The 223,365-nt window shown below is 39.8% G+C and overlaps 15 protein-coding genes, 5 long non-coding RNA genes and 1 other non-coding gene across 35 annotated transcripts; 10 read left to right on the top strand and 11 right to left on the bottom strand.

Moving 5' to 3' along the window:
- Positions 1-1,788: 1,788 nt before the first annotated feature.
- epb41a (erythrocyte membrane protein band 4.1a) lies at positions 1,789-29,182 on the bottom strand. 6 transcript variants are annotated; one of them, XM_088404195.1, is made up of 22 exons: positions 29,036-29,182; positions 24,159-24,469; positions 22,613-22,915; positions 21,597-21,701; positions 21,404-21,446; positions 21,241-21,316; positions 20,371-20,589; positions 20,098-20,185; positions 19,393-19,545; positions 19,205-19,302; positions 18,935-19,110; positions 18,542-18,789; positions 17,443-17,517; positions 16,898-16,945; positions 16,445-16,507; positions 16,275-16,322; positions 15,120-15,290; positions 7,850-7,978; positions 6,966-7,067; positions 6,419-6,499; positions 6,028-6,147; positions 1,789-4,180 (listed from the first exon to the last, which is right to left on the bottom strand). In XM_088404195.1, the coding sequence occupies exons 2-21, from the start codon at positions 24,459-24,461 to the stop codon at positions 6,049-6,051; spliced, it is 2,628 nt and encodes an 875-aa protein (XP_088260321.1). In that variant the 5' UTR covers positions 24,462-24,469; positions 29,036-29,182; the 3' UTR covers positions 1,789-4,180; positions 6,028-6,048. The 6 variants fall into 6 exon arrangements, with proteins under 6 accessions (XP_088260321.1, XP_088260322.1, XP_088260323.1 ...); XM_088404196.1 differs by lacking the exon at positions 16,275-16,322; XM_088404197.1 differs by lacking the exons at positions 16,898-16,945; positions 17,443-17,517.
- LOC148406187 (uncharacterized) lies at positions 19,952-25,217 on the top strand. 2 transcript variants are annotated; one of them, XR_015863915.1, is made up of 3 exons: positions 19,952-20,283; positions 20,447-20,582; positions 24,306-25,217. It is a non-coding gene; the product is annotated as an uncharacterized LOC148406187 (long non-coding RNA). The 2 variants fall into 2 exon arrangements; XR_015863914.1 differs by having other exon boundaries at positions 20,263-20,372.
- Positions 27,957-41,501, top strand: LOC148406188 (uncharacterized). Of its 6 annotated transcripts, XR_015863910.1 has the most exons (5): positions 27,957-28,089; positions 29,216-29,278; positions 35,446-35,557; positions 35,802-35,841; positions 37,988-41,501. It is a non-coding gene; the product is annotated as an uncharacterized LOC148406188 (long non-coding RNA). The 6 variants fall into 6 exon arrangements; XR_015863913.1 differs by lacking the exons at positions 27,957-28,089; positions 29,216-29,278; positions 35,446-35,557 and having other exon boundaries at positions 35,577-35,841; positions 37,988-38,154; positions 38,863-38,934; positions 39,003-41,501; XR_015863911.1 differs by lacking the exons at positions 27,957-28,089; positions 29,216-29,278; positions 35,446-35,557 and having other exon boundaries at positions 35,572-35,841; positions 37,988-38,934; positions 39,003-41,501.
- ccn2b (cellular communication network factor 2b) lies at positions 36,801-41,505 on the bottom strand. Its single transcript, XM_088404201.1, has 5 exons — positions 41,283-41,505; positions 40,370-40,586; positions 39,205-39,456; positions 38,817-39,073; positions 36,801-38,242 (listed from the first exon to the last, which is right to left on the bottom strand). The coding sequence occupies exons 1-5, from the start codon at positions 41,334-41,336 to the stop codon at positions 37,937-37,939; spliced, it is 1,086 nt and encodes a 361-aa protein (XP_088260327.1). The 5' UTR covers positions 41,337-41,505; the 3' UTR covers positions 36,801-37,936.
- Positions 41,506-60,591: 19,086 nt separating this feature from the next.
- On the bottom strand, positions 60,592-65,900 carry stx12 (syntaxin 12). Its single transcript, XM_088405650.1, has 10 exons — positions 65,817-65,900; positions 65,099-65,235; positions 64,167-64,236; positions 63,609-63,708; positions 63,325-63,462; positions 63,033-63,076; positions 62,389-62,494; positions 62,229-62,301; positions 62,014-62,096; positions 60,592-61,379 (listed from the first exon to the last, which is right to left on the bottom strand). The coding sequence occupies exons 2-10, from the start codon at positions 65,196-65,198 to the stop codon at positions 61,287-61,289; spliced, it is 807 nt and encodes a 268-aa protein (XP_088261776.1). The 5' UTR covers positions 65,199-65,235; positions 65,817-65,900; the 3' UTR covers positions 60,592-61,286.
- Positions 65,901-67,485: 1,585 nt separating this feature from the next.
- On the top strand, positions 67,486-85,577 carry LOC148406191 (immunoglobulin superfamily DCC subclass member 3). Of its 2 annotated transcripts, none has more exons than XM_088404995.1 (14): positions 67,486-67,534; positions 74,154-74,459; positions 75,239-75,383; positions 75,656-75,786; positions 75,872-76,009; positions 76,096-76,254; positions 80,898-81,063; positions 81,692-81,942; positions 82,028-82,192; positions 82,797-82,985; positions 83,919-84,032; positions 84,195-84,321; positions 84,396-84,510; positions 85,490-85,577. In XM_088404995.1, exons 1-14 carry the CDS (start codon positions 67,486-67,488, stop codon positions 85,562-85,564), a joined length of 2,130 nt encoding a protein of 709 aa, XP_088261121.1. In that variant the 3' UTR covers positions 85,565-85,577. The 2 variants fall into 2 exon arrangements, with proteins under 2 accessions (XP_088261121.1, XP_088261122.1); XM_088404996.1 differs by having other exon boundaries at positions 84,396-84,481; positions 85,473-85,564.
- Positions 82,364-85,576, bottom strand: LOC148406192 (uncharacterized). The gene is made up of 3 exons (XR_015863992.1): positions 85,473-85,576; positions 84,189-84,505; positions 82,364-82,950 (listed from the first exon to the last, which is right to left on the bottom strand). It is a non-coding gene; the product is annotated as an uncharacterized LOC148406192 (long non-coding RNA).
- A 3,269-nt stretch (positions 85,578-88,846) lies between the features above and the next one.
- On the bottom strand, positions 88,847-96,563 carry gnrhr1 (gonadotropin releasing hormone receptor 1). Its single transcript, XM_088404997.1, has 4 exons — positions 96,343-96,563; positions 94,934-95,476; positions 91,570-91,771; positions 88,847-91,013 (listed from the first exon to the last, which is right to left on the bottom strand). Exons 2-4 carry the CDS (start codon positions 95,459-95,461, stop codon positions 90,601-90,603), a joined length of 1,143 nt encoding a protein of 380 aa, XP_088261123.1. The 5' UTR covers positions 95,462-95,476; positions 96,343-96,563; the 3' UTR covers positions 88,847-90,600.
- Positions 96,564-99,489: 2,926 nt separating this feature from the next.
- Positions 99,490-149,131, top strand: gatad2b (GATA zinc finger domain containing 2B). The gene is made up of 11 exons (XM_088404807.1): positions 99,490-99,590; positions 125,862-126,242; positions 129,921-130,050; positions 130,348-130,479; positions 132,691-132,819; positions 134,010-134,168; positions 135,819-136,188; positions 136,799-137,001; positions 137,820-137,927; positions 138,739-138,946; positions 139,515-149,131. Exons 2-11 carry the CDS (start codon positions 125,863-125,865, stop codon positions 139,649-139,651), a joined length of 1,956 nt encoding a protein of 651 aa, XP_088260933.1. The 5' UTR covers positions 99,490-99,590; position 125,862; the 3' UTR covers positions 139,652-149,131.
- An 11,787-nt stretch (positions 149,132-160,918) lies between these two features.
- On the top strand, positions 160,919-163,827 carry txnipa (thioredoxin interacting protein a). The gene is made up of 6 exons (XM_088405256.1): positions 160,919-161,271; positions 161,388-161,463; positions 161,854-162,001; positions 162,082-162,441; positions 162,514-162,792; positions 162,869-163,827. Exons 1-6 carry the CDS (start codon positions 161,019-161,021, stop codon positions 162,914-162,916), a joined length of 1,164 nt encoding a protein of 387 aa, XP_088261382.1. The 5' UTR covers positions 160,919-161,018; the 3' UTR covers positions 162,917-163,827.
- A 2,219-nt stretch (positions 163,828-166,046) lies between these two features.
- LOC148406196 (uncharacterized) lies at positions 166,047-169,341 on the bottom strand. The gene is made up of 7 exons (XR_015864000.1): positions 169,267-169,341; positions 168,143-168,191; positions 167,850-167,877; positions 167,607-167,669; positions 166,788-166,843; positions 166,383-166,430; positions 166,047-166,157 (listed from the first exon to the last, which is right to left on the bottom strand). It is a non-coding gene; the product is annotated as an uncharacterized LOC148406196 (long non-coding RNA).
- LOC148406197 (small nucleolar RNA SNORA8) lies at positions 166,957-167,095 on the bottom strand. Its single transcript, XR_015864085.1, has one exon. It is a non-coding gene; the product is annotated as a small nucleolar RNA SNORA8 (small nucleolar RNA).
- Positions 169,342-170,016: 675 nt separating the features above from the next.
- On the bottom strand, positions 170,017-174,171 carry chtopa (chromatin target of PRMT1a). Its single transcript, XM_088405257.1, has 6 exons — positions 173,882-174,171; positions 173,351-173,440; positions 172,255-172,405; positions 171,034-171,205; positions 170,805-170,951; positions 170,017-170,722 (listed from the first exon to the last, which is right to left on the bottom strand). The coding sequence occupies exons 1-6, from the start codon at positions 173,893-173,895 to the stop codon at positions 170,532-170,534; spliced, it is 765 nt and encodes a 254-aa protein (XP_088261383.1). The 5' UTR covers positions 173,896-174,171; the 3' UTR covers positions 170,017-170,531.
- Positions 174,172-174,185: 14 nt separating this feature from the next.
- On the top strand, positions 174,186-176,003 carry snapin (SNAP associated protein). Its single transcript, XM_088405258.1, has 4 exons — positions 174,186-174,348; positions 174,504-174,550; positions 174,766-174,884; positions 175,262-176,003. The coding sequence occupies exons 1-4, from the start codon at positions 174,233-174,235 to the stop codon at positions 175,367-175,369; spliced, it is 390 nt and encodes a 129-aa protein (XP_088261384.1). The 5' UTR covers positions 174,186-174,232; the 3' UTR covers positions 175,370-176,003.
- A 1,658-nt stretch (positions 176,004-177,661) lies between these two features.
- smad10a (SMAD family member 10a) lies at positions 177,662-192,131 on the top strand. Of its 2 annotated transcripts, none has more exons than XM_088404978.1 (13): positions 177,662-177,901; positions 180,200-180,275; positions 182,362-182,605; positions 182,749-182,923; positions 183,023-183,046; positions 183,731-183,943; positions 184,631-184,882; positions 185,599-185,700; positions 186,183-186,236; positions 186,752-186,935; positions 187,092-187,260; positions 187,783-187,921; positions 188,537-192,131. In XM_088404978.1, exons 1-13 carry the CDS (start codon positions 177,898-177,900, stop codon positions 188,746-188,748), a joined length of 1,848 nt encoding a protein of 615 aa, XP_088261104.1. In that variant the 5' UTR covers positions 177,662-177,897; the 3' UTR covers positions 188,749-192,131. The 2 variants fall into 2 exon arrangements, with proteins under 2 accessions (XP_088261104.1, XP_088261105.1); XM_088404979.1 differs by having other exon boundaries at positions 182,365-182,605.
- Positions 192,132-192,404: 273 nt separating this feature from the next.
- pex11b (peroxisomal biogenesis factor 11 beta) lies at positions 192,405-194,887 on the top strand. Its single transcript, XM_088405436.1, has 4 exons — positions 192,405-192,705; positions 193,129-193,244; positions 193,360-193,561; positions 193,626-194,887. The coding sequence occupies exons 1-4, from the start codon at positions 192,650-192,652 to the stop codon at positions 194,026-194,028; spliced, it is 777 nt and encodes a 258-aa protein (XP_088261562.1). The 5' UTR covers positions 192,405-192,649; the 3' UTR covers positions 194,029-194,887.
- ilf2 (interleukin enhancer binding factor 2) lies at positions 194,827-199,051 on the bottom strand. The gene is made up of 14 exons (XM_088405435.1): positions 198,948-199,051; positions 198,470-198,529; positions 197,880-197,922; positions 197,349-197,453; positions 197,163-197,240; positions 196,828-196,930; positions 196,654-196,719; positions 196,335-196,451; positions 196,167-196,245; positions 195,984-196,071; positions 195,831-195,892; positions 195,617-195,731; positions 195,320-195,410; positions 194,827-195,242 (listed from the first exon to the last, which is right to left on the bottom strand). Exons 1-14 carry the CDS (start codon positions 198,950-198,952, stop codon positions 195,082-195,084), a joined length of 1,173 nt encoding a protein of 390 aa, XP_088261561.1. The 5' UTR covers positions 198,953-199,051; the 3' UTR covers positions 194,827-195,081.
- An 817-nt stretch (positions 199,052-199,868) lies between these two features.
- On the top strand, positions 199,869-201,640 carry LOC148406203 (sclerostin domain-containing protein 1-like). The gene is made up of 2 exons (XM_088405116.1): positions 199,869-200,073; positions 200,703-201,640. Exons 1-2 carry the CDS (start codon positions 199,878-199,880, stop codon positions 201,101-201,103), a joined length of 597 nt encoding a protein of 198 aa, XP_088261242.1. The 5' UTR covers positions 199,869-199,877; the 3' UTR covers positions 201,104-201,640.
- LOC148406204 (uncharacterized) lies at positions 199,904-205,019 on the bottom strand. 2 transcript variants are annotated; one of them, XR_015864008.1, is made up of 4 exons: positions 204,817-205,019; positions 202,351-202,443; positions 200,828-200,964; positions 199,904-200,010 (listed from the first exon to the last, which is right to left on the bottom strand). It is a non-coding gene; the product is annotated as an uncharacterized LOC148406204 (long non-coding RNA). The 2 variants fall into 2 exon arrangements; XR_015864007.1 differs by lacking the exon at positions 204,817-205,019 and adding an exon at positions 203,899-204,069 and having other exon boundaries at positions 202,351-202,509.
- A 1,237-nt stretch (positions 205,020-206,256) lies between these two features.
- Positions 206,257-209,452, top strand: oxsm (3-oxoacyl-ACP synthase, mitochondrial). The gene is made up of 2 exons (XM_088405680.1): positions 206,257-207,407; positions 207,668-209,452. Exons 1-2 carry the CDS (start codon positions 206,425-206,427, stop codon positions 208,068-208,070), a joined length of 1,386 nt encoding a protein of 461 aa, XP_088261806.1. The 5' UTR covers positions 206,257-206,424; the 3' UTR covers positions 208,071-209,452.
- c1galt1a (core 1 synthase, glycoprotein-N-acetylgalactosamine 3-beta-galactosyltransferase 1a) lies at positions 209,430-212,228 on the bottom strand. Its single transcript, XM_088405682.1, has 3 exons — positions 211,960-212,228; positions 210,547-211,208; positions 209,430-209,833 (listed from the first exon to the last, which is right to left on the bottom strand). The coding sequence occupies exons 1-3, from the start codon at positions 212,093-212,095 to the stop codon at positions 209,669-209,671; spliced, it is 963 nt and encodes a 320-aa protein (XP_088261808.1). The 5' UTR covers positions 212,096-212,228; the 3' UTR covers positions 209,430-209,668.
- Between the last annotated feature and the right edge of the window lie 11,137 nt (positions 212,229-223,365).

Raw genomic sequence — 223,365 nt, forward strand, 5'->3', positions numbered from 1 at the left:
TCTGATTTAATTTCTTAGGAAATTAGCGACATTACCAATCAGGAAGTGAAATCATATCTTTTTTTTTTGATTGCGCTTCCTAAGTTTGACGTATTTGAGCTTGCACATCAGTGCATCCAAATCAGACTGTCAACCTTTAGCATTTATGTGTCATTCGTTCTTTGCGATTTCACTGGAGCCGACGTTTTTTAAATAGGGACCCATCCCATTTGAAGCCTTGCAATAACACGTGGTCAACGTTTTACCGTCCTCTATGACATCAAAATGCAAACAGCCTGATAAAGAGGACTGTTTAAATAACAATTCTCATTGAACTCGGAAATTTACTGGGTTATTGATTTGCTGCCAAGATGTATCGATTTGACTGTCACCTTTTAAACACAAATGTGAAACCTTTTGCAGGACAGTTCATCAAAGGAAAACCCTATTGATTGGGAAAGACATAATACTCGAGCGTGTAGCTGAGGTCAGATGATTGTATGTGTATATGTGGGAATATGCTGGGACTCAGCCAATTGCAAGGCTGATTTATTTAATGTATGTGTCACATTTTGTTCCTAATGCTGTGTCCTGTCTGCGGATTAGGGGGCGGAGCCATCGGTCGCACACCTGGAGCGCATCTCAATCACGGGACTATTTAGGTGCGGCTGTGGGTGTCGCTGGGTTATCGTATTGAGCTCCTGAGGCTGTTTCCGTGGTCTTTGAGTTTCTCTTGCTTGCTAGAAGCTTTGGTTGTTACTTTGCCTTTGTATTGAATTTTCTGATACAAGTTTTTGTTTGTGCTTTTGCTGACACCTGGCGCCACTCCCAATCTTGCATACAGGTGCACGCGCAGCAGCTCTTATATCAAATTCTGAATATTGGTCTAGAAAAAGTTGCAAAGCATTTGGAGACCACAAAGGACTCACCTACAGAATGTATCAAATTAATTTCCTACCATGATTAAGACACATATTGGGTTTACTTTGACAAATTTTAACTGATCTTTGATGCCTTTGTTCTTCTAGACGTATTTGGGTTATGTTGAAGCAAATGCAAGTGAAATATTCATTCAAGGAGTTTCATCTCAGGTTCATGGCAGTGTGTAAGAATAAATACATAATCCGAATATTATACTGCATATCCAAACCTGTATGAACAAAATGATGGACACAACTTATAGGTATTGTTTTGGAACTATTACCATACGGTACATTGTCAAGCCTCGCTTGATAATTATTTCTTGGTTAGCTCATGTTTTATGTGCACTTTATATTCGCCAGTTGTGCCTGGTCCAAAATAAAAAAGTTTTGACCGGTCCGCGGTGATAAAAAGTCCTTCACTCATAAATCATTGATTCAGATGGCAGCTGCTCGGTTACATGCAAGCGATTTATTCATTCAAATTAAAAGCATTATGACATAAAAAGCTTTTCATGCTGATTTCTATGAATAATGAGCTGGATTGTGTACACGTATGCATTTTACTCCATGAAAGCATAACTGATGAACGGTGCAAACATCGATCTCTCAGCCATGATTAGCACTCACAATTTGGACAAAGTAATTCATGTCAATGTTGCTCACTGCATTACATTAATGACATTTTTTCTATACATTGCTGCTGCAGCATTTTTATGCTTCAGCGCCCACCAGTTATCACCGACTGTGTCAGATAGCTGCCATTTCAAGACGCACTAATCCGTAATAGCATGTCATAGCCTATTGTTATATAAATGGGCCAATATTATACTCCAGGAAAAGAAAAAAAAAAATCTTGTTGAGAAGAAATCAAATAGTTGACAATGAGCAGGGTAAAATACAATTTATTCAGTGCATGGTGCTCTTCTACTACAAGTCTTCCTTGTGATGGTGCGGGTTTACAATGAACGAAGAACAGAAATTGCTTCTTATTTCCAACAAGAGAAGGGAGAGCCACAATAGAAACAACAGCACACTGAACGATCAACTACCGTTTAAACAACTGTACAGAATATGGTATCATCGTAGCAAAAAAAAACAATAACATTAGTCATACTAACTGTAAATATGTTGGCAAGTGGCGTATCAAAGGGAGGTTGTCAAAGGATTTCTTAACATGAATTGTACTTGTTTGTAATGTCAAAATGTGTTCACAGTAACATGAAAAACCATATAAGACATTTATTGAATTACAATTTGAGACCGCCAAAGATTTTACAAAAGGATGGCCCGGAAAATATATTTTTGTGGTTTAGTAAAGGAATCCAGCATTCGATCATGTTTTGCCTCGTCGTTTTTCACTAAGCGGGCTCTAACTATCTCATTTGTTCCTAACAATCTACTGTAAATATATCGATCCTGACCTGCAATGCAAATCACATCACATGGGACGTTATTTAAAAAAATACCAGTTCTTACGATTCAAAAAATAGCTGGGACTCATTTGTAGATGTAGTTACACATGTACATAAAAAGAACGACAGAGTATCTGTTCTGAGGTAATTCGGCTCCAGTAGAATATTTTACGGATAACCGCCTTTGAACCAGATTTAAATGATTTCAAATGTTAGCTTTAAGCCTTATACTGTGCAAATACAGTTGAGTAAGTTTTTTTTTTTTTTAAAGTTATTGGAGATTTGTTTAAATCTTGAATTACGACATCAAAAATCATGGAAAATGCAATGCGAGTGATGCACATTCAGATTGTATGTAAACGTTCATGTCTTTGTATAAGATGTGGCACATTTTATTAATACTATTAATAACTCAGACAAAACAAAAAAAATGGTTGTGTGCACAGCGGAACCTCTCAGATCAAATGTTTCTACATTGTATACCGCATCTACACATGCGTCCAGACGCAATGATGAAAATGATTTGAAGTTTCAATGCTTGATTTGCCGATCATCTTACTTGGGATATTCTCCCAAACTTTCTTTACCTAACTAACGATCAGAGCGTAGGAAGTATGAATTCTAATCCTTACTAGAATTACAGGTATGTAATATGTGTGGTAAGTATGCCATCCAATGTCCAATTGGCTTATTATTAGCTAAGCACTTGTCAAGGGCGTCAGCTACCCTCTAGAAAAAATGTATTTGACGAGAATCATACCAGTGTCATGTAATGGATTACATTTGACTCTGAAGTTTCCGCTGTGTTTCTAATTATCAGTATTGCGCACGTCTACTCTTACATAGGTACCGTAATCCAAATTTGTACATGAATTGGAATGTCTCGAGTGAGTGGCAACATATCCTTAGCACTATTTCTAACCTTGAACTTTGTATGTCGGCGCCATCGTAAACCGCTTGTAATGCTTTAATCGGGTGAAAACCATATTTGTGGGTGATGGTCAAATTCCCTTTAGGACTTCAAAGAGAAACACTCAAATAGTAAACCCTAAGTCCCCAAAGAAATAAAAAAAAAAATCTCAGGAATAATACTGTTAAGAGGAAATAAAGAAGCTACATTACATGTGCTTAAAGGACTCACAAAACAAGACAAAGGGGAAGTTAAATAAATGTAAATAAATGTCTCCTGCACAAACACCACAAGTACAAAACAATAAATTAACAAGTGGTTAAATTATGTAAGACAGAATGTTTTTTTTCACACTGAAAAAATATTTCTTCACATTAAAAGGGAAGGGACAAATATATTTATGTATATATGAATATTATACTGTACAAGAAATTCAAACAAATGGGAAGGGAAGTTTTGATGTGTACAATCCCAAGAGAATCACTCACATTCCCTGTTTTCGATTACATTGTTATAAAATTCTTGACTGCATTGCTCCACATTATTGATAACCAATTCAGAGTGTAAGAAAAGCTATACAAAAATAAAATTCAGTAATCTCAAAGATTAAAAGACCAAATGCCCCTTTGAAAATTTTAAAATCTCCAAATTGGAGAGGTTTCATTTCACTGTTTTCTTTTCTTACATTTTTTTTTTTTTTTTTTTTTTAATTGTCCATTGGTCGATGTTTTGGCAGTAAGTAGAACAGGAGGAGGGAATTGGGAGGATTCTTGGGAATTTTCTGAGGACTTTCTGGTTACCCTTGGAACACAGCTTCACGCTCACGGAGGTTAAAGTTCATAGTTCCGTGAGGAAGATAGTCCTTCTGATGTGCGCTGACGGATAAAGTCGAAGGCAGTGCTGTTGGGCGGAGCTCTGAGGTAAAAAGGATGTGACGTGGGAGGTGATGTTGGAATCTGAGGGACAAAAACGAGAGAATTGCCAAAAACGAGAGAATCGATGGAAAGCAGAACATAAAAAGTTTGAATCTGGTAAAGTAAAGCCTCTGGGATTGAATGGCTGGACTCTTAAAAAAACGTGAAAATACGTCCCTGGCATTGAATGAGGTGTCCAAGCACGTATGTTAAAATAAATCACTATTTTTTTGCTTGTAACATGCCTTACTGCTTGGCGGTCTTGCAACCTCGTCTGTTTGAATTTTACAGTAAACATAGACAAAAATAAAATCATGACTAAAACAGAACGAGATTAAATGTTAGCACATGACCCTCCCGTGACCTTGTCACCGCTCGGAAAATAATCTCCAATCGGATGCGGTGATAATTCAAATATTGTAGTAAGCGCACAGAAAATATGTTTAGAATCTGTGATACATATACAGGACGTTAATTAAAAAAATACGATAGATTTTAAAATGTCACATTTTCTAGACCAAAGTGTCTATCAGACGCTGATGGCGTTGACCTTCTCGAAGTAGGAAACTCCCGTACAACATGGCCACAAAAGAACAAAGTGGGAGGTAGGACTTGTTTACAGAGCAGCATAGTTAGCCAGCTAAACAGTTCCAGACCCGGCCTGGACCCTTGAACATCACGTAAACATGGCTGCAATTAAAGCCACATGGGCGCCGTTATTAAACATACCTCATTCATGTTGGAGTGCACTTCACATTTTACAGTGACATGCATAAAGTAGGGCAATGTTTTTTTTTTTTTTTCATGTTTATCACCATCACATATTAACATCAGCCCATTCTGCTAGCTCATAGTAATTAGAGTGTCCTCATCTAGCTTTGTTGCTGCCTTTTATTGGCTCATTATAGGTCCATTTAGCGTTTAAGTACTTGAGTGAAATGTGATCTAAGAGTCCCTTGTAGAGCAATGCGCTCAATGCGTTTTCATGTTTGCATTGTAGCTGCAGCAACACAATGGAATTCATTAGAAGTCAAGTTCAGTTTGTGCATTTTTTTTTGAGGGGGGGGGGGCAGACAAACAGAATCTTGTCTACTGAGTTGCAGCATCAAATAAACCGAGTAAACACTGAGGCTATGCACCTAATTGAAGAGCTAAGTTGTGGTTCGAACCAACGTCTTAAAGTTTGACTGACTTATGAGTGTTTCGTTAACGTTCCCTTTCGCGGGGCTTTATCTAGTGGATGCATAACACGACCCCAGCCAACACTGTAGCTTCTATTCTATGCGCCTTATAATGTGGCACGCCTTAACTGAAAAAAGTGGGCCATTCATTGAAGGTGCGCCTTATAGTGTGGAAGATACAGGTATCTTTTAACAAACACAAACTATAAATGTATTATAATAAACAATATTAGATCTATTGTATATATTCGTGTTTTAGAACTTTAGATTAGGCTCACTCTAAAATAAAGCAATTACCATGCAACACCTCTGTTTTATCCAAATTATTTTTTATAACAAGTATTCCTTAGTATATGATCCATACATCATTTTTAGTATTAATAAATATATAATTATTTTAAAAAAGTTAACGAGAGAGAAGTCCAACCCAACCCGAACGTAATAATTGATATTTAGGGCCCAACCCAGACCGAATTAAAAGTTAAATTTTGCCCTCTAGTGGTGGCAGAGGGCAGAAATACACTGTTTGACTTATGGACCGACAGTTACAGTTTTGCCCGGTTCGAAAAAATGACAGAAAGGGTGGGCGGGGCTCTGACGAATGACAAACAAGCAAAATACCGTGATCGTTATTTTACACGATGCAGTCGCACAAAGGAACACATATACACACAAAGTACATGGAAAACAGATACGAGAGATACGAACCTTCCAATGGATGAACTTGTCTTACTCAGGGGAAATCTCCGTTTCTTGGTGTACAACCACTTTGGTGACGGACATATCTGGGTGTTGTTCCTTCGCTTCTTTTATAGCCTGAGCCAAAGCCTGAACAAATAAACACGAGAACGATCGCTAGTTTGTTCAGGAGGACTTGATTCATGACTTTAATTAGTACAGCTTGCGTAACAGATTTTCTTGAGACATGCGTGCGATTGCTCAGTGAGGAGTACGGTATTAAGCTTGCAAGAATATATTGTTCCATGAAGGCAAATAATATGGAAATTGAACATGAAAATTTTAGGGAAATCACCTCGTATTGCTAATGCGAAAATGTTAGTCTTGATTTTAGGATAAACGTGAACAAAGAAACATTCACCTTGTCATGATCGATTTCAGTATCTCCGGTAATGACGATCCTCTTCTCGATGCGGGTTTCGGAGATTCCTCCTTTCACCGTCTGCAACGGACACGATATGGCTGAAACGAGACATTCGTTTGTGTGTGCGTCCAGGTTTTCCCACCTTTGTGGGGACATCTTTGCAATCGCGAGGACCATTTGACTGAACCCCTCAAATTCAGACCTTATTTTGATCATCAATTAGTTAGCAAACAATCTATAATGTGATCGAGTTTTTTCAAAATCATTTGTACATATATTGCATCTTTTTTGTCCCAGTTATACATTTTGCAGCGCGCGATTCTGCTTTTTTCAACAAAGGGCTGCGAGATGAATCATCTATGACCGTGTCACCGACACGACCTACAGTATACAGTGGCGCCCATTAAAGAGCATCGTTATTTCAAATGCCAGGTCAGCTGGTTTAATGCCCTGTCAAGTGACGTACTTTGGAAGGAGAGAGAGCTATGCGGTTGTTTCATAAGGTCCGCGGCCAAGACCGAAAGATGAAACGCAAATGTACAACCTTCGTTATCTGGGTAGTTGTGGTGGTACTGATGGTCTCGGACGTGATGGTCTGGGCGCTCAGCAGAACTCCCGAGTCCCGCTCCGCCAAGCTGTCCACCGGCTGCGGAAGGGATACCGTTTCAGTTTTAACCCTCAAATCATCGATTTAAAACAAACACATGTATAAATAACGATAACTAGTAGTAGAAGTATTTCTTTTTTGTTTAAAATGCCCATTTTTAGCCATGTACAGTATCCGAGATAGAAGCAGAGATCCAATAAAGTATTTTTGAGTTTCTACGGGATTATTTTGTGATGCCATAAAACCTCATACCAACATAGCACTGCAGCAATAATTACATATATTAAATATAATCTGAATATATTAAACATAAGATGTAAAATATGGGTGGATCCTATAAACGCTAACTTGAAAATTAGATTTTTTTTTCAACATCCATTGAGGAAGATTGATCTCTGTCACGTAAACCAAGTTTTGACGCACGGATGCATTTTTATATTGGCCATATTACGACAATAATGCAGGTAGCTGTTGTAGCCAACAGCAGCTTGAGTTAGTTGAAGTTGTTATGGCATTATTTCTAATAAAAGAAGTGAGCGGACTGAACCAACGTCCGAGTCCATCCTTGTTCCCACACAGGTATATTACTTAAATGGAGAGGATCATGTCCATGATGTCTTCCATTTGATTCTATTGATTTTAGTCTTTTAGCATAAATACACAATTATAAACCTGGTGAAACATGGATGCTGCGCAACTTCACGTATTTATGAGAAAAAGAACTTTTGCGTCTTATACACGGGTGCGTCTTATATTTGGGGGATTTTAGCTGCATATATTGATGAAATAAATGCATTTTTTTCCATCGGGATGCTTCTTACCTGAGCCGACTCATATGTAATGGTCTTTGTCTCAGTGTGAATTAACGGGATGTCCTTGTAGGCCACAGTTCCTCGAAGAGAGTTGGTGACATCTGAGATGGTGATTGTCTGGGTCTTCAGCACTGGAGACTACAAAAAAAGTAAACAGTCAGAGACGAGCTCACGGACAAAATTACGTAAAAGACACATTATTGATTTGAAGGTGATCGTAGATTTGCAGTCATATAAAATTGTTTTTAATAAGGCCAAGAAGCTGTTAGGTCTTGCAAGTCATGCGGCATTAAAAAACAATTCATTCAGAATTGTAAAACAAAAAAATGAATGAGTCAATTTATTGTCTTAAACAATAAGGTATGGATTTGTAATTTCTGGAAGGAGAAAAAATAAGCGGGTGAAAAAAAAATCAAATTTAATCCAGTTTCATAAGTTTTTATTTATTCTTATTCTTTCATTGTCAATCCAAATAAATTATATTTACTCTCGCATGATTTATCACAAGTGGAAGCAAGTTACAGTCCAACAAGCCAAAGCAGCTTTTTTACAGTTCTTTTGAGACATCAACAGAGCAGAGCATTTTTCTCCTCTTTTCTTTCTTCGGATATTTTAGGAGCTTGGTCATTTCTTATCCGCGTTAGTCAAGATAAAGGATTTAACGTGGCCATCTTACTTTCAATTTCCGTTACTTTGAAGTCTTGGATTGACACCTGTCACCATTCGGTTATTGTTTTTATTAGGATGACAGAGCAGTTTCATGCGACTTTCTTGTGTCCCAAAATCTTTGTTATCATTTGAATGCATTAATGTTGATACTCTGCCTGAATAGCAATTACATAGAGGTGGGCAATCGGGGCTATTTACTGTCAGCAGCACAATAAAAACCCGAAAGTGATCGGCAACAAAAGGGAAGCAGCGCATGCATAAGGAGGCCTCTAAATGACTGTGAGTAATAACATCTGTCAGCTCGGTCAATACGGCAAGCGTTTGCTTCAAGGGCCGGCCGGCACGGTGAAAGCCTTTGAAAAATTGTGACTTCAATACTAAAAACAAAGCGCAGCCAGATTTTCAGACATATTGGCTTATTATTTCTTGGCTACCATGCATGCCACACGTTGCTGGAAAGTGGAAGTTTGGTTTGACGCCGTAAAAAATGATGAAAAGTAGTCACTCGGTCAATCTGTCGCCGACGGACCAACGGATGGCGGGAATGCTCCGAAAAATATCGCAGCGCTACTAAAACCGCTTGGCTTCAATTTATTGTTGAACAGTAACAGGAGCAACATTCATTCACCGCTTGATAAACTGAAACCCTCAGCAAGAAAATATGAACTGGTCCCAAGTTCAGCAGAAACAGCAATGTTTTTTTTTTTTTTGTGTACAGAATAAGTATCGGGCCACTTATCTTGGATTGTTTCTGTTTCATTGTCTTCTGCAAACATTTTGTGAAAGATGGCTTGTGGAATTAGGGCACAATAGTGTAATGGAAGCAACTGTTGGAACAAATCAGTTTAGTGTCCTTTTGAGTGATGAATCACACTTCTCTACTTGGCAGTCTGATGGATGAGTTGAGGCTTGTTGAATGCCAAGAGAACATTACCTGCCAGTCTACATTGTGCCAACCTGAAAGAGGGATAATGCTCAGCTCGGCCACAAAGTCGCATTCCTTATTGATTGCTCGGCTTGGCAAGAGATTTTGGTTTATTCTGCTCTTTGCGGGAGGAATATTTACATCATAAATAGTTCCGTTGAATGTATGGCATCAAAAACCTTCAGTGAGTGTGTAATTTGTAAGGGGCCCAATACTTTTGTCAATATTTTCAAGATTTCATCCTAATCCTAAAAATATATATATAATATATAAATATAATATAATTTTTTTTTTTTTAAAGCCTGTTTCCGCCATGGAAAGAAAAAAATAGAAGCTCATTTTCAGTGTTTTTTTTTTCTGTCGGAAGGCTGCCGTAAAGTCAAATAAATTTCAAGTATGATCGTCAAAGTTTGGAAATCAGAAGGCAGAAAAAAAACTGATCGTGTGGAATTGGGAGCAAAAAAAAAATGTTTTTTTTGTCCTTCTTTGCATTCCAGCCAAAAACCTCAAGTCATAATCAAAATTTCGCGGGCCACATGAAATTATGTGGGGGGCCAATTCTGGCCCCCGGGCCTTAGGTTTGACACCTGTTCCCAACAGTCAATATTCTAATACCACTTATCACCCCAGCCTAAGCAATTAATCATTTAATACACTGGTTAATATGCGTTTAAATCAGATAACTTGCATATTTTTGCACCACCGATTATGTTCATTGGCTTCCTCGCAACATAATTGGCGGAAACGGGCTTGTGACAGTGAAAATGAGCTTTGGACAATTTAACAACAAAAATTGTTTTCATTCCTCCCGCTGGCGACACTTTCAGTGAACACAATGAACAAACAAGTTGTAGCTGTGATTATTCCCCTACAAGTACATTAAAAGCCATTGATGCCTTAGCTTCTGCTGTTCGGTTTGCTCCAACTGTCATGCGTCTTCACTGTGCTGACTAAAAAAAATGTTCACGTTGAAATACCACTTTCAGTGCAGGAGAATATATACAGTATACTATATATAGTATTACACAAAGGCAAACAAAGTATCTTAAACTGTCATGCAGCCAACATGCTATACTTTGACAAGACGTAACTATTGTATGCTAATTATAAATCTATAACAATTTTGGCACAACAAATTAGTAGGGGTCCAAGAATGTCTTGAATTTGATCTTGACATTCACATGGCAACTATATTCAAGGTTTAATGGAAGCAATATTTGAATTATTCATAAAAGATTAAAAACAAGAATTCGAGGTTAAGGTCCTGAGAAATTCCTTACGTCCGGTGATTGCGGTTGAGCATATGGCCTTGATTGTCTGCTTCAATTTGGTCCAATGTGAAAATGAGAATCATGCATGTTATTTGAACTAACATTGTTTATTACAGTAATCCTGTATAGACACTGAGAATTTTACACACAACTCTGAATCTCCAGCAGTGGAAACCAGGAAAACAATAATTATTATTTTCATCAGAACTATTTAACGGTAGGTATACAGTAAATAAACACCGTACTGTTACTTTGAATCACAAAGTGTTTTTTTTTAACAATTAATTTGTCTTAGTGATGTAAAAAGAATGTTTTGCTTTAAAGTACAGTGGTACCCCTACTTACGGAATTAGTTCGTTCAATCAAATATCAGGTAAAGAATGATAAAAACGCTCCTCAACTTTTTAAATTAATCATACAAGTGTTCATTGTAGCAGTTGACAATACGAATGTAGTTCACTTGTTTGCCTTCAGATGGTCCTGGCGTGTTGGTGATGAGTGCAGCGAGAGAGAGAGAAGACCTTGTTAGGTTGTTTAATTTGTCCGTTTTTTTATTTCACATTTCCAATGATCCAGGAACCATTTACAAGTGCACAGGGGCAATAATATCTATTTTGTTTTAATTATTTTGAGTGTGTAAATGTTCTTATGTTTAGTTTGGGGTCATGCAAAGTGCTTCCTGTGTAATGTCATTGCTAAAGTTCTAACGACCTGCTAACAACGTCAAAGGCGATGGACCAAAGTGGTATGTTACATACAGTATGTGTTTTTATGTGAATATGTACAGTGCTAGCCATTGCTAATGTCAATTTTATGTTTCTTAGTTCTATGGTGTAAATTTTTGGTCGAAAGCGTGGATGAAATAAGTATGAAAAGTGGAAGACCTCAGTCTCGTGTCTCATATTATACGCCAGCAATGTCGCCTTTTGTATCCTGAATTTTCTCTCTTTACTCTAGACAATATTTTTCCGAGGTGTTTGGTAAGTAGAGGAACCACTGTAATTGATTCAGCTGGCCGACTCACTTAAATGTCATATTAAGACAGTCGTAACCGACAAATATGCCGGAGCTAAGAAAAAAAATGACAATAGATTACGCTAACTGCAGGCATCCAGCGTGAAGAACGTAACGCTTAACAGACCACACGAGGAAGATGTTTTTAAAGCTGATTCGGGTTTGCTGGCAGGAAGAACGACAGAAAGGTGCCAACAGATCAAAGAGAAACGACCTCCATGCATAGTCATCGATGAAAATAGAACTTTGACTTGGGTTATGCACACACGCAGAAAAAAATCTGCAGACGCAGCAGGATGACTGAGGTAGAGTGATGAAAACAGCAATTGAATGAAGAAGCCTTTGGATTGCAGAGGGGATGTTCTCAAGTTTGACGTTTTCAGTTTAACGTGAATTTGGGAGTCAAATAAAAGCCAACCACAGCATGGTCAGCGCCATGGCGAGCAGGCCCGACAGGAAGAAGGACATCCGAGAGTGCCTATAGTGAGTGTGGAGCCTGGATGGGCTGACCTCACCGGAGCTGTCCAAGTGCATGGCCTCATCCGGCACCCTGACGGCCACCTCTAAGGCGTGGCCACAGGCTTGCTCTTCCTCATCTTCATCCTCCTCCTCCTCATCTTCATCTACCCAATGTACCTCACTGTCCTCGTCGTCCAGCAGAAAACCATGCCTGAACAGCGGCGATTCCCCAGGCGTCGGGGACAAGCTACATGCTCTTACCTTGGGTCCGAACAGTGACTGCCTCCCTCGCTGCGCTCAGCAGTGGAAGACCAGGAAAGACAAATAACAATGAACAGACATGTGGGATATGCTCAACTCACAGGAGGAAGTGGAGAGAGGAAAAAATGAAATAAGACATCGGAGGGGCGGTATGGCAGTACAGTGGACCCCCGGGTTACAGCGTCCCTGTCTTACATTTTTTTTCATGTTACGATGTGGAATACTGGAGTTTTTTTGTCCCCATTTTGTAGTATTTTCCGCACTTTGCGACAAAAACAACAGTCCTGACAACTTTTATGCGATACAGTGTTCCCTCGCCGATTCCCGCTTCACTTTTTGCTTCGCACTTTTCTTTTTTTAATAAACCGTCACTTTACAGCAGCGCCTACCCGACGTCCTGCAATAACACTCCCACGCTCGGGCTTAACGTGGAGTCCGAAGCAGTCTGAGCCTGTTAATACTCGATCTTGGTCAGCCTGGCGTTACGGCATAATATTATAAAACGGTGATTTGGCGATAAATCTTCACGAGCTTGCGGCTGTGAGTGACAGAGCTGCGCGGAAATGCACATGTGGGGGAGGGAGGTGGTGTAGTCTTTTTTTTTTTATGTACAGTACTCTATTTACTGTTTTAATATGGTTAATAATGTTGTACAAGGACAGATGGCGGATTGCATAAAAACCCTGGACAATTATCTGGAGTTTTTACCCAGTGATGGCCAGTGGCCAAGATTTCTCATTTTCATCTTGTATGTCATCATAATTCCCAATGTTCCGGATAATATAAAACTGATCAGGGTTTAGCCTCAGGCACGAACAGAAAAGTTCCATTAAGACAGAACTTTTTATTAGCGTTTGTCATTTTTATACCTTACTGGTCTATGATTAGAAACTGCACCATTGGGTATGAGGTATACTGTATTTCCTCATATTTTATTTTTATACTCTTAATCTGAGAGTTTTGTTTCGCAACTGAGTTCAAATGTGTCTTTTAGATCCATGTTTTTGTATTTATAATTGAATGCAACATTATAATCCCCAAGGGGAAATTCAATGTATCACTGCTGTGTATTTTGTTGTTGTTTCGCAAACCAGTTGAGTAGTTAATTGAAACATGAGATTGAAGGCCAATATTTGAGATAAAACCTTTTGAGGAAGATCTCTAACCGAAATTGTGAAATGTATACTGTGTTTTTATCCGAACCAACATTTACGGGCGAGGAGAAGAGATACCACAATAAAGACAATGGAAAGACAGTAAGGACGGAGAATGAGACAAACAACAGATGAGGGGAGGAATTTTCTAGCTCTTATCGAACGGTCCGCTGTTGTTTTTTCCCCATTGTTCGATTTGCCCTTTGAACTCCAACCGGGCTCAAAACATGCGAAAAGATCATCAGGGTTAACCCAGCCATGCGGTTCATTGCTTGATGAAGCAAAGTGACGCACTGTGCAGCAGCCATTGCAAGAGCAAAGCCAACGCAAGGCTATCAAAAAAGTTGGGATCCAAGACCTCAAACACACCATTTGTACGCTTCAAAACGCTTATCCGGCCTTCCAACTTTTTCCGAATACATTCATCATGATCAGTTTTGCCTTCATGTCCTGCTTCTGTGTGGCCACTTGGAACAAGAGCAAAAATGATTTGTCTTCACATTCCGAGCACAAACTCCTCTGGCTAGAAGCATACTGATTTATTTTGCAGCTGAGAGCAGTGTGGAGATGTTAGGAGCTGCCATGCTGGACTTGACTGTGTTGACCTTTTGCAGCCTGGGCCAAAGACAAGGCAAATGCAATGCACCTTCTTTTTCAGATGTAGCACACGGCTTCTTTGTACAGTATGTAGCGAGTGTGATACAACTGCACACGTCCTCGCGTCAGCACACAAACAACCTTAAGAACAAGGCTAAAGCCCCCTTGTGATTGCTCTTTTGCATGCAGAAGCAAAAGAATGACAAAAGCCGGCAGCGCCATCAAGTGGAAAGTTGATGTAAAGAAAAAAAGTGCCAAATCCAAACAGCCTTCGATTTTTTACTAACGCTCAAACGCTTAACATGCAAACATGCAAACGCGTAAATAACATTTTATATATTAGAAGTACAAAATTATGCAGACATTTTTGACAGTAGATTGATGAAATTGATATCACACATCCAATAATGCCCGTGTTAAAATGGCATTTCCCTATAGGTTGTTATATAAAAAAAAAGGTTATTTTTAAACGCTGAAAAATCATTTCAAACGTCAGTAGCAGCAGAAAAGTAGTTTTTTTTTTTTTTTTCAAAAGGCTGATTTAGTTGAAAATATTACAAGTTTGGTCATTTGTGATCAATCTTCTTATCTTTATCCCAAATGTTTAATGTGAAATATTCACTACAGCTGTCAAATATTTAACACAATAACTAAAGTCCTGCAGCTATTTAAACATTACGCAGTACAATTTCCTAACATTAGCTGCAGATGTCAACTGCATGATGGAAGTTATGTCAAAACAATTTAACACAAATAAAATCAGTTGATGATCATTTCCAGCTCAGCTGGGTGTGATTTATCCAATTCACGCTAAGTCTCTTTGAAAATGTTTGGATTAGTTTTTGTGTGTGTTCTGTCATCAACAATTTCATACTAATAAGTATTACAATAAAATAACATCAGGCGGCATTATCCACTCGCAGACTCACCGCTGGTTGCAGCTGACCGTTGATGCTTGCTGTGCGGAAAGGCGAGTTGGTGGAAAGACGCTTGTCCCACTCGCTGGGCCGAGGTTCTGGTACAGACTCCATGAAACTCCTCTTCAATTCGCTGATACTCGTGTGGTGACGCATGATCTCCGTCTGGGTCTTATCCACGTCCTTTAAAGCGAGTCAACATGTTAGGAGGAGATAAAACGGGATAGAAAAATTCAGGACAAACGTTATAGTCATTCAAGTAAATGTGCATCCTACATGGCGTACACAGCCCAAATTATTGCATGGTCATGGAGGCCACAACCATTGAATAAATTGTGCATTTTTTCATCTTTGAAGGTGATTCTATATGTGCAAAAGCCAAAATGTAAATTCTACATGTATTTTGTTGTCATTTGCATTTTATTGAGCGTTTTCCGGCCTTTTGAAACCTGATACACCAGGGGTTGCGGGGCTACTTTTTCCCGACAACACGTTCATTGGATTTATGGATGGTAGACTAAATTAAGAGAGGTCATCATGAGTCTCCTGTCTTCCAAATTGAATGGAAACCTGATTATCTTGATGGCTTTCGCTATTAACAGACAATGTAAAATAGCAGGAAACATTTGAGTGATCTATGCTTCATTACAGCAAACAAGTTCTGCCAAGCATAAATGCACACTCACCCGCCAAAATATGACAATTTATACAATTAAACGGCATAAACTCACAACTGAACTTACTAACAATGTTCATAGTAGACGTAGAATGACACACAATGTTCATAGTAGAAATACATTGACACAGCCGAACAGGATGCGAGTGTTAAAAAGAGGCAATGGAGAAACAAAAAGACGAGATGGCAACTATGATTTGGAAGTAATGTGAATTCCCAATGAGAAGAAGAACATTGTTATACACAGAGATTTACACTGTATGACTGGGGAGCAGAACATATTTAATCATAAAGTTCCCTTAAGGAAGACTGAAGTACAAATCTAACTGTAATCCTCATTAACTTATGTTTACAAAGGAGCCGCAGGGCCAGTTTAACATTTATAAAACTAAGGTAATATAAGGAACTACTCCACCCAGTCATACCCAACGACATTTGATGAAAAGCATTGATGATTATGACAATGTCAAAAGAGAAATGAAGTTACTTGCATCAGAGTCAGAGAGGAAAATAGTGCATGCCAAGCCTTTAGGGTTAAGCTAAAAACAATACAACGAAAAAAGAGAAACAGAAGAGTAAAACAAAAAAAAAGTCTACGGAAATATGAAGCAGGCAGAGAAACATGAACGACATTGAAAACAGAAGTGAAGACCATACAAACCTCCAACATTAAATTGCTATGTCTGATATAAATAGTTTCACCCTCAAGTTTCTTAGCCCGTTTCTGCAGAAAATGGGGAACACAGAACATCTGGTTGATAATCGTTTAGCAATCATTCCCAACGTGATGTATTGCCATAATTGGACATGGAATCCAACGAGAAGCGCCAGCCAGGGCAAAAATCATGATCCGTGAAAAATAAAAAGGTTGCAGGAATGTCATGCGGCTGCATTCAGAACAAAACGTATTGTAAATGCCCATGCACAGACTCGAGTTGTGCGTAACGTGTGGATGTCATTGAATGGGTTAAAGAACTGCAGCCAGAAAAAAAATATTCAAAATAAGGCATGGACGTAATATAAAACAGAAAACTGCAACTTTGTGAAAACAAAGAAAACCAAAAGTCAAACTGATACAAGCATGAACACAGCGAGTTAGCAGATGCATGCTAACCTTCCTCGCTCGCACCATCTCCGTCTTTGTTTTGTCCTGAGGAGAGTGCTGCTCTCCAGTCAGAGGGGGAATGAAAAAAAGTTATGCTTTTGAAATCATTTGTAAAATCGAAACGCATAAATGAGCGAGTCCAAGTCTTTCAAGTGATTTAACGTTTAAGCTAAAAAAGATTCTGAAATTGTCATTTAATTAATCACAACAGTCACCAATAAATGTAGGAATGTTATGTAGATCGTATATTATTTGAATAACAGCAGAAAATCGTTTTAACTAATCGTTTTGCAGCTTGGTGTCGACTGAAAAGGACAACAACCAATCACAACTCAGCTTGACTGTCACGTGACCAATCTGGGAAAACAGGTGAGCCATGATTGGTCACTAAAAATGGCCGCAGTTGAGATGAATAAAACCAGCGGATTTTGATGCCTATAGGTGTCAAAGTTCCATTTTAAACCAATGAGTAAGTTGATTCACTCAATTTGAAGTTATTGACAGTGAATAAATTAGTGTTTGGATTTGACTTCCCCTTTAATTTGTGTACAAACCTGGGTCTTTTTTTCACGTTCCCCATTGGCGTTGGTCACGGAGGGAGAACGTCTCCGTTCTCTCCTGGCCGATGTCTGGTAGTACAGACACAGCTCACACGCATTAGGTATGATTCTATGCACAACTTGCAAACTCATCACCAAAACATTTGTAGCCATTATTTGAATTCAAAGCAGATAATAAACATACTGTATGTTTTGACGCTGTTTTCTCCAAAGGCTACAACGATGGAGCGTACGTGACACCTGAGCATATTTGATGTTGGAGATGGGACGGGATCTCGTGCGACAAGATCCTTCGAGATTAGAAGATTTTTATTGACTTTATATCAACTGACTTGATATCGTGTAACCTGAAGGAGAGTCAAAATCACAATAATTCACCAATTCAAGGTGTTGGCAAATGATTTAATTAAGTGGAGATTTTATTGCGCTGTTGTCAGTACCTCTAGCATAAATTAGCCGCTAGCTAGCATCACTCGAGCGCTCTATATTGGCTGGGGAGAAGAGTAGGATCATTTTCCAAAGGTTATCTTGAGTAAAAATGACTCTGCACTTTTTAATGCTGACAGCTTGGCAGCTTCCATTCATACTGATCACTTTTAAAGAAACCAATCAGAAACAAACATGTGTTCTGTAGTTGCAACGTCACTTTTGTCTCGATCAAAATGCATGGAGCGAGTTATCTAAAATCTCAGCATATATTAAACAAAATAAAATGCTGATTATCAAAAAAATGAAAAATGTTGGTCATTAAGTGGAAATGTTATTTGGGCATCTGAGAGAAAAAATATCTATATTTAAGTATATTAAATCGTTTTTAATACATAAATATAATAATCATTCATTAATATCCAGTCTCAATATATGCTCAGGAGTAATACAGGATTCTCCCATTACTTTCAGGATATTTTGGTCTTGTGGACTCAATGTCGTAAAACATCTAGTCTCGTGCGATTTGGGTCTCGTCCCATCCCTAATAGATGTCCTTTAAATTCTTCACTTAACGTGTGCACCTGTAAACTGTGGCCCCTCCCTGTACACAATTAATTATAATAAAAAATTATAATTAAAAATCAATTAAAAATAAAAAAATAACCTTAATTTCTGGAGTGGACTCTGGTCTGGAGCTCTGGGTTTTGGGGGACTCAGTTTTGCCACTATGGCCCTTAATCTCTGCTTTCCTGTCTGCGGAGCGGTGTAACTTGGGTGTGGAGCTGCTGCTGCGGTTAGCAAGGTGAAGATTGTGCAACAAGGGCGACGGCGTGTTCTCCCCGGGAGACAGCGGCGACATGATGGGCGCGCTGACTGGGCGGCTCGATTTGTTGTCTGGAGTGGAGGCCATGGCTTGAATAACAGAGAAAAAGATAATATATATAATAACATTCTAACATTTAAAAAAAAAAAAGCAAGAGTTCATACCATTGGAATAATTTGTCAGCGAGTAAAGGATTACGTCAAGTGACTTGAAAGCCAATAAAGAATACGCTACCTCCATCCATGCTGCGGGAGTTCCTCTTACTGGAAGTGCGCTGGAAGTGAGGAGCCGGCCTGTCAATGAGAGAACTGGCCTGTTTGGTCTGAGCCTGAGTTCGACCGCTGTATCGAAATTTGGAGCCCAGAGCCAGAAATTTCCTGGGGGTAGCGACCATCTCAGTGGATGTCAGCCTGCGCACAAACACAGTTTGTTTATCTAATCATTCGAACTTCAATTTTGAACATATTTATGTGAGGAGGATGCCTAAAGATCTGAAAACAATACCTGAAGAATGTGTGATGTTCCACACACACTTTCCACAGTTTTTTGGCTGCTTTGTAATTCGGTAGTTTGAAGCCTATGGCACTCTCATAATGTTCTACCTGATAGAGGAGAAGATAAGATAACTGAGCACAACCGGAAGATATTTGAAATGGTTTGCAGAAGTTGGTAAATGTTTTTGTATCGCATACCTCTGATGGACGTATTTTGATGAAGAAGCTGCTGCGCTGGTATGAGACCTTCAGGACTTTGGGCCAGGGAAAACGGTTGATTCTCAGTTTGTCTTTATAAACCATCAGACCATTGGAGCAAACTCCCAGCATGATGTCAACACCATCGAGATCCTGACACACCATAAGTATGCGTAAAATACGGTTCTGTTCTACTATGTAATAAACAGCCTAAAATGTGCGTTACTGAGCGACATTGCCTATGGCAAAATCATTGTAATATTTTTATTACGACGAATGTACAGTACTGTATACAATCTCATACGTTTGACAGGTTTTTCTAAACTATTGTATGTGGATGATTTTCAATAGAAAACTGCTGACTTCACTTAGTGGACTCGGCAGATTTTCTTGTAATGTTTACTAAAATCCACAAGAGGGCAGCATACGCTTCCAAAAGGCACCATATCGGAATTAAATCCCTGGTTTTAGAGATTGACCTGAATTCTGTTATAAAATCTGACAAGTCACATGTCTTCCTCTGTTGGACCCACACTGAGAGATTTATAGCGTGATGGGATGTCTTATGTGTTTTTCCTCCTCTGCATACCATTTTTTGATCTGGACCTTCGACTTTAACATACAGTATTGTCATAGAACGTGGAGAAAACGTTTGCCACTATCACAGTATTAAATAATGATCAAGCATGTAACTACTAGCTTTACCTTGGCCGGATGGAGGTCAACCCCATACATGGACAGCTTCTTTGCGTTCTCCAGGAACATCATGTCAGCCTGAGCCGGACTCATTGACCTGCAAAACCACAACAAAGTCAACTAATCAGAATGCAGGATCAGATCTTTGCACACGCACGATGAACACGTAATCCATCTAGACCAGAAGAAGTTAAGGTACCACTTTGTTCTATTGTACGATAGACCACGAATGATGAATATGTCATGACTTCAAGCGCTGAATGATTTAGCCAGTGTTCTGACCTGTAAGTGCGATGCAGTTCCATCATCTTGTCCTCAAGCTCCTTGGTCTGCCCATTAACCATCTTCATCTCCTTAGCATATTCCGTGCCGTGCACTTCGGGGTCATACTCGCCCAGCTCTGACTGCAGAGCGTAGGAGCCAAGCAAGGCCAGGGTGACAAAAGAGCAGGGCAGACGGCCTTTCATGATGTCTTTGCGCAGTTGGAGACACAGGTAATACCTTGAAAATGATAATTTCAGTTGCCAATACATAATGCGGGACTTGAACTCGGAAAATAAAATCAGCAATGATGAAAAGTACAAATAACATACTATATTTATATGACTCCACATTTGCTACATGACGTTGTTTCGGTGACACTTTATCATATTCTTGATCATTTTTTTTTTTTTTGCTTGTTATCCATTCTGATTATTGGAAATAATCTAACTAACTAGAGTCTAGCAAGTAGCTGACCAAGCAGTTGGGGATCAAACCCGCAGCCACTAGCCCGTCGCGCTGGGAGCCAATCACGTGTCTTGTAGGAGTGCCCGCGCATTGAGCCGATTGACGAATTGACTGGCCAGTCAGTTTGACAACAGTACTAATTCTCAGACAAGATTTATGGGGAGAGATTTGTCTTATATTTTTAAAGAGGACCGTTTTGACACATGCTAAACAGTAATTCAACTAGAGCGCTAAATGTTTCAACAAATAATAACAAAAAAGTGCCTAAACAGTTTTTATGATTCCCCTCACTTTCATTGGAAAAATTGTTTCAAAAGAGGAGTGGACCAGGCTCTCAAGTAGTGTCAGGATAGATGCTATAATTACCCACTGAGACAAATAAAAGACGTCCAAAAATAGGCCAAAATTTGACAGGTGCGATACCTTGTTATGTCTTCAGACAACTGGGCTGGATCCGGAGGGTAGAATTTCACATTGAATGTGAAATCATAACTGGCCCCTTGAAAAGAGATGAGAAATTGCATTGTGGTAGCCATCAACATCCACAGGGAAAACGATAATAAAGGGCGGCTCATATTGAATGTACCTTGCACCTGTCTGCGGATCTCCTTGGCCAGGTCCATCCAAGTCTGAAAAAATAGCGCACATCAGCATCTCCCTTATCGGGGTCCCTAACCCTACACATCGGCATTTGCATATACTGAGCTGCTCATCATGGAAGGTTGAGGAGGCAATTGCTGGAGCGGCTCCAAATGACTGACAGTTTGACACCGGCTCACCTTCACATTGGGTGTCTCCCAGATGACCAGCCCATAATAGTCTCTCTCCAGCAGATTGAGATGGTCGCATACTTTTGTGAACAGCTCCTGGCCTTTGGCATGTTTCTGATACGAGTGCAAAAAGAACAAGGCACTATTTCATTTAGCGTTCAGCGGATAATGTAACTGGCAGAGACTTATAGGGGGCAATGATTTCATTACAGTGTTGAGCATGGCTGAGCGGATGGTGAGAACAGCGCAAAGAGCTCAGGGGAATAGTGTCCTTGCCCGAAGGACCGCTAAACAGCTTTTAGTCAGGATGAAGCAGGTGCTCGGCAGATGAGAGATGTTTCCTTCTAAAAATAGCGCACATCAAGAAGGAGCCTTGGATTCTGGGCTTTCAAGAACTCGTTTGTTAGATTTATGATTTATTATCCATTCGTTTTCGATAGCCGCTTATGCTCAATGGGGTTGCTGGCTTGCTGGTGCCTATCCCCCCACCTGCCAACATCCATGCCGGCTTCAAGCACACAACCGAGGGCTGAAGGAGACAAGTCAAGCCGTCTTTTCCTTTTCATAATGCGTCAAAATCTGCCAAAAATGCCCCACGCAGCCTTGTTGTTGACAAGACAGAGGCAAAAGTCGGCGCTTGATGAAAGAGCATTTTTACAAGGTTCTGCGCCAACGCTCTAAATGCATACTTTATCGAATTAGAGGTGTATATAATCATTTTAAACCTTGTAAATGACATATTATTTTGCATTCAAATTAATGTTATTCAAAGACAGATAAGTGTAAAAAATGTTTGTTTTTTTTCAGTTAAGCGATTATAAGTCGACTCCCCTAATATGGGGGTTGAAAATTAGCAAAAAAAAAAAAACGGGACACATACTTGGAGAAATACAGTACTTCAGTTTCCTAGAATTCCAATAGTAGGGTTATAAAGATTATTTATGATGAGAAAAATTATTCACTTTAAACTCCAGTTCCCCTTTCTTTCAGCTGATTACAAAAAAAATAATGTTATTGTTTCTTACATCCAGTTCACACTCATAGAGAGTGTCATCCAGCAGGGTGACTTTAATCTGCATGGTTTTGGGGCGACGTGAAACTTTGGGGGTTTTGGACTGCTCCTCCGTGGCCTTCTCTTCTTTGTCTTCGTTGCTGCTACCTTCAGAACCTCCTTCCTTTTCTTCCTCCTTCCCCTTCTCCTCCTCTTCCTTCTTGTTATCTCCCTCTTTCTCCAGTGTAGCCACCTCCGCTTTCTCCTTGTTGGGGTCTTTGTCTTTTCCACCCTCCTCTTCCTTGTCCTCTTCTTCTTTCTTTTCTACCTGGGCAGCCTGAGGAAGAAGAGTTGATTAAAACAAATGAAGCCTGCAGCTACAGGTGTGAAATTAAGGAAAAATCATAATAGTTTTGATAATATATTCATGATTTAATACATTTTTTTTGTTTATTTTCAACCACCAAAACTGGATTGCTGAAATAAAATCTGATTAGCTGCACAATTAAACTGTGAATATGAATTTAAATTATGTGATTCATAGGTAGCTACTTATATATTCAAAAATGTGAACTTTCTGAGAACCTAAAATCTGGGATGTCGTATTACATGCCATGTAATGCGAAAATGCAAGTTGGCACAACAGCATAAATTTAGTGAATATTTGACAACATAACTTGAAATGAAACTTGAAATAGCAACCACAAAATCATTATTACTGAAGTAAAATAAAAAAATACTATAATGATAACAATTAAAACCATAAATACCAATACAAAATCTTCTTGATGTGTGCGCATTGACCTTTTTGAGGCCATGTGATGCCGTACACGTACATGCAAAACATGCAATTATTCTTCCTTAATACATCCCGTTTTTCATATATTAAGAGGTAATTTATGGATTTTAGTGTCGTCATAATACTGGTCTGTATGTTTTGCTCGAGTATTTGTGTGTGAATATTTGCTTTTTCAGACTGTATCACTCCCAGAAGCCACTGCTAAATCCATTAGCGTGTCAATGGTACTTTACATTGACTTTAGCATTAGCACTGGTGATGTTACTAAAAAAAAAAAAAAAAAAAGACTTTTTGTGTTATTGGACATCTTAAAACATGTTCAAGGCGAAAAAAAAATACACATCACATGCTGACTGCAGAAGCATATTCAAGGGTGCTTTCACATCATACAAAATGGCAAACTAGCGCCATTTGGGGGTGTGTTTTATTACAATGTTTTTGTGATGAGAAGTCAAAATCAATTTAATGAATTGCCCAGCCCTACCTACAATTATTACAGTAAATAGTCCATCACCATGATTAGGACCGAGCAATTAATTGCATTCGCAATGCAATCGCCATGTAGTGAAGCGTGATTGCGTAATCACAAAGGCTGCGGTTTAAACGGTTATTACTTTATTGTGCACCGAGCGGTGGCAGAGCGGGTGAGAGGGTTCACAGAACGTTAAGCTAACGCTGCCACACTAGCTATCAACATGCTAAAATGTTAAAAAAAATAGCAATGTTGGGAGTAATAAAAAGTAAGATAGAGATACAAACTGATGGGTACGCGTGTCCTGACCTGGGCCTCGGCGCTGCTGATTGAGTGCTGGTCGTGGGCCACCTCTCCCTCGATCTTCAGCTCAGGTTCAGGGTCAGCAATAGGAGCTTTTGCTTCTTCTTCTTCCTTCTCCCCTCCCTCGCTCTCACACTGCGATCGTCTCTTCAGGAGGGAAGAGAAGAGGCGGGAGAGCCCGCGACCGGCGGAGTTACGGTTGCGAGGACGGAGGTGTTCCTCTTCCGGAGAGGAGGGCTTCGCGTCCTGGCCGGCCTCCTCCTGCTGCCTTGGCTTCTTCTGGTGACTCTCTGCTTCGTCTGTAGTCATGGTGACCGCTGTGACAGGATGAAGACGAACAAAGGGGAAACGGAGAAACAATCATATTTACTATCATCGAGTCAGGATAACAAATTCAATAAATGGTGGATTTTCAGGTGAAAACAATTTTTCGGGGAAAACGTGATTTTTTTTTTAAATGGGGAATTTTTTTTAAGGCGGGAATTTTTTCAATATGTTGACGTTGGATTGGTTTAATATGGAAGGAACAGCGCATCAAAAAGTGACAAATAAAATGCAGTAATCCCTCGTTTTCGCGGTCAATGGGGACTGAAAACCCCCCGTAAAATGTCAAAAACCACAAAGTAGCGTCACCCCTCACAGACACTGGCCTTGCATTAATAAAGTGTGTCAAATATGATTAATAAAACCATCCGCACATTTTTTTTTTCTTCTGTAGTATGGTCTCTTTTGGGATTTCAGTATTGGCTAGCATACTAGCCTGAATAGCACGCTAACACATGGGCAAACATACAGTATGCACTGTTGACAATCTGCTAGTTGTTGAAAGATGGCAATTTTCATTTGGTCCTAATGAAGGGGCACCGACCTTCAAAAACCCCTCCGATTGTGACGAAGGTTATAAAACAGAAGGTCGTTGTCATGATCATTCGTTCTGCGCCCCATCTCTTTTCAGATTAACAGCAGTTGACTTGGCTTCAGGCCAGAGTCACCATACGACAGCTGTGTTCTCAAATTTACACACCGCCACGTATACACGTATATCAGTATATTACTGTAGCGACAACAATGTGGTCAAAAAGGAATGTGTCGCCAAATAAAAAAAATTGAACACAAAAAATAGTGTGGAGGGCTTCTGTTGTCTTTGATTGCCCACTAGTCAGCTGGGATAGGCACCAGCTTGCCTGCGACCCTTCCGAGGATAACCGGCTATAGGAAATAGATGGCTGCATGGATAGTTTAACATTATTGGCCGCTGCGAATTGGGACCAACACGTCGCAAAAGTACACATATGTGACACAAATTCTATATCATTATTTTACCAGTCCAGCCCACTTGAGAATAGATTTTCCTCCATGTGGACCCTGAGCGAAAATTAGTTTGACAGACCCCGCCGGAAAGGTTAAAACGACCAAACGCGCGAAGCTTCTAGTTGCCTGCAGCGCTGAGATTTTGCTGCCACAGCCGCACTTTTGCTGACAGGGCAGAGACAATGAGCGTGTGGGTTCCAAAGCACCTGGCGTACCTCGAAAGCTAGCTAACTAAGCAGTGTTTTTCTTTGGAAACAACGTGTTCTCATGGGCGAGTGTTCACTCAGCATGTGTTGGAACCGAGCAGCATGTGGCAGCTGAAGCTGAATGCGTGCACTTTTTAGTCAGGGGCAGCGCTGCAGATTTTCATCTGTGGAATCACCAAATCTATTTTCCAACGTGGGTTGCGATATGTGCTAAATATAGCTGGATTCAAAAGTTAGGAAAAACTTAGCAACGCTTTAGTTTACTTGTAATGTTGTAAGTATATAAAATGAACATTGAACGATATGCACTTATAGTCTACCAGAAAGTACACAAATGTATTATTACTTTTTCATACTAAATTGGATAAATTAAGTTTTTAAAAGTATACTACAAATATACTCATTCATTAGCATTGTAGTTGTAAACTCAAGTCTACAGGTTTACAAACCCTAGATGTCTGTTTTTGAAAACAAACAACAGTTGGCAATTGTGCCATATGGATTTGACTACATATATAAGTAATGTTGCAAACAGTTGGAAACAGTTAAGTGTACCCTGTAACAAATTGAATTTCTTGTTTGGCTAGTCAATAAATTTTTTTCTCTCATAACTACCCGGTTTGGTCAAAATTCGACCAAATCTATTGGTTAATTTAACCAAAATCTGCTTTATCATCTGCTGGTTTATTTATTTATTTATTTATTATTTTTATTTTTACCAATCCTTTTTCGAGTGTACAAGGACATAGTAAACATAAGTGAGTTGATGGACCATTTAGATACCTGAATGTCTGCTTTAATAGAGTGTAAAAACAATTTTAAAAAAATATTTGCAGTTGTTCACAGTTAATGAATAGATGGACTTAATTTTTGTCTGAGTTGGAAATGTCCGACTGCATTTGAAGGGCCCGCGTAGTTACGCTGGAGGTGCTTGGTAGGTTCTTGGCATTCTTAACCAGCAAATATGATTTTTTTGTTTTAATGCTGGTGTCGATATGGTGTAAAGAGTGATTAAACTCAAAGCTTCATTCGATTGTAGTTCTAAAGTTCAACCATCAAAATCTTCAGGTCCAACTCCAAGAATTAGAAGAAAAGTGTTTGCAAGCATTAACCACACATAAGTATATCTGTGTTGATGCCTGCATGCTAGCTTGAGTCAGAGCGCTGAAAGCGAGCTTAAAAACAGAAAGCGGCTTTAAAATTAATCGGGCCCTGTGTGGGATTAAAGGACAGTGCGCGCTGATGTGGAGTGCAGCCGTCCTCCCCACCGCCCCAGCCACCCACACAAACACACACATGCTCTGGTGGCACAAGCTGTGGAGAAAATCCACAAACTATCTTGACCCACATGTAATCAAAGGCAGAAAATTCACCGCCTTGACGCCGATCATCATTATAATTAGCAAGTTAGCGAGTCCATCTCGTGGACGTTTTGTCCATATTCAACCTGCCGTCTGCTCCTAAAGAACTCATCAAGTAGATACTAAAAACAAAGTAAAAATTTTGCCCTGGACTTTTCTCTTGTCGGTGTTTTTGGCGAATTTGGGGGAAAAAAACACAATTTTCAGGTAAAAAATGCGTTATAATGCATTGCGTTACTCGCACAAATGACTTTTTTTGCATTACACTACTGCATTACACTGTAAGTTCAACAACTGTCTTCACACGTTGCTTTGTCACCTCAGTCACATCAAATGAAGCACTTCCGTCTGTGTGGGCAATGAAATAAACGTGAGGAATGGGATAAAAATAGACTCATACTAAATTTAGCTTAAAAAAACTACAAAATAATTTGGCTGGCACAACTAGCTTGTTACATGGAAAATGATTTTACTAGTCAACATATCATATCATAGCCCTTAGGTAAGCGGCTATTTTGAGCTCGTCGGGGTTCGTCCAAGGTCGTAAATGTTGGCCAGACGTTGCCGATGAAAACAGAACAGGTGAACGTTTGGCTGGCATCGTTTGCGAATGATTCCAACCTTGAACGAATCCGATCGAGATCAAATGAGCATCGGATAGCAAAACTATATTCATATTTGACGATGTTCCGACCCTTTCAAAGTCAGCCCACACTAAGAAAACTTCAAATACTTTCACTAAAATCCGAAGTACATGGAAAGATCACCTAAAGAGGCGTAATATTTTCAAATCCGGACTCCTTGTGGATTACAAGGAATGAGCGGATTACATGACATCCATAACAGGGGTCATGTGTTACAAAAAGAGACTGTTACTTCGCAATCTCTAATATCCTGCCTCTCAATGTCAGCTTTCATCCGTCAGCCCCTGAAGTCCCATCCATAAAAGCCCCGCAACACTTTTCCACATGTGCTGACAGCCAACACCCAAAGGACATTTGCACTATGCCTCAGGATATGTATGCAATTCATACAGTGACACCAGCCACTAGGGGGCAGGTGAGAAGCTTTTTCCTTTGCTGTCACATTATTCATTTCTGGTCGTTTCCATGGAGAACCGTGACAATGTCAGTGAACGTGTCATTGTACAGTCAGTTCACTGGCGACAACATAATCCACTGATGACACATCCTGGATCATCATTCGTTATTCATCCCACAAAATACTGATTTATTTCTGGCTTTGGAGACTCAATATCTAAATACACAATGCTAAGATTTGTATTTAATGTTATGGCTAGCTTATTCCGTGACATACGGACTGTTGGTTTTCTAAAAATGCATCTGCTTAAACACATTTGAAAGTCATCAAGTAACAAAAACTCTTGAACTTTCGGACATCATTTGTAAGAACTGCGATTTTAAACGTTGAAACAAAGTAAACTTTGTCCGATATTTTAAGGATGATGAGTACGTTTCCGTGCCGCTCAAATGATGCTGCGAAAATGGAATCCAGTGGATGAGTATTAAAGGCACACAGACGAAAAGCACCAAAATAAAAACTACACATGGGTAAGAATTGTGATTAAAAAAAAAAAAAAAACAGTATCCCTCTCCATCTCCATAGCCGTTTTTGTTATTAGGGATCATAAACGCTTTAAGACAACACAGCTCTGTAGCTTTCTAATTTTAGACTCGGATGGCATAAAAAAAAAGACGATTTTAAGACGACCCACCATTGAATCACATCTGCTCATGTGCGCACTGGCATCGACGAATAGCCGCGCTCACTCTAAATGAGCAAAATACAGAAAAATAAATAAAGGAGAAAAACGTACGTGAATAAAGACATTCAACGATGCCAGACTGTTTGCAAATAAACAAAACAGTAAGTTCTAGAGCGAAAACAATAAAGGGGCGGTGGGTGCACCTGTCTGCAAATGGCGCTGTGAATGTGAGGAAATATGTCAACAAATTCGCTCGCAGAGATGTTGAAAATTACTCACCCGCTCAGTTCTGATCATCCAGGAATAAATAATAACGTAAATGTGTAAAAGCCTTACAAGGGATTGATTCCGTTTATTTGTAGAATTAGCCAAGTAGTGATTCTTAAGCGTTGATCAAGCAGCTTGCAATGTGGATGGGTACCAGAATTCATAGTCTTTGCCCTGATCCTTGTCTTACAGGAACCAGAGCAGCCTAAACATTGTTGTCAACTTGCTGTGTTATTCAACGATACAACCATATAGGTAATGATTATTTCCAAGTGCACTTTTTTTTTTTAAATGGCAACATTACAACGCGTATCTGAATGGTCCAGAAACGTAATGCATGGACGAACATTACTTTCATTATAATACCTGGTGCATAATTAGCTGAGGACAACAAGCATAGTGTGTGACACTTTGCGGTTCTTAATGATTTTAGTTCGTTGAATTTGATGAATAATATTCAAAGACCTATTATGAGATTAATAAATAGGAACAAACTGATTACAACCAGCAAACTTTAAAAGTCAAAAAGCAACACGAAGAAAAATGGGCGGCTTTCATCTCGTTTACTGAATAGTTTGCTATTCACACACGTTCGTTATTTAAATATCTTCCATTTATTTGCCAAGTCCCGCCATCAACCTGTTGTGCAATTGGATCATCACGCCTGTAAGACCAACTCGGGGTAAAATCATATATTTTTTCTAGAGGAGGGTAGCTGGGAGACTGCTATGTAATGAAGCAAGTATATTTGTGGATCCAGCCAATGGGAGCAAGCTAGGGAGATGCTTGCACCAATCCCCATCCTTTGTGTTACTGTTCTTCGCAGAGCTTTACCATCAGTAACCAAGGATACTGATGATCCCGAGTCATATAAAAATCGATGCATCCATTTTCACTCCGCGTGATTGGAACTGCACAAGGGAAGAGGGACAGCGTGGGTGCTCAAATCATTTAAATGCATTCATAAGGACGAGGCCGCTTCCTAATTTGATTCCGGGGAGTCGATCTATTTATTATTTAACAGACTGTGAAGCTGAGAGGATCATAGCCGCGATTGTGTTCCGACTGCATCGGTTATATAACGTAATATGGCAGCGCTGGTTGCCTGGTGAGAGCGCGTTAAATAGGATTCATGCTGATATTTTCCTGTAAATAAAAAAGTAATATTCACACGTAGGCTAAAAGTGTTTTAAAAGCAAACACAGTCCCCTAGAAAATAAATATTTGTTCCGTTGACAGCTCCACCCCTCTCTTCACTCAAGTGCCCCAAACATGTGACACGGCCGCAAAGTCGATCATCAGGTGTCCGGGTGCCAACATGGCGGTCGTTATGGACAATCTATGACAAGCGCAGAAATCAAAAAACGGAACGTCGCTTGGATTCAGATCAAGATCCTTCATTGATGTATTTCTAAGCATTCCTGGCTTATTCTGCACTCTCACACCGGCCCCACCTGTGCAGATAAAAATGGCTTGAAGTTTGCTTATGACAACAACAGCGAGACAGGAGCAACTCGCAACTCCCCGCACCACCCGCGCAAGAGAAAATACATGCCGACCCTATCCAAGTCTTTTAGTTTTGTTTTGATTCCAGAGCTGAGGAGGAGAGATTTTGCACCGGGTCGGCCAAGTAAACAGCAACATTTTATTTATAATCTACAGTGTTTTACTGTAGAAATGCTGAGGTGGCCAAAATTTGTGTTTGGGAGCACACAGCCGAACAATCAACGTCAGAAGTAAATAATTCACCAACGGGCGGAACTATCGTTATTGATACTGGGTTCCCACAGGGACTGATTCGAAGGAATGTGCGTTAACGTCAGGAAAATGGCTGTTTTTGGCTCCGTTATTATTAGTCTTAATCAGCCGCGAGCCTTGTGAGGATGAGCGGTCAGGATGATGAATGGATGCATGTTGCGTGGCCCCGCCGCTCGAACTGCTAGATGGCGCCGCAGGTAAGAGCAAATGAGCCATTTTACTTCCCGGTTAGAGAGATTGGAACCGCAAAACTCATATTTATTAAGAAATTAAATCCGAAATGTGCCAAACGTCATTTATATGCACATATTTCACTGTGGAAAGTACGTAAAAGATAGCCGTTAGCGCAAGAACAAAGTTTATCTGACAAAAGGGGGCAGAACTATAGTGCAATAATTTACAGTACATATAGAGTAATCTATTATTTATTAATTTTTTTAGTTATTATTTGTATGGTGTTCCAACTTACACTGAAATTAGGTTTATACCGCATCTTAAGAACGGCTCGAGGACCCCCTGTATATTCACGAAACGACTCAAAATGTTAACTGTATTGTTTAATCTGCAGACATAAGTTTAGTAACGTGAATTACCGTATAACGCAATCAAACAAAATAAATTTACATCTTCTTTTAGTCTTTCTCATAGTTTCTACTAGCTTGTTTACAACAACCCAAAATTTTAACTTCAAAAAAACCTCGGAAGCTAATATTAAATAATGTGTGAGTGAGTAAAATCCTGAAAGCCTGAGCTGGGTATCGCCTCCAAACTAAAGACTAGTGTTGGACCAGTTCACAGCCAAGCGGCCTATGCATGCAGCAGCCTGCCTGTAATTGGCATATCTAAGCCAGTTTGAACGCTTTTGTCTGGGGAGTACTATTTTCTGGAACGACGCTCTTTGCGTCGGCAGACTGTACACTTCGCTTTCCTTATACATTTATACACTCCTCCCCCTATGGCAGCACAAAAGGCCAGCATTTGCCCTCGCATCCCCCACCCCCATTCACTATCATGGCAGCTTCCCCTCCTCCCAGTGTGAGGAGCAGGTGCTGAGCCAGACTGTCTGTTGAGGTGAAGTGACAGCGGCGAGCGCCAAAGCTCCCGAGGGAGGATGCCACCCTTCCACGTGAACACCCAAACCATCACTCAAAACCAGAGAATGCTTCATATTTGAAGGGAAACAGAAGCATACATAATGTATGCGTTATTATTGCTAACATACATAGTGCAGTAGTATGATTTCGAATATATATATATATTTTTTTTAAAGCAACAAGAACTCAAAAGTTACAATCTTAGCATATTATTTGAACAAAACTCTGATCAGCTCTAAGGAGTGATTAATTTTGGGCCACATAGCCCATAATGGTGATAAAAACATTTGGGATTATGTTGTGTAAGGCAGTCTGATTTGGCTAGGATTTAGTTAGCAAAAAATATTTTCTGCTATTTAATATTGCACAACTTCATGCATTATGTATGTTTGGACATACTCTGTATTTTATTGAATTTTATAATACTGTACTTTGACTAACTCTACTTTATGACTACTGTATTTGTGTTAGCATGAATTTTATCCTATTTTATGCCATTAAATACATGGTTACTCTCAATATTTTCCACAAGAAAAATAGAGAATCTGCAGGATTGATTAATCAGTTAATCATCTGTTATTGAATGCTTTCTGTCAAATACATTTTACGACATGAAATTCTTTGTCAATTATCTAATGCCCCAAAACGTGAGTAAGCGTTCCCTTGCTTGCAAGTCTGTGCAGTAGCTGAAATAAAAAAATTCTGGACAGAAGCATAAGAAAATGTAGCTTTATTCATTTAATCCAATATTTGTTCAAGAACTTCATCCACTCCCTTTTTCCACAGACATCTGTGGCCTTGAGTTGAGTGGAGCTGCTTCCACTCAATTAGCCTACCAAAAGCGTAACAATAGACGCAAGCAGGACTGGAGTGGCACAAAAAAAATTGGCCTTGGCATTTTGGCTATTAAATAATGAACTCTTCTCAAACCAGTGGTGTCCATTGTAAATCTAGAACATTTTAATCGTCCACATCATTATCAATTATACAGGAGTATGGCATACACGTTTTTACATTTGCCACGTTTAATCCTTTAAAATGTACGGCCATTTGACATTAACGTGAGCACACATTCACCCACAAAATCACTTGAACCAGCATAATGCATTCATCAAGCCCACAATTTCTTTCCATGCTTTTTTTTTTTTTACATTGCAACTCTAACGGTTGTTTGAACTGCCTTAAAGTAATAATCTACTCTGTAGGTTGATATTGGTTCAACATGATGTCATTTGATGATAATCCCGTCTAAATTAAACCACCTGTTCTGTTATTAAACGCGAATTGTTCTCTGCTGCCCCCTGCTGGACACTTTTGGTGCGGCATGACAAAGTGAAAATTTGAACTGCATTGCAACACTCGTTAGCAAACCTAACCTGACGTATGTGAGCTAGGTGGAAAAAAACTAAAGTACAAAATAGGACATTTGCTCAAATACTACAAGAGCACCCAATTTATCACATTCCTGGTGTATCAAAAGTGTTTTTGAGACATCACCAAGCAAATGTACCTTAAATTAGCTTGGCACAATGAGCATACTTCTTCAATTTAATATGAGAAATCATTAGGCTGCATCAGTAAGTGCCTGCACTCAAACAATGAGATTTGCATTATGTATGTTATTTCAATCTGAAACTCCTGGCTGCAGTTCAAAAACGGCAAGAAAATCCATGCAGAAATTTCTCGAGAAACTCCATTAATTTTTACAAAGTGACATAAAAGTTGGCAATGGCAGCTTGTGATACTCAGAATCAATCCAGCATAACGTGAAAGCAATTATAAACATGTTTTTTTGCACAATATTGAATAATGTGTCCAAGATTCGCTATAGACACTGTAACCTCAAAACTGTAAGGGTTAGGATGCTTTTACTCACCGTTTCAGCAGAGGTAGTAATTTGGATATCATCAGCAGTCAGAGTTGCATAAAGTGGAGCAGAAAAGAAAGGTAAAGGTCATCACATGTTATTGGAAGCTTATTTTCATTGGTGTCAGGTTGTTGTGCACAACTATACACAATGGAAAAAAGACTTTTTTTTTCTCACTCATGCATGAGAAGAGGACAATCCACGAGTACAAAAAGCAGCCTTTCTCTTTTTATTTGTCCTTGTGCGTATGATTAGTCCATGTGTGGCAACGCATTCTGTGTGTCAAGACATTCTGCATGATATTTTGTAGATTTGGTCGGGGCTGTCCTCCCCATGTCCAAAATACTCTTGACAATGCTGCAAGTGCTGATTCGGCCCTCAAGTTCTGCCCACAGAGTGACAGTGTCAATGCTGTCCTTGCAGGGTCACATCTTGGAGAGGAGTGTTACATTTTAGAAGATGTGCACTGTGTTCCAGGAACCAATTTTAATGTTCACTAGCAAATAAATCAGGGAAATTTAAAGGTACGCTTTGTTGGTCATTTTCAGCAAATTTGAGAACTGAATTAGTTTTCAATTGAAACATTGAAAAACGCATCTTGCCACTTGCTGTTGTGATGTGTTCAAGGCTCGGGTAACCACCAATTAGGGCTCACCTGTTTTCTGGGTTTGGGCATGTGATGTTTGCAAGCTGATCCATGATTGGTGGTTACCTAAAACACGAGTGCATTTGATGTCATTTTCAGTCAACAGCAAGTGGCTACATTTGTTTTTCAAGGTTTTAATTGCACATGACAATTAAAGAGAGATTTAATAACAGACACAAGCAAATGGCTGAAGCAAATGTGTGGAATATGTTAAGATGACTTTGTATGCAAAGTGACTTGTAATTCCATGCAGAAAGAGTTTTTGATTTTGTTTTTTTTGTTTTGTTTTATGATGCCTGCATTGCCTCAAAGCACAGATTCTTTGCAGAGCTTGGGAGTGATGCATTATGGTATTGTGGAGTTAAACAGACCGGGAAGTTATGTGGGTAAGACTGTATGGGAGGCAGCTATCACAAAATACGACTTTAGAAAAGCACGGCGCAGCAGCACACACAATATGCAGCAATCCCATCTCACGGACACCCCGAGAGAATTGTGCTTAATGCAGATTTCAGAATGTTTGCAGTGTTTTGGGAATGCACAACATAATAAACAGCTGTTTTGTTTTTCTTTTGTTGGTTCAAGCTACCTGGAATATCATATGGTGAAGACTGATGTGTTTGTAATATCAAAATTAAACAGTTATTAGCCAAATGTTGAGATGTACAAGTGTTATAGTTGGCCTATAAGTGTAGTGCACTTATAATAGGCTTCTAAAAAGGTTTAGCACGTAATTTTCCACGCATAATAATAATAATAATAATAATAATAATAATAATAGCTGTCAGACAAAACTAACATAATAAAGTCTATAATATTAGATAGTTTTACCTGGGCTATTCTTCTTCTCCCGGAGTGAAACATTTATTTCTCATCCGTTCAGCAGGTTACATTTCTTGCAATATGAAAGCCAAAACTCCAGAAGAACGCAGCGTAATTACGCGTGGGCGTGGTCGCCGCGGTTTAGTCCCCGCTGCGTCAAGCTAGCATGAACACCGGAAACACTTTCAAAATGCGTACTGTTTTAAAAGTTAATCTGCTGCAATCGTTTTTGCAGAATGTCGGGCATCGTCCACGTTGGAGCACGCGGTCCATGGTGTGTTTGTGCAGCTATCGAAAGAATAATCTGCATCGGCTCCGTGTCAGTCTGGATGGAACAGGCAGGGCAGGTGAGATGATCGCACTGCAGCAAAGCCAGCAGACAGCAGCAACATCCGCCCTATGTCACAGCGACAGTGGCTTCTATGCAGCAAATCCTTCTTGACGCTTCGAGAGAATGCTGGTTGTTTCTGGGATAGCAATATAGTAAAGCAGTGGTGGGAAAACAAATACTTCACTGTAAATGCTAAATTAGTTACATGACAACTAAAAGTGACATTCATTTTTTTCTTCATATTTTTTTGTGTTTTCAAGCTGCATGGATGGATGCTCAACACAACCTCAACCTTATCAGGCAAGACTATCTTTTTTTTTCTCTTTTACTAAATTCATAGTTTCTCCCAAGTAGGTAGCACTTTTAGTTAGCATGTATTGGTGAGGGAAAACTGCAAAGATGGAAATTTCAGGACCAGAAAGTGAAAACCCTGCCACCGTTTTTCCATCTCTGAAAAACGCCAATATTTGCCAGGATTTACAATAGTGTTACTTGCCAGACTGTCAGCATTACCAAAACGAAATTAGTATTGAAATAAGACTTCTTTAAAATGTTTGAAATGTGCTTTAAGTATATTTGAGTATGATACAGACTTCTCAAATAGTGGGAGGGGTGCCATAAGTGGCCCGAACGATCCCAGAGAAAATGATTTATTTTTGCCATGTAATAAAATAACAATTGGCATCGTTTTTCGAGCATTTTGATGACCTTTAACCTTTATAAATGCTGTAAAAAGTAGTGAAGTTGTTAACTTGTATAATATAACCTGGCACAAGTAAAATGACCTCAAAGCATCATTTTGTCCCTGTAATTTGATTAGTAACCACCGCGCATGAGAAAAAGCAACCAATCAGATAGAATGCATGACTGACAATGTTTTGATCGTTGCTTCTGCATTTGCAGGCACACTTATAGCGGAGAGTTGTGAGCTTGTCCACAAGCTCAATACAGGCCTAGCTACTTTTGTTTTGTTTTTTGCGATCTACATCAGGGAATTTCCCTGGGTGGTTCTGTAACGTAACCATTGTAATCACTGTAAGCGGCTACATTTCAAGTTCTCAAGGTATTTTTTTCAGGGTTTTTCCACAATGCGATTGGAATTTGAAAAAGCTTACCTCCACTGTCTCCAATTGCTAACACAACAATGGAATCCCACTGCAGCTGCTGTTTGGAATTAGAAAAAAAATGAAGAGAATGAGCACCGAGATCACGTTCACTTTCCGCGGTAACCCATAAGAACGAGACAAACATTCAGCATATCTATAAAAATATACTTTGTTTATTGAAAAAGAGACAAAAGTGCAACAGACAAGAACTCATTAGTATCTTAGTCAGGTGGTTACAGTGGAAAAACTAAAACAATACAGTCAGCGTTAAACATAAATTATAGTACAAAACTGTACACAGTCTCAAAGTATTCACACTCATTACGTATTTGCTGCCAAATTTGTCCCATGTATTTTTCTTAAATAAACTGGAAATAATCAAGTTGTATCAGCAATTGCTTAGAAGTGCGTTTTTCAACCCGTTAGGATGCAAAATACAAAGATATGTTTGATGAAATACTCAATGCTGTAGAATCCCAACAATGTCTGAATCTAAGTTTTTGTTATGATCGTTTTACTACACGTAGAGGGTTAACCTGTCATATGTAGACACCCTCAGTCAATCAGCATCTCCACATTCTTGTGGTTTTTTGTCACTTACAATTACTGGATTTTTACACCCATACAAACCACCAACTTTTTGATATAGACTAGAAAATGGCCGTGTTTGGGGGTTGACATTATAAAACGGAAGCAAGTTTTTTTTCATTTCGTTAAATCGTAGATGTCAGAAATACATTTGAACCTGGCTGGCGATTAAAGCGGTATGCAGTATAAATCTATGCATCCATTTTTTTTTATCTTATCTTGTTCGTGGTAACGGGAAGTTGGAGCCTTTTGCAACCAGCTACGGATTCAAACTCACATTCACGTCGTCGCGGAGGAATTGAAGCGGTTTTATAGCAATTTTCGAAAATTTTTCATTAACTATAAACCCTGGTGGATGGGAATGGCAATACGATTAGGAAATCCAATCGATACAATTCACCTCAAACCCAAATGATTTTCACGGGCATGCGGTTAGCGCTGTTATCAAGGCGTTGACAAAAAATGGGATTAACGGAATGAAAATTGATTGACTTTGTCTTCCAATCTCCAAATTTTCAGTCAAATTACATGGAAATTTTCCAGTTGGGTGTCTTTGAACAATGTTATAAATAACATCTCATAGCAAGATGTGGCGTCTTCTCAACTAAAAAATACTCCCGCAAATATCCTTTTCCTTAATGCCGTCTTTCGAATAAATTGTAGTGGTCAGGATGCAGTCGATGCAAAAAGCCTGGTGGATATCACATGTTGTGGTCGTAATCACCCATCATCCTCCGTGTGTTGGACGCCAGGAAGATGTCATTGTCCCTTGGGCAGTCATTGTGGCAGGAGCAAGTCTTGATGAACATCATCTTTTTCCTGAACACGTCTCCTTCCGGACAGCGGAACTCCACCTCGGCCGTGACGGTGGTGTGAGGTGTGCAGCAGCGGTTGTCGGTGCAAACGCCGCAGAACTTGGGTTTGTATAACCTGGTGCTGGTGCAGCCTGACAACTCGAAGCGCATTCCTTTCTGGACTTTGGGTGTCCGCACGCATTTCTTGCCCCGCTGTGGGAGAGAATCATCTCATCAATCTCATCCGGAATATACCGTATTTTTCGCACTATAAGGCGCACCCTCAGTTAATGACATATTTTAAAACTTTTTCCATATATAAGGCGCACCGGATTATAAAGTGCACCCTCAATTGATGACATATTTTAAAACTTTGTCCATTTATAAGGCACACCGGATTATAAGGCGCACCCTCAATTAATGACATAGTTTAACACTTTTTCCATATATAAGGCGCACCGGATTATAAGGCGCACCCTCAATAATGACATATTTTAAAACTTTTTCAATTACAATATAGTAATAAAGTAATAATAATAATAATAACTCTAAACTCTGAGTAGCATAATAACTCAATGTCAATATGAGCAACCTTGTTCAAGTGTAAATACACAAAAGAAACAGGTAAAGCTTACTTATTCCCCATCTACGAATCCCAATCTCAATAATGATCCATCATATATAAGGCGCACCCGATTATAAGGCGCACCATCGGCTTTTTAAAAAAAATAAGGCTTTTAGGTGCGCCTTATCGTGCAGAAAATACGGCACTAAGACGTGGACTAACCTTTATTTCTTTCTCCTGTTGGATGTCACATGGTCGGATCATGCAGACTCGAGTCTGTCTCTCCAGCTGACAGCGCTGGTTGTCGTTAGTGATGCGGGACGAGACGCCCATGCCGCAGGTGGACGAGCACTCGCCCCACTCGGTTGTCTGGACTATGCAGTTATCTCTGGGACTCTCTGGTTCCAGGCCTTGAAGGGAAACCTCTCTGAATCCTGGGACGGGTTGTGCGGAGGGCAGCGGATGAATCTGAGAAGCTCCTGGAAGGATACGTGTGCAAAATTTGATATTTTCTTCTTCTAGGTTAAATATCCTAAGTGAGGGACGATGAACCACTATTGAGCAATGATATTTCTAGTTCTATAATGAATGGAATTTGATTTGTACTGACCGCCCAACACCGACTGATAGTGGTGGTCCTGAGGCGTCTGGTCGCACACCCACTCCTCGCAGCACTTTCCGGGGATTTGGATGCGGCGCGGGTACGGACAGTCGGGGGACGGCAGCCTCACGTTGCTGGGGCACGTCGGCACACATCCGATCTCGCCGTTCATACACACGCATTGGTGTTTACAGCTGGGTTGAAAGGATTCTCCGCTGTGGTAGATGACGCCTCCGAGGTCGCATGGCTGACCCTCTTGAGCTGTGGGCAAAGATGCGGACACTGATAAAACACTGAAAGATAGAAGCGGTTGTAATGTTTGACCACGTTTTGATGTACGCACAGATATAAGCAAGCAGTGTTGAGAAAAACGAGTTGAATCAGAAAAGTTATTTGCATTTAAATGAACTGAATCGTGACATCATACGTTATATTGCTGATGATATGATGTTAATTTGGTTTCCATTTACTTGTGATTTTTTTCTTATCCTTGCCCTGTGTACATTTACATTCAATTACATGTTTGTGTGCATTTCGCCATATTGATTCAATTTGGTTTAGTTAAAAGGATAAACTGAATATGGCATTATTCATTTTTACTCTTTTTTTTTTAGATAGTACGATGCAATAAAATGTCTTGTCAATCTAAAAAATGTGAAAGAACTTCTCAGTACTGTAGATATCAGTACTGTAGCATTTCTTTCTCGCATCTCTCTCACCATTAAAAAAGATTTCGATAAATGTCACTATATATTTATAAGTGGGATGATTCAATTCATTGCGCTTCTATCTTTCAAATGAAAAAAAACTACTACGCTTCCGATTCAAATCGTTCTTCTTACACCGCTAACATATATATATGTATGTGTGTATATATAGGATAACCATATATGATATGATAATCAAATTTTTCGATTATCCGAGGTCAAGAATAGCAAAACTCTCTAAAACAAAACATGCATCTACACATTTAACAATACTGTATACTGCAATTCATTATAGCCAGTCCAAATGACTTTGTGTCAAAATAACCGAGAGAAGACCCTTTAAAAATCCTGCAGAATTCTTCAATTGAACAATTCTGGGTTCCTGCAATTCATATTTAAAGGGTCTCTCCCTCTCAAGCAACGCATCATCCCACTGTTCAACCGGAAAGGTTTTGCTGTTATGTTACCCATGCAGATGCCGATGTCAGTGTCGCTCAGCAATCCGTAATCACAGTAGAGCTCCTTGTGGTGGTCGCAGGGCTCCAGCAGGTTGCAGGGCTCCCCGAGCTGCCTGGCACACACTTTGCAGCAACCGCAGCCATCCAGCACCAAACTGGTGCCTATCGGGCAAGGGGGTGGGTCTGCGGGGCAGGCGCAGGGCTGCGAGCACTCCTGGGCCACTGTCTGGAACATGACATAGAAAAAAGTGTTGTCTTTACTACGATCATTGCCGATTTCAGATCTACGCAGTGAGAAAATATCTAAAACTAACAAAACTGACACATTTGTTTGACATATTAAACACTTTGGTTAATATCAGACCAAAAATTACAGATATTGAATTATTGATGTGCACTTCATCAAAATTAAAAAATATTTCTAGATTTGCCCATTGCGTGGATGACAATAAATTTTGCCACAAACGCAGTACAGTATTAGAAACAATGCATCGCATTGAGAATGATCATCTTTGTAAAACGAAACTATATTTTCATTCAGTTTTTGTCATGAAACCCATTAAATTAGTCAGATGTGCACCGTTAGCAAGTCAAATAGAAATTACAGAAATTCCTCATGGATTTTGAATGACAGAAGAAACAAACTACCTGTGATACGCAGGAAAATTCGTTTGATGAATTCATAAAACGTCCACAAGAGGGCGACATTAGACCTCACTAAACTTTGATTGGCGCATGCATGTTTACCTTATTCCTACTATATACTGAACGTACAAACGGGTAATCGTACTATCATTAACTTGCACCGACTTTCACATTCTATGCCATATAGTGTCATTACACGTTATCAGAATGACGAAAACCAGAAGATTACCGGTAAAGTTGACAACAAATGATGCTGAAAGTCTGAGTGAAAACTTACCCGTGAGACCACGAGCAGAAGAAGCGAGAACATCGTGGAAGCTTCCGCAAACATGATTCTTCTCTTTTGTATGTTGTATGGGTTCCCGAGGCTGGCTCTTATTTGTGCTCCTTAGCTGTCTGATGAAAAGGATGGTGGGGGACTCCGGCTTAAATACCAGCCCAGTGGGTGTAACCAGAGGAACACGCGCCCATGCCACTCGGCTCCGAAAGGCGAAAACATTCAGATTCCAAAGTCTTACATCGCCTGCTCGATCATTAGTTCCAATGGGTGGGGTGAACAAGAAGTGTGCCAGCTGCAAAAAGCAGCAAAGACTTTGTTCCAATTAACACCAGGCGGCATCTACCTGACATCTACTCTACAGAAAAGAAACAGTCTGACTTTGTCAATGTTCTGTTCACACAGTATGACAAATGATGTCATGAGGCGAGGTGATGGGTCTGGAAAATGAAGATGATGAGTGCCAAAGGGTGAGGAAGTGCAGCACAAGCACGAGAAAGCAAAAGTCCACGGTGAATGACGGACTCACTTTCATTATAGTTTTTCATCAATTTGAAAAATACACCAACTAAATCAAATAATGCATGACTACAATCGGACATATCTGAAAATTTACAGCAGAGTAACCCAATCATCTTGCAACGTCTTTAACAAAGGTGATGGGAATGTTATTGAGTGCAATTGAGGAAATGTGAAATATGATGAAATTAGTTGAGATGAGATTCGTTAGTGTTTCTAATCTTTGGGAAATAAGGACCGACATTTGCTTATTAGGTCTTTTTCCAGTTATTCATCCATCTTCCAACAAATGTTCTGTTCAGTTTCACGGGTCAGCTGGAGCCTTTCCCAGCTCACTTTGGGCAACACCCTGGACCAAAGTCACCAGTCAGACATACAGACGTAATACTGATAGATATTCACACATGGACAATTTAAAGACCATTTGAAATGAAATACGAGAGTTGTTTTTGACTATATTATAAGAAGATAATTGATGAAAATGTACAACACTGACATCCTCGTTGCTCTTCGCTGCTTCCTCCCGGTTGTCATCTTGCAACCCGTCCAATATGTTTGAAATGGAGGTCTTTGGAAATGATTTGCTGATCATCTTACTTGGGATATTCTTTACCCAAGTGACGACTGCTGTAAGATCAAAGCGTGCAAGGTTGCCCTTCGCTGTTTCTCCACCCACGTGCCGACATCCATGCGCACGTCTAAGTGCTGAAGGAGAAAAGTCAAGCCGTCTTTTCCTTTTCATAATGTGTCAAAGTCCGCCAGAAAAACTATCCACACAGCCTCGTTTACAACAAAGAGGCAGCGCTTGACAAAAGTGCATTTTTCCAACGTTCTATGCTCCAGAACGGATGCACGCTATATCAAATTAGTAAATGACATGATATGACTTATTTCACATTCAGATTAATGTTTTTCAAACCGGTCTGTTTTGAGTTATGCGGGAATAAGCCAAGCCCCTCTAATATGGGAGTTGACAACGAGGGGGAAAAAACCCGACTTTTACTCAGAGAAATACGGTACTTTATGTTTGTATGCGCATGATCCAAGTACTAATGATTGAAAGCTTTCGTGCACGCAAGGCCACCCTGACCAAAAGAACCGTTTAGCTCAAACTTGCTGATTAAGCCTCACAGATGGTTTGGATTGAGGTCTGATGACGTCCTCGCCACAATAAACCAATATGAATACGACAAGGGGCCACCCAAGGGTCACAGCGTGGGTTGTTTTGGTTTGTGCCCAAGCACAATGGCAGTGTTCAGACCCACATGGATGAATCACTCAAAAGGGTAAAAAAAAAAACTCAACAGATTACACTGGACAAAACACAGGTTTAAAAACATGAAGTTTGCTGACCCATGGGAATTCAACCTGGAAAACCCCAAAGGAATTAAAGAATGCGTGCGAGTCGTGACAAAACATCTTAAGGAGGAAGTTGTGATGGATGGTTGCTTGCCTGATGATATGGATGCATTAGACAGTGCCCACAAACTCGGAGGTCCTCTTTGATCCATTAACTCCGAGTCATTGACCTTTTGACATTTGGATGCCTTTGTTCCGGTGTTTCCATCCGATGTTGTCTGCCTCTGCTACGCAGCAGGTTCTCTTCCGGGATTCTGTTTGTACCCTTTGACTTAGAGCTGGTTCATGTGATGTTTTGAGGGTGTGCCCTGACATGGATGATCTTAGAATAAGTAGAAATTGCACTGTAGGATTTCATACTTGATCAGTCAAATAAATTAAGTACATCTTAATCTGGGATTGACTCATTTACTGCCCATTTATTGTTATTGGCCAAGTACTCCTTAACTAGTGAGAAGTATTTTTGGATACGCTTAAAAAAAATAAAAAATACTCTTAATAGAGTGCTGTGAATTCCGTGTCTTAATGATTGAATTTAGAACGACATTTGTTGTCTTTTGGTGTGTTTAATTCAGATAGTCCAGACAAGCATCTGTTTTTTTTTTCGTGTTGCTGGAGAATTACCGTAATTCCCCAAATATAAGACACGCTTTTTCCCTAAAAGTAAGTGTGTAACTTTATCTATAATCTATAAACGGTAATTTAAAGATTAGATTTTTTTTTTTTTTTAAATTGGACACCATATGAGAAAGATTGATCCATCAGCCTCATAAGCCGAGTTATGATACTCAGATGTGCATTTTTATATCAGTTGTATTCTTACTTAATTACGGTAACCAATGTTGGGAGTAATGCATTAAAAAAGTAATAATGTAATGCATTACTTGAAAAATCCGAAAAAATTCATTGTAATTGTGCAGGTAATGAGTGAGTTAACAGAGCCCCGGTAGTAATTAATACAAATAAGCACGGAAGTGCGGGATTTATGTAAGTCCGCCCTGCAAACATTGCATCCTTGTTATGTGTACTCTGAAAGCGCCTCCCCACAGTAACCACATTATTACATGTTATTTGTCTCTTTTCTCCTGCCACAAACATTGCATAATCCCCTCCGGTTCTTACTTGCAGACATAATAGCAGCCATGCCAGACAGCTGACTTGCCTTCTGAATGACGTACATCCACCTGGCACAGGAGCGGGATTGACCCATCATAAATCACCTTTGTGTTCTTTCTCGTAGAGTCGCGAGGTTTCCTACGGCGTGCTGCACAAACAGAGAGACTGAGTATGCTTTCAGTCTGGCTTTGTAAGCATTGAGAAAGGACAGTTAAAATGAAGACTTTTTCTGCTCATTGTTTTTATGCTACTTATTTTTCGTAGTTTTCAATAAAGCTTTTGAACTTGAAGATCCATTTCGTACAGGTCAGCGACCCCGAATATCGCCTGCAAGCCAGATACGCATACGTTCATGCTCCATTTCCTTCATGATTCGCGATCCAACACCCACACGCCATCTCGCATGTTTTGCGTCATCCATCCTTAGGCCTCAGTTGTACATTGAACTCGTATTCTTGTCCAGTTGTCCTCAAATGTTGTCGCGTTGGGACCCGCAGTTTTCAATTTTCATGACCCGTTTTTACAGAAGTGATGAAGAATGAAAAACATGACAACTCCTTGCGAAAAAATCTGTTGATCTTTTCTTTACAGAAATCACTCTGCCACGTAAAAGCCAGCCCATATATGGAGTTCCCTGTCAAGTCAAGTTTATTTGTATAGCCCTGAATCACTCCATCTCAAAGGGCTTCACAGGTGAAGAATAAATCATACAGAATGTCATAAATTCACAACAGCATCCCCTGACCAAAGCTCCCGGAGGAGGAAGGAAAAACTCCAAAAAAAAATCTAGGCAAAATAAGAAACGTTCAGAAGGGAGTGCAGGTGGGAGGAACCCTCAAAAAGTGCTAAAACTAACACATCATGCCACATCAGGCAGGAAGTGTCCAGTGCAAAGATGCCTTGAGAGCAGGTGAGACCATCGGGTAAGATCCTCCTCACAGGCTAGCCAAGTGGATCCATCCTAACAAAAGCGCTGCAGAGGAGGTGATCCATCTCAAAACGCTTTTAGCACCGCCTCTGGCGGTCTGGAGGGGCGAAATCCAACCCGCATTGGTCGATCAGGTCCGCATGACAGCGATTAATTCGACTCTCAACCAAACCTCCAAACCATGAGAAGGTGGCAGGAGGAAGAAGAAATCTGGTCAGACAGACCCATTAACCAAATGCTGGAGTGTATGGAGTGTTTTTGTTGGGATTTAAAGATTTCTACTGAGGTGACTGCACCTGTTCTTCAGATTCCATCCTCCAAGTGTTTTTTTTTTTTTCATCTTCATATTAAATGAACATTTTTAAGCGCACCTTGTCTCCGGCCTCCCTGCATCCCCCCCCCCCCATGCCATGATGTAACAGCAACAAAATTTCTGAAAGAAAGAGAATACGTTTTCTGGCCCATTTCTAGTCCCCTTTCAACTTCAATTTTCTTCTTTTTTCCCCCAACCGTATTTACGTGTAGGAGGCCAGTTAACTTGGGTCAAAGGTGAGAAGGAACATTCATGGATTATTGCTCTTAATCAGAACATTCCTGAGAGCTAAAATGTCTGAAATAACCCAGGTTGTTTTCGTCACTCCACAGTGACAAATGCGAATATATTTTCCAGTATCAGACTCATGATTGGTTCATTGACTTTATATTAGTACGCTAATAAATCATAAACGATCCCCCAGCAGCACCCGGGCAGAATAAATGTTCTCCAACCATTTTAGGGTCACCTTCTTTCATATTTTCGGGCGAGCAACGATTCCTTAACCTCGGTCCCTTTGCTGTTCATACGCGTTAGAGTGAAAGCAAGTCACATGACTCCACAGATTGTTGGTCACAGCAGGATACGCGGCGTTAATTACATCCTGTGTTACAGTACAACAGCTGAAGTGAGTGAAGGTGTTTGACTGGAATCGGAGCTCAGCTTGGTGATTTTGGCCGCGGCTTAGCTCGATTCAGCCAAAGCGCCCAAGCAAACTTTAATAGGCTCTTATTCACGCAAACTTCCGACGCATGAGTCAGTCGTGTTGTCTTAAAAGACTTTTGAGTTGAATCAAAACACTCGCTTTCCCTCCGCCGAGCATGAAAGCGACAGCGCATGTTTGGATTGGCGCCGGTTATTTCGTTAGGTGTCGGGACCGCAAAAACTACAAACAAACGATTTTTGCGGAATTAGTCGAGGGGTAGCACATTTTGTTGGACATCTGGTAAAGGGCGTGTGAATTCATGTTTTTTTTTTCAAACAAATCCCCAAAATGACAATGGACAGCATATTCATTTACATTAGTCAGACAGACTTGTTTATCAGTTTTCCACACCCAAATTATTTTCTGCTATTTTATGTATTTGACACTTTGAATAGGAAAGATGGCATGTGATTTACACTAATGAAGCGTGGCGTAATGCGGATCCAAAATGAGCCAATTTTGGGTTGGCAGCATCCAAAAATTGGACGATTTTATATTTAATCGGGTGTTTGCTACTGTAATGCTAAATTGTTCAGTTATATCTATAAATATGTAGGATAAATTTATTAACACCCAAAAACACTTTTTTTAAATGGTGTGGTCTGTCTTGTGACATGATGATGACACTTTTGACTGGTCTCTACCGCCACCTACTGTCTTGTGGTGAGACACGTCAACAAAGTATTTTCTGTTCGCTGACATATTTTGACCGCCGCTCAACGGAATGTAGTAAAAATCGCAGGAAAATCAATGTAATCAATCCTATTTAAATGCATCTCAAAAATTGTAATTATAATGGTTTTATATGGTCCAAAATTTGGACAATGATTATTTTTGTACACAAAATCTCGCACGCCCAGCTGCAATCCCAGAGAAATGTCAGAATCGTTGCATTTTGAATTTTTACTTGTCAACTGCGGGAAAATTGTGTGGCTAGTAAAAATGTTGCATGGCTAGCGGTGAGGAAACACAGTCTGGGTCACGACCTTACATCATTTGTTTTATCTCAGCTGACTCGTATTTCCTGTGCCATGACTTCACCTGTTAAACCCTGACCAGTGTTATTAGAGCCAGATTAGCCCGTGACCCAAGAGGGTGGAGTGCTCCTACGAGTGCGGTCGGGCTGAACAAGCTGATTACGTTGAGCAATTTTTCCTGCTCAAATATAAAGCCGGGTCCTTTGATTCCAGCTTCCCTCCATCTGTCGTAATGAAAGGAAAATGGATAACATTAACACAAAGCTGTATTAGTTTATAATCCGGAGGTCTGATACAATACTATTTTTTTAATCAACAATATTGTAATTCCGTATTCCGAATTTATAATAGACTTTTTAAAAGTCCACAGAGATATATAATGGATCAACAACTGTAAAATGGCGTTTTGATTGTGGAAAAAGGGGACCATGAGACAAACAGTTGTTCATGCATGCAGTTTACTTGTTTGCCTTGAGATGGTGCTGGTGTGTTGGTGATGAGTAGAGAGACAAACACCTTTTTAGGACGTTTAATTTGTACGTTTTTATTTTACATTTTCAGTGATCCAGGAATCATTTATAAGTACACACGAGCAATAATATATTTTTGGGGGGATTATTTTGAGCATGTAAATTTACTTAAGTTTTGTTTGGGGTCGTGCAAAGTTCTTCCTGTGTGATGTCATTGCTAAACTCCAAACAACGTGCTAACAAGGCGAACGTGATACAATTGTGATACAATCATAGCATTTGAAAAGAGGTGTGCAGACTATTTATATCTTTTTCTATCCATTGTCATCTTCACTAAAACACGAAGCTCTTTGTTTAATCTAGCCTGGGTTGTTAAAAAAAGTTATGGAGAGCCTGCGTCGTTATTTTTGGAAATCCCAAAAACCAGTCATTTATCCATATTATTCACTTCTCCTTATTTTACTCTGCTGTCTGCAGCCAGGTCTGCATCGCAAATCGAAAAATGTTCTCAATTCTTGTCTGGATAGGGTAGAAATAAAAAAGGAATCTCAGACAAATTGTGATTGATGTGTTTAACAAAAAAAGTAGAAGTAAAAAAAAAAGCAATAATCTTTGAAATGTATCAGTCAGAAAAAAAATAAATAAATTACTAGGGCATTGGTTATACTACAATCCACTGTGAAGACCGTCATCCGCAAGTGGGGAAAATGTGGCACACTAGTGAAAACCGGTCACAGGTGCTGCCAAGAAGCCTTCAGTAACATCGAGGGAGCTGCAAGAATTTTTGGCAAGTACCGATTGTATACTTTCTGTGACAGCAACTTCTTGTCTGTTGCTGGCAAAGGAGTCGGGTGGTCAGACGGAAGCATTTTCTTATAAAGAAAAACATTCAAGCTGGACAAATTTTGGCAAAAACATGGGCTGAGTTAATAACATCCAAGGCGAGCTTACTGGCCATCATTTCAAAAGGTATTTCTGGCACATAAATATAAAAAATAAAACATTACCGCCACAGTGAGGCATGGTGGTGACAGCATCAAGCTTTGGGGACTGTTTTTCTTCAGCTGGACATGGACCACTATTTATTTGAGACCAGAAAATGTTGGCACAAAGCTATGGAGTAAGATTGTTGTCAAAAAGACTAAAGCTTGTACACCCGTTGACACACACACAAATACAAACAATTCTATTTGTCTCCTTAAGAAGGCTTTAGTTTGTTTTAGACAGTTGCTCCACTCGCGCTTTGCTAGAACGTCAAGTCCAACTCTAAAGCTGCCGTGTCAAGCTGTCTTCCTAGTGCATTTAGTCAGGATCCCGAGTCTAGTTTCCGAGTCTAATCTCAGTGTATAAAGGCTTTATACTTTTGCACTTCTGTTTCCGGTCTCCAGCTCCAAATTTTTCTTCTCACAAGTTAAGCTTTTTTTCTCATAAGATCATGATGTACTTTCAAAGGCCCACTCCTTGTCCACAAACTGTATCGTGAAGCTCAAATATGGCTCAGATGTGCGACTCAACCAAAGACCACCGGTTGGTGCAAAGTATTTCACATCTTTAAGATCAGTCTCCAACTTTCCTCAGTCTTCGTCATATAGCTGTGGCATTGTAGTTTGAGGGAAAAGAATTCTGCCAGGAATTTCGTACCTCGGGTCAAGGTCTTCAGATTCAATACTTGAATCTATTTTTCTCACTTGAGTTTAAAGACACAGAGTGTTTCTCTAGACAAGTGTCCAGAGTCAAGACAAACAGCAGTCGCAAGTGCCAACATAACCGCTTGGAGTGTCCGCAATTGTTTTTTATGTATTTTCTTTCTTTGTAAAACTCATTTTAAATGGAAACAGAATGAAACAATAAAATGTATAGCAAACACCCACTGGAAATGTCATATTCAAACCATACGGTGAGTACCAGGGATGTCCGATACCATTTTATCTCAGACCGATACTAGTACCAGATGATAATACCAAGTACCAATACCATTAACAAATTTGATATACTCTATACACCCCCCCTCCCCCAAACAATGAAAGATCATTTTAAAGACAAACCTTTAAATGCCAATCTACCTCTGAAACCCACTCAATTCATTCGTGTCCACTGCTGTGTCCATTTTGTCTCATCCTAAGAAATCATTGAAATAATGTGCTAAGCACACTAGGACTTAGCAGGTTAGTCGGCCAGTTCATTCTTTTTCACCTGACCACGTTTCCTTCAATCAGTTCAATCCCCACCAGGTGAAAACTAATTGATCCCCCTACGTATAGGCCTTTTTGTCCTGCTTCCATTTGTTTTCATACCAACCTCCCGCTTCAGCCTGCCCAGCTATATTTGATTTCTACTCTTTAATTTCTAGCGTCTCGCCATTGATTGGTTATATTTTCAACCATATTTGGTCATTGAACCAGGTCTTAAAATTATAAAAATCACTCGACACATTAAAGTCGTAGGTAAGCATTTGGCAGCAATTTTTTGCATGTTACCATCTCCCGGTCCGTGTCAGGCTCCTTGAAACGAAACCATTGCCAAACCGCAACATTCCAGTTCTCATACTGTAAATGTGCCGCACTTGAAGCTCGGTTTGTTTTGTTTGGTCTTTCACTCTTTTGCCCATTTCATTTCATCCCATACCAGCTCGCGCCCTTCCAAGATATTCATTGTATTTGAACCGTATGACTTTAGATGAAAAAAACTGGCTCTTATATGTTCCAAATCCTTTGACATGTTAACTCTGGTTAATTATATATGGAAGTAGAAGCAAAATAAAAAAAATCTGATCCCCCTAACCCTAATGTCATTATCGCTCAAGTAATAATGATTTCAGAGAATGGTGACTTACTGTAGCTACTCTGAAAGTTTTGCGGGTGGCTTATATAATCATTGTCTGGCTTGAATAAAAATTGCAGGTTAAAAATAGAGGGCATACTAGTGGTCTCTACCTCAAGTATAGATGTTTTTAACAGCCAGGCAAAACATATCTTGTTCTGTGCAGACAGTCATCTTGATGACTGCGTTGGAAATCAAAAGAACAATGAAGCCAGTGTTTTTATAGCTTTCTATTTCTGCCATACACCTCCAGCACACACACACGTACGATTCCCCCCGCATTTTACCCTCCGGTGGAGAAAAACACTTAATTCATCGTCGAATCAGAGAAGTTCTTTGAACTTCCTCTACAAACTGATGTCAATATTATGCAGTTGAATCCAAACTCAAAATGCTATAAAACTAGATTTGCAATAACAAGGAGTGGAAAAAGGTGTGTAAAAGTTGGCACAGGAGGATTTAGGTTGTCCTGAGGTGTACTCACACAGACATGCATTCAGCTGTAATCTTTGGTTTTATCCTGAGACTTGTTATTTTACAGTCTGCTCTGGTTGGCCTATTAACCTTCCATTCAGTCCTCCGTGGCTTTGTTTTGTTTGGCTATCACCAAATTAAGTATGCGGGTCCATTCTATCAGGGGGATTTTTAAAACGGGGGGACACGTTAATCACCTGCCCGGTAATTTAGAATTTCAATTACCGCATTTTTCGGACTATAAGGCGCACCGGCATATAAGCCGCAGCAGTAAAATATGAGCAAAACAAAAACAAAGATTTTTGTCACAGATAAGCTGCATTGGACTCGAAGCCCTTTGAGATTTCGGTGATTTAGGGCGATACAAATAAAATTGGATTGATTTGATTGATAAGGCGTAGGTGATAAAATGAGATATTTCCGCAAAAAGATGGCACTTGGGAGTTTATCTTTTTGTTGTTGTTGTTGTTATTTAATTTTTTTGCACATAATATTGCTCATAATACAGTATACAATCATAAATACATAAATTAAATCATAATAACCGTTGACTCTATATAAAATGTACACATCACAAATGTACCCAAAATTTTAGTCATTCTCTTATTCAATTTAGACATATATTTTCTATTGTTATTTTTTTAAATACTATATTTTTAAAACTCTTTTGGAGCACAGCCATTAATTCACATCTTTCCAGTTCTTTTTTTTATAGTTGTTTCATAATTTGAAACCTTGAACAGATCCACACATTCGCGGCTATTTGTGGCTAGCAAAAAAAATAAAAAAAACAACAGATAAGCCGCACTGGACTATAAGCCGCAGGGCTCAAATTATGAGAAAAATGACACGGCTTATATCCGAAAACACGGTAACCTAAAATGTATATTTTAGAATGCCGAGAAATCCGCACAAGCGTGAGGTGAAGCTGCAGACTTCACATAAATTGTACCGAGTCAAGGATTAGACCTAAGATCGATCTGCTTCACTAAGTGGACGATTTGAGCATTGACTCGCTCACTGAAAGTTTTAAATTGTGTAACTTCTTAGGTTTTCAGTGTTATACACTTTACGACTGCGCATTACATATTTTTCTCTATTATTTGGCAAGCTGGAGGCCTACCAGGGTTACAAAAACTCCTTGTCTTTAATGAGGTGAGGTGGACGGCTAAAAATAGAACCCGGGATGGAACCACAGTGGTACCCTCCTCCTCTGTTCACTCAGGATGTTGTTTAAGTCTGCTACATTCCTTACACGCTTAGCCAGCCTGCAAATTTGTCTCTTCCCGTTTGCGCTGTTTTTCTGCATCCACCCTCTAATGGTGGCAGAACACTGTGTACTAGCTACGTTCAAATCTTTGTTTGTAAACAATCGCTTCTTGAGCCGACGCTATTATTTTGAATGGAATTCCTCACATCCCATTTGTACTGCATAGTGCAGTAAGTACTGCAATCGGAGATTCGTGGGGGCCCAGTTGCTTGAAAGAATGATGAGACTTAAGATAATGAAATGGTCTAAACTTTTTCCGTTAAGATCCGCAAGTAGTTATTGTTATGATGTCATACGTAAACAAGATGGACATAGGCCCATTATTTTTCTTTCGTCACAGATAAAGACAGGAAAACTAGAATAGATAGGTGCGCGACAAGGTAAGAGATGTCCACTTCGCGAGATAGCACCAGAAACTGGACAACACATTTAGAGCGGTGCCATACTAGCAATAATGGCAAGGTAAGCGGACATTAATTTTCATTGTATAATTGATATAGTCTATAAATAGTTGTGGTCAATTTGTATCAAGCTGAAAACACTTACGTAAAACAGTACGTTAAACAAAATTACGATGATGTAAGCTAGCTGCTAACGTTAGCCCTACAAAACTTGCAATAATTAGAGCAGAAAAACTGAAAAACTTGAAAATTCTGGAATAGCTGTGGGTATTCTTTTGGCATTGTATAGATAATCTGAAATATTTAAAGTTGGAACGTTTGAATGGGCCAAATAATGTAGAAAAAATAAACATGGGATAAACGGAAAAATGTGGAGATTTTTGTGGGTGTTTCCGTGGCAAAAATGTAAAGCTTTTTGTGCGAGTTAATGTTTGCTATTGCTTTGGATCATCTGAAACACTTAAAGTTGGAACATTTAGAATATTTTGGAAGAAAATTTTGAAATTGCAAGAAAAAAATACAACATTTGGATTTCTCCGAAGGTTTTGCGTTGTACGAAAAAACAGGAAATGCATGCATTTTTTAAAATAATTTTCAGAATATTTTATCCATCTACAAAGTAAAATCGACTCCGAATAGTCCCTCTGCTGTCTAATTTGCATGTTTTCAACATTCTAATCGAAACGTACAAGTTCCCAAATATTTGAGAACACACACGCAAGCGCACACATTTGTCCCGAGGGCAACTATGAAGCACATTTCTGTCCGTTTTTTTACGCCCAGGCTTTTCCTGTTGACCTTTCGCATGGATGAGGGACATTCACCTAACTTGAGTTTCGGGAAGGTTTAACCACATGAGATTCGGATTCACATTTGTGAGGTGAAACCGTGTGAGCGTCCACTGAATTCCTGTAAGTATGGAGGAAAAGGACGCCAGCGCTGACAGGAACACGGAGCTTAGAAATACACGACTCATAAACTGAGATGCTTCTGTTGAATATTGTCAATGGCGTTTTCAAATATTAGTTTGCTCGCCACTTAGTATCAATTTTTTTTTTACACTTCTTACAATCATGAGGCAAGTGCCCCAAAAAAAAATGTTGTGGTTTGTTTTATTTTAATCAATTTTGAACATGTGTCCATTGTCCAATTAAACAACATTTTAAAGGAAAAAATAGCTTTACAATACAGTGTTGAGCAAGATACTTTAAAACTGTAATGCATTACAATTGCAATGCAATTACATTACATTATTATTGTATTTGAAATGTAATGCATTACACTACTATTGCATTACTTTTATATTACTCTCACCAACATACCTGGAAATGTGAATATGTAAACCTTCAAAACAAGGTAAAAAAATCATTTTTTTGAATTTTAATCCCTTTGTTACTTAGCTTCACAGCATAGCGATGCATTGTTTATGCTTCAGGCAAAACTGTTCCCGAGTCTTTCTAAGTTTCACGAGTATGGGATTGTGAAACATTCTGTTCAAGACCCCGATCCCTTCTCAGGTGTTTAGAGACTTTTGGTCTGAACTTGCCTATAAATTTTATTGCTACCCGCCCGTTGTTCTCTGGAACTGTCACAATGGTCATTAAAAGTTATCTCCAATCATTACTAATGTGTGGTGTAAAGCATTCCCGTGACACCAGCGTGGTCATCTACCGTTGAATGATCTGTGGCCTTGTTCTCTGCATGTCTGGATTTTTATTACACTTTTACTGTGTTTTAGGGATATCCATGGGAAAAGAATGGATAGAAAGGAACATATTATGGAAATTCGAGTGCGATGTCTGCCAAATGTGAATTTAAACATCGAGTAAATCTTTTTTGAGTTGCCTATTCCCTGAAATGTTTCTGTCCGTAAGTGATGTAACAGTGAGGCTAATTTACATAATTCTGCCCTGAGTTGAACTTTACTGCTGCTGGTTTTGCAGGTAGGGTGGTAGGCTTGCTGGTGCCTATCCCAGCACTACAGCATTACGTGAGTGAGTGAGTGATTGATGAAGTTCCGCTTCTCTGAATGAAAACACAAATGGTGCTTTGCTCATGAATAAATATCTCCAAATTAGAACACATATCATTATATAGCTTTGATATTGTGTTTTCACCATTAAAATAAATGACTAATACCATTTGCACTTCAGATCTTTTTAACATATTCCCTAAAAAACAGGCGTTAAAAAATGTGTAGACCCACACAAACACCACTGAAGCAAATGTTCCACATTCAGGACTTTGTTACATTTTTCCCATAGGTTTTTCATTACAGACATGCATCGATTGCAAACTGGGATATTTCCATCAGTATCATAAATGAAAGGGGAATGTGAGAGGTAGAAAAACAGTCCTGAAAAATCTACAAGCCTTGAAGGAATGCTCTCTTCTGCAGCCGTACTTCTCGCTCATGGCAGGAAGTGCCAGTCAAACCGCAGGAATGCAAAGCACTAAACCAGACATGGTTTTCCACAAGAGAGCAAAACCGAGGGGGGGGGACACGTGTCTGAATGAGAAAAGAGGGGGCCGAACGGTCATTTATGAAAATTCAGACAGTCAGAATGATGGCGGGAGAAATAGAGAAGGTGTCTGTGTTGTTCCTTGCAGCCAAGCAGCGGCTGCAAACACAGAGACTGGCATGTGGTCCTCTTACTTTTACCCTTTGCAGTGACATCTATGTGGAAGAACAAGGGGAGGTTCATTACAATAGAAAAGCTTGATTTTTCGTCAACCCCCCTCTTTTATCAGCGAGCAATTTCTTCAAGTCGAATCAAAATTCTCAACCCTTAATTCGAAACATTACTTTTGGGCGGCGAGATTGTGCACAGTATGCATTTTGGTTTATGAAACCAGGACTAAGAAAGGGAGCAACTACTGAAGTGATTATTGTCACATTGGCTTTAGACTGATTGCAGTTTGACAGTAGAATGGTCGATGGTAAATAAACAGCATTATTTATTGCACTTAAAATGCTAACGCTAGGTTAATCCTGCACCTTAAATAGTGTCTTTCTTCATCTAAAGTAAACATTTCAATAACATGAATTTACCATATTTCCCAAAGCCATCACAATAGAACCCTGCAGGTTCTAATATGATTCTTTTTACCATCTACTTATGATTTTTTCACGGACAAATCTCCAGTGTTTAATAAATACAGTATTCCATAGTCTAGTCACATTGGATCACTGAAAATTTACCGATCACATCACAGTGGACTGAACTACTAGTTTATATGCCAACAATGTCGCCTTTCATATCTTGAATTTTCTCTCATTACGAGAGACAATATTTTTTCGCCGAAGGATTTCGTAAGGTGATTTTTTTTCATAACAAGGCATAAGTAGAGGTACTACTGTATGTAGGAGGTGCACAGAAATTAGAACTGAACGATAAACGAGAACTAACACAATGCCTCCAAGGCATTTGACGGGTCCTGGATTTTCAGGATTTAACCTAACCTAACTGTTGGAGCATCCCAACACCACGGTACACAGAAAAGCCTGAAGATCCAATCATGATGGTGGGACAACATTGCTAACTACTAAAACCCTCAGGTCCCCTATTGATAGATTGCTGGAGTAATAGCAGGAAAATTGCTCAGACATGGAGTGTACTTGATCTGACTACAGAAAGTAGTCTGTTCTGCACCGGCTGCAGTCGAGAGCTGCGGGACCTTGTAAGGAACTGGCAGAGATGGATTTGTCCCTGTGGAGCGCAGCTGGAGCAGGTCTAGGAGGAGAGGAAATACCACTGGCACCAAGCAAGGACAGGCATGCCTCGCCTTTGACAGGCCGGATAAGACGCGGCGGGTCAGGAGGAGAGCGGCCCCGCTGGCCCACAATGCATCGCTCCGTGTCGCTGTAAGACGTCAAGAACGAGAGAGGGGATTTTTCTCCCTCAAGTAATCCCATCGGTCCTCTATTGAGGACCGGGTGGCATTTCACGTCACCTCCCCTCCTGCCCACCCTCCTTCCCCGTTCCCTCTTAGCGCATTAACACACACCCAGACGAGAAAAACCCTTGAAGTCTTTCCAGCTTCGCCATTTGCCCCATCTGGAAGTAATTAAAGAGGGGAAAAGGTGGATGAGGTGGCCAGACCAATTTTCAAAGAGTCAGTGCGACCCACCCAAAAGTGCGTAGCGTGCGCACTCTTAGCCCATTCCCCACAATCCTCCTGTGACACCACTCCTACCGCCATTTGGCTTCCCGGTCCCGGATCATTCAATCATTCTTGTATATACGATATGTCCAACTCTCGGCTCTCTAATTGGGTGTAGATATATTTAGCCCACGTATATAGATTTGTTTGTCCTGATGTGAAGAAAAAAATCTGGGTTTGCCAGTCCAGAAACAGAACTGTGGGTCAGATACAGCTGGCATTTTTGCATGCTAGCATCCATTTTGTTTCGTAAAATATTTTTTGAAAGCAGACATTACGTCAAATCACGTAATTTGCTTTTTTGTTTCATATCAATCTTAATTTGAATGACTGGTTTAAAGAATAAAGACCAGGCAAGGATTTTTGAATACATGATGAAAACGTAAATTAACCTTGTGAGGTATTTTGTCCAAGCCATTTCACATCAAAGGTAAAGCATTAAAAAAAAAGACGCAAGGGAGCTGAAATTTGACCCAGCTAGTGAATATATGTTCAACATAGCACGGCCACTTAACATAATCCTCCAAATATAAAACACATCCGTGTATAAGACGGGATCAAATTCTGGTATTTTCTATGTTAGCATGGCTAAGACCCACCAACACTTTGTCAACAATGTAAAAATGTTAGCAAAAGAATACATCTCGGAAATGCATTATGTCAATGTGATGGCCCTACTAAGCGACAGCAGTGTGTATGTATGTGCATGAGTGTGTAGTCTCCAAGAGATGTAACGCTGTGGGAAAAAGCATACCTAATAGTAACTCTAAGCAGGCACTGTGACTGATAAGAACCAATACAACATACAGTTTGCGGAGGAGTGGGAGTGTCCTGTTTACATTCCAGTGACTTGCGTCACATTTTCCATAAGGTTCACCCTGGGATAATTAACAGAAGCAACCAATAGCAGATGTCAGGCATGCTTTGATGGTGTTGATGGCGTTTGTTTACTCGCAGTTTGAACACTTGTATACTGGTCTGCACAGCGACTGGAAAGCTTGCAGTGACACTTTGGCTCCAGTATTTACTTTCGTCACAGGAAGAATTGTTCAAATGTTGGTCATGATATCAAGTCTCGCACGAGCATGGCATTTCTATTTGCATCATTCCCATCCAAATACCATGTAATAGTGACGCACAGAACTTGGTCCGCTCCCTCGCGGAGAAGCTGAGGTGTTTAAAACCGCGCCTGACTAGAACTGGCGCACGTTGCGAGTGTGCACTTGATACAAACTTTGATGGAGCACACACAACCTCAGGGACAATACTCACCCACAACACAATCTGTTTGAACTGCTGCCATCAGGCAGATGCTACAGGAGCCTGAGGGCCAGAACTGCCAGGCTGGCAAACAGCTTCTACCCACAGGTCATCCGGATCCTGAACAAATCCCTCACGCGCTAATCTGGCTCATCACCAGTTATTTTACCGCAGGCACAGATGCACCTTCCAACCCTGCTAAATACATGATCTATTAATTTATTAATTTATTTATTAGTCTGTGACCTGACACTTTAAGACATAGCCATTAACTGGTCGGCACCGCCACCTACTGTTTTGAGGTGAAACACAAGTCAACAAAGAATTTAATGTTTGTTGACATAATTTGACCGCCGCTCAAAGGAATGTTGCGAAAATCGCAGGAAAACCAGTGTCGTAAATCCTATTAAAATGTATCTAAAAAAATTGTAATTGTAATGGTTTTATATGGTCCAAAATTTGGTCAATGGTTATTTTTGTACACAATATCTCGCACGTCCAGCTGAGATCACATGGAAATGTCAGAATTGTTGCATTTTAAAATTGTATATGTTTTAATCAATCAAAGGAATTTCCATAATTTGTAGGATTATGCCACGACGATTAAAAGGGGAATAAAACAATATGCGATTGCATTTTTCAAATGAAAATATGTTATGACCAGCGGGTCAAATGTTGTTTTTAGATGCGTTCTACTGTGTTCTCTCCTAGGTTTGTGTGTGTGTGCCTTTTTGTTGGAGTGAGTCAATTGTGTTCAGGTGGTGTCCTCCCATTGGCTGGCTCTCCTGATTGCTGCCCTATTTAAACAGCCTGTAGACAGAGCTCTGTTTCTCCCACAGCCAGTAAACGCCACGTTTCAGGAAGCGATACGAATACTGTGGATTAGTTGTTCGCTGCGTTTGTTTAGGTGGGAAGAATCTGTAAATAGATAGAATAGTAGTAGGAAGGAGACGCCATTTCTGTTTAAACATTTTTCTCCTGTTTTTGTGTTAGGTAGGTAGTTGAGACAATTGTCATTCGTTTCCGTTTTGTTTGTGCTAGTTAGGGATTTAGAAGATCTTTTGTTTATTTTCTTTGTTTGCTTTCCCTCTGAAGACAATCAAAACTGCTGTTTTTGTTCAATACTCTAGTTTCACGGGCCTTTTCTGGTGGTGAGAGTAGATGGGGGAGCACACACGTTATATCCCCTAGACTGGGTGTAACAAATTGTACAAAAGCGTTTTATTCATTTATGTAATGCACACAAATGATTCTTGGTTAAAAAGGAAAAAAAAAAGCTTACTTGGTGGCTGGTATTAACACGTCACAAGAATTGGCGAGTCGTTTAGAAAAAGAACAGTCAGAAAACTAGCCAGTCAAAAGCAGACATGGAAGTATGATCCCTTGGTTTAAAAAAAAAAAAAAACGTTTTCTAAAACACATCGTTGTTCCTTCTCACGCACCTTTGCGCCATTGATGAAGATTGACTCTGGCAGCAGTATGCACCCAAGATTAGCTGCTCTGATTGAAGACAGACAAATATAATAAAGTATAAAGCCACTCAAACAGCACACACCATTATTTGCTCTTAGGTAACGTAATTTTACAGCGCAATGTGCAATAGTAAGAATAAGAGCCTGCAGAATGTTCCAGTCGCCACCCAATATAGAATTGGCTCCGAATGTATGTAGTTTTTTTTTTTTTTTTTTTATGATTTACACATCATCATTAAGGATTTGAAATAAAAGAGTGAACATATGATGGAAGAGTCGTATTTCAGTTGTAATTGGTCTCCAAAAAATATGGCGTTAATCACCTTAGGGGCCAGTTTATGTACCTGCATTTTAGGACTCAGAAGTACTGTATTCGGGCAATGGACTTGGACCATCCAGCCGTGAAGGTCCTCCACCCTCCCCGTTCATGTATTCTGCCTTACTTCAGCAAATTATTGTTGAACTTTTGTTCCTCGTTTGCTCCCTGCAGACTGTCCTCACGGAGAATCTCATTTCTGTTTGAAATCCTGACATTTACATGGAGACGGGTTTGGGGGAGTTTCAGTTTGTGCCTGTAGAGGGTGCTAAAGCAAACCTTTTCTCATTTGCTGGATGCGCATCCAATGTTGGATGGGTTTGGTCAGAATAAAATCTGAATAAAAGGCCAAAGAATGTACAATTATCCCTCCAGATGTTAAAATGAACGCAACTAATAGCGGAAATGAATGACTAGTAAAACGACTTTTTGTAAAACCTTAAATATGAGTCTTGTGGCAGTTCTGTTTTTCATTATTACTTACTTCATAATCAAATTCACACACATGGACAATTTGGAGTCTTCATTGGCTCTGTATAAAACCTAACCATTCTTGTAGACCCCACATGCAAACCTCTTGCACCAATGCAAGACATTAGCGCCCCCTTGTGGATCTAAGGCCCAGTACTGCTTTTCAAAATACAAACAAGTTGTCCTGATTTCATGTAATTGTTTGCCAAATACATTTTTGTTTTCATCCAAGCATGATGAAATGTAAAAATAAAGACACACACATCATGAAAGTACTGTAATCAAGACATTTATTCCATATAGTGACGAGTCATATAAATCAATTCAAATGCTTCTTAGGACAGGCGTTGCGTTTCCCAGATATACTTTATACGGCCAGCTATAATGCAGAACTGTGTAATATTTACAAATATGGATTTACTGTTACCCGTTAAGACATGTGTACAACAGTTATACTACAACGACCACCTGGAGTCATCCCCATCATGTGCGTTTTACTCTAAGGCCCCAGCCAACTCTCGGAAGTGTTCAAACTTCAACTGTGCGATGCATACACTTAATTATGAGGAGATGACCGACAAATACTACACAGCCCCTAAAAATCACAATCTTTTAGATTCTTGCCTGGTTTGGTCTGCTAATTGCAATGATTAAACGTTTGAAACAGTGAAAATGTTAGTGCAGAAAAAGAAGAACAAATCACTCACTCCCCTGTGCCTCCTCGGTTACCCTTTAAACACATTTCAAATGTGTGTGTCTATAAAAAAAGCAAGAACAAAAAAAAAAAAAAAAAAACCCTTCCTTGATCATTCGAGTTTCGCGTGTTTGCAGGTTTTCACTAATTCATGTTGGCGGTCCTGATACAGTATCTGTCTGCACTTTTTATGGCGCCAAGCAGGTACTTTCAGGTGTGAGGAGGACAGAGGAAAATATATTAATAACAATGATGCAAATAATGTGGAGTGAAGTCACTTGGACACCTGCCAGATGATGATGCCAAGAATAATCAGCGCAATGGAGCAAACTAATGCCAGGATGCACATCTTCTTCCGAGACTTTTGCTGTCAGAAGAAAAGCAAACGAGTTGTTAGCAGATGTTAGCACCTTCTCATTCACTGTTCTTAATTATGGCCACTCATTTTTCTCCACTTGGAAGAATTTTCATTTTTAATTTATTTTAAAAAGTCCCACAATGCATAGCAAGAATTTTGCCACTCGATGAACTCAGTGAAAGGCTTGCGAATGTCATAAACTGTCCACTAGCGCCACCCCGGTGGTTTGGGGGTCTCAACACAAAATTTTCACTTTGTTGCAGTTGGAAGGATTAAAGCAAAAATCGTGAGAAATTCATGATAGAACATCGGGTTTTCAATATGTCCAAAATTGATCATATTTCCAATTTTCAATGGCAATAAATGAACCCGACAAGGGCTAAATTTGACATCTGCAGGGGGCACCTCCCGTTTGCAAGCATTTCGAAGGGACGGCAGGACGGCATATCGAAAGTCGACATGTTTTGACAATCCATGTAATATTTTAGGCTTCGGGTGATTTTTTTTTTAATGCTTCTCCTTTGATATAACACAGAAAAGCCCGAGTTGGGTCAAAATTTTGAGGTTAAGGCAGCGCAAGGAAATAATGACAGAAATAATCAATTCACTATAGACAGTACTTCAACATTAAGTAATAACTTGCTTGGTAGTAGGCAGCTCTCTGTAGTTGCTCAGCTCCTCGCTCCACATGAACTTCAGCATTCTCCACATTTGCTTCAATGCTATCTGTAAAACAACACATGCACAATGTACAATACAGTCAGTCATGCAATTCGGACCAAAAAAAAAAAAAAATCCAATCACAGATAATTTTATAGCCCAATAATGAACGAAAATCAACAACATTTATTTTCTTACCAATCATCTCTCCTTGATCATGGATCATCACTGCAAGGTCCTTAAAAATCTGGTTGACATCCATAATATCAGACTGTAGCAAACAACAGGAGGAAGACACGGATGAGAACTCGCGGGCATATTTTGATAGGACGGTGAACAACAAAAGAAAGACCGTGACCTCAAGCTGCCGAATGTTGGTTTCCCTCTCTTTAATAAGTTCCAAGTCCTCTTCTGTGATGGCCGCCTCCTCCGTCTGAGTGGTCATTTGACCCCAGTCTTCTTGACTGTTGAACACAAAACAGTAAAAAGCTGGATTGTATCGGTGGGACTATAGGTGGGTCGACACTGATTATACGAAGAAAAATGAAAAACGGAGAAGTAGTTAATTGATGAAATTGGAGATAGATTGAGATTTTTGGGATGAAAATATTGAATTGTGGAATAAGAATAAGGACATAGCCTGGGAAGCATATATTTTCAGAACATCCTGAAATATTGGAATGGTTTGAATCGGTCAAAAAATGTTAATGAAATTGAATGGCAAAAAAAAATGCTGGAATAAAACAATAATCATCAAGATGAAATAGAATGTTATGTACTGAGTAGGCATGGGCCAATATCAGATTCTGATAGTATGATAACCTTGCGCAAAAATATCACGGTGGACTCTTTTGGCAGTTAAAAATCACCACGATTATCGGCCCATGCCAATTCCCGAGTGGTCTTTAATATCTAAAGCCAAATCAAATCTAACAATAAAAATAACGTCTCTGTCAACTTGTCAAAATGCCATAAATGGTAAAAACATTCATTTTCACTTACTTATCGAAAGACACAAGCTTTTCATCTCGCAAACTGTCATCGGCCTGAAAGACAAGGGAAAAAAATTGCTGCTGTTGCAAAGTTTGAAGACCAAATGCTTTTGTGCGGCGATCTATATTATTTTGGATTTCAAAACCACCATTTGCATCAAGTGTCATGCAACGTCAACAAGTTCAGTCGGGTTTGATCTGCTTCAGCTTAGAGTGGTTAATAGTGAACACACATACAGTAATAAAAGCAATTAACTAATACGGTGAATAATTTATTAAAAAAATCAGGGCCTCCTACGTACCGATAGGCGAGATCCAGCTCTTGCTCGGGCGACTGACTCCTTCTCCTTTTCCGCCGCGCGCCTCTGGACCGCTTGAAAGTTGTTGAGAGCGGCGGAGAAATCGTTCATCAGCCGTTCTCGCTGAATCTTCTGCTGCCTCTGCAGATAAAACATGGCCACAGTCATGATATGAAATGAAAGCACAGGATGTAAGGGGTCATTGACAGTATTACATTCAGGGTTTGTTGGGAGACGGAATTTATTCAAGTCTACGGGATGTAGATGTTGCTGTGCAATGTACTAACTTGCTCTGAGGGTGATGACGGCAAAGGAACGGAGCCCAGCTCCTTCAGATGCTTGTTGGTTTCTTTCGCAAGTTGGTTAGTGTAGTGCTGTATCTGCTGCCTGCGGAAACGCAAAAGTTCACGTCAAAAAAAAATACGGCATCACAAGTTTCTCTCGCCATGTAATCAATGTTTTTTTTGTTGCACGAAGAATAGTACGAGTGTTCTTGAATTACCCTTTAGGTTCTTCGATGGAATTTTAGTTTGGGGGAGGGGGGGGGGGTTCTAGAAAGTCAAACTGCTTCAATGTGTTGCATGTGCTAATTCTCAGGGTACCTCACATGACATCATTTGGCGGGCTTCACAGGATAATCGCCGCTCTCTTTCTCTATATATTTTAAATAAACACTTAGTCTCATTTTTTTCCCAACTTTTTGCTTTCTCGATACTGATTAGATCTGATCATTCTTGGGTTTGAGTTGTTGGGCTTTGAAAAACAAAAGGTCAATCGCAGCCTGAAGTGGACACCGATTGTCTCGTGTTTGCCATTTCTATTAGTAATATTTTGTCAGTACATACAGCCGATCTTGAAGTTCACTGTTGTCCTGTCTGGTCCCCAACTGGCTCACCATGTTCTTGATTTGAGCGGCTGTCAGAGGAAAGAAAAAAAATCCCGTCAATCTGTACATAATTTGAGGAATTTGCTCTCACTTCGTAATATTTACAGCAGAAATTCTTCAGGAATGATGCTGTAAGTATAAGACTGTCAACATGAAGTATTTGGGAATAATCGTGATTATTGGCCATATATGGCAACATCCTGCTTCTTTTGAGTTCTGTCTGAAAGTACGCAGTGAATTAATCTCCGCTACAACACTCCTGATGAGATGATTTACCGGAAAGCCAGTGTGCAAGTGGCTTAAGAAGCAGCATGTGACTCGTCACATCACATGGCCCACTTTCTGTTCATTGGGAAAACACAAAGGCTCTCTGTCTGCATTATAACTCTCGACATGAACTCACAAGTTACAACACGGGACACAACATCTTATTTAAAAAAACAATAAAATAGCTGGATCAAAAACGTTGGCGAAAATAGTTTATCGGACTCATACACATCGGAGTGCCACATTTGACAGTGAATCCATGCAGCAAACATGGCTCCAATGCAACATCTCTGGTGCATCAGAAGAGATTACAACTTGCTAGAAATCAATGTAGTTCATGTTTATACAAACAAACACATCGGTGTTTGTGCATCGTGTTAGACTAAGATTCTTATTTATTATTGGAGAAATGTGACAGGTGACGAGAATACCACCCTCCCAAATGAAAACAGACATACTTAAAACATCTGGCGCAATCCTTTTCATGTCCGGAAGAAATTGTTATCATGACAGTCATGGATGGATATCACACAATCGCTTAGTTCACATCCTGGCAGAGCTCAGTTGAAGCATGAGTGAGACTTTGCATATTATAAACGTAATAAACTAGGCAATGGCACTTACTGTTTTGTGTGATTTTCTGGATATTGGAGCTGCATGTTTGGATGAGGGTGGTGAAGTCCCGAGGGACTGGGCGATAACTGTCTCCTTGACCGTAAGACATGCTGTCTCTCCGAGGACCGTCTGTCTTGAAACGCTAGCTGCAGATTGAAATGCAAGTCAAATATTGTGCACGTTTTAGTCGTAACACCGGCGGTACAGTGTCATGAGGAAACCTACAGAATTGCAACCTTCCACAAAGCTTTACGTAGAGCAAACTGATACAATTGTGACTATTATAGGAACGCCGGATCCCAGTACGGTACCGAAATAATCAGGATTCTATGATTTAATTGGATTTCGAATGAGGTCAGCTATCATTGATTTACAGGCGCTAGCTAAGTAGTTAGCTAGATAATGCCTTACAGAAAAAGACCGAAAGGAAGAGCTAAACGCGTACGTTCGATTTGTTCACACACAAGTTTTTGTTTTTATACACGCGCCGAGGCCCGGATAGCACAATTGTACTTCTGAAACACACTGCTGTGGATTGACACAAATTTGCGTAGATTAAATTGAGAGCTGCTCAGCTGTTAGCATTTTAGCTTCGTGAAGCTAAAACGTCAGATAACCAATCAACGATTTGAAATTTATGAAGGTTTTGGCTATGGATTTATTCAACAAGACAGTTTAGACACAAAATGTTTCATGCTGAAGGGTATATATTAAGGATAATACTTGCTTATTTGTCTGTGCACCAACACATAGGCGTAATGTTTTCCTCTTGCCGTCAAAAAAAAAAATCCTGCCCTTCCTCGTTGGTCACATGACATGGAACGTCACGTGGGTGGAGCTACTCCTGCGATGAGCGAATGCTACTGAGGGACACATTACATTTGAATGTACTGAATTTACTTTCGCTTTCAAGATAACTTTTACGTTTTTTTTTTAATCAACTTTGCATTTTTTTCAAAAACTTTGACTTATTATCTTGTCATTGTGGTTATGAAACTTACTAAAAACAATCTAATACAGTATTCTTCAGAACATGTACCAGGCACTTAAACATACCTAAAAAAAAAAACTTAAACAAAACAAAAAGTGATGACTAATGTGACATATTAAACAAATAATTAATACATTTCCATAACCTGTATCATTAAAAGATTCACAAATTCAAAAAATATTGGATGACTAATTATAGTAAAATCTATTTTTTGTTTAACTATTTTAAATGAATATACAGCATAACATCAAACTTTTGTTTCTTTCTTTAATTTAGAAAGATGACAAGCTAAAGTGGTTCTTTAAGCCTGTAAGTAAAGTACCAGATCTTGACTGGTAAAACATCTCTAAAGCACATTTTCCCAAAGCTAAGCACGATAGAAAATGTGTTGCTGTAAACACACTTCCATCATCAATGAGACACATTAATTTTACTCCTTATTAAGTGTATTACATTTCTTCTACTCACATGAAAATCAACATATGAGTACATGTAACTTATAATTTGTTATGATTTTACTATACAGTATTATTTTCATTTTTAATTAATCAAGGTGACTCAGCTGAGCGATAAGGCAGCGTCTCAGTATCTTCTACTGACCAATTGTCCAGTGGTATGACTTTGCAATACAGTATATTTTGCACCAGAATAAAGGTATTTATGGACGGACATTACTGATAAAGCAAATTCTTACTCATTAATCATTTAAAATTGTGTGTGATGTTTGTTTTCTAGGAAGAGAAGTTTCCAATTGTGACACCTAATTTGAGAGAATCCAGCATCTGTGCTGCCAAAAATTGCAGTTTCCTAGGTAGCATTTTATTTTTTTTGCAATCTGAATAAAAGCCGCCGAGGGTCAAAAGGTCCTTTGACAGCTGACTCGGGTGAAGTGCGTCCAGCTCAGGCCACAGCTGGTCCATCAGGCAGCAGGCTAAGGCAGGGCGAGCGGCCGGCAGCTCTCTGTTTAAATGAATATCAATCATGCCTCCCGGGCCGAGTGAGCCGCCGCCCCTCCATCGACCCCCGGCCGCTGATTGGTCCAGAGGAGACCGACCTGCCATCAGCCGGTGAAAGGCGCTGCATCATTGTCCGCTCAGCGGCAGCGATGAGGCCGAATACGTAATGAGCCCGATCCGGGGTGAGGTGTCATCCGCTCACTTCTTCTCAGAGTGGCTTTGGACATGACCAGCAGCCATCAGCGGGCCCGTCACTGGACCGAGAATTCAAAAGAATAGAAATGCTCTAGTAATAGGAAGATAGATTTTTAGCTTACTAACCAAAGAATAGATAGTTTAAGTAGACGAGGACACACTTTCGTCTGGATTACTTTTTATTTTTCCATCGTTTTGATTTGGAGGAGTTTTGAGAACCACCCGTAATAAGGACTGGAGTGAGGAAAACCAAAATGAAACCAAGACTACTGCTCACCGGCCTGACGGCTTTGTTATGTTTGAGTAAGTCATTTAAATAGTTAAACTATCTCAAGTAGAACATTTAGAAGGGGAAATGCACCTGCTGTAACTTTGAAGCGTTCTTGTTTCATTGAGAAATAGAAACACAAAACAGTTATCGTTTCTAGACTTGCTAAGAGAAAAATTACCAACCAACTGACACGTGACATTTCAGTACAAATGTCGGGCAGATTTAAGCAATATCTCCTTGATCTTCTGTTATTGCACACACTGATAAATAACACCATAGAGGGCAAAAAGTCATATTTAATAACTTGAAGTTCATGTTACATGCCATAGTATGAAACTGGGATTGAAAATGTGAGTTTAACAAAAAAGTTGATGAATAACATGATGAATAATGTTTATGAATAATATGATGGGGTAAATTTCTACCCCAAGAATGAAATTCACAAAGAACTGGATATGTTGACCTGAATACTCAAGCTGACAATCTTTTTTAGTGTCATTGAAAGTTTGCCTTGAACTTGGAGAATATAGCTGGATCTGGGGTCATGATTTTTAATATTCTACTTGCACATTGTAGTGAGTTATAGAAGTGCTGGTTAAAAAAAAATCTCCAGTTATAGATATTCAGTTTTGATTGACAAGTCTGATCTATTGATCAAATAATGTATTTTTTAGTTGTTTTTGTAGTTTACAGTGATTTATAAAAGACTTGCATCATACAGATGGCTGTGTCCAATACGGGGTGTCTACAATACGTAGCACCCATTGAATTTAAGCAGTTATGAGATGTACCTTCATATTTTTGCACACTTTAGCAGCATTCAGAAAAAAAAAACAAGGAGGTGAGAAAAGGGGATGTAGAAGCCTCGAAGCAAATTATGATTATGATTTTGAATGCATTTTGCAATAAAGTAAACTAAAAAACAAGATTCAAAGTAAAAGTCACAAAATTGGGATAAACTCCACACAATCGAAAGCAACTCGACCCTGCAAAACAAGACTGACAAAATCAAAATCAATAAACTAAACACAAATTGACAAGAAAATGAGGAACTCCTGGACAAGGCACAAGTGGCTAGAAAACATGATAAAACAAAAGAGAGTCAAAACAAAGTCAACAGCATCATAAGAGGTATAAAATATTTGAAACATTGCTCTTTATAATGCAGTACACAGTGTCAATAAAAGTGGGCATTATCATCATGTTGGTAAAACATGTCTTCATGTTGTATAACAAAAGTGGCAAAGTTTCATTCACGCTTGACTTCACATGTCTTTCCAGACTCCAAAATACACAGGTACCAATTTCCCAATCCAAAGAAAATTGACATCATCACCCAAACCTCCCCAAAAATTTGCATCGGGGGTCTGGTGGGGTGTTGCGCAGACGGTGTGGGAGTCTCTGTCTTTAACTCAGACCACAATAGAGGGTTCAAGTCAATAACCTTTGACCTCTACAGGAGGGGGTAGGGTTACGGGTTATCCTGGCCGGTGGTAGAGCCTTTGACGGGGGGGGTTCGCCTCGGACACAATAGGCTGCGCTTTTCTTCTGTGTTCTCTGACCTGACCGTCACACACTCATCTCATCTCCATAAGACTACCTCCAGTCTGCGCTCTGATTGAGACCTTATTAACCATATGAGTGCAGAGGTAATCTGCCTATAGCTGCCCAAGGCCAGGTCTCCACTACACCTCCTCCTCTCCTATCAGGGGTTCTCACACAGGGTCCACGCGAGAGTAGCCTAGCAGAAAACGTGGTTTAATCCACAGCAGGGACACAATGTCACCACATAAAACCCTGAAGACTAACATCTCTATCAGTACCTCAATGCTCTCATTGATAAGTATATCTTAGGATATCATTTGGAGCACTAACAAGTTTCAGCTTCAAATCATTTTTAACAATTAAAAAACTTTTCAGACGTTGAACTCATTTAAATTGTTCTGAATGGGACCGTGGAAAAAAATCCGTGACAGACCCCCCACAGCAGGGACAAAAGCTTTAAGTATGTTTGCATAACGCAGTGAGTGGTAAGCGCCTCGCGGCAACAAGAGTTTAACTCCCTTCGACTGAATAAAAAAGAAGCCCTGAGGTGACCGATTTCATGCCCATTCATCCATCCGCTGATTTAACTGCTCCCTTAACAGAGTTATCAAAAAAGATGTCATAGTGACATCATCATTTTGAAAAATATTGTCAGGTCGGTTCCTTGCCTGTAGAATCGAACATATTAGGTCAGAAAAAGGAAACTTTGATCCCAATTTCGATTCAAAAGTTGACCATTTAACATCTGAAGATGGAAAGACTTTGCTGGAGTTATTGTCAAGCGTCACCTCAATTTTTTTTTTTTTTTTTTGGAACGGTGGACATATGTGTGAAGTTCACGGGCAGCAGTCGGTCAAACAATAGCAGGAGAGCTCTGGACGGTCACATACAACCTCCCCCATTTTATACATCCATCCTCCTTGTTTCTGACTCTCTCATGACCCCTGAGGGGCTCGGGGTTACAGACATAGGGTGCTAGTGTGGGGGTTGCTGGACGACCCCCCGTCCCTTAATAAAATCTCATTATTAGTCCTTCCCCGATATTGAAAATGGCCCAATCTTAATACTGAGCGCCCACTCAATACGCAGCGTTCTTGATTTGAAGCTTCGCTCTGTAAAGAAAACAAAAGCAGCGATCAATGCTAATGTGCAAAAGCACAAATCTTTACTGTCAGCTCGGTTGCTTCTTCACTACGATCAATACGAGCTAATATAACAGTCCAGTAAATCCTCCATTAATGTAAAATATCCAACGCCAATGCACATTTTGTTGGCGGGCAAATGACTCATTAAGCTGCAATTTGAATGTGTTGAGTGGTGAACGTGCATTAAGTACATCTTCCAGTTAAACACACTCCAATTTGGTATTTTCAGTATACTTTTTGTAAACGAAATAACAGCAAAAATTCTTCTGAAAGAACAAATCAGACTGGTTGCATGTCGAGTACAGCTATATTTGTATTTACCTTCATCAATTATTCAAAAATAATCTTTCACTGTTCATTTCTGCTATTACTGTTGAACTTTGTTAGAAGGGAGGTCAGTTGAGACAGAATACTTTATCACAGAATACTTAATGGCCGCTCTTGTGTTGAAATAATGTACCACTTTAAAAAATAAATGAACAAAACTAACATTATAACTTGTGAAAATTCAACTAAAGAAGCTATTTCTGAAACAACAATGTTTATAAGTTAATAAAACTAATTAAAGCTAACTGAATTCAAAAAAAAAAAATCAATATTATTGTAACCCTGGTGGTGACTTAATATTTATGCTAAACTAGTGACATTCGGGGTATGATTTAAATGACCACAATTCAAGTCACATTGTGCACACTGGACAAGTGCTCAATATTTAAAAAAAATAATCAAATTAATATTACAGCTTATGAGAATTAAACTAAAAGAAGAAATTAAAAAAAATGATCATGTTAAAATAAACTAATTCAAGCTAACTGAATTTAAAAAGCAAATTGAAATCAAAACAAAAATGTCAAAAATTATTAATACTTTAACCCTGGTGCTAACTCAAAATGTATACACAAACTATTGACATTCAAGGTGCAAATTAAATGCAGTTCAAGTCACATTGCAAGTTAGCGTCATCCCCTTGACTCTGAAGTAGAGAAAAATGAAGGTTTTTTTATTTTATTTTATTTTTAAAGCCCTTGCAGATCCCAACCTTGTTTACATAAACGTCACTCCTAAACTCTGCAGCAAACATCATTGTCGGCTCCATCAACCTCCCAGGTTGCAACGCCATGTGTTCGATAAGCCACAAAATGCAATGCATGTCACCCCTTGGGAGCCCTGAATTTCATTACCGACACAGAAGGATGAGAAGATCAGCTGGGTGGGTGGGGGTGTTGTGGACCATAGTAGCTCATTTGAGGACAGCTGACCGGTGGACCCACAATCCTGCTTCATCTGCTCCGTGAGAGATTTCTCATTAGAAGCAAAGGGGCAGATGTTTGCGTGGTGATGGGACGCATTTGTCAAAGCAATGGCACAGATCTCAAGAAGCTGGGCCAGGTGGATATTGGAAATTCAGAGAAGTTTTGTAATCTGTGTTTAATTAAAAGAACAGAGAATATCACATAGAAGGAAAGTTCATTTTTTGTCCAATAACGCAGCTATTTTCAGGCTATCGTTTAGAATAAGTACTTGGTATTGAATGTCATGACTATATGTATAAATATGTCTTTGGGATTGAGTTACCGGTAATTTATAACTAAATGATACTTTATGGAGAGATATTACCATCAGAAGCACATTTTGTCACTTGCAGGTGACGGAAAATGGTGAGCTCAAAGCGTTGGTAACAACCAATCTGGGCTCAGCTTGCAAATGTCACATGACCAAAGCAAAACAGGTGAGCCCTGAGGCTTGAGCATGTGTTGCATTTTCATTCAACGGCAAATGGAAAAATGCATTTCTAAAGGTATTATTAGTGCATTAAAAGTAATTAAAAAAACAAACTTTAAAGTAAAATTTGACTTTTTTACTGTGGAAAAAGACGAAATAAGTCAAATATGCCTTCATAGTATCAGTCGCTAAAGCCGTCTCAGATATCAAACATCAGCTACATTTTACACAGGTCAGTTGAGAAAGAAATATCTGTTCAAGGGGTGATTTTTAAATGAGTAACATCAAATTATGTATAACTTAGCGGCTTAACTTTTGCTTTGATAGCGATAGCCGTTGTTAGCATAGTAGCGCTAGGCCTTTTGGGCTCTCAACATTTCTGTTTTTCATACCAGGAAAAGTCTGACCAGTAGAGTATGTACACCGGATTTTCATGTGAAGAACCAGAGTAACCAAAATACTTTGTATGGTGATCAGGCACCAGAGACTGCTAAACAACTTTTAGGGGTTTTCTATATTAGGGATTTTCTATGTTTTTTGGTGCTCGCATGATTGGATACAATTACAGGTAGTTCAGTATGTCTTGCGTCTGACGTTTTGGAACAAAGTTCCAAAAAGTTGAGCCTACGTGAACATTCACTTTAACTCCCAGACAAGTGTAACCCGTCCAGAGTCAAGTTCAGCTGCAAGCGGCTTTGTCTAGGATTTGGGAACTGACGGCGTCTGGACCGCAATGCAAATTTAAAGCAGGGGTGCGTTCGGCCGCTCGGATTCAAGGTTTCGTCGTGACATTGATCGGCCATTGTTGCGGGTTCAAGTGCAGATTGCGATTGTTCGGGCGCGGCAGCTGGGAAGGCGACGGCGGTCTGCCGTGTTTTGCATACGAGGTCATTAGCACGAGAAAACGGAGGAGACTGGCTGTCGTTGCCAAGGTCACGTCGGAGAGGGCGCAAGGGTGCGATGGAGGAGATCTGGTGGCATGGGAAAGTCACCTCTGAGATGGATCTGAAAGGATGGAGAGAGATGGGAGGGGTGGAGGGGATGCATAAGAAGGGGCAGATGGTGCCCTTTGGGTGCGTGCTAGTTGACAAAGTTTTACAGAGGTTACTGGGGGTTGGGTGCAAATAAGCATCGTCGCAACACTATTGTCGGACTAGGCCCCTTGTTGTATAGGCATTCTCCTAAACTTGACCCCCGCAACCCTTGCCAGTGTTCTCCGCATCGGTTTTAGGCATTGTTGTTGTTCTCTCTGCATGGATGACTCAGTGGCATTCCGCCTCCATTGTGGCCCGCCCTCGTAAAAGTGATAAATGCGGCAAATCGTCCATCAAAGCTATTTGGGGGGACCCCTTTATGCTGTCTTCTCTACCGTCATTGAAGTCCCGCAGTTTTATATTCCTCGATAAATTCAATGTGAATGCAAAAGTTTGAAGGCCTCCCCGAAAGAGAGCGCCTCTAGATTGCATTTAAAAAGTCATTAAATCACATTCGTTAATCAAAGATGAAAAATGTGGGATGGCTTTGATGATGTCACCTGGTTTGATGTTCAGTATCAGTCAAAAGTTTTTCAGATGAAAAACAAGAATCCTGAATTGCAGAAGTGAGTGTTTACCAAAAGGAATTCAGATTTTTCCAAGTAGATACCTTTTGCACAGTTTTATTTTCACAACTTTAAGATTTTGTTTATAACCTGGAATAACTTTCAGTAAGCAGTTGTGCTCCATGAAGAATTAGTATCTTGAATTTCTTGACTTCTTAATATGTTTGAGACTTGAATTTGAAGATATTGCAAATTTTTGATGGGCACTTTACGACTACAATGGGCCATGTAAGACTTTTTTCTTTTCTTTTTTTGTGGAGTGATTTCATAGGACCACTATGGACACATCAGTTTATTTACATATTTAGTCAACGAAAAAATAATCTTGTTTTATTAGCACAAGGGATACTATTAAGTATCAGGATCGGGATGATCGTGAAGTAGAAATAATAAATTAGACAAATTGAACATTTTCAATAACTTCATGTAATTTTAAGGGGAAAAAAAGTGATATCAAACATAACTTGTTGTCACAGTCACTTATATGACATTTGCTGCTTTATATTGCTCTGATCCACAGGTGTTAAACTCAAGATCAATGTACAAAAAAAAAAAAAAAGCCATCATAGGGAAACATTAGTACAGCTATATAAAGTCCGGGAAAGTATGTCTCTAATGATTTGTCCTTCTCATTCCCAGGTGCCTGCTTGGCCTCAGAGCTGTCTTTTCTGCAGGAGCCCAGAGATGTGATCGCAGTGAGGGATCGTCCGCTCATGTTGGACTGCAGCGTGCAGGGCGAGCAGCCCATCCAGATCACCTGGCGTAAAAATGGAGTCCCTTTGTCCATCAATCCCAGGGTTCAGGTGCTGGCAAACGGCACCCTTTTGATTCAGAACTTCCAGAAACGCAAAGAGGGCAGTGACGCAGATATGGGAGAGTACCACTGCGCTGCTCAGAACCGCTATGGCATGCTGGTCAGCCGTAAGGCCAAAGTTCTGTTGGCATGTAAGTTTATAATGGTGGATCACAAATCATCGGTACAATATTGAAGTATTTTGACGAAAATAACAGGAAGAAGACAAAATTGCTCCATCGAAACATGCAAACGTTCGGCGGTGCAGCGTTGTATTGACGTTAGAATGTGGATCCAAAATTAGCGTGATTTCAGAGTGCTAACAGTGTGACGCTAGCAACAGTTTTGAAAAAAAAAAAAAGAGAATTTAGCCCACATTTTTGGGCTAAATAAACTTAAAATGTTATGTCAAAAAAGCATTGACCTAATTTTGGGGATTAAATAAATAAACCAAGACATTTGGACAAATAAATAACCCAAAAATTTGATTCAGTCACTTTTAAACCTTGCACTTCTGAAAAACTCCCTCTTGGTAAAAAAAACAACTCAAAATATTTATTTTGCCTCACATTAATTATGGGCTACCTGTAAAACTAAATACCGTTTCTTTATTGAACACAACGTTGTCCTCCCTGCCCCCCTGACCGCCACTTGGGTCAGACCAGTAAAAACAAGGGTTTATGGGTAATCTAGGAGAGTTATAGCTATCTTGTCTCTCCTCAATGCAATCAGTCTCCATGGTGATCCTCTCTAATTTGCTGCCACCCGAGTATACGCTTGAATCGATTAGTGCCATTAAGTCATAGGAAATCCTTTACGAGAGTCTCGAAAGTGCAAATACAATTTTGGGGACACAAAGACGATTCGAAGACCGCTCCGAATAGTGTGAATATTTTGCCCATGTATGTTGACGTACTTCTTTGCTTCTCAGCTCTTCCTAAGTTCCACACCCACCCAATGTCCATGGCAGTAGATGAGGGAGGAGTCGCACGCTTCCAGTGTCAGATCAATGGAATACCTGAGGCCAACATTACATGGGAGAAAGACAGAATGCCTCTGAGTACTAATGACAACAGGTAAACTATTATGGAGATTAAACAAATTGAGAAATGCATTCATGAACGTCTGTAATAACTTCTGTTTTTAATCTAAGCTAAAAATCTCAACAACAACAAAAATAGCCCTCAAATGAAACAAAAATTCTTTTATGTTGTAAAACGGAAAAAAATACCTACAGTAACGCTCACAGACGAGAGATCAAATAAATAAATAAATACAATAACAGAATAGAAGCGATAGAAATGATTATTTTTAAAGCAGTAGCCCCCATTTGTCTTTCCCCATCCAGGTACACTCTTCTGCCAATGGGCATCCTTCAGGTGACTGGTGTGAGGCAGTCTGACGTTGGGGTGTTCCGCTGCGTTGCTACCAACATTGCAAACACTCGATACAGCCATGAGGCCATTCTTAACGTCACTGGTAGGCAAAGGAAAAGAGAGAGCGAGAGAATTATTCGTATGACTCTTGAATGGCTTTTTCTGACCTTAATATCGCTCATTTTAAGGTGGAACCTCAAGAACCTACAAGGAGCCAGTCATCCTATCAGGACCCCAAAATCTAACCATCACCGTCCATCAGACCGCCATTTTAGAGTGCATTGCCACAGGAAACCCGAAGCCCATTGTTTCCTGGAGCAGACTCGGTAACGCTACGGCGCTGAAATACAGAAGGTGTTTGTAAACTTGGCGGTTGAATTTTCCAGACCACGTTTCGATGTTTCTCCATCAGATGGTCGCTCTATAGGAGTGGAAGGTATCCAGGTTCTAGGAACGGGGAACCTGATGATCTCAGATGTTTCTCTGCAGCACTCCGGCGTGTATGTGTGCGCCGCCAACCGGCCGGGCACAAGAATGAGGCGTACCGCCCTCGGCAGGCTTGTGGTACAAGGTCAGTGCTAATGCTAACGGTGGTATCGTCCAAACATCTTTTTCTTCAATCGATTTGGCTTTTTTTTATTCTTGTTATGAATGCAATATCATTGAAAAGAGAAATTTATTTGACCTGTTTGTGTGTTTGGAACAGTTTAGGCTAGCGTACAGAGTCCAGAAACATTTCAATTCACGTCGCCATAAAAACATATTTACCTGTATTGAAGAAACCTGTTTATTATCTTTTTAAATTGCATTGCGTGCCATGTCAAGATACGCTGTGGGACACAAAAATATCGATTTCGGGCCACAAATGCCCCCCGGGCCGTAGTTTGGGCACCTCTGATCGAGAGGCTTCACCCATTCTGGTGAAGTTTGTTACTCCATGCATTCGAGTAAGATGTACATACAACACAAATACTGTATAAAATCAGGTCTAACAAAAAAAGATGTGTCAAAAGATGGAAAATTGAGTTATCAATAAATTCTAATGTGGGCCGCACTGTGGCAGACTGGTTAGCGCACGGGTGTCGAACTCCAGTACTCGAGGGCCGGTATCCAGCATGTTTTTGAACCCTGTCTTTCTCAAACACACATGATTGAAATGATTAGGATTCTTTTCAAACTCCTGCAGCGCTTTTTAATAAGCTAATCATTTGACTCAGGCGTGTTGAGAAGAGAAAACCGCAAAACATGCAGGATACCGGCCCTCGAGGACTGGAGTTTGACACATATGAATTAGCACATCTGCCTCACAGTGCAAACGTGGGTTTCTCACTAAATTCAACAATATATTATTATTTTACTGTAACTAATAGTATATTTAACCATATACTGTCAATTAAGGAGTGTCGCCCTCATATTTGTGAGGAACTTGCTTTAAATACATTAAAATGAAAGTAGAAAGTAGTTCCAGAAAGGAATCTCAATAATCTTTGCTTATTGACTGGAGCATCTGTGGCCCGCGTTTTCACGCGTGCGCGTACTTGGCCACGTTCATTTGCAGCGGCAGTGAGTGAAAGGAAAGGAGAAGGTCAATAACAAAGCCCCACCCATTTTTCTCACCTTTGCCCCTGACTCCTCAGTGGGGGTGGATGATTCTGGCACCTCCACCCGCCAACACACACACACGCGTGTACATGCACAAGCACGTACACACGCATACACGCATGTATCTCGATTTCAAATTTGCAACTGATGATGTGTACTCGTTCATCACCCGCAGATATCCAGGATACAAACTCTGAAACTGGTCAGTTGCTCGGATCTAATTGCGTTTTTTATTTATAGCAGTGGTTCTCAAAGTGGGGTCTGCGGACCCCCAGGGGTCCGTGGCCTGACTGCAGGGGGTCCTTGAAAAAATATATGTGTGTTAATTTCATTTTATTTTCTATTAAATTGTGAAAGTATTCATGCCTCAAAAATCTCTTGCTAACAAGGTGACGAAGCAAGCAAAACTAAAGCGGGATTTTATTTTATAATGCCGTTTTTGACTAAACAATTGGGGGAAATTGACCCTTCCTTGATATGGTGACCAATGCTCTTATTAATCAATTCTCCCCCTTGTCGGTTGATTGGCAGGGTGTAGAAAAGGGAGAATTGAGTTCATCTCTAATATATTCATTAAGGTATTGATCTAATTTCTCCCTTGGTTGATAGCCAATAAGGAGGACTGGACACTCGTTAAAATGGTTGCCACAATGTAGCTTTGTGAGTGTGTAAATTGAGTTTAGAACTAAAGTTGTTTAAACAGACTTATTAATCCATCCGATAAATAGATGGTGATATCCAATCAATAACCAATGCAAAGCATTTTTCAGGGAAAAAAAAAGGCCTTAAAACATGCCAGCAGCATTTGATTGATTAAACTTTAGAACCTTTCAAGCTTCATTTGTATTTGTCCACAAAAATATACATCAACATAAAGTGTCCTCTTTTGGATCATAGAAGAGATGTGTTATCAAAAAGAAATAACTTCATTATTACTGTATTTGTCCACAAAAAATAATCTACGTGAAGTGTCAGACCTGTTCTCAAAAAGAAATCATTATAAAAAAATATTTGCCCAAAAATATTCAACTTAAAGTGTCCTCTTTTAGGATCATTGTAGAGATCTGCACACAAAAATAAATCATTAACTTGACAGGTAACGAGTCAACTGAATCCCAACTTAGAATATGTTTAATGAAAACATCGACCTCTTTTCAATGGATAGTTCAAAATGGCAAATATATATCTTAATTTAGATATACGTATAGAAAATGTTATAAAAGTTCAAGTGCCCCATAACAGATGTTGACTGCGATGTGTCTTCACATTTAGTAAGAGGCCCACAACCGAAATCAAGTTGAGCGGGATTTTAGCGATCCGGTTTGAACTTTCACACAGACTTGACGTGGGCCCATCTGTGTGCATGCGTGTCCACGGCCATGGTCAGGAAGATGGAACAATGAGGAAAAGAAAGCTGGACGAGATTGTCAATACGTTACGCATGGATCAGGAGAAAAAGGGGAAGGGGTGTGACTCTGATCTATGACCTCTCACCTCTAACCCCGACAGGAGGTTCTGGGGGCGTAGAAGTGTGAAAACGGTTGAGCCCGGGGAGGAGGTGCCGGCACGGACATTGAAATGAAAATGGGAAGGGGGTGTGGTCTCTTAGTTAATTATGGAGGGTTGGAAGATGGATAGCATCCCACAAGGGGGGGGTGGGTGAGGTTGACCGGGGTGTCACCGTGTTACGGTGAAACACAAAAGACAGCCAGCCAATTTATAAAAAAAAAAAAATCCCCAGACTCCCTCTGTCTCAGTCTTCATAACCCCCTCTACTCCGGTTTTGTCCGCAAAGTCCTCCCAAAAAAAAAAAAAGATATGCAGATCTTTTATCATGCAGATGCCAAAAAGGCCTTCACTTCTCATAAATTATATTAACATCAGCAACTTTCCCACAAGAAAGTGAGCTGCAAACACCTATGTACAAAAGTCCCTCATAGCTGGATGCTAAAATATGCACACATAGATGAATAGATTGCGAGAAAAATGACCTCATTTGAAATAATAATAACTACACGTCAAGCAAAATTAAAGAGACTTCAAGCAAATAAAATACTCTGTTTAATCAAATTCCATAACATTATCACATGGTTTTAGTTTTTTTGTATTTTTAAAGATTCACTCATTTTCTGTATGTGCCATGGCTATTAATAGTTAATGAAAGTAACGAATATTAAAATGATGTATTTGCCATTTAAAACTAACCATCCCACACTCAATAGTAATTAAAACTAACTAATTTAGAAAACAAGACAAAAAAACTTACTTTTTTTTGTCCAAAATGCAAATCTTCCATTTTGTAGTTGTATGTTACATGCTTTTGTATTCAAGCATAACAAAAACAAGAATAACTCGCCAAAATAATTCAATTTAATGATACAAATGGCCGCATCAAATTGCTGTCCACTCTGCATTATGACTTTTCTCTGAAAATTACGCAAGTAAGATTTTATTCCTTTTTTTTTTTGTTCAAATAACTGACTCCTAATATTATTTGTATCATCGTAAAAATAGAACAATATAAAAGATACTCTGCATGACGATGTTAAAAGCTTTTCCAGATGTACGGATGCAAACAAAGGAAAAGGGGACAAGATTTATGAGCCGTTGTAAAACTCAAGGTCAACAGAATCACTGATCAATACCCGGTATGGATCGACCGATGCGCAGTCAGCTGAGGACGCCTGACAATTTCCAACATGACGTTGGGACAGCTGAACGGACAAAGAGGTGGACGGGTCTCCCCTCTCGACGCATGAAGGCCACACAAACACACACACACACATGGGCAGTGGGGAGGGGGTGGAAAAACAAAATGTTGTATTTTAATTTTCATTTTAAAAGCGTGGTTATTCCTTTCATTCAATAGCTACACGAATACTTTGTACATAAAAAGTATTGCACAAATAACACATTAAAGGGTCTGAGAAATGAGAACAGTCCAAGGGATTAGAAGAATATCAAAATTGCTGTCTGCTCAGATGAATGTTCTTATTGAAATGGACATCTTGTTGACACATCTCCGCCGGCTTATAGGAAGAAACTTGGGGTTAGGAAGGTCACAGTGCATGGGAGAGCAGCGGATCAATGAGATGCTGAGCTGCGACTGAAGTGGGGAGGGGCTTGAAATAGCTTCATTAATATGCACGTCCATTGTGATGACAAATTTGCACTGTGTTGGAAGGGGTGGCATCTGTTCAGCGCTTTTATTTGTGTCTATGGATTTTTTTTTTCCAACTTTCGCAAAAATATTCGTCAAAATAGTGAGATGCTTACGTTTGAAAAATACACAAACTACGCACATCGTTCGGATTCAACCGATGGCAATTTAAAATCGGGAAATAGCGAAATAGACGATTTCACTTCAATACTTGGAAATTAAAGAGTCATAGTTCCACAAAAACAGCTTTCACAAAAGGAAAAGCAAATAACGCTTGATCACAAAACTTCCTTTGTAAAAGACGTACGACATATAACTTCCTACATTCTCTATTAATAATTAAATCAAGAATATATCATATATTTCTGAAAAAAAACATCATTTAGCCTTCATGTTCTTGCAATGTGGAATTGTTCTAATTTTAAACCCATTTGTCCCTGATCGACCCACAGCGCCTCCAGAGTTCCTTCAGTGGCCGCAATCTGTTTCCAAACCGGCAGGGGGCAGTGCTGTCTTCACTTGCGTGGCACAGGGTGTTCCTGAGCCTCACCTTATCTGGCTAAAGAACGGCAAAGTGTTAATGCCTGGACACAACGTCAAATTGACCAATAACAACAGGTACTGTTCCCATAACGCTACGGGGTAAACTCGTCAACAAAAATGAGCATACAGTACAAGTCCATCCATCCATTTTCTATAGCCGATTATCGTCACTGTTTTTGCAAGTACTTGCACGCTTGCATGTCTTTGAAAGTTCATTTGAATGTCTTTGAAAATGCGTCCAGAACTATTGTACTTGAAAATAGTTTTGAATGCGTTTGTCAGTCAGAAATGTTGGCAGCTAGGCGCTTTCATAACTAGCAGACTTTGCAGTATCCTTCCCTCATTATTCATTCACGTTTTAAAGAATCACGTGAATTGATTTGCATCCAACCCACTTTGACAGCTGCCGCAGTTGTCTCAGGAAAGCACACGCTGCAAGATATATTTTCGAAGCTTTTGTGGTACGATGGTATTGATTTGGCATAGGTCCTACTTACATTGCACCTTTTTCTGGTCCTTAGCAAAAGGTACTCATCAAGTACAATGAATTCATTTGCACCATGAAAGAGGAAAGGAAGTTCTATATTTGAGAGTGCGGGAGGCCACTTCCAGTATCACTTTCCAACCGCATGTTATTCTATCCACGTTTTCAGTTCTGGTGTAACCATCTGAAAACTGATCTTGCTGTGTGTCATCTCTGCAGTACTCTGGCTCTGACTCGTATCAGCTTAGAGGATGAGGCCATCTACCAGTGCATCGCTGAGAACAGCGCCGGCACCAACCAGGCCAGCGCCCGACTCGCCGTGGCCCAAGCGAAAGACCTGCCCGCCGCTCCCGAAGGCCTCACAGCCAGCGTGCTGTCCACCAGCGCTCTGCAGATCGCATGGAGCCAACCGCCTCCTGAAGTCACCGAGGGCATCATCGGCTACGTGCTGCATATACGCAAAATAGGAGGTATGTCATGGTAAAACGCCCACATACTTTGGCGATCTTTTCCCGTATTTCAAAGAAAAATGCTGCTGGGTGGGTGCGGTTTCAGAGCCGGATGCTTTGGAGCTGCAAGAAGCCATCAGCAAAGGGGCCTTTCAGCATGACGTCAACAACCTGGAGCCAGCCACCACCTATTCTCTTTATCTCAAGGCCTATTCACCACTTGGAGCTAGTCAGCAGTCTCGCACTGTGGTAGCAACGACGCTAGGTGGCGGTAAGGACACACAAAAGTGGGAACGCGTCACACGTCATTGAAGTTTTTTTTTTTAATCATATGCTGAATGAAAATATAGGTGGCACATTTCGAATGCAATTATTTGGCCCCCCAAACATATGCCCCAATATTTCTCTTTTTAGTGATAGAAAGATATACGCAGATAACAGCTGCAACACTTATTAATCTTGATTTTATTTAAGATTAAAAGAATATGACATTATAAACATCCCTGTCAAATCTGCAAGCCAAATTCAACTCCTTTCACCAGCAGTTCTTATAACATTTATTAGCCCCAAAATAGTGAAAATGGTAAATGCATGTATTTATTTTTATTTGTGACTTAATTATCTTTCTGTTTAACCCTCTAAATGCCAAAGTAGCAAAATCCCATCAAACAACGTGTGCAGTTTGCCTTTTTTTTCAAACCATTTTCCATCTTTTGAAATAAAATTAAATAATCTCTGCCCTAAACGGGTCAACAAACATGTTTTTCTGCCGCCTGTGAAACATTAGCGAAAATAAACCATCCATTGCAATCAAACCACAGCATAAAATACAATTCGCTCCCATTAAATGCGTCCATTTGTGTCCTTTGTCTCAGTACCGACGGCGCCAACGTTCTTCACCAAAGTGGTGAATTCCAGCGCTGTCCAGGTACTGTGGGAGCTCCCCAGCAAGGCGGGAAAAGCCGAGGGCTTCAGACTGTCCTACCGCAGGGTCCCCAATGCTGATTTCCAAGGACCCATCCAGCTGCCCTGTCACATCAATGCCCACGTCGTCTCAAATCTCGGTATGTTTGAGTCAAATCTCATATACTTTCATACAAAACCCGATTGTACAATTATACATTGAATTTGGCCCGTTATTATATCGTATTTAAATACATACCGTGCGTTGATATGCATCGTTTTAAAGGATTCTTTCTTCTTTCTTCATATGTCATTCCGTTATGTTTGTGCACTGCCCTGAGTCACTGTTACCATAACAACAAGACACCAAGAGAAACAGCGTGTCTGCTGCACTGTGTAGGAACAATTATTCGATTTTCGTCTCACTGGCATGAATATACGGAACGGGGTTCAGTGCGGATCAAAAAAGCTTTTATAAAGCTCACTTTTGATAGATGCTGTCAGACATTCTTTTTTTTTGTTATTTTACTATCATTTTTGTTATGTATTAAAAACAGCTCTCACTGTGACTTAATAAACAGAATAAAATAAACAAATTATATTATTAACTCTTTCAATTCCAAAGACATATTTGTACGTCCTTTCAGAGTCCAGAAATCATTTCTAGGTGCTAGATAGAATTATTTATATATTTTTTATGGCTGTCAAAGTTAACTTTACAGTTTCATTTAAATTTTAAAGATCTATATAAAAAGCATAACTCAGTTTCGATGAGAAGAGGGAAATAATCACAATACTCTTTGAAAAATGTGGAAAATTGTGTGATTAATTCGTGAACATTTTTCAATAGCACTACTTTTTTTTCCAAAAGTTTTCAAGCGTTACGATAAGGTTAGGTTCTGCCCAGTGAATTTGTTCATAAGTAATATTTTAATCGAATTGTCCCTACTTTAGCCAAACACTTGAGGGGGAAAAAAAAAAAAAGGAAAACAATAAGTAACTGTGGTAAATGAAGGGTACAAATATTACACAATAACAACTGAGGGGGAAAAAGTGATCAAACAAATTCAAGCGACTTCCTGTCTCCTTTTTAGAACCGGGTGGCGTGTATGAAGTCAAACTGGTGGCCTATAACGGAAATGGGGAAAGCGACTGCTCCAAGAGACTGGTATCATTGGCAGACGAAGGCACAAGTGCCCAAAACACTGGTGAGTCGATACCCATACTTTTGGCCTTCATTTTTTCGGAAAAAATGTGTGTGTTCGGGCGTTTGATGACGCTACCCCTTTTCGTTTGAGGAACTGAAATGTAATAAATATCGATCAGTGCGGTAAGATAACGGTGGAAATTGGATCAAATCTTACCTGCAGGCGAGAATACACCGTGTCAGTGCAGGGACGGAGAAGCATCTCTGGGCAGCATTGTTATCGGTATTCACATTGGTACCGCCTGCATTATTTTCTGCGTCATCTTCCTCATGTTTGGATATCGTCGCAGGTAATTTCCATCTGTGAGATTGTGATGAATGGTTTCACGATCGCACTGTATTCAAGCTTGGAATGTGTTTGCAGTTTGTTTTGTGGTAAAGGAACTCAGGACAGTTGGTCTGTACCGAATGAGAACACGGGGCTCAATGGCATCCATAAGGAGCCTACAAATCGTCCCAGGATGGAGTCAGCACCTCAGGTAGATGAAAAATGGAATTAATCATTCATATGAAATGTGCTTCACTTTCATATAGCGAACATAGAGAGGAAACATAATGTAAAATTGTAATAATAGATGTAATAATTGCAAGTTAAGGGTGAAAAATGATACAAAAGGCTGTGGGAAAAATATTTTTTAGCTTGAGTTTAAAAGAATATTCCGTAGTCCTCCAAGTTCAACTTTTTTTTTTAACTCATTTTCAACCCCTATATTAGGGGGGGTTAACTCATAACCACATAACTCAAAGCAGACCAATTTTTGAATAACATTATGCAAAATAAGTAATATGTCATTTACAAGGCTTAAAATGATTATGTATACTTTGATTTGATATAGTATGCATCTATTTTAGAGCGTTAGCACAGAACGTCGCAAAAATATAATTTCGTCGCAGTCGTCACTTGGGTAAAGAACATCCCAAGTAAGATGATCAGCAAATCATCTCAAAAGACCTCCGTTTCAAATAAATTGGATGGGTCCGAAGATGACTTTTACTCTGAGAAATACGGTAGTTCTTTTTTTAATACATCAAACGCATAGATATTAAACTTTATTAATTGTCAAATTCTTCACAAGACTCAATGTTTGTGAAAAATGTGTTGATTTTTGCTAGTGTTCAAATTTCGACACTGAAAATGTAATTCTTTAGATAATAATGATAATAATAGTAACAACATAATAACATTATACAAAATACATAAGTATATTCCTAGTATAACATAACAAAATTCCAATTCCCCCCAAAATAAAGGTCGCTGCTTGGTTCCTAATCGACAAATAAGACAGCAGTCTGGCAAGTTGTATTTGTAGTTAGACTGCAGTATGTAGCCATTATTTGAGTAGCAGAAAGCGCACCGGTGGACTCTCTTGAAGAACCTTCATGCTCACTGAACATCTCTCCAAGTGTTTAACGTGCTAATTCCTTGTCTTGTTTCTCTTACCTCCTTTCTGTCAACAGCAAGCGGTTTGTCCGGCGCAGTGCCAAGTCGTCATTGAGCAGCACTCAGGTCTCCCTGGCACTGGCACAGGCTAGCACTGGTCAAACACCCCCCCCCCCCCCCCCCCCCCCCCTCAGATTCCCCCTCACTTCTCTCCAGCTATTTGCAACTAACCTAAAAAAAACACACACAAAATCTGCTGCTAATACCTGATCTTACAAAAAATGTGAAGTGGTGACAGTAGTTCCCCTCCTGAATTTTTCCCTACCTCAAACTCAGACCAAAGCGTATTGCCTTTTTTTGCCTGTTGAAAAAGCCTTTAAAGAGCATCGTCACACCGATTTCGGTCCCTTCGAACGCGTGTGTGTCACGTCAGCTCGCTTGTGGGAGACTGTTCTATAACCAAAATGTTTTTATATTTCTCAGCTCTCGCGGGGGGTGTTAACGTGTACACAAAACCAAGCCAAATATTGACACCCGCCAAACACGCCGAACGAAGTGTCGTGACACAACTCTTGACATTGCCTTCAGTTCATCCGCAATAATAAGGGAAGAAACATAGTGGCCTTTGCGAAAGCCTTACCGAGGTGAGAGTATCATCGTTAGCGACGATGCTCCATCCCAGAAGCCATTTTGAAAGAAAAAAAAAACCTTCAGTTGCACACCTCCAAAGAAAACTACCTCAGGATGCCTGAGCCATAGTTGAGATCGACATTAACTGGTTAATGTTGCCTGTGCCAACCTACCTCACCGCCCCTGTCCTGTTAAAAAAAAAAAAATCCCCTTCAGTTGAATTCTTGTTTGACTAGTGCCAATGCCAGCGTGCCGCGCCAGACCAGTCCAGAGAGCGCTCAATGGGTCGACTACCATGGAGAGAAACGACCGCGGCAGAGCCCGAAATGCGGAATTTCTCACCTTCTTTTTGTATCCACGATTGGATTTGCATACGGACTCCGCCTCCACGAACCGTCCTTTTCGAAGATTCCAAACTGCGGGATTTTTGTCAGAGGAATAGACGCCAAATGATTGTCACGGGCCTCGCTGCTGAGTTAGCTTTCCAGATGCCAAATTTTGGTCACTCCAGGGCCCTCCATGGTACCCGGCTGGCGGCTGAAGATGTTTGAAAGTGAGACCTGAACCGTGTCAGCCTCTCCAAAAGCTTCTATGAAAACCAAGCTAAATGAAACCCAAAGACGTTAACATTTTCATGGTTTTCTTTGATTATTTTTTGTAATTGTTCTATTGTTTCGATTGTTCCTGTTTAAAAGGGGTCACCTGCCTTGCTTTAACTGAAACCAAGCCAAAAAAAGAAAGCTATCGGTTATAATTTCACACCGTTTTTCCACATTCTTTATTTCCGAAGTATTTTCTTGTCCACCCCTACGACATGGACTTGTTCATACACACCTAACCAAATGCATACGTCAGATATTATAGAAAAACGTCCGCATTATAAGGAATTCATAGTCAGAGAATTTCTCGCCAAATTTTTTGATACCTCAGAGAATTTCTCGCCAAATATTTCGATACCTCAGAGAAATACGTAACCAAATACCTCTACGTTCATAGTCTTCGAGTCTTTACACTTCTTCATTACCAAAGCACAGAAACATGCTTGTGTGCATGACGTGTGAACAAAAGCAGGAGACACTTCGAGCACTTTGAGTAGCACACCGTATACACACACATATATATATATATATATATATATATATATATATATATATATATGAACCCTTGTCACAATATCCGATTACATTTCTAGGTGTTTGCCACCATATATGGTTACCATGGCAACGAGACACCGTTCTCCTTGCTACCGGTCAATGTTTTTGTTTTACGCTAATATTTCTGAAGGCGTTTTGTACTAAAATTGAGTGCAAAACATGATTTCTGTTTCTTTAAGTGGGCTGTCTCAATTTGCGATTTCTCTGCAAGTGTTTCTTATCGCTTTAAAGGTTTATTATACAAAGCAGAACATTTTACGCGAAGGGCTTTTCTTTTTTCAGTGTGTCTCTTTTCTACACATGCTGAACCTGAGAGCTGTTAAAATGACGAGATACCAAAAAACTGATATGGAAGATGTGTTTTTGTAGTGTGAAGTTTGTAGTGGTCAAGATAGTTTTCTAAAAAAAAAAAAAAAAGAAAGAAAGAAAGCCTATACTGCTTCTGTTTAAAATGTCTTTAATATTCAGTTTTTTCGTCCTCCTTGTTAAGGAGGAAAAGTTGCCAAAAGAAATGTTCATATTTTTTCAATGTTTTTTCATTGTTATTCTGATGATTAGATTTGATACACATGTTTTCAAATGATTTCCTCTTGTGCGGCGCTGGATTTTCTTTTCTGTAGGATTGCGAAATGGGGCTTTTTGAGCAAGGTGAGCTTCATGCTACGGCAGCCAACCTCACCTTGCGTCCTTGAAAGAACCATCCGCTAGTTGAAAAAAACTTGTTAGAAAGTAGAAACACGCTGCTTTAGTGTCAAGGAGAAATGATGCTTTAATATTTCTGAAAGTGCTTCTTTGTCCTCTGGTATAGTGAATATCGAAGAAAAAGCTTTAACCTGTTGTCACAGAGGTTCTTCGACCATAATAAGAAAAAGGTGTGAAAATGGAAAGAGCAGACGGGAGAAAAGCTGCAGCGGGGAACCGAGGCCAAGCTGTGATTTCGATTTATTTTAGTCGTCGATGCAACGTTACCGCATCGAAAACGTGCCACCTATTGCTTTCATGGTAATTTTATAAAGTATGTTTTATAAGTATATATGATTATATCCATACGCACGTCTTATTTGTCACATGGCATAATACCACGCGAGAGCAGTCTCTTGTTATTTATTTATTTATTTCCAAGGGCAGTTATGAAATTCAACGTCACAACCAGATCTTAATTACTATGATATAAACGTTACTATTTTTTAATACGTTAAACGCTAAATGATAATAATGAAAAAAAATATATTTATTCCTTCTCTACAGCTTGGTCTCCGTTTTGTCTGCAGATTATTCTGAATGTCTGGACTCACATTTGTCATATTTCAACAAGCCTAAAACCAAATAAAGAATTTTTTGATTCGTCTTTGATCTGTTTTTTTTTTTTTTTTCCCACGCACAGTCAATGCATTTGCTCGGTTGGTCAAGTGATGTAGAAGCAAATTTTAAACAGCCAGTTTCAAAGCAATACAAATTATGTGAACTACCCAACCCGATGCTTGGCTAAAATGATAAAAACAATTACATAGGGTTGAGGTTAGGTAGTTATATAACGTTTATATTGTCAACTAGTTTGAAAAAGAAGTAGCAAATTGGCGAAAAAGAAAACAGGTCAGGTTTCTTTAGTTTCATTTCCCTTTGGAGTTCAAAAATTGACCAGGCAGATCCTTCCCTTATAAGCAGTTTGACATCACTTTTATTGAGTACAGGTATACTCGATAGTGTCTAGAGTAGATCAACAAACTCCAAATTGCACAAACAGTATTTTCGGCATACAAGTTACTGTACTGTTCATGCGCTTATGCACAACAGTTTATTTTGCACCAATCATTGAGTTTAAAGAGTCTAAAGAGTATTACTTTGCACATGACAATACCACATTCTGTTTTTTATTATTTTCCACATTCATGCAAGTATAGAAATTGACACAAAAACTACTCCATGGTCTGCTTTTTGGTGAGGAAAAAATGACTTATTCTGAAATATGAAGTGTAATTCATGTCTGCCATTAATGTGTGCTTGATGTGCCATTTTTAAACCACAAAAATAGTGTACTTGTTTAAAACATTTTATATGTCACACTCTCCAGCCTGCTCATTGTCCCTCACCTACCCGTCTAACCCAATTTCAATCCAATCAGTCTAATCACCAGCAGGTGCTGCTGTCAGCCATCCGCCTCTTTTTACTGGGATTCAATAAACCAGTTGTTGTTGCGTGCTCATGGGTCCAACCTCCGATTGTGATCATCTAACATTCAGACGGCATGTTGCAGGGTAAGCGCTTTTTACTGCTTCATTAAATGGGGAAGGAAAACACAGTTGAACGCTTTAGGCTGTACAGATTCGACTCCATGAAGTTGCATTAATATGGACTAAAATTTCCAACCAAATCAAGAGCATATCGACAGTAATTAAAGCATATAAACCACAATCGAAGCATAGTCTTGTTCAAATAAATTGCATCTCTTACAAATTGTGATTGGTGAGTTTCTGTCTATAAGTTGAAGTACAAGAGACGAGCGTTTACCGACGCAAAGCTACTGACACGATACGAATTCAGTATGCCTCACAAAGGCTCTCATCGGCATATCGATGACATCAGAGCTATCTAATTCGTAAGTACACTTGACAACAACAATATTGAATCTGTTTAATGCCCATTAAAAGTAGTTTGGGAGTAGGTATACTACTGCATACCGACTCTTTATCTTTTTTCAGAATTTTAGTGCAAATAGTACAGCAGAGGTCACTTTTTCTTAGTTTAGCTAATGTTGTCATTTTATTGCCGTTTAGCTAGTTACCTTTCTCTGGTGGGTAGCTATATTTTAAGCTACTGTACGTTTAATTTAGAATATTTTTTATCTTAGGCCGCTACATTTTCCAAGAGGCTTGCCTAAAACTGGAATCAGATTGGTATCAGATTGTAAATCAATCCATTTAAGAATTGCTCAATATACTATTTACTGAGAAATTGCAAATAATTCTTCCCAATTTCATGGGAATACTTTGGGGACTTCTTTGTTCCAGTTGACTGTGCCATAACATAAAAAGCATAGTTGGAAGAGATCCGTGTGGAAGAAATTTGAAGAAACTACAAAATCGCAAACAAAGTCTTACTAGAAGAATAAAAGTAGGGGTTGCAGGATCATGGAGAATTAGCTCTACTTTTTTGACAGTTTTTGATAATTGTTCTAAGATACTACATGTTTAAATACTCTGGTTTTCATACTGTATATTCATTTGACTGTTATACATAAATATCCAATTTTGTATCAGAGAAGCGATTACCGCGAGTGGCGTGTGGAGGCCTTCATCCAAAAAAAAAAAGTTTTCTCATCTTATAATGCACACTCAGTATTTTCTTGAATATTCCAGAAGAGACATTAGAAGTAACCAGGCTAAAAATATATTGTCGTCCGTCCATCATGGGTTACCGCTGTGCGGGTTGGAGCTCAGGTCTGACTCCATCTCGGCAGCAGCTCCAGGGTTTCTAGCCGAAAGGCGATCCACCGAGCGAGGCGAGTCGCTGCCGGCGCGTCTTTGGAGGCAGCACGCCATCACATCGGCCAGGTCGGCTCGGAAGGAGGTCGTGTAGAAGCCGTAGATGATAGGGTCACAGCATGTGTTCAGGTTGCCAAAGACAAACAGTATGTGGTGCACGTATTCCGGAGTGTGCTTGATCATGGTCGGTTGGAACCAGTACCAGATTCCCAGAATGTAGTAAGGGGTCCAACAGATGACGAAGGAACTGACGATCACAATGGTCATCTTGAGGGTCTTCATCCGGGCTTTGGGAATCTTGTCTTTTCCGCTACGTCGCAGGCATCGCTCACCATCTGCAGACACAAGAAGGATCAACTTGAGATACGAACGACCCAATTGCCATCATTTGGATCATTAGCATTCTGGGAGTCAGGCTAAGCCACTCAATGAAGTAATTGAAAAGCTTGCACATGTCAAAAGTTGTCCGCTAGCCGCCCCCCCCCGATGGTTTTAGCATATCAATACAAAAATTTCCATTGCACCATGCTCACAAGTTGCCGTTGAAAGGATTCATGAAAAAAATGGAGGAAACGTGTGATAAAACATTGTGTTTTCAGTACGTCCAAAATTGATCATATTTCCAATTTTTAATGGCAGTAAATGAGCCCGTCATGGGCTAAATTTGACGTCTGAAGGGTCTACCTCTCGACCTCTTGTTTGCAAGCATTTAGAAGCGATGGCAGCGACTCATATTGAAAGTTGACATGTTTTGACAATCTATGCAATATTTGATCGTATCCTTCTCCTTTTATACCACACTTTTAGTACCTCCAAACAGACTTATTCTTCACGCCAGCCATTTGCTCTCTTGGGACTAAATGTTTGAAAAATGCGCCAATTTTCACACACCTTTGCTCTTGTGCATCTGCCCAGTGATCTTGGTGAGGATGCTTGTGTAGCAGAAGGTCATAACAAGCAGAGGGAAGACATAGAGTGTCACAAAGTGAAACATGTTGTATGCCGTCTCCTGCCAGCGATGCTGGAAACTCCCGTGGGTCACACACTGAGTGAAGTCAGCTCCTTCTGCCTTAATGGCCCGAAAGATGAAAAGCTGAGAATGAGGAGAGTGAAAAGATGAAGCATGCATATGCAGTCACAGGTAAACACTTGCGTTAGTAGTTGTTTGTTTGCAGTAAACAAACGCGACATTTGTTTATCTGACACAAACACCAAAGAACTTTGAAAGCAACAGTTCTTTGGTTCGGTGTGGTGCATTAAATCCATTTAATGCGCCGCTTATACAATATGGTGATAGCCTTACGTACAGGTTCAAAGTAACGATGAAAATATGCACCAAAGGAAAGTACAGTCTATCACAATGAAAAAATAAAGCAGCTTATTATATAGTTTTTCCCCTACCGCACATTTAAAACGTTTAGAAATATTAAAACCCTTTTTAAACACATGAGGAAAAAAAACCAACAACAAATTGAGCTCATTGTCTTTTTTGTTACAGTATAGATAGATAGATAGATAGATAGATAGATAGAATTTCTATCTATCTATCTATCTATCTATCTATCTATCTATCTATCTATCTATCTATCTATCTATCTATCTATCTATCTATCTATCTATCTATCTATCTATCTATCTATTTAAAAAAACATTAACAAAACTCATACACCCATCTAAAATCCTGGTATATTTTTTTAGCACATTTCGGAATGATGTGTGAGAGTATTTCAAGATGTGCGGTAAAGTGTCTCAGTAGTGAATGTCAGTGGGGAAAAAAAATCAATAGCGTGTATATGAGGTTTGGGAACTGAACTCACGGACATAGGGCGAGTGGACGCTATCGATTCTTCTTTCAATTGTTTAATATAAAAATTACTAGCCAACAGTTAGTCACAGTAATGCAGTCTGTGTCATACCGGATCACAACAGACAAATACAGTGAAAAAATAAATAAATAAAATCATGATGTTGGTGGTTCGTCGTGGTGGAATGGATACTAGAAGAGATGTGCAAAGGAAGCTAAAAGAAAAAACATTGAATTTTAAAAGGCATCTAACTAACATAAGGATAAGAAATCATTATTACAAAAGAAAAAAAAAAGGACACAACATGAACAAAGAAGCATTGGGGAATAGTCTCACCATCATCAGGTGACAACAAAACAAAGGACAAAAACCAGAGAGAGAATAAACAGAAAGAGGAAATACAATGCACGCTGATGAACAAGACACATGTGGGAAGTGTCCTCTTGAATGGATGAGAGGCCTGATTTGCTGAGATGATGAATAAGCTTGGCGAGACCAGGCGGGGATAAACACAAAAGCACATAGGAAATGTATATATATATATATATATATATATATAAAGTCTTGAAATCATCTGCCTTTCAAAACACGCAGCATTTTTCATAATGCGTTGAGGGCACAACGGCATTATTCTATGTTCTACTGTTATGAAATCTAAAATAGGACCGTCACACAATGACACACAAGTGACAAGATCGTTGTTTAACCATCATGCTTATGGTCTCTGTAATAGTATTCACACAGGAAAGGCCAATGCAAGCTCCCCGTCAGCGGATTATCCACCTTTCTTTCTTATCAATGATGGATCTGGTCCCAGCGTCAACATGCTGCTCACTGGCCCTATTTTTAGCTCCTCTGTTTCACAGAGGGGACTGCGGGGAGCAAAAGCTGCAAAGGCAAAGTGTCTTAGGTTTAACCTTGTCATTTTATCAAGATACTGTGTTTCAGCTAAAAGCTATACACTAAAGATTTAATGTGTTAGCCATTTGCTTTCAGGATACACTTCAAAGATATCCTCTTTCAAGTGGTTAAACCTGAATACATATTTCTCTTCAATGTGTGTAAAACATGTCAATTAAATGTTCTGGTCAATGCAGTGATTTTCTTACTTACAGTATGCATTTGCAGGGTATTCATTTAAATGTTACTCTGATCAGCTTGATTAAACTCATTAATTAGTGCCCCAAGTCTGAGTTTAACAGTTAAGCACTGACTCACAAATCCATTCGAATCAGAATCAAAATCAATCAAAAAACAATATTGATAGACTTACAAAAATGGCATAATAGAAATCTAATTTGATCATAATGGTAAATGTGGTGCACCCTATCTACATCTTATATTGTCTGAAGCACCAAATAAAGCCGTCATATTTACTTTTGGAAACATAATTGAGTTTATCAACGCTAGCAAACATGTTAATATAGCCTTGTAAATCTTTTATTTATCATTTCAAACCACTTACTTTAACCTGAAGGACCACACTCCAAATACTGGTGCTTCTTTTTTTTTTTTTTTTTTGCGTTTAGTAAACTCTTAAAAGCACCCATGTTGATGGATGGATGGATGGATGGATGGATGGATGGATAGGACCAATTGCATCTACACTGTTGAGACTAAACAGCTAGCGTGCAGACACATGGAGCAATATCGACGGGCAGCTTCTCTCAGTCGACAGCCTGCCTTCGTCCGAGTCAGAAAAAGGGAGGTTCCTTCATGAACAACTTCCGAATTCATGATAGTGTGAGCTCCTGGTTTGAAAAAGGTGTTTAAAAAAAGAAACACACCCAATGAGGAAACACCCACGAGGCTTATACAAGCAAACGCTAGAACCTTCAATTTTGAACTGAAGACGCCTTTTGGATTAAAGGTGAAATGTCTTCAGCAAACTGAAACAGTCATGTTTTTTTGCTGTGCGGATCAAATAATCACATTTTTTGATATCATTTTGACAATATTGCCTGAAAACATTTGAACAGAAACTGCAGGTTTTAATAGCAAGGTAACCCAGAATCTCATGTCTCATACCTGGAGTCTAATGTTCTGTTCTAAATGAACAGTTCTGAAAACAAAACTCTTTGTATAAACTTTTTTTGTGATGCTGAAGTGGAAACATTTCATAAAGATGATTTGTCAATGACTTTGATTGTGATCTTTCACTGACGAAAATAATCTTTTGCAACTATAATAATTCATCAAACTAAGACAGGGGCATCATACATACAGTACAGTAATCTGGCCCATAAGATGATTTTTAATGTAAAGTATAAAAACGAGCTGAATTATTTCAATAAATGAAACACTTGAAATGTTTTATGATCAACAGTAACGTGAATGATTGATGACTAATAGTGAAGTTGTGCTTGTACTATTATAAGAATGATAAATCTGACGTTGTTGTTGTGCAGTTATTGAACCTAACTTCTTATGAAAAACATATCAAAATATACCTGTGGAGACGCCAGTAACAAGCTGAGTGTCCAAGCTACCAGCAGCATGCGTTTGTTCCTCAGCCCAGCATCTAGGGAATCCAAAGGATGAAGAATGGCACGATATCGGTCCAGACTCACAACAACCAGTATGAACGCTGCCGAATGCATGGCGAAAAGTTTCAGAAAACACAGCAGCTTGCACATGATGTCCCCCGCGTACCACTGCACCGTAATATTCCAAATGGCGTCCAGCGGCATCACCACGAAAGTCATCACCAAATCGGCCGACGCCAAGCTGGCGATGAGCGGACGCAGGTGTGCCGCGAGGCGATAACCGCGGCCCCAGCACACACTGATCAACACCGACAGGTTGCTGAGAGCGGCAAAGATGAAGAGCACCAGAGTGGCAGCTACTCTGCAGCGGGCGGCCACGGTGAAGGCCGGTGCTTCCCAGTGCGGAGAGGTGCCATTCGACAGGGGGACCACGGAGCTATTCAACGGAGGATAAGCGGGTGTGGACACCCACGCTGAAAGGTTCCCCGGCATCCTGGGAGGCAGACTCTGAAAACAAGCGCAGAATTTATTACAGTAGAATCCAAATGAGGTTTTCATCAGCTGCTGAGCAGCAGAAAAGGACGAGCGAATTAGGGTCCAACCGTTGTACCCTCGCCGAATAGCAGGCTTTACCTATTCAACAATACTAAAAATACCGGATGGATGGATTTTATTGTGGTTGTGGTTTGGAATTGTAAATAATTTAGCAAGCTAGCTATTTGTGCCCTGACGTTCTTCTGGAAGAAAAGACATTTTCAGGTAACTTCAGCAGAAATACAGAAAATGAAAGATGGATAGATAGATAGATAGATAGATAGATAGATAGATAGATAGATAGATAGATAGATAGATAGATAGATAGATAGATAGATAGATAGATAGATAGATAGGAACCACATATTTACTCAAATATGCTGTAAGAACCACATATTTACTCAAATATGCTGCAATTGTATGCAAGTTTACTACAAAATGTGAATTAGTGTCACAAATGTCTGCTTTGTAAGTCAATTGTTCTTCTGCAGTGGGTTGAAGAGTTTCCGTGATCAACCAACAAATAACGGTGCAGTAGTACCCTCCTCTGGTAAATCGCAAGAAGTTCTAATGCGCCAAAAAGAATCACACAGCGCACCCAATGAGCGGGTCTGTCTGCATAATAGTACAATTACAGACAGATACGTCAATAAATCGCTGTGACACACGCGCACGCGTACGTTTTATTGTGTTATTAAGTCAACCAAGAATGGGAGCAGAAAGGAAATATTGGCCAGTTTATTACACTTTTAGGTCTATTAATTCAAATGCATTACTCGCGCAGCACTCATCATATCATTGCCACCTAACATCGTCATTACTATCCGCAATATTCTTACCTGACATACAATCTTTAATGTCGGTGAGGCGATGCGAACACCATCGGGAATCGTGTTCCAGAGAGGAGCTGTCCAACGTGCTGAAGCATCACTTTTTGTATATCCTCCGCCAGTCTCGCGGTTTTTAACCACCTCATAAATCGTTCCATCCCATCGGGCTATTTTTTTTTTAATCTATTTATTTTATTGTTATTGCGTTATAATCACCTCTGGGCTCGGCTATCAAGCCCGCCTTCAAGCACGCGTTCTGTTCCTTTCTTGTGAATTCAGTGTGAAAGAGGAGCCCGAATCGATTGTGATTGGTTAATTGGGCTGCGTGACGTGACAACTGCTGCAGTCTGAGCAATGAATGTGTGACACATATAAAATATCCTGGGGATTTTCCAGGAACATTACTGCTGCTTTAGGGCAGAGCTGACAAGGATGGATTAGGTCATAAACATTTAATCGTTCAATTAATGACACAAAAAACAGATGCACATTAAACATTTTGAATATCGTAAAAAAATATAAAAATACATTTACTTGAGTAAATAAATTCAAATCGTACAATCTGCAGGTAGCTGATGGCAGTGCACACGAAAACATGATTGCCTAACCCCTCAACTCACTGTTATTTTTCTTTGAATATGCAATTTCACACTCTCCATCAAAAGATAGTTTCAATGACATTTTAACTGAATATTTCATAAATATCTGTCTACAAAAAATAATCGTCATAAAGTGTCATACCTGTACGGTATAGATTAATATTTGTCCACAGAAAAATATTGAACATAAATTGTCCTGTTTGGGGATTACATTAGAGATGTGTTCACAAAAATATGTAAAAAATATATGTAAAAATATATCACTTTTTAAACTTAATTATTAAGAAATATTTTCCACAAAATGATTCAAACAAAGGGTTAGACTCGTTCTCAAAAAGAAACAATGATTAATAAATAATATCAAGGATATAAATGACTAAAATGTGACTAAAAACTAAGAAGTGTTATTTTCAAAAGTCTGACCAAAACAAAATAAAAAATGCTTGCCAAAAACAACGCTGCCTCACATGATTTGTATCTTTACCCAAATTGCTAAAACAGTTCATACATTAATCAATATTTATTTTAAAATGTTTATTTTGGTTGTGTTTTGTTGGATTTTCTGTTTTAATACTTGCACATGTGCATCAAATTTCAATTTCAGATTTAACCCAAAGACGTTTCAAATCCACTGCAGCGTTGATATTTGCCAGAATTCCCTATAACAGAAGTGTTCACAATTGGAATTCACAGAATTTGTTGATTGAGTGTTTTTAGATCTTTTTTGTCAGATGTTACGATATAGACTCATTTATAATGATATAATTACTATACAACCATTTCATGAGTGTCAACAGCTTTTATTGACCATTTTCATTTAATGTAAAAAGGTTTGTATTTGTGCTGTTGACCATTCTTTTTTCAAGATTTCCGCAATTCGCCCTGGGCATCCTTTCAATTGATTTCAAATGATGCTGACTGATGGCAGCCGATTCTTGCATAATCGATGCTTGGAGTTTGTCAGAATTTTGTGGGGTTTTTGTTAATCTACTTGTCTCTGAATTGACCACAAAATCTCAACGGGATTAAGTTCTGAGGAGTTTCCTAACCATGGACTCTATATTTCAATATTTTGTTCCCTGAGTGACATCGTTATTGATCTATGCCTTGTTGCAAGGTGCTCCATCATGCTGAAAAACGCTTTGCTCATCAGCAAACTGTTTTTAGATTGTTGGGGGGAATTTGAGTCCGGGCCTTTGACTGAAAGCACCCTCACACTTGAATGCTTTTAAGGTGCTTTGTTGTTTGTGCAACACGGGTGTGTGTTCAGTGCTTTTCTTTTGCTTTGGCAGTGGAACGAATCGCTCTCTAAGCTTTTGGCCACGGCTGTATTATTTTTGTCCACTTGGGGTCGCCATCCTCATATTAAATAGTGTTCTATTCGCTGCAGTGCATATAGTTTCTTCCCTCCACACTGAAAACGAGGCATGCGTTGAGTATTTTAGGTCTTCGTCATTATAACAATATAATAACCGGCTTGTTGATCCCGGAAACAGTCGAACACGATACTACTGAAACGTAGTCCCACCCTGGCAATAAGTTCATTATAAATAATTAATAATTCCAACGTGCAAAGTAGGTCAGGAAGTCCACAGCTACTTGGTTAGGCATTCTGTTGGACAGACTAGTATATAAATGTCAAATTAAATGATCTATCATGACGTTGACTATATCACAATAACGTTAATTAATGAATAGAAAATTCTTCAGTGTGGTTCTTTGTTTAGCGATATTATAATAATGATAATTTAGCTTTAGCAAACGATGCCACTCAGTGACTGTCACAGGCAGGATGTGCAGCGTGATGTGTGGGAAAAGCATGCTGAAGTCCACAGGTATCGAACTCCAGTCCTCGGCCGGTATCCTGCATGTTTTCTGATTTTCTCTCTCAAACACACCTGATTCAAACGATTAGGATCTTTTTCAAGTTCCTGCAGAGTTTACTATTGCGCTAACTTGAATTAGGAGTGTTATGGAGTGAAAACTAGAAAACATGCAGGATACCGGCCCTTGAGGACTGGAATTCGACACCTATGCTCTAGTCTAAACAATTTGGGGATAGCGGTAACGGCGTTGTCATCCATCTTCACTTGCTGGTGCGTGTCCTTTCTTGGGTCATTATCATATGCGCATACGATCATTGGAAAAAATATTCCAACAAATGTGCTGCGATGTGTTTGAATCGAGAGGATGAAGGGAATGCGAAAGTGCGATAAAATAATCAAAATAACGATTTCTACAATGAATAGTACGCACTGTCATCCGTTCCTTAAGTTAACATGGCTCTCGGTTCAGACGCAGACAACAACATTACTATTAACCAATCAGTGGATTCATTGACTCCGCCGCGGAAATCCATTACCAATGAGATGCTCGAAAGCCGATATCGACGCGCGCAAGACAACCAATTAGCTCGCGGCCACAGTCAGTCTCGCTAAAAGCGACCAATGAGGCGCCTGTCTGGGACGTACGGCGTGAAGCCCTGACCAATGAGCTGTCTCTCGGGATGCACAGAGAGGGCTGTCGGCTGCTAGGCCCAATCGTCGGCTCAGTGCCGCCTGCCGGTGCCGGGGACTGGTGGTGAGTATCCGCTGCAGCGCGTCAGGACGGGACCGCGAACCCGGAGACGGTGCACACTGAGGCGAACGCGAGACACAGGTGAGACCGAGGATGCGAACGCGGCCTGCGATCTGAGCCGGAGGTGTTTTGAAATGACAACGGCGGGATTCGGATGGCTGCCAGACGGCGTGTTGTTCTGTCGTTGTGCTACCGGTGCTTATGCTGATAGACAATAGAGCTGCTTTGCTTTGCTATTAATTGATGCGGCTTGACACTGTGACGTGCGGCAGCCGTCGTCTCGAACTGCTAATGTCAATTTAAATGTCTCCCTATTGAGCGTAAACCTAGCTTGTGGATGCTCGCGTTTTAAGCCCTCCAAAAAGACAAAAAACATGCCAAGTGTTTTGAGATGATGATTGCTTTGTGATGAACACGAAATGCCTCCAGTCCCTCTTCATTGTTTGATGCGGAGTCTCTCGGGGTTAACCGGAGCTCGGATCCCGCAAACACTTCTTAATGCTCGTTTAAAGAGCACCGGGATGAGATAAGGCGTTAGAATGGTTTTATGGAGGCAAAGCAGCTTGAAGTGGTGGATTAAACGCGCCGGGGAGGAGGCCGGGGGCTGCTGATGGCTCTCAGCAATTAGGAAGGGGTGGGGGAAAATACGAAATGTATCAGCCATTTACGTGGAGACTCAACTGGGTTCATATGCACCTAAATGGCTGCCTGGCGCCTGACAGCGTAACCAAGATCTTACTGTAAGGGGGCAAGCGATGAATGATCTGGGACGAGGGGTTGATATGTTCCCAGAGTGGCGGATAAACCGATGTAGATGTGGCTTTAGAGACCAAAAGGGAATCAATATTAAATGTGGTCAGGCCATTATTGTGCACTTTAATGCAGCGATCACTTCACCTTTGTTGTTGCAACCCCTATATTTACCCCGGGCACGTAGGTGCTTTTCAAATACGAAGATCACTTTTGGAAACTTTTTTTCTGTATTTGGGGGGGAGAAAAGCACTTTGAGTGCATAGGTCAGTCATTGTTTTTTTTAACATTTCGACAATAGTTGGCTTTAAAAGATAATGTTCAAGTCAGAGTTGATATCTAATCTTAAAAAAATGATGCGTGGACTCAAATTCTGAAGGCGACAAACTGAGAAAAATATGTTTAAGTTGGATAATTCAACAAAATGGTGTAACCTTTCGCTACCAAATAGTTTTCGTTTCATCAAAACGTATGGCAAATATCACTTGTTTATGTCTATGATACTCTGAAAATGAAAAATTCCACTTCCATAGATTACGTCTATGGTAGCATATTATCAATATACTGCAAAATACCATTGTAACTTTAGATCCCATAGAATTTGATACCTGTACAAAAAAAAAGCGTCGTACAAGTGAAAATTACTTTGTTGCCAAACATGAACAATCACACGTATAAATATACACCTATATATATCACTGGCATTCATTCTTTCACCGAGAAATACCACAGGGACTGTATATCCCACAGACCACGATATATGTACAAAAACCGTGGCAGAGAAGTGAAAATGAATGCCTACAATTCATAGGAATCAGGGTAATCCATAGCAACACACATATATAACACATACTGTATTATCCATATATTTCCGCAGTACTGGAAATTGCATAAGCTACATTGTTGTTTGTGGAAAAATTGCTAAATGCCACCAGAAGTTGTAGATAGGATCTGTGGGGCACATTGTCAAAACTGCTGTTCTGCAAATTTCAACAAACAAATAAGTCTTTACAAAACTAATTATCCCTTGTATTCTCCCCCAAATGAATAAACAATGAGATTACCAAACCTTTAAAATGTAGGTAATAACAACTCAGCGAATTGTTATGAGCAAACAACTGGCTTGCTTGTTTGTGCTAACTAACATTGGCGTTAACGTCACAAATTTGTATTTTAAAGTTATTCCAACTTCAATTACAAGGTGATTATCGATATTTTCTCACTCCTTGTACCCCTCGCACGTCTTGTAGCATGCTATCATTTCCTAGCAGCTGCTCTTCCAGAACATCAGGGCTCCCCTTGACAAATTGTCACTTCCTTATCAATATACAGCAGTCTCACAACCTTTGGTTCAGAAATAGAAGCTACCAGAACTTGATAAACAGTCTTTTTACTCACACCATGATAGTTGATCGCTATGAATGAATGGTTCCTGCTGTTGGAGAGAGTGAATGAACTGTGGTATTCTCAATGATGGAGTCTTTTCTTTTTCCTCTTCCAGCTCAGGGTCCCCTGGCATGCCTGGTTTTTGCACAATCGAAAGAATTTTTTGTTATTGTACACAATTGGCACTGTTAGTATGTAACGTAGTACTTTTTTACGGTACCGTGTCTTTACCTGAAGCGCTATACATTTCTTTACAGTTCAAATGCAATTTGTTGTGAAAATCGGATTTGTTGGTGATTTCTGGGTGGTTGGAAATCAGTTCCGATGTCACTTTAATCGGCGTAATACCCTGTAGGTAATGTTTAAAATGACATCATAAAAAGTATTAAAAATAGTTAATGAATGTCCTCAATTAACTTTGATTGAGTTTCAGATTTAGTTCACTGGGGCTGCAACTAACAGCTATTCCAGTTATCAATTAATTTGCTTAATTTTGTTGATTAATTGCTGAATACGATTTTTAAAAATACGTTTTAATTTCTATCTGTTCATTCAAAAAGAGTTGTGGCTTTTTTTCCTTCAGAATAAAAATGCTCCAGCGTACATTTTTATGATTATTTTACAGATGTGGTCAATCATAATAGTCATTTTTAATTGTTTTATTCTGATTTAACACAGTGTCTGTTGTCAGAGAAGACTGTCGGAGATTTTGAGGATTTGAACAGTTTCAAGTTTCCAAATAATTAATTGATATATCAAAAACATTTTATTAATTTGATTGTCGATTATTAGTTGCATTGTTATAATTCCCACCATTTTTTTTTTTAAACCTTGAGACGGTATGTGGTAAATCTGCAATTATCAATCCATTATGTCAAATAATAACGTACACTACCGCATTAAAAGAGATTGCTAACTTTGATAATTAGTACTAGTAGTGTATGTTAGCCATCAATTCCATTGTATGGATTCTAGTGTACGTACGTACATGCCTGGGCCGTTGTGTTTGAAATGTTAATTTTGCTTACTGTGCATGACCTCTTTTCTTGTTTGCTCTCTGAACGTCCTTTTTTGAGCGGTACATTTTTGAAATAAGTACAGAAATAAAGATCTTGGCTTCTTTAGTTAACCTACATGATCAGTGTTTCAATTTCATGTTTTTTCTTTTCATGTATTTCTGCCTTTGTTGGTCAAGAGTAGAGTTGAAATCGTTTGGGATTAATATATCATAATTGCAAAAAAATATTAGTTTTTATCAATTTTATATTGAGTAGAACAAAGACATTTGAAATCCGCAACACCGCTCATCGGAAGTTGTTATCCACTGCAGTTTTTATACACACAGGACAAAATATACTTGAACTTTAGACATCATTGAGTGACTCAAAATATTTGAAGTGTTGCCTGATTTTTTTTTTCTTGTACGCTCTGCATACAGTGTAATCATGTTTGATTAGTTTTCCATCTGCTGTATTCAAAAAAGCGTAAAACACCCACACTCCTATCATAGTCTTCTTTGTAGGTGAAAAAAAATTGCTTTCCGCCATGTTTGGTAGCACTTTTGGAAGGTGTATTGTTCTGAATTTTATTGTCAACAAGTTCGATGGAAAGACCCGGGACTTACTCATTTCCTTACTCTGTGTGTGTGTGTGTGTGTGCCGTTTTGTTCCTATTTTCATTTTGGCCTCAATAAGGAAGTTCAGTATCAAATTTCAAAAGTGTTCAATTTGGTGGCATCCATTGCATGCCTTTGGGTTTTGGGCTGTCAGTAAAATAAGCCAACAGAGATATCTTGAGCAAAGAAAATGTGTTCTGTCTTAGCTCAGGATGCTGTTATACCCCACAGTTTCCCCTTTGCCCCTTAGTGCCGTTCAAAATAAAAATGGACGTCTTAACATGGCCATCAGCCACTTACTGAGAAGTAAGCAGTACACGTATGTTCTTTGTTGCCATGTGATCACGTACATTGTTACCTCTGGTTTATTCACAAATTGGTGTATTTCTTTTGTAAAAATGGGTCAGACAAAACTGTAGCGAAGCATCATTTTACCAGTTTTGGGTCACCACGTAAGAAAGGCTGGTCGCGGGTTACCTCTGACCACAAGGTTCTTTATATCTTCGTATGAGCGAACCGCTTCCAAAGTAAATATGTCAGCAATACACAGAATTCTAAATCGGCGTTACTGAAGCTAACCCCGAATGGAAAATGTACCGCATTTGGTGCCTAGTGATTTGTTTGTTTCAGGCAGCGTTCCCGTAGCTTTAAGGGTGTCCCTCAGGTGTCCTGCTGGAACTAGCGCAAGTCCATTTTTAAGGGATCCTGCTTTTAATAACCACACGCAACAAATAGCAATTTTTCTTGATGTGGTTACTAGGCTTTTGTCGGCAGTCTCCGAGTCCCTTATCTAGATGAGGTTTACAGTGACAATCTCGTCCGTGCCTTTTCTTTTGTTATTAAATTATTTTGACCCCTTTTCAGGATTTGTAACAAAACGTGCCTAAAATTGCGTTTTGCACAGCTGAAATGGCCTTTTGTTAAAAACAGTAAGCGAAACAGACATTTTCTGGTCTTTTGGATACACAGATATGGTGAGACAAAGGCTAGTGCAGGGAGGGAGGGGGGTGCTAGAACATGTTATTCTGATTTTGAGCCAGGCACGAGTCGGAATTAATGGGCCAGATAGCAGTAAGAGATTCTCTTAATATTGTTGCATCGATGGAGCGTGATGACCATACCTGTTTAAAGCACCATCTCATCTAAGCATCACTTGCTTGGAAATATAGAATGAATGCATCCCGTTTCGATCAGGAAAGAAAACATATATTTTGATGATTTTCATCAAGTGAAGCTTTTTAAAGCTACATTTTTTTGGCCCAGTCCCATTGGGCAAGGAATTAGCATTAAGTGCTATGAAGAGTACAAAAAGATAACTGTATCAACAGGTTTCATTTATTAAAGGGATACTTTACTTATATATCTGTTTTCTGCAGTATGAAGTTTATTTTTTCAGTATTTTTATGTCATAACGTCATTACTTTTCTTGTACAATTAATACCTATAAAAGGGCTCAGGGAACAACCAATAATGGCTCAGCTTGCGAATGTCACATGACTAAACAAGTCCCACAGCACAACGTGGCAAAAGTTCATTGAAACGGCGGCATGGAAAGCCAAAATGCATAAATGCAGTCAATGACTACGACATTTACGGCCAAGAGTCATTCAAATAAATCCTCATTTATTTCTCGCCAGTTTTCTCTCTCCGCTACAGCAGGCACGACATCCTGCTTTTCCTTGACAATCTCAACGTTTTGTTTGTGGTTCAATTAAAAAAAAAAATGGAATTTAGGTCTCTTCAAAATATTTTTATAGTTTGAGTGTAGCGCGTCGAGCTGCTGCATTGTTCTAACTATGGAATGGTTGTTCTTTTTTGCTCCAAACGGCTTGCTTTAAGTAGAATCTCACATTGCAGTGATTGTGGCCAACGGTAGACTCTTTGGGCTTATTGCACACCTTGGTGTTGTAAAACAGAGGTAAATAGTCCTCTCGGCAAACATCCTACACGGATCTTTGTACAGTACCTTGCTTTGAAGGCAAAAAAGCTCAAGCAAGCCACGGTTGGTTAGCGACACGCATATAGCGCATCTTAGATGTGTCTTCTTGAGTTTGACATGGATTGAGTTGTTGGAAAAATCAAACATGCAGATTTGATGCAACTATCTATCCACGCCACAAAATCTTGCTTTCTTTTTTTAAATGATGCCCAGCCTCCAAAGCATTTTAAAATGTCTTGCGCAGCTTGGCAACTTGTTGCACTGTTGTATTTTGTTTAAAAATAAAACTTTTATGATGTAGGAAAATGGATTTTTATCCCCAACAATTTACCCAAAAGATTTTAAAATGATATCTTTTGAAGCTGTAATTCACAGTGATATTTTTGCTCAAGGTAATCATGCTGTCAGAATCTGATATCATCCCATGCACAGTTGAATGTTCTACAATTTATGCTTGCTGATAAACCCACTATCAGACCTGCACATTTCGTGGTGGAAGGCCAAGTCAGCGTTTGCCATTACCAACAGAGCCATTGCCAACCAAATTAAAACACATGCTTGAAGTGCTTGATGGGCCCGTCTTGCTGACCTCACACTTGTTTCTTTAGCGTTAATAGTTTTGCTTTTTTTCCAGTCGTTTCAGGCTTGGTTTTACACAACCAGTAATGCATCAGTGTCCGTGGAATGGGATGATCAAAAGAGTCATTTAAAATACATATGGCGACGTCTCCCCCCTATAACCGCACGAATGATCATATGCAGCATCTTGGTTGCCGTTACATTAACTAGCAAGGTGGCCTCAACGTTGGCTTTACTTTTACGGCGTTGTTGGAAGATCCCAATGTAAAAGAAAGGATCTTGTCTCTGCAGTTGGGTGCTTGACGAGCAAGTGTTGATGAGAGCACAATGTGTGGGTTGTACTTGCAGAACAGCTTTCTCGATGAGCCTTAAAAAGCCCACTAATGTTGGCAAAACCTCCCTTGGTTCATCACAACCAGCAGCACCTTTCACATTCCAAGCAGTCTACGGACCTCTCCGCTAAAACTGTGTTTTCTGTTGTCTTTTTGATTCTGGAAAAAAGGGGACCCATACAAGACTACAATTGTAATAATAATACCCTTGCATTTTATCTTCACAGTTCTTACTGAATATGAGTCTTATTTCGGCCATGAAAGTAAAATGAATGAATTGTTTTAAAGGATAGTGATTTTTTTAAGACAGCATTACAAACTGGTTTGATTCCCACATATGGCTCAGAAGCATCCACATGCAGCATTTTGTGACCTAAAGCCGCAACGAGCTCTTAATTAGAAGCATCATTTCATATTAAACAATACCGGTTACGCTGCCCTAATAGTTTGGGATAATTTCAATGAAAAAGTGTAAAGCAATCAAGCATGCATTGGTGCGGATTCTAACTGTGGTAAAATGACGAGTGGGAAAGTGTTTGCTCCTGGGCTTTTGGAGTTGTAGAAACGCTTCAGCAGTCAGCAGCAGTGCAGCTATGACTAATCCAGTCAGTGAATAAGCAGGGTGCAGATCATTGCTGCATTGCTGTGCAGCATTTAACCAGGTACTGCACAAGGTCACCTCAGTCAACCTGTATCAATGAAATCCTCCTAAGACTCCCTCGCACACCGGAGGACATCTGCACAACTGTGACTTGAAGGTTAAATCCGGAGGCTTTTTTTTTTCTTCCCAGGTGTTGGAATATGAAAGGCCATCTTCACACTCCCCATATCGGTCCGAATAATTCCATTTGATCAGAAAAGAGGCGGGCTCGTTAGATTTCTGTTTGCAATATTATAGTGAGCGTGGATGATATTTTTCCAAACTGTACACTCAGTTGAGTCACACACGCAGGTCGAAAAGCAAGAAAATTATGTAATGTGCATGTCAGAAGCATGACTCATGAACTCACCAAAACCCTAAATATAAATAAAACCATGGTTGGCCTGCCATTTTCTTTCCATTAGGACACGTGTTCTACTTACACTTTCACCATACTCAAGTAGCATTTTAAATAAATACAGTACAACTGTGGCAATTTAGTTTGAATGCTTAATTGTCGTCTTGGAAAAATACTGCATAGATTTCACATGATTAGAAATGGCAAAAACTTAGGTTGCAAAAACGCATGATTTAGAATTTAATTAGGGCTGCAGCTAACAATTGTTTAAATGATCAAATGAACATTGTTCTTATTGTTAAATTACTAGTTTGGTTCATAATGTCGGAACATTGGCGGGAATATGATTAATTTCCCCTGTTCCCACAGTTAATGTCACCAGGAATTTGTATAACTCAATAGAGGGGAAATAAATATACCTGAAGAATTTAAAAAAAAAAAAAAAAAAAATTGAAAATAATGTGGTTGAACAAGTGTACAACTCCGCTTATAAATGAGTGGCTTTATTCTGCAATAATCGTGTCAAAACGGAGTCAGCACACATCTAGCATCTTTTTAAGTGCCTCGGATTAACGCCAAGTAAAGTTCAGCAGTTCTCATGGTTTTTTCCAGGCTTTCCTGTCTGGATTTTTGTAGTAACACTAAACGGTCTTTGGAACTTTTCATAATTAACTATCTTGTCTATGAACACAGTTCCAGATCAAGACTAACATCCTCAAAGCATGATGAATTATTGAAGCCGGGGAAAAGGCTTTGTTTTTAAGTGTAATTGCAGTAAAATAGAATTTTTAAGTATTTAAGTTCCAGGCACTTTAATGCACTTTTTTTTTCAGTTGTAGACCAAGCTGTAACTCATTGAAATGCTGTAAAAATGATTAAGTTGTTGAAAGTTGATATGGATTGCTTTTTTTCTATTAATGTTAAAAAGGATACAGGTTTAGATTTAATCCAATTTTATAGATAATAATCTTATTTATAGTCAGCGCGTTGAGTGGGGGGCCGCGAAAAGTTTTCTCTTTCCTGGGGGAGCTTGGCAAAATATAATTGAATAAATATAACATGTAATGTAATTTATTTATAGCGGTTGACGACGTTTCTGTAATACCTTGATCAGTTTGTTCTTTCAAAAAAGGAACTTTTTTTTGGTCATCCTCTCATATACTCCAAATTGTCCCACGCTAAGCTATATCGTGTTGTTGCTATTTTTCTCTCACAAATCCACAGAAATGCTAACATGTAAACGTACAACAGAAAAGGCTATCGATAATGTGTGGAGTTCGAGAGGCATTGTCTCCTTGCGCTAAATATACCGATTGCATGCGGCATATTTCTACCTCTGTAGGATATTGATAGTCCTATTGGCCATCGCATTCGGCCCTATTTTAAGATATCTACGCTACCTCAGAGTTCCTTGCTCTGGCTAAATGTCTCATGTTCCCGCCGCTTCTTTTTTTTTTTTTTCCCTCTCATTTGGCTGGTGAAACAGTGAATGCCCCACCCTGTGGTCTGAAGTTCTGCTCTCCCTCCTCTGTCAAAATGCCAGCTCCTCAAGGAAGAGATTTTCCTCTTTCTGCTATGAAAACACAGGGCCGCTGCTCCTCCCCTTTGCCCCCCCCCCCCCCCCCCCCCCTCCCCTCCGTGTGACGACCTGACCACTAACAGCTACGTATTAAGAGATGATTCCATACCCTGAGGTTACAAACCGGCTTAAACTGGTTCAGTGCGTTTTGACTGCACTCTCTGTCTCTAGGCAAAAACAAATAAATTGTCAAAAAATTACATCTGTACACCCCCTCCTTGAGGCAACACGATACTCTTGCCACACATACCTCTATTGTCTGACAATACGACGACCATACATACTCTTTGGCTGTTCTCCGTAAAGGTAATTAATTCAGTGTAGGATCCTGAAGGCTTATTGATTATATAAGGGAACAATTTCTGTTTTCACTAAACACGGTACCTACTTTTGCCTGTTGTTACATTTTTTTTCTGCATTCATTTTTCTTCATTACAAGTAGTACAGTGCAAGAAATGACACATTGGAAAGCCATTGCGCTGTTTTAGGTACTATTTTTGGATAAAATTGCCTTCATGATGAATTCTTAATGGTTTTTAGAACTCAGGGTTTATCTGGACAGTTTTTTTTTTCTATTATATACAGAAGCATAAGAGCAACAAACCAGATAAAGATGTCAAGTACAGTGGAAACTCAACTCTTAAACGTTGTAAATATTGTATGTTTGGGAATACGAAAACAATATCAAACAAATTTTGGACATTGACTGTCATACGGGGAGACACACAATCTTACTTGTTATTAGAGATTAAAGAGTACAGAGTAGTAGAGTTTAATGCAGTATTACGTCCAAGATTTGTGGTTATTGGGCAAGAGCTTTGTACAGACTGTATTTTTAGCACAAGTCATGGATGGTTTTAACTGCTTACGTTTTTGATCGTGTGGCTATTAAATAATACAATCTTCTTGTCATTGCAAAAGGTTGAACAAAATTGACGATGGATTCGCAGAATGTGCTATGAAAGTCACGTCGTATACAGAGCTATACAGTAAGTCAAGAAATACAAAAGTGATTGTTTTATAATACAACACTAACCAAAGCTGAATGTCTGGCCCAGATGGCGCCCCCATCTGTGAATATTTTCGGGCCGATCGAAGGATTTTACCTGTTCCACTTTCTGTCATTGATCCGATCAGTAAGGTATTTTGCACAAGCGTGGCAACCGGTCACTTACGCTTGTAAGTTGCAGCGCTCAACTGGGCATTGCTTGTAAAATTAAGATTTTTTTGTGTATTGGAATTTTCGTCGTTGTCAGGCACAAGGAAGACTGCAGCGGAGGACTGAGAGGCAATTGTTATCGGGCATGAGGTGCGGCCGATAGCCGCTCGGGACAACGCACTTGCTAACTGTTTTTCTTATTTATTGTTATTTGGTTTTAAACATAACACACAAAGAGAATGCCACGCAATTCAACCAAATACAGTACATATTTATTTAAATCGTTTTCACAACAGCTATTAAATGAAAATAAAAGCATTGAAAATAATACAAGGAAACACGACGTAAAACATCGACAACAAGGCAATCATACGTCGTTATCTGCTGTTTTGATGTCGCGCTGCCTTGTTATTTGAACCCAAACATAGCTGTGTCTGTACTAGCTTAGGCTTTGATTGGACCTTTCATCTATATTTTATAAATACAATACATGAAACTACCAAGTTTTTCCATCTGATGACGCAAGTAAACGTAACTTCAATGATTATTTTTTTTGTTTTGGGGGGTAGGTAGCAACTAAAAACACCCGTTCCAAATGATTTACTGTATGCACTTGCTTACAATGATAAAAACTCAGTTGTCTTATATCCATCGGTTTATCCTAATATCACTTCTGAGGATTTTGAAAGGGAAAAAGTTCTGCAAAGAAAAAAGCTGGCTGTCACCGTTTGATTGATATGGGGATTTATATTGTGATCACGGTAGACAATCGAGTCGGCGTATTATTTCTCCAGTAAGTTGTGAACAAGGTTGTATGTGTAATTTCAGTAGATGCAGTCCTATTTTCATCTGGGCATTCTCAGGTGATATGGCTCTCAAAAGACCAGTGCAGTGAGCACAACACATGACTATCAGGGGAGCAGAGCTTGCACATTTAGCGGTGAGGTAATGTGGCCGTGCAAGACAAGTTGTTGTGGTAATTGACTGGCTAGGCCGGCATTGAGTTGAGAGTAATGCCTTTGTCTTGTAAATTGTATAAAGGATCATTTTAGGAGCACTCCGGTGAAATTGTGTTTTCTATTTCATTCTATTTATTCTTGATTTATAGATTATTTATTTTATTTATTGTTCATGTTATTAAAACGCACCAGTCAGAGCAGTGCTAGTAATTTGGTTACATACCTGTGTATTAGGAAAAGCGTTGTAATCTAGTCTGTCCTTAAAAAAAAAAAAAAAAAAACCTCGATTTGCAGATAATAAATATATTGACCTACACTTTTTATTACAATCCAACACCAACAACAGATGCTGTCAAGAAAAGTCAATACTGTATGTTTACACAGTTATTATGTTGTATGAAGCAGAGTTGGACAGCCCTATTTTGATCATAGAAAGCATTGTAAAAAATGTTTACACAAAATGAAAGTTTACCAGGTAAAAAATATTATACTTTAGATTGACATAAGCCTTATATGAAGTTTAATTGCAAATTTAGTCATGCCCTACTGCAGGGGTTCTCAATTTTTTTGGAGTCAGGGAGCACTTTTTGAAAGCAAATTTTCCAAGGAGACCAATTGCAAATGTTTGCGGAAACAAAATAAACAAAAAAATAATTTAAGCCAAACATAAGTGCCCTTTTTTTATCGCCAACAGGTTCAATTTGACAACAAGTATATTTATCAGTTATACTGAAGTTTACAAAATAAAAATTGAAAATTTCATGTCTCCTTGTGATAAAGCGGGTTAATTTCCCCCAAACAGGTTTCTGCCAAATATTTAGTCAGAAACAGCATTATAAAATATAATGCGGCTTTAGCCTTGCAGGCTTCATCGCCTCATTAGCGAGACACAAAACGCATTTTGACAAATTTCAAAATTATGAAAATGATTTAAAAATATATTAAACTGGTTTTCAGTGGGGCAGTGGTTCTCAACTCTCGTCGTCAACACTTGGTGCATCGAAAGTAACGGTGAGTGGCTCCATTTTCAACAAATTGGCGTCCCTGCCTTTTGTCGTAACAAAACGGAGGTTTAGAACTGACGGTTTGTTTCATCTCTGTCACAGAGAAAACTCGAACCTATGATTAAAACCATTTGGATAAGTGGAATGCAAATAGGCTGCCTCTATTCACACACCCAAACATTAAACAATTAACATTAAACATCAGGCACACTTCCACACTATAATAAGAGACATTACAAGCACTGAATCAAAAATAGATTTATAATCATATTTAGGCTACCTCGTGTGTACGTGTGGGGAGCTAAATATTAGCATTGATATTTCCGTACATTACCTGCTGTTGAAGAATGAGATCCAAAATAAAGAATAGTTTGACAGGCCCCACTCTTGCACATCTCTGCTGCTGTTAGTGTCATGGATGCTGTTTTAGTGACAGCCCATTATTTGTCTGCTGAAAGTTTGCTCCAGGTATTTTGTTTTCCTGAAGGAGATAAGGTACCGGAAACTGTTGAAGTACTTTAGTATGCCGGCAATTTAAGTCCTCTGCGGCATTGCCTACACTTTTCTGTTTTGAATTATTTGTTTTTATTAGGCTGTATAGAGATATATTTTGATGGCGCATCTTAGAAAAAAATCAAAGAAATGATCCCGCTTTACAAATATGAGATATGAAGGAAGCAAGGTTTTGGCACAATCGATTGCCTCTTTGCAAGTCTGTCGCCACATACTGTGTTACACAGTGGGTACTAAGTGCCGAAGAAACATTTGTAGTGTTAAACCTGTATTTTAATTTGAACTGGAGATAATGTCTATTACATGCAGCGTTCTTTAACTTCAAAGTTGTAGACTCTTTTTTTCTAGCTTATTATTAGTCCTTATTACCTTTCCAAAGAGCTTTGTTTTTTGTTTTTTTTTAAATAATTTTGCTAAGCTGTAATCTCACGTTTTTTTTCTACCGTATGAAATTACCAATGCATTTATATTCTTTGTTGTTTATTGTAATTATATGCTTTAGATAAATACGTTGATTGGTTTTCCACAAAACCTTGCATGAATGTTTACAGCTAAGAATATATGCAACATTGTTGCTGTAATGATAAATATTGAAATATCTTTGAGGCATATTCATGTGTGCATAAGTAGGGTTAAACACCAAGCCGATGTCGGTGGTTGGAACTCATCTTGCGCCATCAGATTGGTGTGGAGAAACACCTTTGGACCGTTGGCTTTCGTTGTGTTGGATAAGTGTTTTTGGCTAGCGAATTAGCGCATAAGACGAGAAGCAGAAGAGACAAATGCAGAAAAAACAAGAAGTATGAAAGTTCCTTATCATTCACAACCTTATCAAGAACAGCGTAATTTCTCTCCGTTTTTTTTTTTTCCACGTCCCAACTTTGGTGTACAGTGTAATGGCTACCTGGACAGAAGGACACAATGAGATCCATTGTGAGTGAAAATGAAAGCAGTCTGTTTATCTGTGTATAAATAAAGATACAGGCATCCCACATTGCATTGCGTGAAATGTACACCACCCGGCAGGAGCAGTGACTATCGCCTCCTATGGCACGGAGGAGTACTACATCAAACGCATGAAGGAATGTAGTAGTTGGCAACACTGTAGTGTGTTGGTGTGTAGATGGCCTAACTTTGTCGTTTTTCACGTCATGTCATTCGGTCCATTGATTAACATTAGTTTGAGGGCAGAGCTACACATCGAATATGGCGGCTGTGCCGAAGCACGTGTCAAAAAAAAAACAATGGGCCCAACCAACAATGCCCAGCCCGACCCAACCAAAGTCTGACAACTATTGGTGAGTGGTATGTGTTGTTTTAGTGAATCTTAAAAAGAAAATCTAAATCGAAAATATGAATGAAGAGTTCTGGTATATTTTAGGGTAGATGTTTGCACAGATGATTGTGCAGTTCTCGGATATGTAAGCCATATCACATGATGCTTGGTGTTACGTGTCGTGGTCTACAACTATCCGTTTGTGCTTGCGATGGCAAGAGGTGCTATTTGACTGGATAAATTGAGCTTCATTTGGCACTTTCTTCTTGGTCCGCAGCGAATGAATAATTGAAATACCAAGCAGTTTGTCACTTGATCAGTCTTTGAGTAAACAATGAACAACAAAGAGGAGATGCAGCAAATTACACTGGCGAGATCAAAACACATTAGGAATTGAAGGGTCTGAATTGTGAACGCACGATCAAAATGGCCATCAGATTAGCGGCTGCAACTAATTGATTCATAGACTGCATGATTTCAGCTGTGTCGGATTGCGACGTGGATGAAGACCTCTGCTGTGTGTCGGTATGAGATAAATCCCAGACGCTCGGCTTCTTTCACTTCCTCTGCTCTTTGTCTCCAACTTCACCATCACCCCTCCTCCTTTCCCGCCTTCCCTCCTCCCCTTTTGCCACTGCCCCCCCCCCGCCCCCTCCCCCCATCAGCACCCTCACATGCATGCACGCCCCCACCCCTCAGGCGACAGCAGAGCAGGAATTGATTAGTGGCACCGCTTAAAAATAGACGACTAGTTGTCATAGCAACGCCCACAATGAGCTGTTGTCTAGTTAAATAAAGAGTATCGTTGTGTCTGAGCAGTAGGTGGAAGGTGTGTGTGTGAGTCTGCGTGTGTGCGCGCGTGTGCGTGTGTGCCTTGCGTCCTGTGTGTGTATATATTCATCGATGGCAGGTGAAGGTGGAGGTAATTATCTTACTGCGGTTCTGCTCGATGTGACTTATGTATGCCGCCAAGTCTCTGATCGCTTTGGGCAACAGGAAAACACTTCTCAACACTCATTGGCTCTGAAGCCGCATCACAATCATCAACTCCAAGCTGCATCACACAGTCCGTTGCAGCTCTTGTTGCTATGGGCGCCATTCTGATCGGCCTCATTAGTGTCAAGTAGTAGCCATATGCAAATGTATAATATTGGTCATATTCCCAACAGCCCCTTCGCCAACATCCTTCTCGGCCAAGGTGACGTTTGTGCTCGGATGTTTTTGTGCGTGCGCGTGCACTTTCAGGTATTTGCTCTGGAGACGCTTTACCAGATGCTCGACTAAGCCGCCGCGTGCTGTTGGCGCACTGGAAGTGGTTTTGATCTTGGCCGTTCCAACTTTTCAATCACCCGCTAAAGAAGTGAGGTAGCGGCTGCGTGCGCTGTTATCCTGAAGGATGGCGTACAAATGAGTGACAAGGGGTTTTCACACACTGCGGCAATTCGCCGTCACACCTGACCGCCGGCCTCTCAGCTGTGTACTGTTTGCTGAGTCACAAATAAACAGCATCAATGAAGCAGAGAGCTGGTGTGTCTGTCAAACACATGTTGCGATGCTGTCAATCTGACGGTCAGAAGTTTCGCTTCGCTTCTTTCCGTTTTCCGGTCATATTTGTACCCGAGTTAACAAAGAAAATGGCAACCGCTGGGAGCTAATGCTGCGTGACCTCCATACTGCAGACCGCTAATGGCCACATACTGTAACCTGTTTAATAGCATCCTTGATGGTGTAGGTCAGTGGTTCTCAACCTGTTTTCAATGCTGTACCCGCTGTAAAATGCCCTGTTTTAAACTGTCAAGTGACAAAATCTATTCATACTCTATTTTATATTGCCGGATGACCTGTTCTTCTTTCTTATGACCTCAAGTGAAGACATTACAACTATTTTTAAGAGATCTACATAGAAAATAGGGCCTAATCAATTAATAAGGCAGTGGATTTTTTTAAGAGACTTTCTCTCAGTTGTAAAGATACAGTAAGATAAAGTTTTATAAAGAAGTCTAATGTTCTGACTAATTCATATCTTTATTGTTGTAAGCATTGAGAGACCCCAAAAAACATTAATATCGACTATAATTTTAAAATGAAACAAAAAGATTAGCAGTAATCGACAACGAAATGTACTATAGTACTTATTAAGTTTGTTGTGCATGTTTTTGCCTTAAGTGCATTCCAGTAAAGCTGGGACAACTAAAGGTCAAACGCAATCTGCTTTGGGACACAAGTCACCTTCATATTTTGAACACATATTTACACTAGGGAAAAAATACATCGTCAGAACCTGTACTCTTACCCAAAAGCCGGGTGCAAACCCATGCAACAGTTCAGAAATTAAAATAATGTGTTGGAGTGTATAATTTTCACTCAAAGTTATCTTGCATTTGGGCAGCGAAAAAAAAAAAAAACCTAACTATTAATACATTTGCCAAAGTATTAATGTGCCCTCTTTTATCCTTAATAGGCTCATGAGGTCCTTAGTGCATGTGGATCAAAGGTCACAAACGTTCATTGTTGGGTATTGGCCTTAGTCATCACATTGGCAAGATTTTCCATACTTTTCTCCCACTCTAGCGCTCTCTCTATTGCATACAGTTGCTCATTGCTTCCTTGACTGTTAAGTACTTAGCCTTTCCTCAACTTTCGCATGACTATTGACCGTTACAAATTAGCATATTTTTGCCTATTGTTTTGCCTGAAGCTAAGTAGCGATAAAACCCGGCAAACGAATGTATGGTACTCAGCATATGAGTTCAACCCGAAAGATCTGTTAGTAAAGCTGTAGTTTCAATTCCTTTTTTTTTTTTTTTTTGTAAATATTTATGTCAGTTAAATTAGATCTGTGTGGAAGTGAGTTTATGTATTTTTAGTAGAGGTCTTCATGAAATGAAATCAAGGAGTGTTGGCTCAAATCTCCAAAATAGTTGTACCTCCTCCCACCTTGCTCTTTTGTTGATATGATTTGGCAATAAATCTAAATTGACTCCAATCCTTGCAATGTGAATGTAGCCTAAGTTTAGGAATAACAATGATTTACACACGGGTGACGTGCTTGATTTATTCTGGAGCCTACTATAACCAAACACATAGTTGGCAGTAATAATGTTCAATCTTTTAGTCTACAAATCCTTCAAGTATGTTGCATTGTGGGCCACTGCATTTTATCTTCAAGATTTGGACATTCAGTCAAGTTTGTCAAATTCGCCGCCACTTTAGCAGGTATAGTTCAGTTTGCCGTAAAATTGTGTAGTTTGACAATTAAATAAAGATAATTGATGGACGGCAGAAAGAGCTTTCACGCTGACAGATGCGTTTCATTTATCCCGTGAGCTATTTGTCATCCAAGCAAGAATATTAACACAATGTTTTATTCGCTGTAGAGGTGCAACGATTAATCGATAGCCAATCAGTTATCAAATGAATCGATAATGATTTTTGATCATCAACTAATCATTTAGATAGTTTGTTGGTTGCAGTCCTAATGCACACGTACAATTCTTATAGTAAATGTATGTACATTATGTACAGATGAGCCCCCCGCCCCCAAAATAAAATGCATTTAGTTATTTTTTATGTTTTAATGACATGTTTGCCCCAGACACAACTGTGAGTTGACTGAAAGCTGGCCCATTTACGGCGAGAGAGCTGAATGAGTTTTTTGGGGCGAAAGAGCTCCTCTGCTGCCACAGAGTATCATGGAGTGGGTGAGATGAATTGTCCATGAAGAGCAGTTTGCTTTGTGATCACTTGTCCCCTCACTGACAGAAATGTCTCCATCTTCGACCCCATGATATCACCAGCTTTTTTTTCTGCCCCCCACTATAAGTATGTTAAATTTATGTCAGTGGCACAGTCAACTCCGAGCAGAAAACAGTATAATAAATCCAACATTTCACCGCTCACGTTTATGGGTTTTAGCTCTTGAAATCCACAATTTCATTTTACACCTGTGCAATGACAATAAGGCATTCCATTTTATTCTATTCTATTTCCTACACAGTCTATGTCTGTAGTCGTCCATTGTAGAAATGTCCACACGCATAATGACTTGCGTAGTGGTGGTTCTGGTCCTCCTAGTCCACAACATATAAACAAGTGCGAAACTCTCCATCTGTATATTTGCAATGGGAGAACTCTTTATGGATTATAGCAATTCTCTGTCAAATGAATGGACAGCAGTTTATTATGAGGTGAAAAAGCATTTTTCTCTAACAGATTTCTGTTGTTTTTTTTGGTTTTTTTTGCATATTAATTACTGTCAAAGATTTCATTGCATAAAACCAATATCACAGAGATAACCCCTATGGATGGAATGCAGTTTCTAAATGAGGATTTTATTTACCAAGGGCACATGAACTGTCCATCAAAGGTTAAACCGCTGCATCTCAATTGAATTTAAATCGGGACATTGACATGGCCACCCCGAAACCTTCATTTTGTTATTTTTGAGACATTCTGTGGTGGACTTGCTGCTGGGTTTCGGATCGTTGTTCTGCAGCCAGAGTGCTCGAGTTTGAGGCCACAAACTGATAGCTGTGCTTTCTCCTTAAGTTTCTTCTAGTAAAAAAGCAGAATTAATTGTTCCGTCAAGCGAGTTGTCCTGTTCCTGAGGAAGCAAAGCGACCCCATACCATCAAACCGCCACCAGTATCAAATGACACCTGATGTATCGGTCAGAAAACCTTTCAAAAAATTAAATCTTTGTCTCGCCAGTCCCCGGTATGTTTCTCCAAAGGTCTTGATGATCATCAAGAAGCTTTTTGGCAAATGTGAGAAGAGCCGTTGTGTTCTTTTGTGATACCAGTGGTTTTCGTCTGGGAACCCTACCATGGATGCCATTTCTGGCCAGTATCTTTCTCATAGTGGAGTCATGATTTTAATTGAGGCCAGTGTAGTCTTTGGTTCTTTTGGAAGTTTTTCAAGGTTCTTTTCTGATTTCCTGTATGAGTTGTTGTCACACTGTCTGAGTAATCTTTGTTGGTCAACTACTTCTGGGAAGGATTGTGACGGTTTATGATTCAAGAAGGGGGGAGCAATTACATTTACACTTAGGGTCGGATAATTTTGTACTTTTAACCCCCTTGGTAAATGAAATACAGTGATCACTCGTTTTTCTATCAGACTATGCTTCTGAACAGTAACACTTTCCTCCCCTGACCTGCTTGCTGCCATGCGTACACTACAAGCTTCAGCACTTTGCATGTCATCACTTCCACTTTGAATCTGATTTTCTAAGAAACCAAATAGCGAGTGCTGAATTGTGTGTAGTCTCTCTTACACACAGTTGGCAACAGGTGCGCAAAATGAAGTTTGAAGTGACGGAATCTGAAGGCTTAGTGGAAGAGGCCAACGAACATATCTTAGCCACAGAAAATAAATCGATCACTCCTATAATTTTGGGGAAGCCAGCAAACATTTTGTTTGATTTGCATCGTATGTCCTCATTCTGCGTAAATGTGGGACAGCACACCCGGAAAAACTCAGTGGGAGATGGCCAGCATCGGTGAGATTGAATGATTCCTTCTTGTGACTAGCTCCAAGTCATGTCTTAGATCGGGGCTCTTCAAATGGTGGACTGCGGTCTGGGCCTGCACCAAGTCAAGGACCCGTGGTCACACGTTGTTGAATAAAGTATGAGCACAGTCATGTTTTTTTTTCCCCTCCCACGGGCAGCTGTTACAGACTGTATGAGCTACATGCAGTATTACAGTCGCCATTGTTGTGATCTCATGACCATGTTAAGCCAATCGCAGTTTGTCTTAGGGAAGGGATTTGAGAGAAACGCCGATTGAGAAACCATGTTTTTATTTTTTTAATGGACTGACTTTTTGATTTTTACAGAAGCCCATAAGTCTGCTAGTTTTGTTAACTGTAAAACTTTGTGTACAATATTTTGTTATCCATTGCTCTTTCTCAGTGTATATAGAAGTACAAAGTTGAATTAATAGAAAGCTAATTATACGATCATTTTAATAGTTAATGCTTTTTAGATGTAAAATTGTTCAAATGCTGAGAATTTCAGCTTCTTAGCCGGAAATATCATATATAATTAAGACAAATATGAGGAAAGCAAACGAATTATTTTTGTTGAATTAAAAAAAATATATATAATCATAATAATATTGAAATTTATCAATGTGTTTATGTATACATTTTTTTTTTTTTTTTGCTAACGAGGCGATGAAGCCAGCAAAACTAAAGCGTCATTTAATTTTATAATGCTGCTTTTGACTAAATAATTGGAAATTGACCCGGTTTGTTATAAGGAGGCGAGCAATTTGCAATTTTTATTTTATAAACTACAGTATAGCTGAAAAGCAACAAATATACTTGTTTTCAAATTGAATATGTTGCTGGATAAAAAAGGGCACTTATTATATTTTTAACTTTAAAAGCTAATAAATTTTAAAAGATTTTTTGTTCCAGCACATATTTCCAATGGGGGTCCTTGGAAAATTTGCTTTCTAAAAGGGGTCCCTGACTCCAAAAAGTTTGAGAATCTTTTATCTATTGTATGTTTACATTGAGATGCTATTCTACCTTAAGTGGAACTATTAAATAGAAGATCAACAAACGATTAACCCAACACTTCTAAAGTGCTTTCGGACACTGCCATGACTCTGTTTTGACTCATCTCATAACACATTCATTGTATTTGCCACGGGATCAGACAAAGATGCCCCAACACTAAGACACACTGTATTAGTTGTAGATCCGTTTTTTTTTCTTTCCCTCTGAAACTGTTTACAGAGACTACGACATTGTCGAGCATGTGCACAACATCTTGCCGCTCACCCTATTTGACCCAACAGCCTGATTGTACACGCCACCTAAAGCTGGAGCCCGCCGCAGTTGAACATGACCTATATGCCAGCCGTAAGAGAGGAGAATGTGGCTTTCATGCCGGTCTATATGATGCCGGCGGTTAATCAGGGGATTGAAGCATCTCAGGGGATTTTGCTTGGAATGGATTTTATTGCGGCGGCCATCTTGTGCATCGCAGTCGAACTTGGGATATTTAATTGCCGGTTGAAAGCCAAATCATCTCCTGAGCTGAAGGATACACAAAAAAAAAAAATGTTGCATTTTTTTTCTTTTCTTTCTTCTTACCATTAATTTTTAATTTAGCTGAGAGGTTTATGTTGTGTTGCAATGTCTTTCAGCACTGTGATGCACACCGGGGCTTTCTAACAATAACTTTGTACACAGTCTAAAGTAATACATTTTATCTTTGGGTTGGCAAAAAAGGGTGTTGGCTATCTGTCTAAAATTGATTAAATTTGCTGGCATAATAGGACAACTTCATGGAGGCTGTCTTTCATTGATTTGTGCATCAATGCAAACAGGCTTTTTGTACATCCGCCACTTTATGACTGCTTTTATTGACTTTTTGATATTCTCACAACATATTGTACATGGACTGAATGGAAATTTTACTCACTTGTAAAAAGGGTTAGTTAGCGTATTGTTTTAACTGGTTTTCTTCACTGTTGTTAAATGATAATGTGGAATATACTTTACTTAAACACTAAAGCGTGAAGCACTTTGTATAACCAGAATAAAATTCATTCTCATTCCCTATTTGCAAGAACAAAATGACGTTGTATTTTTTTTTTTGATAGCCCTGATTTGTGAGTCTTTCCAGCTAGCCCTTGACACATCACTTCAGCAGAGCATTTTTCTGGTATGGTGTTCCAGAACAATTGTGTAATTGGTCGTCTTTTTCCCTGAAATGAAGGCTGTCACACAGTGGATAGCTTTCCAAAAAAAAAAAAAAAATTATATATATATATATATATATATATATATATATATATATATATATATATATATATAATTAGTATATAATATAATATTATTAGCCCATGAAAGCATCATATGCATGTCAGGCATGACTGGTATTGGCGGATAACTCGGAAGTGAGAGCATAAGCAGACAATGCTAGTTTGAACTGTACATCCAAGTCAAAGACAGAAAGAGAGGCTGTCTCAGAAACTCTGAGTCTCTGTCGTCTCTCAACAATGTTTATATTTGAATCCTTCTACTGTTGCTCTTGATCGTAAGTAGCCTGGCCGTGCGTTGTCATTTTAGTTGTGTTACACAGAGATAGTAAAGGTGCTGTAAAATACATCCAGATGTTGTAAAATGTTTTCTCTTTTTATGTGTGTGAAAATCATATAAAAGTCAAAGTACCTCATTTCCAGATCTGAGTACCTACTTATGTATCAAAGGGATGCTTCACCTATTTAGCTATTTTCAGCAATAAAGAGTTAGTTTTTTTGGATGTATTGGATAGCTTCATTATGTTTCACTTTTGAAAACATTTTCAGTCAACAGCAATTCACAAAGTGCACCACATGTGCTCAGGGCTCAAGCAACAACCTATCACAGCTCACCTGTTTTTTGGGAATGGTCATGTGATGCTCTCAAGCTGGCCTTTGGTTGGTTGTTACCGGAGCCCTGATCACATGATGTCATTTTCAGTATAAACATGAGGCAAAAAGCTTGTCATCGTACATGAATAATAATGAAGTGACAGCGTTTGTTAGCAAATTTGCAACCGCGACCTGTACTCCACAACTTTACCCAAAATCACCTAGGATTGGTCACCCTAATGAGAAGGAATGTTATGGAAAATGAAACAAATGAAATTAACAAAGCTAGCATAAACCTGTTAGATTAGATTAGCCTATCAACACTTTGTTTCAGCTGCCTGTTTTACAGCTGCCCCTGTCTCCTCCCAAATATTTCCTTTTTACTTCTTACACACACATCGAACTGTCTTGCTGCGTTGATTTTGTGTGATTGTTTTAAAGCAGAAAAATGAGCTTTCAATATGACGTTGCTTCCGCAACCAAACCTTCGTTGCTCAATTGTTATTATTTTTATTGATGGCCACACCAGACGCCTGCGACCGGTGCCATCTAACACCCAACAACATGACCGTTTTGAAGCAATAATCGCATAGATGGGGGCGGTGTGACATTAGCGACACCGGATCAAGAGTCGCATTTAAAAGTTTTTATCTCGGGTAGAAGGATAGAAAGTCAAGTCCTTTACATCCGGCCCCTGCACTTAAGTGATAAGCGTATGAAACAGGCCGTTAAAAAGTGAAACGGAACGCTTCCTTGACGGCGTATGAAAAAAGAAAAAAACAGGGATGGAGGTGGTGGCGAGGCAGAAGGCGTACTGGGAGGATTGGAGTTGCATCAGCCAAATAAATTGTCATGATGCAGCCCATGCGTGAAATGAGCAGCAGATTCCACATCGCAGTTGCAAATGGCCTTATTACCAATACATTCAGTCCGCTGGCACGCCGCCTGTTTGGCAAACGGCATTGACCATGGTGTCGAGGCGCAAGAGACCAGGACAGGGGGCTGATCTTTGCCATTTGTTTACAGTGGTGTCTGCGAGAGGGCGCCCCGGTTCAATTGTGCAGACGACATTTTAGCAGCAGCCATCTGATCAACAGTCAGCTCCGTGCATAAAGAACATGGTGTGTGTGAATGCGCGTGGGGGATGGGAGGAGGGAATTAAGATTTGGCATTATGTCAGAAGAGAGCTGCCATCCCTGTCTCCTTTTTTCACCGCGCGCGCGCGCACTCACACACAAAGCCATGCGAGGACAGCGCAAGCCGAAGAGGAAAAGAAACTCTTGTTGTGTGCGTGTCGTGGCTCCGTCTCTCTTTTATTATTTTTAATAAAGCCCACCGCCAAATCCCCCTCCCTCCTCTCCCAACACAGTATGTCACACATGCCTGTGCGCACATGTCGACACAGACTCCACAGCCACTCCTGATTGGCCCGTGTAACGTGAACAAATGAAGCCCTCAGCCCTGGCTACATGTAAGGGGCCCTGAAAGTAAGCATGTGTTTATTTTTACAGTGAAAGAGAGGGGGAGGAAAAGACGACCGGTTTGAGGAATTGGGGGAGGGTAGAGGAGCAGGGAGGGGTTTCTTTGTGGTACTATACAGCTGGAACAGGAGAAGGGGTTACAAAATGCTGCCGTCTGTTGGAATGTTGCGCGGTACGTGGACGTCTGGAGTCCTCGGACGTTCTTTCGATGCTGTTTTACGGTGATGACCTTCTCCTCCGTGCGCCGTCGTGGCTCAGAGGAGTCCGTTTTTAAGATGGGGAAGTCTTACCTGTTCCACCCGGACCTGTGATTTATGAAAAAAATCAAAAGTGGTTCCGTGTCTGCTCGCCGTCAACCTCCACCATTTTTTTTTTTTTAACTTTTCTTCCAAGCTGTGTCTTCTGTGTCTTTATTGCGTTGGCCTGGCACAGTGCCCAAAGCTAGAGGGGTGGGGTGAGTGGATGGCGGTGGGAGGGATTATGAGACAGGATGGGGTGGGGTTGAGGAGAAACAGGAGAAAGAGTGTGGCTTGTGTAGCAGCTGACTGAAACAGTCATTATATTATGTAAAGACAGTCGGTGGCAATGGCCGCGAAAAGGAGGGTGGAAGGAAGGGGGTGCCAGCTACTGACGTGCGGCACAAGGTCGTCCCTGATTGGCTCATCAGCACCATTCTCAGTGGCGCTCTCTAGCTCATTAAAGGTGGAGGCTCAGCAGAGCAAGAGCTTCTTGTGTTTTTTTTTTTTCTCACAGCAAATGGAGGCCACCATTCGGCTCCACCACTGCGTCACAAATTAATTAGTGACGAAGTAGTAACACGGAAGGCTTTGTTGTGTAATCATTACCGCCCCCCTCTGCGTTAAAGAGGATAATGTTGATGCGAGGAGGATACCATAAATGTCAGAGGGGGCAAAAAAAAAAAAAAAACTGTGATGGCACCTAACAGTCAATAAGGGCAAATGACGGAACGCAAGATAAATTGATAACGCTGTCATTCAAAGCTCTTTCTATAATTGCAAAGCATACATTTAGCTTTCGGTTTTGCACAATGTCAGGGTCAGTCAATAAGTTGACATTATTGTTGTTTGACCTCTGAGATAGTGCTTTGTCATGGTATACTGTACACCGACCTATAGAACAAGACACCAATGTCTGAGCCAGGGCTCGCCAAATGCAGTCCTTGAGGCGTATTATTTTCATATATATATATATATATAATTCTAAAAATATTCAATTGTGACGTCTCGTGACACAACATGGTGTTTTTGATATGGCCATTACATCTGCGACGTTCACCGACGATTGAAAATTTCCAATTACTGCAAAACAAGTAGCAAAGTGTTGACCAATCCCAAAATCTCGTCGGAACCCCACACACTGCGTGACAGTCCAGTGGCCTTGTACTTCTGTGAGGCAGGGCTAAAAGTTCAAGTTGGAGCGGATTGAGGTCAGATCGATTTGTCCTCACAGTTGCACTAAGACCAAAGTTCATTTGACACTGGAGAAGTTACTAAAACTAACGCTTGAATTGACATTTGAAAGTCTGCTATCGTAAAAGCACTTTGCTACTTGTCAAGGGTAAAAATGTGGAAGGCCTTTGCTGTGTAATGGCAAATGTTTTGCTCAGGCCTGTTGTCTTGTAACTTGTAGTTATCTAGATACGTCGAGTGTTTATCCCCTAATACTCACAAAAAAAAAAATTTGGAGCTTTTGTTCCACCCTATCAATCAAAAGACAAAGTATGCAGTGAGGTATTTTGATATGATGTCATATACCATCACATCTCAAATATAATTTGAAACATCATGTTTATTTAGTAAATACATTTGGAATTAGTTGCCGAATTTAACATGTTTTCAATAGATATTGGAGCATCGCAAGTATGGGCCTTTTCCCTCACAGCGGAAATCCCAATATTCATCACTGTCGAGTTCAGAGTACCAAGCTATTATTAGCATGCTCTATTTAACCCACTTCTGTCTGAATGATCAGCTGTTCATATTTTCTGATTATCCGTGTCACTGTGATTTATTTATTTATTTTTTTTACTGCACTTCTGTGAAGAGTTATACCTCATTTTCCACATCTGTAATTTGCTAAAATTAGTATTCACTTGTTTAAACAGGAGATTAATTGTGCCTTTGTTTTGAGGGATTGTTTTTACTGCATATTCCTCCATGTTTTGGTGCCCTTGTGAGTATGTGGGTGTAAATTGAGATGAACTACAGTGTGTTCAGTGACGGAACATGTCACCAAGTGTGTGACTCAGTGATACATCTCTAATAATCTTGGGTTGATTGTAGTGCGCAACAGAAAAGCACTCCTAGAAAGGAGAATGTCATCCATGTTTGTTTAGGGTAGCTTCCGCAAAATAGGCTCTTCTAACCATCCCGTTGTGTCCTTTTTCCAGGATGGAGCAGATGTCTGAGGAGGCGCTAAGGTTGAACTTGTTGAAGCGAGGTCTGGAGTCGCCCAACGAGCGGGACGAGGCCTTGGCCAAGCGTCTCAAAATGGAGGGCCATGAGGCCATGGAGCGCCTCAAGATGTTGGCGCTGCTCAAACGTAAAGATCTCGCCGACCTGGCGGCCCTGGAAGTCGCCGGGCCTCTGGGAGACGGAAAGGGCCCCGGCGCGAGCGCACTCCACCATCAGAGCCTCATGGGTGCTTCTTATGAGGAGAAGCTAAACGGTAGCCTGAGACTAGGCGGACACGGCGGCCACGTCGGACCCAGTAAGAATGGAAAGGAGAATATCCTGGATGAGCCGGTGGACATGAGCGCGGGACGAAGATGGTGAGGATATCGACAATGTCAGTCCGTCGTTTTGGAAAGTTTACCCATCGCTAGTCTGCCGGTCCCTCAGCAAATTATCAACGTCTCTTTCATCGTCACTTCTTGCACTACGCACTATGTAGACATTTTTTTCATTTTAATAGGAACTACTGCATACTTAAACTCTAACTTTCAGTTATTCCTGGGTGCATTTATGCTTGTTGCGTGTTAAGTCTGTGTATACTTCCGTGCTCCTAAGTATCTGATCGTTTGGGAAGCTTTAATTGGGTAATAAACCATTACCAACGGTGTCAGGTGACACAGGTGGTGACAATTACATGGACAGATTAAAATGGCCGACAAAATCTTCTGTTATGTCTGTCGTAGTCCGTCGTTTTTTAAATGTTTTCATCATCCGGGAGTCCGCCAAAAGGTCCGTCAGTACAGATGAACTGCCCACCTTTGGTAAATTTGCTATAAGGTGTTTTTTTTTTTTTTTGTAGTCTTTGTTTTTAATATATATTTATAGTTTCTATGACTGTATTTTACTGATTTTAATGCATCCGAACAAGTATCAAATGACAAGTCTCCTTTTCTGAGTCACTGGACAGTGTACTTGCCGAGAACTATCTAATATACTGTCCAGTGGTCCGTGTATGAAGATGAGATGTAATGACCAGGACTGTTGATTCTGGCAGACACATTAACCACTCTGGTTGTCCACTAAGTCCTCAGTACATTCTTTTACATTTCTACATCAGAAACGGTTAGTCACTTCAAAATTCAAGAGATTTTGTGGTCCTGCAAATCAAAGGTTCATTTGATTGTTAATTACGTACAAATAAGCATTTGCTAGCAACATGGCCAGCAAAAATGTAGGTATATAAAATGAAAATATAGAATGGCATATAATAAAAATAAATTCTCATTTTTAAGTTACCAATTATAAGATGCACCTATACTTTTGCCTTTCATTCTCGGGGGGGAAAAAAAGTGTGTCTTATATTTAGGGAATTATGGTAATAATATTGCAAATTTCCCCCTTGATTAGTCGTACAAATTATTGCAAATAATTAAAAGTACATTAGGCATCTCTGAATTTTAAAAAGCAGCCCACACGCTGTCACAGCCTTTGGCAATTATCGAAATTATCCCCGTTCACAATATTTTCTTACCTGCTGATTTACAGTCGATAATACAGTGATGATGATTTGCTCATGATTTCTTTCCAATTTTAAATGTCATTTCAAGTACTTTAAAATGTCTGAACATTTTCATACTTGATTCCGATATTAAGAGAGTAAAAAAAAAGCACAGTCCCAAACTGCAAAACGCTACAGAAAAACATGTTCTTTGGCGCAAATGACAAAATGGAAGAAGTACTTAAGCAATTCTACTCTGTAAAACTTTGTAATTGGGCAAGAAGGATCTTGCTGGTTTGGCTCACTACTCCCTAAGCTACTGTGCAATTATTAAAAAAAGGTTTTGGTTAAAATATGAGCGCATGATGACAAGGTTTTATAAAAAAAATCAAAGAAAATACATGTCATTTAATCAATTTCTAAACATATACTGCTGAAACCCTAAAGCTTGGTTATCACTGAGTCCGTTGGCTGAAAGTGCTTCTTTGGATAAAGTGTTAATGGCGTGATAGAAGAGCCGTAAGTCTGAATTATTACCTCTCAACTTCAGTTCAACTTTTAATTGAAGTAATGGGGGCAGTCTGCCACGACTGCAGACTGGGGGGGTGACAGCTGCATCAGTTACATAAATAGCATGACATCACACCAGTGCAACACATTGAAACTCACCAGTCAATTCAACAAAGAGGATTGCAACATGGTAAACAGTAATAACAATGGAGGACTTCCACATTTCAATTATTTGGGGGGGAAACATGAACTGAATTAAGGGGTGCGTGAATAGGGTGACCAGACATTCTGGTTTAACCGGGCAAGGCCGGGTTTTGAGCCTCGTGTCCCGAGTCCTGGCGGATTTTGCAAGCCGCACTCTTTTGTCCCACTTTTATGCAGTGCTAATGTAGTTTACCAGAAGAAAGAAAAGAATGTATTCCCTGCCACATCCATGTGCACGCATTGATGACGTTGCTTGGTTGGTTTTCTTCACATGAGGAATATACTTTATATACCCCCCGCTCCCATTTTATAATTTATTTAGCGCAGCAAAATCTGAACAGCCACACGTCAATTTAAATTTAAGTGCAGAGGATACAAACTTTACTGTATTGTCTCAACCCAGCAAAACAAAAAGATTGGATAATGCTAAGCGCATTGCCTTGTGTAGCGCTGTTAAACTGTCAACTAAGCTAAAATTTAGCATCAGCTAAAATAATCACAATAACCAGTCACCAGATTGACATGATTTTTTTTTTCTAATAATTATAATTAATAGTTCCTGAAGATAAATTATTGTGTTGTTTGTTGTGATGTCTGGAAACCCTTAGCATGATTAATACTGCTGCCACAATTGTTTTTCCGAACTGTTCAGGAAATGTTTTTAATCATTTTTATTATTAATAGTCATGCTCATGTAAAAATAACGTATTCTTTATCAAATATGTCATATTATATTTAGCCCATTTAAGAGACTTTTCATGCGAGAGTAACAGTAGAGCGGGAATGGATCAGCATGTGTGTTTCACACAGAGCCCGAAAGGGCATGTATTGTATGCATTCACACAGAGACAAAGCCTATACCTAACAGATAATTAAACCCAGACCCGACTATCTGCTTTTCGCTTTGACACAGCCTGTCTCATCGACTGTATACTGCTTCTGAATCCGGTTTACATTTTCACAAGGGTAGCTAGGCTTGTGATATAATCTGTGGTGCAGATGCTAACGTTACCTTGAACTTTGCTAGGGTTTTGTAAAGAGCCGTGTCATGGAAATTCAACTTTTTGAAACTGTTAACTATTTCGCACTGTTCATTTTTTTTTTTACCCTAAACACCCCAAAGGGTTATTTTCTTTCATTGATGTATTTTGAATAGCTATTTGCTTATTTTGCTTATTCTGAGTTTTATTGTACAGTAGAAAATGTCCAAGTGGCGAAAATGTGGGAGTACAAGGCCAGACAGTCAATGTTTTTAGTAAGTGATACACACGTAGGCAGAACTGTTGTTATGAGTACTGGTTTCCCGAGGGACCAATTTAATAGGAGGTACGGGTGTTAAGGTTTGCGCTCTCTTGAAAAGCATTTTGCTTTGTTGGCAACTCCAGTTCATTTCAAAGTCAGTAAAATGCCTCTTTTTGGCTTCATTTTTCACTATTCACTTCATTATTGATCGCTACAACATTAGCTTTTTTGTTGTTGTTTCGTCGTGATGCTCTGCTTTAGAACAACGTCATAAAAGCCACGCGGTGAGAGGCGGGGTTTCAGTGAACAAGCTATTTCGCTTCCTGGTTACAAATCCAGCCACAGAAATAACTCATATTTCATAAGAAAATGAATGAATTTCCAATTTGAAATGCAAGACATTACACTACTATTGCATTACAGTAATTACATGACTTTTGTAACGCATTACTCCGAACACTGCATGTGCCAATATCTTAAATGGAGAAACGATGACCCAGAGTGTCAGCTGCATTTTATGGCTAACCAACTTCAAACTCCAGTGTGAGTGCTTGAGTACATAGAAATTCACGTTGTCTCCTTTTTTGCCCCCCAAATTCAGCGACACAGACCAAGACAGACGAACACCATCCCCAGACGTCATCATTCTGTCAGACAATGAGGCATCCAGTCCCAGAGGAACACCTCGCCCCGAAGAGCGCCTGAACCATGCAAATCTGGACATGTTCAAGGTAAAGCACTTCCATCATCCTTTGTGCGGAACACGCGTACAGTAGCTTGCAGGAAAGTCCTTCGCTAATTAATTCGTTTTGTGTTGCACATCTGTTTTAACCCTGATTAACACGTCATTGCGAGGGCTGTCAAAAGTTCCGCCTTAATTGTTCTGGATTAATCAAGATAATTCGTGCGCTAATGGGACATTGCGTCAATAGATCATCTGCATGCTACTTTTCATCGTAAATAAGAATACGTTTGGGAAAATACGGTACGGTTGTTGTTGAACAGAGCAAACGATGTGTGCGTTGTAGGGTAAGACCGGAGAAGAGAGACAACAGATGATCAAAGCTCTGAGAGAGGAGCTGCGTTTGGAGGAGGCCCGCCTGGTGCTCCTCAAGAAGCTTCGGCAGAGTCAAATGCAGAAGGAAAATGTGGTGCAGAAGGTCAGTATATTTGGAAGGAAAGTGTCATCTTTCATTAGCTTATCTTTCCACTAATTATTTCAGTTTACAATACCAGGTGTCTTGGCGAAGTAGGCGGGGTACACCCTGAATTGGTTGCCAGCCAATCACAGGCCACACATAGACATACAAGCAATTGTACAAACAGAGAAATTTGCATGTTTTGTGGAATGTGGACTACCCAGAGAAAACTCATGCAGGCAAGGGGTGAACATGCAAACTGAACACAGTCAGACTCAAACCCACAACCATCCGCAATTGAGGTAGATGTGCTAACCAGTCTATCACCATGCCGCCCTCTTTAATGCCAAAAGGAAATTAAAAAAAAGGGGGGAGACCACAAGTAAACACCTCAGGTCAGGCAGCATCTTATCCAAATTGTTTTGTTTATATGTTAAAGGGATAGTGTGTAAGATTTCGACCGTTTTTGTTTTTGTTTTTTTTTTTTATATCACGGACTGCAAGGAGGTCCTGCAGGTCCTGCATTTACAATTGTCCATAGCTTGAACAAAAATGGCTGCCTCTGGAGTGCCACCTCCCATTTAATACAATTTAACGATAACTGGACTTCTAATTATATTTAAAACATACTTTTACTCATTGAGAACACATTCATTTGCAAGTTTTTAAAATTCACAATCATTTAATGTATTCCTTTTCAATCCAAAACGGTCTAAATCGTACACACTGTCTCTTTAAGTGATACAAGTCACATAAGTTATCTTCATCAAAGTTTGAACTTTGCCCTTAATCCCATACAATGTGCTTTGCTACATTTGTCCATAGTTTTGCGAGTTCACTGGATGCCAATTTTACATGACGCACATTTTTGCTTCTCGTGGGGTGGAGAGTGACAGAGAAATCACTTGCTCCGATCTTTTTTGGCCACCAGCAACCACAGTAAAAGCAACGTTTTGTTCGATTTTATTAGCAAAAGCAATCGAATGCACTGGCCCTTCCTGCGTAATTTTCTGTTGTAAACTTAACACAGCAGCACACGCTCCGACCGAGTGAGACGAGTGCACTGAAATGACCCAGGCGCGATGAAACGCACTTGAATGGAGTTTTGTTTTAGTTGATATTGCCGTCGGGCCAACCGTTCTTAACTTGATCGAACTTTTAACAGTTTAGCGAGTTCATCGGATGTCAACATCACTCTCTGTCTCTCTGTCTCTCGCTCTCTCCCTCTTCCCTCCATTTCTCCACGCTCCACCTCAGCTGATAATCATGCAACGCTTGGCCATGATATTTAGTGCCATCAAACCGTGGCATACCCTCTTTTGGCTACGGGATACTGTACTGTTTTGTTCCAACTTAGCCTTGCGAGCAATCCTCTTTGGAGGATGTAAAAAAAAAGGAAAGAGACGCATTTAGTTGGGGGAAATGTTCTTGACTGACTTAAGACTTAAAGCAAAAGCCGCATTGATTTTCAGTAAATGTTCGCGGTTGTATTTTGGGTTTTAATGTACGTGAAAATATGGTTTTGACCTTTTTGAACAAGTGCTTTCATTTTTCCTCTTGGTTTTGGTCTGGGGATATCAAGCAGTTTTAAATTCGACATTTAACACAATATTTAGAGAAAAATGCGATGTTATCTACAAACTGACCTATTTACTTTTTGATTTTTTTTCTGTAATGTCACAAGATAGCACCAAATCCTTGGGTAGTGGGAAGTCATCAAAGAAGTAGTGTTTTGTTGAAGTAATATACTGAATGACTGACATGACCGAGCGATATATCTGAAATGAGAGATGAAGATCTTTATTTGCTGGAAAATCAAGAAGTTTAGCCCGTGTTGTTCTTGGACAGAAGAGTTTCACTGCATGAGCACACAAACCTCCAATGCATCTTTACAAATTAAGTAAGTTGTAAGAAATTTATTTTCCAGCATGATGTTATTAGGGGAGTTTGAAATGACCAAGTATTTTGAGATCATAATTTGGAGTAAATCATTATTATTCAAATTATTATTGATGGCAATTAATAGCGCCATATAATTCTTTTGTACTTAATAGCAGTTAAGGTACTTTTTTTTTTTTTTATCCAGTCAACAAAGCTTTTTCAGATGATCTCTTTTGCAACAGATTTATTTTTTTATAGATATTTTTAAGGGGGATTCAAATACACCAATATGACGGGCGTACTTGTGTGTGACTTTAAAGTTTTAATTCTAATCATTTTGTTTGTGTGCAGGTGTCGGTGGTGCAGAATGCTGCTTCTTCTGGGCAACCCGCTTCCATGCACGGCTCCCCTGGACTAGGGAAGCTTCCAGTACGGCCAGGCATGCACAACCCGGAGCCCCAGAACCTTCGGACTGCACAGGTTAGTACACGTTGATGTGACATGTCCGTTTCAAATTTGACAGTACAGTGTGTTTTTGTAAAAATTAGAAATGTCGCCTTGGTATATTTTAATTATTTGAAACTCCTCCTCTATGCTAATATATAAAAGTACAAGGTGTATTGTACACCCCGCCTACTGCCCAAAGTCGGCTGGGATAGGCACCAGCAATCCGGCAACCCTAGCAATGATAAGCGGCTGTAGAAAATGGACGGATGAATTTGATGCTTTCAGATTAACCACGCAACACATAAATTATGCACATAAAGTAAACATAAAATGGTTCAACACTGGACCTACCATTACCATTTTCTACCATGAATATGCTGTCCATTTGGTGCTTGTGTACAGCCTTATATAATAGTAGCAGTTCGAAATGCAATTGTGTATCTGCTTTAGACCTTGTGATCATAATGAATTTGGGTGAGCGTGTGTGCATTTTGTGCGTGTGAGAGCTAATGAGCCCATCTCCTGCTGGAAGCCTTTGTTCTTGTAATATGTAGCCCTGCTCCTCCATTACATGTTGAGATTGTATTAAATATTCAGTGTGTGTGTGTGTGTGTGTGTGTGTGTGTGTGTGTGTGTGTGTGTGTGTGTTGAGCTTGCATTTGTGTGTGTGAGCTCTGTCTTGTCAGCTCATTTTGTATCTTCGATGATGCACTCCTGGCTTGTTAGTTGATTTATCAAGCCCTGACTTCCCTCTGCTGGCCGTTTTGTGAATTGCATCAGCCTACCCTACACCAGAAGCCTCCCAGTACACCACTGTTTGTGCTCCACTTTCAGTCTGAATGAAAGTATAAAGAAATGCAGCAGAGCGTGAAGGCAAAGTTTACTCTCAAATGATTATAATGACTACAATAAGAAAGGAAAAAAACAAATATATACTCTACAAGGGATATTAGCAGTGTGAGACCCACCTCTAGCTGTATAGGCATGAATATTTAGTAAACGCTATCAAAGTTATTCATACCACATTCAATAATAATTTCATGAAGTGACAGATGACAAACGCACTAACCCTTGAGCAAGGCACCATCCCCACCTCCCAGTGCACCACTGTTTACACACACATCTTTGTGGCTACAGTTTAAGGTTGACACTCATGAAAACTAACCATGCTGCAATTATATCTCATCGTAACCCAGCAAAATATCTTTTTACGCTGTCTCCAGGGTCACACAGTCATCAGGTCAGGAGCCAATGCCAACCTGCCACCCATGCTCATGTCCCAGCGAGTGATAGCCCCCAACCCTGCCACATTGCAAGGCCAACGGCTCTCCAAACCCGGGATGGGCCGCTCCAGTATGGGCAACGCTGTGAGCTACCAGCAGGTAAGGCTTAATTGGAGAAAAAAAATTCTCCAAGCCTAGTACTGCTTCTTATTAGGAGTAATCAAGGTCAGTAACATTTTTAGCAGTAAAATAAGAGGGCAAGGAAGTATCCTTAATAGAAGTATTTTCATGTTGGTGACTACTTGTGGTGAGTACTCTGGTATAGATCTGAAAAAAAGTGGTATCAAATACCCCTACATAACGTAATTCCCCAAATATACAACACACCTTTTTCACAAAGATGAAGGCCAAAAGTATAGTTAAAATATGCATGGTATGGCTATAGAATTTACATTGTTTCCAGTTTTGGTGCGTCCTGTACACGGTAACATCGAAAATACCAGAATTTACCCCTAAAATTAAGGGGTTTACCTCTTTACAGGTGCGGTATACGCTTACTAGTGATTTGTCGATTTAACTGGATGTAAAGTGACCTTTTAGTTGCAAGAATGCAATTTGGTGTTTACATTGATGAACTTGCGCAAGGTTAGGCAATTTAACCCGTACCTGAATAAATGATTAATTGCATAAAACACAGTGGTTGAATCTCATTTTATTTCTTGCAAGCCTCGATGTCCTTGATCCTCATTGATCCTCGCATCTCTCTATATACACATAGCAGCAGAAGAAATATCCCCTGGAATTGCAGAAGCAGAATTTAATAGAATCAGCGTGTAACTGTTAAGTAGTTCCTTTTGACTAGCAAGGTTCAGGTTAGAGTCTTTCACTGTGGCTGAGTAACATAATATGGAACCAAGGTAGGTCAGTTTGAGTCATTCAAAAGATGAAGAGTAATTGTTAAAAAATTCCTGGAGAATGTTAATGGAAGAAAAAAACCTGACTTATTCTCTTTGGCAGTATTTTTTTTTGCAGGGATGTCATGCCCTGTCACTTTTTACGGGCTTTTACAATATAGGTGAGGATGGGCCTTGAAAACTTAATTGCTCAGCCTTGTTAAAGCAAGTGATGAATCTACTGAAGTGTAAAATCTCATCACTTTCACTGTCTAGACGAAGCAGACAATCAGGTTATTCTTCTGGCAGCACGAGTATCACAACTATTAATATACCAATCAAGCGGTTTGGTATGTCCTAACAGGGTGTGCTAAATGGATGCAATTATCAAGGCATTGTATTCTGCAGATCATTTTCTTATTTACATGCAGACATGCCAAAAGCACTCACGCGATGTACTTACTTTAGTACAAGTAGCGTTAAAAGACTAAAGTAGAAGTAGGGATTCAACTCTTGCAAAAGACTGCAAAAAATGTAAAGTAAAAATGATTTCATGCACTACACTCAAAATGCTTAAACTCGCATTGTGCTCTTACTGAAGAGGAAAAATAAGACAGCTCAGGATTTTTGCAGACATTTATGCTGTTAAACATGTCCCATTAGCTTTGCTAATGCAAAAAGACTTAACAAGAAAAAAAAGTGCAGTACTGTACTTCTCAAAGGGTGGGGGGTGGGGGGCACGGCCAGGGAAAGTGGAAGGTGAGGTGTAATTGCAATTAAAAAAGGCTCGGCGTCTTTTTTTTCAATAAGGTTGAAAAAAATATCAAATAGTTCCCATTGCTGATTTGCATGTTGCCTTCAAGCCACAAAATGATTGTCATAATCGAGGCCAAATGTTTGTGTTTGTCCTACATAGGCCAGCCAGCAGGTGGCAGCATCCCAGCGATCAGGCTCCAGCGCCATGTACATGAACCTTGCCCACATGCAAGCAGCGGCGGCAGCGGGGGCCAGCGGGGTAGCGGGTAGCCTGGGCGGAGCCTCGGCCGTCAGCCCGTCCAGTTTGTCCGGCTCTGCCAGCGGAGGGGTGAATTCCATGGCGGACCAAGCCAGCAGCCAGGCTGCCGCCAAGCTTGCCCTGAGAAAGCAGCTGGAGAAAACGCTGCTGGAGATCCCCCCGCCGAAACCCCCCGCCCCGCTCCTCCACTTCCTGCCGTCGGCCGCAAACAGCGAGTTCATCTACATGGTCGGCCTGGAGGAAGTGGTGCAGAGCGTCCTCGACAGTCAGGGTAAGCGTCTTCATCCCGGGATGTGGATGGAAAAAGGTGACGGCGCGGGCCTTCCGGATGCTAATGTCCATTTACCGTACTTAAGCATAACCGTGGCATGCGTGACGTGGCACGCACACAAGCTCCTCCTCCAACTGATGCGGCAATCGTATCGAGTGGATATGAATACCTACTTATGATCGAACGATTGGCTTTTTTCAGGGCTGATTTTTCAGTAGTCGAGGCCAATATTTAAAGCCGATATTCATTTCGAGGAATCTGTCAGAGTGATCATTCGGTATTGTTGTATTTTTCAACATAACATCAACACGCTTGCATTATTAAATCCTGCACCAACACATCAGTAACATGCCTGCTTGCGTTTACTGGTAGACAGTGCCCCCTGGTGGTGAGTAAAACAGTTCAAACTCAAAATCAGTACTTTGATAGGCTCTTCTGTCTACCTTTGTTTACTTTCATGCATTATTAGCTCTATTTTTTTTTAATTCCCCCCATGTGACTTTAACAGGTTTTAGCAAGTCAGACGATAAACACTCAAGGGATGCTTGATGAAAGTTCAACCACCGGTTGAATGTGGAGAAATGACACACTCTTCGACTTTGATCCACAGGTAAACTGCGAGGCACGCTTTCCCGCATGGAGCCTTTCTTCTGTGCCCAGTGCAGAACTGATTTCACCCCCCACTGGAAGCAAGAGAAGAGTGGGCGAATCCTCTGCGAGCAGTGCATGATGTCCAATCAGAAAAAGGCTCTCAAGGCAGAGCACACTAACAGGCTGAAGAATGCCTTTGTTAAGGCTCTGCAGCAGGAGCAGGTCAGCATCAAAGCATCCATGAAAACATTCGTCTCGTTATCGGGAAACCTCTTGCTATAGAGATCGTTTCATTGCATCACGTTTTCATGTAGTATTTTTTTTTAATGCAGTCATTCCATTTTGTGTCACTTTTGAGGCATGTTATGACATTAGATACAAATGTTGTAAAACTAGCAAGCGTTTCAGTCAATCGGGCCCGCTACGGTTTGGATTAGAGATTAACGAAAGGGGAGGGGTGGACTTCCAAGCAAGTCGACTTGTACCTGGAGAAATACGGCAAGTCGTTAGATAAACTATATTTCTTATTAATTTATTTAACTTTTATCTTAGCAGAGGTCTAACCTTAACAAAAATCATTAATAGTGATTATTGCTAGTGTTTGTTAAAAATAAGATCAAATCATTAATAGTGAGTATTGCTAGTGTTTGTTAAAAATGGAAAGAATAATAACCTAGAAAAATAAAATACTTGCAAAAATATATAGGGTGAAACAAATAATTCATCATTAAAAAATCTGGCGTTTATTATTCTGTCAATTATCTGAATCTGCTTCTGAAGAAATGGATCGTTTTCTGTATCGTTCAGATCTAGTTTGGGTGAGTAAATCCCTATCATGCTTTCATTAGGCATTTAATAAAAAAATAGAATTCTTTGCAGGATTTGATTATATTCCCTGCCTGACTGATATAACAGAACAAATTTATCAGAGTCGCACTCCTTGGTGAAAAAGAGCCGAAAGAGTGCCGTAAACATGTCGCTGCATTTGGGTACCGCTTGTATAAATATGTCTTCCTAAAAAAAATACTTCTGCATTTTAGGAGATTGAGCAGAGGCTGCAACAGGCGGCCCTCTCGCCCAGCTCAGCCCCCAGTGGCCCCAACGCCTCCAAGACTGACTCCTTGATCCGACATCATGCCCTGCGCCAGGTACGCCACCTCCAAAACCTACAAAATGTCAAATTGGAGCTCACTTAAATCCCAATTGTTTGATACGAACCTCACTGCTCAAAATGCACATCGCGTATTTTCTGAAATCAAGGTTACATCATCTGTATTGCAAAGTATCTTTTGAGTCCTTTATTAGTGGATTAGTTGCATGGGATAGGCCTCATACCACATGTAATTAATACATTCTGAAAATATATTTAGATTTGGTATGAGATCCTTCGGACAGCCTAATGAGACAATTGTGGCTGTGGTTCAGAACCACAAACTTCCTCTTAGAAGAAAGTGTTTTTTTTAGCTAGTCTGCGTCAACAGAACGCACAAAAGAACAAGTTCTGCTTGTAAAACAATCGGGCGTGTGTGCGTCAAGGGAGCGGGCGGTTTTGCGTGACGTTAGGAAAGCCAGGACAATATAGCGGGCGGTTAAATCCGGTTCAAACTCACCTGAGCAAGTCAAGTGGTATGTTACGATACCGTGTGTCAAAACGGAGCCCGGGGCAATGAAGCAGCCGGTTTACGCCGGTTTATACTCACCCGAGCGAGTTGGCTCTATGTTTTGAATGGAGCCTTTGAAGGCAAACAGTTGTTTTAGTCCTCACTTGGACAAGTTGAACGTTTTATTACGAAGCCGGCGAAAACCGAGCGGGCGCTTTGATGCGGTTGAAACTCAACTAGGTGATTTAGGTGTCGTCACGAGAGTTTATTCGTCGTTCCGATGCCCGCCCAGTCCAACAGAACCGTTCGCTTTAAATTCACCTGCATATTAAAAGCACTCAATCCATTTTCTACTCAGGCTCCTCAGCCGCAGGCTTCTATGCAGAGAGGTCTGTCCAATTCTGCGCGGGGTGTCCTGTCTAACTTCGCCCAGGCCTCTCAGCTGTCAGTGGCCAGCAGCCTGATGGGGATGAGCGGCGCCAAGCACTGTGGCAGCAGTGGAGGCGGCAGCAGTAGCGGCAGCAGACTGCAGCATGATAGCCGGCGCCAGATCTACAACATCCCAGGTACCTTTGTGCCATATCCACAAAAATAATCCAATTAAATGGTGTAAGTGATGCTCAAAGTTTTTTGTTTGATATTTTACGGATAATGTGAAAATAATTGTCACTTCAGCCACAAAAAACGGGCCTGCGTCCCCGGGGTGTGTACACTTTTTTTTTTAAAAGACATTTTATGAGACATGCAAGATAATTTCATGGAGATGTTGGTCTTCTAGGATGTCCAACTTTAGAGGTTCAACTATACCAGTGCTTCGCAATTATATTTTGCCCCCCGGGAAAGCGAAACTTTCAAGCCCCCCCTCACTCGACGCACTGATGATGAATAGGATTATCTCGATAAAATGTATATAAAACGTATACTTAAACCTGTATCCTTTTTAACATTAATAAACAACTTTTAATTATTTTCTTACAGCATTTATACGGGTTAAAGCTTAGTCTAAAACAGAAAAAAACAGGCGCACTTTGTTGAATGTAGGACAGAACTGTTTAATGAAGCACATGAACCAAGTAGATAAAATACCGACATTTGTATGTCAGTTTTGGAACAAACTCTTCTGTGTTTCTACAGGGTTAAATATCGCCTATCTGAACCCAGCGGCGGTCGGCGCCCACAAGAGCTCCAGCCTAGCAGACCGGCAGCGAGAGTACCTGTTGGACATGATCCCGCCCCGATCCATATCGCAGTCCATCACAGGACAGAAATGAGCTCCGAACAGCCCGTTGGCCCATCTGAAGACCCCCCCCCCACCCCCCACCTTGGGCCCTGTTGTCCTACCCCACATCGAAGCACTCCACGATCAGCCCCGAGGCCCCACTCATCGCATGCAGTGCCTGTCCATGTGCCTACCTTAAACTGACCATTTCCAAATCCACTAAGTCACGGCAAAGACGATAAAACGTCAATACATCCCAAATTGAATTCGCGGTTTTCGCAATTGAAACTCCCATTATCGCCACTTTTTTTTTCTCCTCTTACTTTTATCCTTTTTAAGTATCATTTCATGTTTCTCTGCCATTCCTCGACATCAGGAAAAGGCGGTTGGATTTTTTTTTTTTTTTCATTGCTCCTCTCATATGTAAATCTTAGATTGGAGTATTGCTAGTAACAGAAGATCTGCAGGGTGCATTCTGGTTACTATGCAACTTTCATTTTTTTTAGTCAACATATACGGCAGTCAAAATGGAGAATCCTGGTCCGGACGATAATATTCGGCTACCCACGGCTCTGCTTGTTCTTCAAAAGAAAAGGAAACGCCCGCTCTTAAAAGGCTATCTCGTTAGCGGCACATGACACTGAGGACAGAGCATCCGCATTCGTCATCTTCTCATCAAAGTGATCAAGTTAAGGGCATCCCAAGTATTAAATTCCCTCCGCCGTTAATGCTAACCAAGGGGAAAGGACTGACAGAAGGATGCTGGCATCTCGGAGAGAATCCCAAAATGTCCTCCTTTGCTCGTTGCCGTCACCCCCGTCAAGCATTGCTCATTTCCAAGGTGGGCGGCCGTCTCCTTCTCCAGATACCCCCACTTCCATAACGGACGTACCTGGGACCGAGGTTCTACGCATCATCAGGACTGAGCGACACAGCTCCAGCAGAACAATGCACGCTCCGGAGAAGGTTTGGGATCTTTGCCAGTCGGCCGGAGAACATGGCCGACAAACTCATCCAGGATTCAGAAGGAGGAAGGGTGCGGATGCGATGACCCTCCTGCTTCCATCCTCCCAAGCAAGCCACCCACCCACCCTTAACTACCTTTGGTTATGCACAGACTGGACCCTTTCTACCCAGCAGCTCGTCTTTCACATCAACACGTTCTTTAAATGTGAAAAAGGACTCCACTCCTGAAGGTGGAAGCACATTTTGTGCACCCCAACCAGATTCTGTACCTACAAACCTCGAATTCTGGTTTTTAGCGGTTATATTTGGGATTATATTTTCGGATTCTTAGCCCCCGCCGACCCCAAACCTTCCCTGCGCCCGATATTTCCCTTTTTTGTTTTTTTTTTTCTTTCTTTTTTTGCGGCGTCTCCTCTTGAAACGTCGGCGGACCTGAGAGGTCTTTGCCTTCGGGAGACGATAATAATCAACAAAGCTAAAAACAAACAAAAAAAAAATATCTGTAAGGATTATGTATAGATACCTAGCGTCAGAGGGAGGAAAAAAAAAAAAGGATGTGGATTATATCTTTTATGGGAGAGACATGGATCAATCATTGTGTGCATGTTGTGCACACAAGTTGCCTCACTCCAGAGGAGCACTTTGCATATTTCCGATTGGAAAAAAAACATGTTTTTTTTTTTGTTTGTTTTCTTTTTTTTTTTTTACCAAAAAAAAAAAGAAAAAAAAGAAAAGAATGTTACACATAAGAGTCTCTTAAGGTCTGGAAGCTGGCTTAGGGCCTATCAGAGAGTCACAGGTTTTAGGGTTTACTTCTAATGTTCTTTGGCGGTGTTGCTCTTGGAATGTTGGACCTCAACTTGCATGTCGCTGCTCCCTGTTGCGGTTTGTTTGACCCAGCCAATGAGGAAGCTGCTTTAGGCGAAGGTAGACGCATGAGTGCACTCACCTGAATTTCTCCATCCAAGTCCAAACTTAGTTGTAAAACTAATTCATATCCAGAATGAGAATTGATTAGAAATGGTGTCAGAAAGGATTTCCTTATTTTGCCTGCGAAAAAGTCATTCTCGGTTTTGCCGGTTGACATGCATCGATAGTGGGAAAAAAGCCATCCTTAGCTGTTTGGGAAGGAGCGTAACTGGCCAAGTTGCATTAGCTGGATCATTTCAGGAACGGATGGGATACCGAGCAGGTCTTTTTTTTTTTTCCTTAGCGTTCGTTTTTCCACGTTCGACTTCAAATCCATCCCCGTACAATTAAGACGAAGCAACCTCGCAACTGATTTGCTGTTGTTTTTCCCCGTTTTCTTGCCTGTGCACCTCGCTTATGAGGTGGATTATCAAAGCACTCCATCCATCTGCTCCTGGACTGGCCCCTTTGTCAAATTTTACAACACTTTGCGACCCTCAAGTTAAAAAGTTTGCCCGTCCCTATTTTAAAGCGTAAAAAAAATGACAAAGTCCATAGAAAAGAAAACAAAATTAGAGCAATTTGGTCCTGCTAAATCAACAAAAGTTACGCGTAAAGGATGTCCATATTCCATAAATTCTTTGCCGTCAAATAGCTGTACGCAAAAAGAGTAAATTTCACTTTCAGATTAGCTCGACTTTTTTTTTTTTTTTCTTCAGCCAACCGACTGTGTAAAATCTCAATCACGTTCATCTCCCCGGTAGCTCGAAACCGTCGCTCTTCTGCGAAAATATGGAACCACCTCACATCATTGCCTAAGCGTGAGGGTGGGACCATGTGATGCAGCGTGGAAATCATTTTTTTGGAAGGTCGAACCAGTCGGTGCAGCTTTCAGACGTGATTCCCCAAGGCGTGCATTCTGGTTACACGCGTTAATTGCAAGAATTTACATATTTAAACCCTTCAGATCTTATTGTTCCTTTTGGGCCAATAGCACCGTCTCCACAATGTTCTTAAAATATTTTAAGCACATTACTTGCTGATTTTGGAAGTTTCTGTCATTATTTTGGCATTTTATGCTTACTTTTCTCCGTACCGAGTACCTAGAACCTCAACATTACAGTCAGTGTTCAGAAAAAGTGCAGTATTATTCCCGGAGTTTGGTAAATGATCACGGAAATCGGGACAGTTCTCGGTGAGGCCCGTCAGCGTTTCACTGAAAGCCAGCAAGAGCTCTACGAATTTGTGATCCAGTTTTTTGAAATGAAAGCTAATGTTCGATGAACACACGCGTAGCGGACTTGGTTTTAGGCAAGAATCCGGTAATAAATCCAAGCGGACAGAGACGGGTTTTGGTGGGAAAGCAATTTTGTTACTGGGATGATATGAGCGGAATATGTATGGGAGATCCTTTTTCCGTCATACCTCGATTACGAACGGTACACACCTTTCTTCTCAAAGGCTTTGCGGCGTACCAAAGTAACTGTACTGTTCAGGGCGCGTTTGAACCACGCCGGGACCTTGAATGCTGCGGTCAGTAATAATGGTCACATTCGTGGGAAATAGAACGTTAAGCTACATCAAGAAGAGCCAACACGAAATGCTGGATGCCCTCCATTGTTTTGTTGATTGTTGCACTTCATGCTGTCATTATATAATTAGCTTATATTGTTTTGCACTGGCACACCGATCGAAATGTCGCTTAACTTGCGGTTGGCCTGTTTTGTACTCGGGCTGTGTTCACATTTGAAGTTGGTTCTCTGGTCTTAACTTAAAATGAGAAACATACATCACGGTTGGTAGGCTTAGCTTTCGCATCGGCGTTGTTTGCCTCAAACCAAAAGTTGCCCGGTGACAATGCGTAAAAGTGGTGATCCGGTTTCACAAAATCTCAACTGGCAAAACAATATCGCTTTGTCTTAAATCACTTTCGAAATAGGCGCCATCACAACCATAAGGAAGTCTAGAACGCGGGTGTCAAAGTCGAGGCCCGGGGGCCAGATCCGGCCCGCCACATCATTTTACGCGGCCCGCAAAATGCTGATTTGACTCCCGAGTTTCTGGCTAAAATTCCAACCTTCCAAGTTGTCTTCAACGTTCACACGTTTTGGGGGATAAAAAAACAACCATTTTTTGTTCCCAACATCTCCTTTGTACAGTTTTTACCCGCCCCCGATTTCCAAACTAGCTAAGTGTGTGATTAACTTAAAAATGTATTTGACAGTTATTCCGGCCCTCTGACAGAAACTTAAAACTACCATGTGGCCCATGATAAAAATGAGTTTAAAACATGGAGGATACCGGCCCTCGAGGACTTCGGTTTGACCTACGGTCTCGAAAATGGTTTGGCTTGATGGTATCCACGTATCTCCACCGGGCGTTCCTTCAATCCTTCCGACGTCTGTAGAAAACCGAGCAGTTTTATAACTTGCGTGTACTTTAAACCCTATTTTTTATTTCTGCATCTTTTGCGGTCTCTGTCGCGTTATTTTTCAGGGCTGACCCAAATCGCGCCAGCAAAGCCAGACACATCTCGTCCGTCGAGTGGTTTTATTTGGCACACGTCCATCAAACTTGAGTAAACAAACAACGCTGTTAAGCATTATCATACCAGAGGTAATTTTAACCCAACTAAACCTGTCAAGTGTGAACACACCCTCGGGTTTTTTTCGGCATCTTTTCGTGGCATGCACAGACTATTTTCTCAAAGATGATCCTCGCAACCTAACTCTGCGGTACTTCTTGAGCTAGTTCAAGTATTGCACTTAAATTTATATACGAGCATGATTGACTAATACGTCAGTGAATATTTGCTTTCTTTCGTAATCCGCAGGTCATCCCTGAATATTCAAACAAAACCTTTCTGACGAAGAACTAAAAGAATTTCAACCTCAGCACTTAGTTTCGACGAGTATATGCAGAATCCGCCTCACGTATCTGCCTTTCAGCTAGCGACTCTGCGGCAAATGCTAGCGGTTTAAGCTAAGGTTAATAAAGAGTAAAAGATTACTTTCAGTTGTTTATGCTAACTCTCTCTTGTTTTACCAAATCGAAATCATTTGTTTTGACAAGTTTTTGCAGCGCGCCGCAGTCACGTAGCCACGTAGCATGTGCTAGCCGATTGAGCTACGGTAATAAAAACGTTTAAGCTATTGTTAGAAAAAAAAAAAGTATTCTTGTTGAGATAAATTCACAAGACCTAAAGCCGCTTAAGCTAATCTACGACATGGATGCGGCACACGACTGTCACAAAAGCCACCTTTCGTTTGGGTTTGCAACTCGGCTGATTTAGCGAAGCCAAAAAGTAAACGATACTTTTAAAGAGAACTCAAATGTTCTTGGAGCTGAATTGGACGAATGCAAAACATAGCACTTAGTATGTCGCGAACCCTTCTACTCCAAAGTCAAATAGAAACCTTTTTTTTTTTAACTCGCAACTCACAGCCGAGTCCTAAACTAGACAAAATAATAAAGTCGTTCTAAAGAGCTGATTTTTTTTTTCTTGTTGAAGCTCAGCCGGACGACTCTAAGCTGCCGCAGCAAATACGTTTGACGAGTGTGTGCCAGCTTTTATTTGCGCGAGCAACTCGTAGCCGCTTGGTAGTGTTTTAAGCTAAGCTTAAAAGTAAAACAGTAACTTCAAACTATTGTCTTAGAGAACCAATTACCGTAATTCCCCAAAAATAAAACACACTTTTTTTCCCCTCCGTAAAATGAAGGCCAAAAACTATGGTTGCGTCCCGTTTTTTATTCGCCACCATTTATCTGTCGGCTAGGCCGAAGCTGAGTTTTGACGCACAAATGTACATTTTTACGCCGACCGTATTCTTACTTACGATAATTAACGGCAACGGCACGAGCAGATATCAGTTGGCTGTTAGCGACTGTTGCAGCTAGCAATAGCTCGTGTTAACTGAGGTTTCTACGGCATTTTCTTCAATAATAGAAGCGAGCAGACTGAACCACCGTGCGAGTCCGTCTTTGTTCACATACACGAAAATTCCTAAAACGGAGAAGATCATGAAAAAATTATATCTCAAGCTGATTCAATTAAAAAGTATCAAGGTATGAACCCCGTGTGCATCGGAAGTTGTTGGTGTGTATTATACACCATAACGTAGGATATACCAGAATTTGACTCCAAAATAAAAGGTCAGTCTTGTACACAGGTGCGTCTTGAGGAGTTACGGTATTTTTTTTCCCACAGCATATAGTTTTAACAAGTGAATACAGCGCCTCACAATCACGCAGCCACCTTTTTATATGAGTGCAGCTCACATCCGTGCGCTAGTGAAAACTAGCGATTGAAGCTAAGCTAACAGCCAGGTTCACTTTTTCCCAGCCGTTGAATTTACTTGTTTTTAAACATGAACCTGTTCCTGTGCTTTTGTCATTTGTATGGTGAACACAAAAATAATAAAGTTAACTTTGGGCCAACAAAAGTGAGTTGAAGTGTAACAGCCTCCCTAGTTGATAGAGCCACTGTCTACTAGACCATGGGTTGTTTTTTTTTTTCCTTTTTCAAAATCAAAGCAATTAATTGCAGAAAATACAACGGAAAAAAAACTTTTTTCGTTTGTGGTCGGATATAATCATTTTAGCAATCCTCTTGAAGGCACTCATTTTTTTTCAGACCACAAAGTCGCTGAGACCTAATCAACAGTGCCTCTGCTGGTTGCACCCAGGTAGTACACTCATTCCCCAGCCATTGCGATTAATCATCAATCTACATGACAGGTGTCAAACCCGAGGCCCGGGGGCCAGATCCAGGCCGCCGCATCATTCTACGTGGCCCGCCAAATTCTAATTACGACTTTTAAATTTCTGGCTAAAATACCACATTTGCTTGCTTTTTTTTTTCAGCTTTTACACTTATTTTGTTACCAACCCCCTTTTGAACGGTCTGATTTCAAAACGTGTCAAATTGATTTGACTTCACAGTGGCAATGGCCCCCGTCATGGTCTACATAACACTTCACGAATTGCATAATCCATCATTATTCCTATTCTTTATGTACAAGATTATGGCTGCCACTAGCTTTGTGTTTCTCCGCTCAAATTGTATAGCAAAGGGGGCGCGACGACGATGATGACAAAATGATGCTTGAACAATCCATGGCTGTGACCGGGTCACGGCATTCGAGCGAGAGGAAAGTCTTAGGCCAAGACTCTGAAACTACCTAAAAGAAAAAATGTAAACGACACAAAAATCCATTCTCATTGAGTTCAAGAAAATCAAATCAATTTTCCCTTTCTCGAAACCCTTTTCCAAATATATTTTCAGGATTTTTTTTTTTTTCTGCCCAAAGACGGCTGGGATAGGCAGCAGCAAGCCAGCGGCCCTAATGAGGATAAGCGGCTATAGAAAATGGATAGATGGATGTTTATTTTTTTATGTTGGGGTGAATTTTTAATACCGCCTGCCATTTGGTTTTAAAATGATCACGCATCTGCCAAACTAAAAGTAATACTGAAAAAAAAAACAAAAAAAAAAACTTTTCTCTCTCGGAATTCTCTGTTTGCATCCACACCTTTGTATTTTGACGAGGAATTATTTCAAATGTCTTTTATTTTTCGTTTACTTCCGGCAACCGAATTCCTCTTCTGTTATCTTTTACTTTCTATTGCAGTTTAAAAAAAATAAAATAAACAAATGTATTGACTATGAGATAAATGACACGATATTTGCTAGGTTTGAAGTAATAATGACTTATTGTACATAAGCATTTTCCTCCCTTGTACTGAAAAAAAAAATTAAATGGTTGTATATTGTGTAGAAAAGCAAACAAAAAGCCATGAATATTGTGAAGCTTGTCATTTCGTTTTGTGATCACTGTGTATTATTGTGTAACAAATGTGCAAAACGTTTGGGATTCTTTTTTTTTTTTCCTCCCACTTTTTTCCTCTGCTTCTCAAAATGGACTCCCTGGATGTATTTGATTCCATTTTTTTTTTTTGTTCTGTTATTTTCACTTAGCAGTAAAGTGCACGTTAATAGATGATATTATCTTGGGGCGGCAATACTTGAAATAAGTTTGTTTCATTCGAAATTACTTGTAAACTTGCTCTGGGTAAAAAAAAAAAGAAAAAGTGTGTTTGGGTGAATTAGTTTTGAGATAATAGACAAAGATGGTGCATTTTGAGATGTTTACAGCAGTTTGTGTTTATGTTTGAGCACTCCTGCATGTATCCAGGCAAATATGAATTTGTTTTCAATGCCAATCGCTGAATCGGATGCAATAACATTGAAATTAATACGATTTCATGCCTTGTATAAAGCAGTTTGCTGTCTAAAAAAAAAAAAAGATACACAATAATTAAAAGTGCTTTGGGGATGAAGAAAAAAAATGCTTATTTTAAATTTTGCAGTCGGTTTTAATCCGTTTAATAAAACTGCAAACAAATTTCCCTAAAAGGGCAACGGATGTTTTGTAGTAAATGTGTCAAAGCACCCTAATGTCAATGTATTGACTTTAAATTTCTGATAGTTTCCACTCTAAAAACGTTATATAAATAAAAAAAAAAAATTGGGTTAGATCACGGGTGTCAAACTCAAGGCCCGGGGGCCAGATGTGGCCCGCCACCTCATTTTATGTGGCCCGCAAAATACAAATTCTGACTTCAAATTTCTGGCTAAAATACCACATTTGGAAGTTATCTTCAACTTTTTTGTAAACAATCCCCCTTTTGAAGAGTTCCTAGATTCCCCGTACAAAAACTATAACTACAACGCGGCCCATGAAAAAAAACAGTTTGACACCCCTGCATTAGATCAATCTGACCTATTAAGTTAAAGAAAAAAACCCCGAAAATTGGGCCGATCTTTTTTGCCGATCCAATTTGCTTGATTTTTGACCCAACTGTTTTAAGATTGTAAGCAATTGTTCTTATCTACACAAAGAAGTTTGCATGATAGCCAAGCATGCACAAAATCAGTCCTAAAAGAGACTTCCACCAAAACCCGCGTTCACTTTCATCTGGTATCGTCATCGCTTGCGCAGGGAAATGTTTAGTCGCTAGCTCGTTTAGAGTCCACTTCCAAAAAATTTGCATCATCTTTGTGTTGCTGCAAAAACATTTGGGGAGGCGAGACACAAACAACGAAATGAAGCAGAGGTGAATTTACGTCATTTTGTTTTTGGTTGTTTGTTTGCTTACATCAATCCTGACCTTTTGCACATACTTGGTATTTAACGGTCTTCAAAAAAAAAAAAAAAAAGTCAATGAAAATAATGCTGTTTGAATACTGCCAATTGATCGACAATTATGCATTGATTAAAAAAATAAGCTAATTTTGGAGGAAATAACTTTGTAATATTTATCTTGCAAGCTATGTTTAATAAAGGTTGAAACAATTTGCTTCCAAGTGTGACTTAAAAGTCCCATTGGCCGAAACTTTTTGTTTGATTGCATTTTCACGCCTTTTCACTGGAAACGTCAGCAACACGATAATTCTCAGACTTCCTGCAAGGCAAAACTGTTGACCAAAAGCAATGTTTGCACTAAGTAGTCATAAGATAATTTGACACAAAACAGACATGTCATTTTTAAAAGTCATAAGATTACGAGAGGAAAAAAATCTGTTAATGTTAATACAACCATGAGACCAAAATGTTATGGCTAAATATCTGCATTTACAATAAAAAGATGGAAAGTTGCAAGTCTCAAGTTGCGTTGTTATGTGGGCGACTTGCTGGGAAAATTTGAAATCAGAGGTGGGCAACTTGCTGGTACGACATTCTGTCATCATTGGTCCATCATTTTTTTTCACCCACCACTAGAGGGTGACATTTGATTTTTTTTTTGAATGGTCCATCATTCGTCAGGCGCTGGTCTACTTCTAATTCCTTATTGTGTTTTAGTACGTCAAGTTTACACAATGTCTGTGTTCTACAGTTACACTGCAACTAAAACACAACACAGTAATATAAGTGTAACACGAAAACTAAGCCCGCTAATGTATTTAACCTTAGGCTATAATACACCATCATGTTTAATGCAGGGGACTCGAGTGCAATTAGCAATCGTGTCCACTGGATGACTACAACTACAGAAGAAGGTTTCATTACCGTTTGTCTAAATAATCTGTCACATACACTACAAGTGAAACAAAGTATTGCTGAAGTTGAATTTACTCAAAAATTATCTTTATTTAGGGAATTAAAACAACTCCTATCTTGCATTGGTTACTTATAACACTGCCCCAAATGCTCTTATCAGCATATCAGAAAACTGAAACCAGGACAAAGAAATGAACAAAATATGAACAGAAATATACAAATAAACCTCCGGTAAAGTCAGTTGTGTTATAGCTGTGAATGAAAAGTAGTGAATTGAATCAACCCAGTTTTATCACTCAACTGAACATATTTATATTTATATATATATATATATATATTTCAAGTGACTATTGTCACTGATTGCAGGCCGATTGCAGTTTGTACTATAAAGACGCAGTAATATAGCAGACAAAGTCGGTTGAAAATACTCATTGTATTATTGATGTTAGAGCAGACGTATGACGCTGCTATGATTATAGATGCTTCCATTTATGCCATAGTGGCGTCAATGGTAATCAAAAAAAAAAAAACTTACTAATTACTGTCATTATGTTTAACTGCGCCTAGACGCCTCTTATAAAGGGACAAAAACGTGAGATAATTGACGGTTTGTTTTGCAATGAGTTCTATTCCCTTAACTGCCGCCAGATGGCAGGCTGGAGTAACGCCCTGCGGCATAACATGTGCATTGCCGACAGTACAGTAATGTATTTAATGTGGGCAGTACTGATCAAGTTACTCATTGCCTCTCTGTATATCCAAATAAAGAACGTTAATAATAGATCATATACCGGCCTGGGATGGAAGTACAAGAGGGATTAATGGTGTTAACGGGACGTAACATAATGCACACAGTCAAAAAACAAAAAAATGTTCCTTTCCTCTCTTGTTTTTGCTTGCTCAAAATATTTGTTGAATCGCATATTGGCCCGCAGGTGAACATGTTCCAACTTTCCACGACTATCTTCCACCTCATCTGGATGGAATGTCAAAGTTTTGTCACACTTGGCCTCTTTCATACAGTTGATAAAAAACAAGTAGAGAACTTCTGTTGCTATGCCTTGCTTTCTTTTCATTACAGTTTATCTGTCACTTTGTTTGTGGTGCTGTTGGTGTTGTTGTTGTTTTTTTAATGTTTTTGTTTTTTTTCATTCAATATGTATACACAGTCTTCCTTTTCTCCTCAATCAATCGCCTAAACCTGAGTCTGTTTCCTGCATTCTTTTCTCTCACACCAACGACTTTCGAGTACTCTTTCACTACATCCATAACCACTAAAATCATGGGTGTATATACTTATATTTGTGTTATTGTAAAATTCACCCAAATTGAAGTCAAAAATGGGGGGTGGATTTCTACAAGAGGTCGACTTGTGTGCTTCAAGCCACGGCACATCTTGGAGCCAATTTTCAGGGGGAGAAAATGTTCAGCTCAGGCTCGGTTGTTGTCATGGTTGAAAGTTAGGTAGGTGTGCAAATGCGTGAAGCGAAACACGCAACGTTACGCATTAGTGATTCCTGTCACGCATGCGCACCAGTTGCCTGTATAAAAGTGTTTATATTGACCACATTATCCCACGATCAAAATGGCTCAGTCGGCTACAAAACTGATGATGATTCAATGTTGTATGTTTAAATGTTTACTTTCCCTGCAGCACATTCAACAGGGAAAGACGAACTCCTTAACTATGAATGTTTCTCGTTCCTAAGTAAATATAATTGAGTAGCACTGGGTTAATTAAATAATTATTTTCGCTGACTAGCCAAAGGGTGTGAGTGTCGGTCTGGTGGCCGTTGAATGATTGGTGACATCAGATGGCAGTTGCGATAGGCTGCCGTTCAGAAATCATCCGAAATAGGTCAAATGTTGGGAAATAGATGGATAGAAAATGTACCATTTTTTCGCATATGCAGATGCTGCAATGCAAATTGGTTTTGATCCAAATTGAGATTGAAGTTGCTCGCTCTTGGCAAATGTCTCCACACAAAAGCCCTCCAGAATCACCGCAGGGAACTCGACAGTTGTTTCTCATCAGGAAACAGCAACATTAAACTTGTCCATTTTGAGCTGACAGCAGCAAAATAAAGAGAAGTGGGACCTACTCTGCTGTTGTCAGCAACTTATGTTAACACCAGCAACACGTCCTCGTTGGATTACGGCGTGTGCTCAGTCCAATGTCATCTTATGTATGTCAATATTGTTAAAACAAAGTAACATTAAAGTGTCATGGTTTCACAACATACGTAACAGTCGCCTGTCCAAAGTGATGTCAGAAATACAACCGGCAATTCCATTAAAGTTTAGCTTAAAAGGTTATGTATGTTTCCCATTAAGTGTAAGATTTAGCGTTAAGCTAGCTCTTAATAAAGGCTAGGCAATGTGTTGGCATTACATTTTCAATGTCTAATTCTAGTAGTTGTACCGTAATGTAAATATTTTATATAAAAATATGAAATTAAGTTGAGCACCCTGCCAATGCTCAGCACTCGCATCTCAAATTTACGCTCTCAAGTCAAATCGTTGATTAGGTCGAGTGATGACTTGCATCTCAAGAAACTTGTATCTCAAGGCAAAATTACACAATTTCCTTTTTAACATACACACTACTTTTCACACAGATTTACATGGATACAAATGTGTGTATCATCATCATCATTAGAAGTAGAATAATTGACTGTGTAAAATTTGGATCCAAACATCCATTTTCTATAGTTGTGTTTCATTTCAATGTTCTAATCCCCAACATACTGTAAACACGCACGGACAGTTATATAATGAGCTTGCCCTTGCTTTCTATACCCTACACTATTTTTGTAGATGCCAGCAGCCATTGAAGAGACACACATATTTGGAAGTGTCCCTCTACGAGGAAGTTGCGCCATTGTAAGTCACGCGGTTTCCACAATGTCCAGTACTGACATTCTGTTTATTGCAGTGCGTCATCTTGCTTAAGCACACAATGTGATGCCCTGTTTGTGTTTTTCTTCGTCTGTATTTCATAACCCTAACCCGTATAAGAAATATATTCCAATCCTAAATATTCTGTATTACGGTCTCGATATGATGGTAAGCACTTGCAGTCAATGTTTTTAGTGCGAAGTTTCTCCATGGTTTCTTTTTTCTTTTTCAGATCCTGGTGATGTGCTGCGCTTTTTCCAATAACAATCCAAGAGAGAGTGAAACAGACAGAGGTGGTCAACTTACATGTTTTGCTGGTCCAGCATTCGCCGCTCGCCCTCTTACGTCATCATCAGTCCGCCATTTTTTTCACACTGAAAATCGTAATCAGCATTCTGTCAGACGACGGCCAGTCCCGCCAACTTCCATCGTCGCCCCCTGGTCAGAATTTGTCTACATTTCATCTGACACATACACTACAAGTAAAACAAAGTATTGCTGACCTTGAATTTACAAAAATATATCAGCAAGCAATTTCTTTGTGTAAAACATATTTAAAAAGCAAAATAACACAAAAAAATCTCTTAACCCTAAACATTACTTTTAACTTTTGGTCGGCGAGATTGTGTGCAGCAGGCGTGTCAAACTCATTTTCTTGGCTCCCCCGGACCTTGGGTTTGACACCTGTGGTTTACAGTATGCATTTTGCTTTATGAAACCAGGACTAAGAAAGGAAGCAACAATAAGTAAATCTCTGGTAAAGTCACCCAAGTTATGGCAGTCAATGGTGCTTTAACCTACATTGCATAATGTTGTTATGCCAACATTTGCTGTGAACTTCCAAGCAGCCTCTGAGGACACATACAGTATGCTGCACTTTGCTTGATACCATCTCTCTGTGAGAAAAACAAATTACACAATAATGTGTCTGCCAACTTAGTTCTAAGAATCAGGCCACACCAGAACAATGAGTGATATTTACCGAAAGGTGTGGCTTGGTACGTGAAGCTTTCTGGTTTATTACCAGGGTGTGACTGATTAATCGTCTGATGTGGCTCTCAAATTTGGCTTTTTTTGCCCTCACGCATGATAAATTTATACGTTATTAAAGTTAAAAATGCTCCCGTCCTCGAAAAAAAATAGGCAAAAAAAAATAAGGTCGGTTAACATGATGAAACATGATAAAGATTATAGGTGTTGAACTCCAGTCCCGGAGGGCCGGTCGGTATCCTGCATGTTTTCAATCCTTTTCTGTCAAACACACCTGATTCAAATGATTAGGATCTTTTTCAAGCTCATGCTCATGGGTGTGTTGGTGTGAGAAAACCGAAAAACATATGCAGGATACCGGCTCTCCAGGACTGGACTTCGACACTTACGATGTAGACATTTAAAAAATCCTAAAAGTCCAAAAATGGGCTCTTTTTGATGATGACGTTCAAACGACCCACTCAAAAAAAAATCAAATAATAAACTAAGCAATTTTTTCTTTACTGTAAAGTCGAAGAAATACGAAAGACTAATACGAGTATTACAAAACAATCAAATGTTCTTCCCGTGATTCTAGTGTTGTAAGTGTTCAGGGACCACAATCAAGGACAACAATACGGGATGACATGTAAATATTTTTTAATGGGCAAAAGTGTTTTATAAAATAAATAAAGAGAATAATGTTTTTATCATGTGTATTTTCTTAGTCTGATCTGATCTAATAAACTAATATAGATAATAATCAATAGTTCCCATTGATTTCATGTAATCTTATAGGAAAATACAATTTTTTTATTTATTATTTTATTATTTTGTTGTATTTATTTTTATTATTATTATTTTTATTATTATTATTTTATTATTATTATTATTATTATTTTTTTTTTTTTTTTTTTAACTATCCCTCATTGAATTTTGGGAAATTTCATCCATCAAAAGTACTTGTCCCATCCTGTATTTTTCTATTTTGTTTTCCCCAAACATATCCCTGCTGTTTTGTCCACATACTGTATGACGTCAGTCCAAGTCAGCAGTGTTGTTTTAATGAGACTGCATCAGATTTGTTGCGCAACCTTATTTACATTATGTCCAAACCATTAAATGAGCAATTACAGATTCTACATTGAGACATACTTTACTTTGGGATTCCATCTTGCTGCCAAGGAGCTTGCGCGGAATCACCGTTGAGTAACGTACAGCATTGTAGGATCAGCGCAACTACACCAAGTACACGAAGCGCTGAGGTCAACTGGAGGTTGTTTCTTCATGCAAGGCCAAACTTGTTTTGACAGTCTGTTTCGAGGAAAGTACAGCAAAATATTTTGCGCTCCTTCCGTTCTCTCAGGCACGTATGCTCGCTGCCTGTACGCTCGCGTTGACAATCAGCCGTCGAGTCTAAGATTACCTTTAGCAGTTATCGGGGTACTTCAAAACTGTCATGCATGATTTATGACTTATTAATGTCATTTCAAAGTAATTCGTTTTTACAATATTAGTGCATTTGAAATGTAAGGCATTACTCTTGCATATCACTCTCACCAGCATAACTGGAAATATATATTTGACATTTTAAATGTAGCTCATTACGCTACTGTGTTTTGTATTTTAATCCCTTTATGACTTTGCTTCACAGCATAGCGATGCATTGTTTAGGCAGAAACAATGCATTCCACAATTTCAATGTTAATATTCATATTCAAGTTCAGTCGGTTAGTTTAGGGACGGATGTTTCAATAGATGCTTTCGGTGGGGCTAACATTAGCAGCTAGCCTGCGTTATCGTTATTGTGTTTAACGTACTGTTTAACATGAGTTTTTAATGCTTCATTTTGATACACATTTTAGGCTATTATGAAGAGCAACTGTACAGTGAAAATGACTGTTAGCTGACCTTGGCATTATTGCTAGTTTCGACAATCCACTGTGGAAAGCACCAGAATATTTTCTCCGCCGCAAGTTTCCTAACCTCTTGACGTAGAAGTGGCATCCCCGAGCGAGAGAAGCAACATTTTACCTTTTTTTTTTATCCCCACTCTCAATCCTCCGCATGTTTTCTTTTCGTTAACTCCGCTCTTAATGTCAAATTACTGGTGCTATTTGACAAAGTGGACAGCTCTTTAAGGTGTCACGCACAAAGTGCACAGAACTACAGTATTAAATTATCCATCTTTATGTGTGATGAACTGTAATTAATGGGCGCATGTCCATCTTGTGTACATATTGTCCATATTCAACCTGTCGTCTGCTGCTGCCGCAATAATCTCTGCTGTGGTGGGTACTAAGAACAGGAAGTAAACATTTTCCTCTGGACTTTTCTCATCTGGTCTTGTGGTGTTTTTGTTTAATTTTGAAGGGAAAAGCCTAATTTTCAGGTTAAAAATTATAATTTTAATTCTTTGTTACCTTAATTTGTACCAAGTAAAATATTACTATTTTTGCATGTGTAATGCATTACACTACCGCGTTATAGCAAAACAGTAATTACATTCATTTTGTAATGCATTACTTTTGTGGTGTTTTTGTTTCATTTTGGGGGGAAAAACATCATTTTCAAGTTAAAAATGCATTATAATTCTTTGTTACTCTAATTTGTACAAAGTAAAATATTACTATTTTTGCATGTGTAATGCATTACACTACCGTGATATAGCAAATAATAATGCATTACAGTAATTACATTTTGTAATGCATTACTCCCAACATTGTCCATTATATACAATAAAAGTAGTTTCCACACAGAAAATTCATTATTTTTACGTATGGTAGGAGTAACTAAATCAAGTCACACTTGAGCTTCAGTAAATGTTTTGTGCGCCGAACTGTTAAAAACAAAGAATGTTGTATGCAATCTCCATCTAGTTAAGAACTGGGCAAGTCTACCGCACAACAAAGCAGAGTGCCTGTCTTATTTTGGGAATCCTGCCATTGTTTTTTCTGTCTGCCAAAAAGGATAGAGAAGCTCTTTTGAAGGTGAGAAAATAATTTCACGTCATTAGAAATGGTTAACTTGGGTAACAGCTTAATTGGCCAATTTATTTTGTTCACCTGCTCTTGCCAAATCAGAAGGACAAAGAATTTTGTTTTGCTGTTTGTGTGTTTCTCTAGACAGAAAACAATGATGGATAATTACGATCTACATTTTCACATCAAAGACATAAGTTGGTTTAAACCAGTGGTTTTCAAAGCCCGTGCAGGGTTGTTAGTAAAAGACTTGTGTTGATTTCAATTTACTCATAAATGAGTTGTATACATACGCAATGCTTTTCAAAAAATGCAAAGATAAAAACGATGCACAAGTGAGCTTGTAATAGCATTTCTCTTCATAACACTATGGTGAGCAACATAATGATTTTTGACTAGCAAACATTTTAAAATGATTTCCTCCACTTACTTCTCCTTATTAATATACAAATTGTGATTGTTTCCAGGTAAATGCTTGAAAAAATTGTCATGTTATGACAAAGTGGGTCTTTTTTGGGTTTTGACTATAGGGATGGGATTTCGCTGATGTTAAATGTAGGTGCAGAAATTTTCTGGTGTATTGTCTGACCAGTCAACGATCTAAAAAAATCCTAAAGTACTCGCCTAAAAAAACGCTATATGTTTAGTAGAAAACACCGTAAAATACAAACAATATGTAACTACTTGATTGTTTTGGTGTGCTTGTTATGAATTGTTAAAAAGTTAAAAAAAAAAAAAGTAGCCCTTGCATGCCTTGATTTTTCGGTTTGGTTAGGCCAATAATATAGTCTAAGTTTGATACAATAGGCAGGGTACGCCAACAGTGTATAACTTAGTGTTTGTATTAATAATATGTTACTGTATATTATATACTATATAATATACTATATTATATATGGTGTTTTACTTTACTTTTGTCACGTGGCTTCATATCCATCCATCCATTTTCTGTCGCTGCTTCTCCAGTCCTTGCTTTGTTGGCAATTCCAGTTCATTTCACTGTCAATAAAATGCAGGCTTGCTGGTGCCTACCCCAGCCATTTTCAGGCAGTAGGTGAGGTACACCTTGAACCGGTCGTACCAATCGTAGGGCACATAAAGATAAACAACCATTCGTACACCCAATCACACCTCAGGACAACTTAGGGCGTCCAATACACCTGCCATGCATGTTGTTGGAGTACCCGGAGAAAAGCCACGCAGGCTCGGGGAGAACATGCAAACTCCACACAGGAAGGCCGGAGCTAGCTGGATTTGAACTCGTGTCAGTATTGTCCCAGCATTTGAAAAAGTTTATTCGCATGAGTCATGTGGATTTTCCATCAATTGAAAATCAGAGCATTGTAACGTGAGGCTCATGACCGGGCTTGTAGATGAATCACCGTCAGTACAACACAAGCAGGAAGACATTATGAGCAGGAAAGCAATTCCGTGGGAGTGTCGGTGGAAACGCGCAGTCCCCCGAGTGAATAACAGCGGCGGCCTCAAAGGAAGCGCGTGCTCACGCGGCTTCGCCCAATCACAGAGCGGGCGCCGTATGCTGGGATGATGTCAACATTAGCGTTTTGCGATGCAAAAAGAGTTTATCAAACAAACATGTACGCCTGGGCAATATAATTTAAAACTGAAACAGGAGTGGCCAATGCTTTTATTCAAGTAAAATACAGTGAGTCAGTAAATTGTGCAGCCTTTGAAAGGGATACTGAAAGTAGCATTTAAAAGGCAGGGCAGTAGAGGAAAGGTTATGAGAGGGGTTTTATTTAGAAACAGAAACATCACCATCATCCAAAAGCTAAGACTGCATGTTCGTTCTCATTCAAAAGGGGTGTGGAAACCACACAGACATGCAGTGGGCAGAAGTTCATGTGAAAGAGTTTGTATTTACTTTCTGGGAAATGGCAGGGTTTTTGTTCATCGTATTATTTCCTTCCAATTACACATACAGGGGAACCTCAAAAATGAATCTTCCCAATGAGCAGATAAACATTACTTGCGAGAAGCAGTACGACGATGGCTGGTGCGTTTACTGCCCATGCAAGAGTGTGTACACGACCACTTTATTCATGTTTTTACTTTTCTTTACATTTCGTGATTGGGGAGGAGAGATCTTGCACCGGGTCGGCCAAGTTAACAACGTTTCGTTTATTAGTTACAAAGTGTTAGTGTTGAAAATGTGAGGTATTATTTTCAAGAAAAGAAGCAAGCGGGCTGAAACCCCGTCCGAGGCCGTCCTTGTTCACACACAGGAATGTTACTAAAATGGAGAAGATCATGTCAAAGTTAAGATGGCTCCAGCTGATTCAATGAAGAGTGACAAGGTAAGCAGCCGAGTGATTGGGTTAGAGAACACGGAAAGGTGAAACACGAAGGCTGCGCAACTTTATGGTCAAATGAACTCCAGCTGCCTTGTGATGAAAAGTAAAAACAACTGATTGGAGCATGTAACACTGGTGGTGCGTTCACTGACCGTTCACAATGTGGGAAATCTGAAACACGTTTAACTTTATGCTCAACAAAAATATGATTTACAGATATGCACACAAGAAAATATTGAGCTTAGGAAGATTAGATTTGTTATGTTTTGATATCGTTTTTACTTTGTTACCAAAGTGTCGCTGTGTCTATTATACATGGTCACATAGAAAATACCAGATTTGACCCCAAAACTAAGGGTGCGTCTTATCCACGGCTACATCTTATGTTTGGGGAATTACAGTAACACGGGGAATTACTGTGTGTGCTCTCTTGACACGTGGTTTGCTTTGTTGGCAATTCCAGTTCATTTCAATGTCAATAAAATGCCTGTCTTTGACTGATCACTAAGAGATTAGCATTTTCATTGTTGTTGTTTTGCCATGGCGTTTGGCTTTAGAACAACATCATGAGAGGCAAAGCTGTTTCACTTCCTGGTTAGAAATCCAGCCACCAAAAACCTCATATTTATAAGAAATTGAATTTCCAATGTGACAATGGTAAGATTGATCATTTATATGAATACATTTAACAACGGAACACTTAACATACCAAGATTTAGTTCCTTTCAGAAGGCTGCAGACATCATCATTATTATCATTATTGTCGTGCTTTGTCAGTCCAAATGAGGTCACAACTCCACTCTGTGATCGTGAGACGCTAAACTAGATAATGTGACGTTATCTGTGTTTGTTTAGTGAAGTTGACCCTGTGCTCTTTCCCACACAGATCAATGCACATGTGTGTCAAGCTAGATTTTAAAGGCTCACTTGATCGGGTTGAACAACAGCACTTTTATAGTATAATAAAAGGCCTGTATTTAAAAAATTATGTTTGCACTAAAGGTTTCCCTCAATAAAAACACCAAAGTGATTTAAAGCGATTTTTTTTGTGTGTGTCTGCCTTTGTGATGCCCAAAATTGGGCAAGGAAACATCAGCCAGACAACAACACAGCACTGAAGGCGGAATAAACACACTTTTAATGACTGCTTCCTGGCTTGGTTTGTCGTGTTTAGTTATCATCTAAAATGATGAGCAATTGCCACCAAAAATTGCACAGTCCTCCTCATAAAACATAAAAATGATCGGCATGACATTTCATACGAAAAATATCAAGTTCATATTACACAAACACAACATTAATCTGAATATTTTGTTTAGACTAGTAGGCTTGCTTAGAACATAAAGTGTATACGATTTTTTGAGTGACTTTTATTTAAGGAGGTCAAATTGAAAATTATACACTAGACTGACTTTTGAAAGCTTTTACTTGTTGCAATTCAATTCGCATAGACTGAGCATATATTATGTCCCGTGACGCACTTAACCAATAGTTCCGAAAGGCCCCCGTGGATAGAAATCCCAAGATACGTTAATTTTCCCGGGATAGTCCAAAGCCATCGGAATTTCCAAGAAGCTAGTGACTTCATCCTCTAGTGCGGTCTCATCAAAAAAAAAAAAAGAGAGAACAAAATAACATGCCTGAAAGCAGACCTTGAGTTTGGATTGTTTTGTCAGCTGCTTTGGTCAGAAATGAAAATGTTTATTGGTGCACATATCCCCCAGATAGTTGTGCCACTGATCAAAACAGTATGTACAAATCAATTGTACGCAAAGATGAAAAGAATTGTTTACAATGCCAAACTGAACATTTTGTTCCTGTCCGTCTGCAAGAAACCAAGTATCACAAATGCCTTTTTCCAGGAACCCAAATAGCAAACAGAAACCCGTTTGGACTACAGGAACAATCCCTTCTCGACTTTTATAACACTTGGCAGCGTTTTTATTGATGTGTCATCAATGAAATTGCGGCTGCTCCCCCCCTCTGTTTACTCAGAATATACTTTCGGTATCTCCCAACCCTCGTCGACTTCCGGTGCACATGAGCTGAGCACGCTCCTTCTCGCTCCCCAGCACGCGGTGTTCACGCGTTCGAGCCGTCCGCTGATTGGCCGAGCCGGAAGAAAACATGCCATTTCCGCCAATCGCGGCGCTGTGCACGCGTGTTCACGCTGGCTCCGCATGGACAGCCGGGGCAAGTGGCAACAAACCAGCCCGCGTTGTTTACACCCTGGATAAAAGACCAAGCTATCGGTGATCGGCGCTACTCCGCGAGAAGCACAAACTTATAAAACTTCTCATCGCAAATCCTAACACGCAAACATGGTGGCGATGATGAAGCGATTAAAAGTGTTCCAAATTGTTTTAACCGAGCCGAAGAGTTTTTACTGCGGCGGGGATAGACTGTCCGGGCGAGTGGAAGTGGAAGTGAACGAAGTGACGCGGGTGTCCGCAGTCAGGATTCTCGGTTTGGGATGCGGTAAAGTGGAATACCCCAAAGGAACGCAACGCTGTCGACACGAGGCCGAATACCTCCGACATGAAGCCGTCTTGCGTCTCCAGGATCAACCTACGGGTAAATAACAAGCACGATTCGACGTCACGCTTCATAGGCAGCCTTCCACTGTTTGATCGTATTTAAAACCGGAACGTAATTCTAATCGGTGCTTATCGCATCTTTCTTTTTTCTAGATGCCGATGGTTCGGTTATTCTGAGGCCAAACAACAAATACGAGTACAACTTTGGATTCGACCTCCCCCAGCAAGGGTTCGTGTCCCATTTTTTTGCATTTTTATGAACTAGAAGAGATTTGACGTGTGCACCAACATCTTTAGAAATCTAATGAGGGATCATTTCAAAAAATGTCCTTAAAAGTACAATGACATTCAGTGTAAATCTCTGTAAAGTGTAAACAAACTTATCCAGCCAAGATGCAGACGTTAATTGTACCATCTTCCATCTAGCAGACGATTATTGTTATCGTGTGGCATTTGACATTTTAAAAACATCAACAAACTTGTATTTAAGGAAAATTAAGTCAAATTGGATACGTTCCCGTGGCACACGTGATGTCTCGTGAAACACGTGTTCAGGAAGCATTGAAATTGTTTGCTCCGCGACGCTGAAGAGTTACAAAGTTCATGCGTGTTGTTACAGGAAGCTGGTGTCATCTTACAAAGGCAAGTTTGGGTACGTCCAATACTACGTAAAAGCCAAGCTAGAGAGACCGCAGCAGCAGCCCCTGGAGTGCAGAAAATCCTTTGAGGTGGAAGAACCTCTCGACGTAAACACACCGGACTTGCTGGTGGGTTCCCTTAAACAAAGTCGGCGCGTTTCCCGCTAGGATCGCGATATCGATTTTTAAACCGTCACACGCGTCCGCAGTGTCCTACAGGAGGTATGATCGAGAAGAAAGTCACCTGCATGTTCATCCCGGACGGCCAGGTGTCGCTCAATGCCAAAATCGACCGGCGCGGGTTCTGCGAGGGCGAGGACATCTGCATCAACGCCAAATTTGAGAACACGTGCTCGCGCATCGTGATTCCCAAAGCCGCCATTATCGCAAAGCACACCTACCAGGCCAACGGGCGCACCAAGGTGGTCCGTCAGAAGCTGTCGTCGGTGCGAGGCAACCACGTCATCTCCGGGATGTGCGACGCCTGGCAGGGCAAAACCATCCGGGTGCCAAAGATCAAACCGTCCAAACTGGACTGCGAATTCATCCGCATGGAGTACGCGCTAATGGTGAGATATTTCGAAAAAGTCGACTTTTTCCACGCGCCGGAGCCTCCGCTTAGAAATTTGGTCCCCGCCCAGATTTACGTCTGCATTCCCGGGAGCGACAAGCTGAGCCTGGAGCTTCCCTTGGTGATCGGGACGGCCGGCCTGGGCAGCCGTTGCAGCAGCGTGAGCAGCCAGGACGGTTCGGTCAGCTGGGTGTCGCTCGCCATGCCCGAGCTCCCCAGCTACCGCGACGTCACCCGCGAAATGGATCAGCCCTTCACGCCGCTCCTGGACGACTGCGACGACGGCGAGAGCCCCATTTTCATGAACCCGCCTTCCTTCTGTTTCCCTCCGCCGCCGGTCTACGCCGAGGTACGCGTTCGCCGTCGGCGCCGCCGCCGCCGAGTTCGTTGTCCTTTTCCCTAACGGGAAATTCTTCCGTTTCCAGACCGAGGAGGAGTTCAACATCAACGCTCACATGTTGCCGGTGTGCTGAAGCGCTTCGAGTGTTTTGTCCAACTTTGGTCCGGCTCTCAAGGACTTTTTAAAGTGAGGCCGGCGGAAAGGAGAAAGAATCTCCCGAGCGCCCGGGGCCGCGACGGACGAGGCGGCTCGTCGACGGCCCGGGCGAGCGCCGGGCTCGCCCGGAACCGGCGAGCATGCAGATCCGCGCCCACTCCGAATAAGCTGTCTCAGTTGTATCCGTTGCCGGTCACTTTATTGCTTCGTTACGGCGGCGGCCTCGATGGCCGCCGTTTCGATTCTGGGGTGGGTTTCGTTTCCCCGCCGCGCTTTGTGTCATTCCAGGGTCATCGATAGACAAACCCTCTTTGTAGCTGTTACTCCTTTTGGGGCTCTCGGAAAAGGATTACACTTGATGGTAGATGAATCCTGCTGAAAGAACCTCATTGTTACCGACGTTTTCTTGTGTTTTGTTTGAGGAGGTTTGCTCTTGAAAATGGTTGCACTTTTTCCATGCATTTTTGCTATACTACTGCCTGATGCGCTTTTTGTTTGGGCGTTTTGTTGGATTGAAGCGTATGTGGAACTTTGCTTTATCTTTGCGTAGCCACAAAGCACTTTTGTTGACGCTGTCTGTGCCAAGCAGGATTTTGAAAGGCCACATACTGTTGATCTCCAAGCCATATTTTCCACTAAACATTTTGGTCATTTACGTTAGGATAAAAGAAAAAAAAAATGCTTGATTTGTGCCTGATTGTCTGTTGTCTAGGACAACATTTCACTTTGAGATTCTTGCTGTTTTTTTTTTTTTTTATACAGCTTCCTGTCTTCAGGACACAAAACCAAGACTGATTTATTATAAAAAGAAAGAAAAAAAAACTTTGCAATGCATCTTTGATACTTGCATTTTTGTATGTTTTGATAATAAATTGTCAAAGAATTTTATGTCATTGGTCATTTTATTTTAATGCACCAATTTTATTAACCCAATGTTGTGTTCTTTGTAGATGTTACAATGGCTTGTATAACTTCATTAATTTAGTCTTGTTAGTAGTCCAGCTCTCATTTATATTGTAAAACCGTAAAGAAAATACACCAACCATAACTCAGGTTAAGTCCCATTTGCAAACATTTTATCTTATTAAATGCACACAAATTGCGTAGATGAAATCAATCATATGACTGAATTGCAATTGATAATCCTTTCAATACAAGACTAATTAATTAGATGTTAGGTAATTAATTAGGTAATTGGACATCAATTACTGTCATGCATAATAATACGGTATGTTCTCTGACATTTATGGCCGTATGTGGTTAACCTGGTTTAGAAAAACACTTATGGTTGGTTAAGTCTGAAGCGCTGCGGCATTTCCCGCCAAATGCAGTTCAAAACCATCAATTCCTTCCTCTTTTTCTGAGTCATTTGAATGACCATGTTTTGTTGTATCCAAATGGTGTGATCTCTCTAAAAGGTTTTCACATTAATCATCTTCATCCAGTCTGTTGTGCCTACGGTCTAGAAAGGAAGAGAAACCTGATCTGGAGTAGAACTGATTCAACTCATAGATGGTGTACTGTTGAACATACTGTACTGCATTTCAAGATCATATTTTTAGTTCTGAAGATCTCCCGTGGCAGCAAGGTGATGGCGGACATTATGTCTGCCTCGCAGTCAAGAGATTTGTGTTCGAATCTCCTATGGCAGTGGTTCTCAAAGCGGGGTCCTTTATCTTTTAACAGTTACAGATTTGTGCCTTGGGTGGCTTAGTCTTTGTTTTTGGCGCTGCCTCTGGCCGCTGTTGTAGCAAATTGATGCTGAATGAAAGGGGCAATTGCGTTTAGTTTAAATGACTGTTTTGTTTCTGCAAACATTTGCAATGGGGTCCTTGGAAAATTTGCTTTCTAAAAGGGGTTCCTGACTCCAAAAAGTTGAAGAAACCCAGTCCTATGGTTTTTGCATGTTCTTCCCGTTTCAACTCCAGTTTCCTCTCAGGTCCCAAAAACGTGTTTAAAACAAGTCCAAAGTGCTCTTGGGCAAGAACATTTGACTATATGTGGCCTGTGATTGAGTGGCAACTAGTTCAAGGTCTCGCCGAGTCAGCTCAGATAGGATCCAGTTACCCGTTACCCGAATGAGGACAGGCTGTATTGAACGGGCTGGACAGATGATGTCGTTACTTATTTTGGTTTAGATTCCAGGTCACGCAATGCATGAAGGAATTATGACAGAAGCCGTAAAACTTTTGTGACTCCTGTGTTTAATAATTGAGTTTTCTCAGTCTCCTGAACCTCGCACGAAAGGAAGGAGTACGGGTTAGCAAAATACATTTTAGGATCCATTTATGCAGGAATTTAATGAATTCCAATGGTGTTTTTTTTCTCCTTACTGTACTGTTTTCTTCAGAGTAACCGCAGTACAAACACAAGAGTAAGTAGTGCGTGTGTGCTGAGCAAAACAGGTGTTGTAAGTATTGAGGTGAAGGGTTGTGGGAGAGTACATTTCGGAGGTGGATGTAGTCCGTGTGCCCAAGTGTCATCTTTCCAAGAAAGACCAGTGGAAGCCAGACCTACTTCCAAATTTAGACCCTCATTACTTGTGCTGTTTACAAATACGCAAAGCAGCGAACGTGGGTCGACTGTTTCGCTTTAAGATGAATTAACAGTGATACTTGTCTGACAAAATGGCTGGCAAGTATACTGCTCGGTATTTTGTTTACAACATAATCAAAACTGTGAAGGAAATCATTGATGGCAAAGGGAAAAAAAAAAAAAAAAAAAAAGAGGAAGTACAGTGGTGTTGCAACTTTCCACTAGCAGAAGTCCTATTTTCATAAATGGAAAGAATTGATGCAACTTTTGAACTTTAAATGACCGCATACGCAGTCTGTAGGGAAAGTACTGCAAATGCTAATGTACAACCTCTGAAGCATACAATGTAGGAATTTCCATTAACTTCCTTCATAATAATCTAAATATTCTTACAATATTTAGAATGTAAACCAGTCATGTACACAAGGTCTAAAACACTCCTGAGCAGATCATAGAGAAGACACCATATTCTTAAATGTAAATGTATACTTTAATGGACATGCACTGCCACATGCTGGACAATCATATGTACTACTTCGGATGTCAAGTCAAAACACACGGACACACACACGCACACTTTTAAAATGTGCTTTATTTATGACTTCTGATTTACAACTCAAAAAAAGATGTTTGCCAATGTCATGATAGTCCCAACAACGGTCGCCTTATTTCCATCACGGGTCCTGTGAAACAAAACCAAGTGAGGAAATCAGAACTACTGTAAAACATTAATAGCGGTAAAAGGTTTTATGTTCCCAACGAGTTTTCTCAGCAGAAGCTGTAGAAGCCCACGGGGATGATTTTTTATTTCTGGTCAAGTCCACAGCAAGTCAGGAACAAAAATACCTGAAAGCCTTGGTATATGACCAATACATAAAAAAATAAAAATAAAGGAAAAAATGACTTACACTTATTTTTGAAGTCAAAGATGCTGCTGGAACATGCAAACCAATTACCTGCAAGGAAAAATTACAGGATTGTATTTAGCATTAAGTACACGTAGCTTAACGTGAACGGGATTTGAGCTCGAGGAACGACTTGTTTCATTCATAAACTGCCTCCAAACACAAAAGTGAGGAGCCCAATCATGACTGACTCCTTTCTCTCGCACTTCCATTTTAACATACCTGCCGATGAAGCGGCAGGATGCAGACACCAAACAGTGCTGATACAACAACTACCATTTTGCAATGAGCCAAAAAGTACTTTTTCAAATGGGCGACTATGAAACTACACTTGAGGCTTTGCTCATGCCACGAGTCTGATTCAAAGAAGTTAGGTTACAATACAAGTCCGCTTTCGACTTTATTTACCTTGACTGGAAAATCAGAGTGAAGGTTCCTCGGGTTTAACCTGTCTTCAGTGCAAGCTGAAGGAAAAGAAAAACATTTAGACCATCGGAACAAGTTAGGGACTGGAACATCTCTCTCAAACCACACCTCCATCACAAGGCCTAACCATGGAAGAGTTTTCAAAACTTAAAGCTGTGTCAACAGTCATACCAGGACTCCCCACACGCACAGTGCGGAGACCAACGATGCCACGTGCTGACTTTGCTCTGGCACTGACTTTTGAACAAGCCTGCTGATGAAGCAGCAGGTTGCAGATACCACACAGTGCCGTTCCTTTCTTCACATGCTCACAGAATGTAACCACAAGGGATGGGACGAGATCTCGTGAGATTAACGGGCTAAAAAAATCTGGTCCTTGCACAGCACAAGATCATTTTTTTATGCTAGCAAATGCTTCAAAATCATCCCAACAATACTAGATCATGTATGGACACAAACACTTTGGAATGTTTTTTATGTTTAAGTTCCTTGGAGAAACTGTGACTTTCTCCTGCACAAACTGTTCCTCCTGGAATGAGTCACCCCGATGCCATTTCGGGGATTTTTTTTTTTTTTTTATTGCACACCACCTATCCCCAGCATTTAGCACAGTCCAACCAATTAACCGCAAGCTAGCAGCGCTCAATAGCAGTTGTATCACTGCTCGATGGGACTCGATCTCGTGACCCATTTCCTCTTGTCCCATCCCTATTAATGAGCTTCGATACTCATTGATATTGGAAAGTATTTGACAATTACAGATTAATGTGGCTAAACTAGCTACATATTTTGCATATTTACATTATGTTGCGCGCAGCATCGTGAGGTGAAAGTTCAAGACGTCAAGCTTCAGAGTAGACGACTCTGCAAAAGGCAGCGAAAAATAAGGATCAACTTCCAAGACCATGTTTATCCCACAATCAAAATGCCACAATCAATCAATCAGAAAGGCAATTGTCACTCACGATTCAGAGCAGTTGAACATATTAAACCATTCATCATATAAACTGTCGCTAATGGACAAAATAAAGGCAGACCGCTTACCCAGTTGCTTTGGGGTCCGCCTCCGTACCTAACAATGGAAAAATGCTACTTTCAGAAACGAAGACAAGAAAAGAACAATCAAATGTGAAGATGTATAGAAAGTGTAATTTCTCATAAGTAACACTACAGCAGAGGATTTGACTGCAGTGGGTTGCAAGAGAATTGGTTGGTCTTTGCACTGCAACAGCTTGACAGCCCATCGAAACAGGACCCAAGCATTTGCTGTGCCAACCTGGAGGCCACTATATAGACACAATATTTTACATTTTCTTAAAGGCGTAAGCGGTACTTACCTCACATTGTACGATCAACCATCAGCTGCAAAGGCAATTTTAACCCATCCTGCGAGAGAATTTTACATTAAAACTTTGCGCTATATGCAGGGCAGGTTTAGGAATGACTTTTCACCAAATATAGAGAATGTATCAGGCCTCATTGACACATGCTGCAACCGGTAGTGCAGAAGTGAAAGCAAAACCTGATGTCATGTAGCCACAACTGCCATGGGAAGAACCCACTGAACAGGACTATCCCCTCCAAAAGATGAAAAATTTGTGGCGGTGGAGCTGGACTTTTAACTACTTGAAAATTAAATCAATTATGTCAATTCAGAAAAATGACCTGGTGTTGCAGTTCAACCGGCTTCCGATTTCAGATGAGTCGATTGTTGATATTTTTGTTTCCTGACTGCAGATTTGACACAAGCAACATGGAAATTGATGATCTAACTGTTCTGTTCATCAATAAACACGGAAAACAAAGCGGCTCCTTTCTCTCCAGATAGTCAGAAAGAAATTGTAAACAGGGAAAATCGTAAATGGATTAAAATTAAGTCTCATGAGTGAAATTTTAACCCGTGACGTGAAGGAATAAATGTGTGTGTACGTTTATACATACATATCTATCTATAAATGTCCACAAATGACATTATTAATGCATACTAAATTTCGATCTTTGCAGCGATTGGTGAATGAAAACGAGTGTTTATTGATGAAATGGACAGTCTGGCAGTTAAGTTTCCATGTGGCTTGTGACGAATATGCAGTCAGGAAACACAAAAAGTGCCAACGACAACGTGAGCACACTTCGGCCATCTTTTACGGTCTAAAGTTCTAAGCATGCATACGAAGAGGCACGTGCCTTTCCCCGCTCGACTACTTCGGCTGCCATGCAAATACCAAAACGAGGGCAACCGAAATCGACAGATATCACACGTTAAAGGTACGAAAAAGCATTGTATCCGCTTGGAAACGGTAGATCTCAGTCTACCTCGCTGAATGCTAACATCACTGTTACGACAGTAAAACTAAGCAAACCGCATACACAGCGGTAGAATGTTAGCAAAGAACTTCAATAATCGTGTCATATTTTTCACTACCATAAAAATCAAGCTCAAAAAAATGCGTTTAACCCTCACCTTCTACATTCTGTGCTAGCTTGCAACTCGGTCGGATGCACAGGGTCGAAAGGAACAATTGACGGCGCTGCAAATATTTTATACTGTGCGTTGCGACAATTGCAAGTACTTTACGGCAAGGGCAAGACTTGTTCTTTTCGGTCCTAGAGTCGAGATCGGTTATTGATGACAAAATACTTGGGGTTCTTTTATTCGTGCCCCAGTTTTCCGGCGTGTTTTCTTCCACGCTTTTTTTTCTCGAGTGCTCCTCTTTTCTTGCGTGGTACTTGTGTTTTTGTTGCTAAGGTTTTTTGTTTGTGGTTTGTGCATCTGGGCCCATACATGACAGCATGCATATGTTATCATTTTTAAATGATTTTAAATTTTTAAATGTTTGTCAGGTTTATCTTTTATAACGAGAATGAAGCAACAGAATTCTATTTACTGACACTAAATTAGTCAGTTGGTTCACCCGAACCTTTCGGTTGCCGCAAATGGGAGTCTCAAAATTCAGGTGGTTAGGTCAAGTTCTTTTGTAAATGTTAAGTGCATTAGTCGACTAACAAAAATAATGGTATCATTTCATCGTTTCCACTCCTCAAGTGCATTGATGACATGCTGCTGCACATTGCGCGCTAACCTATGCTCCTTAACTGCAAAGCATTTTTTAATTTTGGAGCACCGTTTTAGGTACTTCCAAAATAGTTAGATAATGGATTTTGCCCTGCCCAGATATTGCTAATTGCATTTCTCATTAATGACTAGAGATGCTCAAAGTTCTCAAAACCTTCATTTAAACAGAAAGCACAAATTCAATGTTGGCTGAAAAATGCAGTTCACACAATTTTTTGACATAACTTATGAAACAGTGCCAACAAAATGCTTCAGAAGACCAAATTCAGGATGTGCAGGAACGTAACATTAGCAATGTAATGCAACGCAAAAAAAGACAAAACATAAAGTGGCAAAACAATTATAAAATGTATTAGGCATGAATAAACATTGTACAGGCTTTCCATGGGACTGTAAAATAAAAATAAAACAGATTTTTTTCAGACTAAGTCATGTCATACTGTTGAGTATTATTAAAATGGGCTTCATAGGAACAGTTTGTAGAAATTACTAGTGAATGAAAGCACATTCAGGGTTACTGATTTTCGGCATTTCCAAAGAGTCCTGGACTGTTTAGGTTCTCATCAAAACAACGCACCCCATTTTCTCATAAGTAAACACTACACAGTATGCGTTAAAGGAGCTGTACAGTTCTTGCAGTAACGAGTCCAGTGTCACTCCATACTGTCTGGGTCTGCCTGAGCCATGTAGGCATCCAGTTCAGCGTCGAGGTGACCTTTGGTCTTTGACATGTAAGCATCAAGCTGGTTATCCAGTTGCTCGCGGGTAACTGACGGTCGGCCGATGCCTCTGCCGCGACCGCGTCGGCCAGCAAAACCGCCGCGCCCCCGGAGACCGCCGCGTCCTATCCTCAAACGCACATAAAGCAATAGTGAGCGGAAAGAAAACATTTCAGCAAATTCAATCAACAGATGTGGAAATCGCACCTCTGGATATCCCTCCACGCGGTGCTCCTCTCCCCATAGCTCCGCCTCGGCCAGGAATTCCCGCACGCAGGCGGCCACCTCTGCGCATTCCCATACGGCCAGCAAAGCCACGGCCTCGCATGGGGAAACCAGGAGTCATTCGCTTTCCTACATTAAAAAAAAAAAAATACTTGAATGCATTGGGAGAACACAAGATCTGAAAGCATGTCTTAAAGCGGTCGTTAGGTACCTCTCAGGGAAAGAGCACCTCTCATCATTCCTCCTCTGCCTCTTCCTCGAAGTCCTCTGGTCATTCCGCGCATTCCTCCTCTGCCGCCAACGGCACCGCCGCGCATTCCCATGCCAACTGGCCGACCCAACCTGGCTTGGATGTTGCTCTTCCCCAGTCGTTGCTTCAGGCTCTGACAAATTGTTTCAAACGCATTTCAAACACCGCGCCTTTCAAATGGAACTGGTCCAAAACTCAAGACTTGGGGTCTTTGCATATCAGACATGACAAAGACATAAAACGGTGGCTTGATCATTCTCGTTTACCAACAGACTTAATGCTTATAAACGGAAATAAAGCCATTCACGTCTTTCTCTTGTGCCTCTTTTCCAGACTTGGGTCACATAGTACGGTCGCACACCTGGAGGTGGTAGAAACACCATTTTGGACTTATACTTTGTGCAACAACAACAAAAACGTGCAGTATAATCCCAACACCCACCATTTGTTTTCCATTCCAAAACATATGGCAAACAAAGCATTGTTCGGTTATCTCTGAGGAAAACATTTCTGCCTTTTTGTTTGCATGCATTTGCCATAGCTTTGTAAAGAGCCTAAATAATTGTGTGTGTGTGTGTGTGTGGTAGAGGAGGGTATTAATGAAACATGAGTACCTCTGGGAAAAAGCAAAGACCACCTGATTCATGATCATGCTCTACCGCATTTTCCTATAAATCACATGCAATTGCAAAAATGATTCAAAGCAACCTTATTACAAGTTATCTATTTTTGCAGATCAGATAACCACATTTAAATTCTCTTGAACTTCAAGCAATTCAGCCGTTGACGATTACAATTGTCCACAAATGTGCACTTTGACCTGTCTCATTTACAACTAGGTTATAACCAATGAGGAAAAAGGGCTCAGGATTCCTTCACCTAATCATTGGTCGTTAAAGAGAGATCTGCCGTGCTTTATTTTCGATGGTTGGTCCACAGAATGACCTTATGAAACATTAATCATATACTGTATTCAAGGAGACAAGATTATGTTACAGATTGTATGTGTACTCACTGACACCGGTATAACTTGTATACGACTGCTGTAAATGGTTAGGACACATTAAGGTAAAATTTCCCATAAATTGTCAAATACGGTCCTTTTGGACAAATATTTGGTGTCACCGTTTGTGACGGCCCCCACCCTATGCAATAAAGTCCGACGTCCCTGTAGGCGTGTACCTGTTTGTGACTCAGAGCTGCTTGCACCGAGGGCCGATTCTCCATCTGCTGGGCCAGCCGGCGATTGCGCGCACTGGCCATATGCTGCTGTTGCATGGTGGCTCGAATGCTAACCGCTGTGGGCTGCTTGTTCTTCAGCATGTTAGTGAAGCTTTAGAAGGCGGGAGGGAAAAGAGGAAGTAAAAGACGAGGACAGGGGACACAGAAGAGGAGGAAGCAGGGTTCCACATCAAGTCATTTCTCAAGTCATGGATGCGGCCACACTTACTCTTGTGGCTCTTATGTCATTTATATTCCATTTGCTGACACTCATTTTTCTCTCAAAAATATTACTTTTTTCCCCAAACCAAGCATTAGAAGCACAGAAGAAACAGATGGGGACAGAGAGAGAGAGAGAGAGATTGATTTGAAGAAAGAGATACAGAAAGTGAGTAGAACTGCCACTTACTGGCCCCAAGCTGACTGGCTTTTTGGGTCGTCCTGCAGTAGCAGAGGCCATGGACTATGTCGGGTTACTCGGCCTCTTACAGCAAGGACCGTGACAAGCATGACATACAGCATGAAAGGCTGCGACATCACGTCCGAGCTAGGACCGAGTACCTTAACTAATGTAAGAGAGAAAAGAGGAACAGTGAAGAAGGGTGAAAGGTGCTTAACTTCAGCTGGTTTGAAAGAGTGAGAGAAACTTTTGGAATTTTTCAAATGTGTAATATCACCACTCCCTTCTTTATTGTGTATACTTTGTGTATACTGTACTGTGTACATAACAGGGAGTGTGAGTGCCATGGAATTTTCAGGACAGTGGTCTGGTCCATCATCGGCCAAGCAAGCATTACCACTTCATTTCCCTTTGTGCATTGCTCACACATAACATTCAGCCTGGACAATCACCTGCTGTGCTTAATTCAGCTTATGCACCCATAAATATTCACAGGTCAAATAAAGCTAAGTAAGCAGTGCACACAAAAGGGTATCGCATCCATTTTGGGACAGGTCGCTGACAACGGCCTTCTCCAGAGGGCACAAAGACCTTCAAAGACCAAGGATGGCCCTTGATTCGGGGGTTTAACTGCCGACAGGGTGCATGGCGCCTCACCGCTCATTCAGGGACACTTTGGTGGTGCTCTTCAGGACAACTTTTTGAGAAGATGCAGCACTCATTTTGAATGAATTCTGTTGCAGGTTCCTGGAAAAAAAAACAAACAATGAAATGAGATGAAAGGTGTTCAAAAAAAGTCCAAAATGCCACTTCGTATGAAGCCTACTTCATGCTGATAAGTGAAATAATTTGTTATAGTTATGTTAATAACGCCAACTGTCTCACAGACAAAACTAAATACTGAATGACTTGTGGCCTAAAATCTGGGGCATCTGGCGTGCCTCGTCTTGTTACAAAAGAATACAGAAATAAATCAACATCTGTTTCAGTCATTCAATCGTCTGCCCACTTTATACACAATCAAAAACACACGACACGGGCCTTGCGGAACGCAGTTTACTTCGTTTAAGATTAGCAAAATAATTATCGAGAGAGTAAAAGTATCGCGGCATTTTGTACAAACAGCATTCATATGCAGCAAATCAAACCGGTTCTTTTGATTTAACAAGACTGGAATATTCGACTTACATTGAACGTTGCATTGGTCGAGAAGAGCCAGCTAGCTAAACTTAGCTTCAAAAACTAGCTTGTTCCAACACCACCAGGGAGAGGGTGCTGTAATTTGTCCCTTTAGGACGAAGAAAAACGCCACTCTCCCAAACTAGGAGCCGAAAGAAAAGCACAACCTCTCTCGTGATATACTTTCAAAAACGACACGGGTACGTTAAAAACCAACCCTGACGAAGCGTTTCTGACGGAGCGACTTTTTAAAATGGTGTTGCCTTTGAAGCCGAATATAACTCGGGAAGAAAATGGAGACGCTTTATGTCACACGTCACGTTGACGCAATTTCCGGTGTAGCCCTGCTCCACCGTGAAAATGGCTTCTGCGGTAGTTGTTGACAGTTCCTCTGGCAGAGATGTTATTGCAGATGGGATGCTCGATGTTTTAAAACCAGCCATCCAACAACTGGATCTGCACGTGCACTCCGTCAGGTAAATCAAACGCGTGATTTGACGTCGTTTAATCGTCATCTTGCCTCACATTCCTGCTAACTTCGATCTCGTGACCTATGTCAGGAGATCTCGGGATATTAAACGGTTTACCGCTGCAATTGTGTATTTTAATGGCGATATTTTCCTTTCTACAGAGAGAGCCAAGTCGAACTAAGGGAGCACATAGACAATCTTGCCACGGGTAATTAGCTTCTTCCTATTATTATTATTATTATTATTGTTTTGACATGACTTGAATGACATGTCCACGATTCTCATTAACCATTGAGTAAAATAGCCTTTTACCATAACGATATATTTACCCAATTTAACACAGTGTACATCCGTGAAATAACGTGAATTCATTTTTGTACTCCTCCTTTTGAACTTGAAACATGTTTTGACTCTTTTTTTCAGAACTATGCAGGATTAATGAACATCAAAAGGTGGCTCTTGATCTGGACCCTTATGTAAAGAAACTTCTCAATGCAAGAAGAAGAGTCGTGCTTGTAAACAATATAATGCAGAATGCTCAGGTTAGTGTTGTGTGTCTCTTAAAGTCGAGATTTGATGTCTGCTTAATTGAGTACAAATTATCTGGACTGACTTTTAAGTCAAAGCTTTTGTTGTTGAATAACTGGTCGGGATTCAAAACAAACTCTGATGACACTAATAGCTAAAGAAAATCTGCTAATATTGACACTTTGCCTACCTTTTGGCTTCTTCGGTGTAGATTCAACATTCCAGGCACGAATTATTTGTATACACAAAAAACATCAAATTTACATAATGTGTCTCGATGTAGATTTTTTTTTTGTAATGTTCTCTATAAATAAATTGCAGCCAACGCACTTAACTAGAAATGACGTGGCAGTAAACACAGGCATTGAAAATGGAATTGTTCTGTCTACAGGAACGTCTAAGAAGACTAAACCATAATGTAGCCAAAGAGACGGCACGGAGAAAGACCATGTTGGAGGCCTCAGGAGTGTTCCCCCCACGTCCTCCCAGTAAACCCTGAGCATCCATGTCTTCTGCACAACAAATACAGGATGCCCCCGATCTACGACAGTGCAATATACCTTAAGGACGATAACAACCTGCAGCTTGATCGTTGGTGATAAGATTGTTTCCTGAATTGCGTTGTCTTTGATATTTTGTCTCATGATGAATCGTTTACAAAAATCTTCAACCTATATATGCTACCTAGTTTGTCAGCGATCTGTTGTTTTCTTTTGCACACCACAGAACTGAATTTCAAATTAAATTCTCATCTCTACTCAAGAGGTTTCACATGTTACTTGAGATTTATTATTTGGGAAGTTTGGTGCCCATTTTCTACCCATTTTTTCCAGGTATCAAAAAAAGTATTTGGGATGGAATATTCTTAAAATGTTTGGTTATGTTGTTGTCTCACATTCAGCCATCATCTGCTTTATTCATCAGGTTATGATTATTGTAAATAACAACTGAAGACTTTTTAAAGGCACCAAATTTCAAAGCTAATCAAGCATGATAAACATTAAAATGAGATTTTTTTTGGTTCAAAATGGTGTTCTCTTGTTACGCTTCTTAAATTGAAGAATTGTCACATTTTTTCCTGCTTTTTTATGTTCTTTTGCAAATGTATTATAAAAATAAAAATGATGTCCTAATCCAATTCTTCCAAATGTTTTTCTTACATCAAGTGTCATTTAAAAAGTAGTTCTACCACCATCATCAAGTTATTTTATGGTGTAATAGATGAAAGTGTTGAGGGGTGTGTGTTTTATTTATAAATTTTGTTAAGTCATTGCAAGCTGCTCCATTTTGAGTAGTTTAATTATTATCACTGCTTGAATATTGGGAATTATGTGTGTGCGCCGTATTTTTTGCAGTGGTTGGCCAGCAAGGCCTGACATCATTATCATAATAGTTATAATAATCAATTTCAATTTTGATGCGTTTGGTTGTACGCTCAATCCAGTGTTCAAAACAACCCAGGGGAAAAAAACCCTGTAAAAATGTATTAATGAAAAAATCTGCGGCGCTGAATTGTGAGTATGCAGGGGTTAAGTGGGTTTTTAATTGTAATTTAATTCTCCTCCACTAGATGGCAGACATGCACTTACGCTGGATCTTTTACTGCCCCTACTAAAATGTGAGCAGCCCTGGCCTATATAATTTTATTGATTTTTTTTTTTTTTTTTGTGGATTGGGAATGGCATGCAGGACAAACACAAAACCACATTAAAATTAGATTTTGAATTAGATGATTTTGTGTGAAAAAAAATGCACAAAGGAGTTGGTTTGCTGTTCAGTAGTTTTGTGCCAACCTTGAATGCTAAATTTTATATTTTGTTATTTGCATCAAACCTATTACTTGTTTAGGTAAGTGGCTACAGAAAATTGATATATGGATAGTTAGTTGATTTTTTTTTTCATACTTAATCACATAGTGTTTATGTTGTTGTTTGCATGAAACCTTTTATTGTTTGGTTAGGATAGTGGAACGTTTTTACATCCTTTGAAAAATGTCAGAAAAACGACAATAAGAGAATGTATGCACATATTTTGTCCACATTTAAAATGTCACATTTTCGTCATGTTTGGAAGCATGTATGCCCCCCTTCTTCTCGGAGCAGTTTTGAAAAATCGTAGCCCTCTTCCATCCCTGATCTGCAATATCCACTTTTTTCATTGTTTACTGTCATAACATTGTTAAAAAAAATACAAAAGGCATTCTTTGGCGCAGTAGCATTAGCGCAAATGCTTGTATCTTTACTTTACTGTTATTATGTTATAATTGTAAAATCTAGTGGTCCTTCATAAATGTAATTGTTCTACTTGCTTTTTGCACGTCTTGGAGAACAACAACGTTCTATTTTGCCTGACTAAAGAGTATTTATTATTGTCGGAAAATGAATTACCTTCAAAGCCAGTTTGCTCTGGATCTCTGTTTAATAAATCACGGCACTGCATCGATAAGCGATTGGCGGAAAAGTTCGAAAATCAAGTTGAGAGCATGTCCAACTGTTGAGTTCTGGCCCACATTGGAGAACTACACTTGTAATTCGCGCCCATGTTAATGTATGTTGGGGGAGCGCTAATCTCAGCGGCGCCACCTTAAAGAAAACAGTCTCGCGGGCCTGTCAATCTCCACGAACCAGACAGACCCTGGCTGGCAGCATCGCGGTAAGAGCTGCGGTTCGATTGGCTGAGCTCGACAGTGCGTATGAGAGCCGGCCTGCCATTGGCTGAAGCACGTCGCGACACTGACGCGCACGATGTCTCCCCTCTATTGTTATTGTGTCGTGCGCGTGAGGATCGGGCAGGATGCACGAGGAGACAGCAAGACTGATAAAATGATAACGCTAGTGTGAGACACTTAAGATAGCGCAATTGAGATATTGAAATCATTTTCATGGAACTGTCGTCGCTGTGTAAGAGTGCTAAAAAGCCAGCTAATGTAGAGGCGAGTAAACATTAATACGAGCTTCAGTACACTTGAAGCAATTCCCGGACAGCTCAGCGGTCTTTCTGTTCAAGTTCTTCTCTTCTCTCCGTCTGATGTGTAAGTATTATCAATGAAATGTGACTGTTCGCATCACCGGCTGTCGCCTGCATTCCAAACCTAGATTCGGAGGTGGAAGTTGCTCATATTGGCTGGATAAACTGTCTTTATCTTGAATAAACGCCGCGCTGCCGTCTCAGTCTTTCTCGGGTTCATTCCAGGTGATGTTGTGCACGCTGTTACGTTTGAAAGGTTCCGATCACTCGACTGTTTTATCTGTTAAACTTCAGGCGTGCATAGTTCACAATGAACATTACTAAATGTAGGTACTGGACGTTTTCTGTCATGGATGCCGGTTACGTGTTGGTCACGCGTGTGCTGTACTGTATATCGATGTTAACGGAGTCAATGAAAAGCCTGGACAATGCATAGATCGGATCGCATGTATGAATTTATGTTTCCTGCGAAAATTGATTGAAGTTTTCATTTGGACAACTGTGTCCTTCAGCTGTCGAGCTTGGGGCCTGTAGGATGAACGTACACAACTGTATTTAAGAGGGAGGCGGGGGCAGCAACAAATACCTGTGACTGTCTGCAGAGACTGCTACGGAGCTCCAGATATGACATGGAAAAATAGATGCTGCATAAAGATATTTGAAGACCACTAAATACTTAATTGTGGTCACCATGCAGGTAGGTGGCCATGAAAACATAAGCTAAAATTAAACGCTTATATGAACTTGGAGGTCTGGTTAATTGCAATTCTCTTAAAACTTTTATTTTCCGTCAATTGCCAGCAATGTCAGTTTTTCTTATTTTTTTTTTTTTTAATAATGCACCCTCAGCCTAAAATGAAATTCCCCTGAGCATTGTCATGAGCTTTACCCGGTGTGCTCAAGGTGGTGAGCTTAATTTGCTTGCCCACCTGTTTAGTTGGGTGCCACAGTTTCTTCGAGGCCACAAATTGCTATTTCGTGCTCATGTTTTAAGTATTAATGAAGCATTAGTTAGAATTGAAGTTTTAACCCTTTGTCAGCCACATAAATGAGTTTGACCGTACTCTTACAATAATTACCATAATCGGTTGACTGTGAGCAGCTCGTGTTAGCTGAGGTTATTACAGCATTATTTTCAATAAAAGAAGCGAGCATGCTGAACCAACGTTCGAGTCCATCCTTGTTTATGCATAGAAATATGACTAAAAAGGAGAGGATCATTTAAAGGTTATGACATCGCTAGCTGATTCCATTAAGAGTGCTCCGGTTAGAGAACACGGAAAGGTATTCCAGTTGACTCATTTATTAATTGTGGTGCTTGTGCATATTCATATCATATCAATCATAAACTTTGTGAAAAGGAAAAACAACAGTTTCAATTGCATTCAACGTTACACTAGCATAGTGCACTAGCATAGTTCATTGACCTCACACAAGGTGGAAACACACTTAACCCGCAATAAATATATAATTTATGGATATGAACACAATAAAATAATAATTATGTGATGTTGTTGGATGAATGGATGGATGTTGCCTTGAAAACAATCAATACAAATAAAATGAAATCAAAATGAAAAACAAACCTGCCTTTGTAATAAAAAACTCTTTTAACAGCTACCACAAAAACTGGAGGTTCCTTGAAAAAAGTTACCACTGAAAACAAGAGAAATATTCAGACCTACTTGAGTAGTTTTATGTTTATTCTTTCATCTGGCATTTGCGTTTTAATGAGACACTTGAGCCGACAAACAGCTGTTGCAATTTTGTTGCTACTGTGCCACTGTTTATTATCCTGCCAGAAAAAACAACTTTAAACTTCAAACTCAAAATTAGCATTTTTTTCGACGTGATTACGAAATGACCGAGATTACTTTTCATCTTGGAAATAAATCATCATAATTAATAATAAATATTTTATGTTTGCCATGTCTGCCCTGCAATACATACAACTCGGGTACACTTCTGTACCTCGACCTGTTTTATGCAGAAACCTTTCTCAGAAGTGAAAGATATCGATGATTGAATTAAAAGGTAGCCGAAATCCAGCAAGTACTCAAAATAAACAAAAAAAAAAGTTAAAACAGAAAGTAAAACAAATGTGGTACAGAGGGATTTGTTGTGAGTGATAAGCAGCAGGTGTGAAAGGGGTTAGGAGAAATTGCTCTGATGAGCTGCTGCTTTGGTTTTGGAAAACTTGGGAACAGGGATGAGATGTTTAAGCATTGTAGTAACATGCAAGTGAAATAGAAGAATGCCAGCAAAGGAGGAAGTTATATTTATATTAGTATGCAGCAACCCATTTTGAAAAGTTGAAAAATTGCTTTTTTGAATGATGCATCTCTATACACTTTATTGACAGGGACTGATTCAGAACTGGGCCATCATGATCCCAGTGAACCTTCTGGTCACTCATTGGTTGAGCAACTTAATACCAGGTAAGCAAGACTATTAACGCTCTACATATGATTTTAATGTAATAATGTGTTTAAACTTAATAATAACCCCCGAAGTCATGATCATTCCTTAATCAACGTTTTTAGGATATATAACTCTAAAGAGGCACAAGATTTAAAATTTCGGATTGCCATCGTGCATATCAGGTATCAGAATACTGCAGGGAATTCAGTTCAGCGAACACGAATTGGTTAACGGAACGCATATTTGTTTTTGTGATACACGTTCCATATTTCCATGATTCAAATAAATAACAGATGTCATCAGCTGTGACAGACAGCAGCTCACCCACAAGCCTGAAAAAGAGAAGCGTTACGAAAACGGGCGGATGATATCTTCTTAAAATGGAATTCAAATGATGAGAAATCAGCATTTGCCGGAAGATAATATTTCTCAGCGAAGCAATCGGGGTGAGTTAAAGTTACTGCCAAAAACCTTCTATCAGCGTTAGAATTTGAATTATGCTTTCTTATCACGCAGAAATTCATTCACAGAATCGCACACTAAAGCCCCTAATATATATCCAACACAAACGGTGTAATTCTGTGGGGGGAGCCTGCACACAACTCTGTTTTTACTCTTCAAAACTTGACAGAAATGAGCTATTCTCTCCTATAGCTTACGTTGTTCATTCATCACCGAAGTTTTATTATTCATGTGTGAACGTTTGGTTGTGGTTTTGATTGAGACCAGATTTTTGCTTCTACTACTACCAAAGAACTACGGAAAGGCACGTAGCCTTGAAGACCCCGAATCAGCTAACTGAAATATTCACCGAGATAAAGGAAAAGAAGGCTCAGCGTTTTATGCGACTTATTACCGTATTTTAATTTTACAGGGAATACGCATTTGAAATGAGAAATAATGTAAGCGGCAAAATAAACCTGTAAACATTTCTGCTGCTTTCGTTTTTGCCTATTTGGCAAAGAATTTCCGCTACAAGTAAGCTCAGAGGTGTCCTAAATGTGCAGTTGCCTGATTCTATGTTTGGGGTCCTTCCTATCAGTCTGTGATTTGTTTGGGTTTGTTCACGTCTGGTACAATAATAGCAGCCGCACACGACTTAGCTCAAAATGACATTTAACACATAATTTATCTTAATTTGGCATCTAAATCGCTGACTTCAGACCTAAACTCAAGGGCTTTGTTTGAAAGACGATTGAGTTCATTGTCACCAAAGCCATTCGTCAACGTTTTTCGAGGAGCGGCAAGAACCAAGACAAACTTAAACAGGAAATAAGTCAGCATCTCGCTTGAATGGATTTTCTAGCGTATCAATTTGAGTGTTGAAACGCACGGTGTTCTGTGTTTGTGACTGCTGAATTAGGAGACTAGTGGTTGTCAAATATTTTATACCATGTATCTTCGAATAAAAAACATCTTGTTACTTCCACAGGTACTGTTTTCATGACCAACATTAAAATACAGTTGCAATATAGGCGTCAGGTTTAGGCGACTATGAGTGTTTCTGCAGGTATGAGCAAATCCGATTTATTGTATTTTAATGCTGTAACAGGAACAGTACGTTATTTTATTTGAATTAAGGATGAATGGATGGATAGATGAAATTTAAACATGGACACATATGAAGCTTTTAAAACTGTCTATTGGACATCTTCAAGACACCCTGAATGGGATGGAAAAAAGCAACCCCTGAAGTATGATTTCATTGCTATGTCTGTAAATAGAGCTTTACATGAAAACCATCATCAATTTGCATTTGAACGAATCCCAGTCTCATCTGTTATTTTCAGGGATCACTGTAGTTTTTTTTTTAACTGAAAATTACCACCAAATATGCCTGCACCAGAGACAAAAGCATAATTCAATTTCAATGCTTCTAAATTTAAATCGAGATAATGAATTAGGCCCACTTGTCCATCAAATTGCCTCAAAAATAATCCTCTAAGGGAATAGACACACTCCCAGTCTTGTAAGGCGTTTTTTTTTTTTTTTTTGAGAATAGGAAACTCTATTAAACACATATAATGGATTCTTCAATTTTCGGCGTGTTGGTGGAGGATCCTTCTTTTTACCGAGCATTGTATTTTGTTGATGTCATCTCAGCAGCATCATGTCAGTGAACCCCCCAAGTAGCAACGACGCCTGCCTAAGCATTGTCCACAGCCTCATGTGCCATCGGCAGGGCGGGGAGAATGAGGGTTTTGCAAAGCGAGCCATCGAGAGCCTGGTCAAGAAGCTGAAGGAGAAAAAGGACGAGTTGGACTCGCTCATCACCGCCATCACCACCAACGGCGTCCATCCAAGCAAGTGCGTCACCATTCAGAGGACGCTGGATGGACGGCTACAGGTCAGTCATTACGAGGTCGTGTCGGAAGATTGACCTCCCGACCTTCACACACACGCACGATACACTTTTAGGACACATTCTGCGACCTGGCAGTCTTTGGACTAGTTTTTTATGGTGTGTATTCATTTAACGTTACTTCCCAGGTGGCAGGGAGAAAAGGTTTTCCTCATGTGATTTACGCACGGCTGTGGCGCTGGCCTGACCTCCACAAAAATGAACTCAAACACGTCAAGTTCTGCCAGTATGCCTTCGACCTGAAATACGACAACGTGTGTGTGAACCCCTACCATTATGAGAGAGTGGTTTCTCCTGGCATTGGTAGGTTCAATATTTTAGCACAAATTTTGCCACCGGCTAATTCATTGACTGACATATCTTTTTTTTTTCTTTTTTTTTATCTTGTGTCGCCCTTGACAGTTGGCCTCAGTCTTCACAACACAGGTATGTTCTGGTTTACACACATAAGTTGTGATCAACTTTGAAGTCAAATCAAAGTAGGGCAGTACAATTAATCATTTAATTAATTAGCACAATTAATCGTATTTTAATCGCGATCGAATTCATTAAGCTGAACCTAAGATTGTAGATTGTAATATATAACACAGGAATCGGGTGATTGGATGATTAGAGCACACTTTACAGGTAAGCCTGGCTGAAACCACATTAAAGTGGGGCATGTCCAACTTTGAGCAAATTAACTTAATAGGTTTCTATCGATAAAATGATCATTTCCATAATAATGCTAGACCAGCCAGGAGGAGTGGCCTAAAAGATTTTAAATACCTTAATATAGTTGCATGTTGAATATTTGCAACGTTAGTAATGTTATTTGTTTGTTTCACAATTGAGTACTGGAGATCGGTATAACTAATTTCACATTGAAAGTTTGATATTTTTTCCAAACGGGTCTCCTGTGTAAAAGTAAGAATATTTATGTTTTGCCTTTGGATGATAATTTCAAGTGCCCCCACAAAACATAATCAGTCATATTCATCACGTTCAATGATATTCCAGATTTGTTCTCGAGTGACAAAGTGCTAATAAATTGATTTGAATGTAAGCTCTGTCCCAAATTTGAATTTAAAAAAACCCCACCTCACCCAGCCTTCTTGTTACCTCCCACAGTGCCACCTAGCGGTCTAATCAAAGAAGAGTACATCCACGACTGTATACAAATGGATCTCCCACCCGGTATGCCACTATCCGATCACCAAGCGACATTAAAGATTCCTCCTCGGGATCACTACGGCCAGCCCCTGCCTCCTCCGCATCTGTCGCCCGAGCCTCACGGACCCCCGCCGGTCACCAGATACACTCAGCTGCCTGTCTCGCCCAAAGGTTAGAAGGAAGCTTTAAATACCCTATTTATGATTTTGTTTTTCATTTACATTTATGTATGGCATACGGCCGAAAAAAAAATCATGTTTTAAAATGTTTTTAGCCGAGTGAGCATTGAACACACCGTTCTCAATACCGCTACATCCAATTTTAATTCATTGAATCAAACGGTGAATATCTTTCATTATTATTGGTAACGCGACTATGTTTTCTGAAAGAAAATGGAAACGATAATGACCTCAAGCCTTTTTGCTGTTGTTGGTTGGAAACTGCAGTTGAATAATTCAGACGTGGATTGTCAGAAGATGATAGCGACTATTGCAGATTTATTTAATTTATATTTGGAGAGACGAGCAGCAGACTGTCTGGAAAGGATTGACGCTACTATTTTGTCTGTCGTTCATGGAAGGTTGTTCCAATGGAAAAGTCCGTAAAGCCTTCGAAAAATGTCCCGCTCGTGTTGATGTAAGAGTTGAATTACCCAATTCATAATATTTTCCTCTTTTGCTTCATCTATTTTGGAATTATGCTAGATAAAGACAGTAACAAACAGTTAGTGAACGAAAGACTATATTTCAATACTTTAATGATTTGACAGAAAAAGTCAACGAAATTCCCGCTACTTTTGTTTCCGTCTGATATTTGCATCGGTTGTAATTGCGTGTTTGTGCATATTCGCCTCCGCAGTATCGAACTCGGGCTCCATGCTGCCGCTCCAAGCCAGCCATGTTGATGGCCGCCCTCAGACCGCTTCTCCACAGGTTCAAGTTATGACTCAAGCGCCACATTCTCCAACTTCAAATCAGCCCCAATCTCAGCAACAAGGTGCGCAACCACCACCACCTCCACACCCACAGCAATCCTCTCTACCTCCTCCTCAATCCCACGGACAGAATGGATACAGCAACAAACATTCTCAGAGCCAGGCCGCCTTCCACAGTGAGTTGCATGTTAAGTACATACAACAAGTTACTTCAAAACTCTAGGTTAGAGACACACGTTTCAAAAATAGATGGTTTCGGTAGGGCTAACGTTAGCAGCTAGCCTATATCATCGTTATTGTGTTTAATGTACTGTTTAACATGAATTTTCGCATGCTTCATAAAGATACACATTCACCACAACTATTTATAGACTATTACTACACTATATATATTATTGTATATATTATTTACTATGGCACCGCTCTAAATGGTTTGTCAAATTACTGGTGCTATGTATAGACTATTACTATACTATTTATATTATTATATATATTATTTACTATGGCAGCGCTCTAAATGGTTTGTCAAATTACTGGTGCTATTTGGCAAAGTGGAAGCTCTTTAGGCACCAGTTATATTCTTCTTGTCTTACAAACTGTAAGTAATGGGCATATGTCCATCTTGTGTGCGTATTGTCAGTATTCAACCTGTCACCTACTGCTGCAGGTAGTAGGTAAATAATAAAAGGGAGTAAACATTTTGCCCCAGACTTTTCTTTTTCATAAAATACAAATTTTTTTGCGAGAAAAAATAGTACTTCTTACAAAAAATACACTTCTTACAGTGTAGTGTATCTCACTATTTGTGCCCCTGATTTGTTGCAGATTTTTTGTGGAACAGCTGAACAATAACACATTGTTATTTTGTGCTTTTTGCTGTTCTGTAATACAGCAGTATGGACAGGCAGCAGCACAGCCTCCTACACTCCAATAGGACCCCTGCAAAATGGACGTGGTCATCACCCAACACCTCTTCACCATCCAAACCAACATTGTGAGATGTGCCTCAACTTCATCATTTCATTCTTTGTTTTTTCCACTTTAGTGTTGCGCCTGACTTGACTTTTTACAAATGAATAGCAACTGACAACAGATTTTTACATGTAGTGTAACTGAGATTGTCTTGTCTGTATATTTATTTTTAATCATTAATACAATCTTATCCTGCTGAGACCCATCTTATTCATTTGTTTTGCTGAATCCTCCATTTTGTTTCAGTAAGACAGCAAAGTGAAAAGAATCCCACCCAAACGCATGAGACATTACTACAGTATTTTTAATACAGTACACAATAATTAATACAGTAGGCAGGGTCTCAGGAGAATATAGCAGTAATATAGCGCTTGTCATTATACCCAAATGTGCTTGAACATAACTTTGCAAATCCTATCCTCAATCAGAAAAAAAAGATGATATTCTGCGTTAGGAAGCTCATTTGTGTTTTCTTGCTTGTGATATTTTTTTTCTTCTTTTCAGGGTCTCAGCATCATGGTTCAACTTCTTTCCCGCATTCTGTATCCAATCATCCAGGTGAGAGACAGCCATTCTTGTCTTTTGAAGCATTTATACAATTCCATCTATTTTAAATCAAATTCAAAGTTGCCTCTCTATAATAATGTACATGGGGTGGGGGGGTTCATGTGATGTGTAATTGTAATAAAATAAGATTTTTTTTTATGTTTTGGGCACTATAAGGTACTTGGTTATTTTTTTTCCGTTTTAGACTAAGCTGTAACCCATATAAACACTGTAAAGAAGCACTGACTTATAACCGCATAAATTTAACACCGATCAATTTTTTTCCACAAATCCGTGTTTGCATAACATTAATTTGAATGTGAAATAAGTAATATCGTGTCATTTACAAGACTTAAAATGATGTTATATACATCTAATTCGATAAAGAATGCATCCGGTTTAAAATGTTTGCACAGAACACTGCAAAAATGCAAAAGGGGGGGCGACTTATACACGAGATGGACTTGCACACGGAGAAATCCGGTAGTTCACAAATCACTGCATGTCACTTTTTTTTTCCTGGGCAGGACCAGAGTTTTGGTGCTCGATCTCCTATTTTGAAATGGACGTTCAAGTGGGTGAGATGTTTAAGGTGCCATTCAGCTGCCCTGTTGTGACGGTGGACGGTTATGTGGACCCATCCGGAGGTGATCGCTTCTGCCTCGGTCAGCTGAGTAACGTTCATCGCACGGATGCCAGCGAGAGAGCCCGGTATGTGCATAAAATTCTTGTGCAGTAGCTTTAGTGCCACGATCAAAACTCAATTATTAATAATATATAGTGTAACAGGAACCTTACATGTTTGAAAACTTTCATCAATTGTATGCTAACATTTCAACTCTTGTATGTCCTTCCTGTTTGATTCAGATTACACATCGGCAAAGGGGTGCAGCTGGAGTGTCGCGGCGAAGGGGACGTGTGGATGCGGTGTATGAGTGACCATGCTGTGTTTGTACAGAGCTACTATCTTGACAGAGAGGCAGGCCGAGCCCCAGGTGATGCCGTGCACAAGATCTACCCTGGAGCTTACATCAAGGTCTGAATCTAGTTTTATACTCGAGTCCAGTTTTCATGGGCATGTTTGCTCCTTTGTTTTAATGACAGCCATGAGCAAAGTTGGGCTTCCACTTCCTTGCACAGTGGGACCCCGTGTTAAGAGATTAATCCATTCCGCGGTTGGGGTCGTAAGGCGAATTCAACGTATGGCGGGCAATTCAAACCTATGTTAAATATCTAATGCGTTTAAAACCCCGGGTAAAAACATCAAAATATTACGTACATATTCAAAGTTGGTGCCATTACCTATAAACGCCAGCACATGGAGGCAAAACAACACAAATACAGCCAACCCCCTAGGGTCATGACAGTTGTTTTTGTCGCAAGCGGGGAAAATACCGTAAAGAGGGGACGAAAAATCTCAGTATTCCACATCGCAACATGAAAAAAAACATAAGCCAGGGACGCTGTAACACAGGGGTCCACTGTCCTTACGTAAATGGGCAAACTGATTTGAAACATGTGTACAAGTATATCATTTCCAGTTGCTTTTGTTTGTTAGGTGTTCGACCTACGACAGTGCCACAGACAAATGCAGCAGCAGGCCGCAACAGCTCAGGCTGCCGCTGCTGCACAGGCAGCTGCAGTGGCAGGAAACATACCTGGACCAGGTAGTGTTGGAGGCATAGCACCTGCAGTCAGTGAGTATTGTCAGACCTTCTTGTATGCTATACTATTAGCCTCAACAATATACATAATATCAAACCCACAATCATCAAGTTTTGTTTGCTCCCTATTTTTTGCTCTTTCAAATTGACACCGTCCCAACCTTAGTTACAATGCCTTCATCTAATGCACAGGTGTCAGACTCCAGTCCTAGAGGGCCGGTATCCTACAGGTTTTCCAGTTTTCTCTGCCCAACACACCTTATTCAAACAATTAGCCCATCAGCAAGCTCTATCATTTCAATCAGATGTGTTTGAAAGAGAAGGTTCGAAAACATGCAAGATACCGGCCCTCCAGGACTGAAATTCCACATCTGTCACCTAGTGATTGTAAGTGGAATGACTAAGTTATAGGAGCGTTAAACCAAAACAGTTAATAATTGTACAAAAATACAGAATCTGTGAAATAGCGAGAACCTGGAACACACGATGGCCGAGGGTAGCTTTATACCAAATCTATCATACATATTGGAATGAATTGAAACGTCATTAGTTTTTGAAAGACACCATCCAAAAACAGCCTTAGTGGTAACTCACTGCACTTTATTGGCCAGGCCATTTTGAAAACGCGACGCACTTCTTCACTTACAGGTCTGTCTGCAGCGGCAGGGATCGGAGTGGATGACCTTCGGCGGCTATGTATCTTGCGTCTCAGCTTTGTTAAGGGCTGGGGGCCCGACTATCCCAGGCAGAGTATCAAACACACTCCGTGCTGGGTGGAAGTCCACCTTCACCGGGCATTGCAGCTTCTGGATGAGGTGTTGCATACAATGCCTTTAGCTGATCCAGGGCCTGCTAACTAAGAATCTTAATGCTGAAATAGAACATGTGGATTATTTGAATGTGCACACACAGATCCAAATCTTTAGATAGTTTTGCTTTGTACCAAAAGGCTTCTTTAAAAGAATGGAAGTCCAATGAAAATGTAAAAATAACCTAAAATGACCAACAACACTTATTGCTTGTAACAATCAATTTACACCCAACTCACACACAGCCGACGTAGAGTATTTTCATGTAGTGCAATATCAGACAAGCATTACAATGCATTTTGTAAATTCCTATGCTCCATTCAAATGAGTGTGACAGGGGTGAGTCACATGCTGTTGACATTCCACACCAAAAACGAAAAAAGTTCCACAAGCTATATCATCAGATGAACACTATAAAGAGCTATAAACAAAAATGTTATACAGTATAGCGGCATAATTGTAATGCAGTTTGGGATAGAATACATTTTTATAAATTCATTCCAAACTTTTGAATTTTTTATTGATTAGCTCCACAGACACTGAAAACATACACACACACAAAACACATAACACACACGTGGGGGGGGGTTCTATTATAGTGGGGACATCCCATTGATGCAATCAATTTCCTTGCCCCTAAGCCCAAACTTAACCATCACAACAGATTGCCAAACATCAACCAAAATTTAATTCAAACGTTTACTCTAAAAGCAAGAGGTCTGAATTTGTGGGGTCCACCGAAATGGTCCCCACAAGTGCAAAGTAAAACCCAAAATTGGCAAAAAAACAAGGACACACACACACAAGGGTTTGTTCTATCATAGTGGGGACATCTCATCGACATAATGCATTTGCTAACCCCTTACCCCAACCTTAACCATCACAACAGCTTGCCTAATCCCGATCCTTACTCTAACCTTAGTCACGACCTTCAAAAAAGGTCAGAACATGTAGGGTCCACCAAAGAGTAGCCACAAGTACAAGAGGTCCCCACAAGGGCAGTAAAACCCAGGAATTAGTCCCCACTTTGCTACAAAAACAAAGTGTGCACACTCACACACACATATTCACATTTGTGGCTATACTTGTGAGGACATCCAGTGACATAATGCATTTTCTCAGCCCTAACCTTAACCATCAGAAATCATTGCCTAACCTCAACCCTAACCCAGTTCAAACCTATGCTCAGCCTAACTGTCCTCACCTCCAAAATGCCCTCACGATGTCAGTGGAGAAAACTCTAATTGGTTCTCACAATTATAGCCTACACACACATACACATACGCACACCAAAACCCATTATACAGTACACATTGAATTTTCTTTACTTGGATCAGCATATTGCAGTAAACTACATAAGGTATGGAACGATGCCGGATTCTTTGCAGGAGTCCAAATCACACTTGAGTATCTCTAAAAAAGGACGTCTAAAGACAAAACAGCATTATTTTTCCCCTTTATGTCGTACGAACTGAACTGAATCGATGTCTAAATGTGGACGAGGGAAGCAAATGTTTTGTCACCTCCGTACTCGTACCGTGCTCGTCACCGTCTGTTGATCCGAACGCTATCTTATCGGTCCTCTTAGTACACTCTGTTAAAGTACATATATACAGTATATCTATATTTTTGTTTCATACCAAAAGACTAAAAAGCCAAAAACATTTAGCTTTAAAAGTGGTGTTGTTGGTCTTTGTAATGAACCAGTGCTACCCTGTATTTAACCAAATGTTTGGTGTGAATCACCAAAGCTGGAATACCTCATCATTACATTTCATGACTAGTTTTCCACCAAAACTTCTTCGTTTGACTGACTTCAAAAATTCAGGATAGCTTCATCCAACAAGTCCTCACTGCAACGCTACACCTAGCCAGTCTATGGCGTTTCTACCCACAGCGGTGTTCCGTTCTTACTGGAAGTTACTCTGCAGCATCACAGACGTAAGAGTAGTAATGTGATAAATAATGTTTGGCAAGTGAGCGCCAACATCTGAGACAGAAGCCTGAGTGCCTGTCTTACCAAAACAATTGCTTGTAACACCAGTGCCTTTCTAGCTCAACGCTATCTCATATGAGCGTTTCCTTCTACGTTATTAGAACTCTGGTATGTATCACTTAATTGGTGGATTCAACGCCTCGGATAGTCGCGATTTGAAATACAAAGTTTAATATTTTCCGTTTTTTTTGTCAAAGGTAAGACATTTTAATTAAAGATTACATTTGAGGATCAGAGATGGATGAATTTCACGTTGATCGATTGAATAATAGTCTACTGTCAGTTCACGCAAATAGTTTTTGCATATATGACGAAATGCATTTTCGAACCAGTTTGCTTCCCAATTGAAGGAGGAAACACACCAGAGTTCTACTAAACAACTCCACGCACAGGAGATGCAAGATTCCGTCTTGAATCTGAACATGTAGTGGTTTACGCCAAGACTAATACAAAGGGGACTGACTGATCCAAAGCTAAAAGTGCCACACGGTTACGTTGATGCTTGAAATTGGTCCAAATGTAAATAACCGCTAATTTGTGTTCTTGCAGGAGGTTATGAGTAGACTTTTATTCTGTTATGAAATCAGCTGCTTTTCAAAGATGAGCCCTCTAACATGATATGCATATTTGTGATTTGTGCCTTTTGTTGTCGATAGTAGATGCGCCAAAGCACTGGATTGTAACAGTTTGGTTGTCTTTTCTTCTGTTACCATTCCTGTTGTTGCACGCTGTGATTTGGTTTTGATGACATCTTGTGGTTCCCTCAGGTATCGAAAATCATCAAATGTCAAAACTGCTTTATAGAAATAGAACTATTAAGAGAGTAACCATTGTATCAGAGTAGTGTAATTTATTGCCTTAGTCTTTTGTGAGTGTAAAATATAACTAAGCTCATTTTACGTCATAACACGACACCCATTTTCAGGGAAATCCAAGTGTTCATGAAGGCATCCTCAGCAAATGAGCAAAGGTATCCTTTTCTCTCTCCCTTTTTTTCCCCCCATTACCACCCGATCACATTAACATCGCCCTGGAAATCATTTTGGTGAACAAAAATGTCAGTGTCACTCATATACCGAATGTTGCAAGGATTTAAAATGTATTCTCCACAGTTAAAGGGAATCAGAACAATGTTTTATTTATTTCTGATTAATAGCTCTGTATTCACAAATACATACCTCCAAAATTGTGGAAATGTTTATAATGTACGGCTGATGATTTTCCTGAAACCATAAGGCCAGTTTAGTACAGTATCTTTATTAAAGCAAATTTCTTTCAGGTCCAAAACATGTCATGTTCCAACATGGAAAAAAAACAACCCCGCACACATAATTATTGCTCCATGTGATGGTTCGATTGTGTTACACTACCATCTGTCTTCATTAAATATAGTATTATATGTATCAGTATTAAATAAGATGTAATAAAAACACCAATATTCTAACAGTTGTAGCAGTTTTTATGTATGAATTACTTCCTGTTTGGGTTATGAACGGTAGATTAAAAAAAACACAAAACTGTGTGCCTAAAAAACTGTAGATCATCCTACATTTTTACTCTAGGGGTACAGATTGAACTTTGGAACTGTGTGTTTACGGAAGTTGAGAAATAAAGGTACTTCAAGTAATATTTGTAAACTTTGCCAGTTCTGCGTGTAACAGGCGACTCATTGTTGCCACAAGGGGGCAATAGAGATATTTAGTGCTTCTAAACAGGCCTTCGTAAGACGCGAAGAAGCGGTAGGCTCCGGAAAAGATAAACAGCAAAGCGTTTAGACGAAATTATTCAGCGTGCGCGTACTTCGCGCACTTTTGAAGTACTTTTCTTTTACTTTATAGAAATCACAAGCGCTAACGCAGTTATTTCAACTATTGAAAAGCACCGATACGTTATTGGCGCGTGCTTGCAGAAACTTAGTAGCAACAAATCAGGGAGCAGCTGTTTGGATACGACAGAATGGAATCTTGGGTTCGGTTCAATTCGAACAGCCAAGCCAAGGAGAGGGTTATACGGTAATATTTTGCGACAATGTCTTGGCTACACGGTCATAAAAATCGAAGTTACTTTGGATGCGACAAGTTTGCAATTTGTCAAGCATTGCTACGTAACTGTCAAATTGACAGTTGACAAAGGTTGCATGTTCTATTATTACGCCACTGTCACCCGTTTACGCCGCAGGGGGGCGTCGTACTTTGTCATTAAAAATATTTTCGGTATGTAAATATATTATTGAAAATACTCCCAATGCCAAGCATTCAAAAGCAATCCAAAGCCAACGAAAAATATGCAAAGTTGTTGCACAAAAATGTATGTTTCTGACAGAAAACTGTGGGGAAAAAAACTGCAAGCTAACGAGGGACTGAAGTGGGATATCTCGAACATATAATCTGCATGGCCCATCAATTAAACACTTTTTATACGTTTCTGCTTTGCAGGGCTGCACAATATGCCTGCACACTTCTGGGATACACGTTGCACAAAGGTGGAGCAGGAGCACAACTTCGCAAAACTGTTAGTCAGCTGGAAGCGCACATGAGCCTGACGAGAAAGTGTAAGTAAATAACAGTGGACTTTGGTTGACTAAAAGCGAAACCTTCCAGGCTCTGATCTCAACTTCATAGCTGTATTTCTCCGAGTCATGTGAATAACCTGCGCTTGTGTCTCAGTATTGCGTCTAGGCAACTCTGTTGAGGCTTTGGAAGCAGCAAAGAGGGCTATCCATCTCTCGGACAGCATACTGAGGCTCTGCCTTACCATCAGCCACCTCAACAGAGCGATGTACTTTGCCTGCGACAACCTCCTCTGGGCGGGGAAGACGGGCCTCATATCCAAACTGGACCAGCACAAATGGAGCCAGAGATCTTTTAAGTGAGTTGGCGTTGCATCGCATGGGTTGCGTTTTGTTTATACAGCGCGCGCTTGCCTGTTGCAGGTACTACCTATTTGCGCTGATCCTCAACCTGACTCGAGACGTGTATGAGCTACATCTCCTCATGGAGCGGGAGGCGCGTCACAGGGCGGCCAAGTCACCCCCGTCACGTGAGCCCGGCCCCACCATGATGTCCCCCGATATGTCCTCGCCGGCCGCCGCTTCCGCCGTCCTGCCCTACTTGTCGGCGCGGCTACATGGGCGGATCAGCCTGTTGATGACGGTGCTGCACAACAACCCGCCGCTACTGCTGGATCTGCTGAAGAACACGTGCGATATCTTCATCCCACTGGACCGCCTGGCTATTTACCCTACCGGGACGGGATTTGTCGGCGCTTGCGGCTTGGCGTCCTCCTTGCTGTCCATCCTTTCCATTGTTCACCCGTGGCTTAAACTTAAGCCGTGAAGCCAGCGAGGATCGAGCTGTCCGGTTTTGGTCGCACTTTTTGATCAGCTTTTGGTATGGAACTAAAACATCTCAAAATGTCACCACTATCACAATGCATTTTTAGGAATGCACTAGTGTGCCACATGTCATCTTAAGATGTTTAAAATACTTCTGAAAAAAAAGTTTCAATACATTGAACTATTTTGATAATCAAATATTTTGTGTGCACGTCCCTACTGATGCATTTGCTAACACTGCGCCAGCACCCCAGAAATCCCTCAAGGGAGATAATCAGTTTTCATACATTTATTTGGATGTTTGAATGCATCCTTCCCTGCCTTTAGTTGTCACTTTTGGATGGTGTTTTAAGCTTTTGTGTTTGTCGGCTGATGTTACTAGAATTTTCAATGGATGAAAACGGGAGGGACAAACACAATATAAATTGTGTAATATGTATGGCATTTAAGAGCTGTAATTATGAGCCAGGTTTCACTCACATAGTGTACATGAGACTTAACTGAAAATGTTCAATTATACTGTAGCAGATGCAAATTTACTGTTGATAATTTATGCCTGAGTTTCAATGTTTTATGCAGTTACCTACATTGGTTCTGATACTCTTCTACTATACGAGAACTTATTCTATTTTTTTTCTTTCAGTATGAGCAGTACACAGCTATTGTTTTTATTTGCATTTGACACATACTGTGATAAACGTGTATTTTACACCGCAAAAAATTCATTTGAGTATGCAGTATATACCATTTTGACTGGACCATTTTGGGGATTTTGTTTGCTTCATCATGACAAGACTCAGACAATAAAAAATGTTTAATGTAGAATAACAGTTTCAAATAAAAACATAAAAAAATTACAACTGTAGCCAATCCTTTTTTCTTTTCTTAATGTGAAAGTGGAATCCTGCTGGTATTTCCGCCCAGGTGACAAACTGAGCAGCTCTCCAAAAAAAAAAAAAAATAGTTTGAACAAACTGCAGAAAGGGGGACAAATGATAGAAATGAGGCATCTTTTCAATAAGATGCTAAATAATAGAAGAAGAAGCCTAACATATCAATCCTGGGTCTCCATGCTGTCATCCTCTCCATCGCCTCCCTCCCCTCCCTCCTCCAGAGCCTCCTCTTCCTCATCCTTCCTCTCTGGGGGCTTCTCATAGGCTTTTTCCGAAGGGGTAACTATCACACCGTCCCAAGTGGACATCTCCGTTGCCAGATCTACAGGAATTCCAAATGATCAAATGATTACATAGCGCACATCTAAAACTTGCGCTAAGTTTACAACGAGGTCTTACAGCTCGCATCTCCATCCAGGCCCAGGATCTTCCTGAACCCTCCGTGTGACAGGACCCTCACCAGCGTTTGAGCCGTGAAGCACACCATGTCCTGCACATAACACGCAAATAAATTGAGACTGTTAGAATGACCGTAATTCCACCAATCTAAAACGCGCCGACTGACTTCCGCCCTCTAAATCTAATTTTTAAGATGCCGATAATAGGACACACCCATACTTTTGCCCTTCATTTTGGGGGAAAAAAGTGCATCTTAGATACTATAATTATTATGTTGCGTTTCAAAAAGTAAACTACCTGCTGCTCCAGGGTCATGACTGTGTGAACTCGGAAGTTTCCACTCTCACATGGGTCAGTGATGCCTACCGAGCCGGGCAGGAAGAGACCGGCAGCCAACATCTGCAAGCAGCGCCTTTGAAAAAGTTGCAACCAAAATAGATGAGGGGGAACTATGCAGCATGACAACAGGTGCGTATTAAAAAAAAAAAAAAGTGAGCAGGAACTTATTTACCTGTAGGCCACATTTAGAGACAACGGCTGCCTGGATGGATTGTTCATCACTGCAGATTGCCCCTAGGACAGAGGTTGTGCTAGAAAATTAAACAATATTCCCAACACAAAACGCCTATCCATTTTGGAGGTTTGACTGCAATTATAACCTTACCAGTAAATCCAAAATCCAAGGAGTGAGAGGCTCAAAGCCGGGGAAGCGCAACCTGAGATCCTTCAGGAGGCGAATCAAGACTTTCACTCTGAATTTCAGAAACATGTCACTTTAACATTTTGAAAAAAAAAAAAAAAAAAAAAAAAAACAGTACGGCGAGATGCAAAGGGGATTTTTCATTACGTGGATTGCGAAGCGTTTTCCTCAAACCAGCGGGCGTGGCGGATGGCCGCTAAGGCACTCTGCAGTACCTTGATGTCCACTGCAGACAAAACGTATACAAGTGGTGAACGGGAACGTCACCTGATTTTCATACTTTTTATGAGCGTGTATGTTGCATGTGGCTAGTACAATGTAGCTCAGGATCCAGTTTGCGCAGATTAGGAGGGACCGTGGTGATGAGGATCTTGACAGTAGCGTCCGCCGAGCTGATCTCAAAGCCAGTCTCGTTGGTGAGCATCGACAGCACTGAGACGCACACAGTCAGATCACTGCAGTGCCATTTCACGTTTCATAATTGACAATATTAGATACTTTATAATTTAATCAACTAACTTTATAGCTAACTGTGTACAGCAATTAATTATCAACTGGATGAACTTGAAACCTACGCTTAACATGATCTCAGTTTGCTTGTTTGGAAAGTTTGTTTAAAGGCGCTCAGCGGTACCTTCAGTTGGGTCTTGGGTTCGGAGAGTATCCACTACTTTGTTGCCCAGAGCAGCAACAGCCTCCACTAAAATACAAAAACAAAGAATGATAGTTGGGGTGGCCAGATTTGAAGGAGATGTGCATTTGTATCCCCGCAAATTAAAATATGGATCCAGCAAACACAAACACTCACATGTTGGAAGAATCTTGAGGATCACAACAAGGTCAGCAACATTGTGGCCTGTTGTCATGGTCCCCTTCTTGTAAGAGCCCACCTGTCGCACCTCTTCGATTTGCTGGGACCAAAAATTAAAGCAAAACAAATTTGAATGGATTCATGACTTAGTGATATGGCTGCTTGTTGATTTGACACATTTATAACAAGTACATTCCATAAACTTGGACGTCAGATGAATTCCAATTGCAGGGCACAGAGGGACGCCCATACACACACACAACATACATAGAATAGATAGATAGACACACCTAATAAAACAATCATTAATAATCCCAAGAAATGTGACTCACCACTTCAAAATTACCAGGGGCAACGATCAGGTTATCAATGACATTGTTGATCTTTGTGACCAGTGACAAGATGGAGGACTGTAAGTGGAGATACACACCATTAAAACAAGGTTACTGTCATGCGTCTGAAATGTTTGACCAACTTTGAGTTCTACTGAACAATCTAGTGTGTCTGTCTGAACTGACTTGCTCTGAAGGGGTTGGGCTCAGGTCTTGATTCCTCTTCAGAAGACACTCGCTAAACGCACTCTCATCAGGTGCGGGCTTCACTCTGGGGAAGGCCATCTCACACTGAGAACAACAATTAGTACTTGTGATATCATACACGTAGTAACACTACACAATGAAATTTATTTAGTTCACTTCCCAGAGTAGATGTACAATCCACACAATAAACCAAATAATGAAGTAGGCAATACAAACAGTAATAGGGCAATAAAGGCAGTGATAACGAAGCATTAATATAATAATAGATTCAAATTCTGAATTCATGTTATGGAATGAAAGAAACAATATAGAAACAATTTCTGAAGCTGTCATTTGACTGTTTAGACACAAATACTTATATATAATATATACTGATTGTTTAACATGACTCAAAATTAAGCACCATAACGACATAGAATTAATAACCATAAAAATGAACTACTTCAACTGCTGTTAAAGCAGGCATAGGATGTCACTGCAATGTGACACAGCAAGTTATTATTTACTCACCACATAAAAATCGAACGGGATGTGTGGAACAAATGGTCGATACCTAAATAGGAAAAAAAAAGTCCCCATTACAGGCAGAAGCATAGCAAAAGACAATATGATATATAATAGAAAAGTAGCAAGTATAAGCAGCCGTTTAATAGACAAAAATGAATGCACACTTTGATGATGACATCCTAACACAGTTTCCATTAGAGCATACCAAACTAAGTCAAATGTGTCTTCTGTCGGTTTGAAATAACTTTGTATCATTGAAAAACAATTATGGGGAGAGAGTTGTCTCAAATCTCATCTTAAATTTGTTTAAAAAACAAAATGAAGCCCCATCTTACGTTTACATTTGCACACTAGATTATTACTTTGCTTGCAGTCTGCTCAACAGATAGAAAACTCTGAAAACGTATATTGTGCATTATTATTTTTCAATCTTGTTCTTGATGACTCAACCTCGTGAGACGTCTCCCATCTCTACTAATTATAGGATAGTATTAAATGTTGTGGCTGTCTTAAAAATGTGATTATTTAGGTTGCAAATGACGGTAGTCTGCGAGCATATTAGCACTAGCAACAAGCCAGTTAGAGCAACTCACCCGTGCACCAGTCCTCCTCGGGACCCAAAGCGGCCTCCTCGACCCCTGCCGCGGTCCCCTCTAAAAACAAACATGGAAAAAGTTCGGAAAAGAATGCCACCTCATAATTGTAGTCCCACCGTGGTAGATAGGGATGAATTCATTCATTTTTCATTCATTCGGCAGCTAGCTAGCAACGCTAGGCGAATACATGCGCTAGCACGTTCGTCTACATGCAGAATAAAATGAAATCAAATGGAAACCGGTGCACCATGACGCTCGAGTTAAACCTCATAATAACTCATAGCATACGATGTATCTTGAAAATATTTGAAATATTCCCTTTCTGAGCATCATGGCTATGTTTAAGCTAGGCTAACGTCCACACTACAACGGAGCCGAGGGAACAATGGATTACCAAGAGAATTAACATGTTTCCTGTACATTACATTAGATCACACAAGAATGCGAGGTTATAAAACAATTCGTTATTAATCACCTCATTGCGTACGACGTTTTGGCGATGAAAAAAGAAAAAAAATCGTAGGAGAAATGATTAGCGTTTCCGAAGGAGCGGATATGTGGCTACGACGTCCTCTTTCTTCTTCTCGGGTTTTCCATATCTGGGGGACAGCACGAAGAAGTGTAATACTGCCATTGTCTGGTTTGGAGTGGTATGGTTTTGCGTTCGCGAATGTACTGAACTGTACACAGCTTTTTCGTATTATCATGTAGTCTCAAATAAAGACAAAAAGCTTTGCTTCTGTTATCACTTTGATGATAAAATTGATGCCAAACTAAACATACCACATTTTTGCCAGTGAAAGCCAATAAAATAGGCTTCCATTTTTCTAATCCAACGGGTTTTCCCTTACCATAGGGAATTAGGGCATAACTGTACATTTCACATTAAAAATGTTTTATCAAAGTGGCTCCATAAAGACTTCCCTTTGTCACAGATTTTGTACATGATATTGATTGAACTAATTTCTAAAGGATGTCACCGGGTTCTGATTGGGTGACGTCATTGCATCTCATCTTCTTGAAGATGTTGTTCTTCGGTTTCATGCCATAATCTTTAACTGGTTTTTTTTTTTTACCTGTTTCCAAATGAAAATTTTTGAATTTCTGAATGAGATACAGTATTTGGGCAAAAAAGTGATTTAATGTCCCCAAAATAGGATTCAAAAATACTACCCATTTGATGACTTATTCTTTTTTATTCCATCAATTAAATGAGAGGAAACAATCACGCTTATGAAAATAGAGTATGCTGTCCGTAGACATGTTTGAATGAAAGTGCAGGCTGCAGGCAAGGTGGGTGTGTTTTGTTCATTCATAAAGTGGAGTGAGGGGTATACAGCTGTATATAAAGCAGCAGCTGCACCAGGAGCTCCCACATTTTCAGTCACATCAACCAGCTGCAGTCATGAACCACTTGACTCGCACTGTCCACCTACTTGGACTTCTGTTATTACTAAGCGGGAGTTGCAATGCTTTCTCCAACGACGCCACAGAGTCACTTAGCGGACACCCGACTCACATCACCCAGGATGAGCCACCTAATGAAGATACAAACCAAGCACGGAATGATGGTCGACGGCAGTCTGATTCAATTAAGAATGGTGAGTTATGCGCTTTCATACTGACAAATGTTTCTGTTTTACAGTGTGTATTATCCAAATTCACATTCTCTCAATACTACTGAGGTGCACCAAAGTAATCAAATACAATGGAGTGGATATATACAATATATTCATATGTATCCAGTGTATGTGTACTATGAATTTTATTTTTTTTGATGGACACAGTCGCATAGCTATGTTTACAATTGCAGCTATAGTTTATATCAAATAATAAAGGTGTATCTTAACTAGTCAAAACACTGCATACTGATTAATATTACTTTTGCAGGGTTATGAATCAGGCAAGAAAACACAGATCTTTCTTTTCTTTTTAAGCACCTGTAAATTGACTTAACTGAAAATTTGACCAGGATATTATACAAAAACCAGACATTTGAACTGGGGTGTGTAGACTTTTTAGATCTACCATAATTTGGCCTTCTATCATTGTCTGTTTTGCAATTGTGTAAAATTACCCAACAAGTGCTTCTTATGTTCACATGTGGGTTGCCGCACTACGAATACTTTTCACTTTGATCAAGTCAAATTCTACAGCACATAAAATTTGAACAATAATAATAAACTTGTTATTCAATCTATTTCAACAAATTAATTTTACGTTTCCCCAGGACCAGACCAGAGCCAGGTGGGCTGCAGAGAACTGAGATCTACCAAGTACATTTCAGATGGCCAGTGCACCAGCATCAACCCCATCAAAGAGCTGGTTTGCGCTGGCGAGTGTTTGCCGGCTCACCTGCTGCCCAACTGGATCGGCGGGGGTTACGCCGGAAGGTACTGGAGCCGTAGAGAAGCCCAGGAGTGGCGCTGCGTTATCGACCGAACCCGGACCCAGCGAATCTGGCTCCAGTGCCAGGATGGCAGCACCAGGACCTACAAGATAACGGTGGTGACCTCCTGCAAGTGCAAACGGTACTCCAGACAGCAGAATGACTCACGACACAAGGACGCTTCCGTCCACGGTGGCAAACAGAAGAGAAAACACAGGAAGGATCAACTCCCTGAGGACTAAATCAGACAACAAACGCAGCTCCAAAATCACCCAAAAGCCACCAACGTTTCCGCCTTTCATAAACAAGTGGAATTAAATGGTGCAGGTTTAGCCGTAATGCTTCTATAAGTGTGCATTCCCATCAGTGACATACCGTCTAGTCTAGAGTAATTTTTCTGTGTATTTAGATTGTAAAGAACCCGTATGTATGTACTAGATTAATTAAATAAGATAACTGTACTTTTCATACAAATTATGTCAATTATTGTTTTAGCGGAACAATATAACAATATTTATACAGAAATACAGTATCACCGAATAATGTAGGTGTCACTAAAAAGTGATGAAAATGCGAGTCGGCCATATGTTTGTTCATTAGTAGGCTTCTTGCTGGTTCATGCAGGAAAAGCAGATTGGTGATGCATTTTTGATTCATTGTGTATGGCTGAATGATTTTGAAAGATAATCACATTTTTTCCCTCATCAGTACTGTGATTGATATTTTAAATATATTATTATATTTCCTTTTTCATGTTTTTCCTCTATTAATCTATATTACAGTAAACACTATTAGCATTTTTATACATAAAAGTTCATGGCTTTAGCCTTCACTTAAAATGAACAAAGGAATCATGAATTATCATGAAAGGCAGTTCATCCATTTTATTCCGAGTTATTAACTTACTGAACACTTTGACTTGTGGTCGTTCAAGCATTCACCACGACAACTTCACAACACTGGCGCAAACATAAATCATGAAGGCATAAATGAGAATGCAAAAATAATGCAAGCAAATCTGGCTTCAGTTTTTCAAATTTCATGTTTCATGGAACGCCTTTTATGCACGAAATTATGCACACTAAACAAAACGAATAAATAAACAAATAAATATAATTAGTGGGAACACACACACATTGATTTTTTTCCCCCTAAAGTGCAGCTTTTCCCATTTGAACATTGCAGATGTTTTAGAAACACAATAAATCAACTGTTATGATTTCAGTTCACAGCATTGGTGTGACTGCACTGAAATGTTTGTATGTTTTTTTGAGCCAATCATATGTAATTTATTTTTATACATGTACGACATCTATACTCCCTTTCATCTACCAATGTTAGTCTGAAATAAAGAGCTGAACAAGAAACGGCCGTGCTGTTTTGAGCAGACCCAACCCCCCTCCCAATCAGGAACAAACTAACAAGACATATCTACTGCCGAAACGGTCTTTTCACCAGATGTCATACTTTGCTTTGTGAATACCTTCACCTTCAGGCTAATGGAGTGGCTTTTTCCAGCTGCGGCAACATGTTAAGAGACTCCATTGTCTCATGTAGCCTCTCATTTTTCGAACTCTCAAAGCTGTGGGTGATGGGACACAAAGAATAGAATCACCTGCACCGGATAGCAACAGGATGTTTGTATTACCTGTAGAGAGAAAGAAAAAAAAAGCATTGTGATCTCTTTGCAGTTTTTGCCCCCCAAATGCAAGGTAGTGATTTACTTGAGTGTGTGTTCAAGTCTGTACAGGACTGTGGCAACTTTGTACGGCAATAAGCCACAAATGAAAACATTAATTAAAGTGGAAAGAACAATATTGGGAGCATGTCACCCAATGCAACACTGCTTCTCACAAAAGCTTCTTTTTGGGTGTTTTCGTGATTAAGTACTTTGTTTTTGAGAATCAATGCATCAAAGACAGAATGTAAGCCACATGAAAAAGCCACAGAAATTGCTCTTCTTCAAACAAACCGGAGAGCAAAATGGTATCGTACAAAGGCCAGTTTTGTTCCGCAGTCAGTGGTTTCTAATAGTCGTTGAGCTTTCTCTTGCAGACACACCTGTTACACAGCAGCTATAGTATAGTAATAATAAGAAAAAATCCTCAGCCTAGATTATGACAAAGACACTGCATGGTACATCTCTTTATCCAGGATACGGAAGTCATTGCCATTTATTTGGCTTAAATGCTGGCTGAAGAACATGGATAAAGGAGGCTTCACAGAAGAGGAAATGCACATTTTACCAACTGTAACGTATACAATTATAAACAATACGTGCCTTGTTTTACTTCGTATCATCAATATTTGTGAGAAATGTCATTTTTCGGACTAGGTGGTGCACCAGTTTAAAACATGCACAAGAGTAGAATTGTGCATATGAAATTTGATGGTGATTGCTTATTGTTTTTGCAACAACTGAAAGTGACAAAGCAAGCCAGGAAACATTATTACTGCGTCTGCCACCTGCCTTCAGTGGCAGCTGATGTTTCAATTAAGCAGGTTTTTGGGACATTTTTGTCTAACCTAAGACAACACAAAAAAACACTAAATCACATCTGGGTTTTTATTGCGTCAGAATTTAAGTACAGCCATATTATATACAGTAAGTGCTGATCTTAAGCCATGTTTGCACTTACAGTATCAGTACTGTAGCTTTGCAAAGGTTCATGTGAAGTGTCACATATGTGATTGTCATCACGAATCATGACAGGAAAACTGTAAAAAATAAATAGGTAAAATTGAGGTGGCCTTTTTGAGCGCACATTAAGGATACAGGGTTTCCTATCCACGAGGATGACTTATTGAAATACAGCCGCTATCCCTTGCAGACAAGAACAGAAAACAACAGCGCTATTTGTTCCTCAACAGGTATTAGGTGGCAACACACAGAAAAGCTCAAAGAGCATTTGATAGCCTTGTTGCTAACCATGATCTCATCCTTCTAAATGCTCTTGAATTTCAGTTAAAAACATGACAAAAGACAAAGCCCACAAGACTCAATGTCGATGTATATTAGCAAAATCTTCTCACTCACGTCTCTGTTTGTTTTGACGCGCTGGTTGCAGTCAAATTGTAGTGTGAAATACAGGCACTGGTCTTGCCAATTATCATATTCAACGTCATCAAGTTGAATTGCAGCATTGTATTCATTGAAGAAATAGGAGTCACTGCCACTTGTACAAATAAGCAAGAATGAAAGATAACATGGAGCGCACAACTTATACCATTTGCACTGACTTCATTGAGTGGCTTAGCCTGGACTCCCATAATGCAAAGTTCTTGCTATGCATTGTGAGACTTGTAGTTGACAAAGTCTTTGATCCAAGAGGTAAATGTTGCAGGAAAGCTTTGATTTCACTGCAGGGCAGCGTTTTATTTCATGCAACAGATATTATACCTGCATATTCCCATCCACCTTCGAAATCTGCAACACTGAATAACAGTTAATGTTTTTTTTTTCTCACAAAATGAAAACTCTCTCTCTCTCTCTTTATATATATATATATATATATATATATATATATATATATATATATATATATATATATATATATATATATATATATATATACATATAGATATATATAGATAGATAGATAGCCTGTTTATATATAGCCAAGGGTTGAACAGGCTATAAAAGCCGTCTCATCGTTCGTGCTTACAAAGACTTACTGAGGTACTTTCTACTGCATAGTCAAGGAGGTGGGGACATTCAGTCCAAATGATTTCTAAGAGGCCTTTTTTAAGGACTGAAGACAAGAAAAACAAATTAATAATGACATTTAACACTCATAGTCTGAGGGGTATTGTCAAATCAGCGGTAAGATGAAACGACACCTTCACATGTTTGTGGTTGTTAAGGCCATCTATGAAGCAATGCTGATGAGCTCATCATCACAATGTATGAGTGTGCGTATGTCTTTTATCCAAATCATAGGCAGACAAAGCTCACCTTCAAGCAGCCGAAAATGTGCCCAAAGGTGACCCGAGGACCAAGGTGTCTCCTTACGAGGCTTTCCCAGGCCTCTCTGACAGTTACTCGCCTCATGTCCGCTTTTGATACCGCTGAAAATAAATCCACTGCAAATTTGTGTGGTTCATGCCATTATTGTTACACTCATTTTCCATTTCACCCGCAAAATAATCTCCAGTTACCTTCCCAAAAACCTTTTTGTCAGATTCCGTCATCACGGAGAAAGTTTAGATAATAGCGGTCTGGTTAAGAAAAAAAAAAAAAAGGAGGGGGTGGGGAACGCGGCGGATACCCGAGGGTCTTCAAAAGAAAACTATGAGAGTCATTTGATCCTCGAGAATGTTTTCTTGATTTTTACTTCTCACAAACCGGAAATTTGAACTTGAGCTATGGTGCTTCAAGCAGTCCTGAGTAAGTGTGATTCACAGGTGAGAGGATAGGGAATAATAGGGTGGCAATGAGAAGATGAGTTATGACTCTATTGACAGGCAGTCTGACAGCAGCCATGCTTTCTTTTTGTGCTACTGTGCGATATGAAGCACCCTGGTGACAAGGGTCACCCGGCTCCCATGGGTGTATGAGATGGGGGACACGAAGAACAATGTAGTATGGAGGACAGGGTTCTATAGAAATCGAAGGCATCGCCGAAGGATGTTCATTGTGCGCAAAGAAAGGCCGGTAAGTCTTCTGTCTTTTGAGAACTCATCTTCATCATACTTCAGTCTCTGATTCGACCCAAATGTTTGAGCCATGTGAGGGTCAAGCAAATATGAGTCAACTTGTCATTCACATCATGAGCCAATTTAAAAGGCATTTTACTGTTAAACTCCTTTGGTTTTATTTTCACTCTCATTTGTAGCATAGAACTAGAACTACTTTTGCTTTCTTATCACATGCAATGCAATCAAACAGAATGGGATGTGTTGTGTCAATTTTCAATTTTACGAACAAGATTTTGCAGAAAAATACATGCTTGCATTTATCGAACCATCAGCAAGTTATTTGCAAAGCTTTTATACTTCAGTTGACCAACTAATATCAGATCAATTGAATAAATTGAAGTTACTGAGCAGGGGATACAACTTTTACTACTTTGGCTAGAAACGAGGACAGAGAAAAAAAACAAAGTCGAATATTGATAAGTGTATATAGTAATAATAGTAATGTATAATAATAGTGGTAAAAGTGGTATAATAATTTATATATGTATGTATACATGTAAATATACCTCAATATATATATATATATATATATATATATATATATATATATATATATATATATATATATATATATATGCATTTGTTTACCACATTATTCCACAAAACTGGTTTCAATATAGATAGCTCATTTTCAATTATAAACGAAAGTAACGGAGTTTGTTCTATAGGAGTTGCCGTAAGATGACGTCATCAGTATGCGCGGACCCCGAGTGGATCTGTCAAAGTACATCACATGTAAACAAATGACAAAATTGTGACACTGAAGACGCTAGACGTAATTTAGTAGGTAAAGTACAAACTCGAAACCCTACTACTGTGTGAGCAAGTGCGGATTTACTAAAAGCACGGCGAAGACGCCAGTGTGATGTCTATATCACTATCGTTTTGGGCTAAACTCCAACTAAGACAGAGTGGAAGGCTCGTGTTTGAAATACATAAGTCCGTTTTTGCAAGGCAGCCTTCCAAGTGGCACAGCACTGGAAGACGGAGAAGGGTTGTGATTACTGGGATAGGTTTAGTATGTCCTCTCGGTATAGGGGCGGCTTTACCCTGGAACAATCTTATAAAGGGCCAGAGTGGTATTGTGGCTCTTAGCTCAGAGGATTACAAAACTATTCCCTGCAGAGTGGCCGCATTAGTACCCAGAGGAAATGCAGAAGGTCAATTTAACGAGGAGATGTTTACATCTCGTGGAGAGGTAAATAGCATGTCGCCGGCCATTGTGATGGCACTTGGAGCTGCTCAGCTTGCACTGGAAGACTCAGGGTGGTACCCTAAAACATCAGAAGAACAACTCACCACTGGTGTAGCTGTTGGCATGGGCATGGTGTCGCTGGATGAAATAGTGTCTACCTATGTAGCTTTTCAAAAAAAGGGCTATAAGAAGATTAGCCCTTTCTTTGTGCCTCGTATTCTCGTAAACATGGCAGCTGGGCATATCAGTATCAAACACAATTTAAAGGGTCCTAACCATGCTGTGTCCACAGCGTGCACCACCGGCGCACATGCCATCGGGGATGCTTCAAGGTTCATCGCTCATGGAGATGCCATCGCTATGGTTACGGGCGGGACAGAATCTTGTGTTGGACCTCTGTCCATAGCAGGCTTTGCAAGGGCACGAGCTCTTGCCACCAGCTGGAACAACGAACCTAAACTAGCTTCAAGACCTTTTCATCCAGAGAGAGACGGCTTCGTGATGGGTGAGGGATCAGCTGTGCTCCTGCTGGAGGAACTGGAGCACGCAGCAAAGCGCGGAGCCAGAATTTACGCAGAGGTGTTGGGATACGGACTTTCTGGTGACGCCAACCATATAACCACACCTGCTCCAGATGGAGATGGGGCATTTAGGTAAGCATACAGAAGACTGTTGTTGGTGGGCCTTATTTTGGAAGATTTTATATATATATATATATATATATATATATATATATATATATATATATATATATATATATATATATATATACAAAAAGAGACTTTTTTTTAACATTTTCCATCTGATTTCAACACTGAAATTGATAGTCTGTGTGAAAGCTTTGCATTTGATGGCCTGTAATTTGCAGTGTCAAAAAAATGATAATAATTCTGATTGCTTCATGACTTCACAGATGCATGTCGGCTGCCATCAAAGATGCTGGCGTCTCACCAGAAGACGTGTCTTACGTGAACGCTCACGCCACCTCCACGCCTTTGGGCGATGCAGCGGAAAATGCTGCCATCAAGAGGCTTTTTCACCAAAGTGCAGGAAGTCTGGCTGTGTCTTCAACTAAAGGAGCCACCGGACATCTGCTTGGAGCTGCAGGAGCTCTGGAGGCTGCCATTACTGCTCTGGCTTGCTACCATGGTGTCTTGCCACCGACCCTCAATCTGGACCGCACGGAACCAGAATTCAACCTCAATTATGTCCCTTGCGTGGCACAGCCATGGAAGACGGTGGGCAGACGGGTGGCCCTCTCAAACTCATTTGGCTTTGGTGGAACAAATGCCACGCTGTGTATTGCCAGTGTCTAAAAATGTTAACTTGTGTTTATTGTACATCATCTAAAATAAGATAAAACAAAAGAAAAATAAAAGTACAACACCAAAATATTATGAGAAAAACTGCCCAAATGAAAAATTTATATTTCTTAGTACATATATGACTAACAAGATAGGGAAACATTTTTTGTCTAAATTGAGAGTTTTGGGCAAAGCATGAAATGTGTGCAAGTTGTTAATCAGTATATCGGGAGCATTATCAGTCACAATTGTAACATTATTCAGTACAGTATTGTTTTGAATTTTATTTTGTTTTGTTTGGTTTACGACACTGCAGTTTTGTGTTGTCTTGATTATGCGCCATTTGCTTTCTGTTCCTGATCATTTCTTCCTTGTTTGTGCATTTAATTCACGTGCGTGCGTGAGATCGTGGTGTCATCAATAAAAAGGATCAACGTTATGCACGCAGAAATATTTATCACAACTTCTCTGTGAAGAGGACCTGCAATTGAGAAAGGACACTTTTCATGGGGTCAAACTCCAATCGGTAGCAGCGGATTGAAAAGTTGCATTTAAATTAGCGGCCGTGTGGCTTTCGTGCGTCACACATAGTTTGCAAAACGAGCCGTTGTGCATCCCGCATTTTACGGAACTGGTTGGGTCGTGACGTCACAGCACGGCGTGCCTCCAATGTACAACAGAAGCTGAAAGGAAGCAGATCGCTTTTATTCTTCAATTGAGGCACATAATGTTTTAAAGTGGAGTAAATAACAATCCCGATTGTTATGAAAATTGCAATTTGGGGACCAAATGAGCACCATTGCTATGGTGTTTTTTTTTTCTTTTTTAATCCTAGAAGCTAAAGGTCTTCCAAAGGTTTTGACAATTTTATGGTAGCAAGGGGAGAAGCGAAATTATAAAAGTTACCAAAAGAAAATCAACAACAAAGCCGGCTCTCACATCTTTGATAGAAGCATGAAAATGTTCTAGGAAAAAAATAGCGATAAAATCATGGGATAGTTCTTACTCCTAGCATAACGTTTGAACAGACTAACAATGCCCTTGTGGTAGGTCACCTGTCACCTGTTGCTGGTAAACATTCTGACCAGCTGGAAAGCAGGCTCCAGAGCCACACTTCAGGACAACTGCGCCATTATAGTAAGAGGGAGGGTGATATTTGTTTTGCATGGTTGCGCATGACTTTTTCTTATCATATCCCATGTTTGTTTTGAACTTCTGCTCTCAATTTTGCTGTGGATGCGTTTGTAAGACCGTCCACCTTGGGAAAAAACAAAAGCTGTCCAAACAAAGAATTTACTACATCAAATTTGGATTTATTGAAACCGTTTTGATCATCCACGTAGATGCAAATGCTGTAACTAATGTCGCAACAATAAAATGATTTGAAGTTTCAATGCTTTATTTTTTGACACAGCTGAAAATTAATTTGTCAAAAAGCCCTAAAATTCATCATCGCTATCTGATATGTCAAGTAGCTCCTCCTATTTAACTCACAGATTCTTATCTTCCTTGTCATTTGTGCAAACATCCTTGTTCCATCCTCTTTCATGATTATTCACCTTTGGTGATATCTGAAATTGTTCACTGTTTAGTTTGCAAAATCCCATATTTCACAGTGGTTTTCTTGTTTCATTAAAATATATATGTTCACTGAGATTAAATCTGTGTTTGTATCCATATGCCCGCAGATAATATGTCAGGTACTCCAGAACATAGAGTTGAACAGCATAAATGTAGTGAAAGGACACAGCAAAATCCGAACAGCAACCTGGACCCTAGGGAAAGGGAATATAAAATGCATTACTATCATTTCCCAACATACAGAGTTAAATTAAGACGAGAAGTCATGTCTTGCGAGGGTTTTACTCAAAACAAATGGTGAAACATGCATGTCTCATGAGAGTCCTTACACAGTAACTGTACTGTTATCCCTTCCCGTTCCCATCCCTTCGGCTGTAATCTCATGGAGACCCGCGGTTATATTAGCGACGCCCGGAAGTCTAATTACAGTGAAGCCTGTACTTGACCAAACATGACAACAATCAGAGTTTACACTTGAAATTCCATTTTTTTTTCAGAAGAAATTCAGGTAAGAAATTTACAATGCTCCGGTGCAGCATTGTTCTTTCCTGCTTCTCCTCCGCATCTACCTAACAAAATGTGGGAGTTTCATGAGGGGGATGGGCACTTCTCCAAGACACGTGATTGGCTCCCGGCGCAGCCTCGACCAATGAGGGTAGGAGTAGATACAACCCCCAGGCGAGAGTAGATTACTGGAGTGCCCGTCATAAACTCGTCATACACGAAGTTAACTTTCCCAAGACTGCATAACTGGGACTGGACAGGACAGGAGCCGAACACGTGTCTTGTAGGAGTGCCCGCGAGCTGATTGACAGATTGCCTGGCCAGTCTTGTTCATGAAGCTCTCAAACCGAGTGCTGACGCGTTTAACCGCGAAAAACAAGGGATTAAAGTACTGTGTTCTTACTTGAACTGGAGGGTAGTGCTCATATTCCAGATACCAAGGTCTCTTTTGGAATTGTTTGACCAGATGTAGCTCTGGAGGGAAAGGATGAAATGTTTGTCTTGCTTTCACATCTCTGGTATCTACTGGCTCCACCTTCATTGTCTCCATACACTTCCCAAGAGCCATGTCCTCTGTGGAAGAGAAATGGGTGCAGGCTCCTGTCGCGAAACCTTTCACGAATCTCCTCAGCGCTTCCTTACTGAGGACATATCCTGCCCCGCCACTCATGTAGCCTTGACTGACGAAAGGTCTGAATCTTCTTCCGAGATACAAAGGCTTCTCGGGATCAAACTGAGACAACATGTGCTGTAGATTCTCCACGATCACATATGTGTCATCATCTGATTTCAAGAACCAATCAGCATGGTCCAGGTGCTGTCGGTAGATGTACTCAAAGGCACGGATGGTCTTCCAATACAGGTGCTCACGTCCCTCACTCACATTCAATTTCACAGTTGGGAAGTCCGTCTTAACAGAACTCATGTATAACACGACGTTGCAGCGCTTTGCCCATGTTTCTCGTATATGCCTGCTCCGGGACTCCATATTCTTCGGCCCTGTCATGATCCAACATAAGATGCGGGTTGTTTGTGAAGAATTTATTGTGGAACTCAAGGTGACACCTGGATGTAAAACAAAAAAAAAAAAGACATATCATTGACATTATACATTAAAAATATATAACATGTATATCATTAGGAGTCAATAAAAATGGAGTTGTGTGTGTCAATCACATTCAAAATGGACGCTAATGTGTTTTTCTTGTCTAGCTTTTTTCTAGCAAAGGTACACTAAGCAAAGTGCCAAGTGAGAACCCACACAGGCCCAGGGAGAACATGCAAACTCCATACAGAAAAGCCAGCTGGAATTGAACTCGGGTTTGTTTTCAGTGAATTAAAAAAAAATGCTTTTTTTCAAGCTAGTATGTTTGTGCACCAACTATGTATGAGGGATAATTCCCCATTCCTTTTTTTTTCCGGTGCCAAGTCCTTAATTTTCTATGTAAACCCTCCTCGCATTTATACATTTAAAATTCCGCCTCTCATACGAAGCTTTAAGGTTCCCGATGACAAGATCCAAATTTGGTCATCATAACCACGATGGAATGTAGTTTCATTGTTCCCAAGCATTATAGGCGATTCCACCTGTTTACTGGCTGTGAGACTTTAAAACAAGCCGGAAGCCAAGCAAATAACGTACTGTTGTTAGATGTTCATTGTGGAAGTCCAATTTGACAGAAACAAACCCAAAAGCCAAAAATTTGCACAAAACCACAACTCAGAGTCACTTTGCTAGAACTGCACCCCAAACTGCCATCCAAATAAAAGACAAATGCAGTACACTTTTTAAACCTTTGTCAATAGTTTTTATTACCTTTGTGTTCAAGTTGGTCTTCTTGCCAAGAATCTTGTAAAAGACTTTTGGGCAAATCCAAATCCCAAAGATATTGCAGGGACGTAAATCCAATCATCAATCCAGTGACGAACAATGAACGTGACCCAATTTTCATTCTCTGTCAAATATACAGTATCCAAAGTTGAAAATAACAATAACTATTTTTAGTTGACAAGGTTGTTGATTTATCAATATTTACTTAAAAAATAGGTAAATAAAAAAAATATCCTCTGTGTCCTCAAATCAAAAGCGTTTTGTTATTTCAGGTTATTTGACTTCTGTATTCATTGCTGATCCACCCTGCAATTATAGTCTCCACATTGCTCCACCCTCCTATTCTTCTCCTCCTCTCATACAACGCTTGGTTATGTCATGATCTGGAATGGCGGCGTCCATTAAAATAGAAATGGGACTCTCGATTACGTTTCCCACCCCGAATTACTTTCTACCTAATAAATCAGCAACATTTGTGTAGGCATACTGAAATAAAAAAAAAAATGACAGAAACAGGATTATCTACTAAATTTGAAGTGCTGTGCTAAATTAAGAGAGTTGAGTTGAGCCCCTACAGCAATGTTAGGTGACTATAAATATGATCATTGTCCCTAAAAAACGGTTTAAGTATCCCTGAAATTTTATCCCTTTTAACATGAAAAAAGCAATATACTGCATACTAAATGTATTTATACTGACTCTGAATCCCCATGCTGTACAATGTTTCTACCACTAGATGTCACTGATGCCCAAAGCACCAAATCCGATCCTCCAGAGCCCGTTTTCCATGTAACCCTAACGGGGCTTGAAAATGTTTCACAATACTAGTTTACAGCAATTAAACACAGTAATAGAATATTTACTCTTATTAGGGTTTGTTTATTAAAAAAAACACACTTCAACATATTATTTTCTCCTTCCTATATACAGAAATTTCAAATAGAGTAAACTCTCGTGCCACTTGAGCATCATCATTGTGCAAATGAGAAACAATATAGATTCGACAACAATAAACTGCATGTTTTAAGAGATACATGTACTGTATGTCAATAAATGTGAAGATCAGTTTTGTTTGTTTACTAGTGGCTATAAAAGCAGTCAGCATCTTAGAATGCGATCTGATCAGAAGTTTTATGTTGACTGCATTGGAATCCCATAACATCCAACGCAATGACGAGGTGTCGCCGAATTAATTGACAACTCATTTCAACTCTTTCCAAAGCCATTGGAACTCATCAAAGGGTTTTATGTCACGATGGGGAAAACCTGTTTTCAAATCAGATACTGCTGATGAATGGAAAATTACCAATCACCAGGTCATAGGGTTAGATTGCTGCTGCGACCTTATTGAGGTCTCTGCCATTACACACACACGCACACACACACAAACACACACATTTTAGATGACCTTTCTAATGAGTAAAACAATTCTGTCATTTTAATGAAACACTAATAAAATTGGTATGCTTAACTGATGCGAGTAAAACATTTGCAAATGTTAATCAAATACATATTAATAATGATTCGTGTACATATTGGAGATTTAATATTAGAATTTCTTCATGCAGCAAAGCATTCTTCACACTTTAAGTGCAGTGATCTGGACCAAAGCGCTTAACACACAATTTTGGTCCTGGTTCACTTAGCTTGTGCGTTGGCATTTTCATCAGACAAATGCTTCCTTCAAAAAAGGTATGAAGTCACATTTGTACTGGACAGTTTTTGGAATGTGATTGTTTGACAATAAGCTTTTAAAATGGCATAAAAATGTTTATCTTTTGCCTAAGAAATATGAGCTTTTTTTTTAGTTGTGTGTATGCATTTTCAGAGTGAATTATGTGCGGTAGGTAGTAAAGAGCAGTCTTTTTATCAGCAAGGATCAGTCAATTCTTGAAATTTCTATTATGGACTGATGATGATGATGATGATGATTAAATCAATCATGTAATTGAATTACAAATGCTATTCATTTCATTATAAAACGTTAATTAGATTCAAAATGGTACTTTTCAATGCCAAACTTTTGTATATGCTAACATATAGCAAACGCAAAAACCTGGCACAAACAAAAATGCTAACAAGCTACATGCATAGAAGCCAAGTCTATATAACATGCTGATGATAAGAAATAACATTTGCAACAATCACAAATTGTTGGATCAAAAAACTAATAAAGGAGAACATTCACACAAAGAAAACACAACTTATAGACGCTTGTGGGGCAATTTTCACCGAAACAGAACGACGTGTGCTTCACCAACTGTCCTTCCTCATTACAAAATGTAATATCAACAGCGGCCAGAGGCGGCGCCAAAAAAAAAAAGATCAAGCGAAATAAAGCACAAATGAATGAACTGTTCAATTAAATCAGTTACAAAACATCGTTATTTCAGGTGCGACCCATGTGACCCGGTACCAATTGATCCACGGACCGGTAACGACCCGCGGACCGGCGGTTGGGGACCGTTGATGTAAGCGGTCATGATGGAAAAATGCAGCAAATACTTACTCAAAGGCATTTAAGTGCTACTTTTAACTATTTGGCAATAGTGACAATTGGGAAATTTGGAAGTTTCCTGAATGTCGTAGTCTTTCTGCCACCAAATGTCCACTCCTCAGGGTGGTCAGAGGTCAAGTCATCTCCAACCCCCAGGGCGCTTCCTCTGGAATGGAATGTCTGTCTTCTCTAACGGAGATCTCTTAGGAGACTTAAAATTGACACCAGTACCACAATGAGACTTAGCTCAATACCAGAGACGTTAATAAACGTTAATGAAAGCTTAACGATCACGTCTTAAAGTGGACTCAGACAAACGACCTTTCACAATCACAAATCACACCACGTGTTGAGACGTATGTTTCAATCCTAGGCCATCAGTGAGGTCATATTTATTCCTACCTCAATTAATATTGATTAACATTGATTTTAGAACTAATAAACATGACAAAAAACAAACTAAACTCAACAAGGTGGATCCACGCAGCAACACGGTATTTGGATATCAAATCCATTCTAAATGGGCAATGTAAATGCAGCTGCCTTTCAAAATGGAGGTCCACGCTAGTTTTAAATGATGACTTTGTTTCAAATCCATATTTATGAATTCACAAGGATACAAACTGTTTGTGTCTTAAATGTGGTCTGTCTGTCATAAATTTCAAATGGGGTGCAATTAGAGAGCTTTTATCTGCACACCATATGTTCATAAGTGTGTTCCAAGTCTTTTAGTGCAACCGAATGTGCTAATTTGATTAAAAACAAGTTGATATTAATTTAGACAACTATTGTATCCTCTTTTCCCACCAGAACTGGAACATTTTATTATATTAAATTACCTTGTAATATCTCTGAGTACTTTGTCTCTTTTACACGAGACAAATAAGAGGTACTTATTGTTTTTTTTTTTTGCAGCCATTAGAGGCATGTAGATGACATTAATTACTGTATTTCATAACTTTTTTTTTTTTTTTGCATTGTGTGCTTACAGACACGAAGCAGACCGAGTTTATTTTTGGCCGAGGCACAGAAAATAGCGGCGCTTCTTTTCAGCCTCAGAAGCATTATTTACACGGGAGGAAGAAATTGTTTTGTGCGGCGAGATGAAGCAATCCAACAAAGACAAGCGATTGTTTTTGCACTGATTATATTTATCGCTCAAACATTCTGATAATTATTCTTCAAATAAATCGCCGTGCAGCAAAAGCACACACTGTCATCGAATGCATTTGTTCTGCATCTCTGAACGGCCCCCCCCACTCATTTGGTCGCATCACTTCTGACTTGTCTTTTGTTGTCCTTTCAATTGTCTGATGACTACCCAGTGTTTATTCCTCGATAGAACCCGAAAGCTTCAGGTATAACGCAATTTGATTCATTGTTCGTGTTCAAACATACAAATCGGACACCTGAAGCTCTTTGTATTTTTTGTAAGCACCAGGAAATTATCGGTTTTGGAGTTGCTCTGGAAAGCGACTCAGAACTTGGAAGCAAAACGAATAGAATGGCTCTCAACCAGTCTATAAAAGAAGGACGATGGGAGTGATATTACGTTGATATTTTACTTCATCACAATAAATGGTCCAACAATTCAATGCCAGGTTATCTAACAAGGCTTCCCTCTTCTATTAGAGCTGTGCAGTTCATACTATTACTCTTGGAATGCATGAGAACTCTGGGAAAGTGTTAAATTTACTTTGTATGTACATCTATATGAATATATTATATATAATATTTTACATCCCTTCCATCACATTTTAAATATTCCACATACAAAACACTAAATCATTCAGTTTCTGAAAATTGACTTACCCCAAAACATAGAAGAAAATAAGTCTTGAAAGTAGTGGTAAAAAATACTCGATAATTCTAGAGTACCCCCCAAAATAACCTTTTCTCTTTTCCCATAACCAGCGATGCTCAAATTGACTCTCAAATGAGAGAGTTCAAATGGAATTTAAATGCATTGTCAGTATTACTTGTTTCATTGCTGCAACTGTGGGAACATTTATTTGAATAAACATAGCCTTTCAAATTATAATTATTATTCATGGTGGTGTGTCCCACAACATGCATGCATGTTCGCCTTACTAAAATGTCTCACTCTAACTCTTGCAACCCCATTAGGCATATAATACAAATAAAACAATGATTACTTTTAGTTCTTCTTTCTTATTTACATAAGTAAATTTGTGAGAGAAAGCTAACACTAGCATAGATTTGCAAGTCTTTTACCTGCAATCTTTGTTAGCGGTTTGAGAAAATTTATTTATTTATCAAATCATGTATCAATGCACCATTGAACTATAAGCTGAACTCATCAAGATTATGATAGTTGATAACCTATTACTGAACAATATGTTGGAGAAAATGAGAAAAAAATATCAGGCAAAATGGACCATGTGATGAATGCTAACTTGAATTGTCCGAATTATTTATCAGGACAGAGACAGAATGAATTGTACTTTTAGAGTAACGCAACTGTCTTTTCATTGCCCTACAAGTCAAAATGTGACAAGGCAGTCACTATGCTGATTTACTTGAGAGACTAAAACGCCACACAAAATGGCCGAGGTGACTTGGGTCAAATTCTAACAAAGTCTTGGTCACCTCTCGACTGTTCAAAACTTTCATCCATTTTAAGCTTTAGGTTTTTCATTTTTTCCTTTCTCATTGAATTATTGTTGGGGTCAAATGTGCTCAAGCAATTTCAGCGTTCAGCATTCCTCCTCTTACTTAAAGTGACACTGTGTGTGATTTAGACAATTTTCCTTAAAAAAAAAAAATTCTACATTTCAAAAACTTGCAAATAAATGTATTCTTAATGACCAATGGTATGTTTTACATATAATTGTAGGTTTAATTATCATTAAATTATATTACAGGGGGGGTGGCACCCCTCCGGAGGTCACCATGTCAGTTATAGCTATGGCCAGCAGGAGGAGAAACGTCTATTGCTGCGTTTACCGTAATGCCCCTAAACCAGTCATTTTTGAGAACACATCTTTATTCGTCATGACAGTAAAGGTTATGTTGATAGAATTACATTCATAAAACACAATTTTTCCAGCGCACACCTGCACTCCTGGTCACACAACGTTGTGTCAGGTGTCAAATTACCTGCACAATTATTGTATATAAAATAAGCGGCACTCAGTATTGATTTTTCTTTTAAACCAGACCGAGAAAAATAAATAAATAAATAAATAAATAAATATATATATATTTAAAGTGGTGTCATAAAAACCTTGTTTGGAACGTAATGTGAGTTTGAGCAATAGTGACTCCTAGTGGAGATTTCTATTAATTGTGTTCGCCACATCTATAGTTAGGAAATTACACTGCTCTAGATGACGGATACGTCCTTTGAGCAGGTAAAATTTTCCCATGTGATGTGTGTAGGTGTTAGGGTTACCCTAACCCTAACCCTAACCCAAGTGCCGTAAGTGCATGATGCCATACGTACTAATAACAAGTCAGTGAATCAAGATGAAGAATAGTATCCAAAAATGCAGGGTGGAAATCCTATTGATCTTGGACCGCTGATATTTTTTTCCCGGTAAACTGTGGTAATATTCTACTACAAATCTCACAAACTGGATTGTCGATATCCAATGATTCTCTTAAGAAGACAATCAAGGATCTTGTCAGAAGAGCTCTCTTGAGATGTAGCCCATTTTCAGCTGAAACCACACGTTTTATGTGTTTTATAGATGGCCAGTTTAACCCATAAAACAAATAAATAACTTTTTGAATGTTATTTTTTGTATTTTTCATCCTCAAATAACATCCATAGAACAATTAATTCAAATAACCTCATTCAAATAAACGAATGAAAGAGTCAGTCATATCTTCATTAAAGTCATAGAGATGTGAAGATCTCAGATATAATTAAAAGAGTGATGCATTCTTGCGCATAAACTCTGCGGCAGTGGAATGCATTGTCAGGAGAAATTATAATTCAACGATATATCGAAGGTTTCCTTCAATGGGATGGAAATGATTCTAAGACATATTTTGATATTCCAACAAAATGACAGGTCCGCGAGCGTCATAGAACAGATTATGATTCAACCTTGGCGGAAATGACTCCTGTAAAATGGTGGCAATCAGTCAAATCTTTAACGCGGACAAAGTTGGATTTCTGCAGTCATCTTCATTTCAACGCTCGTGTTTTTGAAATCTCAAGACGCGGTGAGTGAAATTGATCGCTGATGTGAAGAGACAGTCGAGAGAATACTCGGAGTGACAACCTCATGAAAATAAATGACATTTCATCTCAACATGCTGCCACAAGCTTGTCATGGTGCTTAAGCCACAGCCCACCTGGCAGCAACCCACTAAATCCAAATACAAATAAACAAAGCCTTACATCATTCCAAACTATGACAAAACATATCAGCCTTGTTTTTCTACTCGAGTCAGAATGACTGATTCAATATTATTTCTCTTTTTTTTTCTCCTCCCCAAGAGCCTGTTTTCATGCAGAGTGCAAGTCAAACTGAATAGAGGGAATTTAGGTTTATATACTGGTTAGGTAATTGGTTGCACCTGGTGATCATTAGACTGATTGAATGCATTGTGGTAAGAAATCAAGGTGAGGGAGAATGGGCTTGCTGTGACAGTTTACATGTAGAAACATATTCATTTCACAGAGTAATTTAGATGAAGCTTTGAAGGATTATTTTTGTTGAAAAAGTAAGGAATCTCCTAAATGCATAAATCATCAAAAATATATGAAACGTTGCTATAAGAGCAGTTAAAATGTTCTTACTACTCCGACAGGAAAATCTCTGTTTGGATTCTAGTGTACTTTATGAGCAAGTCAAACGAACTGGATCATATTGGCCACATACATGCCACTGTTGGAACAGTAAGTCAAACAGCAATCAAGCAATGGGTCATGTGGCGGGGAAACACAAACAAGAGCCACATGGACAGCCCTTGTGGCAGCTGCGTTCATTTAGAACGTGCTATAAAATTTGATGAATCAGAAAACATCGGTCGAATTTGAACATTTGCATATATACTGCGCTCTTTCACAGAAGGCTGTTTTTACTAGGTCTTTTTCTTTTTGCTTACTTGTTCACAGATAAGTTAACATTGTTGTTTTAATATTAATAATAAGCACATTGTGTGGTATAGAAATTATGCTATATATATATATATATATATATATATATATATATATATATATATATATATATATATATATATATATATACTAAAGTACCATATTTTCCGCACTATAAGGCGCATGGGATTATAAGGCGCACCATCAATTAATGGCATATTTTAAAACTTTTTCCCTATATAAGGCGCACCGGGATTATAAGGCGCACCCTCAATTAATGACATATTTTAAAACACATTCAATCACGATATAGTAATACTCAAAGTAATAACAATAAGAACTCAAATAATAACGCTAAACTCTCAATAGCAAAATAACTCAATATGAGCAACCATGTTCAAGTGTAAACACACAAAAGAAACAGGTAAATCTTACTTTATCACATCATTCCCCATCTGCGGATCCCAATCTCAATATTGACCCATATATAAGGCGCACCTGATTATAAGGTGCACCATCAGCTTTTTTCAAAAAATAAGGCTTTTAGGTGCGCCTAATAGTGCGGAAAATATGGTATATATTGTATTGATGGACTTCTTTTGATTTAGTATTTTTGCTTGATCCCAATTCTACAGGTTTTTCCTTTTTTTGATTTTTTGATGTCGCAGTGTCTACATACTATGTCAATCCATCAAGATTGCGATTTACAGGAAAGCCAAAATGTTCCCGAAAGAGTTTTCATGTACCTCTGAAATTGTGCTAGACTTCCACCGCACTTCAACCTTCTGGCGTCACGTTCGAGCGATTTTTTTCTTTTCCACCAATCAAACCGCTGACCTTGCGCACGGCCGACGGCGCCGCATGATTGAGACGAGCCCTTGCGGCACTTAAAAACCAGCGAAACCTGCGAATGTGTGTCGTCGCCCTGCTAATCCGGAGTTTTATCTGTGAGCAAATGGAAAACATGTCGGCAACCTGAAGATGATTTTTTTTTTTTTGAAATTCTTGTCACAGTCAAGCCTCCCACTCCTCTGCGTTAGAATTGTGTGCTGCGTGTTTGTGCAGGTCAAGGCTTAGAACCTTTGAGAGTAACCATGATGCATGCTCCATTTCCACACTTACAATGTCAACCCCACGTATAAAGTGAGAGAGAAAAAAATCCTTCCCGTTTCTTTCCCATGAAGTCAAAACAACCTCGTTCCCTCCTTTTGCAAATGAAAGGTCGTCGTATCAAGGAGAAAAGCTTTTCGCATAAAAGTGTTATCGGTCTCGGTCCGCTGCATATTTGACAAAAAAATTCAAATCTGCTGGAGGTCCATGCAGAAACCAAACACACTGGTTTGGAAAAGGTAATGAATAAAATATGGCATCATAAAATATGGCTTAATCACAGGCTGTGTCACTCATTATTAATCACATTTCTAGCGAACAACTGAATAATAAACACAGATGTTAATATTTTTAACCCTGGAAAAATGCATTTAATTTCAGTTCGATACAAAAAAGGAGAAAAATGTACAGAAACGGTCACTAGCAGGCATTATTAGATAAAATATTCAATAGTTTTTTCATGGTCTGTAAATGATTAATAAATAATAGTAATAAAAGGACAGACAGAATTTTGTCACCAGACTGGAACAAGACCTGGAAGGAGAATTCTCCTCGTGAGAAAAAGTTTGTTGTCTTCTCTCTGCTTTGTTGCTTATTAAATACTATGGTATAACTATGCATATAACAATAAATATCTTGAATCTTGAATATCTACTACACTCTGTTCAAACAGGTTAACCTCAGTCACACATTTGGACACATATTGCTGTTGGGTCAAAGTTCATGTTTTGTCTTTATATGGTCTCTTACAAGATTGATGGGTCATCTGGTATTACAGACCTTAAGAGGATGCATTTTCTCACCTCAAGGATCTATAAACATATACTAAATCGAAGTGCACATGAAATATGAACTCTAATAGGAGCACTTTTGAGGCTGCTGCGTGGATGAAATAAATCGTATAACTGAATTACAAATTATATTCATTTCAATACAAAACGTTGAGGGTTAGGGTTTGACTCCAATTTTGTATATTTGTATAGACTTGAGTGTCATGACAAAGGTCGCGTTATGGAGAAGAAGGAGCAAAATAGCAAAGGACTCCTGTGTTTTATTGTCACAGTAATTACCTTGCGGAGCGAACACACCACTTTTAACGTCTTTTTTACTGTCAGTGCACAATACCCTATGCCACAAAGGCTGCAATTGTAATACTATACATTCAAGGGCGTGACAGCACAAATTACAGTATTTCATGCACTCAATCCATTATCAACAAAAAGGAAATGCAACCCATGGTGGCAACGGGATTGCTGTCATCCATTCTGTGTTTTGTAACAATTACATCTTTTTATTAGATTATAGTCAAATATTGCCTACATAACACATGTCATTACACACACACACACACATATATATATATATATATATATATATATATATATATGTTAAATTAAAACAAAGGTAATTATAAAGAGGAACAAAAGTATCATCAGTAAAACCAAACTTTGAGTGATCATGCCTCAGGAGATGAAATATATGATTAATGGGATCTTCCAAATTTGTGGCTGATTTTATCTGTTGAGAGGTCAAACGTTATCATTTTTCAAAAATCTCATATTATGTCCCTACCTGTTATTCAAATTTACTTTCTAGTGCTATTTCAAAGTGTCTGAAAGTTTGGGGTCCATATTTTTTCCCTTGTATAGCGGTTGCTATGGACCTTGGAAAAATGCTTGTGTCAAAACACTAAATGGGTATTTTTTATAGCAGGGATTTCAAACTGGCAAAATTAAAATTGCCATAACTTCATTAATGTATTACATATTATTTTAAAGGAATTTGATGTAGAATTAGATGATATGAATGTCTTTTTATTTTGTGTCGCATAAGAACCCTTTAGCCTTCATATATGTTTACCCTACAATATATTGTTGTATTTTTTTTTATTTCAATGATACAGCAATTTCGTGGTAATAATAGTTATTTGAAGTTCTAGAATTATATTAATTCAGAGGTTGTTTTTTTTTAATGCACCGCTGGTGCTGCTACAGGAAGTAAATGCAACAGTTTTTCAGAGTTTCTTTTATTTTCGTTATTTATTTCATAAAATGTATATTCCCAATGTTAATCCTTTAACTTTGACAGTTGTAATATCTATAAAATGGAGCACCAAAACTTACAGACCTCATGAGGGTTTACACTTCATGAACATTATAGCGCGGACATATTGGACACTCTATAACAGTTCACTACAGGCCATTAACATAATTAAACAAAGCAGCAAGGCAGTAATTTCCGGTTATGTGATGTGCTTATTGAGATAAAGTAATTGCGCTCATTTTTACTCATAAGTTGATTTCATCATCTGTCTCTTTGGAAACCATACCGCGTGTTCCAGACTAGGATGTAAAGCCGTGGTTTTTATTTGGTTTCTTGAGCAGCTGGTGCAACTTTTCTTGTTGCCACCAGCAAACCAAGATACAAGGCGAGTGTGTGTGTGTGTGTGTGTGTGTGACCTTGGTTTTCGCTACATGATGGGACAAAAATCCGCGGTTTTACCGGTTTGTGTGGACCTTTTTCGCTTGCGGGGGCCATATTGGTGGACGTCATTTTGAGGGTCTTGCTTTGCTGGGTTTTAATTGGATTTTGGTTGAGGTTAGGGTTAGGGGCTAGCAATTGCGTTATTTCAATGGGATGTCCCCGCTTTTGTGTGCAGACGTGTGCGTGTATGTGTGTGCACGCACGCCCATTATTGCTGTGCGCGCAC

Source organism: Hippichthys cyanospilos, chromosome 21, assembly GCF_059441005.1.
Source record: "Hippichthys cyanospilos isolate Australia breed blue-spotted pipefish chromosome 21, RoL_Hcya_1.0, whole genome shotgun sequence".
Lineage (NCBI taxonomy): Eukaryota > Metazoa > Chordata > Actinopteri > Syngnathiformes > Syngnathidae > Hippichthys > Hippichthys cyanospilos.

Coding starts and splice junctions, on each gene's coding strand:
- epb41a (XM_088404195.1), bottom strand. CDS start 24,461: ATGACTACAGACGAAGCAGAGAGTCACCAGAAGAAGCCAAGGCAGCAG. Junction 20,590..21,240: donor TTGTCTGAAGACATAACAAG/GTATCGCACCTG, acceptor ATCATTTTCAAG/GTATTACCTGTGTCTCCAAC. Junction 17,518..18,541: donor AGTCCACTCCAGAAATTAAG/GTTATTTTTTTA, acceptor CTGTACTACCAG/ACATCGGCCAGGAGAGAACG.
- ccn2b (XM_088404201.1), bottom strand. CDS start 41,336: ATGTTTGCGGAAGCTTCCACGATGTTCTCGCTTCTTCTGCTCGTGGTC. Junction 39,457..40,369: donor TGACATCGGCATCTGCATGG/GTAACATAACAG, acceptor CTTTGCCCACAG/CTCAAGAGGGTCAGCCATGC. Junction 39,074..39,204: donor CTATCAGTCGGTGTTGGGCG/GTCAGTACAAAT, acceptor GTATCCTTCCAG/GAGCTTCTCAGATTCATCCG.
- stx12 (XM_088405650.1), bottom strand. CDS start 65,198: ATGTCTTACGGTCAAGGAGACAGTTATCGCCCAGTCCCTCGGGACTTC. Junction 63,077..63,324: donor GAGCTGGATCTCGCCTATCG/GTACGTAGGAGG, acceptor CTTGTCTTTCAG/GCCGATGACAGTTTGCGAGA. Junction 62,302..62,388: donor CCAACATTCGGCAGCTTGAG/GTCACGGTCTTT, acceptor TGTTTGCTACAG/TCTGATATTATGGATGTCAA.
- LOC148406191 (XM_088404995.1), top strand. CDS start 67,486: ATGAAACCAAGACTACTGCTCACCGGCCTGACGGCTTTGTTATGTTTG. Junction 82,986..83,918: donor CCACGTCGTCTCAAATCTCG/GTATGTTTGAGT, acceptor TCTCCTTTTTAG/AACCGGGTGGCGTGTATGAA. Junction 84,511..85,489: donor GGATGGAGTCAGCACCTCAG/GTAGATGAAAAA, acceptor TTCTGTCAACAG/CAAGCGGTTTGTCCGGCGCA.
- gnrhr1 (XM_088404997.1), bottom strand. CDS start 95,461: ATGCCGGGGAACCTTTCAGCGTGGGTGTCCACACCCGCTTATCCTCCG. Junction 91,772..94,933: donor TGTTACTGGCGTCTCCACAG/GTATATTTTGAT, acceptor CCTCATTCTCAG/CTTTTCATCTTTCGGGCCAT. Junction 91,014..91,569: donor GCAGATGCACAAGAGCAAAG/GTGTGTGAAAAT, acceptor TTGTGTCTGCAG/ATGGTGAGCGATGCCTGCGA.
- gatad2b (XM_088404807.1), top strand. CDS start 125,863: ATGGAGCAGATGTCTGAGGAGGCGCTAAGGTTGAACTTGTTGAAGCGA. Junction 130,051..130,347: donor CAAATCTGGACATGTTCAAG/GTAAAGCACTTC, acceptor TGTGCGTTGTAG/GGTAAGACCGGAGAAGAGAG. Junction 138,947..139,514: donor CCAGATCTACAACATCCCAG/GTACCTTTGTGC, acceptor GTGTTTCTACAG/GGTTAAATATCGCCTATCTG.
- txnipa (XM_088405256.1), top strand. CDS start 161,019: ATGGTGGCGATGATGAAGCGATTAAAAGTGTTCCAAATTGTTTTAACC. Junction 161,464..161,853: donor TTCGACCTCCCCCAGCAAGG/GTTCGTGTCCCA, acceptor GTGTTGTTACAG/GAAGCTGGTGTCATCTTACA. Junction 162,793..162,868: donor CGCCGCCGGTCTACGCCGAG/GTACGCGTTCGC, acceptor TTCCGTTTCCAG/ACCGAGGAGGAGTTCAACAT.
- chtopa (XM_088405257.1), bottom strand. Junction 172,406..173,350: donor AAAGTGTCCCTGAATGAGCG/GTGAGGCGCCAT, acceptor CGCCTTCTAAAG/CTTCACTAACATGCTGAAGA. Junction 170,723..170,804: donor GCGTGGAGGGATATCCAGAG/GTGCGATTTCCA, acceptor GTTTGAGGATAG/GACGCGGCGGTCTCCGGGGG.
- snapin (XM_088405258.1), top strand. CDS start 174,233: ATGGCTTCTGCGGTAGTTGTTGACAGTTCCTCTGGCAGAGATGTTATT. Junction 174,349..174,503: donor CTGCACGTGCACTCCGTCAG/GTAAATCAAACG, acceptor TCCTTTCTACAG/AGAGAGCCAAGTCGAACTAA. Junction 174,551..174,765: donor CATAGACAATCTTGCCACGG/GTAATTAGCTTC, acceptor TCTTTTTTTCAG/AACTATGCAGGATTAATGAA.
- smad10a (XM_088404978.1), top strand. Junction 183,944..184,630: donor GCTGCCTGTCTCGCCCAAAG/GTTAGAAGGAAG, acceptor TCGCCTCCGCAG/TATCGAACTCGGGCTCCATG. Junction 184,883..185,598: donor GAGCCAGGCCGCCTTCCACA/GTGAGTTGCATG, acceptor TCTGTAATACAG/CAGTATGGACAGGCAGCAGC.
- pex11b (XM_088405436.1), top strand. CDS start 192,650: ATGGAATCTTGGGTTCGGTTCAATTCGAACAGCCAAGCCAAGGAGAGG. Junction 192,706..193,128: donor GCCAAGGAGAGGGTTATACG/GTAATATTTTGC, acceptor TCTGCTTTGCAG/GGCTGCACAATATGCCTGCA. Junction 193,562..193,625: donor TGGAGCCAGAGATCTTTTAA/GTGAGTTGGCGT, acceptor TGCCTGTTGCAG/GTACTACCTATTTGCGCTGA.
- ilf2 (XM_088405435.1), bottom strand. Junction 196,720..196,827: donor CCTCAAGATTCTTCCAACAT/GTGAGTGTTTGT, acceptor TTTGTATTTTAG/TGGAGGCTGTTGCTGCTCTG. Junction 196,072..196,166: donor GAAAACGCTTCGCAATCCAC/GTAATGAAAAAT, acceptor TCTGAAATTCAG/AGTGAAAGTCTTGATTCGCC.
- LOC148406203 (XM_088405116.1), top strand. CDS start 199,878: ATGAACCACTTGACTCGCACTGTCCACCTACTTGGACTTCTGTTATTA. Junction 200,074..200,702: donor GTCTGATTCAATTAAGAATG/GTGAGTTATGCG, acceptor ACGTTTCCCCAG/GACCAGACCAGAGCCAGGTG.
- oxsm (XM_088405680.1), top strand. CDS start 206,425: ATGTCTATATCACTATCGTTTTGGGCTAAACTCCAACTAAGACAGAGT. Junction 207,408..207,667: donor GATGGAGATGGGGCATTTAG/GTAAGCATACAG, acceptor ATGACTTCACAG/ATGCATGTCGGCTGCCATCA.
- c1galt1a (XM_088405682.1), bottom strand. CDS start 212,095: ATGAAAATTGGGTCACGTTCATTGTTCGTCACTGGATTGATGATTGGA. Junction 211,209..211,959: donor AGACCAACTTGAACACAAAG/GTAATAAAAACT, acceptor TTTTACATCCAG/GTGTCACCTTGAGTTCCACA. Junction 209,834..210,546: donor AGCACTACCCTCCAGTTCAA/GTAAGAACACAG, acceptor CCCTTTCCCTAG/GGTCCAGGTTGCTGTTCGGA.